At 41.1% G+C, this 288,358-nt stretch overlaps 4 protein-coding genes across 6 annotated transcripts in view; all 4 read right to left on the reverse strand.

The window, feature by feature from the left end:
• The window catches only part of XKR4 (XK related 4), a 354,573-nt gene extending 307,699 nt beyond the window's left edge, over positions 1-46,874 (reverse strand). For all 3 annotated transcript variants that reach the window (XM_077933017.1, XM_028736949.2, XM_028736948.2), the window contains exon 1: positions 45,708-46,874. In XM_077933017.1, coding sequence (XP_077789143.1) covers positions 45,708-46,558 — 851 coding nt within the window. In that variant the 5' untranslated portion in view covers positions 46,559-46,874. The remainder of the gene's footprint in view (positions 1-45,707) is intronic.
• Positions 46,875-56,554: 9,680 nt separating this feature from the next.
• RP1 (RP1 axonemal microtubule associated) lies at positions 56,555-227,204 on the reverse strand. Its single transcript, XM_028736952.2, has 59 exons — positions 227,137-227,204; positions 213,692-214,348; positions 210,436-210,607; positions 197,015-197,178; positions 194,842-194,928; positions 193,414-193,543; positions 191,170-191,321; positions 190,408-190,486; positions 189,030-189,105; positions 187,220-187,296; positions 186,823-186,854; positions 186,332-186,461; positions 185,483-185,586; positions 183,912-184,085; positions 182,870-183,082; positions 179,940-180,117; positions 177,266-177,397; positions 172,383-172,585; positions 165,269-165,355; positions 162,748-162,880; positions 162,011-162,162; positions 160,880-161,034; positions 159,114-159,172; positions 158,158-158,202; positions 155,504-155,667; positions 147,511-147,727; positions 138,404-138,558; positions 136,552-136,630; positions 134,988-135,075; positions 131,004-131,059; positions 130,848-130,877; positions 127,634-127,800; positions 119,596-119,815; positions 118,213-118,367; positions 116,835-117,048; positions 114,968-115,158; positions 111,835-112,045; positions 103,837-103,991; positions 101,984-102,062; positions 101,016-101,147; positions 100,286-100,467; positions 98,758-98,844; positions 95,323-95,455; positions 92,480-92,631; positions 88,790-89,042; positions 87,263-87,501; positions 81,505-81,631; positions 80,226-80,374; positions 71,426-71,633; positions 70,512-70,571; positions 68,981-69,162; positions 67,222-67,438; positions 63,516-63,661; positions 63,255-63,330; positions 61,886-61,964; positions 61,420-61,663; positions 60,308-60,386; positions 58,354-58,429; positions 56,555-56,819 (listed from the first exon to the last, which is right to left on the reverse strand). The coding sequence occupies exons 2-59, from the start codon at positions 214,334-214,336 to the stop codon at positions 56,765-56,767; spliced, it is 8,436 nt and encodes a 2,811-aa protein (XP_028592785.2). The 5' UTR covers positions 214,337-214,348; positions 227,137-227,204; the 3' UTR covers positions 56,555-56,764.
• On the reverse strand, positions 201,057-208,370 carry LOC114600608 (oxygen-regulated protein 1). The gene has a single exon (XM_028736950.2). It carries the CDS (start codon positions 207,842-207,844, stop codon positions 202,319-202,321), a length of 5,526 nt encoding a protein of 1,841 aa, XP_028592783.2. The 5' UTR covers positions 207,845-208,370; the 3' UTR covers positions 201,057-202,318.
• Positions 227,205-251,364: 24,160 nt separating the features above from the next.
• On the reverse strand, positions 251,365-254,578 carry SOX17 (SRY-box transcription factor 17). The gene is made up of 2 exons (XM_028736953.2): positions 253,826-254,578; positions 251,365-252,382 (listed from the first exon to the last, which is right to left on the reverse strand). Exons 1-2 carry the CDS (start codon positions 254,118-254,120, stop codon positions 251,526-251,528), a joined length of 1,152 nt encoding a protein of 383 aa, XP_028592786.2. The 5' UTR covers positions 254,121-254,578; the 3' UTR covers positions 251,365-251,525.
• Positions 254,579-288,358: the final 33,780 nt, after the last annotated feature.

Raw genomic sequence — 288,358 nt, forward strand, 5'->3', positions numbered from 1 at the left:
ACAAGGGCTTTTACCTTTCTATAAAGGAAGCAGATACATGTGCACATTGCATTTAACACACGGATTATTAGAGTCCAGAAAAATGAATGGAGCAGCTGTTGTGTGTAGGGGAGGTATATGTGCTTATTGGAGAGGTTCTGATGTTTGCATGGTGCGCAGAACATATTACAAAAGCTACAGGAACTTGGACCTCACTTTTCATTTGCTAGTTATATACACATTCACCCCAGTATAAAATGCATGTCCTCCTTCAAATGTGAATGCAGGATTAGGAAGGAGTGCCCAGAAGGAGCAGCTGGACTGCTGCTTCTATTCAGCAAACTATTTTGTTATATCCATTTCACATTGACAGGATGCATGTGTATTTTGTCCTGAGCATATGTAGCCAAATAAAAAAAAATGTTTTTGAAGAATCCACCCCATGGCAAAGAGAATAAACATACACAACTGGATACATTGTTCCATCCAAGGTTTTTAAAAGAAAGAAAAGCAAAATGCATCTTTCCTTGTCTCTTTTACTTTCATCATGACAGCAAAAATTCTTAATACAAACTTAATACTAGGTATAAAGACAGAACACTGAACAAAGATGGCATTCTGGGAGTTGGACTGATTTTATTTTATTTTCTACTAGGAAAATAATGAATTAGCTTTTAAAAGGAAAACTGAATGGGGGAAAATCACTAATGGTGATGGCTACAAAGATTATGATGAATCAATTATTATGGTAAAGATGGATACATTTTTCTTGAGATTTATACTTGTCATTTTAAAAGCATCATAGCAAGAAAAAGTGGCCCTTCCTGTCAGATTGGATTTAGCCCTGCTATGCATTTCCTCTTGTACCATTCCTCCCAACTTGGTCAGATATTGTCTCGGAGATTGATGCTAATCCCAGTCCAAAAGGTGCAAAGGGACACTCAGTCAGCAATCCCCTTTCCTCTATGCTGCAATACAAGCAATTTTTAATCTCTCATAAATGCAAAACAGGGAGCATTGTAGAGTGATTGAATGAGAACAGTAAAGGTGTATGGATTTTATTGTGGTTTTTTTTAAAAAAAAATGTGGATGCAGGCATGACTGCATATGTAAAAGGGCCCTCTGGATCAAAGTTCTAGCCTGGTTGAAGAGGGCTGGCCTATGATGACATCTTGCTGTCTGAGGCAATGGGCAAGATGGCAACCCCTCCCTCATAGCACATGCAGAAGGTAACTGGATTGGCTGTTACACCACATCATACACCACACCAGAGGGTAGCAGGCCGGTGTAAAGCTCACACGGCATGCACAGCTTTGTCTTCCAATGGAGGAAAATAGCTGGGGGTGGGAAGACTTGAAAGGATGGCTGCCTCTTTGCCCCAATACTCTTTAGCATGTTGCCTAAGATGGCCCCTCACTCTACCTAATGCTAGGGCTGTCCTTGAAGCTGAAGGAGCACCAGAGGTAATCTAATGGAGAGTCAGACAAAACTAAGTAACAGCTTCTGTCACAGAGACAATATCAGATCCAATACTTATGCCAATTTCTATTAGAATTTGCTCGCCCTTGATTATTTGAGAACATGGAACTATTATTTGGCTATTCACTTTGTGTATGGGAGAGACACTACACCCGCCAGCAATTCCTCATTCTTCACACAATGTCTACTTCAGGCATAGGCAAACTCGGCCCTCCAGATGTTTTGGGACCACAACTCCCATCATCTGAGCACTGGTCCTGTTAGCTAGGGATGATGGGAGTTGTAGTCCCAAAACATCTGGAGGGCCGAGTTTGCCTATGCCTGGTCTACTTGATTCATATGTATGTAGGGTCCCAGAGGCGGACTTTGGAAATCTTTTGTAATATGGCACCATGTGTGAGGCCATTTGGTGTCCCCAAATGGATCTTCTCAGTTATGTATCTTCCAAATTTTGTGCCTCCTTGTCTTGGCACCCTTTGTGAGGCAACCACCTGCACTGCCCTAAATCTGGCACAGAGGATCCTGTTTGTGAGCCTCCGTCAAATATGGTGATCCTGCATAGCAGGGGTAGCTTACAGAACAAGTGTCCATCAAGGAATGACTTGCTGCCTGAAGTTTTGAGGATACTGTTTTGATCCTCTGTAAAAGTAGAAAATGTTGTTCTCCATCAAAAAGAGATCAAACATTGCACTTTGTTCATCAATATTAACAGATAAAAACAAATACTATTTGTTTTAATGTTCACCAATATATGGGGATGAGAGAGCTAGGTAACTTGCAAGTTCCACTTGTACCATCTTCATCCCAGTACTTAAATATATATGCAAAATAATCTAGTAAGGTAGAACATGATAACTTTAAATTGTACAACCTAATTTTGTGCATCTTTCTTTGGCAACATGCCCAGATACATTCAATTAGACTTATGGAGGGTAAGCGTGCATGGGGTCTCAAACTCTGGTGCACTTAACTGTGACTGAACCTCAATGAATACAGTGAGTCTTGAAAAGCAGCATACGATAGTGCTGTAAAAATAACATTTCAACTGAAAGGTACCACTTTATCACAACACAGTACATGTTTCAATACGCACATGTGCTGATCGATTTCTGCAAAAACACTTTCCATTACGTGGATATTAATGTTACTCTTATTTAACCTTACACTAGTGACATGGTGTGCGAACTAGATGCAATTTTATTGTCTGACACAAGGGCCAAGGAGGCTGATATTTCGGCCAACAGAATTTACTAATTTGCTTGTGCGTTTGCTACTCATCTGAAGAATAAAAGCTAGTATTTCATTCCTCATAAGAGACTTATCAAAAAGTAAAAAGCTAAAGAATAAAACAAGAACAAATTAAATGGTGTTGAAAGCCTCAAGGGGAAAAGTAATTCAGTTTGCGTTGCTTGGGATTTTAATTGCTGGCAAATTATATTTTGGAATGCATTCAGGAGATGAAATGGTTTCTGTTCTGTTTTGTAAATCATTTTCATATTTTACAGGCATGCAGCCAACTGGTTATAATGACATATTGAACTCAAAGTCCCACATGATGTGTACTGATGATACACTCATACTGAAAAGAGGATTTCCAACTATGCTTTCTAACTATATCTAACCATCTGTCTATCTATGAACTGTTGACTGCAAAAGAATATGAATATATGTATATAGCCTTGTAAATAATTATTCAGTAGATACTCATTCACCTGGTCCTTTACCTATCTGCACACCTGCCCCACCTCCACCATCATACAATGGGACAACTTTTCTCCAGCTAGCACAGTAGCAGTAATTTGATTAGTAGCACTAGAAGTAATTATTAGAGAGATAACTAGTCAAAAAACATAGTCAAAGGTTGGTAGCTCTTCTCTTAGTTTTTCTCATTTACTTCTTCTTACTGTATTCCCGATTTAAGACTAACACGTAGGCTATTGAGTTCAAGAGTTGCTCAAATTTGCATCTCTTTGATGTTGGCATTTAAACTGTTCTAAACTCAAATCTATAAACTGCATGCAACTTTTTTTGCCGTTGAGTATCTCCGTGTTTTGTAAGTGTCAAATGCCACCAACGCAAGTTCCCAAATAGAATGCTGCACACCAAGTATCAGCCTGTGCAATGCAACATGCAGTCCATTGAAAAAATGACATGTTTTTCTCCTTATTTTCCCCACCAGCTATGACGCTACTCATGAACCTTGAGGGCACTTAGCCCTAAACTGGGATTTTGGCACAATGAAGACAGGGTGCTTTTGAACAGGATTGCACCTCTTGGGATTATTCTGCTTCAAAATACCTTTAGAAAGACTGCATGTTCAATTTCTTGTCATGACAAAATCTCTCTATACCATCACTTCATGATAAGGCTACCCCAGAAGCCACTTCATTGACATGCTAGCTTTTACAGGCAGGGTATATTTGATATCAGCATCCATTCATGCCATTTCCTTCTCCAAGAGCATTCTGAATAGCTAGATTCTCACTGGAGAAATAAAGAGGAATAATTTACGCTCACTTTCTCTAAATGGATAGCTTTTAAAGTACTGGAAATTATGGAGGTAAATAAACAGGCCAAATTCAAATGACCATAAGGAGTTATACACTTAAGTCCTACTTTATGAGAAGTCTGGGGATAATAATTTTGTGCTTATAAAAGTTGCATTATTAATTTAAAAGGATATGCCTGTGGTTTAACATCTAAATAATTTTAAAGCAAAATTTCTTTTTCTTTTTCAAGAGATAAGTTCATAATGTTATTGAATGTGCTTAAAAAGCCCAGCCCTATGACAGAAAGAAGAGGCACATTGTTTTTCTGCCTTGCAACAGTGACCATAGGTTTTGAGCCACAATAACCAGAGGCTCATGAAATCTAAGGATTTGCCTGAGGTCCAACAAGATTGTTGACCCTCTTTTTCTCCATGCTAGCTAACTGCAGGAGGTAACCATCAAACAGAGCATGGAGGCAATACGCCAAGAGCTCCTAGAGAGGTTGCAAGGCATTTGAGATGGGGTACTTGCCAAAGTTAACCTATCTCCTGATGAAATGCTGATGAGCAAGAATGAACAGCTCCGTCCTGCAAGCTACTGCCTCCTCATTGCCCATAAATTTATCTTGGGGTATGGGAAAGAAAGTACTCCCCACACTCTGACAAAGAATTTCTGGGCACTTTTACTGAATACTCATAAAAGCTCAAGCCTCTGGGGCATTTGATTCGAACACATGCAAAGGCTTGACTTCTTTTAGGAATAACTTTCCTAGGACCTTTACTGCTAAGGGAGGTGGGCTATTAGAAGAGAGATTCAACCATGTTGGGCAGCTGCTGAGACCCAAGTGTGGTCACCCTTGTTCTTAGGCCATGGCAGCTATAATGTGGGGTAATCTGGTCCTCTGTTAGTACATAGTAGTGGTTTGTCAGATGTGGGATTGCAATAGTTGGTGATGACTGCTGCCCAGTGGTGTTGTTAGATACTTAAAGGACTTAAGTACTATGAAAAAAACTTTTGCATAAAATTTGCATATGTATTGATGAACATTAAAGGCTGACTTTCAGAAGCAAAAACACAGCCTGTGTCTCTTGCTGTCAGGGTTTACCCTAAGCTATGGGGATACGGGTGGCACTGTGGTCTAAACCACAAAGCCTAGGGCTTGCTGATCAGAAGGTCAGCAGTTCGAATCCGTGCGATGGGGTGAGCTCCCATTGTTCAGTCCCAGCTCCTGCCCACCTAGCAGTTTGAAAGCACATCAAAGTGCAAGTAGATAAATAGGTACTGCTCCGGCAGGAAGGTGAACGGCCTTTCTGTGCGCTGCTCTGGTTCACCAGAAGCGGCTTAGTCATGCTGGCCACATGACCCAAAAGCTGTCTGCGGACAAATGCCGGCTCCCTCGGCCTATAGAGCGAGATGAGAGCTGCAACCCCAGAGTCATTCATGACTGGACTTAATGGTCAGGGGTACCTTTACCTTTACCTTATGGGGTACCAACAGGATTTTCTGGGCCCGGCACATTACATGTGGATTGGGCCCTCCATAAACTGAGATGGGGAGTCTCAGCAGCACTGCACTTTACAACCACCTGCCCTGTAGTTAAAGGACTTTCTTTTTTAAAGTGCGGAGGAGAAAGACTGGGCCCCAGTACAAAATACCTAGGAGTTGGCCACTTGGGCTATCCTCAAACAATGCTCCTGCTGCTGGCAGAGTGGGGTCAGTGATTTATGGACCATGAGTTGGGTAATAATCATATGGTGTAACAGCTCATAAGTAGGCCTGCTGTCCATGGTAATGCAGTAATGGTACAATTAACTAGAGTGTGGTTCAAGGACAAGCAAAATTGTGCCAGACACACACATAGGCTGGCTACCCCTGCCAGACTCTTTGGCCATTTATTCAGGCAGGGTTATAACCACCACACTTGATAACAGTGTGATCCATTTTAATCCCAGTTCCTGATGTATGCTGCATTATTTCTTTAATCTACAATTTGAACTTTTAGATCTTTGGGGATTTCAGTAAATTTATAAATTCAAGGCAAAATACTGCAATTGCCTTATGTGCTTCTTTCCTTTCTTCTCTCCATTTTATGTTGCTTGTGAAGTTATTTGGTTTCAGAAAATAACTAATCCCCATTAGACTAGACTAAACTGGAACAGACTAAAAACTAGCAATTCTGTTCATGTAGTGGAATTATTTTGCATATTTTTTCAATAATTCCAATCTATTTCTGCGTGGCCCTACCTTTCTAACCTCTTTTGACCTTGGCTGTTGTAGGAATTGAAAGCATCTGCTTATGTGAAATGGCATTAGATTGTTTTTTTAGATTAATATAGTTTGACATAGAGTCTAGTATATGCAAGCACACATGAGAATATGCACAAAGAGATAAACATATGGGATGAATAAGGCAATACTCTGTTGATAGTATTAACCAAAATAAAAATAAAAATGTTATCATGTGAATTGGCTCAAAGAGAATTAGGTTTCCTTCTGTATCCTTTTTAATGATATATTTTATTCAAGTTTGGGTTAGAGATTTCTTTCCTTCTATCAAAAGAATGCCTATCATAGGCTTACAAGAAACTTGTTAAAAGAGAATTTGATTAGACTAAATCTACTTGTTATTTGACAATAATGCAGCATTAATGGAATAACGCAACGAATAATGGAATTAAGAACTCTGAAACAGCTCAAACAACATCCCATTACACCAGACTAATTCCACTATTTCAGCAGTAATCTGTTTCACAGCACACCGGAGTGCTTATGCAGTCAAAGCAAGGAACAGTTGCCAGGGAAACCAATCAATTGAAGATACCTTGTGTGAAAATGCAAATCGGGGAGGGGGGATATGAAATGGCTGCACATGGTATTTTGCCAGCTCAGGGTAAGTATGACTATTATTTCCTTATCTTCAAGTTAAGTTAATGATCAAGTAAATATTATCATCACCACCCTCTGCCCTAAAAGGAAAAGATTGGGTGGACGCAATCATGTTGTGAAGCAAAAAAAAAAAAAAATGTTCACACTATATATTTAAGACAAAGGTCAACACATGGCACAGGACACTTTTTACTTAAAGCTGTTCTGAAGCTAATTCAACATGCTGTGAAATAAATTGAAGGTGCAGTCAAAGAACAGAGGCATAATATGAAACCAAGTAGGCACTATTCCAATGAACAGTCCTCATGAACTGGCCAGATTGAATTCTACTCTTCTGCAGCAACTATTCATTTCATTTCAAATCCCAGTGTGATTTGTTTTCAGATCTGGCTTTAAAAATAATATTTCTCTTATATAGATCCCCCCTCCGATTATTCCCTTGGCTGCCAATTGGAAATTTAGAACTATTATTCTGTGAACACATCAAACATTGCTGTATGTAGGAGCTCTATGTGTAATAATAGGAAGTGTATTTTTCTTACTAATAGTGACCACTTTATAGCCTCCACAGCAACCTATGAATAACCTCCATGCCTCTTCTAGATGATGATAAGACCACAAATCATGATGACATTATTTATGCTGCACCTAGGGTTGTCAAAGTGGTTTATATACAATGACAGGCTCCTTGCTTTAAACACACACACACACACACACACCAAGCAAGCCAGAAGTTTATACAATTCGATTCTGAACTTCACAGTTGTGATTATTCATTATTACTCGGCTTTATTTCTAGCAAACATTTAGTACTCTTCATGATCTCTACAAAAATGCTCATCATGGTTCGATCTGCAAAGTGCAACTAGCATGCCTGAACTACAACACATCTTGTTCCAAATAAAGTTTTGCACTAAGAAAATATTTTTTTAAAAAAAATAAACAAATATGAAAAGAACATTACTGTACATTTAGTAACTATCTGGTCATCCTGTATTTGAATGGTAGATAAAAATACAGCATAGCTGATGTACCAAGACTAAATGAGGAAAAAGTAGCAGAGAAAATGTATTGCATCAGTAGGTTCAAATTTGAAATCCCCATATTCCAAAAGATAGTTGCAGCTTACGCCATGGGTAGCTAATGTGGTGCTTGCAGGTGTTATTGAAATATAACTTCCATTATTCCAGACCACTGGCCATGCAGGCTAAGAACAATGCAGTCCAGCAAGTCCAGCAACAACTAAGGTACCCGTGTTGGCCATCTCTTGTGTGCTCTATTGTTCCACACCGTATTCCCTTCTAACTTTTGGACTGAATATGCTTTTTCGCTACCCTGTGCCTTGGCAACAAGAGGGAGGATGGGTTTGCTTTCACCTGTAATCAGAAGACAGGCAAGAGGGGACATTTGAAAACCAAACAGAAATATGATTTAACAAACCTAACACAAATCGTTGTGATTTAACAAATTATCTGCACTGTTATCGTGCCAGAACTACTTATACTGCAAGTACATATTTGTAGATATCCAACAGGAAATTAAGTTTGCCTGAACAACAGGAATAGTGAAAAGAAAAAGGTATGAAAAATATAGAAAGAAAAGATCCTAATCCTAGCAAAACTATGCTTGTTTGAGGAGATGTTTCATATCACTATTACTGAATTTAGTAATTTCCCCCTTTGTGTTATAGAAAGAGCTAACTAGAGAACAGAAGAAATTCACTTTGCTGTTAATTGCACTGAAAAGCTAACCATTGCATTTCTATTTGGCCATAGTTTTGCTTAATCAGCCCGGATTTTAGAGAAATATAAATATTTTGATATTTATTTATTTTTAAATGTAAGTATCACATAAAATCAAAGTTGCCAATATTGTTTCATGAATGAAAATGAAAATAGCTAAAGGTAGCTGATAGTGTAGCAATTTTCTGGAAACAAAACTTGCTCCTACAATATCCTTCCTCAGCAAAAAGGGAAAGGCAAGGCTATTAATGCTTATAAACACAATCCAGCCATCTTTAAGTTCTATTGATTTTAATGGGGAAATTAACTAAATTTCTCACAGAAAGCAGTGGGGCCTAATTAGCTGAATGTTGGTGGATTGTCTCATATTAAAAGCCCTTCTGTGAGTGGATTCTACCTATAGTTTATTGTGAAGCTAACCTATGTAATAATGATATAGGAAAGTTATACTAAACGTTTCAAAGTTGGAGAAGAAGAACTTGGCCAATCCAATGGCTGCTGTTTTCAGTGACAGCCCTGTGTTAATCATCATTTATCTCCTATACTGTAAATTAACACTTCCACAGCAAGATACATTTTCCTACCAATTTGGATACCCATTAAATTCACAAACAGTTCTATGTCATTTTCAAATTAGAATACTGAGACCCCATTTCCCTCTTGAATTAGTGTCCTAATCTGCCTTCTCTGGAAAACAGGGGGCAGCAGCTGGTAAAGAACAGAGGTTTGGAGAGCAATTCTGCCTTGGGAGACTGATTGTTGGGGATGCAAATTGTCATATTTCACATGCTTTTATACAATTGATGATAGTGACTAATTCTGCTCAGAATACTCTATACTGGAGAATATTCATAATTCAGAAGACTATCTGAAACACTGGAAGCACAGTGAATGCATAGCGCGCTGAAAAGTAGTATTCTGGTATGTTATTGTAAAGGACAACTCTAGATTCCCATAAATGTTAATGTGAATTGTGTGGTTATGTATTTGTGTGCAGCATTCTGAAAATTCACAAAGGAGAATGATTTGCTTATCAGTTTGATAAACTGTATGAAAGTTGATCAGTGAGGTGGAGGAAGGAATTCTACACTTATGGATGTTAAAGATGGATTGCTACTGTGCCCAAATGAATTAGAAGACTAGGTCCCTGGGGAAATCACCAGAAACATGCACTGAGGAAACCTCCACTGCACAAAAGACCTATTGAGCAAGAGTGTGTGAAGTTGGGCCATTCACCCCATTTTCCTGAAGCAACTAAAGTGTTGCTGAAGCTGGGGAGTTTTCTCAGCTCAGATTTTTAAAAGGATCAGGCCTTTTGTAGCTCTACAGCTGAACTGTAGATGTGGATATATTTGTTTAGGCAAATCCTGCCCTCCACCTCATGACAGCATTCAGAATGACTCTTGTGTTTTGGATTTTGCTGCAGTATATTGTGTTTTTATTATGTTTCTGTAATTTCTGGTTGCTTGTTGGTTTTAAATTGTAAATGATTAGTGGTATATAGCAGCTTTAAAATAAATAGATGGGACTAGCTCAACCCACAGGATGCCTGTTTATGGCTGTTTCCAGTTGATAAAATACCATCTCCCTAGCAGAAAAAACCCCTAAAATCACACAAGTATGAAGTCTGTTCACTCCTGCTCTATCAGAAAAATCAACACTGAATGTTAATGTAGACTTGGGGTTTTGAGAGAATAGATACTTAATAACATGTATCTGTTTAAATGATCACACAGCCCAAGACTGCACAATGTGTGAGAGTGCTGAGCCTGGAATAAATTTGCAGGGAATAATATGCACAGCATTATCCTGAATGCATCTACATGGACACTGACTTCACTGGAGCTTACTTCCCAAGTGCTACCATGCTAAGAACTATAATGTAACATGTATACCATGTAAGATCCAAAGATAAAGTCCAAAACAGCAACAACATAATTTACTGAAGCTTGCATCTGAGAGTTTTCAGTCTTCATCTTTTGAACAAAGCTATTACTGTAAAATTAGTTTACATTGTCATTGTCTGTCCCTAAAATGCACTCTGATTTACAACAGCAGCACAAAATCTGTCATCCTCCAGATGTTGTTGGACGGCAACTCCCGCAGCCCCTGACGATTGGGTATGGTGGATAGAGCATCCTTGTTTTACATTTCTTCAGCAACTCCTCCAATTAACTAATTATTGAATTCACTTTCATTAGATTCTTTTTTCTTTAACTTATTGATTACAGCTGCAATTCTCTATTTCTTAGTTCCTTAACATCTTAACACTCCTCAATTTTACAGCAATTTTTAAGATATATTTTAAATTTCTTCCAGTCTTCTTCCACTGTCTCTTTCCCCTGGTCACGGATTCTGCCGGTCATCTCTGCCAGTCCCATATAGTCAATCACCTTCGTCTGCCATTCTTCCAGAGTGGGTAGTTCTTGTGTCTTCCAATACTTTGCCAGAAGAATTCTTGCTGCTGTAGTGGCGTACATGAAAAACGTCCTATCCTTCCTTGACACCAATTGGCCAACCATGCCCAGGAGAAAAGCCTCAGGTTTCTTAGGAAAGGTCCACTTAAGGACTTTCTTGATTTCATTATAGATCATTTCGGTGGATAGAGCAAATAGGAGTTGTGCCTCCCCAACATCTGGAGGGCTAGAGGTTCCCCACACATGGTTTACAGGTCTACCTGGTAGTAAGCCCCACTGAATCCAAGGGGATTTACTTTCAAATAAACGTGTATAGGATTGCAACCTTAAGCTGTACATTTCGTTGGGAAGTGAAAATGCCACTGATTTCATAATTTCTTTTAATTAAAATATAATCTTTTAAATGAGTCAGTAAACAGGAAGTTATCCCATTCTTTGAAAATCTAAACTGTTAGAGTACCTGTCTGTCTCAGGGCCTAGAGAGGACAAAGAAAAGCTGTTTCCACTTTCTTTGAGACATCAGATATTGTCATAACGAATGACATAAATGAGTCGGATGCAGACTTTAAATAAGCAGTTTCATCTTATGTGCTGACGAAAGGGTGATTTTTCACCACACCTTGAGCTCCCTGTGCCCCCCTGTGAAAAACTGCTGAAGTAGCGATCCTCTGAAATCACATGAAAGATGGCACAGAATGCTGAGAGGAGACTTGGTGAAAATCACCACCTGCCCTTTCTCTAGCAAACAGCAAGGTGGGAAAAGTCTGGATACTGTAACCCATGTCTCTGCTTGGGATACTATGAAAATATCTGTGTTGGGTATTATGAGGCACAGATATAAACAACTCTGTAGTTTTTCTTTGTTTCATGAATACAACCTTTCTGCAGCTCTTAAGACAGATCAGCGCAACAAGAATAAGCACATTCTCACTAGCTTTCTGATTCAATTTGTAAGATTAAGGGAATCACAAATACTGTTGTTGCTGGCAAAAAACTATGCTCCTTTATGAGAGTCCCCAAAGACCCATTTCTCCACCCCAAAATAGCCATCCCTGCAGCCAGCAATTCTCAACCCTTTCCCAAAAGGAAGGCTTTTTTGTATTTGAGACAAGGATGCAAGGCTGAGTTGTACTTAATCCACTCCCTTCTCCCTGCTTTTTTTATGGTTACATGCAAGCAGTTTTTTCAGGCATTTATAAGGAAATCAAAATTGGCTAACATCTAAGTGAGCTGAAGGGGAGTTTATCAATCGCTAAGGAGTATTCTGAGTGATATGGTCCTTCAATCACAAATTCAATTTCTGGAAATTATTTTTAATTTTTTTTTGGGGGGGGGGGGCTACTTTAAACTAAGTAACAATTCCTCTAGTGCAGGATGCAATTTAGCATGGCAGAATATATAAACTAACAAACATCAAAGGAATAAATTTAAATAATATCAAATGCTTGTTTAGGTACATGCAGGGAAAAAATCATATATACTACTGCTGAAGAGCATTTGAATGGTCTTTTGCATATTGTATGACTTGCATTTTGCATTTCTTTTTTTTATTATTGGTTTAGAAACTGAGTAACATAAATAGTCATTGGAAATCAAAAATAGAAGGAAAGAAATATTCAATCCATAATTAATAGACATTGTAAAAAAAATTGGTGATTAAGTTCACCGTGACCTCCGATTCACTCATTGTGTTGCCTGATTACATTTTAACTACACACTGAACTTTATCTCCTCTAGATTATTCCACTGCATTTGTAAGATTCTTCTGTTACCCACAGAAAGTCAATCCAGACCTGCCAACAGATTTATGTTCCTACAGTGTTGTTTTAAATAAACTCTATATAGAGTTTATATAGAGCATTTTGCATTTATAAATGAGCTTACATTTAGAACACAATTTCTAAAAACTCAACTAATCAACCAATTCATAGTGCAAGAAATCATTGTTTTAGTGGTATGGCAACAATATTCAGGAACTCTCTGCCTATAGACATCAGGCAGGCACCTTCAATATACTCTTTTCAGCCCCTACTGGATGTTTTCAAATGTTTTTTTTGTCGAAGCCTATCTAGGCTTGTAGAAACTGTTGCTCCCATCAGATGTCAAGGAAATAAACAACTATCTGACTTTTAGAAGATGTCTGAAGGCAGCTCTGTTTAGGGAAGTTTTTAATGTTTTGTTGTTTAAAGTGTTTAAAGTTTTATTTTGTTTTTAATGTTCTGTTGAAAGCTCAGAGTGGTTAGGGAAACCCAGCCAGAAGGGAGGGGTTGAAATAAATTATTATTATTATTATTATTATTATTATTATTATTATTATTATTATTACATGTTTTGATTTGGATTTAGCTTCTTGTTTATTTTTTAATGTTTTAAATACTTGTTTTTATATTTTACTGATAATTTTCTTGTTTCATTCTTTTTGTAAACTTCTTTGAGGTTCTATCGCAATCAAGCAGTAAGTATACAAATGTCGTGAAATAAAGATTCAATACCCTGATTTTTAGAAATGGGAAACATAACTAAATGTGTTTCTGACCACAAGACTTCAACCTCTCTGACATAGCAAGATCATAGAGTGATGGAATTATATTGATCTTTACTCAAGCAAGAGCATTAAGCATTCCCAACTTTCCGAAAATAAGAAGGGATTTGCAGCATAGCTAAGGAAGCAAAAATTGAATTTATTTACTGATACAAATACTGCATGGTTGGTGTCAAGACTATAGCATGAAATTAGAAAGCCTTAAAATAGTTGAAACCCAATTAGCCATTTGCCTAGTTTTCCCACTTCTTTTGAACAGACATATTAATACAACTTAATGATATATAGATGGGGTTGCATATCACCTAAAGGATTTGGTATGTAGTCTTGGGGGGAGGGGGGAACTCTTAGATTCTACTTTGACATTCGACACCCATCTCTCTCTTCAATAGATTTTCTCACCAGTGGGAAAGAAGTCTGGATCCAAACCAAAGTATTTATACCATAGCATTTGTCTTCTGAATAACTGGCAACAATATCTAGAAAGCTAAAACTGAAAGCCCTTCACACATAACAGAATGTGCTTTAAATAGCATAATTTAATAGGAGGAGTAAGCAAGTTTTTTGGACTTCTGAGGCTGAAAGGAAGGGAAATTATGCTCTGATAATAGTATAAAATGAATGTGGTAGATATTCCCCATAATTAAAAGATGCATAACCATTACTACTGCAGCTTGCTTTATCATTCTGTGCATTTCGCAAAAATAGCTTTGTTTTCAGAATCTATTATTGCAGTTAAATGAAAAGCCAGCATTTAAATTGCATTTTCCCTCTGCACCTGTTCTTCCAATTTTGTTTCATTTCCCCCCACAATGTAACATACACTATGGTTATTTATGTAAATGTTTCAAAGTAATGGTTTTGTCTTAAAGGTTCTTTTATCTCAGGCTGTGTACACACTCCCATTTGCCCTGCATCCAGACCACTCCCACCACTAGTTTAGTAAGTGCCAGTAATGTGTCTACAGGCTTAGTGTCTAAGAAACATGTGAGAAAAAACGCGTAAGGTTAGAGTTGCCATCAAATGTCAGTATTTTGTGGTGAGGGTTTCTCACACTACAGGAATTTTGAGGCAAGTTATTTGATTTTCAGTAAAACTTGTTAGGATGCATTTGCCATCAATCTGGATTGGATCTGAGAAATCATTTTCTCCTAGTTTATGCTTTGGAGGGGTGGGGGGCAAATAGCAGCAGAAAACCAGGATCATGCTCTGATCCAGACTAGGAGTATATTCAGGATCAGGACCCTTAAATGCTCTTTCTCCAAAGTAAAAGCAGCCAGGTTAAGCACATGTGACTAACATCATATGGAATGTGGCACTGAGTTGTCTCACTCAACTAATTTGGTTTGGATTCCAGCCACTATCTTTTGGGGCCGTTAATAAAGTGTACTAATGTTATCAGCAGCTTTAAATAGTATAGCCACTCAGTTTTTTATAAAAGTGTAGAATGCCATAAAGGATGATGGGGCTGGGGTACAGCCACTTCGCTGGCCTTTGGTGTAAGGCTTTGTTTTATTTTCATTTGGTAATGATACAGGGTTTTCCCCCAAATAGAGTTCTAGAAATGAGCAGGACAATATGACCAGCGGAAATTCCACTGGAGCCTTTGTAACTTGGGAGGAAATTTACAGTTGGCTAATTGGTAAAGGATGCTTCTCAGAATTATTTTTACACTTATTTAAATATGGTTAAAATAAATAACCGTTAATGTTTTAGAATGCAATGTCATGTATAATAGAGAAAAATGGATTCATTGTCATCCCAGTCCTGCTTAATGCATTTTTCATCGTTCAAAAGATGCCTTCTTGAACTTTGTGAAATTCTTGCTGTATAAATAGCCTGCCTAATGCTTGTGTTCTGACTTAAATTGATTGCTACCATTACCCCATAGAGTATGTTAAGATAAAAATATGGGTAGAATAACTAGTTTACTATTTTAAGATTGGTATATTCTTATACACTAGCTGGCCCACCTATTTTTCCTGTTCTTGCTTATTTACCATCAACTCAGTGTTTGCAATTCAGTGACAATCATGAGTAGTTTTTGCCCTGTAGCAGCACCATCTTGCTATCTCTAAGCAACTGAAACAATTGAATAATTGTTGAGCTGGTTGTGGATGTCACAACCTCTAGGACAAGCATGGGCCTGTCTCAAATTGCCATCAGGCCAACACTTGACTCACATCAAATCCTTAATTTGATCTTCGCTCCAGCTTGAAAGTGACAAAGGATAGACATATTTGAAGTAAACCTATTGTTATGGGCAGACCATCTCCTGGTGACAATTGGCCTTTTGGTGACAGTCTTCCCTATGCAGGGATGGGAGATCGCTCAAGAGTTTGGGGTGTTAAACTGGGTGCCAGACCCCTCTAATCCCTGGAACCAGTAAGTGCTCAAATTTAATCAAAGTTTCTAATTCTTGGAATAGCCAGGGTAGCCTCCTGGTGAGGTGAGAACCTGGGTGATGAGACATTAAGGAGGATTAAGGGCTCAATGCATTGGGAAATGTATGGTGCCCCCTTCCCTCAACAGTAAAAGCTAGAGTTTGGAACAGTGGGAGCAGTGGTGTGAACTAAATGTAAAGCAGCAAGCTGGAGAGTGTCAAAGCGACTTTTGAGAGGAATGTTTGATTTCAGATTGAATCCAAGGCTGTGGCTATGGGAGAAACAAGGCCTCATTTGGGGTGTTAATGTGAGCCCTTCCATTAAAGGTCCAGGTTGCATATATGTCATAGAACCATATATCATAAAGACACCACAGTCTCTGCTGTGCCTCATTTCCAAAAGGAAATATGAAGAAGCATCTGGGACCCCTGGAATCTTGCACTGTTCAGAAATTGGGGTGGTGTGCGATAATCCATTTTTTTATTAGAAAATACTTCAGAAATCTCACAGTAAAGTGAGTCCAAACTGGGTGTCATATTAAGGAAACGTAAGTATGAACTATGTTCAAGAAGGGAAGAAAAAGAAGGGAAGAAAAACTACACAGGCCACTGTTAAAGGGCCTGAACCAGGACTCTTTCAACAGTTGTTACTAACCAGCTTGTGAAGAATAAATCATATAGCTAATGAATCTCAGTGCTGAGATATTTCTGCTCCTGAGCCTTGACTTCTCCTTTGTGACAGCTGGAAAATCAGCTAGGTACAGTGGTACCTTGGTTCTCAAACACCTTGGTTCCTAAATGCCAAAAACCCGGAAGTAAGTGTTCCAGTTTTCAAATGTTTTTTGGAAGCTGAACATCTGGTGCGGCTGTCGCCTATTGTTTCTGTGGCACCTGCACCAATCAGAAGCTGTGCCTTGGTTTTTTGAACATTCCGGAAGTCAAATGGACTTCCGGAACAGATTAAGTTTGGTGCTTTTGTTTTTGCTATTTATTTTGTGTTTTTGTTTTTGAGGCTTTTTCGGTTAATTTGTTTTTGTGACTGTGTGGAACCCAGTTCGGCTATTGATTGACTGATTGTGTGACTGTGGAAATGGATAAAAAGCCCACCATTCAAACAATGACTATCATCAGTACAGGTAGGGGGAAAAAATTAATTTAAATTTTTTATCATCTACAATACTGTCTTATTTATTTTATAGTACAGTACATTGATTATTGCTTTCATTTTATGGATCAATGGTCTCATTAGATAGTAAAATTCATGTTAAATTGCTGTTTTAGGGGTTGTTTTTTAAAGTCTGGAACACATTAATCCATTTTGCATTACTTTCTATGGGAAAGCGCACCTTGCTTTTGGAATGCTTTGGTTTTGGAATGGATTTCCGGAACGGATTAAGTTTGAGAACCAAGGTATCACTGTAAATCTTTTTGATTTAAACGCATGAGCTTCAAAAACCCTTTGAAAGTTTTGACATGTGTTTTTGCTGGTGACCAGCGAAAGCTACACTCTGATATCACATCATATATATTGTAAATATTGTTTGTTTGTGTATGTGTGTGTGTTTGTGGGAACGTTAATTCTTATTACATCCCTCAAGTTTTTTTTATTTAAAAACATAATGTAAATACAATATTTGTTTGGATCCACAAAAGAAAAGCAAGTGTGTCTCTTTATGAGTGATTCTCACAGATCCTGTTTAACACAAGAAACTCAGTTTACTTAGTTACTGCTGTATGACCACTAAAGCAAAATGTGACAGCAATTGATTTACATCAAAATCCAATGACAGACCACTGGTATCCAAGGTCAGGGGTGCAACACATAACGACCCAACTCTCATTTTACATATATGAGTAAAAAAATGTATTTACTTATTAAAAGATTTATATCTTCCCCTTCTAATGCATTTACATTACTCAGATCAGCTTACAACAACCAAAATACCACAATCAATGCATGCATGGTCCATTAAGTGTGAAGGGCATGCACCTGCAAAATTATGAGAACATAAGAGCCCTTTTGGATTAAAGTAAAGGCCTATCTCGTCCAGCATCCAGTTCCAACAGAGACCAAGTAAGAGGCCAGTGGGAAGCTCACGAACATGAATGCAATCGCCCTCTCCACATACTGCCTCTGGTGCTTGAGGTAATGTAGCCACCATGACTAGTAGCCATGGGATTTCTCTAATCCCCTTCTAAAGCCATCCAAGTTGGTGGCATCCCAACTTTTTTTATAGCACATAATTAAATTCGCTACTATGTGCTGTGTGAAATAGTACTTGCTTTTGTCTTCCTTCCCCCCAAAATTCAGCTTCACTGGATGAACCCAGTTCTAGTATTTTGAGAAAGGGGGATTCTCAGGGGTGTAGGAAGGGGGGGCGGGGGGCAGTCCGCCCCAGGTGCCATCATGGATGGGGGGGTGACAAATTATCAAGGAACAATTACTGCTCTACTCGGGCAGTTCATAAAAAACTTTTTTTTGAAAATGCTTGCTCCAAAGGTCTTATCTTACTACACTAGGGATTATATAGCTAAATATGAAATTTCATGCATATCAGTTAATATCTTGACCCTCCTCCATGAAAATAGCTGTTTACTTGGCTGTTTTCCTATGTCGTGAAGGCTGAAATTTCAATTCAGTGGAGCAGGGTCAAGATATTAACTGATATGCATGAAATTTCAGATATAGCTATATAATCCCTAGTTTAGTAAGATAAGACCTTTGGAGCAGGCATTTTTTTTTATAAAAAGTTTTTTATGAATCATCCTACTGCCCTACCCTCTGCTGGGCTTCCCTCCCCCACCTCCAGTCTCCGTCGTTGTGTCTTTATCCACTGTTTGTCCTGGCTGAGGGGGAAAACAGAAGACGGATGGCCATCAGTCAGGGATGGTCTAGTTGAGATTCCTGCATTGCTCCAGGGGTTTGGCTAGATGACCCTCAGGGATCCCTTCCAACTCTACAATTCTCTGGTGCAGGTTTGTGCAGAGTTTTAGGTACAAGTTGGATGCAAGGGGTGCAGCCAATCTTATGCACCATCGGCTCGGGAATAAGTCCCATTGATCATGATGAGACTAGATTGCAGCTATGCAGTCCTGTTTTTTAAATGAATGTTTTCCTTTTCAGATAATACAGAGCATGGTAAAATCACAATTAAAAAAACCTCCCCTCAGTAGTTTCAAGCACTACTACAGGTTCCACATAATATCTGTACGGCATTGTTTACTGTGACAGCACTTGCACTTTGGAAATCCCCGCCTATTGCAACGAAGCACGTGCCTTTGCTAGACTCTTTTCGGGCACCTGCTAAAAGCATTCTTCTTTAGGCAGGCATACTTAGATGCTTAGGAAGTTGAAGGAATTTTAATCTTAATATTTTAGCTTTTGTATGTTTTAAGGTAGGATTGTTAATTTTTCTTGATTTTACTGCTGTGGTGTTTTTTTTGTTTTGGTAAACCACTTTGCAGGTTTTTTTAAAACAATTTTTATTAAATAAATAAACAATAAATATAAATAAAATAACACAAGCCAAAACACAACCCATCCTGTAGATTTAAATATCTGTCCATAGTTGCCTATTTGTTATCAGAGGCTCAGAATCCACATTTCTTTGTAAGAAAATATGAAATAACGTAAAACCATTTTTGCAGGCAAAAAAATCAATAAAAATCAATGTGGGGGGTGGTGACAAGAAATTTTCCGCACCGGGTACCACCTGACCTTCCTACGCCTCTGGGGATTTCCCCCCCCCCCCTTCTCTGCCCATTTTCTCCATCCCATGCATGGTTTTATATACCTCTATTATGTCTCGTTCCCCACTTTTTTTTTTCAAAATGAAAACCCAAAATGTAACTTTTCCTTTAGGGGATGCACTTCAGTCCCTTTATCATTTTGGTTGCCTTTTTCTAAACCTTTTCCAACTCTACATAATATTAATATTCATTGCTAAATTTATTTATTAAATTTGTATCTCATACTTGCCCCAAAGGGGGAGTCCAGGATGACATGATTTGTGAGGTGCAGCAAGCAGAAATAATACACCATATATACACACAGTATTCCATATACTAGTATAAAAATATTATGATATTGGTAGTTTTATTTTCATTTTCCTAATGATCCCTAACATGAAAACCACCATTTTCACAGCTGCTGCACCCTGATACTATGTGTGTGTTTCTTTTCTTTTTCTTTTTCTTTAAAGTTAGTAATACTTGGAAGCAGCAGCTAGGAAATGGATTCACTGCTTCCCCTGAGTGGTTGTGTGTGGTTTTTTTAAGGTAAGAAAAAAAGGCCTTTAAATTCTACATGGGCATCCAGGAATTTTTCTTCCCAGCAGATGGGGAAGATACCTGCCTCAATGTGATAGCACTGCTATCAGCCCTATGATTATATCACACATATTGTATATTTTTCAATAGATGCTAGAGTTGTTGCCCACAACTCAAGCCATGATAGCCAATGTAACACATACCCTCCAACATTTCTCCTATGAAAATAGGGACATCTCATTCCATAATGATAATTTCACCACAGTGGTACCTTGGGTTACATATGCTTCAGGTTACATACGCTTCAGGTTACAGGCTCCGCTAACCCATAAATAGTACCTTGGGTTAAGAACTTTGCTTCAGGATGAGATCAGAAATCATGTGGCGGTGGTGCAGCGGCAGCAGGAGGCCCCATTAGCTAAAGTGGTGCTTCAGGTTAAGAACAGTTTCAGATTAAGAACAGACCTCCAGAACGAATTAAGTTCTTAACCCGAGGTACCACTGTATTTATACCCCCCACATCTTACTGGCTTGCCCCAGCACACTGGGCAGCTTCCAACATATATAAAAAACATAATAAAACATTAAACATTTAATAAACTTCCCTATACAGTATTGCCCTCAGACGGCTCAGGGGTTGGATAACTCCACACTGTCCAACATATCTCCAATGAAACTAGGGACACTCTAAAGAAAAACAGGACATTCCAGGATCAAATCAGAAACCGGGACGGCTTCTCTAAATCAGGGGCATCTGTGGAAAACAGGGACACTTGGAGGGCCTGGCAATATTGGGGTAAAAAGTGTTAGTGTATGGAGTGATCTGCTAGTAGTTTGGGCTAACAAGTTATGCAAGTGCTAGCACACCAAATAGTGCAACTAGTGCTTAAAAATGAGGTGTACAAATACGGTACATGTTCTGCACTAGGATTTGTGCAACATCTGGCACAAATGGAAATTAATCATTTCAGCTGTTGCACAAGGCTGCCTCTTGCTGTGCAGGCTTTGCACTGGCAGAATACTACCGGATACAAAACACATTATTCTGTTCAGCATATGGACAAACATTGGAAGTATAAGATGAATTCTACCACTGTTGTCACCAAATGATGTCACTGGTAGCAAGTAGGTATATGAGCAGGAAAGAGGAACTGAGAATTTAAAAAACAATAGGAGATCTTATGTTTACAAGATTATGTTTACAAAATAATGGGGGAGGATAGGTCTTTTAAATGCCCAGCTATCAGAGTCTGTGATGCACAATATCCTTTCTTTTCAACTCAATTATATTGTGGTATCATGATGCATCTGTTATGGCTTTGCTGAATTGTATGTCCTAGGCATTTTCTAAAAAATAAGTAGGTGAAAGGGATTCTTCAGGTTCTTTATTCCAGACCTTTCCTGCATTTCTAGCCAATCCAAAGAAAATAGGCTTTCATTAACTCTGCTTTCAATTTAGAATGTCAAAAGCTGTATTATAATTTTTACTCTTAATCATTTGGGATTAAGTATGCATATGACATTAAGTGTAGTATAATTCTACACATTCATCACCTTTTTCTTAAATGGTGGCAAAGGGAAGAAGAAAGGAGACAATGTTATTCACTAGAGTGATTAATTGTAGGTTTATTTTCAGAAAACCCGACACATGCTAGTATTAGTTTTGCTATATATTTCAAAAACTGTGCGCATACACACACACACACTTAGGCCAAAGGTTTTTTGGGATTATTTATTTATTTATTTATTTATTTAAAAAAAAACCACCATTGGGGCAGAGTGAAATGTAGAAAAAAAGAATAGATTTTTTTTTCTTAGCAGGAATAAATTTTAGGTACTTTTATGGGAATGCTTTAAAAAAAACAAAAAAACCTGTTCTGCCACCTTAACAACAATGGATCCGCAGCTATCGGCACCCAGCAGGCTGCCATGTCTTGCTTTCCCATGCCCCACTAGAAATGATTCTACGTTATGATGTAGCATCATTCTAAAGGCACTGTGAAGGGGAAAAGATGGGTCTCCCACTGGCCATTGTTGGAGCAATTCAGTTTAAGAAAGAAAAACAGCCAAACAGCTGCTTCCACAACTGCTTTTTTCTAGTAAGCCCTCAAGACAAAACTTTGTAGTCAGTACCCATGGAAAATAACACCTATTGAAATATATTTTTAGTACTTTGGCTAAGAAAGTTATAGCTAAAGAGCAAAACCTTGGGTTACAAACTTACAGTAATTCATTCTGGAGGTCCGTTCTTAACCCGAAACTGTTCTTAACCTGAGGCCCGCTTTTGCTAATGGGGCCTGCTGTGTTGCCGGTGCGCGATTTCCGTTCTCATCCTGGGGCAAAGTTCTCAACCCAAGGTACTACTTCTGGGTTAGCAGAGTTTGTAACCCGAAGCGTTTGCAACCTGAAGCGTTTGTAACCCGAGGTAACACTGTATTGTACAGTTGAGTTGTAGGAAGGCAAAATTCTGTTTTGAAAGACATAATGCTATGCATCTTCAGGGAGAAAAGGAGGAATTTAAATACCGTACTTCTGCCTACAAACCATGCTTTCTCCTCTGAATGCACCTACGCACAGGTAAAAATGTGGCATTTGACCACGTTCTCTTGGCTTGTTATTTTAATATTGTTCTCTTTATGGTTGTTTTATTACATGTTCTTAAATTTGATGCACATAGACCTGCCCACACATTCTCCATCACTCACAACATCCCATTTTGTTTTTCTTGTGAAATCTTCTGCGGTGCAGGCAAGGTTCAGTTTAACATGCTAGCTCAGCTATCAGTGTTCGGTTTCTTTTTTACAGCTGCCAAAAAAGTCAGTGCTACTCTGTCTCTGTATTTTAGGGACATATATACCTTTGACTCCCTAAGGATGCATTTTCTCATATATTCTGAGAGGCTGAAGAAGCCTAGGGGCTTATTAATGGTGATTATGATGAGAACAAACCCTGAGCAATTGTGAACAGTATATGCATGTTTCTGTGACCTAGAAACTGGAAAGGTTTGATTTCCTAGCCTCAACTTTTCTGCACTGCTACCAGTTAACCCTTCCATGTGTTTCATCCTTTTGCTCCTCTACAAAGCTTTCTTCTCCTATTACTTATGTCATGTTGTTCCTTCCTTATAATTTACTTTTAAAAATATTTTAGGGTTGTCTACTAAACAAGAGACAAGAGGTGAAATTCAACATAGTTCCAAGACACGTGTTTTGTTTCTGCAAGCATTTCAGTTTGCTGGACATAACAATCACCTGCTCTTTCTCCATTCACTATTCTGGGGGTTCTCCTGAACCCTCCTCCCAGCCAGTTTTGGGACTCCGGGGTGTGTACATATAGAAGAGATGGAGGAAATCCCATTGCAGCAGTGCTTGTGCAAGGCTTCTGCTGACAGGACTTGTGACGTAAATCCTCCCCAAGACATATAGAAGCTCAGGAGAAACCTGAGAGGAGATGAGCAACACTTTTGTATTTGAGCTATAAAGCGAAGGCAGTGCTCATACAACATTTTTTGTTAAAGTGAAATAAATAACAACAAATAAATAATATGGGTATAATAAGTGTGTTTCCTGTCAGTCACTAGACATTGCGGCCTGGCTCTCATATATCTGTGGTGGCGGCCTTGATCTAAGATTGTATTCTAAGGAGGTCTCGAAGCTCCTGAATCATTCAGAACCACAGTACGTGGTCGTACAACTAGTTTACCCCTCCTGACTGGCAGAGGAAAGAAGAGTTAACAAACCTGGTATTCTAATTCAGATCTTTCAGGTGTGGAGTCTGACTAGACCAGCTAACCAACTTATAGACTCCCCTTGAAGAAGGCAGAAGACTAGTTGCAAAAGCAGTCATAATCCAAAGTACAATAAGTCATGCACAAGAATTTATGCAGTAGAAGCACTGGGCTTTCTCCCCTATTCCCAGTAGCAACAGCTTATTACATTATTTGGTTCAGAGTTTGGTTCTAAAGTTATACAGTGTCTAAGAACACATGATCAGAATTAAGAAAACCTGGGAGACTGCTTGTTAAATAAACAGAGTTCTTCATGTTGCCCTCTTTTCATTGTTTTGAATGAATGCATAGCTTTGTAAATAGTGCTACAAAGATTCATTTGAATAAAGGGGTGGTGATGGAACAGCATGAATTGTTGCAATAATTAAAGGGTAGAGGTGTTTGTTTGTTTTTTGTTTTGAGGTGCTTAACATTTGATAATCAAGCCAGTTGACTGATGCGTCTATTGTTTAAAAAAATGAGTGTTATGCTTGTTATCATGATAGCACATTATAAAATCACTGAACATTTCAACCCAACAGCCCTCATTTATCTAGGGACCCCCAGCCTAAGGAATCTTTCCCTAGGAACTCGAATCCTGTTTGACAAGATATTTACTGTAAACATAAATTCAACAGTCTGATGTCTAAACTTCTTGATTTCATAGCATGTGACAATATATATCTGTGGGACAATATCACAATGTGGAAGACCTGAATTTGTTGTGACTGTATTTCTACCAGCAATTTTATTATCTGTTCAAAATCATGCCTGGAGAGTAAACAAAAAATCAGTAGACTTGGACTAGACTGTAAGCATGCAAATTTCTATCTGCTTCAGAACTTAATTTACTTTGGGAAGATAAATATTCACCCAGCAATATTCATCTAAAGATAACAGTCTTTCTGTTGTTTTATATTTGATTCTGAAACTGTTTGCTACAACATGCATATTTTCAGAGCGTACATATTAAGGTGTGGAAATCCCTTCGCAATGGTGGGCTATTGACAACATAAAGACAGCAGTGAAGTTGTGGTGTGCAGGTGTTCCAGCTGCACGAGCACCTATCATACCAGAAATAATAATGATGCCCTGAAATAAGATATTTCCAAATACTGTTGCATTTATAATTAAGTGCTCTTCCCAAAATAAATCTAGTTTATGCATTAGTTTTGTTCATATTTCAGTAATAATAATGATGATGAGGAGGAGGAGGATAATAATAATAATAATAATAATAATAATAATAATAATAATAATTATTTATACCCCGCCCATCTGGCTGGGTTTTCCCAGCCACTCTGGGTGGCTTCCAATCAAATATTAAAATACAGTAATACATCAAACATTAAAAGCTTCCCTAAACAGGGCTGCCTTCAGATGTCTTCTAAAAGTCTGGTAGTTGTTTTTCTCTTTGACATCTGGTGGGAGGGTGTTCCACAGGGAGGGTGCCACTACCAAGAAGGCCCTCTGCCTGGTTCCCTGTAACTTGGCTTTTCGCAGCGAGGGAACTGCCAGAAGGCCCTTGGCACTGGACCTCAGTGTCTGGGCAGAACGATGGGGGTGGAGATGCTCCTTCAGGTATACCGGACTGAGGCCGTTTAGGGCTTTAAAGGTCAGCACCAACACTTTGGAATTGTGCTCGGAAACGTACTGGGAGCCAATGTAGATCTTTCAAGACCAGAGTTATGTCGTCTTGGTGGCCACTCCCAGTCACCAGTCTAGCTGCCGTGTTCTGGATTAGTTGTAGTTTCCGGGTCACCTTCAAAGGTAGCCCCACATAGAGCGCACATTTTGTACATTTATTCAAAGCGCATTATTGAAGTGCAGATACTGGCATATAGCTCAATAGGCTCTAAACAGATCTCACTTAATGGAGCTACTCAGTAAGCCAAAGTAGTTCCTCTACATGGACTACAACTCCCATTATCCCTGACCAATGGCCATATGGGCCTGATGGGAACAACATCTGGACAACAACACCATTGGCTACCCCTTCCTGAAGGCATACAGTTTCATACAGCTTGGGAAAAGATGACACCTTTAAAAAACCACCCTATTCTAGTTTCTGTGTCAAGTTACTATTTTGACATTGCATTTGAACTATTGTACTGAACATCTAGTTTATGAGTGAAACACACACAAAAATCACATTAGCCTATTAAAGGCAACAATTACAAAGGGATGTAAATTGGAAATGCAGACTTATCGTCAACAAGCAGACTAATACCATCTTTGAATAATGCATCTTTCATTCACTCTTCCAGAAGATATAAGAGCACTATAGCCACTTGCCAAGTTTCATACTAATGTGCCATGGGGCAAATGGAGACCCTAAACTGTCACACCTTATTTAGATCATACATGTTGAAAAAAAGCTACTTCAGTTGCTTCACATATTAAATTACTATTACTTTACTCATATTTCTTTATGGACAATCTACAAACCCAAATAAATTATTAAAGAAGTGGTTTTCGAAGAGAAGATTATTTCCTTTTCTGCACAAAATACAGCCTAATATGATACTGTGCAAAGGTAACAGTCACAAAGGGAAAAAAGAAAGAATCGTTTTATGTAGCCCAGGATACAATCACATGCCAGAACATCTGGTTTCCCATTTATTTTGTGAGGGGCACTTTTGTATTTATATTACAATGTCACCTGCATAACTGCACAGACAACAAGAGGAAATGTCATACTTAAGAATCCTAGCATAGCCCTTATTTCAGTAATCAGTTATCACAAATTCTTAATTAACCCATAGCAAATTGTTGCTGACAGTAATTAAAATCTGTCCTTCTGACACATGTGTTCATGCACTATTGTTTAGAGTTCAAAGTAGTTATTATTGAGTTGTGTCAGCCTCATTAATTATCCTCTACTGTATTTGGCTTCATTCTGGTAAATCTTTGTTAATTGCTTTGATTGCAGTAGCATTTTCTTGCCTGATACATTGTGTATAAACTGTTAAGGGATTTATTTTTCCTAATAAGGTTGTGTTATGTGTAGTTTTCAGTTATTGTATTAAACATTTGTGCAAGCAAAGTGCACACACATAAATGTAACTTTAACATTAATCACTTTTAAATACTTCACCGACATGCTCCTTGAGCCATTCAGCTTCATTTAATTAAATTACATTTGAAGTCCTTGCTACAAACTGTATGATGGTGGCTATCTAAAGCAATAATTCCATATTAAGTCTTAGCATATAACTGTGCTATTTGACAGGTATTTGCTCTTCTACACAAGTTTGTCTTAGATTATGTTGTGTGGATTTACCCCTTTGTGAACTGCAATCCTCAAAACATGCAGTCCTCAAATACATTGTTACAACACAACCCCTGCAGGTACCGGTGGTGAACTGAATTGCACAACAGTGCAATTCGGTAAATGTCTACTGAGAAGGCAGTCCCACTGATTTCAGTGGGGCTTATTGCTAGGGAAGTGTGAATAGGATTGAAGTCCTAGTTAAATTTGCACCATGGTGCTTTAGCTGTATTCCTGTCATGCTACCACACCAAATATGGTGCAGCAACCTGAAGTACTGACTCCATCTGCAACATCACATCACCACAGTGATGTTGCACCAGGAGAGCAGTGACTTAATCCTATCCAAAACGCTTACTAGCCTATGCAGCAGCCAATGGTATCATGAAGTTCATCATTTCAGCAGCCTAAAGTGGGCTGATTTTAAAACATGTTCTGCAGAAACAGGTAGTTCTCTTAGTCATGATATATGAGGCAGTTAAGTTGGTTAAATGCAACTGCTACTGTTGTTTTGTGACAACTCAGGTTTCACTCTCATTACTGTTAATGTAAGGAAAATTGAACTGTCACTATTTATGCTTTCCCTGATCTACAACAAGATAGATGGCTTTATTTGCCTAGCTTCACACATGCCACACTACCACACCATCTGTTTGTTTTGTTAATGGCACTTTGTAAAGTCCTTGGAGTTCCTCATGGGTAAGTTCTAAATCTCTCTTCTTCAAAGTACTTGGGATGACTAGGAATGATTGTCAGTTTGGGCCTTAAGTTCATTTTCCAGTCTTAAGTTCATTTCCAAATATGTTTGATAATTTGAAAGTCGACGTGAAATTTCATATACATGTTTTCATGCATGTTTTTCCTAGTATAGGCAGTCTTGTATGCTGTTTTTGCTTAGTGTATGCATTTTTGCAATCGATTTTCTCCTAATAGCATGCATTTGTGTGTGTTATTTTTACTAATATGTTTGTTCTTGTGCACATTTCCCTAATGTATATACATTCCTATGCATTTTTAAGTTGAAAAACTGCATCGCAGTGCAAATTTTGAAGGAGAGCTGTGTTTCAGTTTGTGCATTGGCTTAGTAAGTGTGCCTTTGGTAGGGGCACATGAAACTGCAGACTGGACAAACTTCTCTCCCATCCCTAGTGATGACAATTCAACCCCCTCTGGCAGCATCTCATTGAACTCACTGAACAAACTCAACCAACAAAATAATCCCTTACTTCAAGTTACCTGTTTTACTGGCACTTTCGTCATCCTGGAAAAAATGAAAACAATAAGCTTGAAAATATTTATCTGCCTTGGTCACCTTAATCACCTCTTGCTGCCATCACATCCTTTCTGGCACTGGTCTGTGAGCTTTAACTGCCACAGCAGAGGCTGTCACATTGTGTTTAGATCCCAAACTATCCCATTGGACTTCATGATCATGTGTCTGCTATTAACAGAACTTTCCCCCAGGAACAAGTTCAGCAACTAGGTTAAACTGCATCAACGGTGCTTTCTCTGAAAGAAAAGGGTACCTTTAGTTGTGGCTGACAGGCAGCTTGACTAGCCATGCCTTATCTCTGGCAGCCTTACATCCAGCTGACATTGTGAGGTCATCTGGCCACTGAGGGAAAGGCCAATTCTAATCTAGATTGGTGTCATGTGGAAGATGACATACTCGTATGCATGTCACAGGCAGCAGCTCTGGAGGCCTGTAAGGGGCAGGGGTGAGGACAACACACTCTGGGTTGTGAAACCTGCTGGCAACAAGTTTCACCCCGTACTGTATTTGATGGTTTCCACTGATTGATTTTTGTGCATGGATGGTTTCTTTTGTTGGGACTCTTTTCACTAGTCACATCCAGAAGTTACATCCAAGTTATTTCTGATCTCTCTTCTTATTTTTAACCATATTGGGTTCCCTTGCCATTCCTACTGAAGTGCAAAGGGTTGACCCTCTGGAATTTCTTTAAGAGTTAGTACACAATTGGCCTGCACCTCTGTATAATCGTTCTTATGACTCCTATGAGGAGGCAAAATATTTGAAAATGTGGTCAGTTGGCATACATTAGGGAAGAAGACTGCACTACCCCCATTTCCCAGAGAAGCCTTGTTGCTAGGCAAAAACTAGCAAAAATTTCCTTTTGATGATTCTGTCAAAGTTGAACCTCTCCAGAGCAAAAACTGCAATGGCAGAGAGTCCTGGTGTCTTTTATTATATTGGTGACATTATATCAGATTATTACTGAGAAGAGACTAGGCCAGAATTAACAAGGAACTGAATTATAGCTTTATAAATTAGAACAAAAGTAATTATACAGCTAGCTTCCTATTTCTGGTTGCAGTGCCACCTACTGCTGGAAGAGCAACTGATAGTTGCTGCTGTAGAGCAGCCCCTTAATTTGGCAGTTTTATCCCATTTTTAAAGTGTATGCTGGCACTATTGGGTTTTTTTAAAAAAAACACATTGCTATTATAGCCTTATTATTTTCTGCCAAATATTATATGTTTTTGCAATGTAAAATTTAATAAAGTATTTAACACAGAATAAGTTCCTCAGTTTGCTGCAGATGGTATTCTCAAATCATTTGGTACTGAGAAAAACAGCAATATTCCTTGCATGGCAGTGCCAGCTTGAGCAGAATATTTCTAGCAATATCATAAGTACTATGTGTGTATACTCACCAGAAGATTTAGTACTAAAGCAATTAGGAGCTTTGGAACACAGCCTGCCTTGGTCCAAAGTAATTCAAAGGCTGCCCAATTCAGTTCAGGGTCCCAGGCCAAATCTGTTTCAGAGAAAAGGCCCATTCACTATGGGAGAAGGCAATTACTATATAACTTTTTGCTTTTGCTTTTGAAAAAAAATCAATGAAATTTGCAGGCACAGTAGCCCTTCAGAGTGTATTAAACCTACCAAATTACAAGCAAATGCAACCAGGATCTTTTGTGTTGAGCACTTTTTTTAAAGTTTGATGACGACAACTTTCTTTTAAAAGGAAATATCTATAGATTTTTTTAATTTCTAGCAGAATTAGATGAAATTTGCAAGCAGATTTGACCCTTCAGAAGAGATTGATCCTACTTAATTTTGAAGGATAACTGCTTTGGTTTTCCTGCAAGGGTAACCTTTACAGTTTTGGGATGGATAAAAATAATTAATTTAATTTCACCTAGTGTTTTGTAAGTAATTGTCCTGAAAATAGTGGGCATGAGAGGTAACACTGAATTGTTTTATAAACAATTCACAATTAACACAAACTCTCACAACCTCCCCTGACAAATGCATAAACTTTGGAGTCTGGTGTTGGGATGGAAATAAGATGCATTCCTAACCTCCCTATCAGCTACCTCTGACTCCTCAGGAAGAATCATCTTATCATTAATATTCTAATGTTAAATATTTATACCCAGTTACAACATGTTCTTTTTCAGCAACTTATGCATTAAGGAACAGAGACCCATAAGAAATTCTAATTTTCCTTTGAAAGCAACAAAGGAAACCATCTCCCATGTTCACCAGGTTTGGGTAGGAGGGACTTGGATTGGACAGAGGTGTTCCTCCACCCAGCTGTATTGGTCAAACTGGCCACCTGCTGCATGCTACTGGTTCAGAGCTTTCCATTCTGCCTGCTGAACTTTTGGGTGGGCAGAAGTGCTGCTGGTGGGTATCCTGCTGGTAACAGCCTGTAGAAAGCTCCAAAACAGGGTGTTCCAGAGGCTGGGAGGGTTGTGGCTAAGCCATCCTGGGAGCCATTAGATCCTGAGCTGGTCCCACTATTGTCATGTTATGATATCAGACCTAATCTGTGTCTGATCACTATGTCAGTTGCATGTTGGCACAGTGATCATCCTGGCATTGTTTTCTGATCATCCATCATGAACAGGAGGGCTGCAGATGCAGTAGTGGCCTCACCATTCCATAAAGAAAAAGAAGAAGAAGAGTTTGGATTTGATATCCTGCTTTATCACTACCCGAAGGAGTCTCAAAGCGGCTAACATTCTCCTTTCCCTTCCTCCCCCACAACAAACACTCTGTGAGGTGACTGAGGTTGAGAGACTTCAGAGAAGTGTGACTAGCCCAAGGTCACCCAGCAGCTGCATGTGGAGGAGTGGAGACGCGAACCCGGTTCCCCAGATTACGAGACTACCGCTCTTAACCACGGCACCACACTGGCTCCCTTGCCAGTCAGCAGTGGGAAGTTTTATTTCCCCCTAACAGGCAATGATAAACACCTCTCTTACGTACTCAGAGAAGAGGGGAATGTGAGTTGCCATATTACTCCATGGATGTATCTGTAAGGTTTTGTGTTTTTTTATAACCAAATATAGCATTCTCAAAAGACACAGAAACTTCAGACCCACTCCAGTGCACACATCAGCTTGACAACTTGGGAAAGCTTTGTGTAAAAAGATGTGGGCAGGGCATATTGATCTAGAAGAAAGTGAAGACTTTGTGAACAAATGTTTTGAATAATATACCCAGACAGTGCAAGAGTGGCCTTGGCAGCATTCAGCTACTACCTTTAAAAAGCTCATTCTTATCAATGAATTACACTCTACATAAGCATGAGCCCATTTTCAGCATTAGTTCAATTCCCATTCTTACTTCCTTGAGTGCAAAAACATTTCTCATGCCAAGAAATAAACAGCAGCACAGCATTGAAGTCACCTGTCTTGCTAAAGTTAATATTCATAAATATGATGCTTCATTAATATAGATATTTCCGGAATTTATCAGGTGTGAATCTGTATTTCTGGGGGGTTATCTACTTTTCTCTATCCACGTATTTGGCCTTTCATGAGATACAACATGTATAACTGACATACAACACATTTTATACCCACAGTATCCAAGAAGCAGAGGGTAAAAGCAAGTCCTAGACCAGCAAACCAAAAGAGGGATAAATTAATGAGAAGTACACCTATCCATCAGACAAAGCACTATGAGAGAGACAGAAACAGAGATTGTTGCAGTGTGCACCTATGTGGAAACCACATGAAGTCTTCCTCTCTAATCCCAAATATCTGTGGACTAACTGTGAATAGTAATGGAAAGGCATTCTCTCTATGAACAGATGCATTCTCTTCATAACTATTGCTTACATATTATTGATAGTCAACATTCCAAGACATTCAAAGTATGTTCTTCTGGGGTGAGCCATGGTAAGTCCTAGCTCAGATTAAACTTGGGGGGGGGGGGCTACTTCCATGTTGTGAGATGGACTGTTATCATACCTAGTAGCAATAACATGCCCTAAAATTAGAACAATATATGAATAAGCAAAATGTTCGTGTAAAACACATTATGTGAAACATGTCCTAATTATTTCAGAAATGCAATGTCATCTTGTCTTCAACATTAAATCTTGATTTAATGTCACTATAAAGCGCAGCCCACAAATAGCATCTAGGTGAGGCTCATCTAAAAATCAATGTAACTTCCAATTACTGTGGTAAAATGCCCCCAGTCAAAAAGGGGGGGAAGGAATGCTTCAAGTGATGGTGTCCCAGTAGACGTAAATGTAATGTTAACCAGTACCCTTGACTATCACATCTGAGAAATTAAAATGTTGGCTGAAAGGATTGACAAACAATTGACAAACATACAAATACACCCTTGGAGTTCCATGAGTTAGACAAGTTATTCTAGAATTGGACAACATGTGAAAACGTGTGTGTGTGTGTGTGAGAGAGAGAGAGAGAGAGAGAGAGAGAGAGAGAAACCAGCATGAGTTACAGTTGCTGACAAGGATCACGCAAGCAAGAGGGAAATGTGCTGCAAGCAACATGAATTGAAAGCACTGAAAGTATAACTGGGATAGACTCCAATTCAGACACAGCCTAGAGGGACAGGGCTCAGTGAACACACACATGATCCTCTTGACCCTTGCTGTCACTGAATATGGTAAACAAACAAACAAACAAACAAACAGGCTATGGAGTTTGAGTGGCCTTTGTCATTTCGCCGTTTACATGTACCATTTTAAAACTAGTTTTTACACATTCCCGAAAAGAGGAAAAAAGGGAAAAGAAAGATACTGCAGCCTTTGACCTTGAGGTCATAGTTGATCCCACACATTCGGGTCATAGCTGGAACACCAAAAACAAAACACATTTCCCCAACTTATGGTATTCAATGTATGGGATCCAAAGAAACATGGAGTCCAAAGAAGCTTCAGAATGCTTTTTCTTGAACTCTGACCACTCCTATGTCAGATGGAAAACATATTTTAAAATTCATGTGATTTTCAAAATAGTGTTTCAAAATTCAGGTGAGTTGTTTGCAATATGATTTGGGTGTCCACAAATAAGAAATAAAATTCCACTAATCTATAGAAGGCATGTCCAACTGCTCCCTCCCATCCATAGCCCTCCTGCACACCGATATATGCATTTGTATCAGGGTTACATATTGCTGTTGAGGCATGTCCAACAGGTAGCTCGCAATCAACTGGTAGACCGTGGGGTGTTCCTTGTAGATCCTGGTTGACCTCTGGCCCCTGAGTGATCTTCTTACAAAAAAAGCAAAAAACTTTGGCTTCCTAAAAAAAGCTCCATAATTTTGGTGAGATCACTGCCAGTCTTTTTACGACAATGGGTAGATCACTGCCAGTTTTTTTATACTGTGAGTAGATCACAGTCTATTGGGAGTTGGACGTCCCTGGTCTAGAGCAAGTATTTTAAGGTACTTTTTTGATTCTGGACTGTGTTATTTTCTTGCAGTACAGTGGTACCTCGGGTTATAAACACATTGGGTTACAAACTCTGCTAACCCAAAAGTAGTACCTTGGGTTGAGAACTTTGCCCCAGGATAATGGATATCACGCGGTGGCAGTGCAGAAGGCCCCATTAGCGAAAGTGCACCTCAGGTTAAGAACAGTTTTGGGTTAAGAACGGACCTCCAGAACGAATTAAGTTTGTAACCCGAGGTACCACTGTAATTGTCTTGTGCTTTAACCCCTTTCCTAAAACTTTATGGATAAATAAAAATGTACAAGTCGAAATTGAGAATTACAGACTAGGAAAATGGTTATTCTGACTTGTGAAAAAGAAGTTTCTTATATATTCAAAATAGATACATTTGTCTTCAATTCCATACACTACTCTTATGGCATTCCATTTGTCATCCTTTCTTTTAACCTTTCCATCCAAGCATTTTCCTGTATTGTTCATCCCATACTACAATCCATGCAGGTTTAAACTACATTTTTCCAGCATCACAGTGTAGGACCTTCATATGTACAATGAATGCATCCCACAAATCATTCATACATGTATAGAATGATTTGGGTACTTCTCACCAGCATACAGTCACCTTCCTTGTACCACAGCTGTTCCCTGTGTCATTCTAGTTTCTTTATACTGATGCAAACATAGTCCTGGTTCTGATCATGCTTTAGGTGAGTAGGAATGAGCCCTGGGTTTACCTGCATGAGAATTGAAGCTTTCACTTTTTACTTAAGAACAAACTGCAGCTCCTTGTTTTGCATCAATTCAGGGAGCTATGGTTTGTTCTGAAAGAAGTTAGTTTAAGAAAACCAGATTAAATTGTGATTTGATATCCAAATTAGTTAACTAAGGGCTTATCCACACTTCCGTTTGCCCCGCCACTCAGTGGCGTAGTGTGGGTTGTCAGCACCCGGGGCAAGACAAGTAATTTGCGCCCCCTAACCCGTGGATTTGCGCCCCCTAACCCGTGGATTTGCGCCCCCTAACCTGTGGATTTGCCCTAACCCCAGATGTTGCGCCCGGTGCGGCCGGCCCCCCCTGCACCCCCCACGCTACGCCACTGCCGCCACTTTTCCCTGGGGAAACCCATGGATTAGTGTTGAATCAGAGCAAATGGCAATCTGGCTTTCCATGGATTGCCATTGGTTCCAATTTATTGCTAAAGCAGGGGAAAGTGGTGGGGCAAACGGTAGTGTGGAAAAGCCCTTATCCTAGCAAACATGGGACAAGTGAGTTACAGATAGGTAGCCGTGTTGGTCTGCCATAGTCAAAACAAAAAAAATTCCTTCCAGTAGCACCTTAAAGACCAACTAAGTTTGTTCTTGGTATGAGCTTTCGTGTGCATGCACACTTCTTCAGATACACTGAAACAGAAGTTGCCAGATCCTTCTATATAGTGAGAGAACTTGCTGCAAGACAGACCCAAAAAAGAAAATAACAGAACACCTCTAGTCATCACATACAGCTCCCAAGTTAAAACAGTACAACGCATCATCAGAGATCTACAACTTCTCCTGGACAATGACAGTTCTCTTTCTCAAGCTCTGGGAGGGAGACCTTTCATTGCCTACAGACAGCCACCCAATCTTAAACAACTCCTAACCCACAATAATACTACAACCAGACTTAACACGGACACTGGCACCAGAGCCTGCAATAAACCCAGATGCCAACTTTGCTGCCACATACACCCGGACAACACCATTACTGGCCCCAACAACATCACACATACCATCTCGGGACTATTTAATTGCTCATCGTCTAACATTGTGTATGCCATCAAATGCCAACAGTGTCCTTCAGCTCTCTATATTGGACAAACAGGCCAAACCTTACGCCAAAGAATAAACGGACATAAATCTGACATCAAGAATCACAAGACAGAGAAACCAGTAGGAGAACACTTCAATCTCCCAGGACATTCTATACAAGATCTCAAAGTAGCTGTTTTACTACAAAGGAATTTCAGAAATAGACTGGAAAGAGAAGCTGCTGAATTGCAACTCATTACCAAACTTAAAACCATGGAGAGACCTGGTCTGAACAAAGACATTGGATTCTTATCTCATTATACATGACAAAGCCATTTTTCACCTTCTCACCCCTTGCTCTTTCCTGTAAGACCTATTGCAGTCGTTAAGAGTTGTCAACAGGCTCATCACAGCTATCTGCCAATCACCCATTCCCACCACCCTTCTGAGTAATACCCCTCCCCACCTTCTCACTATATAGAAGGATCTGGCAACTTCTGTTTCAGTGTATCTGAAGAAGTGTGCATGCACACGAAAGCTCATACCAAGAACAAACTTAGTTGATCTTTAAGGTGCTACTGGAAGGAATTTTTTTTTGATGGGACAAGTGAGAAAGCTCTCAGACCCATGCTTTCTAGGCACAGGACAAGTAGAACTGTGAATGAACCCTCTCTTTAGCTAGAACAAACCTCATTTTCTGGTATGTAACATGGAACTGAGGTTTGTTCTAATGTGAATGCAGAAACTTATACTCTGCTCCTCTCAAGTTCAAAGGAGAGGAATTAATGGAGAGCATGTGAGCCTGACATTCACCATGGTTTGTTCACAATCATTTATTAGGTGGTTTAGAATTATCATCTGAACTGGGCCATAGTCTCGGCCTACTCTAATTTTTCATCACATCCTGCAGTGTTTCTTCGTGTTCCCAAAATATACACTCCGACCCATTGTTCTAGATTTCCCCAACCACAATACTAAACCACTGCTATTAAGCACTAATCACTATGGCAAACTTTACTGAAATAGGTTCAGCCCAGACCTCAAAAAGAGCTTCTAATTATATGATAAATGCCCTTATTATATCCAAATTAGGAATTTTATATTACTTAGGACTTGTTTGATTTTTTTCCAGGGGTAAAAAATGCTGTGCAGATCATCAGACACTATTACTAGCCAGTATTTCATTTGTAGAAATCTAGGCACAAAGTGGCATTGATTGTATTTTTTCCCTAGTCTGGAATTGATTATCACTGACCTCATCTACTTGTGTCTAGGACATTGTACCATGAGCCTTTCCCACAACTTCATTATATGGTTCATTAACTTAACACCTTTATAATTTCCACATTCCTTGGTGTCTACTTTGTCTTGAAAAACTGGTACTAAATTATTAGCTCCCTGTGCTTTAAACATCCCCACCCATTAAAAGTTGAATTCAGGAGTTTCACTAGTCCCCAACCACATCCTTTCTAGTCCTTGCTGTGTGTGCTGCTCCATGCATAGAAATCTCCCTAGTACTGCTCCCTCCCATCCATAGCCCTCCTGCACACAGATATATGCATTTGTATCAGGGTTACATAATGCTGTTGAGTGCCTTCAGAGATTTACTGGGGATTCCATTCTGCCCTAGGGATTGTTCTCTCTTTGGTGCTACTTCCGTCTCATGCATTACAGCAGCAAGCCATTATTATTTCTAATTTAGATGATACTCCCTAGATAATGCATTGAATTGAGAAAGTCATGAAAATATTTTTCCTTATCAGTTTTAATTAACACTTTTATTACTATACTTAATAATTTCCACTTTATTCAAATATTGAATTATTTTATTTTAATTTTGCCAGGTTTCCCTTTTTTCTCTTCACTGGTTACCTGCTCTTTTATTTAACATATAGTAACTTATTTGAGGAGCTTCCTCTAATATCAGCCCCTGCCACTTTAATATTTTCTCTTTTGTTTTGTTTTCCCCCATCTGTAAGACCTACAGGTCTTATCTATACTCTTAGTATGATCTGATTTTGCACTGAACAAGAATTGAAATTCCACAGACTCTTGATTCAATAAAATTTGCAATAATCACATATGTTGAAGTTTTGAATACATTAGAATTAGAACGACACAAACTTACTGAAGAGAGATGGGAGGGGAACTAGGAGAACTATGGGGTGGTGTGCAAGAACAGGAAATGTGCATAACACAAACACAGATAGTTGAATGTCTTACTCATACTGTTTCAGACATTCACCCTAACGCAAAGTCTCATGTGCACTCATATGCATACATGGATGGAGAGAGAGAGAAAGAGAAGAAGAAGAAGAAGAAGAAGAAGAAGAAGAAGAAGAAGAAGAAGAAGAAGAAGAAGAAGAAGAAAAAGGGACAGAGGAAAAGGGACAGAGGGATGGAGTGCCTTCTTTGCCAGCAACAAAAGGGAGCAACAGTGTCAGGAGGAATTGCTGATGCACTAGCAGAAGCAGCCAGGAAGGGGTTGAGGAGCTCCTAGGAACTTGGAAGGGAAGGAGTCAGATTATGTGGCATTCTCAGTGACGCCCAAGTCCCAATTCAGCTTGAATTGGGGATAGGGATTAATCAAGATATTTTTGTGTCCTCACCCTGTCCCGAAAATGACTTGCTTTGCCAAACACAGTTCAAAACGGAATGGAAGGATTCAGCAACCATGATTGGTCTGTGCTTTAATTCATCATGCCCATATACAGAAACAAAATGAACAACCCATTCCCCTACTTTAGAAATACATGATAAATTTGAATCCATGAGTGGCCAAGTTAACAGGGAACTCTTGGTTTGTTTCCAGATTCAATTCAAGGTGCTAGTGTTAATTTTTAAAGATCTAAAAGCTTGTGACTGGGTTCCTTAAGGTTTACCTTCATATGTCCCACTGCACATGCTCTGTCATCATCTGTTGCCCTGCTCTAAATCTCTCCCTCCCTGAGGCACAGCTTCCAGTGACGAGGGCAAGGTTAGTAGTTCCTGACCTCTGGAACACCTTACTGAGATGCGCCAATCCCCATCACTGCACTATTTTTAGCCAGTTGGTATAAAATGTGACTGCTTATAGATGCATGTGGCTGATTGTTTAATCTTTAATGTTTTGGTTCTGGTGGTTGTTTTGATATTATTTATTGTGGTTTAGATTTGATATACAGTGGACGCTCGGGTTGCAAACATGATCCATGTGGGATGCACGTTCACATCCCGCAGCGTTCACAAGCCACAGCAGCACATCTGCGCATGCGCGGGTTGCGATTCAGCACTTCTGAGCATGTGCAAAGCGTGATTTAGCACTTCAATGCATGCACGACTGCCAAAACCTGGAAGTAACCTGTTCTGGTACTTCCAGGTTTTGGTGGGTCCGTAACCCGAAAAAATGCAACCTGAAGCGTCTGTAACCCTAGATACGACTGTATATTGATATTTTGATTTTATAACGTAATGTTGCAATAGGAATATATTTTAGCATGGTTGTTGCATTTGAATTCAATAGGTTCCTTGAATTTCTTTTGAAAATTGGGCAAGGTATACACTTTAAAATAAATAATTAACATTATTTACACTTGAGTGAGTGGCAGGCCTGGCCATCACAGCCCCTGCATGTACTAAGTTACGCTAGTATGGCTATGGAGTTGTTGTTGTTTCTGTTGTATAGAAGCCACTTTGAGAAAGTATGTATGTATAAGTAAAGTAAGTCTCAGCTGGGATTTGTAATATTCTCTCCACTATTCACACTCTGCTCCCCCCAGCCCACCAGCTATACTATGCAGCTATACTGGACTAATTTCAGATGCAGATTTTTGCAGATATATTTTGAGGAAGCCATTTCCCACTCCAAATAACAGAAAGAGGAGGGGGGGGGAATCTCTACTTCAGAGCTAGGCTGGGTAGCTAGAGCTTTCTATAGTGTGGTAGTAAATATATATATTTGTTGACCCAAAGAGAAGGACAAGAACAAAAGGAAAGTCAGTGGCAGACCTTGGCATCTCAAATTTCAGTGGTGCCCTGTGCAACACCAAAATCCGGTGCCCCCTCACCTCCTGTTTGACATCATAGTTGTGGTGCCTGCTACAGCGACCCAGAAGCTCTGCATGTGGTGCGACCAAATTGGCTGCGCTCTCCTAGATCTGCCTTTGGGGAAGTGCAGGAAAGCAAATGTTAGCTAACAGGAAAAACCAGACAGCCTCATAAGGTGATGAACCCTTCTTCACTGGAATTATTTAAGCAGAGACTGGATAAACATTTGTTAGGGATGCAGTGGTTGCATCCCGCATTGAGCAGGGGGGTGAATTAGATGACCTCCTAAGTCCCTTCCAACTCTGTGTTTCTATGAAAACACATTTCTATGAAAATTTGGTGGGAGAAGAAGCCAGATTAGGTGAAAATCAGAGAAAGAAATCCACATCTCTCTACAAGATAGGGAGATGCCTCCACCTGCCTGCACCATTTGAATACTCCCAAATGACATCATTGCTCATGTTGTGCTTCCCAGAACCTTCATTGAAATAACTGCTTCTTCCGGCACTTGCTGAAAACACATTTATAGGGCAGATTCTCATTTCCAGCAAGTCTGTTATAGCACACACAAGATGTGAGTTAAGAGTGCTGCATGTATATACACATAGCATCGATACAACATGCATATATTTGTCAAAATATCCATAGCTTTATACTGAGAAATTCAATAGGGGATGATAAAAGATGATGATGAAGAAGAAGAGTTTGGATTTGATATCCCGCCTTTCACTCCCCTTCAGGAGTCTCAAAGCAGCTAACATTCTGCTTTCCCTTCCTCCCCCACAACAAACACTCTGTGAGGTGAGTGGAGCTGAGAGATTTCAAAGAAGTGTGACTGGCCCAAGGTCACCCAGCAGCTGCAAGTGGAGGAGTGGAGACGCAAACCCGGTTCCCCAGATTACGAGACTACCGCTCTTAACCACTACACCACATAAACAATAAAATCCCATAAGGTGATAAGACTCTGACTCCCGGATGAAGCAAAACAACTATCTGGCTGTATCAAGTATTCAGACTATAGCAAGAACATGAACTCCCTGATCACCTCTAATACCTGTTTCAACTTTTCGTTTGTGCATTCTATGCCAGAGTTCAGCATTGACATTTGTAGAAATGAGAGGCAGAACACAAAGAAGGCAGTTTTAATTATTATTCATAAATCAAGTGTCATCAGTGGCAGGCATCACTTTCCACGCATCCTAGTAAAATGTTCATTTTAATCATTTTAAGTAGCTTTTTCACAGCATCACCCTGTGCATGCGACATTAAAACCCCCATTAATTCCCCATTAGTATGCTTTAATTAAAAATAATAATACATAACTTTTTTCAACAATAGCATTTATATTTGTAAAGAAAATCAGAACTTAGCTGTATTACGAAGAATAAACGGGTTCCAACAATTCAGTGGCTTAACAAATGTCACAATTATAAGTGAATTACATATTTTATCGCGAGATTATATGAGAGGGCAAATATACCAAAGAACCAGCAATTTACATCTCTAGGGAAGAAAGAGGGAAAAAGTGGGGAAGAGGAACATGATATATCCTCTCTACTTCTGTCCTCCTTCCCCAGCCATCCTTCTGTCTCTCCTTGCAACCATTTCAACAGATGTCTCCTGCAGTTGCAGCTAGGGGTGTCAGAAAAATTCTTCACATTTTTGCACAAATTCCATGTGTTTCTGCACCTCAAAGTGTATCCTGGAACTAAAGCTCCTCCTTGTCTTATATACCCCTCTCTTTTTTGCTCTGCAAAAAAGGGGTATTTTACTCATAAAGCAAATGGTGTGGTGTAGGTTATGTGGGCATTGTTGTTTCCAAACTATATTTCTTACCATTAGTAACTGTGGCAACAAGTCACTCTTTAGTTATGCAACAGTATGTCCAAAAAAAGGAAATGTCCCAGGCTATTGACTTTACAAAAGAAATTGGTTTGATTAAGATTAAAATAGGCACTGCTTGGATATGATTCCTTTTGGTAATGAAAGTGTAATGAAGATGTCTAACCATAAATATGAACAGTGCAAAACATGCAGTTCACTGCACAAGGGCAGGGGACGATAGACTGGCAAAATCTTACTTTTCCATGCAGCATGGGACAACGAGAAAGATTCAGTCTATGCACAGGAGAGTGGGATAGGGATTCACACATGCCTACTGATAGCCATTGAAGTGTCTTGCTAGAGGAAATCATCAGCCACCCCTGCAGGGCTATCAAGACTGGAGAGGAAAAGCTGCAGTTTGTTGGTAATTGTCATGAGGTGGCAGGGTGTGTCTCAGTCAGCACTGTGGAAGCACATGGTTGCTGTCCGACTAGCACCACCACCTATGTTGGAAGCCAATTCTAACACTAGGAACTATTAGTCACTCAGCAACCATGCATTCACATGGTTCTGGACTCCTGATAGTTACTAGTAAGAATGAGCTTTTCTGTGCTGGATGATTGCTACTGGGTGCCAGCCAGAGACCCACCTCACTGGCCAGTGCTGCTCTCTTGTTCTGTTAGTGCAAAGTACTTTTCACCATATCCTGTGCAACTTCCAAAGTTCCAAGTACATTAAGATGATGGGATAGAAGACCAGTGCTACTGCTGGGAAATAACAATGCTTGTCTCCTGAATTCTTGCTGATATTCTTCCTTTTCCACTCTCTCTGGACCTACAGCACCTCCAGCCCTACTGCTAAGGCCAGGAAATGTTAGCAGGGAAAACACAGAAATGAGAAGTGACAAACTGTTACTTTACTAGGCTTTGCTTAACTGTTAACTGCACCAAGTGTGGTCAGAAGAAGAAAATAGAGCCAATATAACAACATCAGCAACAACAAATGCTAGAATAATTTGTCTGCACATGTAATAATACATATTAAATATATCACATAAAACAATTTTCAGCCTAGATTTCCAATGTATCTACATTATTCTTAATAATATTTTTATTAGTGATTCTCATGTGCTTTACCAAACGGGGTCCAATATAGTATTCTGTTTTGTTTATAGACCTTTTAGTTCAAAATATCCTGCAACATGGAATGGATATATATATGAAATTTTAAAATGATGAGGAATGCCTACTTTTGAACCTCAGTCATATGTAAACATTCCCCCCAGCTTTGCAATAAATCTGCTTTTCGTGTATTTTTAAAAAACAACTATTAATGCCTATCTTTGGTGAAAAAATGATAAACAATGTACATATCAAAATTCTAAAGTGTGTAAATGTGTGCTTTTTTTAAATAGTGTTGATTCTCATAGTGGGAAAAGTAATAAGCCCTCATTTTTAAAATAAAAGCAGATATTCTGAGAAGAATGAGGAGGCAATGCTAAAGTGTCTCAAAGGCTGCATGTAGTTTCCAATTCTAGCATTCAACAATGATGCCATCTTCTCAATATCATACAACGGTAGTGGGGAACCTTCAGCCCATGGGTCAAATGAGACTCGCCAGCTTTGGAAGGTCATTTTGGCTAACCCTATCTACATTTGCTAGGGCTGACATCATATATGACCTCAGATATGGCACATATTGAAATTTCAGTCCATGGCCAAAGGAATGAAAGAATCAAGTGCACACTTTCCCCACCCCCTTGCAGCTAAATGTCAGTGCTTTTAAGATTTTGGTATCTTTTCCTGACACCCTGCTCAGTGGAAGGAAAATTTTAAAAAGTGCTGGCCTTTGACTGCAGGGGAAGAAGGGGCGTGAGCATAGCTAGAAAATGCTGGTGATTCTTTTTGTGTGTGTCCCTAAATTGAATTCAGAGTGGAGATGCAAAAGAACATGTTTTCTCTGCAGTTAAAACCTTCCTTTGCAGGTGTGGTTTGATTTGAAGAAGTGGCTACAAAGAAAGATTGTTCCTTTGCAACCACTTCTTGAACTCAAGATATGCCTGCAAAGAAAAAAAAAGGAAGAATCAGGAGCATGCTTAGGGTACACTCCCGATTACTTCCTTTGAAGTCATGGTGGTGCCAGGTGATTTACAGGTTGCTGGCCCCACCCACCTGTCAAAGTGGCCCCCAAGGGTGGGGTGGGGGTTCTGAATCCACTCCACTGGCTGAATCCAGTTCCCCTCCCCTGCTGTACAACCTTAGCTACAGAGCACCCCTAGTTTAACAACTTCTCACCTGGAAGTCCTGATGGTGTCCTAAACAGTGAGCTGCTTTGTGCTCACCCAGGTCACAATGCCCCTCTCTTTCTTCCACGTCATGACACAACATTTTGAAATCAATTATCTGGATTACAGTCCAGATAACCAAAGTATGTGAGCAATAGGGTGTGGCCAGTTTAATAAAGAGATCTTTGACTAAAATATAAATAATAGAGATAAAGGTGGATGTCATTTTGGAATGAAGAAGTTCCATATTATGTTACAGCAGAATTTTAGAAATATTCTCTTCCTTCAGAAACATTATAAGAAAATATCCATGAACACAAAGATTTATTGAAATATACCTTTAGTCACAAAGCCAGAATCTCCAATATTATCATCAACTGTAAGCTATATCATATGTTACTTTTTATATAGTTCTATATACAGGTTCAGATATACTTTAAAAAACAAATATCAACTATCAGTTAAAATTCACTGCAGCCATTCCACCTCAATTTTTAAATAAATCACTAAAAACACTTGCTGTCGGAATTAAGTAAGACACCAACCAAGATCTCCAGGAACAAAGTGACTATAGTCCTCTATTTTTAAGTGCTCTAACACTTTTTTACACATTGATTCAATCAGGCAGCTATGTACTCACCTGCAGTGTCCTTCATAGCTACTAAGAAAGGAAACCCACTGATCCTAGTCAGTCCCATAATAAAATCTGCAGTCATTTCAGCTGGATCACAATTTCAAGCTTAACCAAGGTTCTTGAATTCTACTTTTATCAAGTAGACACACACACACACACACACACACACAGACAGACAACTGATGTTACATGGAGCCTTTTAAAAAGTACAGTAGTTTAATGCAGAGGTTAAATTCGCGTTTCTCTAAATTTGTCCAAATACTTTATTACACTTTAAAGTGAATGCTAATTTATTATTACTATCAATTCCATTTGTTGGTCTCAAAGTGACTTAACAAGGTGCGCATACGAACACTTATTTTGTGAGGAGAACCAAAGACTGCTGACAAACTCATCTTACAATACAGCCCCGTCCACCTTTACTCAGAAGTGAGTGCTAAGTAGCCTGCAACACCTATTCAGGATTTTGAAACTACAGTCCTTTACAATGCTCCTCTTCTCTAAACTTATTGCATATACCTTTTCATAAGGTGACGTTATGGCACCAAAGCCATAGGACCCTTAAACAACTAACCATGTGCTTGTTCCCCATATTACTTTTAAACAAGTAACAGCCTCAGAAGTAACGCCTTGTGACTTAGCAAGTCAATCGGAGCTGGAGCTGGAATTTGCGTGTGCTCCTTTTTAAGCAGACGCATGGATTATCCTAGTGATATGGTATTTCCGCTTCAGAATTTGGAATGACCCCACCCATTATTACCTGCCAAGCGCATCTCTGCTTTTAAAGCTCAGGAGACAAGCAGGGAAACAGGCGAGGTCTCAGCATCACGCAGCCCAACAGTGCAAAAACAAACGAGTCTCCTAAGGGGCGTGGATGCCATCTCTCCATTGTGTGCCTATTCAGCCGCTCCTGAAAAGCCCTAAGTGGCAGCACGGGCGAGCACACGCCAGGAATCGATGCCTTGGCGGGTCAGTTCATTCAAGCCCGGGCGTTGACACACAGAGAGTTCAAGGCGCACGACACGAGACAGTTGCCCTTGGAGAGGCGCGGGGTGGGCACCCCGCCTCCCCAAGAGCTGTCCAGCAGTTAAGGCAACCGGGCCTCGGCGTCAGACCCGGCTAGGCAAGTCGCCGGCTCTGCGCCTCTTAGGACACTTTCCCAGGCGACCGAGGCCCGGCTGCGCGCCTGCCTTAGCGCAGGGAGTTCAAGGAAGGTGAGCCCGGTGAGCGCGCGTGCCTTACCTCCAGATCTGCCCCAGCTGCAGGATGTGGATGAGCGACTGCATGAGCCAGATGCAGAAGGCGCAGGAGGCGGACCGGCTCTTGGGGGGCCGGATGCCGCCGCCGCCGCCGCCCGCCCCTGCTGCTCCTCCGGTGGCGGCGTTGGTGCTGCTGCTGCTGTTGGTGCTGTTGGTGGCGTTGCCCTTGCTGGCGTTGGACGCCTGCCTCTGCGGCGTGCCGGGCCGGGCGCCGGCCTCCATGTCCCCCGCGGCGGAACCGCTGCTCACCAGCAGCTTGCTCTCGCCGTGGCCGCCGGCCGACGAGGAGCTGGGCGCCCCTGCCGCCGCCGCCGCCCCGTCCTCGCTGCTGAAGTCGTGCACGAACCAGCGGAAGCTGAAGACCTGCACCGAGAGCGAGCCCAGCAGCACGAAGAAGAGCGTCAGCCCGAACCACCAGCGCTGGCCGCGCAGGTAGTAGTCGACCGCCAGCCAGAGGTCCGTGCCCACGTCCGCGAAGTACACGGCCACGGCCGCCAGGATCCAGAGCCCGTCCCACAGCGTGTAGCGCCGCTGCTCCCGGCCCAGCCGCAGGCACAGCGACGACGAGCCGCCGCCCGAGCCCCGCGAGCCCCCGGCCGCCCGCCCGCCGCCGCCGCCGCCGCTACAGCAGCAGCGGCAGCCGCCGGAGGAGCAGCAGCCGCCGCCGCCGCCAGGCGCCTCGTCGTCTTCGGCGCCGCCGGGCCCCGCCGCCGAGGGCAAGCCCGAGGCCAGCGCCTGCACCGAGCCCGAGTGCTCCGAGTTCTGCAGCGGCGTGAACGCCACCTCGCTGCCCTTCTTCATCTTCAGCCGCCCCCCGTCGGACTTCGCGGCCATGATGCGGCTGGAAGGCGGCGGCGGCGGCGGCAGGGAGAGGGACCCCGTCCGGGAGCCCCTTGGAGTCCGCCCCCTCCCTCCCCCGCCGCTGCTGCCGCGGACAAGCCGCTCGCTCGGCGGCTCTTCTCGGGGCGCTGACGGGGCTGGGCCAGCGGCGCCTGCGGGCGCTGCTGGAGCGCCGCCTGCCTGCGGGGAGACCCGCTCACCCGCCCAGCCCCAGGCGCGAGCAGCCCGGGGAGCGGTCCCCGAAGCAGACCATCCTTTCCTCGGCCTGGCCCGCCCCGCCGCTTTGCCGCCGCCGCTGCCGCCGCCGCCACCCAGCTGACTGACGCCGGGAAAGAGGATGACCTCATCCCTCTCCCCCCTCCCCAATACACACGCGCGCGAGAGAGCGCACACACACACACAGAGCAGCCGTGGCGCCCAGGAGGGAGGGAGGGAGGCGATGGCACTGGGGAGGGGACGCTGTGGCGCAAGCAGCCGATGCAACAGGATGAGGGGATTTGAGGGGAGAAAGAATGAATCGCCTAGACGAGGAGCGCTGAGGGGTGGTCTGCAGAAAACGTTCCGGGAAGGTCGGGAGGAAGAGGCGTCCGCCTTGCTTTGCAGAGCGGAGGCGAAAGGGTGGCTACTTGTGTTCAGGGGACACGGGGAGGGCTACCAAGATCGCACTCTAAGCAGGGCGGGGGGATTTTATTTGACGGCAACACACCTGTGGGGGGTATTTCGGTGGGTGGGAAATATATAGATATGTATATCCGTGAGGGGAGAGGCAGAGACTAGAGTTCCACCACAGACTTGCTGCCGCTGCCCGCTTAGGCTGTTTAGTGCCACGCCGGTGTGGCCCTGAGCCTGTTTCGAGGCTGCAAGCTGGGCGGGCGCGAGGAGACAGCGGCTGAGGTGATGGGGCCGCGTGGGAGAAGTTGCAGGTGCCCATCCGCGCAGAAGCGCTTGCTTGCCGCGAGGGGTCTGGTTGCCCTTCCGGACGCCAGTCAAGCGGAGCAGGTGCTCGCGGGGCGGGGCGGGGCGGTGGGGGAAGCTGGTTTCCCGCCTTCTTGGTACCGGCGAGTGAGCGGAGCCGCGCAGGCTGCTGCCTCATTAGCAGTGCTTTGTTACCTCAGGCCGCGTGGCGACGAAGAGGAGGGGAGTCTTCCGCAGCAGGTGGCGCACGGGGGTAGGAGGGAGGGGACCGGGAGGCGGCTCGCGTGCGACGGGCCATGCCCGAGAAGGGTCCTGCTCTTGTTACACGGATGCATTATGTATGTGTGCCACGAGGGAGGGAGGGGGGCGGACGCGGGAAAGCCTTTCTTGGCCGCGCGCCAGCTCCACGCTGGTGGGGACGCAGGGGGTGAGTGACGGGGGGCGTCGCGCGCGCTGGAATCAAACGGCTGGAGCTGCTGCCTTCAGCTGGAAGTGCCTTCGCACAAGAGGCGTCCTTATCCCCCTCTTCCACAAAGCCAAGTGAGCAATCTCCGCCTGAGGCCATTTGCTGGGGATTGGAGACAGGCACATTAGCATGAGGATGTCGGTTAGGACGAGCCAGACCAACAGCGCAGCTGACAAGAAGAAAGGCTACGGAGGATTAGCGCTTCCTTGGCGAGGCGCGTCGCTCGTGGGCAGGCAGGCGAAGCGCGAAAGGACAGAGTCGCCCACCTGGCAGAAAGAGCCCATTGTCTCTTAGAGACGTCTTAACTTGGACCGGTGCAAGAGACGGGGGAGCTCCATTCGCCACACAGGGAAAACCCAGCGCCCGGGCATCGCGTCGTTTTTCGGCTCATTGCACTCCTCACATCGTAGGCACCTTGTTGAAGGTTCCGCTCCCCCAAGGAGACCTGGCGGGTGGAGATGAGGGCTCAGCTCATAATTTTGAATATTGCAGTTTATTCACGGCATCCCTTTAAATGGGTGGCAGAAGCCGTATTAGGATTTGGGTTTGGAACATGAGCTTGCCTCTGAGCATGTTCAGAGTGCTGCCGGATGCCTGACAGGTTTGGGTTTAGTAGCCAAGGTTCTAGTGTTCATAGCACCCAAAGCCAGGGCATCAGGTCCAGGGTACAGATTCTAGAAAGTATTGGCTTCAGTACCATTTTTGCTCTTAGTTTTAGAAACTAAGACTTCTATATGGACCATATGCAAGTGTCTTTGCACAACCATATATCTCAGCAACCAATAGCAACTACATGAAAGAGCATACTCAGGGGGAAATACTGGCACACAGACCAAGCACCTTTCTCTACATGAACCTTCCCAGAACCTGTGTTGCCCATCTTTGTGTACCCCCCCCCTCCATGGACAGTGCAAAATGTGGCCACATGAGAAGTTCCTTTTCAGTAGTGACTGCCCAGTTTTGCACTGCTCTCCCCAGAGAGATGCACCAGGCACCATCATTATCAACTTTTAGGTAACAGGCAAAAACATTCTTGTTCACTCAAGTATTTGGCTTTTCGTTGGGGTCATAAGTTTTGATGATACCCAAGCCTGTATTGGTGTTCGTCTTTTAGTAGGGTGGGATAGGATTTGCCCTTTTATTTTATTGCAGGATGAGTACTCTTCTTCAGCTGATGTTCTTTTATATTTTTGATGTCTTTTAATTTTTGTATCACATATGCTTTTATTATTGTAAGTCACTTCAAGGCATTTTTGTAGTGACAGATAAATGCAATTATCATCATCATCAAATGCATTTATACCCTGCCTTTCACCTGCAAGGAGCTCAAGGTGGCATGTGTGGTTCTCCTCCTCAATTAATCTCCACAACAACCCTGTGATGATACTAATGAGAATGGAAACACAGATTTCTAGTGCCTGCTAATGGAGTCAAGCGTGAAGATCTACCTGCTGCCTTTACAAATTATAATTTCTATTTAGTTTCATTTGTTTGCATTTCCTTCTTGTACCCATCAAAATTTAGGAGCTTTGCAGTGACTGAAGCTTCTGGATCATAATTAAGGCAGCCCTACATATAACACGGGATGCGGGTGGTGCTGTGGTCTAAACCATTGAGACTAGGGCTTGCCGATTGGAAGGTCAGTGGTTCGAATCCCCACATCGGGGTGAGCTCCTGTTGCTTGGTCCCAGCTCCTGCCAACCTAGCAGTTTGAAAGCACGTCAAAGTGCAAGTAGATAAATAGGTATTGCTCCAGCGGGAAGGTAAATGGCATTTCTGTGCACTGCTCTGGTTTCGCCAGAAGTGGCTTAGTCATTCTGGCCACATGACCCAGAAAAACTTTCTGCGGACAAATGTCGGCTCCCTCGGCCAGTAAAGTGAGATGAGGACTGCAGTCCCAGAATCGTTCGTGACTGGACTTAACTGTCAGGGATCCTTTACCTTTACATATAACACATTATGCCATTATGGGAACCATTGGCCCCCAGATGTTGCTGGACAACAATTCACATCAGTCCCAGCAGCATGGTCAGTGGTCATTGATGATGGGAGTTTTAGTCTAGCAATACCTGGGTGTCCACAGGTTCTGCATCCCTACATTACAATAATCCAGTGGAGAGGTTGCCAGAGCTTGCATCACCAGTGCTAGGCTAACCCTGTCCAGGATTATCACTGCTGGTTAACCAGATGAACATGGTTAAGGGCTCTCCAGGCCACTAAGACCACCTGGGACTCAAGTGACAATGCTGGATTAAGGTGTTCACTCAAACTGCATACTTGCTCTTTCAGGGGGAGCGCAATGCTGTCCAGAGCAGGATGAACATCTTTGTATTTCAGCCTCTGTTTTGTTCTATAGAAGAAGTGCAAAGACTATGCCAGAGGTACTTCACATAACTCTAGGCTTCAGTTTACTGAATATGTAGAGTAGTAGTATGGGAAGTAAGGCTAGGTGAGACTGGGAATCTTGCTTTTTTCTTCTTTTTTGGAAGATGCATTGGCATGTTTTTGTTTTCTGTATTTTGCTTTGTTCTGTTTTAGTAGTTCTCGATATTTCATTTTTTCCAGTTATCTTTATTTAGAAAGCATCTGTTTCATCCTGATGTTTTTTTCTGCAAATGTTTATGTTAACCAATTCACATCCAAATTCTCTGTTTTCATCTAATTTTCTAACAGGTGTCTCTTTTATAAGTTTTTTTCTACAGCATCCTCAAAGTCTCTGTGTTCATCTGCTTGGATTCCTTCTATTTTACTTTCTTTTCCAATCTGCAAAAGCAACAAGTCACCATACAGAGAGATTGTGACTGGCCTCCCCATATAAGACTAATTAGTCTTTCAGTATTACAGTAGCATTGTTTCATTTATGCCTCACACTGTAACTGTCAATCCAAAAGAAAGTCCTTTTCATACGGGCAATCTCCTTGGATATTGGCTTGCAAGGATGAAGAAATGAGAACTGCTACAGTTTAATGAACAACAAACACAGGAATCATGCTGCTTTCCTTAAAACTACTTACTGAAAAGCAATAATGAGCACATAAAAAGAAGTTTGTAAAATGATGAGTGATATCAGGGCCGGCCTACACATGAGGCAAGGTGAGGTGACTGCCTTGGGTGGCAGGATCTGCATGGACAGCAGATTCAGCCTCCAAGGAATGCATCATCTGCTATTGCCCAGTAGCAGCAATGGCTGTGGCACACTCCTTGGAGGCTGGACCTGCTGCCTTCTCAGCAGAAGCCTCCCAATGCCACCTCTGCAGTGGCCTCTTGGCAAATAGGAGGTGCTGCTGGTCTCCCACCCTTGTTCCTGATGTAGATTTTTATTCCCTTTTGTGCTTCACCTCAGCTGTCAAAATGTCTCAGGCCATCCTTGAGTGATGTGGAGAAAGTGGATCAACAGATTTCCACCAACTTTTTCCCCTTTCCCCATGAAAAACACCCTCTGCCAATGCCCACTCACATTATAAAGAGCTTATAACCCACCTACTCTCAGCAGCCTGAAGCATCATAGCCAGACACTGGAGAGACTTGTCAGGAGTGAACATGGACCACTGGTACCAAATCCTATGGGAAACAGCCTTACTAGAAAAGCTAACCTACAGTTTGAAACTTACATGGGGACAAATAAAAGAGGACACCTTCACTGTGGTATGGCTCCCATTTATTACATACACAGCAACAAGAACAAAACAACAAGAACCCACCACCAACATATGAATCGATATGGTTAACTTGACCCAACACCCCCCCCCCCCATGCAAACAAATCTCACTGCAACCATGCCCTGGCCATCCCAACCTCTCTCACTACCAAGGAAATATAATAAACAAATAGAAAGAGAACCTACTCAAGAGACGCTGACATAAAAACCCTGCATATACACCAAGTATTACCACCCCTCTCCCCTCTACTTTATTCTGTATACAACACTAATGTCTCACTTAAAATGTAAAAAAAGTCTACAACCTGAAAAAAGAGACAATGCATGTGCTTTTGTAAACCAATAAAATCCTTAATAAAAATTGTTTATAAAGGTGAAAAGCACCCTCTGCCCTCAACGCTGTTCTTTGACACAGAAAGAAAGCTGTCCCTTGTGTCTGTATTTCCCATGTCAAATAGCAGCTTTGGGGAGACAGTTTTCACGACAATTGCAGCACAGGGGCAGAGAGTTAAAACAACAGCAGCAGCACACAATAATTGGTTTCCTATGATTAAATGGCATTTCTGCTCTGTTAAAAAAATAACTGTTTGGAGGCTCAGAACCTTGTAAGGAAGATTGTGACCGGAAAAGCTACTCCACAAAGTGTAGTAATTCAGGAGGAAATTCAACTCTGTACATGTTGAAAGGTAATGTTTTGCATAAATTGCTGCATGTTACAGAGCTGAGTCCTGGCACAGGAGATGATTGCCACAATACTGCTCCAAATTTGGAGTGCACAACATCACACTATCTACATGTGTGACACTGCTGGCACCAGCTCATTAGTCCCTGTCCTGCCCATTCTCTCACTTAATTTGCTAATAGGAAAGATGCTTTAAAATATGTTACCTGCGGCAAGGGGTAGGACTAAATGACCTTCAATGTAGTGGTGAAGCTGTGGCCATTTAACAGCTGCAATTTGCAGCATTTTTAAAGCTTAAGTGAACATAGAAAGCCCTTTCCACAACATGTTGCATGGAATGGTTTTTTGCTAGCTGAGCAGAATATTCAAATGATTCCATTTAACTAGTACTCTCTCCCCACCTCTCTTTCTCACACACAATATAAAATGTCCTAAATCTCTAGCAGAGTTTTGGGGTGGGTGGCTTACTGCTCTGAATAATTTGACTTTATTCCATGACTTCATCAAGATGCCAAATAATTCCTTAATTTTACTCCCAATATGCATTTATTATTCCCCCATGCAGCTACACAACATAATGTGTAGAACCATCTACACATAATTCAGTTTATTTTAATATGGTACACAAACTGTGAAAACATTTGCCAAAGGATTACGAGAGAACACTCTGTTCTGTGCCAGAGGTAGATATAGTCTGCTCAGTGTAGAATAGTTTTTTAGTAGTGTTATAGTGGGAACACAAAATACTTTTGTTGTGTATTACTTCTCTAATAAGATTGCATTAAATGCTTAGTGAATTCTGCTTTACCAGATCAGCACTTCGAGAATGCTGTCTGCTTCAAATGAAGTGGAAGCTGCAGCCAAGTACCATTTTTGAACAGCATTGTCTAAGTTATTTATGGCTAGAAACAAACATTTCAAAAGCCCCCACTGTCTCTATAGAAACTGGCTGAAGACTAGATTTTAGAGCTTTCTAGTAGGAAATTTACTGTTGTCTCTCATGCTTGAAGAATTCAAATAATTTTTTATATTATTATTATGAACTGCTAACTGAAAGTTTAACAGGGAAAGGTCTTTTCATTTTACATTTCCTTTGTGATTAATGGCAAACTGCCATCCTAAATAAATTTATTTGGAACCCCCATTGATACCAAAGGGGTTTACTTTCAAGCAAATATAACTCGGGTGGAAACTGTTCACATAGAAATCATCTTTCTGTCATTTCAGCCAATTCAGCTTGTGTTCATTTTTTCATGCTTCCATTGAACAAATTTTGATAAAAGACTTCAGTACTTTGGAGTTATTCTTGTACACAACAATATAAGTTGCACACTATAGTCAGGAATTATTTCATAAACTAAAGTTCACTTTCTTTTTAAAGAAAATTATAGAATGAATTATAATGGAATGATTTCTTATAATGATGAGTTGGGGACTACTGATTTGGGCAAAGTGCATAGCATTTGTTGGATGGGGCTGCACACCCTGGAACAGAGTACAAAATTTTAGGTCCAGAGAGTGAAAGTGGCTCTGCAGGACCCTCTATCTGCCCCTCAGGATTCTTCTCAAGCCACACTCCTTTCTGGTACTGGTCTGCACCCACAGGAACATGTGTCTGGTTTTTGTGCCGCTGATTGATGCCATTTGAAGAACTGCAGTTAATGAAATCATAAAATTGTAAAGTTGAAAGGGACACTGATGGTCATCTAGTTTTGCCTCTGAAGTGTCCCAACAATTTGTAGCTCACTCAGTAGGCAAGGATTAGTGGATCTACTGCAATCTGAAAGAAAATCTTACAGGACTTGCTGCCAAATTGTGTAAAGAATAAAATTCAAGTTGAAAATTCTGATCATGAAAAAATCTGAATCCTGGACAACATCTGAGGAGAGCCAGTGAATTTAGGGGTGCAGAGTAGGCCATGAGGCACACACTTCGGTTCACTTCCAGCACTTCATCACTGCTACCTGTGTCCCAGGGACTGCTGCCTGAGGTGGCTGAGTCACTCTGCCTAATGGTAGGGCTGGCACTTTTTAAAGCATTCACCAGATTGTAGCTGCTGTGTCTAGACTGGTTGTCTAGACTGCAATGGGCAATTGAGGGAAACCATGAACAATGGAAGTGTGCATCCAAACAGACATCAGGTAACAAGTTTCCCATGAAAATCTACTGCTTGGGACCAGCAAAATGGAGTGGCCCATGGAATTCCTCTTATGGACTTTGCAAAGGCCTGCTCCTTTGCATGGCTTTCACTATGATTGTTCTAAAGAGTGTGCTATATTCCTCATAAAACCTAACCTGGTTTCTTTATAAATTATTATAAATAGCACAAGCTTGTATGTGTGTGGGAGTGGGGAATAAGCAAATAAGCTGTTAGGAGATGCTGTTCAGTGTTAGTAGAAGCAAACAAATTAAGAAGGCATTATTTACACTTGATAAACTAGAAATGGCATCAGGGTGAGTTAATATTACAAACTATTAATGAAAGACACTCTAAATGAAACAAACCACATAATAGATCACAGCAAACTGATTCTGTGTAATGAATACTGATACTGACTAAACTCATCTGTGCACTCTGGGGATAGAGTTTTAAATTCATTTCAGCACGTACCTTAGCAATGTAAGCACAAAGAGAACCATTGGAGAACTAAATTAACCCCGTTCCCTCAGTCAATCAGAAGACATTATACTGTAGGTCTTACAGCTAATAATCTATGAGACAAATTAAAACTAAAGCAAGTCATCTGCAAGTAGGTTAATAGTCTTTATTTTAATTTATAACCAAGTACCAACTTACCTATTACTGTCTCTTTCATTTACTGGACCTTTACAATAGAAGTCATCAAAAATCTGGGTCTTATATGAGGCACATGGAAATATTTAAAATATGACTTTTCAATGTTTCCCTGTAGCACATTCTGAACCATTCATTTTTAGAAACTCTGCAAGGACAAGGGCAGAGATGGACCCCAACTTGCAAGAATTTAAAACAGGAATAGACAAATTCATGGAGGAGAGGGCTATCAGCAACTTCTTGCAATGATACCTATGTACTGCCTCCACTGTCACAGGCAGCATGCCTCTGAAGGCCAGTTGCCAGGAATCACAGGTGGGCAGGGTGCTTTTGTGCTCATGTCCTCCTTGCAGGCCTTCCAAAGGTATCTGGTTGGCCACTCTGAGAGGAGGATATGGGCTAGATAGCCAATGGTCTGATTCAACAGGCTCTTCTTATGCTCTTAAGATAGAAAAGCAGAATTTCTAGTACATATTGTTATGCATTACAGTGGTACCTCTGGTTACAGACGCTTCAGGTTACAGACTCCGCTAACCCAGAAATAGTACCTCAGGTTAAGAACTTTGCTTCAGGATGAGAACAGAAATCACACAGTGGTGGCAGTGGGAGGCCCCATTAGCTAAAGTGGTACCTCAGGTTAAGAACAGTTTCAGGTTAAGAACGGACCTCCAGGACAAATTAAGTTCTTAACCCGGGGTACCACTGTATCCACTTCTCCAGTCTCTTTACTGTAGTTAAAAGTAGGCAATATCATACAATCATAAAGACAGAAGCCAGTCTTCTAACTGCTCCCCCTCCCAGATCTAGAAAACAGTGATCTGCACAATTTCTTGTTGGGATTTGAACTAGAAAGCATTATTTTACAAGACCACACCAATAGCAGCAGAAGGCATGTGACCACAGGGAAATTTCCATAGCTATCAAGGTGACATTTGGTCCAGTAGAATGACTGGGCAAAACAAGTTCCAGGAAAGTACTTGTGTTTTTCATTTATTTAAAAATATCTACCTTGGAATATATATATCCCTTACTACATAATCTATATTTTCTTTTCTTTTTTTAGGTAAAGGTACCCCTGACCGTTAGGTCCAGTCACAGATGACTCTGGGGTTGCACGCTCATCTCGCTCTATAGGCTGAGGGAGCCGGCGTTTGTCCGCAGACAGGTTCCGGGTCATGTGGCCAGCATGACTAAGCCGCTTCTGGCGAACCAGAGCAGCGCATGGAAATGCTGTTTACCTTCCTGCCGGAATGGTACTTATTTATCTACTTGCACTTTGATGTGCTTTCAAACTGCTAGGTTGGCAGGAGCTGGGACCGAGCAAAGGGAGCTCACCCCATCATGGGGATTCGGACAGCCGACTTTCTGATCAGCAAGCCCTAGGCTCTGTGGTTTAGACCACAGCGCCACCCACGTCCTTTGACAACAAATCCTAAATATTGTGAAATGATGGAAAACAAACTTACAAAACCAAGTTGCAATACTGTATCTCTGCTTTATTCATGTTTGGGTACAGGTGTTCAGAATTCCTGGTAACATTCTCACTCGAGTATTCAAATATGATGTATTGTTTTGATATTTCTTCATGATAATTATAGTTCTTTCACAATTAGAAAATACAAATAAACCCAATCAGCTTGATGTTGAGGGGAAGCATGTTCAAACAGGATTCTCTGAGTGCATAATTACACGGAAAGCTGCACTACGGTACGTCCATCATTTTCATCTTTAGCCAGCCACCTGGTGAAGAAAATATGCATTGCTGTTGGAAGAGATGCTTCACACATAAAAATACTCTGAAAGGACATGAGTACTGAATTGTCTCTAATCTTAAGGAACCTGGGTAGCACCTTGTACTTATCCATCACTTAAAACCCACATTTGGGAATGCCCACCTGAAAATAAATAGGGGGAGAAGGTTGGAGTAGGCATATATATGGATCCATTGACCAGGGATGATCCCTAAACTCACTTTAAGAAGAACTGGGAAGGCCAAGTTATAAACAAGCACAAAACCTTTCAAAATAAACCAATAAACATAAAATATCCTTTATTTACTGGGTGGAGTAAATCTGGCACATCAGGAATCAAGCTTGCCTTGGGTTGTTGACATATAGGGTGCCTATGCAAAATTAACACTCTTCTGCCACTGCTTTATGCTTCTTCTAACATTTATGTATGTAAAATCTTTTACATGGACTTAAAGCCTGCAATTGTCCATTGCATGGGTGTCTCCCAAGGGAGCTGAAGGCAGTTGCTTTAGATCATGGGTAGGCAAACTAAGGCCCGGGGGCCGGATCTGGACCAATTGCCTTCTAAATCCACCCTACGTGTGGTCTGGGAAGCAACATGTTTTTACATGAGTAGAATATGTCCTTTTATTAAAATGCATCTCTGGGTTATTTGTGGGGCCTGCCTGGTGTTTTTACATGAGTAGAATGTGTGCTTTTATTTAAAATGCATCTCTGGGTTATTTGTGGGGCATAGGAATTTGTTCATTCCCCCCCCCAAAAAAAAATAGTCCGGCCCCACACAAGGTCTGAGGGACAGTGGACCAGCCCCCTGCTGAAAAAGTTTGCTGACCCCTGCTTTAGATGATGTGTGTGTTTTGCCAAATCACCACAAAGCAACCATACATGTACTAGCTAAGAGCATGGAAGCAGCATTGTTAAATACTTAAGTTTTATGATCCTATGGGTTTATACATAAAAGAAAAGAAAATTTCCCACTCCACTTTTCTCATGTGTTTAAGTAACCAGGCTGTGGATTACTGACTTACCTCTTTTCTATATGTGAAACGGATTTTTTATTGGAATTGAAGGGAAGTACTGAGGGCCAATGAAGCAAATTCTTGATTATTTGTAGACTGAAGAATGGGCATACTGATTCTTCCCATTTCCTTTGGTCTGCTTGTTTTTGGAAATGGAAAGAGGACTGCCATCAACAGAACTGTACTGTCTTCCCTGAATTTTAATGTGGGAGATTTGAAAGTTGCATATTTTCTCTAGTCTGAATAGTATCACTTTACTGATACTATTGTTTATGAAAGTTGTAACCGTCTGTAGCATTCATGCTATAATCCTATAATCTAGTCTGAATAGTATCACTTTACTGATACTATTATTTTTGAAAGTTGTAACCATCTGTAGCATTCATGTTATAGTCTTAATCCCACATGCCTGGGAGTAAACCCCACTGAATTCAACAGCACTTGCTTCTGAGTAGACATGGTTATGATTGTGCTGTGATCAAGTTTAATAACTGGGAAACAAACCGGTTGCAACTGAAGGAGTATAATTCATTTGTAGACACTTCTGTGATTTCTACTTTTTCCAGAAACCAGCCACTTGCTGTAAAGAAAGGACAATAATAAAGTATGTTCACCTCTGAGTACAGATAAACCCAAAGAACATAATTCTAAATTTATTTTTCAGTCATAGCAACACATTAAAATTGGAGAAAATTTTCAAAATGAGAAAAATTATTGGCGATTTTGACAGTGATTGTCAAAAACTGAGCAAATGTTAACATTTACCATTAATTCTTAAGATATTTGGTTACAGTGGCCAGTGCTTCCAGAACATTATGAACCACAAGGCCTACTCCAAACTTTATAAATAAGGATAATGAACAGTTTAATTGTAAACTTGGAAAAATATGTCATTGACCATATCAGTCTGGTAATTTTTTATTTTAAGCCCTGTGGCACAACCACTGTTGACCAGCTCTCTTTTAAAATATCCAATTTTATCAATGACAAGCATTTACCTGTGAAATATACTGGTCACTAGGGGACAGACACAATGGGGTGGGTGGGTGTGAGACTGGCAGGCTGGGGTACTTTACTGATCTACTTGCAGACAGAGATACCAGCTTGTTGCATAAAATTGAAGTCTGGGGTGCTTTCTTGTGAACAAATGTGATTCTGGATCAATGCAGTAGCCTGGCACTTGAAATAACAGGCTAACTATTCATCTGTAGATAGAGTGATGTGCCACCTGCAGCTCAAATCAAGCTGTAAAACATATTTTCAAGTTAAATTTGAAAACGGGTCTCACTACATTATATGCCATAGAGCAGGTGACATGTAACCAGAAATAAGTGCCCTGCCATTTCAAATGACATCTGCACAGCAGAAGTTTATATAGGGAGAGAAAAAATATCCTCTGACTGCAATGATTGTTTATTGGCACTGATTTCTTGGAATAAAATAAGTCAGTTAATATATCTGCAATAGCTTCAGATAAATCATAACAAAAAATGTCCGAAAAGCAATTTATTCCCTCACAGTTCTGGACATTCCTCACTCCAGCCTGGTAAATACTGACATTTACTCATAAATGATGGAAATCTGGGTGAAGCTGGGTCATTTATTGAAGAAAAGTAGTGGTTCTTGAAATGTACTGGTACATGTCAAAATTGATTGTGTCCTGAAGTTTGCTTTGAACATTCTCTGACAGTTATGGGGAAAACATCGTGATTAAATCTTTTTATCTTTTTTCTTCCAAAAATTGGTTTGAGAAGTTAGTAAATGAAGCAAAGAATGAAGCAATATGGGGAGAAATAGTGGAAAGCAGATTCAACTTCCCCCCTCTAATTTAAAATGTTATCTAATAACATAGTAGCATGCAATTAAATGGATTTTGAGAAATTTCTGAGAAAACAATACTGAATTCTTGAGACATACAAGTAAAGAGAATTAATTTTCTTAAGGAAGCAAAATAGTCTTAATAAGCAAAAAAATTACATTACATTTCTTCTTGATAGATGTCATGTCGACTTGTGTAAATCAAAATAAGTGGATTAAAAAACCCCAAATGGTTTCCCTACATAATATCTGAGAGTCAAGTCACATGCTATTCTGAGGGCTCTATAATATGTGGCATCAGTTCTGGCAATGTTATAATTCTTTTTTATTACATTTATATCCCACCCTTCCTCAAATTAGCTTATAGTGGCATACATTGCTCTCTCCCCCATTTCACATTCAGAACAACCCTGTGAGGCAGATTAGATTGAGTGAAAGTGGCCAACCAAAGTTGCCCAGTGAGCTTCATGGTGGAATAGAGACTTGAACCTGGATCCCTCAGGGCCTAGCCCTAGTCCAATACTCCATCTGCACCATCAAGCGCCTGAGGGAGATTTGAGGCATTTCAAAATTGAAGGTGTGGATTCATATGCAGATAAATGACAACAAGGATATGCAATAAACCTACAGGTATACTTACCAAATCCTTTGCCATCATGTCCAATTTCAATTTTCTGCAGCCTTCCAACATCCTTTGTTTTGATTCTGAATGTGTCAGTCTTCAAAATAAGAGAAGCAGCTTTCAAAATGTGACAAGTCTATGTCTGGAAAACAGTATGCTTATCTGGGACTGGTTTAACTTTATCTGTGTGCAGGGGGTAGTGGATGGCTGGAGGAGTGCATTATTGTTACTGTTCCTTTTCTGGTACAGTTGTATGCTGCTAATTTTCAGCTCTTCCCTGAAAACATAAAACATGTACTTTCCACATTAGGTTTTGAAGGTTTCTTGCCTTTTTATTGGTTTCAGAACCCAAGAGATGTTTTCTCTCTGGTAAGTGCATTATGAATTGCCAGTCAGGTGAAGAAACAGCACCTTTTGTTTTCATTTTTTTAATTTATCTTTTGTTTATGGTGCCCAAACCTACCTTTGGAAACATAAAGATAAGCGATTTGACTCTAGTTACAGCCAAATCTCTCAAGTGGTATACAATTTGGTTCAGAATATAGTTTCACTTCCAGTATTCTTGGCAGCAGCAGCACTTTATGTGCATGGATAGTACATTTCCAAGAAGCACCACAACCTCCCACAACTGCATCTTTCATCTATAGGTAGAAGATGCCCTAAAGACAGCAGTGAAGATGGTTTCAGACAGATAACTAAAACAAGGCTAAATGGAAAGTGGAATCCTTTCCCTTTTATAACCTAAGGCTTCAACATTTACTTTCATTTGCAGGCAAGATGAGGTGGAATCAAGTCACAGTCTGGCCAGTATTTTACAGGTTTGTAACTTAGGAGCACATCAGGGTTTTGATCATTTAAAGGAACATTCTACACATGTGGCAACAAACTCAGGATTGCCCCAATCCAATAGGAATCTGCAGCTAATCATGACTGAGGAGCAACCTGTAGAATCCAAACACGTGTTTGTCTCATTTGCATCACAGTCTTAATTGTGTTTAGTCAGACATAAGCCAGGTAAGTGGTGGACTTAAGACTGCCACCTAAATGTAGCACGTGTACACCTAAAGGTGTAATGTATGAAGTGCCCCTGAGATATAAAGAGTGGAAAACATAGACACTGAACTATTTACCTTTGCTCTTTCAAAGGGATCTCGATGATCTAGAGACTCCTTGAGTTGAATTAACTGAGATGTGTCCTTGTCCCCAAACAAAATTATATGCACATTTGCGTCAGTTCCTGCTCCCCTTTTGTCACCGGTGTACACTTTAATAATATGCTCCATCAGATTTTCTGAGCTACCGTCTTCTTTGGTAATAAAAGAGAGAGGGATTTCTTTCCTTATTTCAGGTTCATTAGCATCCAAAAGGAATATTCTAAAAGGAAAAGGAAAAAGATTGAGATCAAGCCACATAGTGATGGTTCAAATTCAATATGGAACTTAATAAGGAAAGGAAGAGAAAGAAATATAGTTAATTTCTACAGACGTGTAGAAATAAACAGGGATATTTAATAAATATTCTGTCACATGCTATTGGCTAACATGCTAGGCAAGTCAACAAACATTTAGTGTGATTTAAATATGTATAAAAACTCACTCATTCACTTCAAATATGTATACAGGTTCGTTCTTTGGGGCTTCCTTCAGGTGGAGTGCTTTAATATCCAGTTTGCAAGCTACAGCAGAAGCAACAAGCAATGAAAACAATTTGCTTCACATCAGATATTAATTTGAATCTAGTACTATGTAATATAATAAAATTAGATATCAATAAATGGTCTCTCCACCCTATTACATCTCAGCCTTGCACTGAAAAGATGTATTTTTGGGCCACAATGGGAGCTCTTGTTCAATTGTGAACAGCAAGTCCATGTGTAAGTGTGTGGGGACAATTCTGTTTGAGACCATGGAAGGGCCAAAGGGTCAAGTCACCTACTTCTGCATCATGATCCCCATACAGCAGGGCATAGCAGGGCAAACTGAGGGACAAATATCCAAGACCCAGACACTCCTACATGATCAAGTCCTATTAGGATGATAACTTTGAGACTATTTTATCATACTGATTTTAAGAGGACCAGTTGAGTTTAAATACATTCTTTTTGTTCAGTCACTCTGCACTTGTGCAATGTAAGGATTGAAAGAAGCAAGTTGGTCATCACAGAGAGACACCCTGGCTCTACCTCTGTACCAGAAGTTGTAGCCAGGCTCAGCAACCACATGCTTGAGGAATAAGTAAACAATTATTTTATTTCAAGCTGCTTTTCATTAATATATGCAGCGCTCTGTATTGTTTTAACTTCTGCTTCTTTAACGCTTTACACCACAAGCCTATGCAAGCCTACTCAAAAATAAGAGTTCAATGTGATTTACTCCCAAGTAACTATGACTTCAACTTTAGTGTTGTGGTTGTGATCTTCATGCCAGTTCAGCACAATGAAGTCTTGATATGATTTTATTCACCAAGAAAAACAGAGGAAAAGTCTTGTTTACAGTAAAATGATGTGGGCATTCTCCCCTTTTGCAAATGGGTGTTCACTGAGAAGTTTGAGAAGATCTTGAATTTCAAAGGTGCCTAATTCAGAAACTTATAGGACTTTGATAGATTCCTTCTAATAATGGTCACCCCCAAAGCAAAGGATGCTTCTTAATGAATAAAGCACCCAGAGCCTTAGCTGCATCCCTACCCTAGACCTGATCAGGTATTTATTTATTTATTTCAATTTGCATACTGCCCTTCATCTGTAGAACTCTCTGAGGTTCACAGCATAAAAATACAAGATAAAAAACACAAAAATACAGAATAAAAACAAGAACAGAAACAAACCAATAACCCCCCTGCTGGTGTTGGAAAGGCAGCTTTGCCTTGCTACATGTGCAGCTACTGCTATTAATATTAATGTCTAATGTAAATACAAATATTAAGAAGCTATTTCAGCGGTATCTTCATAATAAAAGAAACTTACATGATTTGCTTCCAATGAGTAGTGTAACTTTGTGTAGCTCCCCCAAATCCACAGCATCTATCTGACCTGTAAATGACTAAAAAAATCCAGCAATATTTACCGGTAGCTTATTTTCTCTCTCTCTCTCTCTCTCTCTCTCTCTCTCTCTCTCTCTCTCTCTCTCTCTCACACACACACACACACACACACACACACTTCTGTAATAGGTTTCAGGCACAAATGTAAATGACCATTCCAAACATCTGTGAAGAAGTGAATTACCTCCCTGTCTTTTCCTAGCTGAGATGGCAACAAAAGCTTCCTGTTTTCAGTGTCGCCATTGGTTCCGTATATACACAGAGACATATGTATGGAGCTGATTTTGCTTGAGGCATCATTGAAGAATACTTTTACATCATATGTAACAACTGTAAAATAGAAAGGAAAGCCAAATCCAAGAGAACAACTTGTGTAACTATTTTGCAATTCGTTACTTTATAAATTTGCTTCCTTCTATTTGCCACATAGTAGTCTTGACATTGTGTATGTGTGAAATTATCCTGAGTGAGGTGTTTAACTAGGTTTTACTCAGAGCAGACAAACTGAAATTAATGGCCCAACTGAGTCAAGTTCACTAACTTCAGTGGGACTACTCTGAGTAAAACATAGGGCTCATTCATATACACTTTCATTTGCCCCATCACTTTCCCCTGGGGAAACCCAAGGTTTAGCACTGAATCAGAACAAATGGCAATGGAGGCTGCAGATTGCTGTCTGCTCCAGTTTAGTGTTAAAGAGCAGGTTTTTCCAGGGGAAATGGTAGGGCAAAGGTAAAACTGCTTGGACCCATTGCTAGAAAGCATGGGACAAGTGGAAGTATGGATGAGCCTTTAGCTGGACTTCACCCCTATGTGATTAGGACCAAAGGCCTTTTCAACTCCCACTTCTTAGCAATTCACTGAGGAATAATACAGAAGACACATCCTGCTGAAGAGCCCCTATCCCCAAATGCCTAATTCTATTTACATTCTGTAAATAGTTTATTGCTCATTTCTGTGTTGTTTGCTTCAAGAAAAAAGTCTGTTTGCAAATAATATGGAAATGAGTGCTAAACTTGTACTATATTCCACTATAGTTCCAGAAGTGGCTTTTGCATCATATGAAAGCTCAGATATAACACAGAATTTGACAGGGGAAAGTTGTGTAAAAGGAATAAACTGCCATGTGTATGCAGTCTACTTCATGGCCTTAATGTACAAAATGCTCTGTCTTCCTTATCTTATTAATTTTTGTAGAAATTCACTGGGGTAGGTAATTAATACTACTATTTTGGGCAACTGAAGCTCAGCCAACTGCACCATGCTAGCTAATGATTGTGGAAGATGTGGGTTTAATGAATGTCTAAATGTGATGAAGAGCTCATGCAACTGCTTTATAACATTCCGAGATTCAGATTTGTCACCGTGAATTTTCATGGCATTATTGCCACTACACTTTTGGAGTCTCTACAAAAGAAAAGACAAATCTGAGGGTGCTGTGGAACAAAATATGGATTTGACAACATGCGGAAACAGCCACACAACTACTGCTCATGACACCACCAAGGAACTGATCTTCAGGCCAATCTGTCTCCACTACTTTATGCACTCTGGTCCCTGGGTGTTTGTAATAATAAACTAAGTGGCTTCTTGAGAATACAGCCCTTTGCCCAGATCTGGATGAAAAAAACGAAACAGCAGATGGTTGATTGGCTTACAGAGTTAGGAACTCAGATATATTGCAGGGATAAGAGCTACAACTGCAAGAGTACTGGGTTGTCAAATTCGCAAGCCAATCACTACAAAGATTTTAAGCTGCTTAGGTCCCTCTGACTTCAGAGAAAGTGAATTACCTTAAACCAAGTACTCTGACTGAACTAGCTTGGGCACCCAGCTATTAATATTCAGGATGTAAACTGTGTTTCCAAGGTGCATTCAAATCAGGATTTTAAATAAATACATTTAGCATTACAGATGATATATATTCAGAAAAAACATATTTAACATTGATTTGATTTTCCAGAAAGAGTTGTGTGTATCCAGTTGAATATTTTGGTTAATTATATAATAATAATATAATAATAATATCTTTATTGTCATTGCCCCCTCTCGGGGACAACAAAATTACTTGGCTGCTCCATCCACCCAGCAAATAATTATATTTGCTTGATGGTGTATGCGAGTGAAAGCTCTGAACTTAGGTAAAATTTCCATAGGTAAAATAGCTATTGTAGCAATATGTATTATAACCTTATGTATAAAATCTCTCCTGCATCCCCTCTCACTTTGAAATACTCTCCTGGTTCATACGTTCACCATAGATGAGTTATATCTATAGATGAGTAAAACAGATTCCCCACCCCCCTTCAGGTGTTATGGGTCAAATTTCCAAAGTGTGATTCGGAATTCATATATGCCCCAAGTGTAGTTCACTGCATACTTATCTCATCCAGATCTGTATAGCTGCCAATGGATCTCATTTAACAGTGGAATTTAGTGGTATTATTGGATTCAGTATGGCTCATTATAAATTTGTGTCATAAATAAGTGTAAAACTAGTGGGAATGTACATAAATTAGGCATGCCATATTTAACACAAACATGCCTATCAAGTAGCTTTTATTACAATTATCTATTTACCTATAGTTAATTAATTTATTAATCAGTTCAAAAGCAGGTGATAAATTAAGTGACTCATGTGCATATTGCAAATAAACTAACATAGGCATCATTTTGATATATTGAAAAAATGAGATAATATATGATCTAATAAAGAAAAGTTACTACTCATTACAGCTGCTTGAAAGTTATCTCCATCATTCTTTCATGTGATGAAACTATGGTTGAAAACACAGTGAGGTCACTGGCCCCCACAGCATTTCAAGTCACATTTGCATGTTGCTGTACACACTAGAGAAGACAGAGATGTTTTCACCTGATGCATACTGCCTGTTTGGTTTCCCTAGGCCTGCAACTGCCCCTAGCTCTTATTCATGAAGCTATCATCTACACGTGTGTAAAGTCTGTCTCAAACGCACACACCTCAGCTTAACTGAAAAGTGAATGTGGCTTACATTTTCATATTGCATGGAGGCCGATTTGTGGGGAAAACACATACAGTATACAGGATTGTGCAGGATTGATATGGATTGTGGACATCAGGTGTCCATGACTTCAGACACCAGTGGTGAGGCTGCCTTGGAGCCAGAATGTGTACACAGCCTAAGAGTGAGTTTCAAGCATTTTTCCTTTATTTCCTTACATTCAGGCCATGTAGAAGCCAATGCCTCCACCTGGAAATTCTGTGTCTAACTGAACACTGTGACCATGCTGAATACAGGGTCTCCCTCAGATCCTGGATATTAGGACAGCATCTCATGGTATAAGCTTCTATGCATAGCTGGAGTTTGGGAGTGAGAAAAAGAAAGGTGAAAACCTGAAGCCATTCTCTAGTCTTGCTGAACATAGAGGTGAAGGGGAAGCTATTCCCCTAGTTAGGTGCTATCTTTTTTTACTTTAATACGTCAGAATCAGCATAACTACAGAAAAGAAACCTACTCTTAATTCTCAGCCCAATAAATGATAATGTTCCTTTAACATTTAACCTACAATTAAACCAATCAAAGCTTGTAACTCTATTTATTAGACAAATTCTCCATTTTTTTGTGTTTGGGGGGTGTTCACACATGAGAGACAGACTGAGGCTGTGTCCATATTAGGGCCTAATATACCCACAGTCTCAGTCTGTTTCATGTGCACAGATGACCTTCCCCACCACCACAAGTGGAGGGATAACTTGTGTTGCTCTAACTTATTATGTGTTGCTCTAACGTATTTTCTTAAAGTATTTTAAATGTGTGCTTAAACCATATTATTTTATTACAGCAACTTATCTTGGTTTGAACTGTAATAACAGAGGTCTTCTGTGCCTGATGCCAATATATACCTACCGGAAAGTGCTTCCCTTAATGGCCACTCTACAGGGAATTCAATCCATTGGTCTCCATTAAGAAGAGGAAGTGTTTTATTTATAGAGAGACTAAAGGTGTCCAGGGTTCCTGTGTTCTGCATTTTACAATGATGAAGCAACTGGAATATGCTTTCTCCCAAGTGATGAAGCCCAAACGTCACTTTATAGATCATTCCCAAATCATCTGGGAAATACACCTAGAAATAAACAACACAGCAAGTTGATCTTTTGAGTGATTCTGTTGGCTTTAAAGGACATTTTGATATGCATTGTACATCCCTGCAGACCTCAGAAGGAGCACAAATGGCCAATATAGATTGTTTTGAGATTCTTCCTCTGAGAGCCCAGTCTTCCTTCTCCCCACTAAACAGCTAAATTTACTTACTGGTTTTGTGAAGTAAACCCTCAGTATGGTAATGAGGACACACATTGGGCTAGATACAGATGCAGTCATGCCTTATCCCCACTGAAATCAATGGGACAAGACCTTTGGTGGTGGGGATGGGAGTTAATGGTGGAAGAGCTGGCAATTCTTCCCCCATACAACCCTGCCAGTCTCCAGCTGCTACAGTGGATGTTGGGGGGAAGGGCAACTGGAGAAAAAATAAGTATGGCAGCTCCAGGACTGGTGTACTTTCCTTTCCCATCCTGGGGGTATGTCAGGGGGAAAGGATAGCTTTGGATCTGGTGACCCCAACAGGGACATATTCCTCCTGTCTAATTTTTGGCTTAGGTCACCTACCAAGATGACCAAAGCCATTTTAGCCCGACAACCAGGGCAGAAGCCAGGCTGCAGTGGGTCTAGAACATCAGTTCTATCTAGGAAAACCTGGAGCAGAGACACTATCACTTGTTTCAACACTATGCTCACAAAATGAATATTTGGGGTTGGCCAAACACCATTGGGTCTTGAGAGGGCCTTTCTTGAGAGGGTGGTATAACCACTGTCTCCTTGAGGCCCGATGGTTTCATGCCATGCTGAAGAGAGGCATTAACCACAACAATAACCCACTTGGCCAGTTCCTCTCTGTCTGCTTTTATTAGGCAGGCTGGGCAACAGACTAGAGTACAGCCAGTGGGTTGGCTATCTCCAAGGAAACTATCGACTTCCTCATGTAACATATGCCAAAAAGAATCCAGAGAAAAAGAGGGAGCCGATGATGAAGTCACATGCATTCAAGTCAGAATGAAAATTAGTGATTTTATCTGTAAAGTGTCTTGCAAGCAGGCCAACACGGGATGTGAAATCATTCCTCTCTGGGAAATTACCCCCCAAAGAAACCTTTGATCACCTGAAACAATTATGTTGGATAACTCTGCACAGATGCAATGGTGTTGGAGGAAAACAATTTGTTTGGCAACTACACTGCCATGGAGTACATTCAAACTGGGCTGTTGCCTGCTTGATTCACCACAAGTTTTCCACCAGTATTGCTCTAGTCAATGTCCTTCCAGTTTCATTGCCCAAAGCTCTGGGGAAAACCAGGGGGCACACCTGGTTTTGCTTAAACATAATTCCTACCATATTGACAAGAAAATCCCCAAGTGCTACCATAAAACCATTGGGATTCACCGGACTCCTCAGACAGGCCATTTTAATAGGTCCTTCACCCCTGCAATAGAGTTGGTTTGTTAGCAACTTAACCTATGCAGAAGTATGCAGCTGCTAAATTAAGCCTATAAAAAGCTCATCTACAAAAAACATTGGCAAAGATGATAACAAGTATACATTATTTTACATCATATGTTACTTGGTGGTCCTCAGCTTGATCTCCTACTTTATCCTCCAAAGAAATTGGTTCAGATTTGCCATTGCATCCATAAAATACCAAAACAAGTTTAGAAATGTTTCCCCAAGACATCTTAAATTCTTCTGGTGAATTTTCATGACATTCAGTGAAATAAATCTTCCATGAACCTTCTGAAAAAATGAAATTGAATAACATTATGAGAAGACTAAACAAGTTTTTATAAATGAAACCAATGGGGGGGGAACAGTAGGCTAAAACGTTATGGACTCTTCTTTAAACCAATTATTTCATGAAGGGATAGCTCAGACTGTAGAGCATAAGACTCTTAATCCCAGAGTTGTGGGTTCAAGACTCCTGCGTTCTAGAGGGTTGGCCCCTTCCATCTCTACAATTCTTTGATTCTAGAGCAGGCTTATCTCATTATTATTATTATTATTATTATTATTATTATTATTATTATTAACAACTTTGAGACATTAGAGAGGAATTAACAATACTTGAAAAATAATATGATAATAAATAGTAATTCACAAACAGACAATTGCACTATATATATTATAAGCAATAGGATATATTTATTTACATGTATAGAAACCGATAATGATAGCATTTAAGAGTAAATATTCTCAAATAGGGTTGGACAAAAACAAACAAACAAGAGAAAAAGATGAAAGGAAAAGGAAAAAATTAGCTTAATTGATTCTTTCTAGAGTAAGCCGCTCCAGGGATGCATAATTGACTGCTATTTGAGATTTGCATCCAGAATCTTCTTTTTCTTCTTCTTTCATTCTAATTTTCAAATTATATTTGGTTTAGAAGCTTTATGAAAAGATTGACAGTTCACTTACAGTATTTCATGGAAATACATAGAAAATAGTTTCACATTTTAAAATACGAAAGAAACACAAAAGTTTAAATGAAAAACCATAACTCCATAACAAAGAAAATACTTTCTGTCTGGCATTGAATGAAAGTGCTTGTTATAAAATCAGAACTGATCAAACTGCACCCTGTAGTGAGCATCGTTGTACTGTACAATGTCCTTTAGCTTATCATCCAGTAATATATTAAGGATTTCCTTTTCTGTTTTATACAGATCATTTTGCCATCTTCCCTCTCTTACTTTCACTATTTTGGCAAATTCAGCAATATGAGCTGTGCTCCACCCTCTCATCCGTTGCTCACCAGTGGATGGTGAACTGATCTTTCCCCATCTCTGGCTAATAGCTAATTGTGCCACTCTCAATGAATGCAATATGATCCCTTCATCATCAAAGAGTGTTATGTCTTTTAGAAAAACCAACAGGCTCATAGATAATTAATAAATTATTTTTTAAATTTTTTCACTTTTTATAGAGACCCAAAGAGATTGCAAATTCAGAGCAAGTCCCAAAATATGGTGCATGTGTATGTGCGCGCACACACACACACACACACACACACACACACTCTTTTGGTAGAAATATGCTATTGTTAGAGATAGAATTCTGATTGACACAGCTGCAGTGATATAAAATACCTGATTTCATCTCTTGCTTTTGTAACAGTGAGGCAGTGGTGCTTCTCCTTTCCTGTATTTCTAATTAAAAGAAGATGGAACGCTGCATTAGTTTTGCAAAAGAATGTCTAGATAACCATGAATGTCTATATCATAGATGGGGAACCTGAGGCCCTCCAGACATTGCAGCACTCACTAAGACTGCCATCATTCCTCACCATTATCTATGCTGGCTGGGACCAATGGGAGTCCTACAACATCTTGCGGGCCGCAGTTTTCCTATCCCTTTACAATTTATTTTAAAATGTTTTATTTAATATTATTCCTAAAGACTTGGGAAATGATTCCTGGGGTGACATTAACGAATTTTGCTGTGGGCTTGAAAGACTCCAGTCAGCTTCCCAGGACTGGTTTAGCATGCTGGCAGGGTCTTCCCTGCCTCAGGTGACACAAAGGAGGTTTCAAACTCTGAGTAATAAAACTGAGTTATTTCCAGAGTTCAAGCCTGGAAAATCCAAGGCAGACTGAAGAGAGGTAGAGAAAAAGCACCTACCACTAGTAGGCGCTAGTTTAATCAACAGTCAGATTAATGATGCTTCTTCTCATATTGTAGGTGGAATGGCTGTGAACATTCCATGCCATTACAGTAACTCAACCAGTGGTTTAGAACGGGATAGCTTGCAGACAAATGACAGGAAATCGGTGACAGAAAATTCCCATAAAAATTGCATTCCATTTGGTTGCAAGTTCTAATAGTTTATTAATATTCTTTATTCTAACTGCTAAGCTGGCCAGGGCCATTGCTGTGGTAAGCAAAGATTCTGCATGGTGTGCTTTCTGTTATAACAGGCTTATAATAAATAGAAAAAGTGGCATGGTCTGCAGTTCTGAAGGAGATTCTCAGCAAAATAAGTAATGTCTCAAACAATACTGACCTGTACCAGTCAGAGTTACTGAGGCACATCTTTTCCTATCAGTTCTGTCTCTCAGCCATGTTTGAGCCATAAAAAGTATCTCCTTTCCTGAAAACTTCGGCTCCTTCACAATAATCTTCTCAAGGTGCCAATCAGAGCCTTTTCCTTTTTCCACAAGCAGCTCAGATAGAGTTCCGATATCTATGGCTTCCACTTGAAAAACATCCACCTGGAGGGATCACAATTAACATTCAGAGGGCTTAATAAACAGAATAGTTAGGCTGGAACATCATAAAATGAAACTGCCAAGCATCTAAAAGCAAAAGGACACCAAAGCTTAGTGTTTTATTATTTAATGCTGACAGACACTAATGAGGAGACTTGGGAAACCCAATTCACTCACAGAGCAAAACTAAATTAGAATACATTGACTTCCAAACAGAATGAATTGGTACGATCCAATGAAATCAATGGACCTCTGTGGGCACATGCATGGATAGAAAAGAATGAGAATCTGCAAACACATGACTTGGGGTCACATTCATTGCTTAGCTGCATACACATATCCAATTGTTAAGGCTTATGCAGAAGTGAGGGACAATTTACAAAGACAGATTTACACAAACACTAATAACTCTAGGAACTATGCTTCTGCTACACAAATTGGTCTTATTTGGAGTTAGCCACCTATTAAGGTCAATTGGACCACTTGTCAATGAGCAGGTCATGGACTGCAGTTTAATATTTAGAGAAATTTGCACATTGCAAAATCCCTTTGATTTATTGTTTAAACTGTAACCATCACCTTGAAAACATCTTGGCACTGAAAGATAAATTTGCTGCATAACATTCTCTTGGACTAATCTACCATTAGAAATAGAAATGGACGAGATGAAGGCCAATAAAATGAAACACAGTGCAGTCAGCTAAGTGGTACTGCTGGCAGGTGCAGCTCAATTGCTGGGGCAGAACAGAAGAAATAGCCTCTTGGTAGTGGCATCATTGCTGCTTACCAAAAGGGACAAGATGATGGTGAGGTTGGGGCTGTGTGGGTACGATAGCAAAGCCAATCTAGCACTCCAGCCACTGTGCCTGCATAGTCCAGGTCTCTCTGTGATCTTGCGCCCTCCTGCAACCAGGAGGCTATTCACAACTCCACGACACTGGCTGAGCTGCTCCCACCTGTTATGGTCTGTCTGAAACCCCAGCAATGAAATACCCTCCTAGAATTTGAGATATTTGTCTGGTACCATATCATTTGTCATCTATGTGACAGACCACATAGAGGATTAATATGAATTCTCTTCCACTGTTTTACTGCTAGTTTCATTCATTTTGCTGTTTTACAGTTTAAAGATTTCATTATGGGCTTGCCTTCAGTTGTAAGCCACCTTGGGGACCTATTGAAGGAAAGTTGGAGTACAAAAGATATCTTGGGGGGGGAGCAATAAGTTTTAAAAGATGTCCTGCTGTTTCTCTTATTGAAACTGTACTGCTTTGAAGTATATGTGTTTTATCTTCTTGGTCACAAAGTCCCAAACTGAAATTTCAATTGTTCTGTCGTAGAAAGCAAGCAATTTCCCTTTAAAATCACAGCAAGCCCTTTCATATTTTCATTTCCACTGATATAAACTCCATGTTTTTTGTGATATCCTTAATGTACAACACATCACCTTAATGCACAGAAATGTTTCCCAAAGCCTCATGTTCTGAAAATGCCAATCAACTTTCTTTAACCTGAGTTGGCTTTATCCCGCATTTATCAATGTCAGCTCCGAAAGCTTCCTCTTTCTGTTCATGGCAGCAAGGAGCTGTCTTATCAGCAACAGATTCAAAATAAACAGTCTTTGCATAAACATCAATCACATATCTTCAGTACCGGTACAGTAGTTCAGATTTGATGGTTAGTTAGCAAAAATATTCCAAGCAAAAATGGAAATGAAGAATCAGGCACACCATACCCCTCATCTTCAGGTCTTGAATGTCAATTGCTTCCCATAGCCCTTAATTTCTACTCATTTACCATAATCCCCACTTTCAATTTTAAATACTTCCCTAGAAGCTAAAGGAAACTGTTATAGCCAGGCTTGGATTTTTTTTTTTTTTTTTAAAAAAATTAAAGCTGAGATTCATAACTCCTAGTTTGTGGCTTGATTATTCCCCTCTTTCTTTTGGAAATACTTTATTCCCTAAAATAGAATTACAGAGATGGAGTCTGGTGGAAGTGGCATAAAGAGCATCATCCTTAATTTGAAAACTGGGACATCTATGAATAGAAATAGCAGTAAAAGGATCCCACAAATGGCTAGTACTTGCCAATCTTCCCCTTTAACAAATTCTGATATACCTTTTCCTCTATAAGGATTTGCATTTAACACCTTTTGACATCCAAATGATAGAAAACAATATAGATTAGATGAAGAAACAGGAGAACTGCTTTTTTTAAAAAAGAAATACCCTACTTAATATTGGAAAAGTAAGGATTTGAACTTATTTCAGATGGTACTAACGAGTTTAAAACAAGGTTTTGCTAAAAGTAAGAGTAACATTAGCTCTATTAACACGTCACATTGGGCATAAGCAAGGAGCAGGGGTGTGCTTTTAGCCACAGCTGGCCATCACATCTTTTCCTTTCAGTAGCCACATACCACATGTGGTTGTGCGAACAGAAAATTTAATGCATGAACTCCTGCTCATGAAGAGGGGCTCATTGCAATCAGGTTGTGAGCAGGAGCTTGTGCATTGGTTTTTGTGTCCCCACAACCACATGTGACATATGGCTACTGAAAGGGAAAGATAAAACATTGGGAGTGTAAGATTCGTGTGACCAAAAGGCAAAAGTGTTTCTTGAGAAAAAGTTGGAACTGAAGCCTGCATTCTTGGGAGTCGTTCCTATATGGATGCTAGACTAAAAATGGTATAAACAGAAACTGGTGTAGCCTGCATACATTACATGGAGCTGGGCTAAAAGCATGCCCCCATTCTTAGCTCTGTGCAGCTGTGCTCTATAAATAAGAAACACATGAATAAAGTTATTGATTTAAAGAAAGCCAATAAAAAAAACTGGAATGACTACAACAGAAAAATAATCTAGGGGGAAATGCAATCTATGTTATTGTCACTAGAATAAATATAGCTTTATTTGCTTTTGGTAGAAAACCAGAATCACAGAGACTCGTAACCTTTACTTTACAATAGGCAATGCCTCAAAAACACAGGCTAGAGGGCTTATATACATGTTACATCCTCTTTGGCAGGGGATGCTGGGAAATATCCACAAGTGGTGACCATAACGTGCGAGAACTACTCCTGTGGAAAGTCACTGTGCCAGCACAAGCTGCTACAATTACATGGAAGAGGGCTGCTGAAATGGTTAAATTATTACTTTAAGAGCTGCCGAAGAAAACACATTAAGCTTTATTGATTACTTAGTTATTTATTCTTTTGGATTTCTCAGTAAGCTTACTCATTGGGGGGGGGTCCTGACACTGAAAAAGGCAGGGCATTAATAATAATAATAATAATAATAATAATAATAATAATAATAATAATAGGGGGGCCTTGCACTTCAGTTGCTCTGGTCAATAGCTCAGTTTTGGGAGAGCACATCCCAGATGCTGCTGCTGGGGGACTGCTGCTCTGGCCTTTGGGCCTGCAGGGTTTCAGTTTGTACATGGTAAAACTGCTAGGCAAGGTTTCCCCAAGATTTAATCTGAAGTGTTGTCTGGATTCAGGTGATAGCCAGCTCTGTCTCTCTTTCTCATCTGATCGCAGGAGGGAACTGGTGGTTTTGAACTCTGTCAGATGCAGATAGGCTGGATGCAGGTGAACAAGCTGAAGCTTAATCCAGGAAAGATGGAGGTAATGATGGGTGGGGTTTCTACTGATTTGTGCAAAGTGCATAGCCTTTGTTGGATGGGGTTGTACTCCCTATAAGAGAAGTACAAAACTTCAGGCCCAGAGGCTGAATGTGGCTCTTCAAGCCTCTCTTATCTGTGCCTCAGGATTCTTCCCAAGGCAAACTCCTCTCTAATCCTGGCCTGCACCTGCAGGAGCATCTGCCTGGTTTTTGTGCTGCTGGCTTATGCCATTTGAAGAACTGCAGTTAATGGGAACATAGAATTGTAAAGTTGAAAGGGACACTGAGGGTCATCTAGTCCAAATGCCTGCAATGCAGGAATCTAAGCTAAAGCATCTGTGACAGATGGCCATCCACCTCTGCTTAAAAAGCTCCAAGGAAGGAGAGTCCACCACCTTCTGAGGGAGAACTGTCCAACAGTTCTTACTGTCAGAAAGGTCTCCCTGATGTTTGGCTGGATTCTCCTTTCTTGTAACTTGAATCCATTGGTTTGAGTCTTACCCTTTGGAGTAGGAAAAAGCTAATAGGATCACACACATAGGATCACACAACAATATTGCTGTTGTTCAGATGCTGTCAATCAGCCAAATGACTCGATGAACAACTTTTTGTTTTTTCAGACAAGCCAATAGACATGTGAAGCAATGTATTGACTTGCTCATCTGCTCCATAGGCTCAACAAGGTTCTTCACCTGGTCCTGTCACACACAGCTGTAATTTTCAGAATACTAAAATGTAATCAAATTTTTGACTGCCATTTGTGAAGCAATCTTCAGATTACAGATGATGCTCAGCCAAGCCAGGCCGGGCAGAATCCAATGCAAAGGGCCCCAGTTTTCTCATCTCTTGAAAATGTATTTAAATATTTCAGACTTTCTGATATATTTCTACATCATTAATCTGCTGCTTATAACAGTCATGGCATTTGTATGAGGCTAATGCCATATTTTGACATGATATTAAACAGGAATTTTGTTACATTGAGTGGCAGTTACTGTAGAGTCAGGGGGGAAATTATTGCTAGGCAAAGCACATTTTAAAATGTCACAACTACTGTTAAGGTGTAGCATGCAAATTCCACACCTGAGATAATGTAAAACCCTTCTCTTCCCTGTTTCCAGGTTCCCTTGCTGCAGAGGAGGAAAGGGGGCGGGACTCAAGGTACATATCTGCTTGACTAAAAATGAGTCAATTCTACTGGAGTTTGTTTTCTGTTTTTAGTTTAAGGAAAAGAAAACACACATAATATACAAACATACAGTTTCCAAAAGCAAATATATTAAAAAAATAAATCACAGCTAAGGCAAGGATCAAATGATCCCATCATATTTAAAGACTGATATTTTTCAGTCATGACCATATAAAACAGTCAGGAGAATGGAACATTTTTATAGGCAACCACACTTACTTAGTGAGATAATTTTGTAGGATCTCTGTAGCAAACACCAGGCAATATTGATGAGGATTTATTAGGAATGCTTCTATCCAATTATTTATCTCCTCACAGTTCCTGTGCAATGTTGTATCAAATACGCATTTATCTCAGATTTTAATCTTTAAGCTGTTGTTGTACAATGTTTTAAATGTATTTTTTATTCTTGTGAAAGCTGTCCCAGTTGTGCTTTTCAAGGTGGTCTTTGACCATAATAAAATTATGTTATGTTATGTTATGTTATCAAATAATGAAAACAAATGGTGTGTGTGTGTGTGTGTGTGTGTGTGTGTGTGTGTGTGCGCGCGCGCACACACACACACACACACACACACACATGCTTAGTTCCCTTATGGTAACAAAGGGGAGTATAAGAAAAATGTATTAATTAAATAAACCCATGACCTTGCACTGAAATTCAACCCACAATTTCAGCACACTTCTGAACTGGCATGCAGTATTCCATGTTTTCCAATTCAAGGGCTATAATATATGGAAGGATCTGTTTAGCTTTCTTTCTTGCTAAATCAATGCAGCCAGCCCCTACTCCTCCTGTGTCACATGACAAAATGCTTTTGATGCTTAATGGGGTTTCAAAAACAGTTACCGAGTTGAGTAGTGGAGGCTGCTGTTTTGGGTTGTCTGGTGTGTTTTTTTTTAAAAAAATCCATAAATCTCACTGGGTTTCTGCAACCTCACGTGCATGCCTAAAGGACCACTGTGGATTGTGGCCTTTTTCCAGAAGAAGGAGGAAATGTCCTGGCATGTTCACAGACAGTGAATCTGTAAAGGTCAGTAGAAAAATCCCCCCGGGGTGTGGCCCAAACTGGTTTAGCATCCTAATGCTGGAGAAAGGGGTTTGTGGCTTCATGAGCTTACGATCCACCCATCACCGGTATATTTTAAGAAATACCAAGAAAGAGACAAAATTATCCTATTGAAAGTACTCATTAAATTGCAGGTAATAATTTTATTTTATAATATTGTCTGCATATGTAAAGTATTGCTCAAGGTAGTTTTCTTCGTGAGAAGCTGAATCTTTTAGAAGCTTGAAGGCAGCAGAAGGAGATGAAAATAAAAGTGCATGCAATAAAGAAAATAATATATTACCACAATTTAAAGCCGTGGTATAATTACACAGGCAAAGACCTCTCTCATGACATCTAATTAGGAAAGCAACTGCTTGGTAGAATGTGATTCATTCTCCTTTGCATGTAGGGGAATGCTTTCTACTATACGTAATCTGCCAGTAGTAAGAGCAGGCTTACCCTTACAAAAACGACCTATAATCTCACATACAGCCATGCCAAATTTTATAGAGGAGCCTGCCCTCCAGACATTTTGGACTACAACTCCCCTCAGTACCAGCCAGCAAGACTAGAGCTGATGTGAATTCCAATCTAAATGTGTGTTTTCAGGATCCATTGTATTCCTATAATTGTTTTTTCATTCTAAATTTTAAATTGTTGTAACCTGCCCCAGAACCTGCTGAAGGGAAGGTAATAATTTTTATAATTATAATAATAATCCAAAACATCTGGATGATGCAGACTGGGGAAGGTTGTATTAGCGAATCTGCAGTAAATGTTCTAAATCCACTTATTGCAGTGAATGATACATGGAGGATTCACATTAACTGCAGAAGGTGGTAACAAATTTGAGTTAATGTCGTATTTCCGAAGAGAGTTGGTAGGATCAGCCATTTGTGTCATGTAAACAACTATTACAAAATACTTTATTTCATTTAATGTAAGAAATTAATGCAAGGAATTTAAACATACATTGCAACTCTAAGCACACTTTTCTGGAAAAAAAACATCGTGAACATTATGTGTCAACATTTTGGGGTTGCAGTTAGCTACAATAACTAAAATTGACTTCCTTTGTGAAAAACTGTTCTGAAATCCTCTAGTGCAGAGGTTCTCAAACTTACTAGCCCCATATCTCATTAGAGACAGCCTAAAATTACTGAGGGTTACCAGTCTCAAAATGGTGGTGCAGAGGCAGAGGCAGTTATAAAATGTTGGCAAATGGGGACAGAGTTTGGCATAATCAGCTGGCAATTACTAACATCATTTTCAATTGATGCCTAAACCATTTCTTTGTCACAGCATTTTCCTTGTGTCAAGCTAAAGGCAGACATTTGCTCTGGAGGTATTGTGGTTCACTCTCGCCATTTTCGACAGAATTTGCTGAAGGCTTTTTCCTTTATATTTGTCCCTTCCCATGCCCACATGCCTCCTAAAATATTGTTATTTATCTACTGTAATTTCTTCTGCCATTCTCCATTCACACCCAACTTTCAGCTAACCCTCACCTGCTAACACTGGTCCAACCGAAAGGTTATGACATTGCTAGGGCATGGAGCAGACAAGGGAGGAGGCACTGGCTAGACTGTGGCACTAAGGTCAACCTGTCCTACTTGCGTGTCCTGGCCTACGGGATGTAGGGTTTAGCACTATGTTGACAACTATTTGGTTACCGATTTGAAAGAGAATTAAACAGTTACATAGCTAAACTTTTAATGCCCATGTTTTCATTAAATGCTCAAGGAAAGCACACTTATGCATTATTTCCTAAAATAAGGTAAAGGTACCCCTGCCCGTACGGACCAGTCATGTCTGACTCTAGGGTTGTGCGCCCATCTCACTTAAGAGGCCGGGGGCCAGCGCTGCCTGGAGACACTTCCGGGTCACTTGGCCAGCGTGACGAAGCTGCTCTGGCGAGCCAGCACCAGCGCAGCACACGGAAACGCCGTTTACCTTCCCGCTATAAAGCGGTACCTATTTATCTACTTGCACTTAGGGGTGCTTTCGAACTGCTAGGTGGGCAGGAGCATGGACCGAAAGACGGGAGCTCACCCCGCCACGGGGATTCAAACCGCTGACCATGCGATCAGCAAGCCCTAGGTGCTGAGGTTTTACCCACAGCGCCACCCGCGTCCCATTTTCTAAAATAGAGTAACAAAACATTCAAGTGTAATAATGAACAAGTTACTGGAAACCACAGAAGGGAAGAATTCTGTTGAGATCAAGTCCTGTTTGCAGGTTTAGCCACCATGAGAACAGGATGCAGGACCAGATGGGCCACTGGTCTGATCCAGCAGGCTCTTGTTCTCACGTTAAACAACATTATTACATGTGCATCTGCAGTGGCAAAGGAACCCTCTCCGTCACCCGGGGCGGTATGCTGAGGGGCGGGGTCAACCACTGGGCAGCCCGATTGGACACCATGCGAGTGGCAGCCATACGAAAGCCAGTACGGATGCCACACGCGAGCGGCAGCCTGATCGGACTGCGCATGCGTAACACCCCGTACGGATGCAGCAAGCGGCGCCCATACTGCACCCTTTGCTGCTCCACACCTGGGAGGAGGCAGCGGCCTATCCTGTCACACACACCCCAGGGTGGCACCCGGGGTGGCCCACTCCCTCTGCCCCTCCTTCGTACGCCACTGTGCACCTGTAGTTTCTGTAATGCAAAGCATTACAAAACAGGTATTGTTGCAAGACAGTGCACCTGGCAACCTACCTTCCCCTTGGCAAAAGTGTCCTTTCCATTCCTAACTAATTTCCTCTTGCCAGTGTCTCCCATGGATCCTTTCAAAGTGACGTACACATCTGAGTCTGTTCCTGATTCTGGGGAGGAGTCCGTTGAGATGTACAGAACATACTGTTTAACTGTAGAAAAAGCAAGAGGTATTGACTCTCACTCAATAAACATATACAAGTTAATAGCACTATACACATACAAGTTAATAGCAATATATTTTTATTAAGAGACCGCTAGGTGGGCCTCAGCTTGCACAGCTATGGGCAGGACCTCAAGGAGGAAGCCTTGGGCTTGGTTCCTGAGCACTTTTTACAATACTAAGGATGGCATGTAACTAAGTTTTGCTCACAGTAGGCACACTGAAATTAATAAGCAGGAGAAAGTTTGGTCCATTATTTTCAGTAGGTCTGCTCTGGGTTGGCTGCTACCCTAAGAGCCCTTCTGGAAGCCCCTTATCACTCCCAGGCAAAAAGGTAGGGTGTGTGCATATGAGTGTGCTGCCCATGTGCTGGTATGGAAGATGAGTGTGTGAGTGAGAAATGACGTTGTCCTTGTGGGATAGTAGTGAAAAAAGACATGCTGCAGACATTTCCTGCAGCATTGCTAAGCCCTCTTGGCGGTCAGGGATTATACACAAGAGAATCTTCTCTTCTTCTAGCTCTTCTTCCTTGAATAACTTGTTTGTGTGTGGATCTTCACAAGTGGCAAGTCCACAGAAGAAGTGGCTTTTACATGGATTTACAATGCTGGCATTAGTATCCACTCTGCATACGGAGGACTTACTGAGCTATTCCCAGCCTGTGAATGGTAATTTTAGCTAAATGTTGCACAGTAAAATAAGCAGAACTATAAGATTTTCCCTTTTCTGAATTTGCCAATTCTCATGTGTCACCAGCAGCAGCCTTTCTTCAGGCTGTAACAGAGAAAAGCATGAGATGCAGGGCCACCCCATTGGCTCTGCTGAGAGATCTGCTCCATAGGACTTCTCCTCTTCCTGAATCGTTTCTATTCCAGCTGATCAGAAGCAACACTGAGAAAATTGGTGTCAGTGTTTTCTTATTTTCCTCTTCCCTACTCTTCCCATTTTCCTTTTTTTATTGTGTATTTTAAATCTTTAAGTTTGCAGGGACTGTGGTGTGTGTGTGTGTGTTACAAATCTGATGAAAACAGGTCTGAGAGCCCTTTTGGCTGAAGAGTGAGGTAAAAATGTTTCAAATGAAATAAACAAGCAAACAAATCTGTGTGGCAATTAACAAACCTGCTAAAAAGTTGCAGCCAGCTGTGAGAACTGGAAATTCAGCCATTGTGCTTCCTTCAGCATCTGAAAAATCTCGGACACACGGGAATTCCAGGATTTGTTTGCTTTTTCTGTGCTGAAGTTTCACCTGTACAAAATGAGATATGTATAGATCAAACCAAGCTCCATGTAGGCCTATAGTTTGTTTCTGGGAAGCTCACAAACAGGGCATGAAACCAATGGACACACCCTATGGCAGGGATGGGTGGACCCATGTTCTCCAGATGTTCATCATCCTTGATGGTCAGCTTCATGGGCTGGGGTTTCTGGGATTTGGAATCTAGCATCATCTGGAGGGTGAGAGATTTTCCAATCCAGTCCTATGGTTTGTCCCCAGCTGGCATACAGAACTCCATAGCCCTTGAAGACAGCAATGGGGTCTACACCAAATGAGTATCTTCCAAGCAGACAGAACCACAGGGCAGTCATATTGTGAGAATCAGTCCTAAGTCCCAGACTCCAGCCATCAGTTCAGATCACGTAAGCTCTACTGGTTCAAAACTAGAGCATGCTATATCCTAAGCATAGTTATTCATTATCTATTGTGTACAGATAATGAGATATTGAAACATTAGCCACGGTGCAAATACAAGCATTGAGCCACACTTTCAGGCAGCGGCATAGCCGGGGGGGCACCTGGGGGGCGTAGCTCCGGGTGCATTTTTTAAAGGGGGCACAACTAGGTGCCCCCACAACAGGTTTCCTCATTGAGAGAAGCCACGCCTGGGCCCGCCCTTTGGGGCTGGGGCAGCGGTAGCACTGGCTCCTTCTCCTTAGGGCTGCCCTGGGCCAGCTGAATAGAAGAGGGAGGGTGCAGCCATCAGCTGGCCACATCTCCACTCCTGGGTCAGGCCTGACCGGGGTGACAGAAGCGGTGGAGAAACTGGCAGTGTTGCCGCCCCTCTCCGACACTAGAGGGAACTGCAGAGGCAGCTTCCTCAGATGGTGGCCCAACACTGTGAGCCGGCTGCAGCTCCACCCCAAAGTCAAGCCTGACCCAGGGGCAGAAGTGTTGGAGAGGTGGCGGCAGCGCTCCTCTCCAACGCTGGGACCCAGTGCACAAGGGAGCTGTGGAGGCAACTTCCTTGCAAGACAGCCCAATGCTACAAGGCAGCCACAGTGCAGAAGCAGCGGGCTCTGGTGGGTGAGTGCGCTGCCTGGCGGTGCACCCCGCTCACCTTCAGTGCATGTGTGTCTGACCCAGGTGGTGATCGCAGACGCTGCACCCCTGTTTGCAGGGGACTTTGCCACCAAAGGCAGCACAGAAGAGTTCATCTCCCTACATATATAATATCATCTATCATCCTCTGAATGTTTGAATCAGTCCAACATTTGCAGGAAAAAGCATTCCTTCCTGTAAATACTTATGAGATGTGAATTTATCACCCTCTGTGGAGGATGTTTCTTGAAAACCCTACTTTAAGAATGACTTCAGAATACACTGTGGAAAACATGGTTTTGTAAGAGCTTTAAAAAACCAAACCACACACAAACACCAATATCCAAAGTTTGAGTAAAGCAATAAGTCCATTGATGGGTCCGCTCAGAGCATGACTTCATTGGATATCACCTATTGAAAGCATTTTTCCATCTATAAGACGCCCCCATGTATAAGATGCCCCCTATTTGGGGGGGGGACTCTGATTTAAGAAAATGGGGGGACATCTATCTATGTATAAGATGCCCCAAAATTTTGGACATTATTTTTTAGGGGGGAAACCTGGTCTTATACATGGAAAAATACGGTATCTAATATTTCATTTAGACCCAATATATTTTGTGTAAATGCTGTTGGGGAAATGGATTTTCTTGATCCATTTCAATCAGGGTTTTGGCCTGGTTTCGGAACAGAAATTGCTTTCGTCACCCTACATGATGACGTCTGTTGGGAGAGAGAGAGGTAAATATGTGCCTGTTAATTCTCCTCGACCTCTCAGACCTCTTTTGATATCATCAAACATGGTATCATTCTGGAGTGGCTGTCTAAGTTAGGGGTGGGTGGCACCACTTTGTGGTGGTTCCAGTCCTATTTGGATGTTTTTTTCCCCCAGAGGGTGATGCTTGAGGAGTGCTCTTCAGCCCTGTGGAGCCTTCAACGTGGGGTTCCTCGGAGTTCAATTTTATCCCCTGTGCTGTTTAACATCTACAAGAAACTGCTGTCTGGGGCTAACTGGAGTTTTGGAGTATGGAGTCAGAAATATGCTGATGACACACAACTCCTTTACATCTACAGGTGAGGCAGTGGATGTCCCTCTGAGCTTTGCCTCACCCAACCTTCTCCCTGCAACTGTTGGCTACTCATGTACACTCTTCCTTTGTGATTTCTGCTTTCTTTCATTTCTTATATAGTCCCTTCTTCCAACACAGCTCATCTGTAAGCCAGTGTGGTGTAGTGGTTAAGAGTGGTAGTCTCGTAATCTGGTGAACCGGGTTCGCGTCTCCGCTCCTCCACATGCAACTGCTGGGTGACCTTGGGCTAGTCACACTTCTCTGAAGTCTCTCAGCCCCACTCACCTCACAGAGTGTTTGTTGTGGGGGAGGAAGGGAAAGGAGAATGTTAGCCGCTTTGAGACTCCTTCGGGTAGTGATAAAGCGGGATATCAAATCCAAACTCTTCTTCTTCTTCTTATGCGGTTTATTTTGGTGCCTCCCACTTTTCTTTCTTGTTGGAATTGCCAGCCTTTGTGCCTTCAGTAGTTAACCTTTAAGAAACTCCCATCCATCTTGGACTCCTATCTCTTTGAGTAATTTTGACCTTTGGACTTTTAGCTTTTTGAAATGAGCCTCCTTATAGTCCAGAGTGCATGTTCAACTACACTCAGCTTTCCCTTGCTTGTGTATCACTTCCTCCCAAGGTTCTCTGTACTTACACTTCATTGATCAGTTTCTCCCTGTTGGTGAGGACGAGGCCCAAAAGAGATGACCCCCTTTTTGCATCTTTCACCTTCTGGGAAATGCAATTGTCAGCGGAGCAATTTAGAAACAATGCAAGACTTTCAGTTACAACTATGAATTAAAAGCTATTCTCCAGAAGCATTTTGACTTTTATTTTGTCAGGGAAAATTCCTTATATTTTCTGCAACACAGCTATTTTGCTGCAATTGATGACTTTAGCTTCAGCATCCTAGACATACTTGGAGAGGCTGTCACTTTGGTGTTCTGTCTCTTTCCTGGGACGTCAGTTTACATGGCAGGTACTTTTGTCAAGGCATTGTCACTGTCTCCCTTTGTTAGTTGCAAGACCAGAATATAATAGCCAGTTTGAGAATATGTAGATATAGAGCCATGTTTTACTAGGTAATATTGAAGTCAGCACCTTGGTGTAGCTGATCCAAATAAATATATGAGAACATTTCTTACAGCTGCCGATTAGCTACTGAGCCATGTTCAAGCTCTAAACAACTTAGGACCAGGATACCTAGCAGGCCAACATACCTGGCTGATCACTAAGATCTTCAGAGGAGGCTTTGCTGACTATACTATGATCAGTGGAATGTCACCTTGTGATATCTAGACAGCAGGCCTTCTCAATTGGTAGCACTCACCCACATGCAATCCAGGAAGTGGAAACAATAGCTACTTTTAAGCACATGTCATGTCCCTAGATAATAGATTTCTGTTTTTATTGATATATATATATTAACTCTTTCATTGCTATATTTTGTTATATTTAGTTTTAATATTTTATGCAAACTCTTTAGGGATCACTGTATTATAAACAAAATAAATAAATAAATAAATAAATAAATGTTCAAATATGTTAGAGAACAATGTCACTCCTCTGCATTAGAGAGGAAACAGGTTTACTCCAGCCCTTGGAAGGACGGAAGGAACGCAAAACACAATCATTCAAAGACATCAGCTGGAGGTGAAGTATAGCCAGTCACTAATAAACAAAGCATTTTTTTTCATCCATCCAAACTAGGCATGGGAAGGCAGTAGCCCTACAGATATTGATGGACTCTGGCTCCCATCAGCCCCCCCACAGCTCCCCCCCAACCCCTTGGCTAAGCCAGTGGCAATCATCAGAGTGAAATCATACTAGCATAGTGAAATCTGTAATTGTATTATGTAATAACACTTCCTTCTGTCTTCTTAACCACCTGCCAACTACTTCACTGAGTGACTCGGGGAGGGAATCTTACCAGACCCCACCATTCATGATTTTTTTTAAAAAGAAAACATTTCCTCCCAAATAAATTTTTGACGCATACTATGGAAGCCGTAATAGTTCTGCTATAAACAGATATTAATATTATGCGAATAGCCTGATATGTGACAAACAGATCTGAGCATTATGTTACATAAGACTGTTAGATAACTGTTGAGCACAACTAGAAGATGCTTTCTGAAAATCACATCCCTTTAAATAGGAATATGTGTGTGAGAGAGAGAGTAGGTTTGTGAAGGATAGCTGGGGACAGCTCTACAGTACCTCTGTTTTTCAATTGCTCAGAGGCAGAGGCAAGGCTTTCCAATAAAGTGTGGCTAAGACAGCCTGCTGGTGAACAAGACAGGCAGCTTCCTCTCTGTGTGCAGAAGGCAGATAGGAAAAAGGGGAGGAGGGGGACAGAGTCGAGGTCTTGTGGGAGAAAAATATGAATTCACACGACCCATGTGTGTGGGGTTAAAAACAAAAGAATTGGCTGGGCACATAATATAATAATAATAATATAATATTTTATTATTTATACCCCGCCCATCTGGCTGGGTTTCCACAGCCACTCTGGGCAGCTCCCAACCGAATATTAAAAACACAATACAGCATTAAACATTAAAAACTTCCCTAAACAGGGAATGAATTCAAAATGTGGGGCTAAACTCATTCAACAGCAGGAGAGAGCCCTCAGAAGCAGAGTTTAAACTCAGAAAAGTTAAGCAGCAGTATAATGTGGAATCCCATTTAGTTCCCATTTAGTTCACTTGCGAAGTGCTCCTCTCTTTTCTACCCTTCTTGTAGAAGTCATAAAGTAAGTTTAAAACACTTTACTTACAAAACGTTCCAAAAGTCAGATTCATGCATTTATCCAAGCAGCAGCAAACACAGATAACACAGGCAGAATATTAAGGAGTAGGAAATACTGAAAGATGGCTTTAAACAAGCAGGCAAGCAAGTGGGGAGGTGTGACGCTTCAGGCTACACCTAACCAATGCCTTGAGGCTGGGAAGCTGACTGGAATGAGGCTGGAGGAATTTGAGGGTCTAGTGAGCAGTAGGCTATGCCTGAAGAAGGGATTGCTCTTGAGTCCCTGAAGTGGGGATGCACTGACACAGAGCTTGATTGTGTCAGCCTCCAGAGAGGTAGAACAGTCTTGCAAGGGAAAAGCAAGAGCCCCCCCCCCTTCTGCACGTTAGTAGCAAGGAAGGCAGAGGTAAAGCAGCCCAACAAGGTGCCTTTGGATTACCTTTACTGGATACCCAAATGTTACTGAGTGAAAATTCTGTCTGACTATTGGAGGGGACTGTCTAAAACCCTAATCCGGGAGGCTGTCTTCATGCCCTGGGAGATCTATCTTTGTTGGGGTGTGAAGTGTGCTGTAACATTTAATCCCTAATAAAAACCATGAACAGAATATCCTAGTGATTTGTGGCCATTTGTGCAAAAGAAGAGGAATGAGGGAATGGACACAGGGGCCTTTGATTTAGCCTTGTCCCTGGAAGCCCAACAAGGTTATATAAAGAAGTTTTTTATTCCAGTATAATATACAAATGGATTTACCTCACGACAATGCCACATTTCCCCATCTGTGTCTTCTACTTCCAAGCGAACTTTGCATATCATATTAGACTTCTTATCCAGCTCCAGTGTTGCCTGATAAGCCTCAGCCCTCTTAAATGATCCTTTGGGAATAAAGACTGAAGAAGATGCCCCTTTGTCATCACAAACCGTAAGAGTCAACTTAGGGTTCATAGCATTGCTTGAAATGCCTCTACTTGTAACAGTGACATCCCAAGTACCTAGAAAAGCAAATCAGTAGGAAATAACAAATTGACAATAGTGTTGCAGAAATCTGAATTTGCTCCACAATTTTGAACTTTTGTTAGCCACAGAGTGCATGAAATAAGCCAACAGTTAAACCCCTGATATTGCAATACTAGCAATAGTGCCGTGATTGTTAATCATTTATATACTATTCTGAATCTGTACATTGTTTTACAATTTTAACAGTGTTTCTGCTCATATGATATCAGTGGGATCAAAAACTGCTGAGAGATCAAGCAAGAAGGACAGAGTAATACTCTCCATGTCCCAGGGCTCATCCAGTCTTAAGCTTGTCCCGTGCCTAGAAAGGATGGGTCTGAGCAGTTTCCCCCTTGTCCCACACTTTCTAGGCACAGGTCCAAGTGGTTTTGCCCTTGTCACACCACTTTCCTCTGGAGAACTAATTCTTTAGCAATAAATCGGAGCAAGCATCAATCAGAAGAAAACCCAATTGACATTTGCTCCTATTCAGTGCTAAATATTGCATTTCCCCAGGGGAAAATGGTGGGGCAAAAGCAAGTAGGGATTAGCCGCTGCCTTCAAAGCACTTCATTCATCATCATCATCATCATCATCAATTATTTCTATCCCACCCATCTGGCTGGGTTTCCCCAGCCACATCAGGGCAACCAAGGTTGGCTGCTCCTGAACCCAAACTGAAATGGATCCAGATAGTCAGTAACATCCAGGAACTGCTGCTACAGCCTCACCAACACTCTCTCCACCCCCTTGACCAAGAAAGGGGTTTGTGGGCATGTTTCAGTTCATCACATTTTAAAACAACATTCCTAAAAGGGGTTTACCTTTACTTTTTTACCCTAAATGGGGTGTAGGTGAGGTAGAAAATACTGCTAGAACAGATTAGATATATCAGAAATAGCTTCAGATACAAGAGCCTTTGGTCTGTCATTCATCATGCCTGAAGAAGTCTCCTATTTGTTTTTCTCTCCTCGCCACCTTCTGTTGCATCTAATCCCCAAATCTAATTTTAAATCATTTCTTATACTTCTTAGTCTCTGTATCTCTCCCCCTCTCTCTGAGTGTATGTGTGTGTGTGTGTACACACACATTCGCATACACACACACTAACTGTATTATCCCGCTTTGCAAAATGTCATGAGGATACATGAATGATGTTACTTAGAATAAAGGTATATTATATTTGAATAGCATTTTTTGGTTTCAACAGACCCATCCCTGAAAGACAGAATAAAATCTATCAAAACAGAATCTTTAATATATTTTTATAATTTTGCATCTCACCATGAAAATTTTCAGCCAGCTTCTCTTTCCTAACTTTTCCAAGAAGTTGCACCTCTCGTTTCATTTTTCCATCACGAACTCCACTGTCCAACCATTGCTGGCACAGGAATACATACTGGTCACTATTCTTCTCTGATTCTTGTATCATGATTCGGTCAAGGTACCAACCCGCTCCATAACCAGATCTATTGTGTTCCACAACCACTTTGCTCAACATTCCTAGATCTATTGCTTGGACACTGAAGGTATTCAACTATTGGGGAAAGGAAATAAAGCAGGGCCAACATCCACTTAATAAAAACATATTAAACATTGCTTAATTCAACTACTCTATTAGAAAAGAGAATCGTTTTCCTGTTCAGTTGTTCCTTTTACTGGTACTTAAACGCAATATTGATTCAATAGCTTTTAGATACCTTATTCATATGCAGAAGTCTCATTGTTCAGAGACTAGAAGAACTCTGTCATGCCTAAAATGCTTTTTGGAACTTGAGATTGAGATACATTTATTAACTAAATGATTCCTATAGTAATATTTTCCAGCAGCATTCAAAGTATGCAGCTGTTGCTGTTAACTTTACAGGTAGACCACAGTGGCTGAACAGTATGTGCAGCATAAACCCAGCAAATCCATAGCTGTTTCAGGATTTAAACTCATTGGCCAGCTCCCTGTCTCTGGTATTTTGGTCTAAATTGATGACTTTCAAACTGTGTTGTTTGGAACCATGGAATTCCTGCAAAAGGTTCCTGAATTAAAGTATTAGTAATAGAAGTTCAATTTCCACCACACAGCTTGCCATACAATACAGAGCTGCAGGGGAGTTCTGGGTGTATTCAAGGATATACACTCAGTTCACATGGGCCAATAGGACTCTTCAGTATCCCATATGGACCCTACAACACCCCCTCCCCGATTCTTCTGCAAAGGTTCTTTGGCAGGAATGTTGATATGAGAAGAATTCCATGGACACCAAAAGCTTGAAAATGACTGCTTCATACTAATACCATGCGTGATTTTCTCCATCTACTCAACAACAACTCTGTGAATGACAGCACAGTGCAATACATCAACCAATTTGTGCGTGCTTAAGTTTTACTCCTTATAGTGTTTCAAATTCTAAGTATGGATGGCAATGCTAACAATGGCCAATTAGACTGACCACAGAAAGCTATCAGTCTTCTGTGCATGAGAGTTTGATAAAGACAAGGAAATGGTGTGGGTTTTTTAGTGTAAATGAACACTTCTAATACTATTCTAGCTTCCAGTAAACAACAGTGCAGTAGCAGCTGCAGAGATGCATGTTGGGATGAATAAATTATATTAGAGGGAATGAATGTGTGCCCATTTGATAGAGAATACGAGCGGGTGGGTGGAAGTGTGGGCACATGTGGGTAGCAAGACGACCAGATGGATGGAAGCAGCAGCAGCAGCAGCTATAATTTTACTTGTTGACAACTTCTATACAATGAGACAAAGAAGAATGAAATAAAACATGATTAAATTAAAATAAAATGGAAATGCTTTATGGTTTTAAAAATCAGATTCTTTGGTATATTCTACAAATACTCCCAGGAAATGTAGCCTGGAGAATATAATTTCAACTAGAAAAATAGAATTTCTGACATTTTTACCTTCACATATTTATACTCTTCCAAAAACAGTTACCATGACAAAGTACAGCTCTTAATGGGAAGTATAAAAAGCCCCAAATAGTCAATAGTCAAGAAGAATGTATTGTAAATAACTTCTGGAACATTGCACCACTTTTGATTTTGTTATTTGAAATGGCAAATCTTGTTATGGTGGCACACTATATGCAGAGTTGTACATAATAGGCTATACCAGCAATATTCATCTTTCTTTCCTGTTAGTACTTTTCAGTTTGAAATCTATCATTAATCCCTTTCAATAGGACAATAAATCAAAGTCCTCAGGAAACAGTGGTCAAAATCACCCCATTGTTATCAATGAATTTGCCTTATGATGCATTACATTACACAGCTCTCGCTGTTAGCCAGAATGTATTTTTGTCCTATGTTATTTCTCCCTTTGTGTAAAGACAAATACACTTCATTGGAAATGTAATTGATGAAAAGCAAAACCATTTTATTAAATTGGCTCGCCTGATTTAGATTCTGCTTTAGTTAGGCAAAATGACAATTTCCTACTCATTTAACCCATTAAACCAATGAGAGCATTTAACTAGAAAGATAATTACTTAAGCAATATAAACCAGCTTCATTCACTGTGATTTGATTTAATTGAAGTGCTTCATCTTCTTCTATCATACAGTTGTGACAGCTACAAGCAGTAAATTCAATTTAGGCTTATTAATGCGGCTGAATCAGATTCCCAATTTTTGGAAGGGATCTCGTGAGTCATGTAGCTCAACCTCTGCAGCAGCAGGATCCACTGCACTGCCAGATACTTATCAACTCTCTTCTTTTAAATCTCTAGGAAGGGAAATTCAACAATTTTCCTGTGCAAGTTGTTCAATTGCTCAGCTGTTTTAGTGGTTACAAAGGGCCAGACTAGCCAAGGCGTTGCAGATCTGTGATCAGATATTCCATCTCTTCACATTTCTTTTAAAAGCAGCAGTGAGATATCTGCATTGGATTTGGACCCTGGATTTCTGTTCAGAATTATATGCAAATATCTAATATCATAGGCACAATTCACCAAGTACTGCTGCTGTTCAACCTCAATTTATTTCAGTAGGTCTTGCATTAAGCTCCCAGACAAACCCCATTAAATGAATGGAGGTTGAACTACAGCAGTGCCAGTTTACATTTTATATGCATGGTATTTATTTCTATACACATTCCTTAAGAGAAGTGATTTGTATAGGAAAGAGTCAATAGAAATTAGAATTATGGCATCCTGTGCTTATAGTTCCAGGAATATTCCCTTAAGGCTGCAGCTGTAAAGCTTGAGAGGCTCTCCTTTCTCTGTCATTAAACACAGTTGTTTCAGCAGGGTATTGATGCACATCACAGTAGTCTGCAAATTGTATTTAGAATCCTTTAAATATATAAGGTTATCTTAATATCCTCAGAGTCCTTGGGAGCTATGATATGGGAATTCCTGGAGTTGCAAGAGATTTTCCAGTTGGCATGTAGCTACCCTGTGGAATAGCAGCTGAAGGAGCCAGATTTGTCTTCATGGAAAGCAAAGGAGATGCAGATCTGAATGGGGAAATAACTTGGGTCTGGATCTGGACTTGGTCATGTTTAGAACAGACTCACTGAAAGAGCCCCAATGGCTCCATCTAGCCATGTCTAGGTCTGGATCCAGCCCCCTCAGCTTTGCAACTTCATGACTCCTCCAAAACCCCATAAACTTGTACAAACATTCCCAGAGCTCCTTTATCCACCTATTTTTTATTTTTTTATTCCAGCCCTTGGTTATTGAATGATAGAAGGTGGCTATTTCTGTCAGCATCAGCACGGCCAATTTGCCAGCATTTAAGCGCTGTTTTGCACGTGTGCTTTGGATGTTGCAGCTCCTTTTTCTTTGACTTTCACAAGCAATATAGAGAGGGAAGACATCTTAAGTGTATTTTCTGCATTTTTCATGATTTCACATAGCAATGCCAGTGAAAGCAGAGCTTGAGGTAGCTGTCTTGTGAACACTCTGACTGAAGTTTACAAAGCCCCTCAAAATAACAGCTAGACAAATTCTAAGCCTACCTGACCCTTTGCAAAGTATGCACATGAGTTTGAACACCCAAGTCTTCTTTTGTAAGAGTCCCCATTCTCCCCGAATATTGTAATGAAGACATCTGCTTCTGTTTCTGATGCAGGTAGCGTTCCTGTGTGGACGCTGATTGAGTAAGTAACCGCTGTGGAAAAAGATCAACGATAGAAAATGTGACAAAGAAACCTATGAGAAGCATAAAATTAATATGTGTGTAAGAAATAAAACCAATAGTCCTATATCCTTCCTCCTTCATAAACAAACCACACAGGACTTGCTTTATGAACTTAAGCTATGAGAAAAATTCACTTATCCAAAAACAATAAATTAGTACCCAAACTTTGCTATGCACACCACCAATTTATATATAAGAACAGAGTATTTTACTTCATTGTTTGCTTTTTGATGGTTGGCTGAGAAATGGAGGGAAGGAGTAAAGGGGAGCAATCAGACAAACCAGAGAGCATTTTTTTCTGGGTTTTGGGGGGAGTGGCTTTTGGGGGTCAAACTTTCATGGTCATGAACACAACCGGTTCTGGCACAACAGAACACCATGACGGAAACCAGAGTGCACAGAAACACCGTTTACTTTCCAGCCACAGCGGTACCTATTTATCTACTCACACTGGTATGCTTCCAAACTGCCAGGTTGGCAGGAGCTGAGACATAGCAATGGGAGCTCACCCCGTCGTACAGTTTCCAACCACCAGCCTTACAATCAGCTACTCCATCTATTTTTAGTAGACAAGCAAATATGCCTTAGGGCAGCCCTCTACAGGTCGACTCAGAAGTAAGTCCCACTAAGCTCCATGGGACTTACCCTCAAGTAAATTTGTATGGACGTGCATATTTAATGAAAACAAACAGGTGTACAAAAGAGTAATTTATGGCATTTGCCTCTATTTCAGCTTGGTACTTATCTTCCTTAATTCCTGATTTACTTTATCTCCCCAATAACATCCCTGCTCTCAGTATAATTTCTTGCAATACACCACACGTGCACACTTCCAAAACCCATAATAAGGTAAAGGTAAAGGTACTCCTGCCCGTACGGGCCAGTCTTGACAGACTCTAGGGTTGTGCACCCATCTCACTTAAGAGGCCGGGGGCCAGCGCTGTCCGGAGACACTTCCGGGTCACGTGGCCAGCGTGACAAAGCTGCATCTGGCGAGCCAGCGCAGCACACGGAACGCCGTTTACCTTCCCGCCAGTAAGCGGTCCCTATTTATCTACTTGCACCTGGGGGTGCTTTTGAACTGCTAGGTTGGCAGGCGCTGGGACCGAACAACGGGAGCGCACCCCGCCGCGGGGATTCGAACCGCCGACAATGCGATCGGCAAGCCCTAGGCGCTGAGGCTTTTACCCACAGCGCCACCCGCGTCCCTAAAACCCATAATACATGGCTACTAAAAAGTAGTTCCACTTTTTAGCCCAGTGTTAGAAGTTTATAGCATTCTGCTTATTATTCAAATATGAACAACATCAAATCTATACTGTCATTCCTGGCTAGAACTTTTGTCACCGAACTATGTCAATATGACTTAAAAGTGCAATTAAATGAAGCTTGATTCATTTCTTGCAGAAGCCAAGAGAAACAAATCCCCTTTTTTCATATTAATTGCAGGACTTAACTCCAGTTAGCATCTATTCATTGCTGCTGATTTTTCTGTAGAAAAAAAAGGAAAGTTAACAGGGCTAAAGCCCTGCTGTTTGTTCCAGATCAGCTGCTTTCCCTTTGAGCCTGCCAGTTAGATAATTGCTGCCACTACCAATTAAAGTGCTATGAGGAAGTAGCTCAACTCTTCACATCGATCTGCATTAATATTATTCACTACAGACAGAAATCATCATCTAGTATGATGCCTGGATGACAACACATAGTTTTGTATACGTCTGCATAGTAATGCATACGTCTTTAGGCAGCATGAAAGAACAATTTTTAGAGCAGTAGATGCATGAACTCTGCATAGCACTGTACAACTAAATTTGCTAATTTATCAGAGTTTGAGTTGGGATGTGAAGAAAATCACTTTTACTGTAACCCAACAGAACCCTTCGTATCAGATGCAATCCTGCAAGAGTTAGAGGTGCTTAAAGTGAGATAGGCGGAACCTAATTACTTAAATAAAAGTCCTACTTAATTTAATGTAACTTAAACATGCCTTTCTCCAAGTTTTTAAACCCAGTTAAACCAGATTGCCTGGACTTAAATATTTTATTAAATTTGTATACTGCCCTTCATCCACAGATCTCAGGGTGGTTCACAGCTAGATCCTCAACTGGGAGAAGCCTACAAGGTATTCTCCATACATTCCAAGTCCTTATTCAGTTCTTAGCAGTGCAGGCAGAACGTTATCTGCATTGGGAGTGCTGGTGGAGGCTTTAATCAAACCCCGCCCCTCCACATCCCGTCTCGCACTCCCAGCACAGACAAGATAGTTGCATATTAGCACACTAATTGCAGCTTTGAACTGCTGAACTGGAGTGCTGGGAAATCGAATGGGAAAGGGGGGGTGTATGAGAGAGAGAGAGAGAGAGAGAGAGAGAGAGAGAGAGAGAAAGAAAGAAAGAAAGAAAGAAAGAAAGAAAGAAAGAAAGAAAGAAAGAGTTGAATGTCTATGCTTGTGTTGAACAAGTGTGTTAATGGCATTGCCCATGACGGGCCATCCCTTCTGGCACACAGCCAAATGTCCACCCACCACATGAAGCCCTTAGGGGCAGGAAGGTTGTTCGCCTGCTCTAGAATAATGTATAGCCCTTCCTACCATGTTTTTCACAGAGGTAATTTCTGGAAGGGGGCATTTAGTTTTGCTTGTTCTGTGGCTGGGAAACATACCCTTAAGTGGTGCTTTATCTGGTCTGACTGCTGCTAGCTCTGTCACAGTCTCAGACTCATCTTCTTCAAAAAGCCACTGGTTTAAAGGGTGAAAGCCCAGTTCTTCTTTAGTGTCCAAGTCTTTCATCCGGAGCTGCAGCCAAGAGGACATGGAAGACCACAGATTAGAACAAGCCAATTCCTACAAATGCCTCAGGATGCAGTTTCATGACTGCTATACAGTAAGAGCACGATTTTGATTTTTATTCACAAAAGGAGGCAAATTTGTTCCAGCAGCTCCACACGCTTTCATTGCAAAAGCTGAGAACCAGATTTTGTATGGAGCCTCAATCTCATTTCCTGGGCTTAGATTTTCCTTAGAAGGAATTCAGTTCTTCTTCCTTAGAGCTGTAGTTATTACAGCTAGTACTGTGTTGCTAGTACTGCCATGAACTTGGAAACTGGACTTGTCTCATTAAGTAGATTGTCATGGATGCTCTCTATTCAATGCTGGCTCCATTGCATTGCCAATGGCTCTGTTGTAGCAGATGTTGCTAGATTCTTTTGTGTCTACATGAAAAAAATGAATCAATGAGGGGTGGGGTTTTTATCTGCTATCTTTGGATCTATGTGTGGTTATACAATAAAAGATATGGATACGCAGGAGTCACATGCATCACTAATGGGCCATTTATACCACCAGGTCACTGTGCCTGACGTGGTTTAACAGATATATGCAATCCAGCAGTGGATTGAATGGTCTGCATGTGCTGTAGAAGGAATTGAGGGGCAGATGGGGCTCATCAACCTGGGAAGGTAGCCCATCTAGGAGAAGGAAAACTTTGATCCTTGTATGCCTCCTCCTGGCAAATCCTGCAGCCAAGCTGGTGCCAAACGTATTACTCTGCTTTACTTTGGACCACATCAGCAAGGCCAAGAGGGGGTCTTGTCATCGAGGCAGCCCAGGACCTCCACACACACTTTCCAGGCTTGCAGCTTGACTTCACCCCTAGAGGTGCACACCATTGTCTCTCAAGACAGGCAGATGCCAACAACAATTCCCTTATGAGGCAGTTTTCTGGCTGATACCTCCAGACTCTTTTGAGTATCTTTCTTGAGGAGTCTAATAAATCTACTAACGTATATATATCTTAAAGCTGTGGTATCTCTTAATTTGCTATTATTGTTAGCTCCTACCTCAGGCATCCCGAAACTCAGCCCTCCAGATGATTTGGGACTACAATTCCCAACATCCCTGACCACTGGTCCTGTTAGCTAGGGATGATCAGAGTTGTAGTCCCAAAACATCTGGAGGGCCGAGTTTGGGGGTGCCTGTCCTAGCTTGTCATTTTTAATAATTCAGCATTGGTTACACTGATGGCGGTGATTTTGTGCTTCTTTCTATTTTGTACTTTGCTTAATGGTTGATCAACCGTAATAAACATTTGATTGATTGATCATAATGAAATAGAGCCTCAGTCTCCCAGAGGGTTAGCTAGGAAGAGGGATTCCTTACTGTCATTTAAATTGTGATTCTGCATCACAAATAGTGACCAAGAGCCAGGCTACACATTGTTTATTTATAGCATTTATTCTGCCTTTTCACGAAATGAGTTCAAATGCACATGTTTCCTTGCTCAAATGAGCTCAAATGTACATGTTTCAGTTGTAAACTGAAATTACCAGATTCACTTTTGATAAAACAATTAATTACTTCCCTGAAGAATGATTTTGATTTCCTGAGTACAAAAAGAAAAAATCCAATCCCTCTTAATGTTTTTCTTCTGGAATGGATTTTACTAATTTTGCAGTAAGAACTTTTAAATACTGATATGATATCTGCTATGATATCATATGATATATATATGATTGCGCTATAAAAAGAGAATAATCACTGTAGAAAAAATGCAGCTCCTGAACACAAAAACAGCAGATGTAACCGCAACACAGATGGATCTCCACACTATCCCTTCCCTTCCTAAGTGTGATAAAAGACAATATTTAGGGGATGAAATGTCTTTGCACTGAGACCACTAAGATGTGTGGCCTTGTTTGTGCTTTTAATTTACCTGGCTGACAAACTACTGTACTTGAAGTGGTGTTCAAAAACTTCTTTTACTATGGTTCCTCACACACACACTACATTTTATGTGCCTTTCCATCATTCTTTTGTGCTGACTTGGTTGTTTCCTTTGCCTCATTTCTCTGTGCCACAGTCCATGAGGTGCTGCAGAACCATGGGGCTTTCTTGAGTTATCCAATTCGTGATTAGCAGAGAAATTCAAAGGGTAGTAATGGCTGATTAGCTGTCAGCACCCACAGACCACATCTTCAGGGGTGATCCAGGGGTGCTTCCATACTCTCACTACTTTGGGGTGGGATTCAATAACACTCCAGAAAAATCAGGCTGTGCAATTAAAGCTGATTTGGAGCTCTGGAAAACAACCCCACTTCCCCCAAAATTCTTCTTCTTCTTCTTCTTCTTCTTGCAATGACACAAAAATGCACTGCAAAGTGGGAGTTAATGCTTGACGTAAAGTTGTCTAATATCCCCACAAACAAATCAGGATGGACAAATTTATCCAGTCTTCCTGTGAACAAATCGGGCTTCATTAAACAGGTTGTCTGGAAGTGACCCAGGACTCTGTCTTGTACCTTCTCCCATTCCATGTATATTAGGCTACTGAATATGATCATAATGAGAAAGGGAGGTTGGCTCAGTTCCCATGTTATGCTTTTAGTTATCTCTCTCCTTTCATCCCATCTAGAATTTGCAGAGTTGACACTTAACGTTGTGCTGAGCCACAGAGGCAATTGGATGCAAGCCAGTCAAGTGAAGCTGGATCCAGGGAAGACTGAAATAAGGATGGCTGACAGGTTGCATAATGGGAGAGAGGGTGGCAGCACAGGGATTCCCTAATCATTCAGGCTTATAACCTTGGTGTGGGTTTTTGATCCACTGCTGCAACTTAAATGCACATGATCTATTGGTACACACAGGAGTGCATGCTTTTTTCTTTCATATTCAGATCAGTCATGCCTTTGTAACTATCAATCATGCCTTGGTAACCTTAAGATTCAGTTCCACGAATAGATCGTCATAGGGCCATTCTGATGAGAATGAGCTGCTAAAAATTACATTAGTTTCCCAGCATCTGCAATGGCTTCTTACAGCTTTCTAGAAATTTTTGTAAGAGCTTGTACATAAAAATGATTTGAGCAATGTATGTTAAACTGTTTTAAGCAAGTTTGTTACCTGGCCTTAGCCTCTGGGGATAGGCAAGTTATGTAAGTCTAAATAAAACAACAACAAGAAATCGCAAGTCAGTTTTCAAACTCCTACAGTATTACATAAATAGAAAACTTGTATTTTAAAATCCAATACCACTGAAGTACCAAGTATTGTGCTATAGTACAGAGAGTAACATAAGGTCATGTGAGGCAATTGTAACATACCTTGAGAAGTTTAACTCCTCTGCTCAAACTGGTGTTGGATAACACAAAGGATATCTTCGTTATGCTGCCTATATCACCAACGCTTAACTGTTCAAGAAAACAAAATGTTGGCTGAACTATACATGTCACACATTCATTCTGATGATTTTTATTATTTTCTCTTTCACCTTAGCTCAGTTTGAATCTTGAGGGTGCAGTACTATACACACTTACCTGGCAATAAGTCCCATTGAATTTAGTGATACTTCTGTGTAAGATTCATAGGACTCCATTGTAAATGAAGTTGCTAAAATTAGTTTTTAATGTGTTGAGCCACTGCATATATTTTATATGAATATTGTTGGTAGAACAATAAAACCCAGTTAATTCAAACTGTTAAAAGCAAAGGTTGAGGAGAATACTCAACACGCAACATCCAACATCTTGGTAAAATTCCGTTCGTCAAATGTGTATTTCTTTTTTCAACCTCAGTTTTTAACAATCTCACACTTTTTCTTTAAATGCTGTTCACTTTATCCTTAAATACTAGCAAAACAACCACCACCACAGTTGTGGTTTCCATATGTAAGTTAAATAATATGAGTTAAATAAATATGAGTTTTTAAAGGGTTTCCTTCAGAAATTAGCATCAAAAGTTACAAGACTGCAAATGTAAGAACTTTGGGAATGGATATTATTATTAACCGTTTTTGGTCAAATTATGTTGCAAAATTAATGTGCACATTAGATTTGATGACACATTTACATTTGCCAGCAAATACTATTTTTAGTTTCAAGGTTATGAAAATTGATTCAGATGCGATGGCACATTTACTCTTATGTGAGTAAATATAGTATTATTATTCTTTATTTATTTAATTTCTATACCACCTTTCATTGAAAGATCGCAGGGCGGTCTACAATAGAAAAACACCAAAATACAGAACATGGTAACAAACAAAAATTCTACATTTCAATGCCGGCATTCATCCATATATAACCACAGAACTGAAATCTACATTTCTTAGGTGGAGGCATATTTGTATCAGTTAAAAGAAGTTAAATTTTATAAGGAGCTGATAAGGGTTGCATTCATTGCTTGGGTGCTGTTTGGTGGCCATTTGAAAGTCTCATATTTTTTAATATATATTTTTTTGGTAAGCATGCCTCTATTTAAGGGGTGGCCAGGTGCAGGCTGCCCTCTTGCCTGATCATTGTGGGATTTTCCCACCCACCCAGTACACCTGTCCCAATGGTGGTCTGTGCAGGGTCATGGCACCCAATCTCTGTTAGGAGCAACTCCCCAGCACAAAGTCAATCCCACTGGGTATCTATCAGGTAGTAGGTGGGCTGCCAGATGATGGATAAATGCCCAATGCCTTAGCAAACCTACTATTTCCTGTAATAAAGTTGTGATCTAATTGAACCCAATACCAGTCTCCTGTGTCCATTCTTTCAGACCTCCCTGCACTGGACCTGTGGCAGCAATGCAGTAGAACTGTACAGTAGAACTTATGGTGTATGCTACAAAAATAAATTAGAAACCCACCAGAAATGGATCATTTTTCATACTCTGGACATTCTGTGGAAGAGATACCCCATTGGTTCCATACACAAGCACTTTTACAACAGGAATCTTTTCTGGAACATGGGCACAATCCATCCACATCTTCCATTGTCCTTGACTTCTAACATCAAACATTTTCACTGGGCCAGATGTTACAGTCATTTCTGAATGGAAAAAATACCCAGACAAACAGCATGATGTCTATTTGAGTTAAATATTAATGTCAGTTCCAAAATGTATTACAGTACTCAGCTATATTCAGTATTTTGTATTTTCAACCTCATCTTAATCTCTTGGGCTGCCATGTAGCAGGCAATACTGGAATAACATCACAGGAGAACACATGATTTGTGGTCTGAATTGGTTCCCAGGATTGCAATATTGGGGTTGGATCTTGTGCAAGGGTACTATCTGTGCCGTATCTTATGTGCTTTGAAAATGAAGCCTCTAGATTATTCTGAATGTAGGAAATTGGGGAGCTTAAACTGCATTAACTTCCAATAAATCTGAGTTCAAGTTGGGAAACCTATCTTGGGAATGGCTTAAAGGCTGTTATGCAAGTGATTCCTAAGCAGTTAAGGCTTTAGTTCTTTGTACTCATACTTGGGAATTTCTGTGGGACTTCCTTATGAAGAAACTTGTGTTGGGATTTGGGTGCTGGTTCTTCACCATGGACTTTGGCAAATAACATAAAACAAAAAAGATAAGTTACCTTGCAGTGGAATTGAAAGCTCCGTAAAATCTTTTTTTGAATGTTTACTGATCCAGTTATTGTGAACAAAGGTGTATGTGGTAAAAGGGTAGCTTCCTTCTTTTATTACAATCTTCTCTAGGAACCAATCATCTAGAAAAAGAGAGAAAGAAATATGTTTCCATTTCTGTCCAGTGACTGCTTTTGTGCGTGGTCTAAATGATTAAGAATTGTAAAGCAACTTGCACATGCAAAACTCTACAGAAAGGAATTAGTTAATAATAAGGATGATTATATGCATTTCCATTGAATGCTAAACAAAAATAAGCCTTGGGGAATTCAAGGATTCAATGGGAATGCTTGAAGGATCCAGTCAATTTCTGGGGTGAGTATCAAGCTCATTGATCATGTTGGCGTGCCGGATGCATATGTACTGTGTGTGTGTATGTGTAGATATATACATCCATATATACTCTCTCTCTCTCTCTCTCTCTCTCTCTCTCTCTCTCTCTCTCACACACACACACACACACACACACACACACACACACCCTAGCAACAGAATTCACATAATCAGCCTTGATTGCTAGATGCAGAAGAACGACTAGAAGATCTTCATGTATAATTTGCTGTACAGACAGTGCTTAATTCAGCAAAGGATTTTGTCTCTTGTTATCCACACTCATTACATGCAGTATCAAAAGGTTGTCTCACATACTGGCAAGTCAAATTGGTGAGATAGCCAGTCTTCTGTTCCACAAGTAAGTGACAATTCAACCCTATAAATGTATACTCAAAAGTAAGTCCTATTGAGTGCAACGGAGTTTACTCCAAGCCAGGTATGTATAGCACTGCAGTCTCAGTGAGTGAGTGTATCTGGTGCTGCTGGGAAAACATGAAAATATTTTTTGCAGCTATAGACTAGCACAGTCACCTTTCTGGTATTTGATACAGTATACTCAATGTATATACATGTTTTCATTTTGTACCTTTGTTGAAACTTTTAAAGCCTACAAGGACATGGCTCAGCTTCCCAAGGTGCACTGCTTTGATTGTGAAAACATCCACCTGTAATTTGAGGGGAGTTAATAGTATTGGTTTAGCTGAAGTGAGATGCAACTGCTATTAACATGCAAGAACTGTAACTAAAATTTAAGCACTGCAAAAATCTTTCTTTTCACTACATAGACAAACATTTCAGCTAAAGAAAAGAAATAACATTTTCTGTAAGTTCGTCGTAAAAAAGATCATTAGTGCAAGTGATGTTTTAAGTGTCAGTGACTAGTAAGACTTTATTGGAAATATTAGTGTATCACATTATTAAGAAGTGCAGTATTTCCTGGAGTGGTTTAAAGTTCCAGTAAACTGCTCATTTGTAACAGAGCTTCTAGAATGAAACAAATAAAATCAGATGAATTATAGTTATTGCTCAAAGTGACCTTGCCTTTCTTCTGAAGTGTCTCAAATTAGCTTCAGATAGAGCTTGGGTACTAGGCTAGATTGGCCTAACCTAGGATAGCAAATATATCAGTCATATTTCTCTATTTTCTACAGACAAATCTTCTCCATATTATAATATATGAAAATACCTCTATTAAATAAGATGTTTCTTGGCAGCAGTAGTTAAACATTCTATGTTGCTCATTTCCCCCCATGAATACTAATATTATTTCCTTGGCATTTATTTATTCCAGAATTAGTCCCCCTCCCCTCAGTACATCTTCCATCTCATACAACCTTCTTATATTAGAAATATCTTCTGTCTGTGAATCCTGACATTTTAAATTGGACCTATGCATTTAGTCGCTTCTGACCAGTTTTCTCCCTGATTTATTCTCCAGGCATGCAGCAAGCACGTGTTGAAATGATGACTACATGACGGAACATATTTGACCGATAGAGCTGGAATGACTAACGGCACATTGTATGCATATCTACTTGGAAATAAGCCCTATTAAGTTCAATGAGTCTTACTCCCAGAGTGGAGTTCAAATCCCCACTCAACTATGAAACTCATTGGGTGACCTCAGGCCAGTCATTCACCCTCAGCCCAACCTACCTCACAGGATTGTTGTGTTGAAAGTATGGGGGGGGGGCAGTGTATACCACCCCCGAGCTCCTTGAGCTCTTTGGAAGAAAGGTGGGATAGAAATGTAATAAACCTAATAGATATGCATTGTGATTTACAAAATACACATATCTCAATCTGGGGTTAAGCAGCACAAACTATAGACAAAATATGGGATTTACTTACACATGTCACTGATCCAGCACAGGATTGGTTCAAGAAGCTTGTGAGACCAGAAGCAGCTTGCTAAGTGGGGCAGAGTTGCTATTGCTTACCAGGAGGGAGAGGGAGATTGGAGATGTTGGTGCAGCACAAACACACTGGCAAAGCCAATCAAGTGTTCCTACAGGTGTGTTTGCTCCATGACAATCTTCCTGCTATCTTGCCCCTCCCCATAAGCAATAGCAACCCACCTGTTGGGAAGGTATCATAGAGTATCCGCCCCACTCAGTGAGCTGTTTCTGCATAAAACATGTATGTTTTAAATGTTTTACCTACCAGCTCACTGAAGAGCAGAAATCACAATGGGTACAATTCAAGTTTTTTAAGTCCCATTGATTTTGATGGGAGAATTGTCAAACAAGTAATTTAGCTCTCTTCCACTAAAATCAGTGGGACCTATAACCACTTAACCACTTAACTTTGGCTGGATAATAAGGTTCATTTACAATAGTGGGTTCCCATATGAATATTCAGATTCTTTTTGAGTGAAAATACTCTGTGTACAATAGGAGAGATGTTTATGTGTGCACATTTGCTATGAATTAATTTTACCTCTCCTCTGCTGAAAGTGACTGGACCACTTTTTGAAGGATTAAGCCATCGTTTCCCAGAGTCTCCCCTGCCTCCTTGAATACAAATATAAGCTTCTCCAGTGGCATCAGCTTTCTTTTTGTCTCCGGTGTGTACATGGATGGAATATTCCACAACTGAAGTAAATAAATATATATATAAATCTCACTCTAATGAAAGAAATATTAGAAACTGTTTGTCACTGGCTATAAAGTAGGATTACTTGATTACTTACCAGGCTGCTCAGCTGTTGCAAAGTTTTATGGATAAGCCACTAGACATACATTATTAACTAAAGGAAGGGACAAATCTCATTTTAAGATTTTCTCTCTTATACTGTAAATATGCAGTTGTTCCAATATCTGGATGAAAAACCTGTTTTGTTGCCATTATTTCATTGACTGTATTGCTGTTTTTTTCTAATCAGTACCCAGTTTATAGAATCAGAGCCCGTTCATTCTGGTTACCACAAAATCAAATGCTAGAATAAAAGGGCTGTGTCAGTCCTAAACCTTCCAACATATAGCAGACCAGGCACAGAAAGTAAGAGGGGAAATGTTATGAACCCCATTACACATGTGGGAGCCTCATTCAACTGCATTTTGCAAGATCAGAGATCCATGCCAACGTAAATTCATGAAACTTATTCTGAGAGAGATCTGCTCATATATGTAATTGGTCACAGGGACCAACATGTGTTTATATCTTTTATATCCCAACACTTTCTACCACCATGGAACTCAAAGCTGCATATATGAAGTTCCTAGATAGTTTCACATCTAGACACTGACCAGATCCAGACCTTCTTAGCTGCACCAAATCTATGGCTTGGGGATCTTCCTAGTATCCTAGCGGGGGAGACAAGATATGTGGGGTGTTAATGCTGTAAGCCCCCCCCCCTTCCTATGCTCAGGTTGCAAATATGTGCAAATAAAGCCATATATCCTAATGACACCACAGTCTCCATTTAGCTTCATTATACAGAAACCAAACCCTGGGAAAACATCCCTGGTGTCTCTCACCACTTGGAGACTGGGGTGCATGCAACAATATTCATGTGTTGTGTGCTTGTCTGACTTGAAGAGTCCTCATGCTCTGCATTCTTCCCTAAACAGTTTTCTTCTCTTTATAAAACGTCACCGACATATCTACACACTGACGCCTTAGTACCCTAAAGTGAGTTTGCTAATTAGCTGCTCTGGGGGGGAAATAACCTAATTAAATTTGCATAAAATATATGATTAACTTGCTCGTATGAAGCATCTCTGAAACCAAGAACAACCTGTTCTAATGAAAGGAGATAGTTGCTAGGGAAGTAGTAAGTTCCGCCCTTACTCTGTCCTCCCGAAATATATGGGTACTGCCCACTCACCCTCTGTCTGTTTTCAGAGATTCTTCACACAAAAAACTTGAACAAACGTGATCAAGCTGATCTGAGCTGCAGTGTAAACTGCTCACAGATCCTGGAACCGTTCCTGCAGAGCTTCTGTGGCATTGCTTCTACTCGTTCTTTCCAAATCAGCAGGGAAACACTAAGGATTGAATCAGTTGACTGGCTCTGAGGAAGATGAGACAGACCCTCCCAAGACCTCTGGGGCTGCTGGGGCTGCTGTTACAGTAGATCATCCCAAGTTACCAAGCTCTTAGGACATGGGCAGAGCCAGGGGGCAGGGAGGGGCAGCTGTCCCCCCACATCAATAAAAATCAATAAAAATACATAGCAAACTGAGGTTCTGCCCCCCCCAACAAAATCCTGGCTATGCCCATGCCTAATGACACCTTGGACTCAGCTATACAGCTGCAAATAAGTGTGTTGTAAAGTGCAATATACAAATGTGACACTAGGTGGCAACAGGGAGTTATAGCAAATTCAATTTATTTTTCAAAACATGTTTTTAAAACAGCATGTTCATAGCTTTTCTACCCCACATTACCTAGTCAATCTGCTCTAAACAGGCCTCCCATTCTGAAGTCTGATGGCATGGCAGAGCCGGCCTGCCCATGAGGCAGGGTGCAGCAACCGCCTCAGGTGGCAAGAAGTAAAAGATGCAGTGCTCTGCCTGCACCACTGCTTCTGCCATCACCAGTGAGATGTAGGCATTCTGGCACATTGTTCTGCCACTGGGTCATTCCAGTGGCAGAAAGGGTGTGTGTGTGTGTGTGTGTGTGGTGGCAGCAGATGTAGAAGGGCAGGAGGCAGCAAATCTCATTTCGCCTCAGGTGATGAAAAGGGGCAGGCCACCCCTGTGGCATGGGACATTTTGGGGAGTCCCTGACTATTAAGTTTAAATGTTTAACACAGCATACACACAGAAATACCATTCTGAGAACTGTAATTTTCAAAACCCTTCTCTGTAGAATACAGGATAATCTTGTCCTCTAAGAGTGGAAGAAAATGGATAGCCAAACTTACGGACCACATTTCAATCATGGCTTTTTTAAACCTTTTGGGCGCAGTCACAGCAAGAGCCACATTTCCACTGAAACATTTTAGTGCAACACTCAAAATGTCATTTTTTAAAGGACTGTATTAAGCAGCTGTGGCAACTGCTGCCTTCTCCTCACCTTTCTGCTGTACTATAGCTAATGTAGCTAAAGTGGCTCCCTAATCTGAACTGCTTTAAATATATGTAGCTGGCAAGGAGCTCATGTATAGGTGCTGAAAAGCACTCATCCAGCAAAGGTGAGCACTCATCCAGCAAAGGACAGTCTCCCCTTGCCTTACACTCTCTCTGACTGTAGGATTTTTATGACACAGTTTTTAAAAATGGCTGGGCCAGCATATCACCTAACAGCAACTCTAGATTCGCATAACAAGGCTATTCTCCACTAGGGAACAGCAAGCTGGAAATGGTGTTCTTATCTGTAAGGTATAATATGCCTTAGGTAGGGGTTTTCCAACTTTCTGACCTTACCCTACCAGCACCCAACATCCATTACTTTATGCCCATCTTAAAAGTGAAAGCATGTGGAGATTCTCAATGCCAGTTATGTGTAGCAGCAGTGTGTTGCTCAGTGCAAAGAACTATGGACTTGATGGGTATGTATCTAACACTAGGATTAAAAGAAGACTAGGACAGTTCTGACCCCCTATGGACAGAACTATGGGAACTGAAACAGTGGGATGATAGCCTGAGATTCCCAAATCAGGTTGGGATAACTGGGAGGCTGGAATTAAGAAAAAATAGTGTTGGGCTGTGTTCATACTCCCATTTACTGACCCCCACCCCCTTAAAAACCTACAACAACATTACTGTTTGATGCATCATTTATTGAACCAGCTTAACACCAATTCAAGTCATTAGGTAAAGGTAAAGGGACCCCTGACCATTAGGTCCAGTCGTGACCGACTCTGGGGTTGCAGTGCTTTATTGGCCGAGGGAGCCGAAGTACAGCTTCCGGGTCATGTGGCCAGTATGACTAAGCCGCTTCTGGCGAACCAGAGCAGCACACGGAAATGCCGTTTACCTTCCTGCCGGAGTGGTACCTATTTATCTATTTGCACTTTCGAACTGCTAGGTTGGCAGGAGCTGGGACCGAGCAACGGGAGCTCACCCCGTTGTGGGGATTCTAATCGCCAACCTTCTGATCGGCAAGTCCTAGGCTCTGTGGTTTAACCCACAGAGCCACCCACATCCCTATTCAAGTCATTAAACTGGTCCTAATCTGTCTCTAGCCAAGGTGTGAACACCTTGACTTAGGGTTAAAGACATTCCCACCCCGTCAATACCCCCTGGTGTGTACACAGTCAGATGAATCAGGCACTAATGAAACTGGGCATGTGAATTGCAGTTGTTTAACCAACTAGAACTCATTTGATTAAACAATTAACTAATTGGTTAAAGACTGCATAATTTAAATTGGGGAGTGACAACAGCGGGTTATATCCAACATAGTACCATGTGAGCATTCTGTCACCGGCACAGAGAAGGCCCTACTGCTGCTTTTGGCAACTGATCTTATCTAAGTCTGTCTATTGTTATACCAAATCTTTTTATACAGCTGCTCTTTAGTGTGATTCTTGCTCTTTTCAACATGAGCTGCATATAATGAAGTTCCCATTAGATTGCACCCTTGGCAACTAGAAATGTATGATTTCCCGTTATAAAAGCAAAAGGTCTACTACCTGTCATTTATCAGGGGGAAGGCAGATAATGTGATGCTCAATAGTTCTGATTCCATGCACGCATGCTGGAGCACACATTTCGGAAGATTTACATGCACAAAATATTAAAAGCCACACTGTAAATCCAGTGCCAAATTTCAGTGGGTATCTTCATCAGCTTATTTATTTGCAACTGGGTGCGAGGAAGCAAAACATAAAAATAGTGGCAAAGGACTTGAAATTTGTCTCCAGGTCTTGCTCAATTTTGAGGGATTTATGATTAAATTCCAACCCCAACTTCTCCTGTCACATTTATTTTTGACTGACAGCAGGAAAGCTGGAGGCTTGGTTTTTGTATCCCAGTGTAGTACGGAATAAATGGAAACTTTGGCCCCATCTGCACTGCACATTTGAAGCAGCATCATGTCAGTTTAAACAGTCATGGCTTCCGCCAAAAAATCCTGGAACTTTAGTTTAGGGTGCTGAGAATTGTTAGGAGATCACTAGTTCCTTCACAGAGCTGCAGTTACCAGAGTGGTTTAACTGTCAATCCCTTTTCCCCTGGGAACTCTGGAGATTGTTGCTTTCTGAGGGAAATACGGGTCCCCTAACAACTCTTAGCACCCTTAACAAACTACAGATTCCAGGATTCTTTGGTGGAAGCCTTGACTGTTTAAATTGGCATGATGCTGCTTTAAATATACAATGCAGATGAGGCCTTCATTTCAATCTAAGTTACTGCTGGGTTTACATTCCTTTACCCCCCAGCATAGACCTCCACCTCCCCCTCTTTTTATTTAAAAATATATGTTCATGGTAAAGCATTTCAAAATGGAGGAAATCTGGAATTTGCATAGGCACAAGAGAAAAAGGCCAGGAGAAACGGTCTAGTGTGGTTTACGATTTCAGATCTAAGCACATGCATAGCACAATAAAAGCATGTGTCCACTCAGAAAGTCCCACTGAATTCAACGAGGTTTATTTCAAGGTTGGCGTGTAAGAACTGCAGACTTAGTAGAAGTCACTCTCACAAAACTTGATGGGATTTACTTCTGAGTAATATGTTTAGGATCACTCTGTAAAACCGATTATGGAAAACACCACGAGAAGGAATAATAAGTAAGATTGATGACAGATGACACATTAAGTACAGATGGGGGGAGGGTAATAAAAAAAGTGCTTGATTCATTTCAAAACTTTTCCTACAGCTCCTATTATAAGCCTCAGCTATTCATATCGAGTAATACATAATAAAAAGGGATGAATTTAGATATTGTGACATTTCATGACGTCATTCTTTAATAAGTCTGAGGTATATGTATAGAAAGGATTGTATCATGATTGAAGTAAGGATTTTAAAGGCCAATTTTGCATCGAAATGTGAGAGACGCTGGCACATGAGAGACGTATTGCTAATAATGATGGGCACCAAGAAAAGATATTCTGGTTAACTGTACTTAGCTTCTTTTCAATGAAACAGAATATCAGCAGAAATTAGTGTGGAAAGAAAGATGGTTATTTTAAATGACATCTTTCTCCCACTGAGCTGTGTCTTTCCTAATTTGGTTGGGGGTGGGGGTCTTATTTATGTCTTTCCCCCTATCATTGTTGAAAAAATTATGCCATGCTCCCATTAAAACAGACCTACACTCAAGAAAACCTAGCATTTTGTAACAGTTTATTTGTTTCTATTCTACTATATTTATTTTCTCACATTTATACTCCACTTTTCCTCTAAGGTGCTGTGCATGGTTTCCCACTCTCTCCATTTTATTGTCACAACGACCCTGTGAGGTGGATTAAGGCTGAGAGATTATGGCTTTGCCCAAGGTCACTCTGCAAGCTTCATGCCTGAGCAGGGATTTAAACTGTGGTCTCTCAGGCCCTAGTCCAAGACTCTAACCACTATGCTGCAACTCTTCATTATAATACAGAGAAAACAAAGGAAGCAGGGAGAAGCATGGTGAGCAAAAAGTAAGTGTCTTTGTATGACCATTACTTCAAGGATATTATGCCATTATTTAAATGGTGGTATTCTAGACTCTAGAGTAAAAGATAGTTCTGTGCTTGATGTAAAAGCAGATCAATATATCATTTGAAAAACAAACAAACTTAAATTGGAATAAATATTGGAAAGTTTGCTTTTGAGATATGAAGCCAGGTCTCTCAATAATTTGGGCAATTAAGTGGTATATTAAAAATTATGATGATGAAATCATCATCATCTGTGGTTACTTAGAGGGTGGCTCCTCCTAATAATAACTCCCTACTAAATAATAATAATAATAATAATAATAATAATAATAATAATAATAATAATAATAATAATTTATTTATACCCTGCCTATCTGGCTGGGTTTCCCCAAGATGCTACTTAGTTTTATTAGACATTGGGCAGTGTGCAGAGGTTTTCTCACATCCTCCTTTCAGCCACAGATCATTGCCCACCTCCAGCTTCTACTGCATGTGTCAGAAATAGTAGCTTGTGGTGATGCAGTTGTGTGTACATGCATGTAGGGGAGGAGACTGGAAGACAACAGATATTCCCTTCCCCTTGAGCTTTCTGCTTGTGTAAGGGCTGTTCTCAAATCATGCTAAAATTCTGTGGAAAAGGACTGCCACCACATTCTAAACACATTTGCTCACAAGTCCCAATATTCAAGATAGATGGCTTCAGACATCCTAGATCACATCTTAGAACAGGTTGGACCAACATGCAGCCCACATATGGCCCGCGAGGTCTTTTTTGGAGGCCCTTGCTAAGTACCAAAGCTGCAACGAACAGGAAGTGACAAAATGAAAGCCTTGCCCTGGTTTGCGACCACCACAGGTCACCTGTCCCAGCTGCGGCTGAGAATTCTCCTTGGGGGTGGGATACGGCGAGAGAAAGAGGGATGAGAGAGGGGGGAAAGGAAAAGAGCAAGATGTGTTTTCTCCAGCCAAGCCAGCATTGTTTCATTTGGAGTAGTGGGGGCAGGCATTTTGAGAGGATCCCTAACTGGACCTGGAGACAGTGAGTGCACACATGAATGAGAGCGGGTGTGTTGCATATTTTCTCAGCAGCAGTGCTGGAAGCCGGAGCAGCAAAAGAGGAGAGAAGGGGGGAAAGGGGAAGAAGCATAGTTGTGTGTGTATATATGTGTTGCATATGTTAAATCTATTAGTTGCGTGTTTCATTATATATATATATTTAATTAAATATATCAATTGTAAATACAGTGGTACCTCGGGTTAAGTACTTAATTCATTCCAGAGGTCCGTTCTTAACCTGAAACTGTTCTTAACCTGAAGCACCACTTTAGCTAATGGGGCCTCCCGCTGCCGCTGCACCACCAGAGCACGATTTCTGTTCTCATCCTGAAGCAAAGTTCTTAACCTGAAGCACTATTTCTGGGTTAGCGGAGTCTGTAACCTGAAGCGTATGCAACCTGAAGCATATGTAACCCGAGGTACCACTGGATTAAATAATATCAACTACATTGCAAACATTTTAATTTATAGTATGGAAATCTAATTCAGTCGGTGGCCCCAGGTTCTTTGTCAAAGAACTACTGCAGTCCACTTCATCTGAGAGGTTGGACCGTCCTGTCCTAGAACATGTGCAAAGGATTGCAGCATTTGCTTTGGCTGTAACCCCATGCATACACACAGTGGCATTTATTTCCTTGTGAACAGGCATAGGATTGTTCTCCTAGTTCCATATAGCAGACTATTTTTGGAGATGAAAGAATAGATGCTCTGAAAAAAGCACTTCCAACCGTCACTTTACAATAAGGTCAAAATCATTCTCTTGGAAGGTTGCACCAACAACAGCTGCGCAGGGGCATCCAAGGTCTTCAGCCTTTGTAATAAAAAAAAGAGCAGATTTCTCTTACCAGGAAAGGGATCCTGATCGGAACACAATGCTGGCAGTTCAACACATGTCTCTTCATTGGGTTTGAACCAACAGTCAAAATTTAGCCACATCTCTTGGTTGGTGCCTGTATGTTTCATATGCAGCATGGCTAAATGCCAAGACTCCTTCAGCAGAGCATGTGGACCAGATACTTGAATTTTGTAAAGGGAGCCAATGTTTGCCAGTTCAGCCTATGTGAAAGGGAAAACAAACAATAACCAAAACTTGTCTTTTGTATCAGCATAAAATAATTACTTGCCTGTCAGCTGTGTTTGAGGTCTTAATGGTTTCAACCACTAAGGGCACAGCAAAACCTCCCCCTACTGCCAGAGCTTTGAGGAGCAGTGAGGCCACCACCACATCCACCCACAGTCCTGCTCCTCATGGTGGCTGTGTGGAAAGTGGGGGCAGGACAATCAGGCCCAGATTGGGCCTCATGGCATTGTCCAATGACAGTGAGGCCAGCACAAGATCCAATGGATCCCAGCTCAGCCCTTCCCTGTGTCCAGAACAGTTTCAGGGCTTCCTCCAGGTAGCGGTTGGTTGGGTGCCCTGATGTCAACAGTCCCATGTGTTTCATAGGTGGAAGGGGGAGTGCTGTGACACTTAGGTGTGGCTGGAACCATTGGCAGTGGCTGGAAGGAAGCTAGCAAAGCCAGCAGAGCTAAGTGGAGAGACATTTCCACTTAGTTCAACCCTCCACCTCCCAGCCCAGCCTAACACTGTGTATGGATTGCTTTGCTCTATAAGAGCAACACATCAACATCATAGTACAAATAGGATTTTAAAATAATTATCAACCTTTAAAATAATTATAAAAGTCCTGGTTAATCTTTCTATGCACAATACTGTTACAAACATTGGGTGCCACCCTCACTCTCTGCTGAGTGGTAGCAAGATTCCAGGGCGTTCCAGGCACTCACAGGGTGTCAGTTCCTTTGGAGAATTGAGACATGGCAGAGACTGTCGTAGCTTTAAGAAATATGGTTTATTCACCTATTTATACCTTCAGGCTGCACAGAGGGAATGCAGATCTTACAGCATGGTCATTTCAAGACATGCTTGTCCCTCACAGCAGTGCAGCCCTGGAGTCAAATGGATTTCTTCAGCCAGCCTTCAGCCAACCTACCCAAGATGGATCTCTGTCTTCGTTCTCTCCCTTCTTCCCAGCAAAACTTGCTAAAAACACTCTTTTCCTGTCACCTCAAACACACACACCCCATCACCTTGGCAACCGCTGTCTGTCCTGGCCCAATAATTCCTTTTCAGTCAGGCCATCAACACCTTTTGTCGTGTTAATGCATCTATCCCAGGCGAGGGAGGCCCTGGCTTTGAAAGGAAGCTTAGCCTGTATTTTTCCAATGGCCTGCAATCTTCCCTACAATACTCCAAAATAATCAAAATCCTACCATTTTTAAATTTCTAGGGTTTAGGTGGGTCCCCCCAAATCTATAACAATATTATTCACATGGACTGTTGTGAACAGACGATGAGATTTTCATCTGAATTAGATAAGCAATAGTAAACGGAGAGTCCCTTCGTGCATCACGTTTTTTACACCTCCTAAGATGTTTTTGCATTCCGCTGAAAAATATACAGCATAATTTCAACAAGCACATATTTGCAAATAAATACTGGTATCACACATGCACAAGAAAAGGAACTCAAGAGTTGGCTTCAGCAATACCCCGCCGTATATACATATAACGTGTGGGAGAAAAAGCTTTATCTTTGCCTTTATGTTCTTTTGTGCGATTCTAAACAATGTTTTCATTTTATCTTAACACCAGGAAAATTAAAAGCTATTGATCCTTTGATTTATAATCTACCATTTAGACCCCTGTAAACAAGGCACTTTGCTGTGCTGTTTTTATGAGAGGCAATCTAGCTGCACTGATGTTAGCAAGGATTCAAGTACTATTTTCATTCCTATCAGTCTTTTATGGAAGAAACATCTTTCCAGGGTGAACAGTAAGTAAAGTAGCTGAGATCAGCAGGGTCAATGTCGGCCCCCAACATACCTGAGCAACTGCTATCTCAATGGGCCCATCACTGTCCTAGCCAGACAGCACCAGACAGCTAGGTCTAACCACCATTTAAATTCCCCACGATGCTCCCAACAGGGCATCATTCTGGGGTGCTGTGAGAAATTAGTAGGGTGACTAGATCCAGATGCTTGAATTGCTGCTGCTCCACTTGCTGCCAGCTAAGGCTTTCCAAGGCCCTTTCAAACCTGGAGGGAAGTTCACTAAAGAAAAAGCTGAGGACACGTATTGGCAATTCATCAGTGAATAGTGCTTGGCATGTGTGCAAATGTGTCCCAGGTTGTGAAAAGCAAGTATAGTTTCACTTAAAAGGTCTCATTGTTTCTTCCAGTGGTGCATTACTGCCCCTGCAAAATTGCTGAGATCATAGTGGCAGTGGAATGGGAAGGGCCCCCAAAAGGGATTGTTTCAAGATTTGACAGTTGCCAGTTTGTTTCCAGACCCAATTCAAGGCGCTCATGTTAGCGTTTAAAGCCCTAAACAAGTCAGATTCCAAGCACCTGAAAGACCGTTTCCTTCCCTAGAGGCTTCCTCAGGTGCTAAGATCTGTGAAGGTTGCCCTCTTGGTTGTTCTACTGCCTGCAGAAGGTTGAGAGTGATGGCCCAAGAGGTGGCATTCTCAGTAGCAGCCCCTAAGATGGGAAACTGGCACCTTCACTATACAGCTTTTGACAAATGTTTTGGATACTTGAGATGTATATTTTTTAAGACCCACCTTGTTGTTTTTAATTTTAAGTTGTTTTAAGATGCTTTTGATACTGTGTAATATTGTATTTTAATATAAATGTTGTGTTTCAATTACTGCAGCCCACTCTGGGACATAAGGGTAAACAGTGGGTAATAAATAGTAGTAGCAGCAGCAGCAGCAGCAGCAGCAGTAGTAGTAGTAGTAGTAGTAGTAATACATAGAATGAGTTCACTGATCTCTGGGTCATCTTACAGCTTTAAAATGGCACACACATGTACACATGGTATAGCCCCCAAATCATCTACTCTAAGCAATGTCTTTAGTCTTTGTATTTTTGTTTCTTGTAAAAAAAGAAAAAGTAAAAAGGAATACTTAATTACTTTGATTTCTGTTGCTGTTCCTGAAAACTGATGTGACAGCTTTTTGTGGTCTTGGTCTCCATAGAAAATGAAAGTCAAGTTTACAGGTTCAGTTTCAGCGTTCATATCAGACCCAATGATATCCAGTATCCATAAACCGGAGGACTTTTTGTTGATTTGAGGATCTTTTGCGCAAGAGATCAGTTTTTTACCTTAAAAGGGAGTAATGACAAAATCAGTAATCGGATATAATTGGATCCAGTTTGGGTGGTAAACAAAAGGTGTGATAACTCACTTTAAGTTCTACTTATTTCAACTGGAGAATTTATATATGTATTTAACTTTTAAAACTTCAGCAACTCTGCCCCCTCCAAAAAGCTCAACAACCCTACTTAAATGTACCATACTTAAGATTGGCTAAATTTTACCCCAGTGCTATGTTGCTTTGCTACAGCCTTGACAACAGTAGCATTGCACCTATAGAGTTGCTAAACTAATACCATTTGGGTTTCACTGTCCATTCTGAAGTTAATTATTAAGGAACAGACAGCATCCTTCAGAGTCCTAATTAATTGTTCTCATAGAAAACACCAATGCTCTGCAAATTCCACTATATCATCCACAAATACACTTTAGTGTGAGAGACAATGACAGGTGGAGATAACAAATGGCTTCAACAAAATACTCTTGCAATCAGGCACATGCTGTGTGATAGTGACAAGTGAACATATAATAAAGCCTAATCTGCTCAAGATCCTAGCACAGCAGGGTTGAATATTTGGTTTCTGTCTGCTATATCTGTACCATTAACCATGCAGTAATAATATCTATTAATGTATTTTTGTTGTTCCCTGCAGGAGGGTTCCTGTGACTTTAACAGTTGCACGAGGCAGGAGTACAACAGGTGATACTTTTCTTGGCTCAGGCACTTAGCTGTGGGATGAAATGTCACCCACTTAATTTGTTAATGAGACAAGAGCATCACCCTTTGGCTCTGTAGTCCCAGGGCAACTGGTAGTTGGATATAAGCTTTTTTTTTTCCTTTTTTTTTTTTTGGCAGGGAAGGCAAAGCATGGAGCCAGACTGGTCTCCCCTTTGATGCCATTCTGTTCTAAGAGGCAAGGCAAGCAGCCTCTTAACAAAAGCCATTACCTTGCCCATGGAAGAGATCAGATTTTGCGTGTAACCTTTTCCCTTAAAAATCCAAATGCTTATTTTTTATTTGGTCATTTTGAGAAATCATCATTATAACTGGGCAACTAATAAATCCTATATAGATAAATATGTATGGTTCCAGATTCAAAAGCTCACAAGCTGCAAACTGCGGGATACTAGTTACTAATGCATTTTGTCTACCAATACTGTCAGCTATTAAATTTCACTGTATTGTGTATTTAAAATACTTTCTGCGAAAAACAAAATACCATTACATAACAGCTATTAGATGGTGCAATATAAAAAATGCTTTTCTGTGCCAGCTATCAAATACAGTGGTTTTCAAACACAGTTCTGACTGGTGGGCAAGTATCTTAAAAAAAAAAAAAAAGGTTTTCTAGCACAGTTGATCTTCCTCTTCAATGTGCAGCCATACCAGAAGATCCAGTGTGTTTGAACAATCCTGTCTTTTTGCCCTGTGTAATGGCAGACCCCAAAGTATTCCAAGTGAAATGAATATATGCTTTAAGGCATCCCTGAATTTTCTGCAACACTCATTGTTATAGGAAGTGCAACTGAAGAAATAAACTCTGCTGTTTTGGTTCTTTAAAATGATAATAAGAATAGCTACAAATCACTGGCAAAAAGCAACTGTCAGCTATCAAACTGAAACATGGTGAAGACAGAAGGAACTTATAGAACAGAGCTAGAATTGCTTCAATCTCATACATACCTATTGTTTCAATCTCACACACAGTGTCACAGATTCCCAGGTGAGTATCCAGCCAATTCCAACATGGGAAGACCCATTCTTTATCTGAGTTCTCAGACTTCTTAACTGTTACCATCTTCAAGTATATTCCAGCTCCATATCCTTCTCCATCATGTCCTATAACTACCTTTTTCAAATGGCTCAAGGAAACAGCCTCCACGAAGAAGGAATCCACCTGAAGAAGAGCTACTTTTTAATTTACAAATATTAAGTAATCAAGTCTAGACATAACAGTTTTGGGTGTGTGTGGAATTTGTATAGAGAACAAGATCTGGATGTCATGCCTGACTATTGAATCTTTAAGCACTTCAAGTTATTTTCCAGATTGAGGCACATTGACTACTTAGTGAATACCATTTAACAATTGCATTAAACTCCATCATGTTTCTCATACTCAGGAAATTACCCATCCCCAACATGGTCCCTTCCAGATCTTGTTGGGCTGCAGCTTCCAAAATCTCTGACCACTGGCCTTGCTGACTAGAACTGATGAGTGTTGTAGTTAGCTGCATTCTTAGTATCCTCACCATTTTGCTAACCTTTTCATATCTATATATCTATATCTATATCTATATCTATATCTATATCTATATCTATATCTATATCTATATCTATATCTATATCTATATCTATATCTACATCTATATCTATCTATGTCATCTATGTCATCTATGTCATCTATGTCATCTATATCTATATCTATATCTATATCTATATCTCTATCTCTATCTCTATCTCTATCTCTATCTCTATCTCTATCTCTATCTCTATCTCTATCTCTATCTCTATCTCTATATCTATATCTATATCTGTATCTATATCTATATCTCTATATATCTTCTTGGCTCCTCTGTGTTTCAATTCAGGACAGTTAAAAATAAAAGTTCCAGAGAGAGTAAGGTTACTGTCTCTCTTCTCCTGCAGCCCTATTTTAGGATACTTCAGCTGACTATTTTTTTAAAAGAAGAGTCCCTTGCTGGCTGGGACACACCATTGCTATGCAATACCACTCATCCAATGCTTATCCAATCCAATTATAATAAAGGAGGGGGAAAGAACTGAGATTTCTCCCCATCTCTCAGCAGCTAGTCTTTCTTCAAGCGACGAATCTACTTGCTACCACTATGTAGCAAAGTGATAAATATACAATGTAATTGTAATATTCTGTTGCATTTGGAAAATGTATAGGAGAATAAAATGAAACTGGAAACTGGGTAGTTACATGTAAACAATGAGGTTCATAATATTTACAAACCACTTTGTAATCAGGTGCTTTGTACCTTCTCCATTTCATTGCATTAAATGAGGGTTTGGGTGTTATTGTTTCTTGCTATGTTACCTTATTCCTTGTAAACTGTTCTCCTGCAGTGAAAGAACGTTGCAGTTTCCTGATACCTGTGTCACCTCTATCGCCATAAAGTATTACGTAAAGGTTTGCAAAGGTTTCTGCTCCCCATAAATCTCCAGTGTGTACAGAAACAACATATTTATGCACTGAGAAAAAGGAAAAATAGGAGAACAGCATTCAATAATACACTATTGCTTCAAAACTACAAAATTACACAAGAGAGACATTGTATTTCAGTGCTGCCACAACAAAGTAAAATATCCAAATAAAGTAGATATAATTGATATCTACTGGTATTCAGAGATCTACTGCCTTTTTTCTAGACTATATAGCAATCATGATTATATATAGCCAATATGGCATGGCATAGATTGGATCAGGCACAAAAGCAGATTGAGGAATAGACACATGAAGGCTTAAGGTTCTTAAGGGGACAGCTAGCTGAACTTAACTGTTCCATGAACGAAAAGCCGAAGTGACAAAACCAGCCTATTTAACAAGTGAACCTGAACTAAATGTCCCCATGTCAGTGACACAATGTGGAGTAGGTGAGAAAACTGACCCACCAATGCCAAAATTCCAACTCAGTGACCAACAAGTCAGATTATGAACTAGGGATGTGGGCAGGTGCCACCTATAAAGGAGAAAAGAGGCATAGCCAGAGCTTAAATAAGATCCACTGTCCTACCCCCTCAGGCCACAACTATGTCCCACAGCCCAATATATCAGACTGCTAAGAAAAAGGAAAATAGTTTTTTGGATAGGTGATAGAATAAGTGGGTAAGGGGTTTGAGGGTCTTAGAAGGAGAATAAGTTAAAGCTGTCTTCATATTTTAAACATAATCAAGAGTCAAATTCTGCAGCTTGTTCCCAAACCAGGAAATATAAGTCTTCACAACATTTCTATTTATAATTGCACCTGGTAACTTAATTAATTACAGCCCATACATTTTACTTGTGTTTGCACTTGGAAATGTAGGTAGCATTATGAGAAATAAAGCAATCCTTTTTAAAAATTATTATTACACAAGGAAATCATTCCTAATAATCACTTCAGCCATTCAAGTTCATGTAAGTGAAAGAATCCAGTGCTCCATCTTACAAAAATGACTTTCCATTACTCCCAATTATGTGCTTTATCTTTTGCCAATATAATTCTAACTCTTTGGTTTGCACACAAAGTTGTGCATAGAGTATAACAATGGCCAAGCAGTTTCTCATTTAATTAAGAGGGATTTGAGTACTTGTGAAGCATTGCTTCAGATCCACAGTAATTTTCAAGCACTGAGAAATTTAACAAAATACTTAGTTTTGCTGCACTGATTTCTTTCAAATGTTAGTTCACCTTGTTCCTGTCTTCTCTGCTATTTTTACCTGGTAAAGGCTTCTGGTTCTCAGTCACTGCAGGGAATTCTTTCACCAGCTCTTGGTGTTCTCGGCTAAGAGAAAACCAGCAGTTACAGTCAAAGTTCACTTCTTGATTAGTGTGCAGCTCTTCCATCTGAAAAGACTTCAAATGCCAACCCTCAAAGTCTGGCAAATCCTCACAGCTGACCCGAATTTTATACACATCTCCAACATCTCCAGATTCAATCTGCAGGGAAGAAAAATGGAAGAGCAGGTGACCTGAGCAGAAGGAGGGAGGACACAATATAGATTTTTACAAGCTGGAGAAGATGCCTCACTATATTGAAAGCATGGTATGGTCTGAAGGCATATGAAGCCAACCACTTATGGAACGCTTTCCCCATTGAGATCAGGAAGGCACCAATTATGGGGCTTTTTCTGCCATCAGTTAAATACATGTTTGTTTACCCAGGCTTTCCCTGACCACCAGTACCATGGAATCATAGAACTGTAGAGTTGGAAGAGACCCAAAAGGCCATCTAGTCCAAATCTCTGCAATGCAGGAATTACAGATAAAGATAAAGAATCACTGGCAGTCCCTCACGTCATGGTGCCTTAGGTGTTTCAATGCATGATAGATACCATTTCCTTTCCCCAGTGAAGTTCGGTTTTGTGCCTAATCATGAAGTATGTGAAGACTAAGGCTATATTTGCGCATTGCATTTTTAGGGCAATGTTAAACTCTTTTAGTATATTAAACTCAAACTTTTTTGTTTTATATTATTTAATCAATATTTGTTACTCGTAGTGGACATTACAGTCTCCCTGTGTTATTGATGGATTGGATGATGGAACTGAAGGTTCTGTCATGACCTTGCTACTTCAATTGTGAAGGTCATTTTTGTTGCTACTGCTGCCGATAGTTAAAATGTCAAGAAAATCAATGTAATGTCTTTCACTGCTCACCTCCTCCCTGGATTTTTTCAATTTATGTAGGCAGAGAAATAATTGATGGTGAATAATGCCAAGATGAGAATACAGATCTAGATAAGGAAAAATCATTCCCAATTACTTTCATCCTCCCTTGTATCAGCATAGACAAGGCGGGAAGAACCACTCCCTTTTTGCAGCACCATCACTTGATCTGTTCATCCATATATTTTTTCACTTACCCATATACCAGAATCATACAGTGGTGGACTCTACACATATAAAAAACGCTGTGGAAATGGTTTTTTAAAAAAAGTTTTGAAAAATATCTTGAATTTACCATAGCTCACCATCGCCATCTAGTGCCACGTTTGTATATTGAATTTTAAAACACACTTTAAATGCTTTATTTGTCACTGTATAGCTGAGTCCCATGTAACTCTGCTAGAGTACAGCGCTTCACAGTAAGGGAATCACACATTGGAATGCTTCCTCTTAAAACTGAGAAAACCCTCTGCACATAGAAGATGTACATGCAAGATGCATGTGTTGTAACCATGGGGCATTTAAATGAGTTAGTCAGTGACTGCATATTTATACTCTTTAGAAAAGCAGTGAATGCCTTGTGGCAGGAAAGCTTGCCATGCATTTCACTGAAGCAATTCATTCAATGTTCTTCAGGTTGGCCTGTTTATTCCACATCCATCCTGATTCGTCTGCACAAAGCTTACACGCTAGTTAGACTAGGCCTAGCCTTTATTGAGCTATTGTTTTGTTTATAGAAGTAGCGGGGAACCTCTGGCCTGCAGACCAATCTTGGGCTGCCAAGGACTCCAATTTGGAAAGCCAGTCCACTTCCCCAAAACCATGTCCACCAGTGACATCAGCTGATGGGTGGCAGAACAGGGTTTAATCCTGCATTGTCTGCCCTGCCCTGCTCCCAGCAGCAAACAGGACTGCCCAGCCCAGGCAGTAGGAATTAATCTTCTCTCATCTGCTGATGAGTGGAGATTTGGAGAGAGATCAGAGTGAGACTTTAAATCTCAGGGATTTAAAGGGAAAGCAGGAAGTTTATTGCATTTTGCAATATTTGCATTTATTTACAACTATGCAAGTTAAGCATAAGGTGGAGGTTGATAGCATTAACACTCCAACAGATGCTGCTCCCCCACTAAGTTTCTAGGGTGGCAACTAACTCCATAAGATTTTTCCAGAGTGCAACTCAACCTTCTGTGCAACTCTGTCAGTTGCAGTCTCTGTTACCATCTGCACCTGATGACACCATTCCCCACAGAAAAAGAGGGACTGCCTGAGGAAGATGTGCCCTCAACAATTCTCCAACCATTAGCTCCTATGGAAGCAAATTGCTTGCACTTGGAGAACTGTTTTACATAATAAAGCTAAACCTGTCTGCCAAGTTTGATCACGCAGGCAGTCACTCTGTCATCCCCACACCCCAATCTTACAGGCAGTGGGGAGAATCCTGGAAAAGTCCTTTAGTCTGAACACATTCCCACAACTAAGGAATAGGACTGATTATCTCACAAAATGTCTTGGGCCTCATATTGAGATGATACCAATGTTTTTAAGGACTGTGGTGTAACACAGTAAATGCCTCCGTAATTCCCCTGCTACACTGGTTACCCAGGCCTGTTGCTAAAATACAGAAATTCAAATGACATTTGAATGGATATAAAACAAGAGGGGAAATTCATTGCAGTAAGCACCTTAAAAAGATCCCATAATAGTTTAATACCAATTTCCATTATGTTGGTTTATTATATTCTACTAAGAATGTTTTTCCTACTTTCTATTAGCTGAAAAATTATCTCCCAATAAGATTTCCAATGAATAAGAATCCATATTTTGCCCTCCTGAACCTAGGCAACAATCTTAAAGTTTTCTCAGGTTTGCTGGGATATGCCTCATGCAAACTTTCCTGCCAGACTACCAGACAAAAATTTGCACTTGGGGCTTGGCCGTCAGGAAGCCATAGATATCCATGAATTTGCAAGACTATCATGATGTCAGTCATTTTTCTCTGGCTCCTATTGATAGTTTGATAACAATCCATTTGATTAGATTGACTGGCTGTTGCATCATCAAAAATTGCTATATGAACTAAAGCTCAAACAGCCCAAACTTAGATGGCAGATTTTATGAAATTGGGAGTGCATCTAAATTTCACACCATGTGGATTAGTCACTTCTAATGCCACATCAGCCATTTTGCATACATGGTCAAGATGGATAAAGGGAGGTAAAAAGGTGGATTATTTTTCAGTCTTTCAGGGCATAGAGTACGAATGAGTAGATTAGGAAATCTGATCTCCAATTGTATTCCAGACCAGCAAATCTAAATCTAACATATTTTTGTTCCAATTAACCTGAATAGGCTGGCAGATACATTATTAGAAACAATTGCAGCTACCGCCTCTTCTAGGAACACCTTTCTGCAGTTCATCTGATCTTTGCTGTGGCCAGAGGTGAGGAAGTGGGTCTGTGGCTAGCATTCAGCAGCACCTTCTGAGTCTATGATACAATCATCTCCTTTTACGTGCCCCCACTCCACAAAAAAATATTAGTCCACAATTACTTTCTCTCCACTCTGTTCTTCCCTTTGGGTGTTTTTAAGTCAGTTAAAAGTAGCTGCACTTTGTTGTTTTGTTGTTTTGATTTACTTGGCTCCTGAGGATAAAGTTGTATGTTTCCGTTTCTCTGTCAGTCTGTTATTTGATCTGCTCTTGAGATCCTAATAAACTCTTTTATCCCTTTGATTCCCATTAGCCCCAAATTAACGTAATGTAGGTTTTAAAGTCAAGCCAAGCAAATAGTTTATTTAAAAAACTCTAACATGATCTCTTTGAACTGATCAGAGTTCGATCCAATTTTTCAGTGCTCCACATGAGCTCTGTTTGTAGTTGTGCCAGACAACAAATCCTCATCATGTTCTAACTGCCCTCTTCCTCTGAACAAGTCTCCAGGCTGGTTGTCATAATTATGTCGACTAATCCATTAACCTGAGGAGGCTTCATGTTTACATCTTGAGCATAGCGAACAGCACCACCTCCATTTAGCTCAGCTTTACAGCCTGAGCATACATTCCCAATAAATTCAAGGGAGGTTACATTTCAGCAACTGTGCCTAGGATTGGCAGCATGCATTATAAAGAAATATCCATGAAACCAGAATGTTTGCATTTACTAATAAAACTGTTCCAGGACACCTTCATGACTGCTATGTGTCGCATTAACATGGCAACAGTCCTCATAAGCACTGGTTACATAATGAGCCGCTGTCTGGAATTGCTTCTGGTTTTTTCCCCACTGAAATAACAACACTTGAAAGCCAGTGTGCTAGAAAAGGCCACTGTGGGCGGAAAAGGCAGGGTTGCATCTCTCATTGAAAAAAAGCAAGATTCTAAGTGACACGGAAAACACAGAATGGTGTCTTGAAATCTTATAGCTTTATATTTTCATAGCTGGGGTGTTCTTTTCCTGAACCAAGTTGACATCTTTGGCTACCTCGCAATATGCACAAGTTGCCCCATTTCACCCCACTCCTACTAACCACACTCCCATGAGAGTCATCTCCATCTCCAAGTATTTTGGAGTATTACATTTATACGTTGCTTGCTCTTCCCTCCAGGTAGTGCAGGGTTGCATCCATGGCTATTCCCCTGCACTAATTTTTCCTCACACAGCTTGTTGTTGTTTATTCATTTAGTTGTGTCTGACTCTTTGTGACCCCATGGACCAGAGCACGCCAGGCACTCCTGTCTTCCACTGCCTCCTGCAGCTTGGTCAAACTCATGTTAGTAGCTTCAAGAAACCATCTCGTCCTCTCTCATCCCCTTCTCCTTGTGCCCTCCATCTTTCCCAACATCTGGGTCTTTTCCAGGGAGTCTTCTCTTCTCATGAGGTAGCCAAAGTACTGGAGCCTCAGCTTCAGGATCTGTCCTTCCACTGAGCATTCAGGGCTGATTTACTTAAGACTGGATAGGTTTGATCTTCTTGCAGTCCATGGGATTCTCAAGAGTCTCCTCCAGCACCATAATTCAAAAGCATCAGTTCTTCGGCGATCAGCCTTCTTTATGGTCCAGCCCTCACTTTCCCTGATAGAAAGGCTTTATTGAAAGATAATGACTGGCGTAACAGGCATCCAGTGAGCTTCATCACTGAGTTGAGATTTAAAACTACATCTCCCCAGTACAAATCCACCACTCTTACCATAAAACTATGCTTTTTTTTCAGCTAGAGCTCACTGGAACTCAGTTCCAGCACCTCTCACGTGACGCCATTGCCATTATAAGAGAACAAGGGAAGCATTCATGGTGAGTTCTGGCACCTCTTTTTCTAGAAAAATAGCACTGCTCTTCACTGTCCGGGAACACTTCATATCAGCAAATGCAAGACCTCATTGCCCAAAGTGGAGAACTGTGAAACTCATAGATGAGAGTGGGCAAAAGCTTCATGTTCATGCGGAGATCTGTGTATGCATTCAAGGTTCCTATGAGCACTTAAGCTGCTGGATTGGTGCCAAATATATGTTCATACTTAAGCAAATCAACACCCACATATTCATGGAAATAATTAGAAATCAAATTTATGGATCAAAATGAGGCCTGCCATTTTTGAGAAGCTGACTCTGTCTAAACAGTACTACCGTATATTATTTGTATGTGAATCCTGACTAAGTGCTATCGTACTGAATCCAGATCCTTGTTGTTCTTCTGCTCCTGCATATTGCTTTGCTGAATTTGCAGTCTTCTGTTAATTGCAACATCACACAGCCATTCCCATGGCAACCAGTTTTGCTGCCACAAATGGGAATAGGTGAACTCACGCAACAAAAGCCTATGATCATTCAAACAGCCTCAGCAATAAGGTATAAAGAGGGCAACCAAGCCTTGATGTTGCTTAAATGGTTTGGAATAGAATGGCATCTCAACATTTTCATGCCGCAGCTATTGCTCTTAAATTTCAGGCTGGCTTTGTGAGCTGTCAAGATACTTGAGCTGCACAGCCGGGGGTAGCTCTAGAAAAAAATATTTAGGGAGGAGGGGAGAGACATGAAAATGCAAGGTACAGTATAAGGGAGGGGGGCAAAATCTCTGTATTGCACATGCAAGATTAACATGCAGAAAGCTTGTTTGCTTATTCAGCGGTTGCAATTGTTCTCATGGAGCTGTGTCAGCATGGGGAGGGGTGGGGCAGAGAAAAATAATCAGGAAGGTCACATTCCCGTGTGTGTGACCATCTATTTTAAAAAAGAAACAAAAACAAATTTGTGCAAAAAGAATATTGGCCAGCATTACTGGATTTGCAAAAATTTTATGCAAATAATCACAAAGAAAAAAACGTACTCATGTTATCCTGCTGTTCTCTGGCAAAGTAATGTAGCACACTACTGAAGAGCATGAGCTCTCAGCTATGAAATTCCACATTCTTAACTCAACTGTGAACACAACTGGGAAAGGGGTCGGGATAGGCAAGCCTTTACCTCTCACGCCTCTCCTCCCAATTTGTAATATGGAGATAAAATATGGGCTAGATGACTTTTGGGGTTCCTTCCAACTCTGCAATTCAATGATTGATCCAGTTGCCTGGTGATGCTCAACGTTCTGGGCCCATGGCAGGTATCACTATTGGGCCCTGGCAGGTGCCCAAGGATACTAGGGACAGATGCCAGCCCTGATTCTGCAGCTTACTAAAATATGTGCTTGCTTAGAATGCTACAGAATTACTAAAGTACTGGTATGTGCTTAGTTAGAATGCTACAGAAACACAAACTATTGCTACTATTTGTCAACTGTAACACAAGTCATTTAGGAACCAGATGCAGTAGGATCCCACTATGTTGAATGTTGCACATTCATGCTCTACCACGACTGAGGGCAAAACAATTACAAAGTGTCTGAAAAACTAGCTTTTCCAACAGCCTATTGCTCTATTATTGAAATGAGGCATTCTCCCCAACAGACCCCTGCTGTAATAGATTCCACTCTGAGTATGCTATAAAGGTCAGATGGGACTTGAATTAAATTGCTTCACTGTTTGAAAATCTACCAGCAAAGGTAACAAGCCAGACTATGTTTTCTACTCCAGTGCCCCCAATATGAGGCTATGCAAGGAAGGACTCTTGGTGAAGCAGTCAATCAAAAATAATAAGAAAACATGTGCCAGGCTTCAGCAGGGGAAGAGATGCACAGGTATTTGGGGAAGAGCTGTAGCTCAATGAAAGAGCACCTGCTTTGCATGCAGAAGGTCCCAGGTTCAATCCCTGCCTCCCTGCCTCCCCTCCCTCTTATGTAAGCTCAGCACATGTATGAGGCTGGAGCTCCCAAGCCCAGACTCCATGTTTGAAGATACTTTTTTGTATTTGGTAACCAAGAATATCTTATCCGTGTTGTTTCTGCTGTAGCATTGAACAATGCATGGGCAAGTAAAGTATTTACACTTACTTAAGTTTGTGGTCTATTCACTCTGAGAGGGGTAGAGGTGGAGGAGCTCAATCGTAAATGCTTAATACAGTGTGGGAGAGAAGAATCTAACTGTGAACAGTTGTGACACAAAATCAAATAGATAGTGGCTCTTCTTCTGAGCTACAACCCAATACAATACAATAGAAGTTAAATGCCCCTAAATGGGAAATTAAAAGGATGGCTCCCAGACCCAGCCACCCAGCACTGATAAAATAAGAATAAAGAGAGGCCCAGGGCAGACATCAGGACACCCTTGTGGGGCCCTAGTAACTGCCCAGGAATGTCATGGCCTAACACTGGGCCAGCTGTCACCAATTTGCCTATGTTCTGTAAAGTGTCAATTTATTTCTTCTGAAAATGCATAGAACCTACCTTTCCCGACCATAGGCTGAGCATGGTCTTTCAATAGATACTTCTATGATTCTCATTGTTTCTGACTTTGGGTGTGTGTTGCATTCCATATTGGCTGCATCCAGCTTACAGATTGTAAAAGAACAGGGAAAATATATCGAGAAAAACTAAACCACAAATCAAGCCATCTTTGTAAATAAGAGATGGCATTTGCTACAGTCATAATAGGATTCCAAATATATCCTTTGGCTAGAGCAAGATGCCACTGCAATCTCTGTGCTGTGCTGTGACTGCAACTTACAAGGAATTCATCAGTTGCTCCTGGTTGAAACGGCATATCTCCCAAGCTTTGGGAAGAAAGGAGAAGATTGTCACTTTTGCCCTTTGAGCCGTAAATCACAAGGGTTCTTTTACACTCCTGTGACAGTGGGGAATCTTGAGCAGTCTTTACCAGCACTCTCCACTGACCTGTGGAATAAAGGTAAACAAACAATCAAAACAAAATTGTATTTTATAAGACTGAGGAAGAACTATCAAGGGTTTCTTGCTATTTTTGTGACTAAAATGAATTTCAGCAGTGCTGTACATAAGGAAAGGACTTTTGAAGTCAAGTACTCACACATTCACTGCAGTGATTTGTGGGTTTTTTTTTTTTTTGCAAAAAATAATAATTGCCAGTATTCATGGCTTGATAAAACTGCTGTGAGTGCCAGCACAAAACAGCTACCACAAGCAGCAAAAAAGGGGGTGAAGATGCTCTGTACCATCACCAAAAAGCACTGATTCACTAAGATTGTGTCAATGGCAAGGCAACACAAGATCAGGCTATGAGATGTTGGAGACCAGTGTATTATACGCTATTATACAACTGCATTTTAGGCAAAGAGTAACTGCATGTTAGGCAGCTCTGTGACATTTTCAAGTAAGTTAATTTATGAAATAGCTACAACATGATTTGTCAACTTCATTTTCTGTCCCCCCCCCCCAATTATGGTTTTTCTTAACAAGCTTAACATTAATTAACAGTGTGATACAGCAATAAAAAATCTAATGCTATTCTAGGCTGCATCCATAGAAGTATAATGTCCAGATGAAGGGAAGTAATAGTACTGTTCTATTCTGCATTGGTCAGACCACACCTAGAATACTGTGTTTAGTTCTAAGCAACACAGTTTAAGAAGGATATTGACATATTATGCCAATAAAGGATCAATGAATAAATACTGACAAGCTGGAATGTGTGCAGAGTTGGACAACCAAGATGATCAAAGGTCTGGAAACCAAGCCTTATGAGGAAGGGTTGAGGGAGCTGGGTATGTTTAGCCTTTAAAAAAAGGAGATTGAGAGGAGATATGATAGCCATCTTCAGATATCTAAAGAGCTGTCATGTGGAAGATGGGGGAAACTTGTTTTCTCCTGCTCTGGAGGCTAGGACCCAAATCAATGGCTTCAAGTTACAAGAAATGAGATTCTGATCAGGAAGGACTTTCTGACAGCAAGAGCAGTTCGACAGTGGAATGGACTCCACTGGAAGGTTGTGGACCCTCCTTTTTTGGAGGTTTTTAAGCTGAAGTTGGATGGTCATCTGTCATGGATGCTTTAGTTGGGGTGATAATAAGGGTTCATGACAGATTAGCACTGGGAAAGACAGTAAATGAGGGAAATAATCAAAAAAAGGCTGGATATTGCTCTTCTTTTCTTTGATGGCATTCCTACTTCATGCAGGAAATTTTAAGACCTCTTTGCAAAATGCTTTCCATTTCTAATAGAAAACCCAACTTTGCATTTCACCTAGCTGACAATCTTTTGTTAAAGCTCAATGTGTTTTACAAGTTGAATCGAGACAATCAGAAGCACAGGCAGAGACCATTTTAGGTCACCATCCATATTTCTATGAATACTAACAAGAAAACACAAGTTGGTCCGTGTAGCAGCAGGCACTCCATCAGATGATGCTAGATCTTTAAAAGTAACAATGAAACCATATCAAATTAGCAAAATAGGTCGGGATGGATAGATTGGTCCATGTCAGTCTTGCATGTGTTCATTCATAAAACATCAATTGCATTCCTTTTTTGCATTTATCTGTGAATCTTTTATCTGTATGAAAAATGTTGTTTAAATATGGATCTACATATAATTTTATATTAAAAATACACGTTTAAGTACTTCTTTTAGCTCAATGTGCATTTTCCTAAAAAAATCTTATCCTAATACAGTATAGGCTTTTAAAAAAATGATCTTGGTACATATTTTTAGCTGAGAACTGTATTACAAAACTTTGAGAAGTTACATTCCAATTGGTGTATTAGTGCAGGAGGTGAAAATTAGGTACCCCTGCCCGTACGGGCCAGTCTTGCCAGACTCTAGGGTTGTGCGCTCATCTCACTCTATAGGCCGGGAGCCAGTGCTGTCCGCAGACACTTCCGGGTCACGTGGCCAGCGTGACATCGCTGCTCTGGCAAGCCAGCGCAGCACACGGAACACCGTTTACCTTCCCGCTAGTAAGCGGTCCCTATTTATCTACTTGCACCCGAAGGTGCTTTCGAACTGCTAGGTTGGCAGGCGCTGGGACCAAACGACAGGAGCGCACCCCACCGCAGGGATTCGAACTGCCGACCTTTCGATTGACAAGTCCTAGGTGCTGAGGCTTTAACCCACAGCGCCACCTGCGTCCCTGAGGTGAAAATTAGTCTACTTTAAAATATGGACTGAATGAAATGCCCCTCTATCCCTAGTAATACCAACAGCCCAGCATGGACTGCCATCACCGATATGAAATAATATGATGAAATAGTGCATGAGCAGCAGGAAAAACTGGTGACCAAGCAAGAGAGACTGTTACTGGGGCAACAGCAATAAGCAGGTGAAAAAGCAGAAATTTGACAGACTGTCTGGAGAGGCTCAATGGACTTGGTGGTGTACATGGACTTCAGGGCAGGGATCTGCAAAACGTGGTTGTGCATAGTAGCTGTATAGCTTAAGTCGGCATTATTTCTGGATACTATGAGAATACCCTGATGAACTCTGACCTCAAACTGCTTTTGCTGTCACTTCACAATGCATTTTTTCCACTCGCTTGGTAGAGTAGCTGTCTCCAATTATTAAATGACAGTGATGTTGGCATAAACAAAACAAACCTTGGATCTGCTCTCAGAAGAACCTCTGACTCATTTTAGAATAAAACAATAAATTTAAGGAAAACACTTTGTGAGAAATCCTTTTCGCTACTCAGCTAAATGACTTATGATGCCCCTTCTACAGATCATTATCAGACAATCTGTATTTTCCATGTTAGCAGAAGCTTTCCATGAATGGCTACTTGTAAAAGACAATGGCTGCATTTGCATGTAACACTAAACCATTATTGAATGCTAGATGGACAAGCCTGAATAAACGCAACCATGTGTTCCTCCTTTTTTTCCCCCTTATGTGTCTGCTTCAGCCCAGAATGATGTTTAAATTCAAACAGCAAAGACTGTTTCTACAGGAAATGAATATCGAGTGTAACTTACCTCTATATGCCATTGGTGCATTACTGTTTTCTAAAATAGAAAAGCAAAAACAATCTTATTCTTATTCACAAGAAGAATCTATAGTTTTAAGTTTAATTAGCAATTTGGTACCTAGGATATAATTATAGTACAAATGATCTTATTTTCAGTACTTACTTCTGGCAATTAGCTCTCTTTCTGTCTTCCCATCATCCTGGTACTCATCTAGCCATCTTCCATTGTAAAAAAAGAAAGTAATTACAGTGAAGGCAGTTAGTAATTAGTCTTGGTAAATCGAAACCCTGCATTATTTCCCCCCCCCCCAACTTAACAAAGTTTCTAAGTATCACTTGTCAAGTTACATATTGTCTCTCCAGATATAAACAAGGGTAGCTGTTCTTAATACAGAGGAATTATGTAGATTTATTTACTGTAAACAATTTTATGTCATGCTTCAGCCTAACAACTCCCAGGGTGGCGCACAGCAATTACAAAACCAACACACAATAAAAAATAAAACATAGCAAAACAATTTTTTTATAAAAAAACTGCAACAAAGAAGAGCATTCTACATTCAAGATGACACACCTTGAAAGTTCTTCTCTTCCATTACCACCTGTCTCACTTAAGCAGGTTCAAAGAAGTATTTTTGATTAAGATTTTAATGTTACAGCACAGCCATAGGGAATATAGTGGTCCTTTGGTTCCGGCTTCCCAAGCCATTTAGTGTCATCCATTAAGACCTGGCAAAATGTATTCCCTTTGGCTTGCCCACATTAGTAACCTAGTGGGTGTATTAAGTTTTGGAAAAGTCCTCAAAAGCAAACCCACATATAAGATGTTGCAGTAGTCTGGTTTGATGGTTACCAGACCACAGCCAGGCTATCTCTGTCCAGGATAAGTCACATCAGCTAATAAAATGCGCTTTAAATCATGGAGTTTACTTGGGCCTTCTATAAGAAGCTGGATCTCTCTCAGCCCCCTCAAACTGTGAGCCTGATATTTCAATGGGAGCACAAGCCCATCCTTAGAAGGTTCAACACTGCGCCCCTAGTAAGACAAACAACCCACCAACAGTGACCTGTCTCATGAGAATTCTGCTTAATTTTATCGGCCCTCACCCAACAACCCCTTACTGATCCCTGACATCAATTCAACACACCACTACAAACATTTCTAGACTTAATAATAATAATTCCACTGCCTCACCTGAATCAGATGAAAAGGAGAATAGAGCTGGGTGTCATTAGCATACTGACATTCATCCTAGTCCAAATGCCTGGATTACCTCACCCAGCAGATTCAGGTAAACATGTCTCATGGAACGCGAGATGGAACTTTGCAGAGCGGATTGTCATAAGACCAAGCAGTAGCCCCCCTAACACCAGCATTTGAACATTGTCACTGAATGACAATGCCCATGAGCCACAACCCAGAAAGTCTGTTGAGGCTTATCATGCTCAAGAATATTAAAAGGCACTGAAAGATTCAGGAGGGCACACGCCTTCTTCTGACAACACAGATTATCCATCAAGGCAACCAATGCTTTTTCAACATGCTCTTAAATCCTATGAGGTCCTTCAAGGTTCTGCCCTGACTTCCCATCATGGCTTTTTACTGTATGCATGAAACCCCTGAGGCCATGCAGGGATTTGGAGTGCCGTGTCATCATATGCAGAAAACACCCAATTGTATTTCTTTTTTACACTTGAGTCAGGGAAGCAGCAGATGTGCTGAACTGGTATATGGAAATTATCATGAACTGGCTGAGGATCAATAAAGTGAATCCAGACAAGACAGAGAAACTGTGATTCATAGAAGCACAGAATTTTAGAGTTGGAAGGGACTACAGTGGTGCCTCGCAAGACGAAATTAATTCGTTCCGCAAGTTTTTTCTTCTTGCGAGTTTTTCGTCTTGCAATGCACGGTTTCCCATAGGAATGCATTGAAAATCAATTAATGCGTTCCTAGGGAAACCGCCTTCAGACCAGGTCCGGGGACAGTCTGTTCCCCGACCTCTTCTGAAGGCTGGGGGGGGGGGGACAAGGGCTTTTCTTCCCACTGCCAGCCTTCAGAAGGCTGTTCTGAAGGCTGGCGGTGGGAAAAAAAGCCCTTCTTCCCACCTCCCGCCCCGCAAGCTCCGGGGACAGGAGGGCTTTGCTGCCGACCGCCAGCATTTTAAAAGCCCCTGCTGTCCCGGGGCGATTTTAAAATGCTGGCGGGCGGGAGCGAAGTCTCTGCTGTCCCGGGGAGATTTTAAAATGCTGGGGGGCGGGAGCGAACGCTTCGCTCCCGCCCGCCAACATTTTAAGATCGCCCGGGGCAGCAGAGACTTCTCGCCCAAAGCAAGGGGAGCTCTCCGAAGGGCTCCCCGTGCTTCGGGCGACAGGCTGCCGCCCCAAGCCTCGCGCACCCGGTGGGACCTCCTGCCGGGTGCGCGAGGCTTGCAGACACTCGCCCGAAGCAAGGGGAGCTCTCCGAAGGGCTCCCCGTGCTTCGGGTGACAGGCTGCCGCCCCAAGCCTCGCGCACCCGGCGGGACCTCCTGCCGGGCGCGCGAGGCTTGCAGGCACTCGCCCAAAGCAAGGGGAGCTCTCCGAAGGGCTCCCCGTGCTTCGGGTGACAGGCTGCCGCCCCAAGCCTCGCGCACCCGGCGGGACCTCCTGCCGGGCGCGCGAGGCTTGCAGACACTCGCCCGAAGCAGGGGAAGCCCTCCGGAGGGCTCCCCGTGCTTCGGGTGACAGGCTGCCGCCCCAAGCCTCGCGCACCCGGCGGGACCTCCTGCCGGGCGCGCGAGGCTTGCAGACACTCGCCCGAAGCAGGGGAAGCCCTCCGAAGGGCTCCCCGTGCTTCGGGTGACAGGCTGCCGCCCCAAGCCTCGCGCACCCGGCGGGACCTCCTGCCGGGCGCGCGAGGCTTGCAGGCACTCGCCCAAAGCAAGGGGAGCTCTCCGAAGGGCTCCCCGTGCTTCGGGTGACAGGCTGCCGCCCCAAGCCTCGCGCACCCGGCGGGACCTCCTGCCGGGCGCGCGAGGCTTGCAGACACTCGCCCGAAGCAGGGGAAGCCCTCCGGAGGGCTCCCCGTGCTTCGGGTGACAGGCTGCCGCCCCAAGCCTCGCGCACCCGGCGGGACCTCCTGCCGGGCGCGCGAGGCTTGCAGACACTCACCCGAAGCAGGGGAAGCCCTCCGAAGGGCTCCCCGTGCTTCGGGTGACAGGCTGCCGCCCCAAGCCTCGCGCACCCGGCGGGACCTCCTGCCGGGCGCGCGAGGCTTGCAGACACTCGCCCGAAGCAGGGGAAGCCCTCCGAAGGGCTCCCCGTGCTTCGGGTGACAGGCTGCCGCCCCAAGCCTCGCGCACCCGGCGGGACCTCCTGCCGGGCGCGCGAGGCTTGCAGGCACTCGCCCAAAGCAAGGGGAGCTCTCCGAAGGGCTCCCCGTGCTTCGGGTGACAGGCTGCCGCCCCAAGCCTCGCGCACCCGGCGGGACCTCCTGCCAGGCGCGCGAGGCTTGCAGACACTCGCCCGAAGCAGGGGAAGCCCTCCGGAGGGCTCCCCGTGCTTCGGGTGACAGGCTGCCGCCCCAAGCCTCGCGCACCCGGCGGGACCTCCTGCCGGGCGCGCGAGGCTTGCAGACACTCGCCCAAAGATTTTAAAATGCTGGGGGTCGGGAGCGAAGCGTTTGCTCCCGCCCGCCAGCATTTTAAGATCGCCCGGGGCAGTGGAGAAGTCTCCGCTGTCCCGGGAAGGCAGGCGGGGGGGAGCAAAGACTTTTGCCCCCCGCCAGCCTTCAGAAGAGGTCCAGGACCTCTTCTGAAGGCCGGCTGTGGGCGAAAGTCTTTGCTCCCGACCGCCAGCAATTTAAAACAGGTCCTCGGAGATTTCCCTATGGGCTTTCGTCTTGCGAAGCAAGCCCATAGGGAAATTCGTCTTGCGAAGCGCCTCCAAAACAGAAAACCCTTTCGTCTTGCGGGTTTTCCGTCTTGCGAGGCATTCGTCTTGCGGGGTACCACTGTACAAGGATCATTTTAGTCCAACACCCTGCAATGCAGGAATCACCTAGCCATGGAGCTGTAGTTCAGCCTGTTCTGGTTTATATTATCAACATACCGGTAAATCCTTCCATTTTGATGAGGAACTCTTGCACATTACCCACATTAGCATACCTATTACAGGGAAACACTACTTCTTCTTCTTCCCCTTCCTCTCTCTCTTGAAATTTGATGACAACTTTTTCAAGGAACCAACCACTGCCTGTGATTCAACGACAAGAACATCCTATGCTTAGAATGCTTGTGTGTGAAAGAGGGGTGGTAGTGGTGGTTAATTCAATCATATCAAACTCAGATAATCAGGACAAAAGGATTAACACAGTTCACTTGCGCAAAGCCAATAATTAATACTCTCAACACTTTATTTTTCCTCAAAAATAAGAAACCTTTAGGTTTAAGGAAAGATATTTTGTCTGAGATGGTTTTAACAGAATACTTGATGAGCTAAACACTTCATCTTTTTTACAGTTTGCATTGCATATGGGTGAAGGATGAAATGCTTAGCTTTGGGGTAGGGTGGGGGAGAGAGTTTTGTATTGTGCAACAGAAACTCAAGGAGAGCTAGGTCAACATATTTCATTACTATTCAAACATATTTTAGAACCTTCCCAAATTATTGCTTTAAAGAATAATATAATAAATTATCAGCTGATATTTATTTGATTCAGTTGTGTTTACAGTAAGAAATACATTCATTGCATGGGTATTAACTTTTCCCAGCAACCAAACCACATCTTTTATTTAATCTGGTTACATGACTGTGACATCCAAACTCATAAACAACACAACTCCTCCACAATAACCACACAATTTTATCATATATTAAAAAGTTATATTTTGGGATTTTAAAAACTAAGAGGCTGAGCATTTCCCTGATTCGATGCTCTAAGCTGGCAATCTTGGTATTTTAGGATGAAGCGTCCACTGGAGACAATGGGAATTCCTTCTGGGTAGACACATCTAGGATTGCACTGCAATTACTTTATTGGTGAAATATTTGAACAAAAATGTTCACTAAACTGACCAATTTGTGAGTAAATTCCACTCTTTGAAAAAGCAATATATATTTTTATTACTTCATCAGTGTGGACCTTTTCTTTTTAAAAAGAGATATAATACATCAAATGTTTGTTCCATACAGAAAAAAAATAGGTCTGCCTCACATTTTATGTCGCGGATGTGTATGTCTACTGCATACAAACCTGTAACGTTTAACAAAGCAATGTATTTTCATAAGCATGTAGTATATATGTACCAAGAGTAATAGCCAATCGTAGTTACTTGGTGCATGTCTACCACATGTCCCTATGTTTGGAGAGAAGGGGACATCACCTTAAAACATTACTGTGTTTATTGGGAAGCATGTGAAAGACAAGAAGCGCACGTGCTTTGCCATAAATTATGATTAAGCCATTAGACAAAACAACAACTATAATATGGGAGGAATCAACAGTAATGCAAAGGGAGAAGGCTCAGAGTTGTTTGAAGTTCTTCTATAAAATTTGATTATCTTTATAAAATATATGTTATTATATAAGATGAATAAACTATATGCTCTATATACAGCAAGAAAAGAAAATCTTGTCTGATCTTAGACCATGGAACTACACAGAAGAAAATGGGTATGCACTTTCAAACAGATTGTGAAACTGATCTGTCAATAGGAAATTAGCTTTACCTGGACCAGTTCCATCATGGCTAATGAGAATTTTATTCACAACTCCAAGTGATACAGCCATCATGGAGTACACATCAGTCTGCAGAAACACAAAAATGAGAATCACAGACTGTTTTGTTTGGGAGTTTTTAACGATAAAGCAGAGTATAAATTTTATGAAATTATTTTAAATTAAATATAAAATTTCATTGCCAACCATCACTGCTGTACTTTTACTGGGGCGGGAAAAATGTCAAAGGGAAGAAAGCCTAGCCAGAAGCAAGTGAGCCTAGGTGATTGAAATAGTAATCACTGCAATGTTAAGGGCACCAGTCTGTGATTTATGTGCTCCAGTTCAGCAGAATCCAGAGCAGCTCCAGTCCAGATTTTATAAAAAGCTCAAGAGCTCTAGTGACCAGGGCCCTGGGGCAGTTGAAGGGAGATTTCTGGTGGGTTTTTAACATGGCTAATATGTGTTCCAGTAAGTTCTAGAATAAAATGGTTTGGTTAGCATCCTTCATGTAAAGAATACTGGGCATTTAGGTAATTCTGTTTTAACTATGAAAAAGAAATACTTCGCCACATTGTATCTCTACATTTGAAACATATGGAGTGGATGATCACCACATAATAAATCTTCCCCATAGTTAACTGAAACATAATGCTCAAGCACAATTGCATAAGTTTAAGTAACCTCAATGCAGACTGTCTTGCCAGAGTGGTGCATACTCTGGTTATCTCCCGCTTACGTGGGGCTACCTTTGAAGATGACTTGGAAACCACAACTAATCCAGAATGCGACAGCTAGACTGGTGACTGGGAGTAGCTGCCGGGACCATATAACACTGGTCCTAAAGGACCTTCATTGGCTCCCAGTATGTTTCTGAGAACAATTCAAAGTGTTAGTGCTGACCTTTAAAGCCCTATACCTGAAGGAGCGTCTCCACCCCCATCACTCAGCTTGGACACTGAGGTCCTCCTCCAAGGGTCTTCTGCTGGTTCCCTCACTGCAAGAAGCGAAGTTACAGCGAGCCAGGCAGAGGGCCTTCTCAGTAGTGGCACCCTCCCTGTGGAACACCCTCCAGATGTCAAGGAAATAAACAACTATATGACTTTTAGAAGACATCTGAAGGCCAGTGGTGTTGCAACAGGGGGGCAGGTGCCATGTCTGTGGGGGTGACAAGGTGGCATCCTGAGGGGGCCATTGCGCCACTGCAGCTGCATGTGGAGGAGCCTCCGTTCACGGCTACACCGCGAGCAGAGGATCCTGGCACCGGTGGCAAACCGCTATGTACAGTGCATGTGTGGCGTCACATGCATGCGCTGTATGTAGCGACACCGCATATGCACGGGGAACATAGCTGTTTGCCGGCGGTGCTGCTCCAGTGCAGTACGGACAGTGCCATGATCCCTCCATCGCTGCTACAGCCACGAACGGAGGAGCAAAGGATCCCAGCACAGTCTGTACAGCGCTGGAGCGGTGGCGCCAGCAAACTGCTACATACAGCGCATGTGCGGCGTCACTATGTACAGCGCATGCGTATTACATAGTGACGCCGCACATGCACCTTACTTAGCAATGCCCCGCCCCAGGTGTCACAACACCTTCATTCGCCCCTGCTGAAGGCAGCCCTGTTTAGGGAAGTTTTAAAGGATTGATGTTTTAATTATGTTTTTAGATACATTGTAAGCTGCCCAGAGTGGCTGGGGAAACACTGCCAGGTGGGCAGGGTATAATGATGATGATGATGATGATGATGATGATGATGATGATAATAATAATAATAATAATAATAATAATAATAATAATAGAAGAAGAAGAAGAATAATTACTGCAATTATTTGACAATTCCAACAGCATCTTTTTCTTTACCTGACCACGCTGAAATGAAACTTTATTAGTCCTTGATTTATGAAGTTTTCGTTTTCCAGAATCTCCTCTGGTTCCAAAGAGGGTAATGTACACATTAGAATTTGTTTCTGCACCAGGGATTGTTCCAGTGTATACACTGATATTGTAGAATACCACTGAAAGAGAGAAAAAAGCATTACTACTATGTGGTATTCAACTAAGTTTTACTCAGGGCAGACCCACTGAAATCAATTAACATCACCAAGTTAGGTTGATTGCTTTTGAATACCAACTATTATCATGACATTTCCATTATGTCCATATATCTGTCAAAAGACTGTTCCATACTGCTCTGTACTGACTTGAAGCTTGTGGCTCAAGCACTAGGGCAACAGAGTGATTTAATCCACTTTAACTGTGCAAACTTAAATTTCCAACATGTATTTGAATCCCTCCTGCAAAATATTGACAGTCTGGAGGTGACTCACTCTCTGTCTCTGTCTCTATCTCTATCTCTGTCTTATACACCCACACTTTTTAAAACTTGCTTTCATTTCCTGCTCAGGACAGAGACTTCGAGAAATTGGAACGGATACAGAAATTAGTAATACAACTGTCGTTACTGTGCTAAACTCTTAGGCGGCAAGGCTATGCAGGCTTACATGGACTAAGCCCCGCTGAAAGTGTTTCTTAATTCTGGGTAAATTTCACAATCAGTCTTTAAAAGCTATTATATTTATTGTATTTAATATATTTCTATACCACCTTTCAAGAATAAAATCCTTATCAAGGCAGTTCATGTGAAATACAACAATGAAATTCCATAGATCACATTTTAAAACAGCTCAATAAAACAATCCCATATTGTTAAAATTAGCAATCCAATATAAAATGCAGCAAAATACAGCCACCAGCAACAGGATACATCATGCCATCCTGGGCTCCTTTGGGAGGAAGAATGGGATACAAATAAAGAATCAGATCCCCCAGTTTCTGTAAGCCAAGGTAAAATGGCAGGTTTTAAATGCCCATTTGAAAATACAATGGTACCGACTGAAGGTACATTCTTTCACCTTTGGTGGACGTGCCCAAGGATTAAGGCTTTCTGGGAGAAGATTTATAATGAAATGAAAAAGGTATTTAAATATACCTTTCAGAAGAAACCAGATGCCTTTCTCCTGGGTATGGTCGGCCAATTGGTGTCAAAGAAGGACAGAACATTTTTTATGTATGCTACAACAGCAGCAAGAATACTTATTGCAAAGTATTGGAAGACAGAAGAACTACCCACCGTGGAAGAATGGCAGATGAAAGTTATAGACTATATGGGACTGGCAGAGATGACTGGCAGAATCCGAGACCAGGGGAAAGAGACGGCGGAAGAAAATTGGAAGAAATTTAAAGACTATCTTAAGAAATATTGTAAAATTGTTGAATGTTAAGACGATGTTGATTTTGAAATTAAGGGGTTGCTAGCTGTAATCTTTATGTAAATATGAAAAGTAAGCTTAAAAATCTAACAGAAATTAAGGGAAGGATTTGTTGAAGAGACTTAATTAGAGAATGGAATACAGTAAGGAGAGGTATGAGGAGGTCGGGAAAGTAAGTTTCATGAACATAAGGGAATGAAGTTATACATGTGGTTTTTTGCTTTTTTTGTATGTATTTTTGTTTTTCTTTTTTGTGTTTTTTGTGATTTTTATAAAATTTCTGAAAATGCCAATAAATATCTTTAAAAAAAATATGAAAATACAATGGTACCTCGTGTTAAGTACTTAATTCGTTCCGGAGGTCCGTTCTTAACCTGAAGCACCACTTTAGCTAATGGGGCCTCCCACTGCCACCATGCCGCCAGAGCACGATTTCTGTTCTCATCCTGAAGCAAAGTTCTTAACCTGAAGCACTATTTCTGGGTTAGTGGAGTCTGTAACCTGAAGCATATGTAACCTGAAGCGTATGTAACCTGAGGTAACACTGTACAGTAAGCCCACAATTTACACACATTTAACGTGCTCATTGATCTTTACACACTTGGCAAAAATTAAATCGGGGGTGAGGTTTCAGGGGGGAAATGACTTTGGCATCCCCTTCCACCACAGAAACAATGTTTTTTGACGATATGCAATTTTGGCTTTAGGTATGACCCCTGGAACATAACCCCTGCATAAGCTGAGGGCTTGCTGTAACTAGGCATGAGGCCTGCCTAATATTACACAGCATAATGTTCCACAATTGTGGAGCTACAATTACGGTACTAAGTACCTAAATACAAGCAATTCATTTAAGGTGTAAGCAACTTTGTTTGGAAGTAACAGGACTGGACTTTTCCAGCTGGCTACTACACAATAAGGCTTAGCTTAATAGCTCCAGCCACGGTTTGTAGGCAGCCATTAAAAAACTAATTTTTTGGATGCATAGAAAATTCCAAATCTTTTATTCACAGTTCTGTACACACTGACAGGATTCAATAAACAACAGCTGCCATGGTGAAGTTAGTGGGGAAAAATCATGATTCATTAATAAACAAGTGCTTGCTATGAAATATTGCACTGAAAAGCTTGGGGAAGAGGGGAAGCTTCTCCCTCCCTCAGACCACCCCTCACTCATGCATAGACACACTTCGGAGGGTGAACTCTACATGTGACCATCAAGTGACACCAAAAGCACACCAGCTTCCCCAAAAAATCTACCGGTGCCTTCATTGGCTTGAGAACTGCTAGTGGAGCTTGTGTGTGGTAACAGATTTACCCAGAAGTCAGCTTCTGTTAACACTGATCACAGTGTATTTGATATCCCTTTGATATTAACACTAAAGCCTGTCTGAGCCTGTGCATGCTTAAGGAAAGGAATGCTGGAGGCAGCGCAGCTTGCAAAACGAGAGAATGAAACTGATTGCTAGCTAAAAGGACGGGCCACTTTTAGCTGGGATTTCTGCAGTGATCCCTCCATTCTCACCTAAGGTAAAACAGAGGTCACATGCAGGTCTTCGAAAAGAGATGTGTTGTTGGTTTTTTTTTTTGCACCAGCCACTTGAAAAACCTGAGCATGAGCTGGTGGGATGTACTGCGGACATTGCACCAAGCACCACTGCAAACAGATGACCATGTGTGTGGTCCCTTTCAGCCTCAACACTTACTGATATTGATCGCCTGTCAACAAATCAAATGGCTCATGAACTCTAGGCTGAGCACCAAATACCAACTTTCCACACATACTTGAAAACTTCAGGAACCTGATTGCCTGACTTAAAACACACACATCTACACAGTAACATGACAATGCCTGGGCATATCAGACGGGTACGGCTTACCACATTACACACTGGGTGTATTAAGTTGCCCTGGCACGTTAACTGGGTGTATTCATCTGCCCTCTAACCAATGAAGTTTCTAAGCTGCAGAAGCAGAAGTTGTGACATGCTGCTGCAGCTGAAATATGTATCTCTGGCCAGAGGAGCAGAAAGTTGCTAAATAGTTGTGCCCCCATTCCCAATAAAATACTACTCACTTCTAAAGCTGTCACTGAACCAGAATTTTACTAAGTAAAACAGAAATTCATTCCCTTGTGTGTTACTAGGACAGTCAAACAAACAAGCCTCGGTGTGCATTCTGTATTATATAACTTTGTATAAGCTGTAGTATTCAGAAAGATAGCGCCATTCAGGAAAATCACTCTGCACGTGCTCTTTTGACTTCTGAAAGTCTTCTTACTGTTATAGGAAAAAGGCACTCTGCATACTCATTTTGACACTGGGCCCTTTGACACTGTTCTCTTCATAGGAAACGTACTTGTTCAAGGACACTTGGTCTGAGATGCCAGGTTTTGTTTTGTTTTGTTAATGAAGAAGTGATTTCTTACTATAAGAAGTGGATCAGATCATGCTCAGTTCCCAGCTGCATGGAAGAGTCTATGGGAATACAGTTCTATATACATTCCCACGTCCTCTGAGTATGCGGAGTTTTGGGGGGAAGGAGGGACACAGACATTTTCTGAACACATTTTGATCGTGTGAACAGACCTGAGGTCTTAAGAGTGCAGTTTCACTCAACCCTGCTGAAAGAAGGTGCTTCCTTTGCTGGTTATTTAGTCTAGCATCAAATCTTACGAGCCCGGAATCAGAGTAGCTGCTCATAGGATTGAGACATGTCTCTTTCTCCCCCCCGACTTCCTCTGTAAGCGGTTTGGAACACTCCAATTCTCCCCAAACCACTATTTATAAGCACAGGAGAAACAATATTGTAATGGTTTAAAATGCCTATTTCTTTTCTTGTACTGCAGCAGTAACCAATAGCAATATATAATATATTGCAATCATCATTCAGGGCCTGATTCCTGGCTCTTCAGCTTGAGGTCATTGTACCTTGAATTCAGTGACATTACATTAACATTAAACTGCAGGGAAACAGGGTATTGCCAAATCCTCAGTCAAATGGGAAATAATATAGGCAAATACCGTTCACAGGATAAAACACAAATCTGGAGATGCTATTTTAGCATGCAGAAATTACACTATATTTAGACACTCATCTGGAAGCATACAAGATCATGAAAAAGAAATGAAGGGCAAAAATTAAGTCAATTAATGTAAATATCACGATGGTGCTTCCTGGAGTGAAAAGCGGCGATTTTTATTTTTATTTTAAAGAAAATATGAGATTCAAATGTGAGATTCATTTCTTAAAGGTGAGCATTAATCAAGTTCTTATATCACACAGAAACAAAATACCACATTACTAGACAAAAGAGCAAAGGAAGAACAGGAATCTGTTAAGTGAAGCAAGGGGAAATCCAAGAACAAAGCTTTCTTTTTAATAGGTTGCCAATGATTGCCCACTTCACCCTTCCAATCAGCTATTTCTTGACTATTTGAAAAGGCAAACAGAACTAGGCAAATGTTTTTCTTTTCCCACTTCATTTCCCTCCCCCTTGCCATTTTGCAATATTTTGAAGTGTATCTGAAAAATTCAGGGCACTCTAAAAGCAAACTCATGAAAACATTATCTTGAAAGTCTCTGCTATGCAGACTGACAGTCTTTGAACTTAAATCCATCTGCTGGGACAAACTTTGTATACTTTTATTGGACATATAGCAATAACAGGTTTACTCTGAGCATTTGAACAGTATTTTCCTTCAAATGCTTTGCAGGCTTATAAAAGCAAACATCATAATTGCTGGTGAGTCAAACCAATGCCCTATGTAGTTTCAATGGTAGCAGAAGATGAGGTGCTCTAGGGAAAACATCACGGTTGGGGACACAAGAACAGGCCTTTTAAAATCTATTGAGCTCAGTCTAGAAAAAATAAGAGTAACCTTAATTTAGTTCCCTCAACCAATGGTCTAAAAATGGACAGAAATTAGCTTCTGCGGTATCATGGAACCTTCAGGAAGAATCAAACTATTAAGAAGCGGTTGACTAGGAAAGGGCGAAGGTTAGGCATTTCTGAGTCAGTGAGATTAGAAGACAGGAGTGCTAACTTTTAAATAAAGATCTAAATTCACTGCCAGATCTTGAACTGCAGGTCTCTAGTTATTAATGTATCTCTTGCAGTTTGTTAAACATTTGTCACAATGACCACATTCGGATAATCATGTGTTGAATAAGAACACTCCAGAATTTCCTCTCAAAACAGGTGCATGAAACCCCACCAGCTATATGTTTCAAATGTCTTTTAAAACCTCCTTTATTTACCCAGGCCTATTTTGATACTTAGGAGGGTTCATAGGAGCCGGCTCCCAGAGGCCAAAGTTCCATTCTGCTTCCCCATTAAAATATTTGAGGGAGCTGGGCCCCCCAAAGTTGATGGGCATTGTCACTCAAATGGTGTGTGCGTGCCACATCATGTGATTGATTATGTTGGGTGGGGCTTACCTGCCTCCCCAATATTTTATTCAAGCTGACACCCCTGGGAAGGTTACTCTGTTTTCTTACTGACTGCTAATTTTTTATCATTTAAAATAATGCATTGTATTTATTATTGTTTTCTTTTTTAAAAAAATGTAACCTTTTTTGTGCTGTTTGGAATAGTCATGTACTGCTTAGATATTTTTCTTTTCAAAATGTGAAACAATATATACATTATCTAAATAAATAAATTTAAAGCAGCCATTTGTGCCCTTTAAAAGCAGCACATAGTCTTGGTCCCCACTTTTTATAGTAGGATCAAACAAACCAGGAATTCTTCTGCTAACCATAGATTCCCATATTGTCCAATATAGGAAACCATGGTTGATGAGCTTTGGAAGAAGCCAGCATATTAAATAGTGGTATGAAGATGGTTTAATATCCTGGCTTGATCCAAAGAATAACAAAACAAGAACCTATAATTAGTGGAAGACATTTGAATTTGTTTGTGCCCACCAGAGAGGGAGAAGCAAAGGCACTGCATGTGAAGTCAAAAAGATTCTTACATCAGATTATAATGCTGATATATGATTGTTCAAACTCTCTTAGTAGGAACTACATTACAATGTTCAAACCAAGTTCAAGGTTAATGCTGCAGTTATTCAAGTCTACCCGTCTGTGAGTTATGATTTAAGGATTACGAATCAGCTGTCAAACAGAGTAAAAAAACCCAACCATATAAAACTACTAGGAAAGGATTTCTAGAAAGATGTAAAAAGCAAAAACAAAAATAAAAATGAACCTGGATATGAAAATGAGACATAAAGGTCCAGACAGACACAAAGCATGACAGGGAGATGAAAAATTCAATGGCATGGAATTATAGGCAAAACAATATAAGCCTTGAACTATGAAGAATACAAAACTAACATAGTTGGGGAAAACATACCATGCTGGGCCAGAGATTCTGGAGAAATAGTATTTCATTGTCAGCATTTTGCATTGACTGGTATAATGAAATAAGACAATCAAAAAGTGAGAACCTATCAATGCAAGATGCAGAGAAATATGAAGGTGTGTCAAACATTATGTCTAAAAAAAGAACTACCATTATCTAGAGATAGCCAGACAGAGAAATTACACAGCAAGGACAGAAAAATTAAAACCATCTTCAAGCTTTATGGTTCCATTGTGGCAGAATATAAAAAAGAAGCAAAATCTTACAGCAATAAATAATGAAGTAAAGTAGCAACTTGAAGCCTGCTAACACCTCAGTTGAATTTGTGAAATATAATTTCTTCTTCTACTTCATATTTTGTACAAAATAAGTTTTTTATAATTAAGTGAATGGATTGCTGGAAAAATATCCAGATTGATCTGAAATTTATATTGGATTGTAATTATGTATCATGTAATACATCATTTGTTTTCTGTAATATAACAACCTATAAAGGCTGCACATTTGGTGCTTCTAAGCAATTATCCCTTTAAAATAGGAATGCAGATGGTAAAAGTTTCCTTCTCAGAGACAGAGGGGGGAAAGCAAAAGTTTTTAGTTGGGCTGTCTATTGATATTCAATTGAAATGAACCAAAAATCAATAGGTAATTTGAAGTCATAAACTTATGAATTTAGGACTTGTCTAACAGCAACATAATGTTTCCATTTGCATTTATTTGTCAAATATATTTCAATAAGTATAATGTGCCAGAGAAGGAAAATATAAATATACCATTATAACACCATTATTAATAAAGCTGAACAAATGTTCTACTTTGGGGGAAAATACATCCAATGAAAAATACTGGCCACACTGAAAACTCATTTAGTTTAAAACATTATTATTGGGCTGGATCCAAAGGTGTCCTTCTGCATATAGAAGCTGTCTTCTGCTCATGAACGATACCAAAGATGTTCATCTGGAGGTGCAAGAGCTTGCACAAGTTCTTGTTCCAGCTGAATCAAGAGAATGGCTACAGAATGTACCTACTACAATATCTCTGTGTGAATTCTTTTGCAGTATCTGTTTTGCTTTTATTCATTCGTTCGTTCGTTCCAGTGTTTACAGTACATCCTACATTTCAAGGCAAAAAGCCTTCACAAAACAGCTTTCAATAAAGCTAAAAATGGTATGGTAGAAATACAATTATGTATAAAAATAATAAACTTCAGCATAGCTAACACTGGATTTCTCATGGTGCCTGTCTCCGCTACTCCAGATGTGAAGACTTGAACTCAACTCCCTTGTGAGCAGCAGAGGGCTATCACCTACTCCTTGGGGGCAGCACTTGTCTGCCTTTTAGAACGGACTGATCCCATGTTCAGCTGATGTTCGCATGGAATGCTTTCCCACTTTGGCCTCACAAAGTTCTCATTCACCTTCCTTTGAGTGATCTTAGGTGGATTCTACTGTACCTATCCTGCCTTACAAATAGTTCCTGTGCTTCATCTTCTCATTAATTCTTATTGTGGTATACTTTATACTATGAATGACCTAGTCCATGATGTTAAGCTGGTATGCAGAAGCTTGACCTTGGTGCCTTTCATTTCCCTTCTAGGCCTACAATTCCCAGATTCTATAAATAATTCAGTTCATCAGGAAGCCAAACATAAACTTACTGTATTTTGAATCTCTGAATACCCTCAGATATTTTATTTCATCTTGAATAACATTTGCCTAACCGATAGCACATGTATTCCCACCAGGAGGCACTACTCTTTTCTTCTATATTTATTACATTTATATCTGGTCTTACTTCCAAGGAGCGCAAGGTGGTATAAATAGTTCCACATGCACACACTCATCCTCATAACAATTCTGTGACATTGATAGTGAATGGGCCAAGGTCATCCATTGAGATTCATGACTGAGTAGGAATTCAAGGACAGATCTCCCCACTCCTAGCCTTACAGTCTAACCATTACACCACACAGGTTCTTTTCTTGTCAATTAAACTATATTTAATAATAGTGAAAAGCTAACCCATCCAGATCCCACAGCTGAAATTGAAGGTCATAACTCTTTGAATAAACTTCTGTTTCTCTCTCTCTCTAAACAGCAAGAAGCTGCTGAAACAAATAATTGAGCTAATTGAGCTTAAGGACACTTTGGTCATAGCTCCAGGAACGGTGCCTGAAAGAGAAGGGGAAAGGGTAACAACTTACGTTCTAACAGTTTCTGCTGTTTATTTTGGTTTTACTTCTTTGCAATGATGACTCATAAAAGATGCTCAGTGGAGCTCAATCCTTTACACATGTAGCTTAATATATGTAATTATATACTCACATGGTAGAAGTGCTTTGTTAGGCCTCCCTGTTGCTATTTCTCTCCATGTTTCTCCATCACCTTGGCTTTCAGACAGCCAGCAGTTGACAGGTAAACAAATTTCTTGGTCCAATGGCGAGTTCATTCTAATCTCATCAAGGTACCAACTAGGATCTGGTCCACTATTGTCATGGCCAATCCGGATTTTATACAGCTCTCCAACATCTTTTAGATTAATCTGCAAAATAATAAAACAGCAAAAGCTATTATTATAGTTCATTGGCCCATTATAATTCATTCGCCCATCACAAAACTCCCCTAATTAGTACATATTACCAAAGAGGTATACCAATCATCCCCCCCCCCTAAGTGCAGTAAGTTATCCATAAGTGATATATAAAATAAAAGCTATTTATTGACTGCCTGCACCAGTACCTTCCTGCTTGCACTTTTAGATCTGCTTAGGAGGCTCTCCTAGGCTGGATCTAGACATATCAAAGAAGCATTTCAGGAAAACACGTTGTAAACTTTAGTTACAGGTAGGTAGCCATGTTGGTCTGCTGTAGTCGAAACAATAAAAAAATTCCTTCCAGTAGCACCTTAAAGGTAAAGGTAAAGGACCCCTGACAGTTAAGTCCAGTCGTGAACGACTTTGGGGTTGTGGCGTTCATCTTGCTTTACTGGCTGAGAGAGCCAACGTTTGTCCACAGACAGTTTTTCTGGGTCATGTGGCCAGCATGACAAAGCTGCTTCTGGCAAAACCAGAGTAGTGCATGGAAACACTGTTTACCTTCCCACCTATTTATCTACTTGCACTTTGACATGCTTTCGAACTGCTAGGTTGGCAGGAGCTGGGACCGAGCAACGGGAGCTCATCCCATCGCGGGGATTCAAACTGCTGACTTAATTTGTTCCAGAGGTCCATTCTTAAGCTGAAACCTTTCTTATCCTGAGGCACACTTTCACTAATGGGGCCTTCCGCTGTGCATGCGCCTCCGACACGTGATTTCTGTTCGCATCCTGGGGCAAAGTTCACAACCAGGAGCAGCTACTTCCGAGTTAGCAGAGATTGTAACCTGAAGTGTTCGTAACCAGAAGCATTCATAACCAGAGGTACCACTGTAAAACGCTTTTTCTTTACCAATCTAGCTGAGTTCCAAGTGTACCCACACCACAAACTAGCAAGGATGGCAGCCATGTGATAGAAATCCATCTCTATGGTAGCCCCACAGCTATGGATTTCCTTTCTTTTGAACCTGTGTGTAATGCCTACATTACAATGGTTGATTTATGTAAGTCTTTGCCAAAGGTGGAGGTAGAGGAAGGAGAAGCAGCTCTGGTTCCAGTGGTGCCATAGGTGACATCTACCTCTCTTCCTCTTCCCAGTGTGGGTATTTTATGCATGTTGTAGGAACCCGTATAATTTGCGGGAGGAGTTTGACAAGTGGGTAGGTACAAGTATTCTGCACTCAGTTTCTCAAAACTATCAGCAACTTTAGAAAAAGAAAAGAAAAAATATATCTAATTTGGCCCAACAAGTGGACAAATTTCAACATGAAAAACAGCACTAATTTTATTCATGGGTGTTACTAGTGAATTGCATTTTAACTAAAAAACAGAAGCATTGTGTCATGCAGAATGCAGAAAATAGATACAAACTCCACTTTGGCCTGGACTGTGAAAGGAGTGTGCTAAGTAATTGTAACCTTCATAAGCCCGCTTAAACATGTCCATGACAACAAATGATAGAAAATGAAAAGGCAATGAACACACCGCAGGAAAAATAAATATGATATTCTTGCCACACAGTTAGATGGGAAAATTCTTAACCCCAGTAAAATTATGAAGGCTGAAGCCATGGTCTTGGTGACAGCAGAACCATACTTTGATAATCCAGGGTAAAAGAGGGCAATGGAGGTGCTGCCCAAAAAATCACGGAGAAAGAACCAGAACTAATCTACTCCTACCTAGTGCCTCAAGGCAATCACTGAAACATTAACTCTCTACAGAATATACCATGGCAGATTACACAAGATGTGCCTGCAGGCAAGGAACAGTCTGTAAAACAGACAAACTGACATAAATGCCTTCGGTTTTGAATGGTGCACTGCCGCCTTTTAAGAGAGTTAGTGCAGGCTCAGTTCTCCTATTCAGAACACTAAAGCACACTTCATCAAGTCAGCACCCCCTTTTCCTCCTCTTTCAGTTATAGCATGTGATACTAAAACTGGGGATAGCTGGGGATTCTGACCTGTGTTTTGCCATAATATGGCCACAGGCAGCATTTGGGCAGTAGTCCTAAATGTATGTACTTGACAGCCTACCTCTCCAAAGCATTCCTCCTGTTGAAGTACAAACACAGTAGTCATGCTCAGCATGAACTTTAGCAAAAGGCAAACACTCCTTAGCTTTCATTTTGTTACCAGGGGAAACGCTGCGCATACATCTGAAATTACTACATGGAATTACTTCTGACAGTTGCTTGTTATCATATGAAATCTGCTAGCCCTTTTGCTATTGTACAGATAAACTGTATTTCTGAAATAAGAAGATATGCTTATATTTGCTCAGAGTAGTTAACACAAATATGATCCTTAGTAGACAGAGGCCACATTCGCACTGTGCATTTAAAGCACTTTGATGCCTCTTTAAACAATCATGGCTTCCTCCCAAGAATTCTGGGAGCTGTAGTTTGCTAAGGGTGCTGAGAATTGTTAGGACAACCATTTATCCCTCCTAAGATACGATCCCTGGAGTGGTTTAACAATCCATCCCCCTTGCCAGGGAACTCTGGGAATTTTAACTCTGAGAAGGGACTAGGGAGCTGTTTCATGTTGATGTCAAATGTGCTTTGCCAACTTGGGGGACAACCAACAAAACTCTTGCAGATGACCTCAGTGATTAAGCTGGGATGTAAGGCTTTAAGTAGTCCCTAAGGTACCCTGGATCTAAGTTGTTCAGGGATTAATAAGGGGACCTTTAACCTGGTTTGGTAGTAGATGGGCAGCCAGTTCAGATGTTAACAATGGTACCACATGTTGTCAAGTCATAAGCACCCTGGCCACTTCCAAACCAGGCCCAAGGGCAGCCCTGTATAGAGCTCATTGTAGCAATCCACCTTGAGGTTACCAATGCATGGACTACACTGGTCAGGCTATTGTTTGAGCGAGCATCACTGGAGAAAGGAGAAAGGTTCCACAGTTGTGCAATCTAGTGAGTGGGAGAGGCATATTTTCCATCAATGCTTTTCCTCCTCCCTCCTTCCACTTTCTTCAGTGTCCATGCAGCAAAAGTCCCTGGTCACAAATGAAACCTTGTTCAGTAAGCAAATCTAATTAAATGTATCACCAGATTGGAAGGAATAGAACATGGTTTCCATTAATGATTAAATTGTATCTTAAAGAAGAAGAAACATTTGTGGGAGAAAGTTCAACTTTTTCTCACATTAAAAACAGACTTAATATTTTTTCCAAATTTATAAATAATTGCAGCGTATTTCCTTGCCAACAAATCAATGTGTATTTTCTCTTGGAAATTCAGCCAGACATTTCAGTGGCATGTGATGAGTTCTGAAAGGACGTACAAAATATAGTGCTTAGTCCATGTATTGCTGCAGTTTAAGGTTGGAAGAAGCTTACTTATAGGTCAGTTAGTACATCAATATCTCAGCAGTTTGGACTTCATAAAATGCAGTTGTTTGGCAATGAGGAAGCTCTCAGAGGAGTGTCATCTGTGGTGTGGTGTAAATGAAAAGGCTCTCCCAACAGCTCTGAACCACTAAACATTTTTTATATGTTAGGAATATTATACTTTGCTCTTTTTTCCCCTTTTTGTTAACAACCATCACAGCTATCCAAATTCTTGTTTTCATTTACACAATTGTTTGGGACTGTTTTGCTATGGCAGGAGACATAAGAACATAAGACAAGCCTGCTGGATCAGGCCAATGGACTATCTAGTCCAGCATCCTTATCTCAGAGTGGCCAACCAGATACTAGATACCTGTGGGGAATCTGGACATGACTGTAACAGCACTCTGCTCACCTGCAATATCTAACAACTGGTATTCAGAGGCATAATGTAAATTCTAAGCAGCATCTACAAATCTTTCATCGAAAGACTATTTTTACATTACATAAGTCTACAGTTATTTGCAATGTTGATAAACATTGCTCTAGGTCCTAGGAGATTATTTTGGCTGCAAAGGTAGTTTTCAGTTTGATGTGGTACTAAGGTGCTTCCAGACAGGAGTTTGTTGTGGGGACAGAAGTGTTCACACATACAAGTTTTTGGCAGCATCCACTATGACATCACTAGCATCAATATGCCAACCCATATTTTCTCCCATTTCATCCAGATTTACCCTTTGGGTAAAAAAAACAAAACAACCTATTGCCAATGACCTGTTTGGAATAACTCAATGATCAGTTTGAGAATGAAGCTCCCATTTGGAAGCACCCTAAAAAAATGAAAAAGGGGCAAAACTAGGGAAACCTAAAGAACACTACTGGCATTCCTTTTTAAGATACAAACTGTAAGGCCTCTGTCTTAAGAACTATCTAAATATTATATAAAGGAGAAAGTCTGAGTATATCCATTTTGACAGCATTTGGCAAATCTTCAAAAGCCTGTCAAAAGCCTTGGAGCAAAGAAAAACAGAGAGGTGTTGCCTTAAAACTAATGATACTGTGACCGGTCCACCTTCTCCAATGAGCAATTAGAGATTTGACCACTGGAGAAAAACAATTTATTTGAGAAATGGGGCTGAAACATGTGAGCTCACACCTTGAGGCCTCCAACCCAATAAGAGGTCCATGTCTCCCAATCTCCTGTCCAAACCCCGCTTGCTCATTCATACCATATTAGCAAGAAAGATTGCTCTCTTCTTCCCCATGATTTAATTGAGAAGAATTCCAACCTCAAAGGTATTACCAAGACAATAGTTAAGTGGACCAGTGCTATACCAGGTGCTTGATCTGAAGCATTTTGGAGTTCATAGTCAAGAAGGTAGGGTGGCTTTGATTCACTGTGAATATTTTTTTCTTCTGCAAGTATCAAGCATAGGCAGAATCCAGCTTTCACTTTGTGTCCAATGTGTTGAGTCCCAGGGTTAAATGTATTAGCAGTTTCAGGATGGGGTGGGAGGATTTTACTTTGGGAATTGGGCATCCTCTACCCCAGTATCACTGCACTGAAGGAAATTCCCCACACACATGCTGCTTTTAAGATTTAAGAAGCATTAGAAGGTCATATAACACAACTCCCATATGCTGTGGTCCTATGAGACCATCTTTTAACAACCTTATCATGTCATTCTGCTTCCTGTTCTTTACTTATATTACTCTGCCACTGGTAAAATGAGTAAGGAGTAAGGAGATCAATTCAGTCTGCTGCCTTTGCAGAGGAAATTTCTCTTTCTCACTGGTTCTTTTGTTTCATCATCCAAGGAGAAGCCACAGTTGTGCAGAGTGGGTAGGAGAAGTTCTAGCTCCCAATTCTCAGTGAAACTTCCATATGCAGCACCACTCTTTATGGCTATGGAACCATCAAGATCTATGGAGCCTTGCCTTACACTGCTTTCCCAGCAGTGCATATGCCTCTTTTGTATGCGACAGGGGTGAGAAATATCTCCATCTGATAGTGCTGGAGAGGGGTGAGTATTCCAATGCTCTGTCTCTCTGCATGCACATCCATCTCCAACTCCTTGAAAGCTTCCATCAACGGTGTCTCCGGAAAAAAATTACACATCACTTGGGAAGACAGGCAAACTAATATCAGTGTACTGGAAGAAGCAAAGTTCACCAATGTCGAAGCAATGATTCTTCAACACCAACTTCGCTGGACTGGTCATGTTGTTCAGATGCCTGATTATTGTCTTCCAAAGCAAGTACTCTATTCCAAACTTTAAAATGGAAAGCGTAATGCTGGTGGTCAACAAAAGAGGTTTATAGACCCTCTCAGGGAAAATCTTTTAAAAATATAATATAAACACCAGCAATTGGGAAACACTGGCCTGCAAGTGCTCCCATTGGAGAATAGCCCGTACCAAAGGTGTCATGGACTTTAAAGAAACTCAGGATGAAAGGGAGAAATGAGCTTAGAGGAGGGCATGTTTGGCAAACCCTCACCATCATCAACTCCCACCTGGAAACCTATATCCCCACTGTGGAAGGACATGTGGATCCAGAAGTGGCCTCCACGGTCACCTATGGACATACTGTCAAGACCATGTTCATGGAAGACAATCTTACTCAGCTATGAATGATTGCCAAACAAAGAAAGAAGCCATCCAAAGTATACACAGTATGTTGAACATGGAGCTGATTTCCTGCTTTAATTTGAAATATTGTGATTCCCCTCCCCCCTATAATATTTCATTGATCCAACTTCATCATATTTATGGACTCCAAGTCTGCATATCACTTTGGTTTCAGATTACATTCAGGAGGAGCTCATATGTGAAAGATGTGTGAAAGATCTCCTTGCTCTCCTAGATATTGGGAAATATTATTTACACTTAAGGCAACTTCTTCTGCCAATATAAACAATATTTCACTCTATCAGTACAGAAGAACTTGCATGTTGTTGTTGTTTTTTAAAAAAGAAAAACAGCTAAGGAAACCTCTAAACACCTAAACATTTATATTTCCCAGTCTCTTCTGAATCCTTACCCAAGGATAGCCAACATGGCAACCTCCAGGTGTTGCTGGACTACAACTTCCATTATCCCTGACCTTTGGCCATGCTGACTGGAGTTGATGGGGTCTGGAGTCCAGCAACATCTGGAGTACCACACTGGCTATTTTGAAAATCTATGCAAGGTCCCAGATTTTTTTTACAGTAGGCATCATTTGAACATCCCACAACAGAGCTTTGTAAAACACTTCATTCCTTATCACCTGCTATTTCAGTTCCAAAACTATCTTAAGCACAGATTGCCAACTGCGCTGATATGTGCCAAGCTATGTGATGTGTTCTGAAGGGGCAGACAGCTTAAACCTATGCAGCTACTGCTTATGCAAGACATTCTGTCAATACTTACTAACCTTCAGAACATTACTGTCAGCACAGTACAGTGACGAGAGGCATCCCTTCTGTCTTCTTACATTTCATTTCACTGTTGCAAGCAATAAGTGTACTTACCTATCCATCACTGTCAACATTTCTTACATCTAAAACAAGTATTTTAACATATCAACAACACACAGAAGGGAGTAGAATTCCCTTCCATTTCCCTCATTCTAATTCTAAAACCAGAAAATCAAATCTCTACTATAAAAATAAACTATATACCTTTTGCACATTTAATTTTTTAAAAAATGGAAAGGGGTGAAAGGGGGTTATATGTGGCTTTTGGCTCATAAAGCCAAATGAGAGAAATGATGGCATGCTTGATTAATGTAGAATAACCACAGCATCCTAGTTCACAATTGCTAATGGAGATTGAAGCAGCCAGATTTTTTTATAGGTGTCAGACAACTGAAGATATGGGTAGTTGATGCTGCCTCAGCGACCTATTGGCTGCTTCAAAACTAGGTTCTGTTTTCTGATTGTCATGTTCAAAATTGTGGATGATTCCTGGATAAGGATGCCTGTAAGCTTGAGGACTAGTGGCTGAAGTGGATGGTTCAGTCCCCAGGTCAGGCTCAGTCCTGGCAGGCTGTAATCTTAAAATCCTGAAGTCAGTATAATAACATTGTACTGCAGTAGAAAGGAATGGGGAAGTAGATATCCAATATTGGCTTACAATCTTCCTGGACTTGAATCATCTGCTTGAACACTAATCTTAGTAATGTACTGTTAAGTTGATTACTGCCATAAATATACAATTACTCTATTCTCCCAGGGATGCTGCACGCCATATCAATGAACAATTCAGAAAATGAAATGTGGAACTGAAATCATTACAATGAAATCATTTTAAGTATCTATTACTTATTCACCTTGGAATAAACCTGTTCTGCTTAGCTTGTGTAAGTAAACTCTCCATTATTTATATGCAGTGCAATTGTACCTTGAATGTATCTGTACTGTGGGGATTAAACAGCTGGTGTTTCCCAGATCCCAGAATAATAGGACCAGAAGCCTTATTTTCTCCATAAACATACAGGGACACAGTTGCTGTTGTGCCAGCTGTTTCAAAACCTCCAGTGACTACAGTGATTTTCCAATCTTCTCCTGCAGGTAAAAACAAAATGAAAATGAGTGCCACTGACTGAGCAGTTTTATCTCGGGGACTACCATGTGCCTGGAGATGTGTGCAATACTGGCTTTATTGCAAACAATGCATCACTAAGTTTACAGAACAGGAGTAATTGTTCCATTAAATAGGGAAGGTGGTGCTCAAAGGAGAGATGGGTGAATGAGAAAATGCTGAAGACAAAGGTTGCGTTGGATAATAATAAATATTTAAAGGCAAGATTGCATTAGATTCTAGAGCAATGAGGTGCTCTTCAGATATGGTTGGATTACATCCCTGGCCACTGCCCATACTGGATGGGGATGATGACAGCTGGTGACCAACAACAGCTAGACATTGGCTATACCTGTTCTAGAGGGAAAGCATCATGCATCTTTAACACTAATGCATTGCATATGATTAGCTTCTTGTAATTGCAGTTGGATGGACAATGACATTTCTAAGTAACTCCCTGCATGCTTACATGTATCCCTTAGTTTACAGTATCTAGAATTTAGCAGGATAATACAAACATAATTAACTAGGACTAGGTAAGATCACTACTGTCTAGTATTGCATTCCTACATCAAAAAGCAGAAATTATGTTCACTTCAATCACTTTGGAGATTTTCTGCCTTTATTTGCAGCAGCCTCCATTTAGCAATTACAATTCAGTCTGCAGAGAGCAAACACAATTAATAAAATACCAACCCACAGACTTGTTAGTAATAAATGTCACAGTGTGTACTTCAGCTATATTAATAGGGAGGGAAAAACCTTTTGCTTGTTAATTGGTGAACAAAGGTGGAGTCTGGAATCACAGTCTCTCTTTTCGCCCACTTTTGCTTTCCCTTGAATGTCTTCTTTATCGCAAGAGAGGGATTGACTGGCTGAGGGTTTGATGATCTCCACGCCCACGTAGGTGGAAAATGGGGCAGTGCCTCACTGGTAGATGGTTTAGTCTTCCGAGTCAATGCTGTATTATACTTATTATGTTTTAAAATGTTTGATCTCTCTCTCTTTGCAAGCCACAATGCGACTTGGAAAAGCATCACATAAATATTTTAAATAACTTGTTAGATGTTCCTTCCTCTTGTTAGAAAGCTCACTCCACTATGTCAACCAGAGCTTTAGCCTTAGCCAAAGTTTTCCTATGTCCTACAGCTAGTATTTTCAGCAGTGTCCTATGTCCTACAGCTAGTATTTTCAACACTTTATCCTCAACTCAACCCTATGGATTGAAGACCCTAACATCCAGCACCTCCTGGGTGCATTCTTCCCCGTGTTTTTTCCCTCCTGTTCTCTCAGTAGCTTGCCAGTCTCTTCCCTCATCTCCCCCTGCCACTGGAGAAGTGGGCAAAAGCCAAGCATGCACCCTAGATTTCTTTTGACACAAATAAATGAATCTACATATTATGGCAAGGACTGGGATCACTTGCCACTCAGCGGCTGCATTCTACAAATGTCACATGTATGCCATCTGTAAATTGGTGCTCTTGAAGATCTGGGAATGTGAATAGATGGCAGCACATGCCTGAAAGTAGGGATACTGCAGAAGTTTGTAATTTTGGACTTGGGATTACAAACACTTGTAACACTTGACTACGAGTAGGTCTGTGAGTGTGTACTTGAGTGATGCCAGCCACCTAATTTAAAACAGATATGATCCATAAAAAGGTACTCCACTGTCAAAGAAGTAATATCTCTTCTTAGAAATACATGCAAGTACTGAAGACAAAGCTAGTTGTTTGAAAATACTATTTATGCATCTATGTAGATGTTTACATAAGTAAGCTGTCACTTTGCACATATTTTTGCATAATAGGTTCAAATATAATAATCAATTCATCAGACAGACTGCATTTGAATTATAGGTAGTGGAATATAATTGCATATTAGGAATACACGTTTTCAAAACTTTCTCTTGACAATATATTAAATGTTCATCAGTTTAGGGGCCAATGCAGGATACTACTTCAACTGTGCTTATGGGATCCGAGGTGGACCAAATCACACATTCTCTCTGTGCTAGGGTACAAATTCCACCCACCTGCTGATGCGCTTAAATGTGATTAAGTTTAGTCACTACTTGTTCACCTCCTAGGTGGGGCTGCTTTTCTGTAAAATCTGCTGCCTGGCACCATTATTTTTTTTTTCTTCAAGTGCATGTTAATGAGATCCCAGCCAATCCAGGATCATGTCATGAACACAATGTCACAAGGTCAGAGTGAAAGTAGAAAGCCTTGTACACTTTCTGAATCAACTTTGTGATGAGATTTGAATTTATGATGACATCAAAAGGCTAATTCAAAATGAGGGCAGGAATGGGGGCTGTGGAGGTAATGGAACTATGAACACTTTCACCCCAGTTTGCAATCCCCCTGCCCGCAAAGGTGAGACTTTGGAAATAATCACAGAAAGCCCACCCCTACTCGTTTCAGCTCAGCCTTAGTCTTGATTAAATGATAGAAAGCAGAAGATGAATTTACCATTTTCTTCCTCTTGCATTTTCAGCTGATGATTTATTTGCATTTCTGCCAAAAATAAAACATCAGTGCAGTTAATAATAGAGTTGTCAGGTTACAATGAAAAGTGGAAGGAGGGAGGAGGTGTTCATATATTAACACTTCTGCTTTTACAGAGAAAAATGTATTCTTTCACAAACCAATATGGAGACTGTAGAAGCATTTGAAAACAGTAACCAAAAATGGTCCTTTGACATGGTAGACTAAATAAGTGGTAATTACTGCTTTATGCTCTGCCCATAACTCACTGCAGTATAGAAGATCTGGAGATATAGGTGCAGAAATACCTGGACCATTATACCTGTAGTGGAAACTGATCATTGGCTGGTCACTGGTACACCTGCAGCGAAGCCCCCTTGCTGCTATTACCATAGAATAGCTATGCAAGGTCATATGCAGTGATTTGCATGGATGAAGAGAAGGCAGGAAAGTCATGTCAGCTGTTGGTACATATGCTCATGAATCATTACTAGCTGGAAGGCCAGAGGTGAAAGGGGCATTGCATTGCATTTACCGGCAGCAACACAACTAACTTATTGTGCAGTTGCAGATAAGATACATACTATAAGGGAAACAAGGGTTTCTGTCCTGGTGTTACGTAGTTTCCATCTTTATGCTAATACAGGAGCAGAGGGCAAAAGCAAAGAAAAATTGCAAGCATGAAGGGAGTGCTTAACCCTCCCACTCCAGCCTGGAAATTCTCCCTTTCTCCCAATTGTTTTATAACCCCCACCCTGCTAGCCTCTAAAATCAAGTGGGCCACTTGGCTTTCATTTTCCTTTGTGCAAACAGCAAATTGATTTACAGAGCAGTCCTATGCAATGTTACTCAGACGTAAGTCCCACTGTGTTCGGTGACGCTTACTCCCCTCGTGTTTAGGATCTCCACCTCCACCTCCATATTTTAATTGTATCATTTACCTTGAGCAGAGAGTTCTATTTCTGAATGAACTGTGCCTTGGGAGGTAAATGGCAGCCACCTGAGAGCCGGAAAAGAGAAAAAACAAAATGAAATAAAGAAAATGAAGTAAGTTTTGTTATTTCCATACGTAGCATTAGTCTAACTGGGATAATTTCTTCAAGTGAACATGTTGCACAGGATAGGAATTGTTCCATAAGTCCTACAAAGCTTTTAACATTGATAATGAAATATTTGCATGTGACACACATGCAATTATCATACAGCAGCCCTTAATTTATGGGAAGCTTGGGCAACACACCCTTGCAGGAGCAATGAAAAACACAACAGACCATTTCAGAAATATTAAGTTTTTTGAAATGACTATCATTATGTCACCTTTTAATATGGTAAATAAATATATGGTTTCAGCAAACAAATCTCATTCTGGTACAGCCCTTTGAATTATAGAATGCTCTACCTTTTATCTCACTAAGTACTGCTAATTTGCCCTATCATACAATGGCTTTGTTAAACTTGAATTATAAGCCCATCCTAAGCAGCAGCAGAGCCATGTAGGTCACAAGAAGCACAAAGAAGGTAACTGCAGTATCAGAAACTCAATTTCCAATGAAACTCCAGATGGTGCATACATATCTGGAACTATCCAGGCATTTTTCCCTTTCCAAGGATGCTTTGTATCAGAGATGTTCCAGACTGATGAACCACATCCGTCTGCTCCCTTCACAGAAGAGAGAAAAACAGTACAGCAGCCAAGGGATCCATTGCAAGGGAGGGCCCATGAAGTGAAAAGAGTCTTGTTGTTGGGGTCTGGACTCCAGAGCTGGTCCTGCCATGTGCCAGGGGCAGGTGGCACCATGTATGGTGGGAGGTGAGTAGATGAAGACAAAAAAAAATTGGGTCTGAAAGGTGAGACAAGGCTTTTTAAAGTTTTGGGCCTAGAAGGGAGAGAGCGGCTGTTTTAAGGAAGCAAAATGCATCACGCATCCTCTAAACACTAACAAGTACATTTGACTTGGAAGAGAACCATTTGGAAGGCAAATGAAAGAACTCAGCACCCTGATAGAGATTTTGAGCTTCAAGCAGGAAAGGGCCCTAGCTAATCAAATATATGAAGCGGCTGATTACTTCAGTGCTAGATATTGTGAAGGACTGATTACTATATATGCACATGTTGCTCATGCAAAACTAAAAGATAAAAAACCGTTAGGCTTCTAAATATAAAACCAGACAAAAGAACAGTTAGCTGAAATTCTTAAAGGTTATTCAAAGTCATGCATTTTGGCAGCAAGAAATATCTTGGCAGTCAACAGGTTAAGAGTGGTAGGGAAGACATGGTCTATGCTGGAGGAGTTTTTGCTGAATAAGGTAGCTGGGTGAAAAGGAAACAATGGGGTAGTATCTGTTAGAGCAGGTGTGGGAGCTTGTGTTGAAAAGGGTATTGTATTTCTGTATTAGGGAGGGAAGGTCCTACTGAAGTCCCATCTGTCCTAGTTCTGTGTGGGAATGGGACAAAGGCCATCCCATTTCCATGTGGATCTTTAATCTAAAAAACTTTCAAACTCCATACAGAAATGCAAAATTGCTTCTTTTATAGTACTTATGAGATGGTCCAAAGGCTCCATCACTGCTTCTGTTTGTATTTAAAAGTTGTTGTTTTTTTTAAAAGGTAATCAATTTAAAACTTTTAAAGAGGCATTAGCATCCACTTAGGAAATAAGGTGTTGGGAAAGTTACTTTTAGATGAAGACTTTTAATGAAATACAACCTTTCACAGTTGAAAATATATTCTGAGTTTTTCTCAGGTTCTCTGATAACTACTTTCTCACAGTACCAATACTGTGACATGCTATAGGCCTTGCAGCACAACAGCACCTTCTGTAGTCTTCCAAGTGACACAGCTTGTATTTCAAACTGATCGACCTAAAAGGTAAGAAACAGGTTCCATATACATTTATGCAGTCAATAATAATCAAAGGTCACAACCAGCTCAGTGCTGAAACATTATGCTGCAAACACTATTAAGAAAGCTTGATTAATCACTTCCCAAAACTCATGCAAGAATTCCCATTGGCTTTAAAAGGAAATAATATCTTATTGTTAGTAATAATTAGTCTCTCTTTATATCCCTTCTAAACAAAGAACTATAAAATATCTCAACAACAGTCCAAAACATTACAGAGGAAGATATTATTATGAGTGGGGAAGATGAAAATTACCGTGGGTTAGCTGTCCCTCTCCAGGAACAGCCATATCTGGTGAACCAGACAAAGCTGGTAATAGGCACTTCTAGCTGAAGCCTCAGCCTCAAATAACAGTGCTGGATTGAGGAATACCCCCATTTTCAACGGTACACATTGAGATGATTTATCTGATCAAAACATATGAAATTATGATTCTATTCCCATTCAGAAATATTATTTAATGGAAGTTTTACTGAGGTTCTCAACTTAAAATAGAGTTTCTAGAAGTGTGACTATCAGCTTTTTCGATTCTGTCTGCACTGTTTGGCTTGCGATTCCACAGGTGAATTTCTAAGATACTGAAAGTGCAAGCCACATGAACAAATCAGTTAACCTGAACTATCACATTCTCTCGTCTACCTTTTCTTCACCTTTCACAACCATCCCAAAAGTCTTTCTTGCTGCCTTATTTTTCTCTTTTCTCTTTTTCTTCAGTTTCTTTTATCAGTTATTTATAGGGTCCTGCTTTTCCTGATACTGATATTCTCTCTCAGAAAACGTATGCAAAGGTACTATAGTTTACTAAGTGTTAGTAAAGAAAGTGGTGCAAAATTTGACTCAATTTCCTTCAGAACTAGTGTTAAGTATGCTGTGTATTAAAACCACTTTCAGTTGATCTGAAATGGGAGTATACTGATTCTCTTCAGCAGGCTTACCATTCCTCTCTGAAATTTCACCACCTTGTCAGATTTGTGAAGAAGTCTCAAACCAGAATCTCCTCTTTCTCCATATATGCATAAATAAACAGAAGAATCTGTTTCAGCATCTTCCAAGTGCCCCGTGTACACATAAACCTGGTAACTCACGGCTAGAGAAGACAACCAACATTTTAAAAGATGCAAATAATTTGAAACCATACAAACTGAGTGTAATGCCATGTTACACTTAACCTTCAGGCTCATGCTTAAATACACAGCATGCTTCGTCAACCTAGCACTCATGGGGCACATAAGAGGCCCTCCCTGGGACCTACCAAGTTCTATTCCTCCTCTCCTCACACCACTGGGGCCAGGCTTGAAAGAAATCTTCTTTTGTGCATGTCCACACATGCACATGTGGTACATACATGCACATGCATGGTGCATGCATAACTGTGGTGCATACACATTGCTGCGCCCACAACAGTTTCGAAAAGGTTGGCAGAACCTTCTGTAAATACATGGGTTGCTTTTACTTTGTTTCTGTTGGTGCTTCATAAAGCGATTCATAAATGAAATCAAACAAACAAATAAATACATAAATATACATGGATCCTATTGTGAAGCCCCGCTGATTCGAATGAGTGATTGGCATTGACTGGATTGTGCCCAATGATCTTTGTGAAGGCCATCTCATTTGGTAATAATTGTAATATTAATTATTATGGTTCTTTGAAGAAAGAATATGCTATTACATGAATAAAGGCTTCTTCCTTTTTCCACTACTGGAAGTTCACACAGAGTATCTCCATTCCCTCTGCTCCTTGACAACCATTTGTTTGCTGGAAAATTCAGAATTTTCCCACTCTTTAGATGTTGTAGGATTACCTATGAAAGGAGGGAAAAGACAGCAAAAACCTTTATCCTTGTAGTTTTATCACTGTATTTCTCTGCTGCACTGGGATGTAACTAATATAAATAAATAAATTCCACTTCAGAAATTGTCAGTTACTACACATTATAACTATTAACATACCACAGGATTTTTCTGGAAATAACCTGAGGATTAATAATGGAAAAGAAAAACAACACAAGAACATCCACGTTTATATAGTTAACCACAGAAGGGAGTGTCAATTTAATTCTTTTTAAAAAAAGTTGTATTTAAAAATTGAATATTTTCATTTTGACATAAAATTTTCAGGTGCAATTTTGATGGCTTCATTTAATGGCTAGAATTTTGCATGTTTACTGGCACAGCTTATCCGCAAGGGCAAACGTTAGCTGCAATGCCAAAAAACACAGTTTTCCAATATGTTATTTGTTGCCTTGATTGAAAGTCACCCTTTGAAAAGCAAAAGCTACTGTTATGAGCCTTGGACTCAGATGTTAAAGAAAAGTGAAGCAAACAAGACAAGGTGGGGGGGGAAGACTCCCTGAAATAATTGGAGCTGAACTGAACTGTTTCCAGTACAACTGGGCTTACTGTTTCTAAAGTTCTGAAGTTAAGGTCCTTGAGCTGATGTTGGAAGCTATTGTTACTACATGATTCAAGTTTTAAGATTTCAGCTTATAAGCTAAAATGTCAGAATAAAACGTGGGCATGCCGCTACAGGAGCCAGCTACCCAGGCAAGACACAGATATGTATTGAGTTCCGAAAGTGTACTACATTGTACCATGAAAAAATATTCCAATATAATACCAGGTGCTGTGAGCAAAACATGAGAAAATAAGTGTTTTGTTTTATTTTTTAAAACCATATAGACAGGGTTGTGGCACTGGGGCAATTTTATGACCTTCAGCGCTATGCCATGCTTGTGAGTCAAAACAGGATGTCGCTCCCAGCACAATTGCCCTAAACTAAAGAGGGAGGTTTGTGCACTGAAACAGACTTTTGCACACAAATCATATACTGGATTAGAACCAGAAGGCCTGCAAGTTCGATGCATATTGAAATGCAGAACTCATCTATCAGCATCACATCCATTTCAACAGGGTGCACGTTCAGACACTCATGTGATGCAGAGAAGCACATTCTCCATTACAGCATGCATTTAGATGCACACCCAGTTTGCATCCATGCTTCCTGATCCAGAGAGTGATAGATAAGAGCAATTCATAGGTAAAGGCCTTTACTCAAGTCATGGACACCATAACCAGAGCCATACAGAGCAACCGTGCAAAGATTTTGCATGGAAGTGAACTGATCAGAGAAGGGGCGTAGTTAAGAACTGATGAAGAGAAAACACAAACAATGATTACGGCTGTCGTTCTTGAGTATTTAGAGGGCTCACTTTGAGTGCTCAAAGCACTTCACAATCAAATACATTATCATGTTGTAATCTTTGCAACAATTTTGCAAGGGAAGCCAATATTATTAATTTCCATATTGCATAAAGGAGGCTGTCAGAGATAGTCACTTTGCTTAATGCTACTTAGGCAGCAATCCTGTGCACACTTACCAGGGAGCAAGAGCTATTGAACTCAGTGGGACTTCTGAGTACAGAAGAGTAGGATTTAGTGATTTTATGGCTAAGATGAGATTTGAACCAAGAACGTCTCAACTCACATCTTTGGCAACTACAGTATATAAGCATGGAATAAGCACCACTGAAATGAATACTGATTATATTACAGCAGTGCTTGGTGGAGTGGGGCCATTAATGCTTTGAAAGTTTTAAATCAATCACATGAATCAGCATTTATAGATCACATACACTTAGGCGGTAGAAGTGCATGTTATGAATGAAAACATATCAGTTTCTTGGGTGCCTCAAATAAGAAGACATTATGTAGAGCTCTGAGGTTGTGCTTATTTATAAAAACAAAACTAGTACCAATAAATCACCTGCATCCCTCAACAATCAACAGTGAATTCAATAAGTAACTTGTGCTTTTAAAAATAACTGACAAATGTTTATATAGTATACTGTATTTTATTAATGGAATGAGTCCTGAGCCTTAAGAGCACAGTCACAACTGGAAAGTGTTTTCCTTTTTTAAAGCACTTTTTGTTGTGTAATTGCATGTAAGGAGAAAAATTGATTGGGCTTTTAGTTAGTGGGTTCAACCTGAGATTCAGAGTATATCCAAGCTCCCTTTGCATTGTACCTAATACTGCATAGTGAAAAGCTGTGCTTTTATTCTTAGATAGAAATGTTATATAAGCACTGCTGTTTTTAGAATGGCTAGTCTAACATTGGGGGGGGGGGAGTCAATAAAATGAATCATTAACCGACTATAGAAGCACCCAGAAAAGAGACCAGAAATCTTACCTTTTCCAACATCCATTCTGGCTGTTTACTTGTCCCATCATGCCCTATTCTGATTTTGTAGATGTTTCCAATATGCTTTATTTCAACCTGAATTGTGACAAGACAGATACAATATATCAACTATGGCATGACAGAAAAAAAGCAATTCTGTACATGGCTGGCAGCATGGAGTCACCATTACACGTACAAAGTACCATTTGATATGAACATACATACATACATGCACACAACAACCTGCTTTTCATTATTTTCCCATCACATCCTATATATGGTTGTGAATACCTGATTAGGATGGTTAATCAGAATGGTTAGTCTATCACAGTTTCTGTTAAAGTATGGGATGCCAGTGTTCAATGTCTCAGTGTCTCAAAATGGGGTCCTTCACCCCTAAGAAGGTGAGAAGAGCCCCTAAGAAGAGAGACTGACTGATAAACATCAAACTTTGGTGCAAATTCGACATTAAGAGGAGTGCTGCAAAAGAGAGAGAGAAACCTAAGCCCTCCTCCCCAAAGCAGCAAACAACTCTCGTCAAAACAAAATGCAACAATTATTTTAGCCTAATTTTCTGTGGGGTGAGAAGTGTGGATTTGGGGGGTTGAGGATACCTGCTGCTTTTGTCGTTTCAACAAGTACTCAGTGTAATGCATCCTAACTCCTCGGGTGAGAGAGGTGTGTACTTGCAGCCCAAGTTCTTCACTAGCCTGATTTCCAGCTCCTTGTGGCATTCTGACAGGGCATGACACCTGGCATGAGCTGCTGGGCATGTGCCAAAGTGTGATGCTGCCACTTGCACTTTTGGCTTTGCACGGAAGAAGCTGTTTGAAGGAGTCAGGTTGGAGACTGTTTGTGTCTCTTTGATATATTACCTGTCTTGGCCTTGTGAGCTGAACAAGACAGAGAGATCAGAGGAAAGATTGGGTGTTTGAATTCTGAATATCAAAAGGCAGAAGAAGCAGAGACATGGTGATTTAGACCACAGTGATATAACTTGGTGAGATCCATTCATTTTTAACTAAGGGATAGTATGGATTCTTATTGAACCAAGGTAGCGGATTACCAATGAATTTAAAACAACCAAATTACTAATAATTAGGGATAACTGACTATTTATGACAATATATTAATTTATTATGGAACTGAAACAAACTGAGACAAAATTTATTGGTTAGCTTTTCTAGTAAGACCGTTTCCCGTACAATTTGATACCATTGGTCCATGTTTACTCCTGACAGATTTCTCCAGTGTGTGGCTCTGAGGCTTCTGGCTGCTGAGAGTAGGTGGGTTATGAGCTCTGGATAACATGAGTGGTCGTTGTGATCTTGGAAGATGATCAGTAGGGCCAGTTCTTGGGTGAGTTCTAATCAATCTTTTTTTTTTTTAATCTGTGTTTTAATTGAGATGTATGTGTGTTGTTTCTGCTGCACTGGTGTTGCTTTTATGTTTTCTTTTGCATTTGTTTTCTTAAGTATAAATTGCAATTCATCTTATGGGGGAGCATACAAATGCTGTAGCCAAATAAAATCAATCAAATGAAGAAAACCAATGACCAAATTATTAAGGACCCAAAGCACATTGATTATTCACAAAAAGCCTCAAATAATAATGATATAATTGTTTCTTAACTGACTGATACAATTGTCTACTGATACACTCAGATTAACTGGTTGTGATGAATCTGAACAATATTAATTGCTGGTAATTAAACACAGATAATTGTCAAAGATTAGATGAAGATGATAAGTTTTGTTACACCTGGGATTAATCATTAAAATTCCCATTTGTTGTTGACAAGCAGTACATTGTTGGGGGGGAAGTCTCTTATTTAAATGCAGCACCAAAGAAGATTAACAATCAATATAAAGAAAAAGGACCTAGGACAGTTATGAAGACTGAAGACATTTCCAGGGGGCCACCAGTTCCTTCATCATATTCCAATATGCAGTTGACCGTCTCCCTTTTGTGACTCCCTGCCCAGAAGAAAGGTCCTGTCTCAAGACTTTTTCCACTTATTACAGAAACTCAAGCAGAGGGTGACTGCTTTTTGGTTACTCCTATTTATACTCTGGTTGCATTTGGAGAGGAGGTAAAAATGGTACAAGTTTGAAGTTGTAATGAATGCTTTATATAGTCACTAGGAATATTTCTCTCTCAGAGATACCAGATCTTATGGCACTTTTGGCAAAGCAAACAAAAGCATTTAAAAAGCAAAAAGACAGGCTGTTTTCAAAAAAAAATCCTGATAAAAAAACAAATATATATACAAGTCAGAAATACATGAAGAAAGATGGCAGAAGAATTTCTAAAAAATATATCAACTAACCCTAAAGCAAGCTGGTAGCATGATTTTTAGGAAACCTGTAAGTTTGTTGGGAGATAAAGTCCAACACTTTGGTGAAGCAGATAGATTAAGCAAAGATACATACAGGAGGAAAATATTGGTGACGAAACCATAACATTTTAGTTATGGACATACTGCACGTGAACGGAAAAGCTTTTTCTAGTCCAGCTCTATTCCATTTATCTCAGGTGTTTTTGAAGCTAAACTACTACCATTATTAAACCTGAAAATAAACCACTTCATGTATGCACTGCACTACAAGAAGAGGTTTTCAACACTTAAAAAACAGATCTTCTGTCAAATTATTTATCAAATGATTGCTCTTCTGAATAAAAACTGGTGGCAGGTTCCTCTGATATGTTTTCTTTCTTTTCCTGCTCAACCATCACTTTCTACCTCAAATAACTTATTAGAGTAGCTTTCCTCTTAGTTCCCATTTTAAAAACCCCTCAGTAACACTGTCCACTTATCCTTTCTGCTCATTTATTATAGTACTTTTCTCCATTGTATAGAATGCTAACCTACCAAGACAGTGTGCTGGCTCACATGTGCTGCCAAGCTATGGTTTGGTATCACATGAATGGACCTTGCACATGCAGCCTTCTCCCTCCCCTCGCAAATTCTAGTTTTACCCAGTTACTTCTGCTTTTGCGAAAACCACAGTTTAGTATCACATTTGAACCAGCAAACTATGGTTTAAACTAGGTTTGTGCACCCGATGTGGCTGAATCTGATTCTAAACCAAACCAAGTTGATTCAGATTGATCCAGGAATCAATTGGATTAGGTTGTGGCAACCAACCCTGGTTCACTGCAGATAGGATCAGAGCCACCTGTCAAAGGGGGTGATGTCTGCTGGTAAGGAATTTCACAAGGAGCCTGTGTGCATCTTCTTCTTTCCTCCTCCCAACCAACTAAACAAGGACTTGTGTTGGGGGGAGAAGATGTAATCCCACTTCTCCTTCCTGATTACATGCTTAATTAGAGTTTAGAACTCTGATTAAGCACATGGTCTGGAGAGGGGAAAAGGAGATAGAATCATAGAATTGTAGACGCTGGAAGGGACCATGAATGTCATCATGCCCAACCCCCTGCAATGCAGGAATATTTTGCCCAATGTGGGGCTCAAGCCCACAATCTGAGAATAAGAGTCTCATGCTGAGATGCACATCTTCTCCCCACCCATGACTACATTAGTTTGCAAGGCCCCAAACTCCAAAGTGCCAAATAAGACCCCGAATAAGATTAAATTTAAATAAGTTTAAATTATGTAATCAAACCAAGATCATGCACACCTGTTTCCATTTCTGCATATGTGGAAATAATTGATCAAAAGGGAGTACCTGAAGCAGAGGGGTGGAAGGAGCATGGCATCATAAGGATTGCTCATGCAATTGCAAAGCTCAGATTCACATTGCCCATGAACTAATCTAAGCATGGGTCCACTCTGAGTATGGATACCACCTCCAGAGTTTTGTGTCCAAGCAAGTCCTGCTGCTACAAACCTCCTGGAACTTTAATTGGGCTCCTTTTGTTCAAGACCTACTGAAATAAATTGATATTGCAGAACAGCAGTTCTTGCTAGATTGTTTGTGCTGTTTACTTGCAGGGTAAATTCTGCCATTATGCTGGTGCAGCACACTTCTTGGCATCCAATGCTCCCTATGAAAAGCCAGAGACTCAGTTCATCCATGGTTATTCTTCTTTCCCAGTGATTCATCTCTCACTCTCTCTGTTACATTGTCTATTGTTTCTCAGACCCTTCCTTTCCAGGTCTGCCTTGTATGACTGCTTCCCTTGGGTCTTAAGCCTTCCTAATTTCTCCCACTCAATTGCAGTTCCTATCTAGGTCACAGCTAACTCCATCCTTCCCATGATGAAATACAACCACGTCTAATTGCTTACAACGTTAAGGAACTAAGACTCATACCCTGTGCCTGCTTCCTAGTTACTGAGACAAAAAATGTGTTTGCAGCCTGACAGCTATTTAGCAAGTGAGAAGATCTGGGATGTCAACTAAAGAGCTGGTTGGGGGAGCAGCTGCTGCAGATAACTCCCCTACCCCCATTCTTATCTATTATTGTGATAATGCCAATAACTTTCAAATCCTACTTCAAATTTCTAATCCCTCTAGCTTGACATGCATGATAGCAAATCAGAATAAAGAAAGTGGTGAACAGCAAATTCTATAATTAAAAATAAATGTGGTTTTTGTGGCTTGCAATATTCATAGGAATCACAGGTACTAGATAATGGTGTAATTGAAGAGCCAGTCAAATCCTGGTCACATTCCCTATCAGATCATCTTTGTCTCTTTAATGGCAATCCTTTATAGAGGCATTGGTTATATCAGGCATAAAGCAAAATCAGGTCAGCACGAAGAGCTTGAATGCCCAGGGCGCACACACACACACACACACACAGTAAGATCAATATCCTCAGAACACAACAATACTAGGTAGCATCTGATTTGCGGCAGGTCAATATACTCGTATCTCAGGGAATCCATGTATTCTGAGGAAAGGTAGTGCTGCAGACATGCTATTACCTATATTGGTTATGAATAATTCACTAGGTGAGGGAGAGGAAATCTCAGAGATTTTTAAACACAGGTTTCAAAAGCAAAAATCTCCAGAACTTTCACTGAGGCTATTTATGCTACACAAAGCATATAAAAAGTATGTAACAAGAACAACTATAAACATCCCATCCATTCTACACAATCAGATTTTAAAAGTCCCTCCAATACAAGTTTAGGTGTTTAGGTGAAATTCTTTTCAGTCTGTGGAATAGAATAGCTGGGCTATTGACTTGGTATTGTTTAAAAGCATTGGGTTCATTTGCAACAAATGTGGTGAAGGCTTTTAGCCTTCCCTTCTTCATGCCAACTTATAGGGATGACTGTATCTTTACTAGCTGCATGTAAATCCTGCTGAAGAAAATTCATTTTGTAGATCTATGTTTCTAATTTTGAGTAGCAGATATCCATGACAAATCTGGTTGTCAGTATGAATTCTGGCATGTTCTTACTATGCATAAATTAATTTTCCTATTATTCTTTCTTTCTCTTTCTTTCTTTCGTTTAAAAAATTATGTTTTCTGCAATTGTGTTTTGCTTCTGAATACACTGTTTCCTGGGTTTGAATTTTAAAGGCTTCAAAAAATAATCATTCCTGTTTTGAGTGAGAGAGAAAATATAATTTGCTCTGTGGCTCATGAGACTACAATTGATTTGGCTTGTAACGCAGATGTCAAGAAGCTACGTAATGTTTCTTCATGTGGGCAGATGTAGTAAGTGGAACTGTCAACAGCTTGCTGGATTTCAGGATCACTACCAGATTTTTCAGATCAACATTTGAAGGTGGCACAACAGCAGCAGTCAATTCACATTCCAGAACAGTTTGAACAATTTTGGCAGCAAGTCTGACCTTTATGCCTGGCAGCCAAGCCACAAAAACGTAGTTCAAATCACCACAATCTTTACCTCTCTGGATGTTCAAGCAGGCTGTTTATGAAGGTCCCTTGGAGTGAGGAGAGGAGAAGAGAGCCAAACTACCGCAGCCAGAGATAGGTGAGGCCAGCTCAGCAAAGGCCAAATCCCTACACTCTCCCCTACATTACTTGTCCCACAGGAATGCTATTGAAAACAGAATTCTCAACCGTCGTGTGTAATGTGAGGAACACTACACCCTGTGATGTTGCAACATCACCTTGTTAGTTTCTGCGTCCCTGAGTCCTAACAGTGGCATGGCAAGCCACAATGGGTAAAATATCCCTAAGCATTAAGGGGGGTGGGTGGGGAGAGGAGAGTGTCCACCAGGGGTTATAATTCTGTGGCAGGCATAACATGCAATGTGACCCTAACATCCAGGTGGTAAAAGCCAGCTAGAAAGGACCGAGTATTCAAGATTTGATAGTGTTGAAATCCACCAACAGAAAGCCTAAGTGAAACATCAGCATCCTTTCTCCATCAGTACAGCATAGTAAAGATGCTATAATCAGAGGGGGTGGCTATTCCTTGGCAAAGGCACAGAAAGTGATTTTGAGTAGTTCAGTGCACTCTATGAGCTACATGAAAAATTCTTTCTAACCTTCAGAAAGGGATAGTCATTCCTGCTGTGATTAGAAAGGGTTCTGTTTATCCTGTCCTTCCAAGGACAGTTCCAGTAGTTCCCAGACAGTTCTAACATGAAAGCAGTATGGTCCAGTTCCAGTTACTGAAATATTTTAGTAAAATGGGTCCTAAAATTTCAAGCTAGCATAATCTGCCTACAAGTACCTTGTAACTTCTTATAATGAAGCCCTTTCCATTCTCTTCTTATTTCTTTCTGGAAAACAACCCTTTTATCACTCTTCACAGACCCAGCTATGAATTACCTCTTTTACATCACTGTTCACAAGATGACATTTCAGTACCAAAAAATGTTGCAGAAGCGATATATGCCTTTCCTTAGACAAGATGTTTACTTTCCTTTCATTACCTATGATTTCGACAGAGGCATATTGTTTTAAAGACAAGTTTTCAACCGATTGCCTATAACTAATTGTCTTAATGAAAACAATTTGCTTCTGCAGTTTCCCCTGCTCTCAGAGATATGGCAGGAAAGAGAATTCCAGCTGCCATTTCCTATATACATTCAGCTGATTTAATGATGAATCCAAAGACATTAGATAAATTTATTTGAGGCAGTAAATATAGGAGGAAGTTCTTCTCCCTAACACTGGAAAGAATGATCTTGTGTGGGTAGGAAATATGTCACAAAATAATATTAGCTACCTGGAATGCATCTTCCATCCTGGGTAGAAACAGCTGTTCTCTGTTGTCCTTGCCAAGAGCTATTGGTCCAGCAACCCCTTTGTCTCCATATATCCAGAGAGTGACATTTGCTCGGGTTCCTGCATTTCCTGTCAGCACTGACACTTTCCATTTATCAGCTGAAGGAAAAGGCGACTCGCCATCTTGGATATTTCTCATATCCTCTGTGAAGTACAGAATGTCAATAGTAGTTATAATAGGATAAACATGAGTCTGAAGGCCTTTTCCCAAAACACAATGACAGAGAACTGAAAACAACCACAATATGTGCAAATCACAGTGCTCTGGATAACTGATGTAACTATCATGGAAAGCTTGGGAAAGGACAGCAAGTGCAGTCCTTGCAAGTGCAGGACAGTGTAGGCACCTTTTTGAGTCTGTAGTAAAGTACTCCATGTTGCAACTGCCACATGTGATTAAATGTTTATGTGCAGCAGGTTGCCAGTTAGACACTGATTTATTTTTTTCAACATCCCCGCCCCTTTTTTCAAGGGTCTGCAGCATGGAGCAAATAACTCAATCTCCCAAAAATAACAGTGGTGCCCAACATAGTGATAGTTGCCATGGAAAACTATCATACTAAAGTGTCTGTCTGAGATGACAGAGCTGGTCTCGGAGACTGTGTCGTGGACTCCTAGACTGCTGGTTCTGGGAGACTTCAACATCCATGCTGAGGCAGCTGGCTCTGAGGCATCTCAGGACTTCATGACCGCCATGACAACCATGGGGATGTCACCGGCCCCACGCACATGTCTGGCCACATTCTGAACCTTGTTTTCTCAAATGTTCAGGAATAGGGTGATTTGAAGGTGGGGGGCATTGACATCAGTCCCTTGTCATGGTCAGATCACTTCCTGTCGAGATCTAGGCTGTCAGACCTTTTCCCCTTCTTAGAGGTGGTGGTGGGGCTATTAGGAAAGTCCACCCAGAGGCTGATGGATCCAGTGGGACTCCAAACAGCTCTGGGGGTTTTCCGGCTCATATGACTGGCGCCCCTGTCAAAGCCCTGACCGAACTCTGGAGCACCCAAATGGCTCAGGCTATTGATACAGTGGCCCCTGAGTGTCCTCTCCCACTTTGTGGAGTCCATTTGGCCCCCTGGTGTACTCCAGAGCTTAGGGCGAGAAAACAAGCTGGGAGATGGCTTGAATGCAGGTGGAGGAAAGATCTGAATGAATGCAACCAAACACTGGCAAAAACGTTCCTTCTTAATCAGGACTTTGGTTGATTTAATTGACATTCTATGCCCTTTTAAAATGGGGTTGGGGTTGGGGTGGTTATTGGGTTGTTGTTTTCATTTTATTTATTTTGTAGTTTTATATCCTGTGATCCGCCCTGAGACCTCCGAGTATAGGCCGGTATATAAATTCAATAAATAATAATAATCTCTGGATTCAGTACAGAGAAAATCTTCACCCAGCTCATAGTTAAACTGTGGAACTTGCTCCCACAGAAGACAGTAACAGACTCTAACATGGATGGCTTTAGAAGAGGATTAGACAACTCCATGGAGAACAAGGCTATCAACTAGTCAGGATGCCTATATTCTACCTCCACTGTCACAGGCAGTAAGCCTCTGAATATCAATTGCTGAGGGGCACAGGTAGAGAAAGTTTCCTGTGCCCATGTCCAGCTTGCAAGCTTCCCATCTGGTTGGCCACTGTGAGAACCGGATGCTGGAATGGATGGGCCCTTGGCCTGATTCAACAGATTAGTCATGATCTCATAAAATAAGAACATAGCATAAAAGGAGCCTGCTGTAAACATAGTGAACGGACACCTAAAAGTACCCAACGGCATAAGATAAGAAGCAGTTGAGCTCGAGTCAAGTGTGCAGTCACCTGACTGATGAGCATTGAGAAACCTGAAATCTGAAACATGGGTTACAGAAAACTGAACATGGGAGAAAGACAGTAAAACTGAAATAGCAGCTCTTTGTTTTAAAACCTGTGCAAGCTAATTATGGATTATTTGAATCATTTATTTCTCGAAGAATGAGGGTGTGTGTGAAGTTTATGATTCAGAATCCGTTGGTGTCAGGAGTAGCAAATGAAGCTGACAGCAATCTTGTGAAATGTGCTATTGCAAAGTGGTTGCGGGGAATGGATAGCAGAAGCTCTCAAAGTGTGATTCCACCTCATGTGTGATAGCATATCCACTGTTGGAACAAACACTTTCCTACTTCCACAAAAAGGTGGGAAAGTATAAGTACCATTTAACATTTATGGTGTGGAAGCCCTAGTTCTGTGCTCAAAACTGACTGCTAAAAAAGAAGAAGAAGCAATCTTTCAAGTATACATTTTGAGTCCCGGAACAAAAATTAATACATTGCTCAGTTTGAAACACATAAATAACCTCATCACTATTATTAGAACTTCCAATCTGTTTTTTACAAAACAAAAGCAGAAGCAGCAGAAGAGAAAACTATTAAGCAAAGGGCTGCAACATTAACTGATTAATCAAATGCAATCATTTAAAATTATGGAGCTCAATTAAAATATAGGACCCAGTTAACTGGGCATTGTCCTGACATCCTCTGAACTCCCATTTAAGATCACCCCAGACTTCCCTATGACAATTGTAGAGAAACTATCATCAAGAAATGGGAAGGATGCCTAGAGATGGATGTTGGCTCTGATTTTCTCAGCCTTATATGAATGGAAAAGAGCTGTGTTCTGCTGCCTCCTCCTGCCATCCCTGCCACTGGGAAATGGAGTGGGCCATCACTCAACTGAATTCTCCTCCAGGTGGTCCTCCCATTTCCAATGAGAGGTGGATTTGTTGAGATCCCTGCATTGCAGGTAGTAGGGCAAGATGACCCTTGGAGTCCCTTCCAACTTTACAGTTCTATGATTCTCTAAGGCTTTTGGCAACCTGCTGTTTCTCAGATGTTTTGGACCACATTCCCACCAGCTGATTGGGGCTGATGGGAGTTGCAGTCAAAAAACCTGGAGGGTACTAGGTTGGTGATAGCTGGCCTACACCGTTAGTGATGAGTCAGCCATACTAGCTTGAATCTGATTGAGAATGTGTGTATTTAGACCAGAAACCTGAAGAGGCTGGAGAAAGAGGAAGGAAAATAAGATTATGCTATTTGAAGTATTGAGGCAATGGGTAATGTTATGTGACCAAACTGTAGATAATGCCTGGGTCCTGCCATGATGATGAACTTTCCTTAGAAAATCCATACGCAAATAACGCTCTGCAAGTTCTGTGTTATAAATAGTTCTTTGGAGACATGTAAACCAATGACATTTGTTTCCTACAGGCTAAAAATGTTCTACTCTGAAAACTGGATTTGATTGTTACCCTGGATTAGTCACACTTCAGGGGATCAAGATGCAAATCCACCATGACAAAAAAAAAAATTCTAAAGGCTAAATAGATGGGTAACTCAAGCTGCTTCATAAAATCTTTTTTCCTTTTGTCTCTGGTTATAATGGATCTAGATCAAAATAAATAAACAGAAACTTATTCCCATAGAAACCTTGCAATCTAGTTGCTTTATATTTCCTAGCTGAAATTGTGAGCTAGTTCTTGCTGATTTTTTCATTGCCTTGTTTCTTGGGGCTAGATGCTTTATAATATAATTTATGCTCCTTTGTTTGAAAGAACATTAAACTTTATCAGGTTCACACAGTCCAGCTGTATGCAGGTTCTATATCAGACTTATCTCTTTTTTTTAATTTTTGCCTTAAGCACTTGCATTTGAAGAAGGGTAGCTCAAATGTAACTCCTAACATTATAAACATTGGTTTGAGTAAAGGTATTGACACTTAGAGTGAATTCTACAGTAACAAATCAGGATTGTGTTAACTTAAAGGCTAAAGGCATAACTTAGAAGCCAGCACAATCCACACAAAGAGAACAATCGTGCTACCCTAGATTTTGAAAAGACCTTGTGCTTTACTCAGGGTTCAATCATAAGAACATTTCCCCCCATTTTTTTCTCTCCTCCCGCAATCAGTTTGGATGAACACATGCTAGGAGAATAGCAACAACAGAGGTAGAGAATGTACTTTGTATGCAAGAGACATACCCAATCCTGATTCAAGATAAAAAAACAGCTATAACAATTTCCTGCTTGCAAGAAGAGTACAAAGAATGTTTAATACACAACAAAGAATTGTGGACTGAATTAATTACCTAAAACAAAGCTCTGCTCAATCTCCTAGTAGCTTAGCTTCAAATGCCTAGCACCATATGACAGACAGTTCATAACTAGGAATGGTGGAAAAATTCAGTTCAGTCAACATTTGAAGACAATCTTACTTAGTTTGCACTTTCCAAAAGACTACATGAACTGAAACACAACTGTCTATGGAAATTCACACTTATCCAGATTTTGCAATGCAGTTTTTCAGTTAAGTGTACAAAAATGCATCTACTAGGGTTGGATGTGCATATAAATGCATATATTTGTTTACAAAAAAGAAAAATACATTGTATTAGGGAAAATTGCTTTGCAGAACAAACATTTAAAAATAGGGGAACAAACATTTAAAAATGTGTGTAGTAGGAGAAACCTGCACAAAAGTTGTGATGAATTTTCATAAGAACTTTTATTTTAAAAAATTGTAAGCTGATGTGGAAACATGGATAAGTGAACTTAAGATTGGGAAAATGAGAAAGTGAAAGAAAGCAAAAAAAAATTGGCCATCTCTAGCCATAACTTGGAGGGATTTCAGATGACATAAGCTCTATGACAGCATAAGGTCACCATCTGCAACTCATTGTAGAGCTTAAGTGGTAAGAAAAATCAAGTCTCATCAATTAGGTGCCAAACTGAAGCAAGACAACATTAATGCTGCACTATAAGGCTATTGTTTTACATGGTCGCTTACTTGAGGGAGGAGAATCTGGACATCTGTAGGACACTAAATTTTGAGTTCCTGCTTGTTGGTGTTTGGATTCTCTGATCACTTCTTTCTGCTGAGCAGGCGTTGCAGATGTTCCCATAGGCTTCTCTCTGCCAACTGAAATTTAATTAAAAGGAAGATTAAAGGTCATCATATTTTATTTCTCTAGTAATGTCCCAAAAAATCAAGAAGGCAATAGGTCTTGCAGTTTTTCAATATATCATATTATTAATGCATGTTTTATCTTTATGCATTGTGGAAGATATACATATTTGAGTTTGGTCTCCTAGAAGCTCACTCCTTAATACCTCCCTACACAAAATGAGATGGTAATAAATTCCTATTACTGCTTTGGAAATCCAAGTCATGTGTTATCAGCTATGTATGCTTCAAGTGGCTTGTCCCTGAGGTATATTCCACTACCACATAATTCTGTTTCCTTCTCTTTAAAAAGAAAACACTGCCATAAGCCTTCTTCAGCCAAAATTAAATGTGTGCACAGTTCACCAAGCTCTGCTCCTATACATACTGCAGCAGCAAAGAAGAATCAGATGTAGAGTTATAGATTTCAAATTGGCAACATCTTCTTTGAAATAAGCTGCAACTTTTAAAATCCTTTGAAAAATTTAAACTTACAAATATTGCAATAATCAAATCTGGTCATGATGGAGAAGAGGTCTAACCACTCCAGTTCCCCTGGGGCCGGGCCTGGCTGTACCACTGAGTGACTCCATGGTCCAGCTCAGTTTTTTCAGTCAAGGAGGGGAGTCCAGCCCCACAGCCACTGACAGGTTCTGCAGCCCAGCTAACAAACCCTCTCCCATCTCTGAACAAGGCAGCTTCTCTACCTGCTCTCATATACTGTAACCCCTCACACCAGTCTCTAATAGGTGCTTTCCATCACTCATCTACCTGCCAAGTTGTGACAAGAAATACAAACTGAGCAACTGAATTAATTTTCCCCAACTCAATACCCCCAGGAAGTCTAAAAAACATGATAGGAATAGTTACAAATGCAAGGAGGTTAATGGCTTGGCCTAAATATGATCCTAAATGAGACCATTTCACAGGATGAATCCAGACTTTGCCTTTCACAGATAGAAAGGCTGCTTCCATCCATGGAAAGCCTTTGATCCAGCAAAAGGGGGAAGCTGATGTTTGCCTATTCCCCTCACACCCTGCAGTCCCAGAGTGACTTCTTCCCAACCCTCTAGTACTGTGCAGCAGGTGTTGTTGGGGAGAAGAAAATCAGCAAAGTTACTTTGCAGGAGCAAAGTCTGGATGCAAGATCATGCATTCATTTATTATTTCTTCAGAATGATAAAAAATATATCCTTTCCCTAAGGGCTCTGGCCAGGTAGTAATACTGTAAGATAAAAGTGTGTGCATATAGATAGACAGATGTGTGCGCACACACATTAAATCTTGCTTACTTAGTCCACCTAAGAAAGTGCTGCAGTGCTGCATTGCCTCCTAATGATGCTTAAATGGTAACTGTAACAGATCTACCACCGCTGACTGCCCTCAGTTAAACCTGTAGTGAACCTATTGTATGGTATGCCAATTAATTTAATTTCTAAATTACCACCAGTTATCTTTTTGGGTTCTTGTGTGAGTGAAAACTTAGTTTGGCTGAGGTATTTTCAAATTGTATAATAGACCCTGGGGATCACCACCAGTGGCGTAGCGTGGGTTGTCAGCACCCGGGGCAAGGCAAGTAATTTGCGCCCCCTAACCCGTGGATTTGCGCACCCTACCCCCCAGATGTTGCGCCCGGTGCGGCCGGCCCCCCCCCCCTGCACCCCCCACGCTACGCCACTGATCACCACACTCTTTTTAACTGGTTTGGGAGTCTTCTCTTTCTAGAAGATCTCTCCCCTCCTGACTGAGATGAGACCCAGGTAGACTGTATCTGCACACCTGCTATCTCCTCTGGCTCAGACTCAGCCCTCTAGTTAACTCCTGTCTGTATACTCCCCCAAGACACTCACTACAGTCTTACTATCTAAGCTATGAGGCTCCTTCCTCTAGCTATAGACATTCTCCTCAGAGCAGATGTTAAACTCAATTCTGAACCAAACTCCCTCAGACAAACCCTGTCCCAATCCCTGTCTCCCATCTCAAATAAAGCCCTGTCTAAAAACTCCCTCAGAAACTGCTCCTCCCAAAGTGCTGCTCCGCACCTCCTATTTGGTTAGCTGTCTTGGTAGCCAATCAGAGAGAGGTTCCAGCCCTCTGGTGGAATTCTGAAGGACTGCATCACCAGACTCTGGTTTGGCTCTGAACAGTTACGTTCAACTAAAAGTGTCCCTCTAAATGCAATTCTTGACTGAGCCTGGTTCTAGGAGGGTATATTTTGTAGACTGCATACTGAGAAACTGCAATGGGATACACGAAATGACACAGTCTCTTACCTGGGCTGCTCCTGCAAATGACCTGGGCTGCCTGATCAACACAATAACACTGAGTTGCATTAATTAAAATAGTATTAATGTTTGATTATTGCAGTACGATAGAGCAAATGTGTCATAAACAGGCCCTGCATTAGTGCCTCAAATACAGTTTTCATCTTTAGTTTCAATCAAGGTTTTTATCTTTCTAAAAAGACTCCAAACAATATTTTTAATGTAAAAGACCAACCATTTAGAATGTGACTTACATTTGACAACTTGCGGGTAAAACCAAATGTTGCTTTCTCCAGTATGAACAACTGGTTTGGTCTGACCATTAGGCAGGAGACCTACATATATTCCTCTGTTTCGTGCAGATTCTAGGCTTACAGACCCACTTTCTAAATTCTTTTCCACTTTAAAATGACAGTCCACATCTCCTATGCCCTGTAAGAAAGCAGCATAATAACAAGAAATCAGCTGAATGTGTCCACACATCAATACAAAGATTATTTTTCTGGTAAATTTCTCATTAAAGCAAGGGAGTTCATAGAATTAGAAGGGACCCCTAGGGTCATCTAATCCAACCCCCTGCAATGAAGGAATCTCAGCTAAAGCATTCATATACAGTTTAGTGGTCAAAAGATGCAGAAAAGATGTTAAAGAGAGAAGAAATCTGATTAATTAAATAAATCTGGGCAAACCAAACAAAGAATGCAGCCTACCAGAATCTGTCATGGTTGCTTGACCCTGTTCAACCTACAAAGAGCAAAACTCTAAGTAAAGCCAAAGATTGAATTGCTCCAAATTTGGTATACTGAACGACTTTAAAACATGGAGTGGATTTCTAAACATAACATTTCCTGTAGAATCTGACACAGCTTCCAAAATAACAGGCCTCCTACTAGCTTCCCAGGATAATACTTAAAGTAATATTACTATTTATCCCTCTAATAGTATATCTCTATTCTGAAGAAGCCATTATTAAGAGCCTGAGAGCTCAGCCATCTTATTAATAGTACTGTTTGACACAACATTATAATGGTCATTTCAGTATATTCATTGACATTCACATTACTAAAGATCTACTGATACTTATTAGATGCAATACTTCAGGCATATTATAGGCAGCCATCCAGTTTTAATCAGCAATTTGCACTGACCTTAAAACCAGATTTAACATTATTATTATCAAGAAACCCTCAGTTAATCAATTTGATCCATGGGGAAGAGAGAGACTCATAAGGTAGGCACACTCTATGTACAGGAACTATTAGCATGACTATTTGAAACATTTTACATAACCATGGTTGTTACAAAGGTTGTTGTATAACCCCTTACAAAATAAAACAGGCCTTGTCTTCTACAAAAAAGTTTTAAGATTTCCTGTTTTTATTATTATTTATTACATTTCTACACTGCCCTTCATCTGGGGATCACAGGGCAGTTTACAATATTAAAACACAAAAATACATAACATAGTAACAGTTCAAAAGGCCATATATTATTTAATTAGCCAAAGGCCTGGGAGAAGAGGAATGTTTTGGCCCGGCACCTGAATATATGCAATGAAGGTGCCAGGCAAGCCTCCCTGGAGAGAGCATACTGCAAGCAGGGAGCCACCACAGAAAAGGCCTGCTCTCGTGTTGCCACACCTCAGATGGAGGCACATGAAAAAGGACCGCCGATGATTGCAGAGCCTGGGTTGGTTCATATGGGGCAGGGGTAGGCAACCTAAGGCCCGTGGGCTGGATGTGGCCCAATCACCTTCTCAATCCAGCCCGCAGATGGTCCGGGAATCAGCGTGTTTTTACATGAGTAAAATGTGTCCTTTTTAAAAAATGCATCTCTGGGTTATTTGTGGGGCCTGCCTGGTGTTTTTACATGAGTAGAATGTGTGTTTTTGTTAAAAAAAATGCACCTCTGGGTTATTTGTGGGGCATAGGAATTCGTTCATTTATTTATTTTTCAAAATATAGTCTGGCCCACCACATGGTCTGAGGGATGGTGGAGCGGCCCACGGCTGAAAAAGGTTGCTGACCCCGATATGGGGTTTCACAGAGCTCTCTCAGCCTGTGGCCTTCCTGTCTTCCAGTGAGAAGCAATGGGACTTGCTCTTAACCAGCTTCCTGGTTCCAGAGGCATAGCAAGGTCAGGTGGTACCTGATGCGGAAAATTTCTTGTCACACACCCCCACATTGAAATCTTTTTGGTGAGCTTTTTTGGGATTCCATGGTTTGTCTAAGTCATGGGTAGGCAAACTAAGGTCCGAGGGCTGGATCAGGCCCAATTGCCTTCTGGATCCGGCCCGCGGACGGTCTGGGAATCATTGTGTAGATCGCCAGCACATGCGTTTTCCCCCTCTCCCTCACACAGCAGCGGCGCCGGCGCCTCCTCCCTCCCTCCTCCTGGCTTCTCCCCGCCCTGTCTAGAGGAGGAAGGGGGCTGGGCTTTGTTGGTGCCAGCAGCAGCAGCGCTCGAGTGGTCGCCATTTAAAGCAGCCCCTCTCTGGAGCCCTTTCGCACACCGCTCATTGTCCCTCTGCCACTGGTGCTGCTGCCAGCCCCTGCCGCTTGCAAGACACAGGTAAGCAGCCACCGGGGCTCGTGGTGCTCTTGCATCATTACCCCCCCCAAAAAAAAATATAGTCCGGCCCCCCACAAGGTCTGAGGGACAGTGGACTGGCCAAAAAAGTTTGCTGCCCCCTGGCATAAGTTGTTGAGTTTGTTTTTTTGTTTGTTTGTTTTTTGCTTGCCTGCCTCCTTCGCATCCTCTCCCTACATGCCTTGTATATGCCTCCTCCACCAGACCAGGAACACGGGGCTGTAAAAACAAAGGCGGAAAGGGGGAATGCCGCAGCTCCCACCCTTCCCCAGACGAATCGGGGTAGGCGGAGTCACGGGCAGGCAACACACTGAATGTCACCCCCTTCTGAGATGACACCCAGGGCAATAGGCCCCCACCGCCCCCACCTTGCTCCGCCCCTGCCTCGTTCTGCCCAGGAATCCCACCCTACTCAGTGGTTCTTTCATATTATGACACCTGTCTCATATAATCTTTACCATATTTCTAGGAAACAAAAATCATAGTACTGCCAAGTCTTAGCCAGATTCTTCTATGTTAGCACACTTAAAATTGCTTCTTCTTGTGGCAAGTTATGTTCACATCCACAGAGAAAGCATGAAAAAGAGCTCCTTACCGTTCCATTACACTGCCCATCCTTGATCCTCAGATACATTCTTGGGTTTTTTACACTTTCAAACATGCAAACCCCAGAGCTGATTTTATGTACTCTCCAGTAAGAGTCGTCAGATTGATTTCCTGCTCCACTGCAGCTCCCATCAGGCCTCAGGCAGAGAGACTGGCAGTAGCTAGTAGTGAGCAAAATTATGGCACTGTTGTGGAACACTCCCTAGAAATCAGCAAAAAGAACCAACTGTAAATAATATGGCCTTTCAAACAGCTCTTTACTTCTTCACCCTTCATCCCAGTGCAGTGACTCTCCAATCCTTGTTACCCACAGCAAATCACAAAATGTTTCCTTTTTTTATGATGCCAGGTCTCCCACACATTTGATACAAGCAAGTAAGGCTGCAATCCTATACCAGCTTACCTGGAAGTAAGTGTCAAATAACTCATGGGGACTTACTTTTGAGGAGATGTCATGTGTAGGATTGCACTTCCACTTACTTCAGCCGGATTAGTAGATGCTGGGAGAGGGGGTCTGAGAGATAGTGGCTTGCTTAAAACCAAGCCTAAGTATTTCCTAGTTCTCAGCTCTAAGACAAATGTGGTACTTGTGAAATGTGGCACCTATATTTATTTTGCTCCAATTAAATAAAAACCTATGTGGGAAGTTTATCTTTTCACAGGGAAATAAAACTTGTGCTCCACTTTGCAAGTGACAGCTTAAAAAAAAAAAAGGTATTATTTCCATGTAGGAAGGGGGGGGGGGAATCACACACAAAGTGTGAAGCAGTCCTACATATCAGACTTGGTTGTTTTTATATGTGTTCGCACACAACCTCACCTGCCTTTTGGTTGTGTATGGCAGAATTATTCAGGGCCACAAGCAACAACAAAGGGATTTAAAAAGAAACCCTAGCCTCACACAGTGATTTTGACGATTGCAGTCTTCTGCTCCACCTAGTGGGTGGAGAGATCTCTCTCATCTGTTGAAACCAGTTAAGGCAGTGGCTTATGACACACACCACCCAATTGCCTTTCTCCTCCAATCTTACCTTAACATGAACTACAAACTCCTTTGTCAGTCCTGCATAGCTTGTGGCATCATGAGCTACAGTGCCTTGGAGATTGAAAGTCACCATTTGCCCTGGGTTCCGGGCAGATTCCAGAATTGCGCAACGACTTGGCTGAACGTGAACCTGCAGCTCACAGTGGACGCCACCATTGTTCTAATAAGGGCAAGATGGGACTAATCAGTATATTAGACTGAAAACTGAGCCAGATAAAAAGTCATGGTTTTCTTTGCACCCAAACTGCAGGGCCAACTGCAGATTGCCATAAGCGTCTCAGATTTTGCTATCTGGAGATATAAAGTATCCAGAGAATTTCACCTCTCCTTATTTCTTAAAGGGTACTTTAGCACCTTCAACAACAACGCTGCAAAAGGTCACACAGAAGGCTTCAGATCAGAAGCCTCTAGAACCAAAGTCTCTTGGCAGTTCAGTTCAAATTCAAGATTTCCACCTTATCATTGTCTCCAGTAGAAACTATCTGTGACTTCTTATAAGAGTGAAATCCCGTTACATTGTATTTATGAAGAAAAAAACAGACATTATTAAGGCCAAACCAGCAAATATGATTTGTGGGATAATCCTCCAGCATTACAGGCATCGCTGTGGTTTTATGGATGGTGCTCTTAGCTAGAATGCTAAGAGCATAGTATTAAGTAAATTATAACGGGTACTAATATGCAATAGTATAAAAATACAGCAGCACAGTGCACAGCTTTGGAATAAAACACTCTAGGCAAAGAAGACTTCTTTGTGGTACAAGGCTTTTTAGAACCATACCCCACTGCCCTCTGGTTCTCTCTTTAAACTGTGTTGGCTTTTGTCAACTTGGTGCTCTCTTGATGTTTTTGGACAACAACTCCCATCAGGCTGGGAAGACTGCACTGCATATTCATCAGTTCCTGATCTTGCCATATTTCATCCTATCTACTGAATGCAATCTGTATGGTTTTTTGTGAATTCTCAATATCAGCAGCATTAGTAGTTTTGGTTATGCCAAAGAGAAAAGACTGAACCAAAAATCATGGAGCCCAGTACGGTAATTCAAACCCACCCACAAAATGTAAGGTATTAACCTTTTATTTATTTCCACTTTCTCTGCATGATTTCAATCCAAAAGGCCCTCAAGAACTGTTAAGATGTCACAAATATAGCTTTCCCACTATGCTTCAGTGAGAATGCATAAAAGAAAGCTACATTGCTATTTTAAATAGTGAAAACAAGCAACTATTTTACTTCTTTCTTATTATTCACTCTAAAATAGTACGTATCACACATTTGCAGGGACAAATCCTGAAGGCTTCAACAGTTTGAGAATAGTCATTTGAAATATACTGGCACAATTTGTCCCCTGTATTCTCATCCTGAAAACAAACGTCTTAATATTTCGATATTTAGCTATTTATAAACAAAAAACTGATTACAAATGGGGGTGGGGAGGCAAGGTTCATGAGATTCATCACATACGTCTGGTTTTGGTGACCACTATATTTGCGATACAATTTACATTTTTGGAACTTCATAGACACATGGGAAAAACCTGGGCAGCTTCATACCATTCCAACAACTGAACCATGAGCAAAGCCAAGGGCTAGGTGTGGCACTGGGTGACTTTTAAACACACAGGTGTTTCCTTTTTTGATGGCCACATCGAAAAGACCTTAAAAAAAAAACAGAAGCAAAAAAACCTGATCAGCTGTTTCATAGCATTTTGTCAGGGATGTTCTCATTCTTAAAACCCAAAAGACAGCATGAAGTTTACTCCTTCTGAAATATATTGTTCCTCTCACTGAAAGCATGTGAGGCTTTTAGATTCTCTGGTGATGGTCCTGGTGGTGAAATTGCTATATCAAGGTTGTTCTCTCAGGAATGTTTATCCTTGCCCACTAGTGTGACTAGACAGTGGGTGACATCGAAACACACCCAGCCATACTGATACAAACAAGGATGTGAAGATACAATTTGAATCACAGTGTGGAGAAATGACCTTGCTGCATTTGAAGCAGGTAGTGTACACTGCTGCTGTCAGCACTTAGGTCTTACAAGCTACCTTCTACACACACATACACACACACACACACACACACACACACACACGTGTAGAATTACAGAGGAAAGTGGCTGGGATAAATAGAGCAATTTCCAGGCTTGATATTTGCTGCTTCTACACAAACCCAGTGTGAGCATTTCTGTGTGGTTCTACAGCCCGTACAACAAAGGCTCAAGGATCTGCCCCTTCCTCTTAGCCTTAATATGTGTAATGATATGACAAAACAAAGAATTTCGTGTAAATAATCTACTGTCTTAACTCTGTACTGTACATCTACAAAAGTTTAGAGAGTCCTCTTCACAACAAGGGTTAACAAAAATTTACCATGCTCACAAAGAAGAGACAATAAAGTTACCGTATTTATCTTTCTTGTCACCACGGGCATGAACAGTTCCATCAGGAGACAGGCATATGAATCCATGGGATACCTTGTTGTAAAACTGAAGTGTATTGCCTTTCTGAAATTTCCATTTTTCAGCTGCCCACTGGTTAAAGAAAGAAAGACGACAAATCATCACACAAACGGCAACACATCAAGTATCCTACACTGAATTAATAGAAATTTCAACCAGCCTATTGCTGTCTGTTCTGACCGGTAGAAGTTCTTCAGGGTGTCCATCAGAAGCGTTTTAGCCCCGCAACCCATGACCTTTTAGCTGGAGATGCTAATTAAGGACTGTACCTTGTGCTTGCACAGTCCCCATTTCTACTACGAACCTATGGCCCCTCCCAAAGACTGCTTCTGTGAAACACATGGACAGCCACAGATGTTGTACAGCATGATTTAAATGGGTCTAATAATTTTGTTTAAAGCTTTAAAAAAAAGGATAGAAGGTAGAATTTTACCATTTCTGCTCTTTTGATTTCCAGTTCTTGTCCTACAGAAATAAAAACACTAATATGAGTAAAGTCTAAGGGGCAAATTTACTAGAATCAACAAGACTTAAATCCTATATAATTCCAGGGAAACTTTGTGGTCCTACGCATGTTGCTCTGGAAGTAAGTCCCAATGCATTCAATTAGGCTTACTCACAACTAAACATGCATAAGAATACAATCTCAGACTGATTAAGCCTTAAGGCTTTGAAGCAGGTATCAGTGCTAAACCTTAAATATCAAAGAAATTATATACTGGTTGCATGCACAACCAACATTGAAACACCCAGAATGTGACCTTCTATAGACACACCACAAAGTGCCATGGCTCATGAAATGTTTTTGTCTGCCAGTGGTTTATACTTACTCCCAGCAAATGTGTCATCAAGAGTGACATACAGTTCTCTAACAATTTTGCCATCATCTTCTCCTTGATCTAGCCACCTTTGGGGGGAAAACACATTATATAACAACAATACATATTTCCATGCTGCTCTTTATAAACTCAAGTACAGTATATTAAAATGAACCTGGGTTATTAGTTTGGCCAACTCTAGATTACATATCAGAAACATGGTTGTGGGACCAGATAAAGGTCTACCTTTAGGAAAAGACAAATATTTTAAAAGAGCAACATTTTGTTAACTTCTCTTTCAGAAGTTTAATAATGAGTATTTCCCCCTAAGAAAGTTTAATCTCAGTATTGTAAAACTGGTGCACAGCTATGTGAAGAATAAAAGCTACTACAAACACAAGTACAAGCACAAACAATTCTTGTGTTTATGAAAAAAAAGTGATTGCCATAAAATTAAAACTGTACTGAAAGATCTCTACTGGATGAAGCCATTAACCTCTTGAGCAGTGTGTGATTTCTATTGATAGATTGGGGGCTAGCATTAATATAGGAAGATAAAAATCTGTATGTTAAAGGAAATGAATGGGTAAAAGAACAAACTAGATATGAACGGGTCATTAATAATGTTTGTTGTGAAAATCCTGCTCACCATGATAAATAATAATAATAATAATAATAATAATAATAATAATAATAATAATAATAAATCTGGCTGGATTTCCCTTGTTTGGGAGCAGCCTTATTTGAGAGCAGCAAGTCCCACTGCAGTCAAATGACTTACTTCCAAATAAACTTGCATAGTACTGGGTTGCATGGACAAGATTATAATTAGAACAATTCATGCAATATAGCCTCCATAAAAAAGGATGGCCAAAGCTTGAGAGGGAACATTAGCTGGGGGTAGACCTGTGCTAAGGTCTATGAAAAGAGGATGAGTTCTGCTTTCATTGTTTTATGTGGGTGACTGAGGTAAAGAAATAATTACTTGTATTCCCTGACACCCCACAAGCAACTGTGGAACTTCCCCCTCACATTGTGTTTAATGAAGAGGTGTGAATGGGGCTGACTGCCCAGGAGGGGGCGATGTGGCATATCTAATCTCTCTTACATGAGGACTGAGAAATCTATGGCCCTCCAGAGGTTGTTAGTCTCCAGCTCCCATCAGCTCCAGCCAGCATGGTCAATGAGCAGAGGCAGTGGAAGTTGTAGCCCAGCAATACTGCAAGAGGCACAGGTTCTACACCCCATGATTTGATCAAAAGATCATATGCAATGTTACCACCCATAGTATTTGACTAGTAGATGCATATAACAGGTGCTCTATATCCTTGAAATTTTTGCTTCATGTTTTGAAACAGTAAGCCTTTTCCCAACCTCACCAAATAGAAACATCTTCTTTTATAATGAAAATACAAATAATTGTCAAAAGATGATAAAATATTTGGAATCTGCTGAGGAAGACTCATTTTGAGCCAGGTCTTTTCTCAGAACCTGTGAGGTAAGCCCCAGAACCTTCTTTAAGTACTAAAGGCTATATCTGGATCAGGTGAGATAATAAATGTTGAGTGTGCCTTTGAGTGGTCTCAGTGCATTTTCTTCACTATTGAGTAAAAACAAACAGTATTGCTGGGGCGTTGGACTAGATGACCCCTGGGATCCCTTCTAACCTACAATTCTTTGATTCTATGAAATTCAGAATATGCAATTCTTCTAACTTAACAACAGGTTCTTGGAAGATCGTAGCTGATCATCACGTACAATGAGGTCTAACATTATGAGTTGGTTAACGCAATCTTTTTTCAAAATTATAAACTTCACAAACCTGTGGCACGCAAAATTATAATCCGAGCTGGTGATAAAATCCTTGACTACAATTTTCTCCAGAAACCAACCATTTCCTAGGAGGAATTATGAAGATGATAAACATCCCATTCTTAATAGTGAACTAATCACACACACACAATTGACTGTTGCTAAGATCCAGATAAAATGTGCATGAACAATGCATGGGATGCTGTAGATATGCAACTGAGTCATCACAGGGCTAACAAACCATATACGGTATCTTACTCAATGTCGCCTTGAATTCACCTTTTCCATTCAATCTGAGCACATGCTCACCTGCTAATAATCAAGTCTTGTATAATCAAATAATCAACACACATCTGTGGACCATTTATTTGTACTACATATGAATAGCATTAACATATTAGCAAACTTTTCTCTATGATATTTTTTTGGGGGGGGGATCAAATGTGAATTGTATGTACAGTAGAGGAAAAAACCCTAATCCTACAGTTTATGCTGTAAAGGCTGCAGTGCTTACTGAATGATAAACTGCTGTGAAGCAGTGTAATTTTGTGGCATACTCCAGGAGCACGGAAAAGTAATGGTTCAATCATCAACCAATCAAAGCAGAGGTTCACAATGCAGATTGTCACCAGTTTGGGAGAATTGTATATTGACAAGCACAAAGCATAACTGAGAAGATTGATTCTTTTATGCTGCAGTTCTCAGTAAAAGGCTGAAAATCAGTTTACCTCTTCAAACATTACAGTTTCCCTACACGAAGTTTAAGAAAAAATATGTAAAAAAATGTGTACACAATCATGTGTGAAAACAGTTTGGATGTCCAGTTTGCCTACCAAATGATGGTAGGCATATTTTTCCTAAAATAACCTGCTTGTCCTAAATATTGATCTGTCATTTTAAAAATAAAAATATGTAGCTTCTGTGAGTCCAGCAGTCATATAAATGGGCTAAAGGTAAAGGTAAAGGTACCCCTGCCCGTACGGGCCAGTCTTGACAGACTCTAGGGTTGTGCGCCCATCTCACTCTAGAGGCCGGGGGCCAGCGCTGTCCGGAGACACTTCCGGGTCACGTGGCCAGCGTGACATCGCTGCTCTGGCAAGCCAGAGCCGCACACGGAAACGCTGTTTACCTTCCCGCTAGTAAGCGGTCCCTATTTATCTACTTGCACCCGGGGGTGCTTTCGAACTGCTAGGTTGGCAGGCGCTGGGACCGAGCAGCGGGAGCGCACCCCGCCGCGGGGATTCGAACCGCCGACCTTTCGATCGGCAAGCCCTAGGCGCTGAGGCTTTTACCCACAGCGCCACCCGCGTCCCATAAATGGGCTACTTGTCATCATTTCTATGTCAGCAAAACAGGTTGACAGAATTCACTGCATTGACATTTCTGACCTGAGCCAAGTCCATTGTGTCCTATAACAATTCTATGCAGATTTCCAAGGTGCACAGCTTCAAGTAAAAATATATCAGTCTGCAATCAAACAATTAAAGTGTGATTAGAAAAGTTTCAGGATTAAAAACGTTAGATCTCTCTCTCTGATGCATTATCAGTCTATGTGGTCAGTGAAGCACATAAGTATGAATGGATACCCAAAACCAGTTTCTATCTGTGTAGTAAATGGCAAAAATAATTCTTGTTGATCACAGTAACTCGCCTGAATTAAAATAATTGTTCAGTGGGCTCAGATCCCTTGGAAGCAACACTGAGGCTAGGTGGCTGGCAGCTGAGGAATCCCCTGGCCGGCTGCTTGGATTGATGGGCTTTCTCTCCAGCTAACCACTTGAATCTTGGGCTAATCCAGCCATGGCAAGTGGGTGGGGCTTGGGAGTGGAGCAGGCTTCACTCCTATAAAGGCTGGCTGCACCCTACCCCAGGGACCTCAGTTTGCTGAAGAACATCTCAGCCAAACTACATAGGGTCACTAGCCGATCTGACTTTGGCAGAATACCGTACTTTCCTAACCTACATATTTGAACTGTCCCTACTGATATGATTTTTTAAAAAATGTCCTGACATATTGCTAGTAGCAATATTGGGACAAATGAGTTTATGGGTTAGAAACCTGTGCTTTCTGAATGAATGAATAGCCCTGTAAAAATATTCACAATGAAATGGGGAAAGAAGATAAGGACGCATTGCTGTAATCCACTCACTTGTCCTTTTACACATTTCCTAGGTTTCTTTGACCTACGGAGCTGTCGGGAACCGGTGTCACCCTTTTCTCCATAGACAGCAATGTAGATATCAGCTTCTGTTCCAGCATTCCACAGATCACCTGTTACCACATGCACCTCATACACTGCCACTGACAGTAAGAGAAGACAGGCTTTTACAAACATACTATTGCATGCACAACACCAACAACTGATATAGATGCATCATCCTATTGGGAAGTTTGGCTTACTATACAGTAAGAAGAGTTGCCTCCATATTAGCTAGTGTCTATAAGAAAACAAATCATATATAGGGTGTTTCTTATGTGTCATCAACATCAGGATGTATGTGTTTATGGAAAAATAAATGTTTGTACTCTGCCTCATTCATGAAAGGGTACGTGCCTTTTTCAATATGGAGGAGCAAGTACAAAGCTTGAGGGTACTGCTGTCACTTGAGGCACAAGTGGCCTTGGTGGCCTTGAGTGCCTTCCACTACCTTTGGCTGGTGGCCCAGCTACACCCCTATCTGGACAGAGATAGCCTAACTTCTGTCATCTATGCTCTAGTAACTTTTAGGTTAGATTACTGCAATGCAGTCTATGTGGGGCTGCCTCTGAGGATGGTTCAGAAACTTCAGCCAGTGCAGAATTCAGCGGCCAGGTTGCTCACTGGGGCAAGATGGTTTGAGCATCTTACACCAGGCATAGGCAAACTCGGCCCTCCAGATGTTTTGGGATGACAACTCTCATCATCCCTAGCTAACAGGACCAGTGGTCAGGGATGGTGGGAGTTGTAGTCCCAAAACATCTGGAGTTCCAAAACATCTGGAGGGCCAAGTTTGCCTATGCCTGTCTTACACCAATCCTGGCCCAACTGCACTAGCTTCCAATTACTTTCTGGTGCTAGTTTTGACCTTCAACATGGCTCACAGATCACCTGTTCCTAAATGAACTGACCTGGACCCTGCAATCATCATTTGAGTCCCCTCCTCATGTGCCTCCTCCACAAGAGGTCTGGAGGGTGGCAACATGAGAATGGGCCTTTTCTGCACTGGCTCCCCACTTGTGGAATGCTCTTTCCAGGGAGGGTTATCTGGCACCTTTGTTACATACCTTTAGACACCAGGCAAAAACATTCCCTTCTCCCAGGCCTTTGGCTAATTAACAATTAAATGGATATGGCCTTTTAAACTGGGGGAGGGAGAGATATTATTTTTGCTATACATTTGTTATGATGTTATACATTTTTGTGTTTTAATATTGTAAACTGCCCTGTGATCCTCAGAGAAGGGCAGTATAGAAATTTAATAAATAATTAAGATAACAATAATTCTCTACAATAATGTGGAGAAAGTGTTGTATATCAAGGCAAGCAGCTTATGTAACATCTGTCTGGGAGCAATGACCCAGAGGCATTAAGCTGATTTATACAAGGAAAATATTAATGTATATAAATATACGTGGAAAAGAAACCAACCAGGCAAAGTTAAGCATCTTGAAGTTCATCCAATTTCACTGGGAGAGATTTAAACATACGCTTAATTGTCCCACTAAAATCAATGGGTTAGTGGACCATTAAATCCCATTGATTTCATTGGGACTGTTCTAAGCATGACTAAGTTGGTCTCCAACCCAATAAGGCATAATTTCTAAATTAACTTCTTTATCTTGGAATATTTCCACATCTACTATCGGAACTCAGAGAGTAGAGAAGGGGGAATGGTTGCTTGTACCTAATGAGGAGAATCTCTGTTAGCAAATGTAGCTACCAGATATAACACTGAGTAAGAAGCGATCAGAGCAGTATATGAGGGATGTGGGCAAAGCCCTAAACGTCCTCGGTCCAGTGTACCTGAAGGAGTGTCTCCACCCCCATCATTCTACCCGGACACTGAGTTCCAGTGCCGAGGGCCTTCTGGTGGTTCCCCCACTGTGAGAAGCCAAGTTACAGGGAACCAGGCAGAGGGCCTTCTCAGTAGTGGCAACCACCTTGTGGAAAGCCCTCCCACCAGATGTCAAAGAGAACAACTACCACCAGACCTTTAGAAGACATCTGAAGGCAGCCCTGTTTAGGGAAGCTTTTAATGTTAAAAGTATTGGGCTTAAACATGTATTTAATGGTCATATATTTCTATTTATCATTCCCCATTAAGTATTTTCCATGTCTAAGCAGTTTCCTATGGATTGCAGTTATAGGGATGGGAAGAGTCCCCACAACTCCTGCTATTTTTGTATTCCTTACCTGGAAGAATGGGCTGACCCAGATGTAAAACAGGAAGTTCTTGACTTATTTCGCCATCATCCTGTTGTGCCAGCCACCTATCTACAGGGAAATCAAACTGCTCCCCTGTCACAAGATTCTGCAAATGCAGCTGAAATGCAAGCAATCAAGTCTACATTATTGTGTATCTTTACAAAAAAAACAACTAATACTTTTCAAAAATGAACAAATGCTGTTACAGTCTTTACTGGAACAGACCCCGAGTATGTGAGGGTCACTTTTTATGCTGCATTGTAAATATATAGAATGCGTTTTCCAACCCAAACCCATGTCAGAGGTTTCCTGAATTTGTACTGTAAGTGTGAACCATACAAATCTCTCTAATCTACCTTTCCCCCCTCAGAATACATGATAATTGTGTCTGTGCCCTTTAGAAGTCTAAGATGAGTATATTCAAGGATGGAACCTGACTACACCCCCCAGAAATGCACAAAATGTTTCTCTGGTTTTTTGGTATTCTGAATCACACCAAGAGCTTACTTGACCAGAACAGTCTCCCAACTGCAGACACAATACAACAAATTCAGTTCATGTCTGAATCTATCAAATTTACACTTTGATGACAACTAAAACACAACCATCCTTCAAAATTTGCATTTATCAAATTTTGCAGTTGTCAAGCCAATGTTTAAAAAAATGCATATATTAGGGTGAAGTGAAGATAAAAATTAATATATTAGTGAAAATGACATACTAAAATGCATTGAGTGAAATTGCTTGTAAATATGTTTACATTACTCAAAACAGCATACAAAGATGTGTAACTAGATAGAAATTAACAGTAAAATGCTGAAGAATTTTCATGGGGATTAAATATGTATACAGTGGTACCTCGGGTTACATACGCTTCAGGTTACATACGCTTCAGGTTACAGACTCCACTAACCCAGAAATAGTACCTTGGGTTAAGAACTTTGCTTCAGGGTGAGAACAGAAATCGTGCAGGGGCGGCGCAGTGGCAGCAGGAGGCCCCATTAGCTAAAGCGGTGCTTCAGGTTAAGAACAGTTTCAGGTTAAGAACGGACCTCCGGAACGAATTAAGTACTTATCCTGAGGTACTTTGCCGCCGCCGTGTGATTTCTGTTCTCATCCTGAAGCAAAGTTCTTAACCCGAGGTACTATTTCTAGGTTAGCGGATTCTGTAACCGGAAGCGTCTGTAACCCGAGGTACCACTGTATATCACTAACCATGAGTCTGTGGTTTACCAAAATCTTGTTTACTGGATAACATTTTCTTCAGCAGCAACAATGTACTATTCCAATGGTGTAGCTATGCAACATGTGAACATATAGTATGTGCATGACTAAGGTTTTGGCGAAGCAGCAAAAGTGTCATTTGCCAAGATCTTCAGAAAGAATGATTGATTTTAAGATATGGACATAGCTCACCGCTTTGCAGTGCCAGGCAGGGGTTTCTCCAGAGTTATTGTGCCCTATCCGTATTTTGTAGAGCTCTCCTAGGTCTTCCGTTTGTATCTGTTAAAATAACCACACACAAAACAGCAGTTCATCTAGCTTCTTTGAACATAAAACTGCTGAAGTAACTTTGGTTCAATATGTTTCACATATTACTTCAGAATACTATTTCATCTTTGTAAAGCATTTAGCTCAAGGAGGACTGAATAAGTAGGTCCAGCCGTGAGTCTGCAAAACTGAGTAAATTTACTTGAAATAGAATTCAAATGAAGTAAATGTGTTTAGGATTTCTGTGTCAATGGGTTCAATCTTAGGGCATCAATGCAGCCTACAACATATTGAAGCAGCAAATCCTTGCTTAGAATGGTGTGATAAATAGAGTGTTTCATCTTAGGACATTAGCCAGCTTATCAATTTACAGTCTGGAATGACTTCATTACTTATATGAACATCGCTGTTTATTTTTATATACTTGTAGTCCTTGAAGCGTGAAGCCAACCTCTACAGGGAAATGTGATGAACTGAGAGTTATATGGGTTGAGGTTACCTCAGATGGACCAAAAAAGCAGAAGGCTAGCCAGCCAATGGAATACAATCTCTTGTTCTCTGGCCTCAACTCTTCTTCCCAGCCCAGGGGAAAATCAGAGGAGAAGGAGCATTGTCTGGGAAGCCTTTGCCCTTTACTCAAGTACCTTCTAGGCCAGAGGATGTTGCTTTCCCTGACTTCTCAGACTCAGTGTACCCCCTGATCCAGTCTTCACCTTCCACATGCCATTGGAGGCTGCAGCTGCAGAATCATGAAATGATCCTTTAAGAAACAGACAGCTCCTCATAGGGGGAGATGTTAAAAGTAGATCCAGACCAGTTGGCCTTCAGAAGGCCTCAGAATAATTCTGAGGTAGCAGTTTCTGCCTGTACTTGCCATAGTGATCTGTCCAGGGTTCTAACATACTGTGCTTTACCTTGGCAGTTATTATCTTGTACAGCTTATTAAATGTGATTCTGCCTTTCAAGATTTGACTTTGCTCTTCAGGATGTGACCCTATCCTTCCAGTAAATGCACTGCTTCAATCCAACCTCCCCTGGGTACTATAAGCCAAGCTAGGACAGATCATACAGGCCGATGCATACTTCACTCATTTTTCATTTCTACTGCTCCCTCTGGGGACTGGCCATTTCTGATGGTGGCAACCATGGATTTCAACCGCACCCATCTATCTTAGGCTACATTTCTCATGGTTTTGCAAAAGCCAATTGGACTGAGTTCACCTTTAATAAGTATCACTGGAAAACATAGAGCCATCTTGGCCTCAGCTGATATGCTGGAAGTCATGAATTGACCCTGGGAATACAAGTGAGCTCCATCAGGAAAACCCCATTATTATTGTTTACCCACCTTAAATTCAAGTCATGGGTTGTATGCAATATAGCACTACATAAACATTTTGTCCGTGCAAAGATTTCTGTTCATGCAACATATTGCTCTCCCCATCTCCTCCCCCTACACCCCCATATGTGTTCTAGGGGTTTTCCCAACCCTCTGGAACAGAACCGAGAGGGTTCAGGGCATGTAGTGGAATGAGAGGGATGGAAAAGTCACATCGTGGAAGCAGAAATCTTGTGCGGACAGCATGCAGTCATTGAACACCACCCAATGGATTGAGAACTGCTTCCCCATGACAAAATGTTTAGAACATCCATTACAACTGATCTGCAATGAAAGCAGTTTTTGCAAATTCAAAATGCCATGTGACGGTGGCAAATAATATAATTCAGTAAACAGGATTATGTGGAGCAGCCCTAAAAGAATGGCAGCCCTAAAACCACAAAGAGCTACTTTAGAAGCGTACACCACTTTTTGTTATAGTCTTTTCCACTCCACACAACTGGAGAATGACTGAACTGTGTTCTGGACTTAACAATAAAGAAATGGAAATTTTGCTTAACCAAAAAAAAAAAAGTTAACTCTTTATTTTTAATCATGTGCTATCCTTATAAAATTTGACCAAACTGCGGGAGGCAGTGGAAGACAGAAGTGCCTGGCGTGCTCTGGTCCATGGGGTCACGAAGAGTCGGACATGACTAAACGACTAAACAACAACAACAATCCTTATAGAAAAAACAGTATTTTGTTATATTAACTTACAATGAATGTATCTTCATTTCCTCTTTCAAACACCTTTTTCTCCTCTCCATATAGAAAGACAGCTCCTGAATTATTTTGATCCCCATATAGTACAATATAAACTTGTGAGCTGGTGCTGGCAGATGGTAGGTCACTGGTAAAAACTGTTACCTTCCACTTCCTAGCTAAAGAAACATATAAAGAAATCTATAATTAATGGGAATTAGGATGTGCCTCTCACCAGGTAAGAATTGCCTTTCCTTAAAATAATCACAAATTACTGGCAGTTGTACCTGAAATACCCATTTTCCACACTCTAGTTTCAACTAGGCAGTAGCAGATGGCATCGTAGGGCAGAGGTGCTTACCTGACCTCCTAGGTGAGTCGCTGCTGTTCACTAGCAGGAAGGGCAACAGGGGATACAGCAGCTTGGATGGCACACAGTAGATGCACCAGCAGGAGTGCCAGATTAGCTCCTCTGGTGTGTTTGCTCCATGACACCCTTGTCAATGTCTTACCCCCTCCCAATAAGCTTCACTGACTCACCTAGGAGGTCAGGTCAGGTAAGAGGTCTACTCCACTACACTGTCCACTACTGCAATAGGGCTTCAATGATACACATTCACACAAACACGCTCATGCTTCCGTGAGCCTCAGACAGTCTTTCTTCCTTGTGCCTTATAGTTTCTTTTCTTCGCCAAGGTCGATTTTGATTGCCTTTTGGATCCCGATTCCAAAGGAAGTTGATAAGAACATGAGAAGAGGCCTGTCGTATCAGGAGAAAGGCCCATCTCGTCTGGTCTCATGTTCTCACAATGGCCAAACAGATGCATATGGGAAACTCACATGCTGGACCAGAGAGCAACAGCACTGTGATTCCCAGCAAGTGTTATTCAGAAACATACTGCTTCCAACAGTGCAGGCTGAGCATAGCCATTATGGCTCATAGCCATTGTCCCAATTCCAGCACAGATTGCTTTGTCACACAGATTTACAATTACTACAGCCAGATTCAGAGGCTGTCTTCCATCACATTCAGTTTTAGCACAGATTTTCCTCAGTGATTTTCTCCTTACGGGAATTATCCATGAAATGAACAGGAACACTCAACGGGCAGCCATTTAGTTTTTCTCATTCTGTCCCTGTACTTGTGCCTTGATAATGACTTATAATGTTAATAATATAGCACCAATAAGACCTGTACAGCTTTGCTTTTATTAAATCATTCTCTTCACTAGTTGTAATTGAATATTATGCTCATTTGCTTAATCCAATTTAGCAATATCCACGAGATTAAAAGAAGAAACTGGTTTTAAGAATCAGCAGTTAAGAGATAAATGACAATGGGTTCTTTGGGGCAATAGCACCTGTGAAAGGGAACTGAACATCAGTGCATAATGGCCTGCAATTCTGTCAAGCAGAAATCATTCTCTGCATCCTCAAATGAAACAGTGTAATGCTTTCAATATTTAGTCACTACCCATTAACCACTTGCTGCAATATTTATATTTAGAAACTTCTATAACACAAATACTATATGTATAGCAGAAGTACCACATTGGTTATTACACCTAAGGAGTCCAAATAGTTTGTGCCCTAATAATGAAGTCTTCAGATTTTTCAAACAAGTTTTTCATCTGAAAATTTCCAGATATTAATGGCAACCTTTAGATTAATCTCAATAGTTAATGCATGTGTTCATGATGGAGTAAAAGAAGAGTAGGAAACATTTTCCTACCCAGGGACCATTTCCCCTCCCGAGTGACCTTCCAGGACCACATGCCAGTAGTGGACAAATCCAGAGGCAAAAAGTGTGTGCAGCACATGACTCACCTTTGTACCGTAGGCTACATTCCAGCGATGGAAAACAGAGTGGTTGGGCTGTGCTGCTTAAATGACCTCTTTCCAGTTCCAACCATTGAAGTACAGTCCAGTCAGCTACCATCTTGCCTTTCTCTACTTTCCAGCTATTCACATTCTATCAGGGGACTTACAGCCTTCATGACTATGTTTTGTGTATAAAATTATCATGATGGAATTTGTTTGTTTGTTTGACTTATATACCACCCTTCATCTTAAGATCTCAGGGCAGTTCACAAGATAAAAATGCACCTTTTTTGTTTGTTTGTTGTACTTCATGGTACTTCAAATTGGAGCCCTATGCAAAGGTCTCCATCCTAGGCTCTTCCCACTTACGAGCTTCAGTAACTATACAGGCCATTCAAAAAAGCAATTTTCATCTGTGGTGGGAACTGTAGTGTGCCCAATTTTTGAGACACGTTTAGCTTAAAAAATCTAAAATAATATAAACAAAAACAATTCCTTGTTTGTTTTAGCACTACCTAAGTTACTTATTATAAAATGCACTGAAGTGTTAATAAATGATTACACAGTCATGAATTAATTTGCATTATAGACTTTTCTTATTGGTTCTATGGACCCAGCATTCTTACATTGATCTAATACAACCAGCACAGTCTGGTTGATGTTGGACAGAATTCAATGTTATATGAGTGGACCTCTGCTTGTGCAACAGGAGTCAGCTTTCCATTATTCGACACATACACCCCAATCTTTTTCAGAGGATCCCCCCAACCCTAAAGAGCAGGTTTTGAGGGAGTACAAGGCAATGCAGGGGCACGAGAAGAAAGTGAGGTCCTGTTGTGTGACTGACAAACCATTCCATTTGTGCATTGGCAGCAACATTTACAGCCCATTGGGTTGAACATGCAACTTCAAATACATGTTCAATCATGAACCCTCTGGTTGGTCTCTGGATAAATCACCTTCCCTCAGAGTCAGAAATGTTATTGTGAAAGCCTGATTCAGGGATTGTGAGGATAGATGAAATAAATGCTGTATTGTGTTACAATAATTATTCCTTTAAAAACTGGTTTCAAAAATTAGTGCAACATATATGTAATATCTCCAAGACTGGTGTTGTCATCCATTATGCTTTCATTAATTATACAAGGTACAGATTGAGGTCAGGCTGTTCAGCAATCTTCCATTTTTCTCCAATAACAAAGGGCTGTTCTTTTAGCTTACTTTATTGTTCATAATACAGATTCATTATCATAGAAACACAAATACAAGGGTAATGATAGCTATTGCTTTGAAACAATGTATAACAGCCAAGTATCTGTAGAAAAAACACATAGTCTTCAGTGTGGGCTTCCTCAAGGTTTGATTTTGTCCCCCATGTTGTTTAACATCTACATGGAACCACTGAGTGGGGTCATCGGGAGTTTTGGAGTATATTGTCAGCTACAGTATATGCTGATGACACACAGCTCTACCTTTACATCTGCAGGCATGGCAGTAGATATGCTAGAGCATTGTCCTGCCTCAGGAATGGACCAAATGAGAGCCAATAAAGTGAAACTCCATCCAGATAACACTGAGACACTGTTAGTGGGTGGTTCCCTAGATCAGATGGATGAAAAGTTGCCTACTCTTGATGGAGAGTACTTCTGGACCCACTGCTGTTGGATGAGGTTCAGGTGGCATTGGTGGCATGGAGTGCCTGGTTAGGGATAGCATAACTTCTCTCATCTGGGCTCTGGTAACCTCTAGGTTAGATTACTGCGATACATTATACATGAGGCTGCATCTGAAGACAGTTCAGAAACTTCTGCTGGTGCAGAATTCAGTAGCCACATTACACCAATCCAGGCCCAATTCAGAGTGCTGGTTTTGACCTATAAAGTCTTAAATGGCTCAGGAGCTAATAATAATAATAATAATAATAATAATAATAATAATAATAATAAGTTTATTCTTTGTACCCTGCCCATCTGGCTGGGTTTTCCCAGCCACTCCGGGCAGCTCCCAATCAAATATTAAAAACACAATACAACATTAAACATTAAAAACTTCCCTAAACCACAATACCTCAAAGACTGCCTCTTCCATAAGAACCAACCTAGACCCTGAAATCATCATCTGAGGCTCTTTGTGTGCTTCCTCCGCAAGAGGTCTGGAGGATGGCAACATGAAAATGGCCCTTTTCTGCAGTGGCTCCCAGTTTGTGGAATGCTCTCCCAAGGGAGGCTCACCTTTGTTACGTATCTTTAGATGTCAGACATAAACATTCCTTTTCTCCAAGAAATTTGGCTAATTAAATAATCTATGGCCTTTTAAATTGTGGGGAGGTATTGGTTTTGTTTGTTGCTATGTTACATCTTTTGTGTTTTTATATTGTAAACCATCCTGTGATCCTCAGATGAAGTGTGGTATAGAAAATAAATAATAATAATAATAATAATAATAATAATAATAATAATAATAATAGCTGCCTTTGGACTTTCAGAAATATGAAGCAAGTTCTATTACACTAGCTACATTTAGCTATTGCAATGTTAGACTAGTAGTTTCTATCACGATTATCTCCAGTAGAAATGCAACAGAAGTGGTCATGTATATGATGTTTTCATTTTTTTTGACCATTCTAGAGTAGTCTCTGTAATTGAAGACTAACTAGTGTCTGATTTTATATTCATTAAGACAGAGGGCAAACTTGGTTAAAAAAAAACAACCCCAACAAAACTAGAGAGTGGCCTGGTTACATACATAAATGAGATCAGTTAGCCCTTCTTAGAATCATGCCTTTGTGTATTTTCTAAGTTTCTCAGTGTATAGAACACAAGAGTAAAGTTCACCGACATCATACATAAGAATATTGCCTATAATTGCAATACTTTCTGTTGCCCATTTCAATATACATTCAATATACAATATTGTTTTTACAGTTTGTTAGAAAAAGTATCTTTAACATCTGTTTTGTAAAACTAAAATGTTCTGTATACGGATCTCCAAAGTATTTCACTGGACAAATTATAGTTATAAACTATGATAAGAATAATTATGAAGATTTAGAAATGTAAACTTAACAGTTTTTTCAGGTAAGTTAATTACACTTGTAGTTTAGAGTAAAATAACAATAAATAAAATGATCACAAATGGCCTCTCTAATAAAATAAACTTAGTATCAGTCCTACTCCCTGTCCATGCTAGCATAATGGGCTGCATTTCTAATGTTCAATAATATGGGTCATGAGTTTAATCTACCATCACAAAAAACCATTAATAACTAATATTTCCATAGTTTCTCATGCACAAAATTTTTGTAATGTTATTTTGCATTTGTTAAGGAAAATATGTAACAAGAGTGCGAAAAACAAACAAGAACGAAAAAAACTTTTCACAGAAGAATTATTAATAAGAAATTAGGAACATGTATTCCTCAAACCAGGGCATAAATTCACTGTCTTTATCATTTGTGGTTTTGTTTTGTTTTAATATATAGGCAGTGCTATATAATTCTTAATAACTTTTTTCGGAGTCTGAATACTCATTGTCACTTTCATCTTCTTTTACATAAGGTGAAGTTTCTTCTTTGATACTGAGGGCATTTTCCCCTTCCAAGTTTACAGTTAATTTCAAGCCAGTACTATTTAAGAGTGCCTCATGATGGTGAAAATTTTCATGTTTGCACCTTTCTGTTACATCTGCTAATGAAGAAGCAGGTTTCTCTGCAACCATTTTGTTTCCCTTATCTTTTGAGTTCTGCAGTAAAGATAAATTATTACTCTGCTCCACTGTTATCTCACTGAATGCATCACTACTGGCATTATTTTCATGACTGCTGATCTCCTGTGTGCCCACATCAATATTTTCTGTGACATATAATTTCTTTAAACCTTGATTTTCTTTCAGTGCTGCTGACACAAGTAAACTGAAAGTACTGCCATTCATGAAATCTAAAGTATTGTCAGCATAGAGTCTGTTAAAAATATTATTTGCAATGTTATTAATGCTGCTGTTCTTCAGGTCTGTGTGATATTTGTAAAGTCCAGTTATATTTTTGCCTTGCCATACGAAATATGGAGTATTTGTTAACAAATGTGACCCCACTTGGTTCTCAACATCGGAGGCTTTTTGGTAAGCACATCCTCTGATCTCCTCATTAGTTGGCTTTATGATGGCTGTCAATATTGGACAATGTTGTCCACAGATAGCATGGAGTTTATCCAGCGAGTCTTGATCTTCACGGCTATCCCTGCTTGAATGAGTGTTGCTTATTGGTTGGGTTTGAATTGGCTCATCATTTGAAGACTGTTCTGCAGGATGCACCTTATTGTCTGGTAATCTAAATTCTACAGAAGTAAGAGCTGGGGAATTACTTTTCACTTCTGTATAAAATTGTGTGGAACTGTTACATGCTGCCTCAAAAAGCACGGAGCTACTACACTGGTTGTTTCTGCTTTGTATACTTAAAGTATCAGGAAACGGATCTGAATCACTGTTATGAGGCATGTTGAAGTAGTTGCATCCATTGTCATATGGCTTAGCCATGTCTTCAAGTTCAGAAGATGATATTTCTTTGAGTGGCGGCCGGAGATTCAGATTCCCAAAATGTGAATATGGAATTTCATCACTATGATTGTCAAATGCCGTGTCGGCCGATGTTGTATCTGTATTGCCATACATTCCAGAGTTCTCAGGTGGTGACCTCCTTATTAAATGGTTCTCCTTAAGAAGCCATTTTCCTTTATCAATCAGTACTCCTTCATCTTCAGCAATGTGTTCCCTAGATTGGCAGTGCTGGTTTGTGTATTCCACTGAACAGTCATCATTATAATATGCTTCTTCCCCATTAAGACTAAACTGTGGTGCTGGCAAGGTAGCATTTTCTTTTTCCCACATGTCATTATTTAAATCTTCTGGGATTTTCGGTGATGCAAATTCATCCAGCCAGGTATGATTCTTTTGACACAACAAAGGAGCTCCCTCCATTACATCATGACAGGGTTCTTCTACAGCATTTCCTTGTAGTGTTTGAGTCAAATATGGAGGATCAAGCTTAGAAGGGGACTTAAAGGAAGCTTCGGCTTTACCATAAAGTCTCTCAATAGTTCTTTTCACATACCCTTTGTTGTACTCTTTTTCATATATTGCTTCATCTACACTTTCATTCGTCAAGTCACTGGAATGCCTAACATTGTAATCACTTTCATCAGTTTCTGGTCGATAATCTGACAAGTCAGACGTGGCAGGACTTTTCAGGCATTTTTTGAATTCCAAAGAAGAATTTGAGTAGGATCCACCCTCAAGTTCCTTTACTATCAGTTTTACTCGGGACACCTGTTCCTCTTCTCCTGGAATTTGCTTAGATTCATAACAAAAAGATAATGGTGATGGTGTAGACAATCGTTCTGAAGTCTCCTCACAAGTACCATCTTCCTCCATGTCTTCCCGTACAGAATTTTCTACAATGTCACCATTTGCGGTATTATCAGCAATGGAAGTAAGACACTCACTTGAATTTTCCTTTAACAACACAGAGTTGGTCCAGTTTAAATCTTCTGTGCCCTTTACTTCCTTATCATCTACCTCTGAAGTTTCTAGATCAAACATGTGGTCTTTATCATTAGAGGTCATGCTGTGAGTGCTTGACTTAGGTTCTTGTGATATCTCTGAGTCTTCATTATTAAATGATGTATCTGTGGGTTTTTCCTGTGTGCCTTGAAATGAGCTATGTTCAAATGAACTTTGTTCATTTTCTGTAGGCAGTTCCTCATTTGAAGCCAAGCCACAGCTATTGAAGTCAGCATTAATGCAGTTCAAATTTTGCATTTCATCATGAACATCCAAATCATTTAGATCTGAATTCTCTACTGGAGTTCTGCAGTTCTCCTCCTCCTCCTCCTCCCCACTAGACCTCTCCAATTCTCCTGCTAACACTTCTGCATCAATAACTTCCTCAGAACTCAACTTATTCTTAAGAGTTAAATTCTTGTTTACTTTTCCTTCTTCTTCAAAGACTGGTATATGTTTAATTTCAGCTTGAGAAAAATTTTCTTTGTGGTATGTTGGTTCCTGTTTCTCTATCTGCATTCCAGAGAATATTAAATGGTTTGCTGTGCAGTCCTGAAGATTGGAGACAGCAGTCTTCAGGTCTTCAGCTTCCTCTTTAATTGCAACTTGTTTCAAATACTGCAGGAGTGTAAATACTTCTGAACAGCTACAGGTAGTTTGTACCATGTCATCTTTATTTATATTGGACAAAGTTTCTTTGAGGTTAAGTAGAAGGAGCCAAGCGAGGAGGAGATTGGAAGAAGATCCAAGAAAGGAGGAAGAAGAAATGTCTGTAATGCATCCAACATGGTTCTTTTCAGCACTGCGCACTGTTGATTTCAGCTGGTGCAGCAACAGACCACTGACACAATCCTTCTGCATATCAGGTCCTAGAATGTTACTGGTGCCATTGGGACTAACCCGGGCAGCAATTTCAGAAATGTACCTTTGATCACTGGTTTCTAACAGAACCTTCTTTTTGTCATTTTCATGTATAATATTACACATGGATAGTTTATTATTGCTCTGGATATCTGACTGTAATAAATACTTGGCTTCTTCTATTAAACTTGCCTCAGCATCTGTCAAACAGCCAATGTGTCCTTCGTACAATTTTTTAACTGATTCTTCAACAGTTCCCAGTTCACTGAGATGATTTAATGTACCATTGGATAGTTTACTTTCACTAATATTTTTATTCCCTGATAGGCACACATTCTTTCCTACTAACTGACTTTCTTTATCTGAAAAAGACTTGACAGACAACTGATGCATTGTTCTGTTATCTGAATTTATGGGAGGTAAATGCTTTTCAGGCATTGCAGCATTTGGGAATATGTTCTGCAACCAGTTTTGGATATAACTTTCAAGAGAAAGTTCTGCAATCTCATTTGTCAAGGCTGCATCCCTCAAAGTATCCAATGTTCTAGTCTCATCCAACACAGGGACTTTACTACCTGAAGCACTTTCAGGTTTTTTATTCTTTTTTACTTTTTTATGTTTCAATGATGATTTGTGTGATTTGGCAGAAGTTACCCTCTTTTCTTTTTCAGCCGTAGGACCACTTCCTGTATCAGTCAATGGCTTCCATGAAACTATGCAACCTAGTGTTTGTTCTGTTACATTAGCTGTGTCCCATGTACCTTCTTTAATCTGTTCAATTTCATTTTTGGGGTGATCTTTAGCCTTTAACCCTTCTTCTGCTTTCAAGTGAGGTTTTTTGTCTGATTTGGCTTTTAGCTTAGGCAACTGTCTATTTAGATTTTGCTTCAGGTTAGATTCTAATTCATTTTTCTGGGATTTCTTAGACACTTGACTATATAAATCTTCTTTAGGACCTAAGCCTTTATTAGAACCTTCTAAGTTGGCAACAGGCAAAGCAAGCACTCTTTTATGAACTGTGATTTGAGGAGAAGAATGTGGTGCACTTTCTCTTGTGATATGCATCTCACAAGTCTTCACGTCATTCTCAGGGGTTGCTACGGCTGCTATATCATGCAAGTTCTGTGGAAAAGCTGTGCCTTGTTCCACAATATCAGAGGAAGATTTTCTCTTTTTCTTCTTTTTCTTCTTGCTCTTCTTTTTACTACTGGAAGATGCAGCTTGGCTTCCATCAGAGAGATGAGTTGCTGAGTTCTTGACAGTGATAGAAGAAGATTCTGTTATCGGGGGAGATCTTTGAGCACACTTGCATACTGTTTCACTGCTCCCAGGAGGTGAGTCATGTATGGGAGTTTGAGAAGAAGGCAATCCCTTGCACTGGTTGCATATCACCTCCTCATTTCTTGACTGAGATAATTCGGGGTGGATGTTGAAGCTGCCTACTTCCCTTCCAGTTTGATCACTTTGATTAAGCAAAGGCAGTCCAGTTGCATGGGATTTCTTTAGAGACGTTTGAGCATGACTGATGCTAGAATCATAACCAGATGTTAAATTGTTATCTAAGCCTTCCTCTGCAACTGATTTCTCCAAAAAGTTCTGTAATAAGCCATCCTCACAAGGCAAGGCATTGGACTTTTCAATTGTGACTTTGTTTGATGTTTCTTCCTCTGTCTGGTCATCCTGAGATTGATTCAGCGTATGATTGCTACAAATTTCGCTTAGTTTTGGTGTGGTAACACTTGATGTTTTACTGCTAGAGTGAGTGACCAGGCAATATTCAGATTTGGTATCACCATTGTCCATTTCTTCACTGTAAGAATACTGTCCAACCATCTTTTTTTGGACTGCTGTGTCAGATACCACAGTTACACTTTCAACCAAGGATTTCTTTTGCTTGACTCTTCTAGGCCCAGGAGTAGGTGGTCTATAAAAAGGAGGTTTGATCTTATCATTCTTTGCCTGGCTCATATCTACGTTCACAGAAGAATTCTGCCAGATGTCATAATTGCTAGCTTCTGTTCCACATGAAATATCTTGACTGATCACTTCTGTGTTGATGGGCTGCAGTGAGACATCATATTCAGCCCTGTTGAAGTTTTCTGCATTTTTTCCACATGACTCATCTTCTGCAACAACTGCAGAGGTGCCAGCACGGCTAACTGTGGTCGTCCATTTTATAGTTTCCTCTTCTTTTATGTTGAATCGAACTCTCATCTCAACTGTCATGCTGCCATCTTGATTAAGATGAACAGACTTCTCAATGTCATCTTCAGGGGGCACCAAAGACAAATCTTCCCCAGTATGTGAATGATTTTCTGCTAAGCTTGTGTCAATATTAGGTATGTAAGAAGACTCTGAGTTGTTATCATTACTGTAGCCTTTAGAAGAAGAAGCAGAAAACATCTGTGATCGGGAGCTTGAGTCTATCTGTACACTCACTTTCAAGTAATTTATTGAAAACACCCCAAATGATAAGATTAGATGGAAAGTGCAGAAGACAGTCATCAGAAATAACCATCCAGGGACAGAGGCAGCAGACAGGTAGGAAAGAGACAAAAGAAAACACAAAAAGAAGGTTGTTAGTACAAAAACATTCAGATAAAATAGCATTGGGAAGGGATCCAATTATATAAAACATTAGTAATAAATGGTCGGCCCCGCTGGTTAAAAGGCTAAAACATGAAACAATGAAAACCTGTATAGCTTAAATAGTAGGGAGAAATGAGATATCTGTCCAGACACATCAGCTACTATCACCTAGTAAAAAAAAAAAGAGCAGCAAAGAATATACAAATATTTACTAGGTTTATGCATAGTCTTAAATATTAACAATGACAGATATTTTGGCCAGAAATAAACCAGGGATTTCAAGTTTTAGCCTTTTAAGATTAAGCAGGTGTGCAGTGTGCATTTCTATGCATGATGGTGTGGAAGGAAGTTTCATGATGCCTAATCATGTTTTCTTCGCAATGACTGCATTTACCATCATTTTTGAACGTTCCAATTTATTTATTGAATTAAACATAATTTATACACTGCGTCATTGTAAATAGAATAGAAATTGCTTAACCACAGTCTAAACAGAGAGTTCATATGAAAAAAATAACAAGTGCTGCTAGCAACGTTTCCAACCATTCTTCAGACTTTGGCAAGGAGGGAGTTCATGAGTTTTGATACACTCCCTCTGCATGCCCTTGTTTTCCTAACTACATGCATTGCGGATGGTCAGTGGATTTTAGAGATTATTGTAAGAGATGGGAATGATTTCTTAAATAGTGTATTAGATTGTGCTTAAAGGGCATTAGGGAACCAGTACAGTTCCTAGAGTGCTGGGGTTACAAGCACTACCACTACCAGGAAAACAACTGCTGCATATAACAGTGTCTTCAACAATAACGGAATTTAGTCACTTATAACCTAGACTCACAGTTATAAACACAAACAAATGAATTGTTAGTCATTAACAGTGCAAGCCTAACAATGTTTACTTAGAAGTAAGTGCTATTGAATTCAGTTGGGTTTGCTCCCAGGTAGGTGTGGTTAGGATTGCAGCCTAAGACACTACAGGATCTTCTCTGTTTTAGTGATAATCTTTAACAACCCTATTAGCATGTTTCATATATTTTTGCTTGTTTACTTATATTATTTTTTTGAAATATCTATTCTTGCATCCAAAAGAATCATTACATGGCTTAACATCAGTATGAACCAAAACAAGACAATCATAGAACCAGAAGCAATAAAACAACAGAACAAGATAAGGACATAAAGGCAACAACTTGTTATGTGCTATTCTAAATGCCCTGAAAAATAGCAGGAACAACTTGCCATCTGAACTCCACTAGTGAGGGAGCTGTGTCTGTGTCTGTCTCTCTCTGAGGGGGAATTCCATACCCCAGGTGTCACCACTGAAAAGGTAGCCCCTCTCACCACCTCAGAGAACAGGAGAATATAAAACAGGGTCTCTGAAGATGATCTAGTTGAATGAGTAAATTGCTGCTGAGACAAAGTTGATTCCTATTTTAAGTCTGGGATGTTTCCTACTAAAATGCCGATATGCAATGTGTGTTGATGCAATGCTTTGTTATTTATTTATTTTTTATTACATTTTTGTTGACTTTTGTCTGTGGGTATCATACACCCTACTCAGGCATTCATGCATGGCTTAAAATGAACAGGGCAGGGCCCATGGAGGCAAAAAAGTTCCCCATTCTTGGTTTAGATTCATGTCATGAATCATGAGTTAGGCTATGTACACACGACATTTGAAAAGAGATGTAGATGGTCCTGGCAGTTGCGGTGGGTGAGTCCAGACCTGCCCAATGTCACTGTGGGTAGGCATATATTAAGGTTGCCATGACCTCTTTCTTTTTCTTTCACTTGGCACATGTGAAGGGAGGAAAAGGCATGGATCACCTAATCAAGAAAAGAATTTTCAAATAGGTATCAAGTAACCACACCCAACCTTTTGGAGAGCAGACTCTAGATTCAATCTAGATTGAAAGCAGCATGTTGAGGACAAGCATGAACAGTGCTTTTTTCCTGGGTGTGTGCAGTACCGGCACCTTTTTTTTCTAGAAGAAAAGCACTGAGCATGAATGATTCCCAGTTGAGAAAGCTACATTTTTTGTGCTGTAAATAGATTAGTGTGTACACAGTCTTACTTAGTTTTACTTTTCATGACAAAGGGTGGCATTCATGCTACAGCAACTGGAAATGAACATAAAATGTAACTTCATTACTTTCTAAATTAGAGTACTCACATTGGAGAGGAAGCGTTGTAGCAAACTAAAGTGCACTCAAGAGTAGACCCACTGAAATGAACCTAAGTTAGCTATGTTCATTAATTCCAATGGGTGTGTTCTGACTTGGACTAACACTGAAAATAACTGATTTATAACAGGTGAGTTAAAAGATGAATGAGCTGTTAATAGATAATGATGGTTTTAATATAGTCAAAACCTTCATATTTAGAGGAATAACAGAGACTGCTGGTGCTTAATACTGTATTCTCCCCTTCCCTCAGGCTCTTTCATTTTCCTCATTTGTGAGGATTTGGCTAGGGAGTCTGTAAATGGTTTAACTGGCCTTTTTTTAATATACTGATATCTAGGCAGACCATTCCTTTTTGCCATTTCATTTTATAGAACAATAAAAGAGGGAGAACGAAATTAGAACTGAGAATCATTAAAGACACTTACTTTTTCTACCCTCCGACTTGGCATTTGTTCTGGGGTATACACGACTGGAGACCCCAGGCAGTTTACTAGGTAGTGAATACCGACGAGGATCATAATTAGCTGCTTTAAAGGGCTCTCTTCCTGCAGCTACAACAGCTCCAGAGCAGAGGATTAGAGCTTGAAGGTTGGGGACCTGAAAGAGAAACAGCAGACAAGGTTTCTTATTGTGAAAAAGAAAATCATCATTCTGTGGTCCAGGATTTTGATTAAAAGCCATGCTTCTATGAGCACTTGACACCTTTAGAAAACCCAAAGGAGAGCTGCAACAAAATGAGGCATGGATGGAAAGTCCTGTTCAGTGTTCTAGTCATCCACCCATGCTAATCCTTTACACCTTCTCCTCTCTGTTTTTATTTTCAACTGCCAATCTGTCCCAACTCCAAACTGAGGTCACTTGAAGATGCTCAGTCCTCATTGAGCTGCTATTGGTGTGTGGCACTTTTTGCCCCTTTAATTTCACCCCTCCCAAAAATTAATTTTCTACTTTTCAAACCTTGATGTTCCTGAGCATAATATTACCTCTCTTATTTCCTCATTTTGGCAACATAGCTGTCACAACTCAGTACTTAAATTTGATATTAGTATATATTTGAGAAGGTAAAGAAATAGATGTAGCTATCAATATGTCTTCTGTGAAATTTTACAGTCTTAAATAATAACAAATGTCTGTCTTGTTCATGGCCACAACAGTTCCACATTACAATTTCTATTTGAGAAAGTGGTGTGAAATATTTCTTTTCTTTTCTTCAAAGCTTTACTACAAAACTGTAGATCTTGTAAAATTAAAGGTACTCCAGCCATCACTGACTGGGTTTATATTCTGAAAGACAGAAACATCTTGAAGCACTTCATTGGAGTAAATAGGAGAGTCTGTTGCAGGAACTCAAGGTGTGCAGTACTGGGATTCTCTGACCATGCCGTAGCTTCATAATTGCTTTTCCCTCAACCTTAGATTTCAAATGTGGGGACATCACTTTTCAAATTTTAAAACTCTGCATGGTAGCATATAAAAACGATGAGAGGCAAACTGACATTTTACACACTGATGCATGTTATGAAGCCTCATCTCTATTCTTTAAATAAAAAGAAGCCATGGGAGGCTGTCATTTTAAGTGAAGGAATGGTGGGGAAAGGAGATGTATAACCCTTTCTCTGCCAACGGATTTTCTGTTTCACATTCCCCACCTATCTGTTCATGAACACGGCTTCCCAATGTTGCTTTGTTACCCACACTAACATGCTACTGTGGCTTCCCTCTAATACTGGCTTTATCCCCAAATGAGATGACCCTCCAATATTTCTTGACCCCACCCAGGTGGGTTAGAGAACCTGCTTTTGCGTTTTAATTCTGTTACCACCCCCCAAAAAAAGTGAAAATAAAAGGTTGTGCCGCTTCCTTCAGGGACCTTTAAGCTCTTGGCAGAAAGAGATAGAATAATGCCTCATGAGCAGCCTAAACATAATATAGGGCTTCAAGGGATTATGACATGGCTAGAGCGTGCAGCACGATTGAGGTCACTCCTGTGGGTGCCCTTAAAAGCTCCTTAGTAAGCAGGAGTGTTACATGCTAGAACAGGAAGCTACAGTTTAAGAGAAAATTAGGTCTTCATGGATACCAGCAGTTAAATTCCTCTCACTTCCATCTCCCTGCCATGCCAAGTTTTCCTTTAAGGGCAAGACAGTTATTGTGGCTCACAAGGGCACTGAAGCAACATACAGCAGCCATTTGAATTTAAAGAGCAGCAGATGTTCTTGACCAGTGTAAGAAACATAAGAAACATTTTAGATAGCATGGTTTTGGTGAAAACAAAGCCGTATAACTGCAGTAGTACAGGAGCAGCTAACATCATACCCTCCATAAGCCCTAGACAGCACAGCCAATCATCAGAGGTGATGGACGCTGTAGCCCAACAGCATCTGAAGGATACCACATCCTCCTGCAGTAAAACCTGGTCTGGTCAGACCTGCTCTGGTCAGACCTGCTCTGCTCTGACCTGCTCTGGTCAGACCTCACCTGGAGTACTGTGTCCAGTTCTGGGCACCACAGTTCAAGAGGGACACTGACAAACTGGAACGTGTCCAGAGGAGGGCAACCAAAATGGTCAAAGGCCTGGAAACGATGCCTTATGAGGAACGGCTAAGGGAGCTGGGCATGAGGAGGTTAAGGGGTGATATGATAGCCATGTTCAAATATATAAAAGGATGTCATATAGAGGAGGGAGAAAGGTTGTTTTCTGCTGCTCCAGAGAAGCGGACACGGAGCAATGGATCCAAACTACAAGAAAGAAGATTCCACCTAAACATTAGGAAGAACTTCCTGACAGTAAGAGCTGTTCGACAGTGGAATTTGCTGCCAAGGAGTGTGGTGGAGTCTCCTTCTTTGGAGGTCTTTAAGCAGAGGCTGGACAACCATATGTCAGGAGTGCTCTGATGGTGTTTCCTGCTTGGCAGGGGGTTGGACTCGATGGCCCTTGTGGTCTATTCCAACTCTATGATTCTATGATTGTATGAACCTAACGGTCTAATGACTTGTGATGCTAGGTGTGTCACTGCAAATCACTTTTTCTTATGCTAAATGTTATTACAGGCATAGGGCCAGTTTTAATTGACAACACAGTGCACAGGGATGGGAGTCTGATTCCTTGCCCCCAAGCCACCATTAGGCTTAGAGGAAATGGCCCCATTCGTGCTAATACGAGTCCTGCCCCCAGAGAATGGAGATGAATTGTCATTATTCCAAAGCGACAAGCGTTACATCTCCCCTCCCTGCACACTGCATTCCCAATTAAAAGTGGACTGCCTGTAATTAGTTTTTTTAAAACCACAAATTGTTTTGGAACCATGCAATTGATGCCATATGTAGCATCTATTTAGAAAGGTAAATGGAATCATGATCTAGCAAAAACTGGGGAAGTCGTGGGTTGGAATTTGTATATTTTGTTAAGGTAACTGCTTACCTCCCTCTGCCACGTGATCTGGTCTCTGGTCATTTGATCTCATAACTTAATAGCTGCACACTGATGGCTGACAATGGGAAGCAGCTCTATTTAACCAAGCATTTTGTTTGATATGATGTTTGATGTGAATGTTCTACCTATCACATCACCTCTGCAATGGCTCATTCATATCATCACTTAATGTTGCAGTTATGTGTAAACCAGCCCTAAGACCACCTGCCCAAAGATAAATATTTCAGAGTATCTTCTTATATTCTTACCTTTCTCCCATCTGTCATGTACAATTTCACAACAGGGTACTGCATTAGCTCACTGATGTGGTCCAGAAAGGCCTCAAAGCTTTGTGTGTTCTTCTTACCCAAGACAACAGTGCGCCGGATTCTTACATTGCCATTTTTGAAAACAAGCAGCTTCTTAGGGTTACTGAGTCTGGCGGTGCTTCCTTGCTGGAACACACCACCTTCGCCCTCTCTAGCTAACTGTACAGCTCTGCGGCGAGCACTGACTGGCCTGCTGATCTGCCATGGCAATGGCTTCTTACTGGCCTTCTCCAGGTTGATGGGCTTGACTTTCCTCTGTTGGGAACAGATGTATGACTTGCCATCTTCAAGGTCTTCCAAATTATTGACACTGTGTATCCCTCGTGGTGTAGTGATATTTCTCACCCCAAAAGGCAATGGAACTCTTTTCGACAAGTTGTCAAGCAAGGCATCAAATGATTTGAAAGAGCGGTTATTGACCACCATTTTTACCCCATTAAACTGAGGGTCACCACTCTTGTAAAAGCAGATCCGTTTGGCCACAACGGGTTCGGTGACATTGAAAGGACGAACAGACAAAGACTGTTCACTCTCTGAAGTATGGGGCTGAATCATTGAGTAGTTGGTTGAAGGCGTTTCACTCATTCTGACAGCAATCTGGAAATAAGGAGGCAGAGTAAATGCTCGCTTATGATCACAACAATAATGCAGTCCTCATTTCTATAAAGTCACAAAGGAGGTTTTAACAAAAGCAACCAGCAGTAAATCTTGCCAAAAATCAATGGCTTAAATAGGTCCAAGCTGTTATCTCTAAATTCCACAAAGACTGGTAGGATTAAGCTAACAAAGCTTTACTTGCAAATATGTGTAGAATTCTCCCATGTATTTTAACATATCTTATCATTTTGCTACAACAGAACATTTCACTTAGCAAGGGGTATTTTGTCACACCAGAATAGTAATTAGACTTTTCTGTTGTTGTTTTAATAGCAATGGCAACATTTTCTATTTTTACATTCTAAATGCTTTCATATAAAGGATTTTTTTGTTCTTGTTCCAAGGGTGACCCAACCAACTAGTCCAGGGCTAAATGTGTCCTTCCAGGCCTTTCTATCTGGCTGTTGGGACTCTCCCTAGGTCACACCCCTCATCAACCCTTTTCTGCACCCTCATCAAGTGCTTTTGGCAGAATGAAAGGTGTCCTTGAACTATGATAATGCCTCTTGCTTCCCTGGATGGAAAAATATGAGGATGGAAGGCAAAGAATCCTCTGGCTTTTGCACAGCTGGAATATCATGTACTATATAAACATCACATCCATTTGTCCAGCCACTTTTTGCCTATGGCCTCCCCGCAAACTGGCATGTGGTTTCTGGAATATTCCCCATGGGGAAATTTCAGACCTTGGCCTGAAAAATATTCCCCAGCTCTGAACTAGTCAGACATTGCACCCACACAACATGTTTAAAGTACATTCAACACACACTTAAAACACATGTCTTCCCCCAAGGAATCCAGGAAACTGTAGTTTACCCCTCACAGATCAACTGTTGCCAGCTACCATTCCCTAATTCTTTGGTGGAAGCCATGTGCTTTGAATGTGCCTTGAATATGCTTTAAATGTATGGCGTGGATATGACCAAAAACTGACAAAAGAAACCGGGCACAATCTAGAAAAAAGAATTACAGTGTGAGTTTACATAGTTCCCTCTAATTTCAACAGGGTTTGTGCAGGAGAACTTTCTGGTGGATTTTGCCTGTGATCCCAGGCATATTCGTTTTGTAGCACTGCAGTCCTACTGATTCTAGCAGGAATTCTCTTCAGTAAACACAATAGGCTAGACAACAGCACAAACATATTATAAAGTCTCACTGTGAAACCACACAGTCTGGAGTAGTCACATTCAGCTTAAGATACTCTGGGGTCAAGACTTTAAGATTAATTTATTACTTTTTCATTTATACCCCCAGTTGACCTGCTGGATTAAGACCATATTAAAAATATGATACTAAAATCCGTAAGATAAGCTTTTAAAATAGAAAGCAAGATATAATAATACTTTATATTCATGTGTAGTACTTTTCCTTAAATTACATCCTATGCTATATCTGTAGCACCTACAGCTTCCTCATAAGGTAAGCCACTAACTCGATCCCCAAATTGCGGAAACTGAGAATAAGAGAGAGAAGCTTGCATAAGATTGCCCAGTGAGTACAAGGCTTAACTAAGAGTTCAACCAGAAAGGATGAGGGAGAATTTACAGCTTATGTGTTTGAACCAGCTAATTAGAGTTACAAAAACAGATTGTAATAAATGACCTAATTCATGCTTAGATTGAATGTTTAGAAGGTACCAGGAAAAACATGGACTAGTAGAGGAAGAATGGGAAACCTAAGGCCCATCGTATGTTCTAGTAATTTATATGTTGATTGGTCTGGAAATTCCTGCATATGAATAAATAAATAATAAAATAAGAAAGTTCAACTATTAAATTGAGAAAGTTGCCCTACTCCTTAGAGGCAAAACAATCCTAACCTTTTTCCTGGCTGTTCATGAGTTGTTGCTGTCTCATAGGTGAGAGGGACCCAGTGCACAGGCATTACTATTATCAATATCATTATCATTATTTTCCTACTATTTCCCAAGATGTTGAGAGATGTTATCATTGTCACCATAATTTCTTATTTCCTGATTGTTCCCAAGTTATTTTTTTTTGAGGAACCCATTTCAGAGGCATCATTATTATCCATTACAGTGGTAACTTGGGTTAAGTACTTAATTAGTTCTGGAGGTCCGTTCTTAACCTGAAACTGTTCTTAACCTGAAGCACCACTTTAGCTAATGGGACCTCCTGCTGCCACCGCACCGCCGGAGCACGATTTCTGTTCTCATCCTGAAGCAAAGTTCTTAACCCGAGGTACTATTTCTGGGTTAGCGGAGTCTGTAACCTGAAGAGTATGTAACCTGAAGCATATGTAACCCGAGGTACCACTGTATTATTTCCTTCTGCTTGGCCCACAGCAGGGATTGTTTCCAAGTTGTTTGGGGAGAGGGGAGCTCAGCACAAAGGTGGGAATGTTGTTATTATCATCTCCACATACATCCCTAATTTTGAGAAACTTGTAAATTACATTCAGCCTCAAATATCACAATAGTCTAGGCCAGTGTTTCTCAACAACTACTTTGGGAGATTTTTTTTCTATGTATTTCTATTCTTCTCTATTCCATAGTTAAAAAAATATTTGCCAGACAGTATTAAGTGTGTGGCAGACTGTAGTAATGCAAAATTATTCCTGGATTTAGTTATATTTTATTTTCTAGCTCTAATCTACAGCAGCACACCAGCAATTTAACAAGCAAGACTTAACAGTGTCTGGAAAAGAATGAAGTTTTTCAAGCATATTTTGTTAACAAAACAACAACCATGAATGGTTTTCCCCATATTTGAAACAATTTAAGTTCCCATCTCTTTTCTATTTCTGCTCTTTAGGTGGCAGCCATTTTGTGCTAGTCCACACTCCTGATGGCAACTATTTTCTAACTGGTGCCTTTGGCACACTCTCAAAATTTCAAATGTTCTCTGGGACTAAAAAAAATTAACAATCACTGAATTATGATGTTTCTTCTGACTACATATCATAGTGGCGACACTTCCATTTCTACCCAATTCCATTATACGGTAACATGGATTTTCTTTCATAATACTTGTTCACAATCATAATAATCAAGCATACCTCTTGAAAAGAGTGCTTGAAATCAACAGCCTTTTCACATAAATAATATACAAAGAAATTGCTGAAACTTCAGCACATGGCATAAATTAATGTGTCATTACTATAAATAGTTGTCCTTCTTAACTTCAATTAATTATACTAGGATAACTGAGTTTATTGTGTGGCTGAGCCAAATTTTCTCAGCAAATAACTTTCTCTCATTTTTTTGAACTTATTGTTTGGAACTCTTCCTGTCCTGTTGGAGTATTCAGTCATCCTTTGGATTTCTCAGTGAAATGACCTCTAATTTTGCCATCCAAATTTTTTTGGGAACAACTGTGGATCTAATTTTAATATTGTCTAATATTATTTTAATTTCAGTAGAGAAAACAATGACTTATACTCCTTTCATTCCTCTTCTCACAGTCCACCCCTTCCTTAATCCACCACCAACAACAGAATTTCAATAAAGATTAAGTCGGCTGAAATTTCTCAGAACATTTTCTGAGGAAAAGCTGTTGGATAATTTTACCTTGCCCCTCCCTGAATATATCTGGTGGCTTCCTCTGCCCCATTTTGCCACCCAGAGAGTTTTTTTGTGGGGGGGGGGGGATTGGACGCTATTTTACCTCAGCCCTAGTTTTTGTACTTACCCAGAATCATAACCTATATGAGATAAAGGAAGAATGAGAAAGTCGTCTGAAGCAATCTGGACTTCCTTGCGAGTCAAGTAGCTAGTATTTTACTCATGTAACCTTTTCACATTGTTTCCCTTTAGATCTTCTTCCATTCTGAAAGGAAACAAACACAACTATTGCATGTGTCTTCTTGATATTCGTTTTCCATGGGAGAACATCCCCAATCATTGAACCTTTGGAGTTGTGGGGGTGGGGAATCATCCAAATCTTTGCATGACTGCAATAATGTTGCCGTCAGTATTCCCTCGTGTAGCAATTCCCTTTGGTTGTAAATCATTTCCAGGGGTGAAACTTCCAACTCTTAGATTGAGACGCCATGATTCAGCCTTCTTTATCACAAAGTCGAAGCTGTTCTTTCTCCTGTCAACCCTTCCAATTATTATGTGTGATCAGCCAAATAGTAAGAAGTTCTTCTTCTTTAAAGTGGCTTAAGATTATTGGTGATTTCTGGGGTCCCAGCGTTGCAGAGCATATAATTCTAGATCTTCTGGTCCTGTCGCTTTTGCCCTGTATAGTCCGTATCCATCCCACAGTGGATTCCAGTTCATAGAGAGGCTGGATCAAGTAGAGCTGGCAATCAAGTGAGAGCTTTCAATGCAGTATTTTTGCAGACACAGAAGGATGGCATTGTTTTGTGCCTATGGAATGAGGTGGCTCTTCTTATGGAAATGTATCTCCAGATGGCAAATGTTCTATCTAATTACTACCAAAGGTATAATAAGATTTGAAGCTTCTTCCCTTAATCCGGATTACAGCAAGCTGGCCTTGCTGACTGTAAAGCAGTGGCAATAACAATACTCCTCAGCTGATAGTACATATCACAACAATTCTTAATTGGCTTTCCCCCTTTAAATGTGTTTATTATATATGCTTATGCTGAGCACTGATGGGAACACTATATACATTGCTTAAGGCTAGTTTTGCCACCCATTTAAAATAAATAAATGCACAAGACTGATGTGATAATATACAACGCTCCCTTGGAACAAGTGTGCATTTTTTACACTGCAACCTGGTTTAACCAGCTTATTACAACAATAATTTAGTGCCCAAAGTACATGTCAGTTGGCATAGCTGCACACTGATCACAGCTCAGGCAATCGAGTTTTTGTTCTTTTTCAGTTCAAAGTTCTTTCAGCTACTGAGTACTATTTCTTAAATGTAATATAAATCTCTCCACAGACCCTTTTAGCAATAAGTGCATGCCTTCTGGCTGAATTTTTAAATATTTGATGGGAAATGGCTCCTTTTTAAGAATCAAGCCTAACAAGTCAGTGCTACCTGCATATAATCTCTGAATACAATTGTTTTGTTTCCTTTTTCCTCCTTCAGGGAAACATGGGCTTCCAACAATTCTACCACAAAGACATTGATCAGACCAAGACCTCCTTAGCTTGAACAGGGTTGCTGTGCCATGGACCTTCTGATCATGCCCTGAGAACCAGTGGTTATTCAACATTATTGTTTTCTAACTTGCCTTTTTATTCTTAATCTGATTATTCAGGCTGGTTGTAATTTAAAAAAATAAATAAATGTGAGTAACTGTTTTTATTTCAGTTTTCTAATAACAGTACAAAATACAACAATGCAATGCAGAGCAGCTGTATGAATAATAATGATATCAATTTAAAATTTCATTGGTCCATTCATGTAGAAGAATAAAAATAAGCTGCCTATTGAGGTATAAATGTTCCATATGTAGTATACATTCTATACAGCTATGTTAGCCTATATATATATATATATATATTCTGATTTGTATATACTGCTAATGATTGGATTTAGGTTGTTGTTTTATTATATTTTGTTATATATATTTTTATTGTGAGCTGTTTTGAAAAGGCCTTGGTTCTGAATTGTAACATAAAATCACTTCCATATACAGGCACGCCCACCCCCCCTTATGTGTGATCAACTTGTGCACAACCACATATAAAACCAGTGCTAGGCAATAAATAAATAATTTAATTCAAGCCCGGAAATGGCAGGAGAGAGCTGGGAAGTCTTTGTGGCTCATGAGGAGACGCTCCCCAGAGCCTAAAGTGGATATCAGTGAGGGTGGAGGAAACCCCAAAGAGACCTGAGGTGCAGCAGGGCTTTGATTAGGCTGCTCAGCCTCCCTGCTTAACAGCTGACTTGCGTGGTAGTACAGCAGAAGTTCCTGCTTTCCCACGCCTACAGCAGCCCCAGAGCTTCAAATCCATGTTTTTTGGTCTGAAGTATGGAGAGAGGAAGAGAGAGAAGTGGAGAACAGGGGAAAACGAGTATTTGGAGGCATTTTAGAGGGTGCTCCCCACTTACACACATAAATGGGGTGGGGGGAGACACCTGTATAAAAACAACTAACGAAAGGATAAACATTTTGACACTGCTGTGGGATGCAGGGAGAAGCTGATTGAGAGAGGGCATCTCAAGCACAAAAGAAGGGCTGATGTAAACACTCCCCTGCTTTGTCATTGAAATTTCCCTTTCCCCAAGCTGCTTTTCTAAGAAGAAGAAAAATACATGTGTGCCCACATAACGTGCACTTAGCCCCTCAATGTCATGAAAATTCAACTGAATGAGAGTTACGGTAAGTCCCTGACATCTATGGGATTTCAGAATACGTCTGCTTTTCTGGATTCTGTTTCAGCCTCACACTGTCCTAGGCTAAATGGGAATGATTTCCTGAGTGCTCATTTTTGGCTGAATCATTCAAAGCAGGGGTGCAGCAAAATGGAAGTCCATGGAGCTTTTGAACTAAATTTTTGTGATTTCACCAACCTGTGCCCTTTGAATGACACTCTTTGTTAAGATTTGCCAGAGAGGACAATGCTTAGCAGAATATTTTTATCATTCATGTGTGAGTCACTCTATTAAAATATTAAGTTGCTACAACAGTTAAATGAATATGGCTAGCCTTGTGACACAAGAAAAGTTTATAGTATGCCTGACAACTCCAAGTCCTTTCAACCTCTGAAACCCTGGGAGGTTTTTTTTTAATTGGACCATTCACTAAGGTATGGAACTAGGAAATCGTTATCCATTTGAAAAGGAAATTATCACATTAGAGATAGGGCCTGGGTTAAATTTCTCTGAATGTGCCCAGCCTACTTACATCCTTTCCACAAAGGTTTCGGGGGGAAAGTGCTATTATTAACATTTTTGGCTGATAAGATTGAGTTAGCACAGCAGTTTGATCTACATGAACTTTTAATCATGCTAATCCCTTCAGGTTTATGAAATTCTCCAAAAGAAAAATGTAATAACCAGTAACACAAAGGTAAAGGGAGGAGGAGTGCTATATAGGAGAAGAACAACACATAGTTGTTACACATACTGTACACTCCATCAGCTCTGCTGTGACAGGCCAGCTCCATCAGGCCTCCTCCCCCTTCAACTGTCATCTGAGGGCAGCCATTCATCAGTTTTTTGGCTGGGCCCTACAGTTTGGTGGTGGACATTGTCCCCTTAACCCAAGGGAATGGGATATCCCATTAGAAGGCTCCAGGAGGAGGTGTTTCTGTCCAGATGCTCTGTCATGAACAAAGGATTAATGAAAAGATGTGTAAACCACAAGCAAATTAGGATCTATGCTCAATAAAGAGGTCATCTGGAGGAGCCCTTGGTTGGTAGGTTGGTTGGTTGGTTTTTGGTCCTGGGTCATAGAATCATACATATTAAGTAGTGGGTGGGCATAGCAGACGACACAGAGATTTCTCCAAGTAGCTCTTTATAAGTAAGCTGGAACTGAAAATGAACAGCAAACAGCTCAGACAGCCTGCTTTTATAGGCAGCCGGCTGTCAACATTGTAACAGCAGCAGCCCAGGTTTCCCCGCCTAAATTACCGTATTTTTTTGCTCTATAAGACTCACTTTTTCCCTCCTAAAAAGTAAGGGGAAGTGTGTGTGCATCTTATGGAGCGAATACAGGCTGCGCAGCTATCACAGAAGCCAGAACAGCAAGAGGGATTGCTGCTTTCACTGTGCAGCAATCCCTGTTGCTGTTCTGGCTTCTGAGATTCGGAATATTTTTTTTCTTGTTTTCCTCCTCTAACAACTAGGTGCGTCTTGTGGTCTCGTGCATCTTATAGAGCGAAAAATACAGTAGCTTACGTGGACCTGAGTGAAAACTATATACACTCAGGTATATACACTCAGAACTTCAATACATAACAATACAATTGTTGAGCTGGAAGGGTTACCATGATTCATTTAGTCGAACCCGCTGCAATGAAAGAGTCACAGTTAAGGAATCTCTGACAAGATGGGCATCCAACCTATTTTTAAAAACCTCCAATGAAGGAGAATCAACTACCTTCCAAGGTACACCATTCCATTGTCAAACAGCTCTAACTGCCAGAAAGTTCTTCCTTATGTTTAGTTGGAATCTTCTTTCTTATAATTTCAATCCATTGGGTCAGGTCCTAACCTCTGGAGCAGCACAAAGCAAGCTTGCTCAACCTTCCATGTGACAGTCTTTACTCTTCAGTCATGACTATTGGCTTGTCCTATGGCACCTAGTTTACCTCAGACTGCTACCCACAGCCCAGGCCTCTCTATGTCACTCCCCTGCTCTTTCCCACAGAGACGTTCTTGGTAGATGGCTTAGTGGAGTGAGCCAGGGTGGGTAGTCCAGCTGGAACAGCAACAGGCTCTGGAATCTTCTTCACCTCTCTCCTCACTGTATGTCACTTAAAGTCTTCATGAGAAAAGTGGGGTGGAAGAGTTCTAAATAAATACTCTTTGCTATGATAACTAAACAAAACCTCCATGTTCTGCATACGAGATGCTGACAACAAATTACAAAAATACAAAAATAATAATGATGTCATGCTTATTAGCTTCCAGAGACAACTGGTTGGACTGGTGGAAACAGATGGCTGGAACAGATACATCTTAGGTCCCCTACTCACATTGATATTGATACCCTATTATAACTCCTGTTTACTTTAAAGAGGCTGATGTGAAAGGAGCTGCCACGCTGCAGTAATCTGGTCATGCAAACTATCTCTAAGCAATTAGATAGTCTTATTGGTTTAATGCTATTTTGAGCCCATGCCTGTATTCAATCTCGCCTTTGAAAAACAAAACAGAACATATTGTTTGTGCAAGACTTCTATTTATCCCCATGCTGAACTGCATTATATTTGGAATATAAAATTTTTAAAACATATACTGAAATTTCTAGAACTGGTGCATTCAGTTGATCTACTAGTTCAGCAATATGAATCCTTTACCAAGCATTCTACTAATTTAGAATTCACTTTTTGGTTGGAGGAAAATAACATGGAGAAAGGCAGGTGAGGAAATATTGCTTGGTCAGGTTCAGGATCATAATTTTAAAGTCACTGTCACCTATTTTGCATAAGGGTGCCAAAGACTTATATAAAAATAAATGAATCCATGAATTTCTGGTTTTAAAAGTGGGGGGAAATTATTAGCTCCTTCCCTGCTGAGATAAATCACTCTCACTTGCCCAACTAGGCTTTCCATCTCCCCTCCCCTCCCCACCAATGCCCCCCCCTCAAAATGCCCAAGGAGAATGCCCAAGAACAGCACAGGGTGGTGAGAGAAAGGTCAGATCGTTCCTTCTGGCAAGCTCCAATGCTTGTACATCTTAGTGCTATATTAAATTCCACCTTATGTTCCAATGTGAGTGTAAGGGAAAACAGGGAAATTCTGCTTGCCTTCTAGAATTGTTGGCTACCCACAAGATTCCTGAAATGATTTGCCTGAAGAGAAACCACGCAACTCAAGGTGAATTTTGGGTTAAGGTGGAATGCAGTGAACCCAGGCATGTGAGCAGTGCTGGCCCTTAGGTACCTCAAGCAGAGTTAAAATGGTATTCACCCACCCCACACTCTCTCAGACACGAATAGCTAGGGTTGTTTTAAAAAGCCTTGCAGACCCATTCAAACAAAAATTCTTGCCTTTCTCTACCCCCATGTGTCATTTGAAGGAAAATGCTTTATTACACTGGATGGGAGGTCCAGTCCTGCAGGCTAGCACGACCTCCAGGGTTTTTGTTACTCTTTCCAAAACTTTCTGGCTTCTGCCAAAATTTTCTCAGATGTTATGCTAAATTTGCCTTATGTGAAATTTGGGTCATAACATAGATCACAGAACCACTGTCCCTTCCCATTTAAACTTGTCAGTGGTTACAGAAAATTGAGCTGTATGTTATAGCTATTGGTTACAGCTATAGTTCTGCGATCTATGTTTGTTAGAATTTGGTCCCAGGCACAGGGGAACACCACCTTGTGGAAGCTAAGCAGTTTGGGGTCTGACCAGTACCCAGATGGGAGATCATGTAGGAACCACTTGCATGTAACCTTGGGTTCCATGATGGAAGAAAGTGAGATATAAATGTAAGGAGAGAGGGAGAGAGAGAGAGGGAGAGAGAGAGAGAGAGAGAGAGAGAGAGAGAGAGAGAGAGAGAGAATGTTTGTTATAAATTACGTCTCAGAATTTTTGTGGACATCATCCTCAAACATATATACACTGGTATCCCATATTTAAATGTAATTATGTATGTGTATATGTATGTGCGTGCTTCCTAATTCTACAGCTCTAGAGATGCTAGTTCTACATTCAAGATAAATTGAAAGGCCTTCTTGCTGTGATAAGTAAAAATATCTTTATCACTTAAGTTCATCAAGAAACCTATTTTTAACAGATGATCAAACTTGCTCTTGTGAAAGCTCTGACTAATTCTGTCTCCACCCACCAGACTTTTGCTGCTTTGTATTCAGTTTTGCCTAAGGGTGCCAAAGACTTATCTAAGAAATTAAATCCATAAGTTTCCGGATAAAAAGTGGAAAAAATGATTAGCTCCTTCCCTGCTGAGATAAATCACTTCCCAATGTTTTCACTTGTAGACTCTACCATTTTTTCATTTTGTGCTTACTACAGCCACATTTATAAAGGAATGTGAATGTCAAAACTAATTTATTACTGTGCGTTATGAACTCTCAACTCTGCATGAGAGTCTAGGAGCTCTAGAGAGTAATGGCCTAGCTAACTTTACATATATGCAAGCATCTACTTAATAGCAGGGCTATTCCTATTTTTACATGGTGAAAATAAATTGACAATAAAAAAATCGTAAGTCAGCTGTCAAATCATTATTAACTAAAAGATAATTAGCAAAAATATGTCTGCTTATCTTTGGCAGCTCAAAGGGCAGACTAGTGTATCTATGGGATCCATATGGCCAATTAGCACTATACTTTATTTTTAGAGTAGGCCCCCATGTGTTGCAGCTCACTGGCAGAAGGAGGATTTGGCTATTATGGAAGGGAATGGCATACTATTCCATCCAGTCCTGTGGTTCATTGACCTGAGGCACTGCAGTGCACATTTAACATGGCAATACTTGGGGAGAGGCAGCTGCATCGTGCTCTTGTGAGCAGAAAGGATGAGGCTATATGTAGGCCCAACACAGCTTCTGTCATGTCAGTTTGCTTCCTATGCTAACTGTTATTTGGGGGTTTATAAAAACAGTTTATAAAAAAAGGGACGCAGGTGGCGCTGTGGGTAAAAGCCTCAGCGCCTAGGGCTTGCCAATCAAAAGGTCGGCGGTTCGAATCCCCGCGGCGGGGTGCGCTCCTGTTGCTCGGTCCCAGCGCCTGCCAACCTAGCAGTTCGAAAGCACCCCTGGGTGCAAGTAGATAAATAGGGACCGCTCTGGCGGGAAGGTAAACGGCGTTTCCGTGTGCTGTGCTGGCTTGCCAGATGCAGCTTTGTCACGCTGGCCACGTGACCCGGAAGTGTCTCCGGACAGCGCTGGCCCCTGGCCTCTTAAGTGAGATGGGCGCACAACCCTAAAGTCTGTCAAGACTGACCCGTATGGGCAGGGGTACCTTTACCTTTACCTTTAAAAACAGTAGGCAGACCTAACCCTCTTACACACTCCAGATTGTAAAGGATTCCCATTCAAATAAACATCACATCCTCTAAGACCAGGATCCATAGCTGTCAACTTTCGGATTTGAAAATAAGGGATCAGCAGCCTCACCTGTCCCGGAGACAGTCTACGGGATATCTAACAATCCTGGATAGCAGTGGGAAACGGTGCTGAAATAAGGGAATTTTCCAGCTATGCCAGGATCCCTTTGAAAAAAACAAGTGAAAGGCAAAGCTAATACACCATTCAAACTGCTGTGTGCCTCACTGCCTGGAAAAGGAAAGGTGATGAGTGACTTATCTAAACCTAATGAAGTCATCTGGCTCTTTCAGCAGCCTCCTTTGTAATATATGGCCATAATAATGTGTCAGGCGGATGCCAGAACTGTACAAAGTACAGCACGGCAGTAGTTCAATTTTGAACTGTCTTAATTTTTTCCCCTCTATTAAAGCCTCTCTAATTTTAGCACCATTTTGACTGCCAAGAGCCAGAAATAAAAACCTATCTGTGACTGAAGACAAAAGATGTAAATATAACTGGAGTTTTATCTCTGTGGCTGCCATACTTACTGCCCATTCTTATGTATGTTTACCCAGAAGTACTTCCCAAACACTTAAATGGGTTTATTCCCAAATAGGTTTACAGAAGGTTGCACAGGAACTTTCTCAGATCCAACAATAAAAAGGACAGAGTAGAATAGAAAGAATAGTGACAGAAGGAAGCCTCTGTCTCAGGTCTGTCCTTCCTTTTGAAGCAAACAACCATCTTCCCTCAAGGTACTAAGGCACTTGCCCTTCCAAAGGGTCTCAGGCAGCCTTAGAAAGCTGTTGCTTTTAAACTGACTGCGGGTGATTCTGTTATTAATTGCTGTTGCTGTCGTTAGTCACTTTTTTCCAAAAATGAATCTCAATGGTAATGTACTGGTCCTGCTACGGTTGTGTTGTACTTTGCTATTTTTGTAAGACACCTTACATTATGTGAGGGAAGTTGGGGTATCAATATTTTTAAGCAAAATAAGCCACATATACACATTTCAGGCTATTTTATCCTGTCAGGAAATGTACTTCATTTCCCTAAAGTTACATAAAACTAGTCACTTGATAAGCACATTTAGAAACGGCTATTTGCTTGAAAGTCCCACTCACCTTACATAGATCAGGGATGGGAAAGCTTTCTCAGCCCAGTGATGGATATAGACACAGTAAAAGATGCTAAAAATAAGCCAGAAATTAGATAGTTATAACAAAAGAAAGAAATCCCTATAGAAAACCGTGTTTTAAAATTTCCTGCTCTGTGGCACAATCAGGTGTTGCATGTTTATAGTGCATTCAAATTGCTGTTTCTTTACTAATGTAGCTGAGTCCCAAGTCTTCATTCCTTTCTGGACAACCTTCTGCGGACCACATGCTAGTGGTTGGCAAAATCACAAACTAGATTTCTTCTTGAAAGTTCTTTGTTTAGTTTCTGAACATTTTCCAGTCACATCAATGCCAACTTTTCTGAAACCATAACAACGTCTATTTCTCCCAACTTGCTGAATTCTTTAAAATTCAACCAAAGGATTTTTCAGATATCTATAATCATCATTTTAAAAGTGTCTAGAAGAAACAGGTGTGTGAACAGGAAAATTAAAAGCCTAAGAGATTTCAGAGTTCCAAGAAGAACAGAAAAGCATTTAAAGATATAATGCTATAAAAGATAAACATGTTACAAAATATGTTTATCTGGAAGTCTGCTATGCAACAAAGCAGTCCTTTAGGATTCCAGAGACAGACAGACAGACAGACAGACAGACAGACACACACACACACACACACACACACACACACACACACACCCCAGAGGGAAAATATTTCCCATGTTTTCAGAAAAAATGAAAGAAACAAGTTGAAGTTTTACCTCAGTCTTTCTTTTCTAGAAAGGTGGCAGGGAAAGTTTAAAGATTTCATAAAAGAAACACATGTGACTGTTAGGAATTAAATTAAATCTAAAGATGAGCTTCACATATTCTGGAAGAACTGCTCACACAGTCAAGGTCAGGATAAATTGAAAAGTAAAGTATTGTTGTCTGCTGCAGATTGGCTTTTCCTTGCCAGAACAAAGTGTATGTGCTCTCCACAGAATTTTTGGCAAAACTGTACCATGTCAAACTTGTGAGCTTTGATCAGCAAGCAGCAATCGGACTCACCAAGCAACAACTGGCTGATTGAAAAGACAGTTAAGAAAAGAAACCCAATAGATGCTCATTTAGATTTGGAATGAGAGCATCCTCACATAGAGAAGAATAGCACAGTATAAAAGAAAGCTATCAAAGGAACAGGATAATAATCAGAATGGCCAGACTGTGGTGTTTTTTTAAAGGTGCATGAACAAGTTCACCCTGAACACACCAACCCCAATGTCTGTCACATACATCTTTCATCGCAGGTAACTGAGAAGGAGGGGGCTTAAGGGAATCTATTTGCATACATTGTGGCATGGTCTTCAGATGGGTAGGCCTGACACCTTTTCTTTCTATAATAGGATGCACCAAGAATAGCAGGCCTTTATCAGGCTTTATTGCCACTTGACAGGATAGAAAGCCCCTGCTGTGGTAAGCTGTGAACTAATGCAGCACACAGACAACCTCACATTTGTATTCTACAGCAGTTAATCCAAAAATAGCACCTCCTTGGGTCTCATCCATAAATATGCATTGAAAGGAATTTGGGGCAGGATCTCCTCTATTTAACTAGATCACAAAGGTAGTCAAGGCTGTTCTTATTCTTATTATTTCTTAAAGTTGCATGCTGCCCTATACCTGCAGATCTCAGGGCTGTTGACAAGATATAATCACAATATAAAAACATAAAATACATAATGATTAATAATAATAATAATAATAACCCAATAACACACACACACCCCACACACATTTTAAAAGAGCACTAGATGTCAGTCAATCAAAGGCCTGGTTAAAGAGGAATGTTTTTGCCTGGCACCAAAAGATGTATAATGAAGACATCAGCTGAAACTCCCTGGGGAAAGCATTCTACAAAAAGGGAGTCGCTTACCGTATATGACTCTGGCTATCATGTTCCCAGCTTCCAGTGCAAACCTATGCACGTTTATTAAGAAACAATTTCTATTCAGTTCAATGGGCTTACTCCCAAGTAAGAGTGATGCACAGTGGATTGCAGCTAAGTTAGCCTTCCCCCCCCCCTTTTTTACAAAAATTAAACCTCAAGTATTGTGAATTTCACTTGTATAAATACGACAAGGACTAGCGCTCCCCTTGCATATTAATAGAATTTAGCTTAAGCCCTATCATTTTCTTACAACTGTTGACTATCTGGGTCATGCTCAAGGAACCTTAACAGTATGTCACTATGCTTAAGTCAATCAGAAACAAAGAACCCACCATGATTTCATATTCAGTTTACAGTTTCTAAGGACACTGTGTATTCTTACTAACCTAAGTGATACCGTACCAAGGCAGTGGAATGCGTATAAACAAAATCTGGAGGAGTATTGCCATGGTGCAAATAGCAGAAAAAGTCAACAGGGATTACAACTTGGCAAATGTGTCAGAAAACAAAGAAGGGCAAATGATTGCATGGGCATGTAAATAAGTGACACGCCTTTGGGAAATAAATTGCATCACAATAATAGCAACAAAATATTCATAAATGAAACCAAGCAAAGTATTAGCTATTTGTTTCTTGACTCAAGTCTCCATCAATCCAAGGTATGGTCCCACTGAATGTAGTGCAATAACACCCTAGTCCGCAGTATTTTGTATTGGTGTACTTGCCATAAGATAAGCTGCAGTAATGTCCTTTTTTCTGACTCTGTACAGTTTTAGGGTGGTAGTGGTGGTCTGTCACATACTAAATATAAATTTTGTGGTTTACCAACTTTGGGGATTGGGCATTAAGCCAGCTGCACCACAAGTATAATTGCAATAGTGATTCTTGGACTGGCATTAAAAAAGTCATTGCCTTGGGTGGGATTCACCTAATGCAAGGCTTACCAGGCATGGGCCAGATCACTCCCTCAGAGATCCTTCATGGGCCAGACCGGCACAGTGCGACACCGGAAATTGCGCCTGCGCATGTCTGCAGCACCAGAAATAGCTTCTGTGCATGCCCAGATGCTGAAAATCGCTTCTGCGCAGGTGCAATGTTCGGCATCTGGGCATGCGCAGAAGCAATTTCCAGCACCGTGGACATGTGCAGATGCGATTTCCGGCGTCTGGACATGCGCAGAAGTGATTTCCGGAGCCATGGAAGAGAGTCCCCATGGCATGCTGCACCGGTTTAGCGCAGCATGTGAGGACTCGCTGAGTGGGTGGCTCGGTTCAGGGGTGACTCATCGGCCGGTTAAGTGACCCTCATGGGCCGCTTTCGGCCCATGGACCTTAGGTTGCCGACCTCTGACCTAATGAGTCCGGTAAGGGCATTTCTGCTTTGCAATAGGGCTTGCATCTCCCATCATCCCCCCTCCTCTGCATCCCCCAAAATTGGCTCTGGGGGAATCAGGAGAACCCCTAGGGCAGCGTGCATGGAAAAGAGGGGAGATCATTCTCTCAGGCAAGCTGCAATGCTTGGGTTGACAGAATACTCACCATAGTGCAATGTTGAATTCTGCCCCATGACTTTATCTGCCTTTTGTTGGCATTTGTTAAGTTAGACTACAGTATTTTCAGTACATTCCACAGCGTACCAGTGGTCTAAAATAGCCATGGGTGGACTCTTGGCTCCATATTATTATTATTATTATTATTATTATTATTATTATTATTACTACAATTTATTATTTGATTTACAATTTATTATCAAAAATATCATTGATCATAATCTCTAGTGTCACATTGGTTGTAGTCTGTACATTGTAGTACCATACATTATCAACTATTATTATACAATTCTACATAGTAATGTTCCTGCTCTCTCATGCTTGATATTTTGCTTCATCTTATTTACCATCCTAAGTTTTTCTTTTGATTTTATATTATATTTGTTGTATCATTGAAAATCAATTAAAATAAAATAAAATGGAAAAGAGACAGGTTTACTCTGATTAATCACACTGCAAGCTGATCCCTCAAAGTTTATGATAAAACTGTGTGTGTGTGTGTGTGTGTGTGTGTGTACACATACACATACATATATCCAACAACACAGCCTATTTTATGCAAGAGAAAGGGAAAATAGGCTGCTAAGTACTAGGGTATTACATTTGTGAATCCTTGTACTTCATTGTATTTCATAGTCCAACCAGTGTGACCAAGCTGTGCAGATAGGGTACTGTAGTCATGTTTAGGATAAGGATGCACTTGCCACATTTTAAACATTCTCAGCCCTTCCTAAGATGGACACAGATATTAATCTAATGCCAGGCAAAGAACAAAAATACCACAAACATATGTAATGAAGCCATCACAACCCAAAGTAATCACAGAACAGCTCACTCCCTAGTATCCAAATGTGGCCACAATAAATTCACTGAGATAAATATTTAAGTATGTACCTGACATTCCCAGGATGCACTTAAATTAGGAACCACTTACAGGTTTGAAGCTCTTTGAGATAATATAGGAAGCTGTAGGGAAGAACTTTCATAAAAAATCAGAGTTCAAGATGTTCCTGTAGCACTGCAGCTCTCACCTCACCTGTGCTGCTATGATACACTGTAGACACTCGCCTTGTGCAAGTGTGTTGACACAATGTTAATGCCAGCATTACCTATAGCAACAACAAACAAGCTTCTATCAACAGAGGAAGTGTGTATTATTTCCCGATTATTGCTGTAGTCATTCTCCTCAATGTGGTACATGAATTAAACATCATCAGGATCAATACTACAGGAATACTACACCTACAGACTCACTGATGCCACAGTCCTAAATACATTTAGCAGGTCTTCAGTAGAATGCACTTCTAAGCCACTGTGTTTAGAATCACAGCAGTGTGGTCTGGTCCTGTGGATGTTTACTTGGAAGTAAGTTACACTGTGCTCCATAGGACATGCTTCTCTGTGGTGTGCACAGTCTTGCAGTTCTAGCCTCTTTCCAACCTATTGTACCCCTCACAGACTGCAGCTGTTTCAAAGGAAGTATAACTCTGACTTCCACTGGAGACAAAAATGGAAAGGGCAGCACTTCCACACCTTGTTTGTGAGCTGCTGGTTGAATCAGAATGCTTGACTAGGTGAAAGGGGTATACTATTTTCTAAAGGTAGGGACACGGGTGGCACTGTGGGTTAAACCACAGAGCCTAGGGCTTGCCGATCAGAAGGTTGGTGGTTCGAATCCCCGCGACAGGGTGAGCTCCCGTTTCTCGGTCCCTGCTCCTGCCAATCTAGCAGTTCGAAAGCACATCAAAGTGCAAGTAGATAAATAGGTACCGCTCCAGCGGGAAGGTAAATGGCGTTTCCGTGCACTGTTCTGGTTTGCCAGAAGCAGCTTAGTCATGCTGGCCACATGACCCGGAAGCTTTACTGGCTCCCTCGGCCAGTAAAGCGAGATGAGCGCCACAACCCCAGAGTTGGCCACGACTGGACCTAATGGTCAGGGGTCCCTTTACCTTTTTATTTTCTAAAGGTAATGCTGTAGTCTTAGCTGTTCATATGAAGAAATGGTACACTGTGATCATTGCATAGGAATAATGTGTTTCGAAAGCTCCTCCACTGATGTAATCCCAATCCTTATTGGGAGTGAGAAGGGGGTTGGAGTAATTGCAAAAAAGTACAAAAAATAAACATGCATGTCAAAACTACTTTATCATAATGTGTCTTCTGTCCCAAAGTCCTATTGTTTTTAATGAAAAACAAGTCTACATTTTTTGTGTGAGCCTCCTGTTGTTGTTTGGAAATGTCTGTGAATGTGGAAAAGTGTCACATATCATTGATATATGATCCCAGCAAAGGCAAAATCTGATAGTTCAGAAGCCATGGGGAAATAAATAGAAACGTTCTAACAGAAATTTTTAAATACTGTATTTCAGTGATATTATAGCCAGTTCCAAATGAATAACCATCCTCATCAGCTACAGCAAAAGCAAAAAATTGTCATGTGATATGATAATAATGACTGCAGGTAACAAACAACAAAAAGGGTTTCAGGTTTCTAGTAATTCAGAAAGAAATCAGCTTGAGGGCATGAGGACTTACTACCTCTTAATTGCAGCAATTACAATTCAGGATTTCAAGCCACATAAAATTATATGTGAATGTGAACCAGCAGAGGCTGAAGCAAAGAGTTTCAGCAAATAAAATCCCTGGTAGGAGCAATTGTCACTGCACACATCTTCCTCCAACAATAACTATGAAATACCACCCACCCCCAAAACTAGAGGAGCCAAGCATATCTCCCTCTCTCCCTCACACATGCTATATTAATGAGTTTCCTTCAACAAATTATCCAAACTGTTGAGCAGTTTTCATTCACCACTGGTAAGTCTTCTAAATATCCCCTTATAAACTCTGCAGATGTGTCATATATGTACATCATATAAGCATATTTTTTTTAAAAAAAGTGCTCATCTCCACAAATAAAAGTTTTGCTTAAACAATACATTTAAAACGCTATTATAAAGAACGCTCACTGACTTCCACATCCAATTAAGGCTGATTTAAAATAGAAATAATTGCTGAAGTTTTTATCTTGCAGCAGACATCTGTTTCATCCATTTCTAATTCTCCACCTGCACTAGGAATTGATGCATAATAAACACTTCTAATTTGGGCATCATGCTTTCTGTAGAATGCATCAATAAAGGCAACATCAGAATTAGGTATAACTTCACTTCTGTTCAGCTGTGAATAATTAAAAACTAGTGCTTTACATAGCTGCCAGCTTCAGCTTCAACGATTTCACAGATACGCAGGGCCTGTTCATGCAGCCAGCCTTGGTTTCCTTATGTGCTCATTCACAAGAGCATGTGCAGCTGGCGGTGGCATGCCCTTCTGGCTCAGCAGAAAGTTCATGGAAATACCAACTGTATGAATTGTAGTCTCCATCAGGGACCAACATGCCAGACACATATTAGCTGGATAGCTCAGTTGGTTAGACCATGGTGCTGATAATGCCAAGGCTGCAGGTTTGATGCCTGTATGGAACAGCTGCATATTCCTGCATTGCAGGGGGTTGGACTAGATGATCCTTGGGGCCCCTTCCAACTCTGCAATTCTATGTGCAATAGTGGCCCTCAGAAATGATGATTTCACACATAGCAGGTGCTATATTAGCTCTACATATGAGTAGCCACAGCTTTCCGTCATTTGCAATTACATAAGGTATGGGGGGGAGATATTAGTACAAACCAGGTGGGTGCTGTTGCAGTAATGTTATAGTTGAGCAGTGGTGGACTTGGGTAATATGGCACCCTGTGCAAGGCCAAAGTTTTATTGGGCTCTCCCCCCCCCCCCAGCCCTTGTGCTGCCTTCCCAAAGCAGAGTAAGAAATCATGGGGCTTTGGGAAGCAGGTGTGAGGCTCTGGCAGGGTCCTAGAGCCCTCCTACCTCTCCTTCCCCAAACTGGGAAAGTGCTAACTAGTCTGAGAAGGAGGCCTCACTTACCAGGCTTTGAAAAGGCTCCCTCCTCAACTCATCACCCAGTGTGTGTATGTCACGCTCGCACAACCCTAAATCTGCCCTTGCGCTGAAATAACTGTGGAGTTTGCTATTCTCTATAACTGGCTACAATCCAATTCAAGCGAATTTATCTGTTGTAGGAATACAAATTAGAGGGCAAAATGTGTTTGTGTGTAGGGAAATGGGAGCATGTGAACAGGCCGAATGGAAAAAACACACTACTGATATTGCAGTGGTAATGTTTGGCCATATCTCTCAAAACCTTTCACAGAAAGTGGCATGAGCTTCAAACTAATGTACAGTGGTACCTCAGGTTACAAACGCTTCGGGTTACAAACGCTTCGGGTTACAGACTCTGCTAACCTAGAAGTAGTACCTTGGGTTTAAAAAACTTTACCTCAGGATGCGAACAGAAATTGTGCAGTGGCGGCGTGAGGCCCCATTAGCTAAAGTGGTACCTCAGGTTAAGAACGGTTTCAGGTTAAGAACAGACCTCTGGAATGAATTAAGTTCTTAACCAGAGGTACTACTATAGTAGCAATAGAGAGCACACTAATCCACACCAACTGTGGTATGAACATTGTTTCTCTGTGGTGCTGTTTGCATGGCTCTGGTGGGTGGGTGTGGGTGCGGGAGAGGGGGGAGGGTAAGTGTGGCCAGAAGCCAATCATATGGGCTTTTCTCATGATCATGGCTGAACAAAAATAAAACAGGCGAGGCAGAGGGAAAACTAAACTTAAGAGCCAAATTCAATATGACACTAAAGGTGTCGCTGGAAGAACACCAGGTTTTTGTTGTTGCTGTTTTAAAACAAATTAATTACAGGCACGGGGAGCGTTTTCATCATGGCTGCTATGTGCAGTGAGGGAGAGTTTTTTAGATAGGATAACAGAAGAAGAAATTTAACATGAACAAGAAAGCTTTCATCAGTGTGATTAGAAACCTTTCTCCAATGCCAAATAGGAGATGGGGGGAGCATGATCCAAATTGGGAAAATGGCAAGGAAGAAGAGGTTAAATCTGCTCCACATGACCCCCACCATGGCCTCTGTCTGGATTGGGGCTGCTGCACCTGCTTTTTTCCCCCTTTCTTTTTTAAAAGAAAATAAATATCCAAAAAAATATGTGGTGTGGGCATTATAATCTTTCCAGCACCAGGTTAAAAATGTGTCTATTTGTCCAGGCATTTTAAATGGTTGCATTGCCTTAGACTGCCTTACATTTTAAATAATTTTAATGCTGCCTCCAATTCTGACATTCTGTTAGGAATATTTTCTTAGTACATCTTGTATTTGGTATGATTAATTCTTATTTATAGTATTGTATTTGGAATCTGATTGAATGAAATGTGATCTAAAAATATTTTAAACAATAAAAGTAAGTTCACACATGGTGTCACATCTAGTTTGATTTTGAGTCCTTTCCATAATGTGGGTCTTTTAAAAGGGGGGGGGGGAGAATATTTTAAAATTAAGACTACCTTGTTGTGGTTTGGATTAGTCACTGATTTCTTTTTACAAATCTCTCTCTCTCTCTCTCTCTCTCTATACACACACACACACACACACACACACACAAACTTAAGTAGTTTCCCCCCTCTTAAGTGCAGTTAAACCTTTGAGAAGAGAGTGGAAAAGGGGGAAGAAACAGAAAAAGAAAAAGAAAATAAATGGAAAGAAACAAAGGAAAAAATAGTGGCAAGTGTTCTCAGTCAAACCAAGGGCATATATTTTCATCCACTGCTTTGCCCGATATCATTCATACTCACATTTTCTAGACTCACACAGTCTTCTCGGTGTGCTTGGAAAAAAGCTAAAAATTCCTTATCCATGCTTCTTTGTCAAACGTGCCCCTCAGGAATTTGATTTTTAAAAACCAAATGAGAATGCCGCATTAGGATTTCTGGCTTTATCAAAACCGCAGCAAGTATTCCACCTGCTGGACAAAGGCAGCAGTGACGCTTCCTTCACAGGAAACAGATGTAGCCAATATCTGCAATCTACACAATGACAAACAAAGGGGGAATAAAATCAAGGTTTCCCCTGTCTCGATATGCTAAGAAAATAAATAAAGTGGGATATGCAACCATCTGATTATAAGGACGTAAGAAGGTCATGTATTTGTCACAAAGGTTCTAAGTTCCTAAGAAATTCTAACATTTGTTCAGTGTGTTGCTGCTGTTGTTTTAAAAAGGCAAAATCATATTTGTTGCACTCAAATACAAAATTGCAAAACAAACATAAACAGCTGTCTCCTGGTTCTCAGCACAGGTACTTTTTCTGAGCAGTTATAAAATACAAGAGCAAACTCAAGAAAAGCCATCAGAGAAGCTACATACATGCCATATATTTAAAGTGCTTAAGCCACATGACCAGCCCCAAAGAATCCTGGGAGGTGTAGTTCATTAAGTGTGCAGGGAATTGTAGCTCTCTGCTGAATAAAATACTGTTTCCAGATTCCTTGGGAGAAGCCATAAGTGTTAAATGTATTGTCTGTATGCAGCCAGACCCTCTTGGCAATAATATAGGAGTGCATAAACCCTAAAAAAAAATTAGGGCTACGCACAACCACGAGCTTCTACTCCCCTAGTGGAACCTCCTAATTGTTGAGTTGCAGCACAATGTTATCAGAGGTCACAGTTTCTTTTATGGTGTCCTGCCTAATTTGCCTGACATTTGTTATCTTATCTTTCCCGCTTTTTATACCTTATTTTCTTTCCTTAAACTATATTCCCCCCCCCCCCATATGCTCACAAAAAATTGCTGATGACTTCCTGGTACCTTTGCATTACTATATTTATCAGCTATCAACACGGTGTGACACCTGCATAAAGTGACATTGTAATATATTGGGCAAAAGAGGAGGCCTTTCCAAATGATGGAACAAAGCCCTCGCCATTCTTTTCCGTTCCTTTCCTTATACCCACTGACCATCCAGTTTTAACATCCCCCATTGTTCTCTTGACTGTTCCCCATCAGATACAGTACTTCCCTTTCGCTTCCTTCAAATTTTGCCAACTCTGCATGGCCTTTCTGGCAGAACAATCCCATGTACAGTGGTACCTCTAGTTATTGGCTCAATCCATTCTGGGGTGCCGTTCGCACCCCAAAAAGTCCATAACTAGAGAGCCGCTTCTGCGCATGCATGCAGCACAATAGAGTGCTTCTGCGCATGCGCGAAGCACGCAGAACACTTCTGCGCATGCACACACGGCGAAACCTGGAACTATACACTTCCAGGTTTGCCACGTTCGCAAGCTGAAAAGACGCAACATGAACTTAACAGAACATGAGGTATGACTGTATAGGAAGGCAGTGGAATTTACACCAGCTTAAGTCTAGCGGTTTGAAAGCACATCAAAGTGCAAGTAGATAAATAGGTATCTGGCGGGAAGGTAAACGGCGTTTCTGTGCGCTGCTCTGGTTCTCCAGAAGCGGCTTAGTCATGTTGGCCACATGACCCAGAAGCTGTACACCGGCTCCCTCGGCCAATAAAGCAAGATGAGCACCACAACCCCGAGTCGGCCACAACTGGACCTAATGGTCAGGGGTCCCTTTACCCTTTACCAAGTCAAGCTTAGTTACCCCTATTCCAAATCCCACCTCAAGCCTGGTAGATAGGAAACAAGCCTTGGAAATAGAATTTTACCAACACCACCCATTTTTGCTGGTGTAAGTTTCACATGACTGAACTGAAAAGGGTTTGGAACAGGGGTAAGTACATCACTAAGTTCCACTGGCTGAGTCAGCTAAGCCTGAGCTCAGCCGGGTTGAGGAAGTTATGTAGGCATATCGCTTTCTGAGCTGTGATGAGGGAGTTGTGTCAGCTGAGCCCCTGCTTAGCTGAGACAGCCCAAGTTCCATCTATTCCAGACTCTCTCATCCCAATGGATCTTGGGTATGGATGGCTCTGTTAATTTAGTTCAGATTCTGGCTAGTCAGCTGTCTCATAGAGACATATTATTCACCTGTCTCTGTAAGCAGAAGCTTAAACTGTCAGCTCAGCAGCTGTGTGCAGTCAGATCAGCTTGACTAGATGTTCATCTAGGGCAATCATAGGCAAACTCGGCCCTCCAGATGTTTTGGGACTACAACTCCCATGATCCCTAGCTAACAGGACCAGTGGTCAGGGATGATGTGAATTGTAGTCCCAAAACATCTGGAGGGCCGAGTTTGCCTATGCCTGATCTAGGGCCGAGAAAAGTACTGCAAGAACTATCTTGATTCTGCTTCACAACCTAGTGAAAAACACACCACAACTAAAATGAAAGGCACAAGTTAAATGGGTGTGTAAACTTCTGTAGTCTGAATAATTTATCCTGACTACATCACTTTTTTTGGTTCCAGATACTTTTTGGGGACAAGGGGGGGATCCATCATTAGATTCCTGACTCCAGTGCTAACTGATATTTTTGAAGATGGCTTCTTTTGAGCAGAAATAATGCAGAAATTGCTTGCTATGAGATCACTTTGTAAGAATAAAATGTAATTCATTTGCTTGTTTTTATTTGTACGTTTCTTTAACCGCACTTTTTCTTGCATAACTGCCGTGCAGTTTTGAATATTGATTGGCAGTAAACTATTCCTTTAACCACATATACTATTCAACTTTACAATAAAGCTGAATAATATTGCATGAGACATTGTAAAACAATTTAAGAAACAAAATGTCATAAAAGATGACAATATCAAGGAGGCAGACATTTCCTACAATTAGCAATTGTTCTCAAAGGCAATCTGATCATTCATTTTCATAACATAGACTGGTAAAATGGTGATAGCATTTTTATTTAATTGTTCAGCACCAATATTGTAGGTTGCTGAGTTAGCCATCAATAAAGAACCACAAACATGGTCAAATGTATAATCACATACGATTTAAGCAAACTCTGAGCAATTTCAGTCCAACAAAATTATTCTGTGTAAAAGCTCCATCAAATGATACCTTTCAATTTTAAATTGCCGTTTGGAGAGAGACAAACTTCAACCACATAATTATAACACATGTCCTCTCTGCAAGATCAATACTGAGAGTGGAGTTTTAAACCTTTCTGTTTTGCTATACAGTGCCTCATCTTTATCACACTTGATATAGCAAACATACTGTTTTTGGTTTTTTGTTTTGCTTTACTCCCTATCAGCAAAACACACAGCATCTGAAGAAGCCACAAACCCTCCTTTTGTGTATGTTTTCTCACAGATTAAGCTAACTTTTAAGTAGATTAATGGTTTGCTTTCAACCCTGACAGTTTCCCCTGCCACACACACAGATCTATTTTTGACTCAAATTTTATTTTAGGATGTCCTGGCTCTGATGCTAAATTAGAAACCATGGTGTGAATTTTATAGAACACTATTTCCTTTTATAAAGGATGTTCACAGCTAATCTGTCATCTAAAGGGCAGACAGAGGTCAATAAGGCTAGGAAACCAAGACAGGTGGGCTGATAGAAGCCTGAAACTTGATTTTTCCTAGTACTGCAGTGGCTAAATTAAAACTCTCCTTGTTTCTTTTCATTGTCAAACAAAATCAAAATGTATGGCAACACAAATAATACATATCAGTCCCCATCATGACTGATGTTCCTGGGATTTCACATCTCTTTCAGCTACAGTATATGCAACTGTCATACTTCCTGTTGTGATCAGCTTTCATGCTGCACTGTAAGCCTATACACATGATTTATGCCACATTTTAGAGGCCTTTTCAGTGCAGATAAGGTAATATTCAAGAAATGAATATTGACTTTAATAAGGCACTGTAAACCTGCATACATTTTATTGTATTTATGAGATATTTTAGAGTTGTTTTCAGTGCAAATAAAGTGGTATTCAACAAATGAAACAATCATGCACTGATCTTATACTTAAAAATAACATTTTTAAAAAGCACCAAGATTGCAATCCAGTAATTCATGAGTTACGTTGATTGATGTCAATGAAGCTACTCTAAGTATGAGTTATTGAATATTACCCATAAAATATATGAATTTCTGTCTGCCTGCATTCATATTTTCCCTGACCTGAATATTGGAAGCCCTTGTCCATGATGCCTTTATGGCCTAATGCACAAACCACTTCAACGTGCTACTTTAGCTATATGGAATGAATGAATGAATGAATGAATGAATGAATGAATCTTTATTTGCATCAGCCATCAACCATAGCAATAAAACAACAATACGATATATAAATGCTTATCTATATGGACTTTAATGCAAGTAAACATGCTCAAAACTAATTGCTCTGAGTATTAGTTTTGTGGCTGAGGCTGATACTTGGACGTAGCTCTGTTGGTTAGAACACTATGCTGATAATGCCCAGGTTGCAGGTTTGATCCAGCTGCATATTCCTGCATCGCAGGGAGTTGGACTAGATGAACCTTGGGATCGCTTCCAACTCTACAATTCTATCTTTTTTTTAAAAAAAACCACATCCTAAAAACAGTACAAAGATTTAAAAACAAATCCAGACATAAAACTAGTTCCAGTGCAGACGCAGACTGGAATAAAGATCTATATTTAAGTTATAAGAATTCTACCCGAAGTAAACAAGTTTTGAATGGGGGCATCAAACATCAGTGATGTGACAGTTTCTACTTTGGTAAAGATGTGGTTAATTGAAGATGTGAAAGTGATAGCACTCACGGATGGGGAAAAAGACTTTTATGATGCTGGCAGCAGTTTTTTGACCTGTAGAACTAAACAGGATATTCAGCTGGAGTCAAGGCTGTCTCTCTTTCAGATTTCAGGAAAAGCTATGAAACCAACCCTGCTCACAAGAACTGATCTGTAAGTTACATCATTTCAGTGGTGCTATGAACTTTAGTCAATTTGTGTGTGTGCATTTTAACTGCTATGTTTATTATGTGTCCCTTTACATTTTTAATGAGTCAATTATCATTTGTCAATAATTATCTCCAATGGTTTGCCCCCTACTAATTAGTTGCCCATCCACCCACAAACACATTAATCTTCCTTGAGTATTTTAGTTTCTGGAGCCTGCCAAGCCCTAAACTATCATCAACTCTACTGGTTCCTCAATTTACACCTGCTAAGATGAGATCAGCCAATATTAGTTTGGACAAATGAAGTTTTTGCTGGGGTAGTCTAAAGTTGCCTACCAGCCATGGATAAGCAGCTACAGTGAGATGCTTTAATGAGCAGCATTTTTTATATAAGAGAGAGAGAGAGTTTAAAATCCCCCTTTTGAAAAGATGCCACTTCCATTCATTTTTTAAAAGCCAGTTATAAAAATGTAGCAGTTTATGTTTTTGCATTTAAGATAATGTAATTTCTTTAGGAAATTCCTGCCAGTGGAAGAACAGCAAGGAGGGAGCCAAGCTAACTTCTCTTGGAATGGAATTCTAAAGTCTGGGAGCAGCTATCGAGAAGGCCTGCATGCCTGTGAAGGTGACAGAACCGAGAGAAGGCCCTCCCACAAAGATCTCAGAACCCTGGGAAGTTTGTATGAGAGAATGCTGTCTTTCAATAGCCTGGGCCTAAGCATAACTTGCACTTTGAAATGTGCCTGAAAACAGATTGTATGCTTTCTGTAGCCAGCTCTGGTCAACCATCTGGCTGTAGCTCTTTGAGTTTTGGAGCACTGGAGGGCAGCCTTAGCGAGGATGGAGGCAGCAGCTGGGGCACCCTAGCCAAGTGCCACACGGTGTCCCACGCCGTGTCCTGGCTGCATTGTTAGGCAGCACTGGGCCTCTCCATTGGAGGGCACCCTGCAGCCCCAGTACCATCCGTGGCACCCCACTCCCCCAAAATCTCCCTTCTTCTGCTACTGGGTGCACTAGCTTCAACTGTGCAAATACCCCCTTGGCCACCTCAGAAACCTGGGCATCCAGATTCAGGGTGAAGCCCAGAAGCACCCGCAAACTGTGAACCTGTGTCTTCAAGGGGAGTGTAGCCCCATCCAGCACAGGCTGAAGAGCACTTCTGTCTTGTCTGGATTAAGTTTCAATTTGTTCACCCTCATCTAGGCCATTACTGATGGTAGAAACCAGTTTAGTTGATGAGGGTTGGAGCCAAACATCATTTGGAAGGCTACAGATTCCACATTTCTGCTCTAGAGACATTGCCGGCATCATAAGGAATATAAACCACTTAAAGGTTTTGTTTATGATTAAGCTGTATCTAAATTAAATATATAAGGCAGTCTCCCCTTACATGTGCTGGCTATGCTAAAGGGACTTATAGTCCAAAATTTGTTTATGTGAATCGTTCTTGGATCACAGTATGATGCCCATTAATTTACATTTCATAAAGGAACAAGTAGACAATCCCCATCCCGTCCCGCAAAAAACCCCCACAAACCCACACACACACCCTAGAAAAGCAACCCTAACATGGTTGTTTAATGAACTGAAATGTTAAGTCAATAATTATAGAGCACTGAGTTTTGAAAACACAGGATGTAAATCTTAAGGACTTGGAAGTGTTTTCTTCTATTTTCTCACCAATTAAGTAAGATCCACTTTCCTAGCCTCAGGAGCAAGCAGGTTTATCAGGTGTAAGTGTGTACACATAGCATTAACCATGTTCCGTGGTGCTGCATCTTCTTCCATGGATGAGGAAACAGAAAGATCAACTATTATGCTTCTTACAGCCAAAGGAAGGAAGCAAACATAAAATTACCAAACAATCTTCAAGCTTTGCTTTCTGGGCCTGTGAAAAGATAAATGATCCATTCATCATATTTTCATGCAGAAACTTTTCATTTAATATATATTAATTGTTAATGATTAATTTTAATAATATTTCTGTTTCCTCCCGTAGGGGATCATATTTCCTCAATAAACAAGAGGGTGCCTCCCTTATTTGGAAATATTGATATAACTGCAGGGGAAATTATCAGGTTAACACTTCTATATATGATTTAATCCCTTGCCTAGATATTAATTACACAACCCAATTCTGCTTAGTACCATGGTGTCATGTTCCCAATCATACCATTTGCATGTGATATGAATTCATTGGTCATATTTTGTGATATTCAGGATCTGATATGCACATACCACAAAGTCACAAAATTTCCACATGAAAAACCCTGGCTGATCAAGTCCTATCAAATAATAAATAAATGTCAAAATCCACATATTTCAAAGGGAGTCCAACTTAATTATGGTTGGGAAGTAGCAACTGACCCATCTTCTATTCACCTCATACTCATCGGGAACCAAATTATTTAAAACAGCAGCACAGATTCGCATTCAGAAATATGGATCCAAGTTTAGACATTGATGAATATTGGCTTGCCTTTTTGGTCATTCAGGATAAAACCTATGACTGCACAAACATATTCCAGTATTTTCATAAAACAGGAAAATAATTGTTTTAAACAGGATGCATGCAGAATAAATTTTGCTTCTAAATCACAGCAACAAGAAGCCTTGAAGAAAATCAGACACTGTAAAGTAATCCCACAATACCTTGGAAAAAACCCAAGATTACTTTGTTCCTAGACATATTCTTTGTGGATAAATGAAGCTGGCATTCTTTCGGTGAAGAAACAAAATGTTTCTTCATAACCCTTAAGAAATACAAAATGAAACAAAGTTTTGCTCAGATAAGCAAAGAAACGCAAGGCTTTTTCTGATACTTGCATTAAAAACAGTGCAGGAGACTCTTGTCTGCAACTATGAAGTTGGGATAACTTGAGATGACATTATTCTGATCTCTGAAATGGTCAGTGAGAGACCTTGAGGGCTTCTCTAGGCTGAACAAGTGCTTTTATACATGCATGCCTAAGCCATTGCTTAGGTAGCCAAAATAGTGCTACCCATATATAAGAAGGAGGTGCCATTGGTCTCCCTCCCCATCTGCTCAACTTTTGAATGCTTCCTTGTTTTTAATGGCAGGCATGAATTATCCCCATAATATATGCCAATGCATTGGGAACATAACACAAATCCTGCCTGATCATGCCAAAAGCTTATCTAATCCAGCATCCTGTTCTCCCAGTGGCCAATGAGGTGCCCATGGGAAGCTCACAGACAGGATCTGAGCGCAATAGTATCCTCCCCACTTGCATTCCCCAGCAACTCGTATTCAGAGGTACACTGTCTCTGGTGGTAAAGGTAGAACATAACTATTGATGCCACTGATAGTTTTATCCTCTATCAATTTGGCTAATCCTTTTTTAAAGACATCCAGGTTGATGGCTGTGACTGCACCTTGTGGGAACAGTTTCCACAGTTTATCTCTGCGGCATGTGAACAATGCTCTCCTTGGGGAAATGCACCTGGCACCATGAATGTCAGTTTTTAGGTGCTTGGCCTATATACCCAGGCCTTCGGTACAGTGGTACCTCAGGTTACATACGCTTCAGGTTACATACGCTTCAGGTTACAGACTCCGCTATCCCAGAAATAGTGCTTCAGGTTAAGAACTTTGCTTCAGGATGAGAACAGAAATCGTGCTCCGGCAGCGTGGCGGCAGCAGGAGGCCCCATTAACTAAAGTGGTGCTTCAGGTTAAGAACAGTTTCAGGTTAAGTACGGACCTCCGGAACGAATTAAGTACTTAACCTGAGGTACCACTGTATTCAAAATAGCTTATGTTGTGATACTCACTGTGAGGTACAGCTTGTCCTTCTTATGTGCATTTTAGGAATTTTGTATTTTAATTTTCTATTTTTCTAAATAATTTTTTATTGGTTTTTTTGTAATTTTATAAAATTTAACATAACCATTTCAAACATTAAAGTGAAAGCTTCTTTTGAATCTTCAGACCTCCTTCCCTCCCTCCCTGGGTTCCATATTTAAGATTAAATTTGCTGCATCTTTTACCCTTATCCATCTGTTAAATAACCATAATTATCATAAATAATTCCACCTTACAAGTGTCATTACATCCCTGCCAGATATTTTAACTGTTTACAGTGGTTTTTTAAATAAATTACAAATTTACTCCAGTCTTTAGAAAATACTTGATCAAGTTGTATTTAAATTTTCTAGTTCTAAATTGATTGTATCTGTTTTTATTTTATCTTGCGAAGTTGCATTGTGACTTTTTTTTGGAAAAAGTGACTAACGAATGTGCTGCTGGTTGTTGTTATTATGGTGGTGAAAAGGCTCCTTTGGTCTGTCCTGAATCTTAAAACATTCATTTTCACTTTCCGTTGTCCTAAGCTATATCACAGGGTGAGGAGAAAAGGGAGGGAAGGAGGGAAGGCTCATTGAAGGGAAGGTAAAACAGATGAATAAAAATTGCCCATATATCCTGTCCTGAATCTGATAAATGTGTGTTGCCTCACCTGCTTTCCTTGTTCTGTGGAACTAATGTGGCCTGTGACTCATTCAGGTGGCCCTTACTTAAATCAATCAATCAGATAAGGAAATGTCCTGAGTCTGCTAGAAAGAAGAAATGTAAAATTCAATCACGAGACTATCACTTAAATCAATTAGCTAGATATCCAGAGGCAGCTACAGAGAAATGAATGCAGAAGTCAGGGATCATCATTTTCATTTAATTGCAACCTGGCCATTAAAACTCAGTGGTTTCTGCCTCTTTCCTCCCTCCACACATTTGTGGAAGCCTTTCTCCTCACCAGCTAAGGGAAAATCTCTAGGAAATGTTTCATATTGGCAATGCAGAGCACCATGTGAGGACTCAACGTCTGTTGCTCCTCTTAACTATCCAAGGGTGCTGCGCTTGGCAGATTATCTCCATCAAAAGTTAAGATCTTGAAACAAGATTGTGAGTCCTGAGTGCAGGTTTTGGGCCTTATACCTAACACAGAGAGATGAACTACAGTATTTGACCTCTCATTTTGCTGAACTTTTGCTGAAATTACACTTTGATGTAATTCACGCTTGTTGTGGATAAACTGATGTGTAGCCCAACCCCATGCACATTTACTAAGAAGCAAGCACCACTGGGTTTAATTGGGTGCTTACTTCCAAACAAGCATGCATAGAATTGCAATGTGCTCCTGTTTCCTCACTGCTGCAATTAAATGAGTTTCCAAATCAGGATGCAGTCCTAAACCCACATGTAAACCGAGTCTATTCATGCTTACTCAGATGTAAATCCCATTGTGTAGAACAGGACATGCTCCCATTTGAGTGGGCATAGGGTGATAGCCATAGACACCTGCTTTGCAGTCAATTTAATGTACCGTATATCCTCCAATAAGAGCATAAATATATTCTCTTGGAATCTCAGCAAATTGCTAAACCTAAATTGCAGGTAGAAGCAAGGCAACATCTTTAAAATTACACAAAAAGTAAAGCTTGGTTGGCTCTTACCAAAAAAAAAAATCCAATGTCCATATGAGGGCTATATCTTTATTAGGCCAAGCAAAATGTCATTAAATAAGGTAGTGGAAAGCACCTCATTGGAATGTCTACTAGCTTCACCCACACCTCCATCTTACCAATGCAGACATGGATGGCTTGAGAAACCCCAGCAACCTTTTTCTCCCCTCATACCCTTTGAATTTTCAACATCTAGTTTGACGAAGAGTTCTGTGGAACTTGAAAGCTTGCACACTATTTTATGACCTTTTGATTGGCCCAATAAAGGTATTTACCTCATAATTTCTTAACTATAAAAATAACTTCATAATTTTTAAAACGTGTATTTTTTCCACAGCCTTGTTCCTTCATTAATGTTCATCTTGAAGAGATTTTCCCCAAATCCCCTTACATTGCCAGCCTAGATGGACCTGTGTTCAGTGGAGTGGGCCATGTTAGAATGATGTTGAATACATGGACACTGGTGTTCCTCGTGTATTTGTTGAATGGCACACGCCTGCTGCTGCATGGACTAATTTTTCTTAATATTTTCTTATACATGGAGGATTTATATTGATTTTATAGCTTACCAGTTAGGGCTTCCTGGGAATTGTATTTGGTGGTCTCTTGATTTACCCTTCAACTATAATTCCGAGCATTTCTATCAAGCCTATTTTTCAGCCTGTAGCTGAGATAGAGATGATCCAACAGAAAAACAGCTAATAAAAAGTGTAAAAGCCTTTTCCTTGAGGAGCTTAGTGAAACTTAGTAGATTTGATCGGCTCATCATGCCAAGTGATACTTGATCTCATCAAAAGTTTCCCCTTAACTATAACTGTAGATCACTGGTTAATCAATGTGATCAATATGCACAAAATGAACTGACATTTTAAGTTGCCATGCAGATGCAAAAGGGACAGGTGGTGATGAGAAAGAGAGCAATTGCCTAAAAATACACATTTTGGCAAAACAAGTCGGTTAATTGACTCAGACTATGTTTAAGAAGTCTGGAATTTAGACAATCTCATTGTGTTTTGATGTTGAAGTGAGTTCATACACCAGTTATCAGCTGGATTATTTGATCTAGGCTGGGGCTATCTTTCTCTTGTAGAGATAGTTGGCCTTCGGTGTGATTAAGCTAGTCCTCACTTTTTTAAAAAATGAGCATTTTGGAAAGCTTTCTCATTTTTCCACTCATCCTGAAACCACCCATTACTAATGTTAAAGATGTGCTGGTCTAGAGCAATATGGAAGGGGGGCAGATTGAGTTAATATTGAACTTTAAGCTGCAGTCCTATCCACACTTACCTATGAATAAGACTCTAAATAGTGAGATTTATTCCAGAAAAAGCCTGTATCTGACTGTACTGTAGGGCTGCAATCCCAACTATAGTAATTTTGGATTAAACCCCACTAAACTTAACAGGAACTTTATTCTGAGTAAACATGCGTTCTCCCATTTTGCCTGTAAGGCTATATTGGTCAAGCTACGCCCACCTACATCGTGTATTTGCAGGCACCGCTGTGATAAATGACATTTGCAAAGGCACAGAGCTTTGTGAACGCTGACAATCAGCTGAACGTCAGCGCCTGCAAATTCCTGTCCTCTAGCCTGCATTATTTGATTCCAATCTACGTGGGCAAAGAGAAAAGGATCACCTGACATTATGACATCAATCGGTCGGAAACTGGCCAGCATATCCACATGTCAAATTTGACCCGTGGAGCGGTGGGTGGGGAGGGGAGGTTAGGATCTGGCCAAATCCAGCTCCCCAACCGTCACGTAAAGGACTAGGTGTGGCCTGTGAAAAACCGCAAGAACCTACCAGTGTTTATCGCGAATTCTTATCAAGCACAGTAGGTCTTTCTTCCAAAAAGGATTGGTTTGGGATTAGGTATTTACCAACCAATGGACCTAAATACATAAACTAAAAATGAAGTTATGATAGAAGTGGAGGTGGTGAAATCGAGTAAAAGGAAGACCTTTGAAATACATACTGAAGCTTCCAATCCAATAAAGTACGTTTACTCTAACGTAAATACGATTGCCTTAAATAGGGGCTTACTCTTAAGCACTGTAGCATCAATCTACAGAAATGACCAGCTTTATTTGCCTATTTTCGCTGCAAGGTGCAGAAAAACTTTCAATTCATCACCCGCTTTTCCTCCTACCGGCTTGCCCTCTCACAAACGGTTTACTGTTTGTGAGAGGGCAAAGTGCGAAGTTACAAATGTTCCCGCGCCTCTTTATCTCGCAGCTTGGAAGAAATTAACACCATCAGTTCCTAAACTCAAGAGAAAGTCACCGGCCCAATTGTTCCCTTGGGATAAAAAGGGGGAGGTTCGGATGAACCATTCCAATGAGTTCAAGATAAAGGGGCCCTAGTTTTGAGCCGAAATTGGCACGACCCAATTTCTTGCACACTAGTTCCTGACAGTTCGGTTGACCGAATTTTCCTAGTGTGATTCAGTTAATAGACGAATTGCTTTGAAGCGTCATTTTTCTCTTTTGATCGCCTTTGACTGAATCTGCGATCCTGAAATGAGACCTAGGAAGGGAAAGGGCGTTTTCTTTTTTCTTCTCTTCGGCTCTCCCGGAATAAAGGTTTCTTTCAAGTGCCGCTCAAGAAACTGAGAAAGGGGAGAGGGAAAATACTTACGAGGTGATTTTTAAGTAGGACTGTTTTTTAAATGGCACATAAACTAATTATTTTTGAAGAAAATAATCTCCAGTATCCTCTTCCGTTTCAAGCTCAAATTTACAAGGACAAACTCTTCGTTACCCCAGGCAAAGGGAGGCTCTGTGTCCGGACTGGAACACACAACCTCACTAGTGGTGAAGATGTTTTCTAAAATAACGTGTGTGGTTTTTTTCTTTTGTTTTCACGGTGCTGGTGTTTTTCCATTACGAATGTAGGAAAGGGGACCTCAAAGGGAAGAGATGAGGAAGTGATCAAGGGAAATCAAAATCAACCTGATTTAATCTGGAACGCTTGATTTCATTAGGCGCCTTGCTGATAAACTTAAAACCATCACGGGACAGATAACTCCTCTTTCTCTAAACCTTGATCCTCCTTTGCAGAGTGTGGATACAGTGCTGGAGATCCTGCAGCAGCATTTGACAACCTGCCCCCCCCCCCCGTGCTTTAGACCCCAACTCTCATCAGCCCCAGCAAACAGGACCAGTGTTAAGATGGTGGGAGAGCCCAGTAACAGCAGGCGGACACCAGGTTGACAACGGATTCCTTCTGCAGAAGTACACTCCCAGCCTGTGCACTCGGGATCAAGCGTTTTGGTGTGCTTACACAAGGCTGTGACTGTGATCACAACCTACCTACACCTCCTACCTGTTCTTCCCAAACCTGTTCATTTAATGCCAGAAATTATTTAAACGGTAAATTCACTATTTTGAGAGGAAATGAAGTTGGAACACCGCCGTCCTTTATTTTCAAACCAGCTGTAGTGGATAATCAATTTTGCAAAGAAATACCCTTTCCAAAAGGGAAGCTACTTTTATTAGATCCCCGGGACCCATGAGCCAAAGGCTCACTGGGGGGAGGCAAGAGAGCCCGAGTTTCGGAGTTGCAGAACGGGGTGGAGTGGAAAATTCGTTTGCACGCAAATCTCCTCTTGACTGCCTTCGGCTTTTTTCACTTCAGCGCTTTAGTTTAGCAAAGAGTAGCGAGGGGAAAGAAAAATCGTGCGACCCCTGCATCTAGAGCCCTGCTTTAGTGACTCCTCTGGAAAGTTCTCCAGCTGAGGGAGAAACTGCCTGCATTTAAACAAACTTTCTGAAGTACTACTAGTATCTGATATAGTATTATTTGGAAAGAAGTGGGGTGCGGATCTTGAGATTCGAGTGCCAGTGAGATTATACTTCAGTAATTGTATGTTCATGGTAACTGCTTTGGGAGATGTCGCGTATTATCGAACTCTCCCCCAAAGTCTAATACCTTTAATATGCCACCTTACAATTACAGATATTGGATGGAGGTAAAACAGACTCTGCTTTATACACATCTCACTCTACAACCTTCCAGCTTCTAGGCAGAAGTCTTATTAAAAGTGCCTACTTCTCCAGGATCCTTGTAGCAGCACCGAGGGGACCCGACAAGGAGTGTGAAGTGCGAATTGTTTGACCAGCTCTCCGTTCTCCTGTTTGGCACAGAGGAAGCTGCCTCGGACTAAGCCAGACCATTGACCCATCTTCCTCCATGTTTTCTACACTGACTGGCAGAGACTCCCCCCCCCCCAAAATAAATAAATGCTGCGAGCTGAACCGGGGACCTTCTGCTCTACCTTCCGCAAAGGTGTTGGGTATATTTACACACGGCGAAGCCCGCAAGAACGACACCATCACTCATAACCACCTGAGTTATTTTATTGCCGAGCTGTTTCCAAGTCAAACGTCTACTGGGGGTTCCCCAAGTCCCACCCCCTTCTGTACAAGGACCCCTTGAAGGAAGCGGGTTCGGAGGCGAAGGGAGAGTTGCCTCCTAGTGAGCTCTAAGGGCAGCCTCGCTGGCTCTGTCCGATGTGGAGGTTACAGCAAGAAGGAAAGGGGAAACGAAGGCTCCAGCGGGTACTTAAAAAAACAACAACCCCGCTCAAAGTTCCCAGGCCTGGTTTCTAAAAATGTTCCAGTCAATAAATTACAATAAATAGAACCGAGGGATCCAGTCCGCTCCTGCCTCTATGCCAGTCCGCCGAGTCCCTCTCACAGCTCCGGGTAGCCTCCCCCTCCTCCCGCGGCTGCGCAGTAGTAAGCGGCGGCAGAGTTCGCCTCCGAGGCCTCGTGGCTCGCATAGGGAGGGAGGCCCAGTTCGCCGGGCCGGCAGCCGTAAGGCAGATACTGCTCGAACTCGGCGCGGTCCACGTCGGCCAGCAGCTCCACGTCGTGCGGGGGAAGGTGCTCCAAGCCGACGGCGGCGTCTCCTCGACGGCAGGCTTGCTGCTGCTGCTGCGCGGGATCCTGAGCAGAGGCGTAGGCGGCCACGGGAGCCGCGAAGCGGGCGCGGAAAAGCCCGGCGCTGCTGCCGGCAGGGGCGCCGTTGCAGGGATATTCGGCCCCAGGGGGCGTCGGGTAGCCGTAGGGCCCCAGCAGGCAGCCGCCTTCGTCGGGCTGGTGAGGCGGGAAAAAGGCAGGCTCCGCGCAGGCGCCGCTCTGCGACTCGGGCTCGGGGGTGGGCAGGTTGTAGCTCCCGAAATGGGCGCCCAAAGGCGGCAGCTGGAGAGGCGCACAGTCTCGGTAGTGGAAGTTCCCGCCGGCGTAGCCGGGCTGCTCGGGATACGGGAGGCCCAGCCCCTCGCAGCCGCCGCCCGCGTCCATGGACAGCCCCAGCTGGTGCTGCGGGTGGTGGTGGTGGTGCTGCTGTTGCTGCTGCTGCTGCGCGGGGAGGAAACCGCCCCCGCCTTCGGCCGCGCCGTCGCCGCGCTTGAGGCGCTTCACCTGCTTCCTCCGCCGCGGCCGGTACTTGTAGTTGGGGTGGTCGCGCATGTGCTGCAGCCGCAGCCGCTCCGCCTCCTCCACGAAGGGCCGCTTCTCCTCCTGGGTCAGCGCTCGCCACGACTGGCCTGTCAGCGCGAGGAGAGAAGGGGGAAAGGTGGTTTCAAACAGGCGCCCACAATTCAACCTCGCCCCAAACTTCGCCACACTCTGCCCGCTAGTCTTCCCTCAGCCAGGCAAGAAAACAAATCACTTGATAAGGCAATCCTAACATTGAAGTTAATCCCATACAGCCCTCACCCCAAACCTCGGCACACACTCTGCCTGCCGGCGTATTCTTGCCTTGGCGCGGACTTTCCCTCAGGCAGGAAAAAAGTCAACTGACAGTCTACTCAGAAATGGATTCCATGCTCCAAGGTAAATGGGGATACGGCCATTGCCTCCCACACCACCTCGCAGCCCTCTCGGGGATGGGCAATCTGTGGCCCTGAAGGGGTTTCTGGATTCCCAGCTCCCATCAGCGTGAAGCAACCATTGGCCGATGGGCCAGAGGTTTCCACGCTCCTCTCAGCAGGGTGTAGGCAAGAGGGATGCGCCTTCGGGGACGCACCTCTTCGGAGCCGGGCCGGTTGGTTCTGGCTTTCGGGGGGAGGATTTCAGGCTGCAGTGAGGTAGCCAGCATTTGAGGGACTGCCACAAGCAGCTTGCTTAATGACTAGAGTATGTGACACTTGGATCCAGGCTTAAAACAAGTGTAGCCCCTTTGGGAGTCGGGATGGCAGAAGACTAGTTTATGTGGATAAACAGTAGCCGAGAGGAGCAGCGCCGGCATTGCGAAGAAACAAAGGCCAGCCGTCCTCCCAGTTGCGAAAGAGTATTTCCCTTCCCGTTCCCTGTGCCAAAAAAGGCACGTCGGATTATAGCAATGTAAATAAATCTATGTCGCTGGAATCCGAATCTTTGCCGTCGGACATTCCATTAGCTATGTCGAGGTTTAAGCCTTTTCAGCCCTCCTGCCCTCTTAGCCAGACCTTTTGAAACTCCCTTAGCCCACCCTGCCTGCGTGGTGGGCGGGATCGAGGGCGAGAGCGGCCTGGGAATTGCTCCTCTGCCCGGTGCGCTCCAAGCTCACGAGTTATTGCTTCGCGTGGCCGAGCCAGCTTCCAAGAGAAGCGGAGATGGCAGTTGCTTTGGGGTGTGCTCCCGCGCATAAAGGCCAACTCCTAGGGGTCGACGTCCCTTTGGCGTCCCCAATAAAATATTGGAGGGGGCCGCCGCCCCCCGTTGATGGGCATTGCCTTTCACTTGGTGTGCATCCCCCACGTCATGTGATCGATTATGCGAGTAGGGGCTTACCTGCCCCCCCCCCAATATATTTTATTCAAGTTGGCACATCTGCTTTCGCGGAGCTACTTGGAACCCCCTTGGATTTACTTCCAAGGGAGCATGCGTGGGATTGTGCTGTTACTCTGTTGTAGGTAACAACAGCAAGGTCTAGGGACTTTCTTTGACATTGGCATCTTACAGCCCCCCGCCCCCCCCCCCCGTTGCCAAGCCTCCCGGGCACTTACCCAGCATCTTGCTGAGCTCGGCGTTGTGCAGATCCGGGTTCTGCTGCGCCAGCCGCTTGCGCTCGTCCTTGGCCCAGACCATGAAGGCGTTCATGGGGCGGCGGATGCGCGCTTCCCCTTTGGCCCGGCCCGGGCCGCCTTGCTGGCCTGCATCGGCGGCGGCGGCCGCCTCGCCCTTGCCCTTGCCCTCCGGGCTCAGCGACTCTGCCCACGGACACTGCATCATGAGCGGAGGAGGGAGCGAGCACCGTCCTTGGTCGTCGCTGCTGGCGTATCCAGCATCGGGGCTGCTCATTGCCACGCTGCTCCGCCGGACCCACCCGCTCCTTGCCCTCGGTCCTCTTCCTGGCGCCCCCGCAAGGCAAATCGGGATGGCTCGCTGCAAGGAGCGCTTGGGAGAGACTCCGAGCGACACTCAGGCGGTCCGCGCTGCCTCTCGACTAGCTGGCGGCCGGCACCGCGCGGCTTCGTTTAAACTGAGCCCGGGCCAATCGGCTTCGTGGGCGGGGCCGGGGACTGTCGCAGCGGGCGAGCAGAGGACCAGTTCCATCTGCAATTCACCTGTATGGGAGCTGGCCAGGAGTAACCTTTCCAGCGACAAGTGGATTTTTCCATGACTTGGGGCTACGTGGAAGTAAATTCCATTGAGATCAATGGGATCTACTTTCAAGTTAAGGGCGATTGGGCTCCGAATGAGAGGGACCCGAAAGTGACTCGTTACAGGTGACCGAAGAGGATGTTTTTGCTTGGGATCACGCTATTTAAGTAGTTTGTTTTTATGGGAGGGAAAATGAACCACTTTCGACCTATTTTATCTGTTTCCTGTCTGCTGGACGTGTTTTCTAGACAGGAAATGTCATTGGTAAATCTGATGGAAGAAATACATTTTGAGAACGGGCTTTAAGAAGTGCGTTTATAATATGTAAGCGTTACATTTGTACATGATACGTTATCGTGTATCATAATTCGTTAAGTTTTTGTATCGCATGGGTACACGCACACAAATGGAGTCTAAAAATATATATATATTGTAAATGCAAGTATCATATTTATTACGGAAAACTGTTCTCTGAATGTACTTCTTTTGTTTCTCAAAAACCTGTTGATGCTTCAGTTGGTATAATTAATTTAGAGTACTTGAACTTTAACTGGTTCATTTCCGATTATTTCAACAGCAGGAACTCAAGCACGTTTTAAGGGGTTTAAGGTTTTTCGCACTTAAGGGATTTCTAACATTTCAGCACAATATTATGCAATGTGTTTTTTACGACGTACATTAATGCACAAAATGAACAAGAGTATCACCTAATAATTTTTAAATGCTTTAAACCTTGTAACCTGCTCTGCGACTTGCTGTTGAAGGGCAGGTAATGAATTTAATCATCATCGTCATCATCACACCACCTGCCAAACCACTATTGTTAACTCAACATTGCGCGGTTATGTAGGGGGTAATGAAAATCTAGGACACTTGCTTCAAAGAACCGGAAGTAAACTGTACTGATTCCAGCGAAAAGGACTCCCAAGTGTAGCTGTAGGTTAGTATTTACGTTAGAAGGCGATGCTATTAAACGCACTGATGCTTACATGCTTTTAATTCGGATCTAATATTTTTTCTGAAATCAGTGGTACTTATTTCAGCGTAGTACCTTCTTCCCTAAATAGCCTTACTGGAAAATAAGCTCCACAGCGGGACTTGCTTCCGAGTAAGCATGTATTGAGTTTCGCTACAAGGCTTGGGGTGTCAGCCTGGACAGCTTCAGCCAAAACCAACATTCAGGTGAACGTAGTCGCTCCTTGCCTTAACTCAGCCTCACCAACTTGCGCTTCCTGCGGAATGCAATTAGTTGTTTTCTTTGACCCTTTAGTTATTTTTCTTTGACTATATCGTAAAGGTTCCCCCTGATCCTGAAGCCATTCCGAGTTTAGTGTTTAGAAGCGAGATTCCCAGGACCACTTGGCTGTGAGTCAGCCTAATTACGGTACTTTGGATCCAAGCTGTGGGTCAAAACGCCGCTGGATTGTATTTTGCAAAATTCCAGGGTGAAAATAATTCGTGGATCAAGATGTCTGAGATACTGTGCAGTTAGGTTTATATACGTTGAACTCTTATTTATTTATTTATTTATTTATTTTAAACCCGAAAATTATATTTTTTTGCCGCTGAAAAGAAACGAAACTCTCTTTATGTCTCGTCTTGTTAGCCATTACCTAGGAAACACTTCGGGATTCCCCGTCAAAATATTTATTCCGCTTGATAGCGGGACTGCGCCATGCACAACCTCAGGAAAGCGCAGAGCGCCTGAGTGCTATGTTAGGAAAGTATCGTTGACCCTGGGGCAGACGTTACAGAAACAGCTTCAGAGGAAACAGATTGCTTCTCCGTGGGACATTTACGTACATTGCGCTAGAGAGCCTTCAGCCCCGCATCCCACGTCTGCGTAAACGGCGATCCTCAACAACTGAGGCCAGATTGTTTGCAGTTCTGACCGTTCTGAAGTCAAGGGGATTGTTGCATTTTAGAGCATTTAAAAATTTTTACTGGCAGCGAAGTGCATTGGGTCCCTTCTATGTGCGAGCCACGCGCTCCGGGGGATCGATCCAGCAGTCCCTTGTCTCTAACCCGGTTGTTGGAAGGTTCTCTGAAGAACCTCAGCATCGCCCTTACACCGAGTCAGACCATTAGTCCAGCTTTAGTATTAATGTACCTCCCTGTTTCATTTTGTTTTCGAAAATCAAGTTCAGGCCACAGCAAATTTTCCGTTCCAGATTCAGCGCCCTAGGATGAAAGGCAGAGAAAGGCGTCTTTCGAACTCGGCTCAGAACTTTCGAGCGAACTCTTGGCAGAGATCCTCTGGGACTTCAAGGATCTGGAGTGACAGAAGGGGATGCGGATCTCGGGAGAGGTACACCCCCCCCCCCCATAGAGACCCGCAGATTCCTCGCACCGGTTTATGTGCAACGACCTGGCCGAAACCGGCACCGCAAATTTATTCGCTTGTGCGACCCTCCGACCCTGGACACGCGACTGTGGAAATTAAATCCCGCAGCGATCGCGATCGCTTTGAAGTTTGGGATCAGGCTATCTATCGGCACTGACTGCCCCTTGCCAAGCACCGTCCAGTTTGGTTGCGTTGGGTTAGTGCTGCCTGCATTTCACTCCAAAGGAGTAAGACCAGTGAGATATGAATGTGCCCAATTTGGGAAAGTCCCCACGTGCTCCTCGTAACCCAAACCCCGAAAAGTGCTGCTGCTGTGTCTCCTCTTGGCCCGGCATCCCGTGTTTCCCTTGCCCCCAGACCCGGCGGGAGGGGGCTCCCTTTGGGGACAAAGTGACCTTTTCAACTCGCGGCGCTGGAGCAGGGAGAGCGAGCGCCCTTTGCTCAAAGACGCCGCCTTTCTATTTCCACCGTTTTCCCAAGCGCGGCGTTGAATGGCTGCGGATCTGCCCGCCACGTTATCAGAGCCGGCCACAAATGCCACATGAAAAGCAGCAAACATCCGCAGGGCTTCCTGCAAGGCGCGCTGGCTCGCAAGACAAGCTGGAGGGGAAGAAAGGGAAGGTGGGTGGGTGGGTGGCCCCCGCACGGGGCGCGGGGGAGGAGGTGCGCCTATATATCACCGCACACATTGCTCGGGACAATATTCGACGCAATGTATTGCACACACACACACACACACACACATGTAATAGAGACAATACCTGGTGTGCACACATGCATATACGTGTGTGTGTAAGAGAGAGAGAGAGTGTGTCCACTTCTGCAACAGACTTGCTGCCAAATAAGTATATTTTTATTGTGATAGTTTCTATGGAGCAGTATTTCCATATGAACAGGACTTGCAAAACCGTCAGTAAAAGCAGGAGGTATAGGGAGAAACACCCACTGTGAACCCGACAATGGCAGTTGTTCTTGTGCTTCAACAGTGTCACTGATTTCCCCATAGATAGCAGCAATCTTGACAGGAAATCTGTCAGTGACTATCAGAACCCCTCTTCACTTCTTGCTCCATCATCCCTGAGCTAAACTAAACTCTTCTAATTAGCTGCCTAAGCTTCTAATTAGTGGAGTAGACTTTGCTCTTAACACACTGTTAAACTGTAGTTCACAGTTGTTTGGAAATACTTAAAAAGTTCATTTTCTTATAAAAGTGGAGAGTAAAAGAAATAGACTAACATAATTATATGTATACCTACTTAAAAGTGACGTCTTCCTGATTTCAGTGGGGCTTACACTCTACTTGATTTCAATGTGGCCTAGGGCTGCAATGTGGTTTGTGGGTTGCAATCCACAACCTGGAACAGACTTCAGCAATCTCAGATTTGACAGACAGCCAGGGCACAATCCACAGTTTCTTACACCCAAACCCCAAAACATGCTGAGTGTTTATTTATTCTATTTTATATCCTGCCCTCCTTCCAAGGAATTCAAGGCAGGGTGCTTGGTTGTTCCTTTCCCTATTAGTGTTCTTACAACAACCCTGTGAAATTAAGACCAGTCCTAGTCTGACACTACATCACACTGGCCATCTAAGTCATAAAGAGTTTAGGACTGCGGTGGTATTCATCAATGTCTGTGGAACTCTGTGATATCTGCAAGGTTGCAGCCAGAGACTTTAATGGAAATGCAGCACAATCCTATGTATCATGATTTTGCAGAAGATGAACTCAGTGATTCAGTGGGGTTTACACTCAAGATACATACGACTGGGGACTGCAGCACTGACCATTTCTAGGTCTGTGCAATCTGATGTGGTACGAGAGAGAGAAAGAGACCATGGTGTTCAATACGGTTTAGGATTACTGCTCCAAAGCAAAATTATTATTTTCAAAGAAAATAATATAGCCAGAGCTAAACACGGAGTCTCATGTTTTAATCCAGGGGTAGTTAAACAATAGTCCTCTGGATTTTACTGGACTACAACTCCCATCTGCCCCAGCCACCATGCCCAATGGTCAGGGATTATGGGAGTTGCTGTGCAACAAGAGATGACAGACCACAGGTGGCCACTCCTGTTTTAATAAGAAGTCAGTTGAAACTTATTCCAAAGTAAATGAGCTTTGGTTTACAGTAATGAAGTATATACATATTTACTCAGAAGTAACACAGTGTTAATAGGGATTACCTTCATTGAAACATGCTAGAATTTGGTTGCATATTTTTACTTATTTCAGGATCTATATGCCACTCTCCATTCGAATAACATCTGGGCAGTTAAAAGAAATACCAAAGGCTAGGAATGAGAGGAAAGAAAATGGCATCTCCAATACAATCTTATTTATTGATAAGTCTGGGGAGGGAGGATGGCATAATATGATCCCTGACCATTAGCCATGCTGAGTGGGGCAGATAAGAGCCAGAATCCACCAACATCTGGAGCGTCCCATATCACCTATGGTGATCACCTCATGATGTGACTAGTCCAGATCTATGGCTAGTATCTTGCTAAGTTACACTCAGAGGAGACCCACTGAAATTGTTGTTGTTTAGTCGTTTAGTCATGTCCGACTCTTTGTGAGCATGCCAGGTACTCCTGTCTTCCACTGCCTCCCACAGTTTGGTCAAACTCATGCTGGTAGCTTCAAGAACACTGTCCAACCATCTTGTCCACTGTCGTCCCCTTCTCCTTGTGCCCTCAATCTTTCCCAACATCAGGGTCTTTTCCAGGGAGTCTTCTCTTCTCACGAGGTGGCCAAAGTATTGGAGCCTCAGCTTCACGATCTGTCCTTCCAGTGAACACTCAGGGTTGATTTCCTTAAGAATGGATAGGTTTGATCTTCTTGCAGTCCATGGGACTCTCAAGAGTCTCCTCCAGCACCATAATTCAAAAGCATCAATTCCATCAATTATTCGGTGATCAGCCATCTTTATTGTCCAGCTCTCACTTCCATACACCACTACTGGGAAAACCATAGCTTTAACCCATTAATTTCAATGGATCTGTTCTGAGTATGACTAGTACTGGATATGAACCCATGCTTCTTCATAGCCTTATTTTGTAAAATGTTGGCGAATTTCATCTCAATTTAATGACAAGAAGTAGCCTACAATATCAGTGTTCTGCTTAGCAATAGGTAATTTGTTCAGAAATCCAAAATCTGGCTTCTCAACACCAGATGGATGCAGCAGCATGTCATTATTCAGCTGTGAGCAAAATTATTCTGCATATGTTCAGAGGTGCTTTCTTCAAGACAATTTCAGATACAGTGGTACCTCAGGTTAAGTACTTAATTCATTCCGGAGGTCCATTCTTAACCTGAAACTGTTCTTAACCTGAAGCACCACTTTTAGCTAATGGGGCCTCCTGCTGCTGCCGTGCCACCGGAGCACGATTTCTGTTCTCATCCTGAAGCAAAGTTCTTAACCTGAAGCACTATTTCTGGGTTAGCGGAGTCTGTAACCTGAAGCGTATGTAACCTGAAGTGTATGTAACCCGAGGTACCACTGTACTTTGGGACTGAGAAGTGGCACAGTAGTTAGATCCCAGGACTCAGTGCTGTTGATTCCTGCCTCAGATTAAGCCTGCAGAACAGGCTGATATTGATCTAGTTGTCAGGTAATTAATGTTTGGTTCTGTGTAAAAAATTGTTCCCTGGCCTGATTGATTGGGGATGGAAAATCTCCACTCCGCTTCTTGGAAGTATTAGTGTCTTTCAGATCAACAGATTCCCTTTGAAACTTGTTTGCTTGAAGGGAGGGGAGTCAGACAAGAGTTAGCTCTTGGAGCCACATCCAGAAAAGGGGATTTTTTTAAAAAAATGGGAGAGGTTGCTAATACAACCTTTAAAAAAGATTGTTCTCAGCTGCCTACACTAATACAAGTTTTTAAAACTTTAGTTGAAGCATAATACAGAGAAAACAGAGGAAAATAAGGAGAAAATGGGCATACAAAGTATGTATGTTTATATATAGATGTATTTAATTTTCCATACATGATACACAGAAAACAAAGCAGACACACCAAACAACAGTAACAGCTGTAGAAAAGAGAGACTGTAAATAATATGTTAAGCCATTTCTTAAATTGCTTCTGTCAGGGTATATGGGTGAATATTATCTTGTTTCATAACGCAACTTCTCCATTTTTCAATAAATAAATTACTGGGTTGCCTGCTTTTCCTAACTCTCACTACGTATGCTAATTTTACCATGTGAGCCAAATCCCACACTTTGAGTAGTCAATCTAACATGGAGATTTGTGACTTTTTCCAGTTGTAGCATATTGCTTTGCAGGCAACTGTTAATAAATCAAGTGTAGTGTCGAGTTTATATCCACTTGTAAGACTGGCTCCTCAATATATCCAAACATTGTATCAATGGTTCTACTGCTAATTCATACTCTGTTCTAAGTTTAATTTCATTTACTATAATTCAGAAGATGTATGTCAAGCCTGTTTTAAGAGGGAGACAATATAACTGTTTCACTTCCCTCAGTTGAGAGGCATTTTGTGCATCAGTTAAGCAAAAAACTTCCCAGTTCTAATTTGCAGATCTTTTGTGCAATCTTATTTTGTGCTCTTCTAAATACAGTTAGGCTGGACTCTCTATTCCCATGGACTCACAAAGGAGAAATAGTGACTTACTTCCAAGTTGAAGCAGTTCTGGTTAAGTAATGATAGGAGGCAAACTACGAAAGTTGCCCTCGCCCACACCTGAAGTTTGTGCATCTCATCACAGGAGAGATGAGTGAGGCACCCCAATTCAAAGTGCTGGTCACATATATACCTTCCAATCCCTAGGACTGGCTGGGGAGGCTTTCATCCCAATACCTTCTTTCAGGGAAATCAAATCTACAGGTACTTGGGACAGGACTTCCTCAGTGGTGGTCCCACAATTCTAGAACTGTTTATAATTTTGGATGTGCTGTTGAATTAAAGTCAGATAGGGTTTTAGATGTTTTTGTTGATTTCAGGGAAAAAAATCCTTCAAGCTTTTCAAGAAAAAACTGCTCATACAGTTTATAAATAAATAATATTTCAAACAGACATGTTATACATAAGTGTTGATTAACTCATCTACCTGATAATCAGCTTTGAGGCAGAATAGAACTTTTCCCCTGTCTCAACTACAGACATGAACATAAATCCTGTACATGGCACTGGCACCAGCTGAAATCTAGTAGTCTCCCAAGGAAGATCACATAGTGTTCAAGGTTATGCTTTAAGCCAGAATCAATAAACCTCTCCCAGTTTCTTCACTGTACAACTTGTGCTGACTAATTATGTGAACAGGTTGATGTATTAGAAAAAGTTACTTGTAAGAACAAAATTTGCAACCACTGGACTATTGAAAATTGCCACTTGAACACACAGTGTTTTCAAACAGGATTCGTATGGAGATATGCAAACACTGTTTATGGATATTTACCAGAATATCCTGGGACCCGGGTGGCGCTGTGGGTAAAAGCCTCAGCGCCTAGGGCTTGCCGATCGTATGGTTGGCGGTTCGAATCCCCGCGGCGGGGTGCGCTCCCGCTGCTCGGTCCCAGCGCCTGCCAACCTAGCAGTTCGAAAGCACCCCCGGGTGCAAGTAGATAAATAGGGACCGCTTACCAGTGGGAAGGTAAATGGCGTTTCCGTGTGCTGCGCTGGCTCGCCAGATGCAGCTTGTCACGCTGGCCACGTGACCCGGAAGTGTCTCCGGACAGCGCTGGCCCCCGGCCTCTTGAGTGAGATGGGCGCACAACCCCAGAGTCTGTCAAGACTGGCCCGTACGGGCAGGGGTACCTTTACCTTTACCTTTACCAGAATATCATATCATCATATCATATCAATCATACCATACCATATCATATCTATATATATTGTCAGGGATACCCTGTTATTTGACCTGCTGCTCTGGATTTGTCATCTGTCCTGCTCATTGGCTTCGCCTGATGGCTGCTGGTATTCCTGTTCTAGCTGCCACATTTTGACAGATATAACCAGGATCATCAGGTCATCCAAAGCATCAGTGAAAAATGATGAGAAGTACTGATGAGAGGGAGAAGGGAGGGGAAGAGAGAGTGCCGCTTGACATGATCATCAGAGAAATCTGATAGAAGAATGGCTGCTTGTTGGAGAGGAATGTTCCTCACATGTTCTGTCTTAGGATGGGAACCTTTTGGGAGGTCAAAACTGAAGGCTGAGTATACAGTGGTACCTCGGAAGTCAAACAAAATCCGTTCCAGAAGTCGATTCGAATTCCAAAACGTTCGGAAACCAAGGTGCGGTTTCTGATTGGCTGCAGGAAGCTCCTGCAGCCAATTGGAAGCCGCAGAAGCCATGTTGGATATTTGGGTTCCAAATAACATTCACAAACCGGAACACTCACTTCTGGGTTTGCTGCGTTCAGGAGCCAAAATGTTTGACTTGCAATACGTTCAGGACCCAAGGTACGACTGTATTTAGGTTTGCCATATTTCAAATAGTGAAGATCTAGGCAAAGCTTATTTTGGGCAAATTTGCAAAAAAAGAAAAAAAATGAAACTGTTGAGCTTTTTCAAAGGAAAATCGCTAAAAATGACACTGCCAAAATGGGTTACCATATGTCTGGATTTTCCCGGACATTTTTAGTGATTTTTGCCTGGACACTGCTTTTGACTGCAGTACTGGAAGAGTTTGGATTTGATATCCCGCTTTATCACTACCCTAAGGAGTCTCAAAGCGGCTAACATTTTCCTTTCCCTTCTTTCCACACAACAAACACTCTGTGAGGTGAGTGGGGCTGAGAGACTTCAGAGAAGTGTGACTGGCCCAAGGTCACCCAGCAGCTGCATGTGGAGGAGCGGAGACGCAAACCCGGTTCACCAGATTACGAGTCTACTGCTCTTAACCACTACACCACTCTGCATATGCGCTACACCAGATATGCATGGAAAATTCTGGGCGTATGTCAACCCTAAGAATATTACATAGATTAACAAACTCACAATCTAGTCCTATCCAGGTTTACTCAGAAGTATGTCTCACTATATTCAATGTGTCTTAAAGGTAAAGGGACCCCTGACCGTTAGGTCCAGTGTTACTCCCTAGCAAATTTGTTTAGGACTCTCAGTCTACAAATAGTAAACTAAAATATGTCAACTCAGAAGTAAGTCCTATTTTATGTCCGTAGAGGAAGTCTTTAGGCCGGGGCTTTGAGCCTGACCAAACCTCTGAATGTAGGTTCCATTTCTTAAATCAATGGGACTTCCAAGTAAACACACTGTTTAGATCGAACTAGTTCTGTTCATTCTTACAGGTGCTAAATACCCCCATTCTGACAAGTAGGTAATTGTGTGAGCCACTCAATCAACATTTCACAGTCCCAACTCCTAAATAAAAGAGTCTGACAAAGATAGAAAGAATTTAGATGATTATTCATCAGGTTTATTTAAAGGTTATTTTAAGGGCTTTTGAAGTGGTTTATGAGAGTGATATCCAAATTATTTTAACCACCATTGGTGGTTGTGAAATGGGCTGGGAACTGGCAAATAATGAGGCAAAAGAAAATATTGATTGATTTCCAGCAAATTAAAAAGCATGCAAAACAGTTGAAATTCATTTTAAAATAAAAAATAATTAACAATCACTACAAAAATTAATCAGTAACTTTTAAAAGAAAACAAGATTAGCAAGAACTAAAAAAAGAAGCAGCCCCAACATATAAACCATGTTTGATTTGGGGCCTAAGTAGCATGTGGCTGACACACAAGTCCATGACATAAAAAGTCAGCGTGGCTTTCTTGCTTGTTTTTTTGGGATGCCAACTCTACAATTCTATGAGTATATGATATGTAATAAGCATGGGAACACATTCCTCTGACTGCCCAACACCATTCTCCTCTGGAATAATTTTACATTTTTAGTCATGAGAATGGTTTGGACCTAGAGAGAGCTCAGTTAAAACTTAAGCAATATTCAGCTTGGTGATGCCACTAGAGGATCATAAAGCTATTCAGGTCTGCAAAACTATCTGCAGTGTAATTTGGAAGAACCAACTAATCCTCTCCTGTAGTAGTACTTTCTGAAGGGAGATTTCACGGAAATTTCCTTAGGTGTTCAAGAAGCCCTTTCCATCTTCGTGAAGCTCCTGTTGGAGACAGCCCTATAGAAAAAAAAACACAGCTTGGATTGGGGTTGGCTACATTTTCTCAAAAAAGAGAAGTATTATTATTATTATTATTAGTGTATTAATTTTTCTCAAAGCAATCTTGTCTTCCAAAATGACTCAAATAATAAGGTGAAGGGCAAGGCAGGCACCTTAAAGGACAAATCATATCTGGGAAGGGGAGAGTATAAGGTTGTCACTTATACAGCATCTCGAAAAAGAGGACACAAAATTTGACCTTGCTAATTTATATGTATAGAAGAAATTACCATAAAGGAAACAGAATATGAAGCTCTCACCATAATGGGTAAGGCCTGTGTGCCTGCTCAGTCTGCTGTCCAGAAGCCAGCTAGGCAAGTTCAAGGTTTCTCCACTCTTTTTTAAGGACCTGGACCAGACAGCCCTTTAAATAGAGGAGAATGCTTTCAGACATAGGACTGTCCTCTATAAAGTAGGACACTCAACTTCCCTAGTGATTGGGAAAGCTCAATAAGCAATACAGGCACACCCTTGTCCCCAAAGTTTACGATTAGGACTACATTTGCTTTCACAGCAGTTGTGTGCCCATAGTATGAGATCTTCCCTGCTTTCTTCAGGAAGCAGTTCTATTACATAGTTTTCTGTGGGAAATTAGTAGTACAATACTGAAACGTGGATTTTCTTGGAGATGCAACAACCGTGGCATGCAAGAGCAGTCCTAATTTTCCAATAAACCTCCATCTGGAATCACCCCAATACTCCGAAATACCATGGCCACAATTCTCCAGCTTTGAAATGTGTGCTTAGCCTAAGATATGCAGGGGGGGGCTTAAGGACTGTCTTCTCTGATGAGAAAAGTTCAACATAACACCCCCCCCCAACATCCCTGTGTACAAAGCAATTGGCTCCCGTAGAAGAAAAGTCTTCTTTTTAGATTGTCTGACCATGATGGGGAAAGAAGTCCTGCTGAATGTAAAGCTGGTCTCAGCTGTAAGAGAGGATTTTTGTGGGGCAAGAGCACATGGGAGCATCAGAGGTCTGTGCAACTTTGGGAGACATGACTTTGTTCAGAGACAGCAAAGTCCACAACCTCTGATCCTTTTAGTACTAATAATATGACTGGATTTGCCCCAAATAGGTTCTTCCCCTTTCAACATTTATCTCCACTGAAACTAATATGCTCTCTTTTATTATCTATTTTCAACTTCAAAGCTGGGCACTTTGTGGCTTAAATGGTACTGTGGACAAATATATTAATACTTTTATTTGTACAATAAAAATAGAAATACATGCAAACTTTAAAATAATTGTAATTTTTGTGTGAGAGAGAGAGACAACAAATCAGACTGGCATAAGAAACAAAATACTGAAAAGCTGGGGTGCCAGAATAATGGAAAATAGAGTATTTCTACTCCCTGGTGTCAGGATGGCTTTACTGCTGGAAGAATTGGGGTGACTGCTCCAGGTATTGAAGTCCTCCCTCATATGAGCTATTTCAAAGCCAACCTATGGTGTGGGCAGAGGCCTTTTCCCAGGCTCTGAGAATGGGAGGGTCAACCAAACAGGAAGTGGCCTGCTCACAGTGCAAGACACTGTTAAGTACGGTACTCGAATTGTAATAATAGCCAATGTACATAGAAATGAACAGGGAACTGGGGATGCACATCCCACACTAAGCTTAAGATCATCCCATATCATACACCCTCACCTCTATGTAATGTCATATAATTGCAACCAATCCAATTCTTGTTTGGGGCGTAAGAAACCATTAAGCTTTTGTGGTGGCCAAAACGTATTGTGGAGTGCACACATCTAGTTAGAACATAAAAAGAGCCCTGTTGGATCATGCCAAAGGCCCATGTAGTCCAGTATTCCTCACTCTCCCCACTTCTGATCTCTAGCAACTGGAATCCAGAGGTATAATTCCTCTGATAACGGGAGGTAGAACATAGCCATTGTGGAAATGTGTCATTGATAGCCTTGTCCTCCATTAATCAGTCTAATTCTCTTTTAGACAAATCTAAGCTGGTGTAGGGTTGCCATATTTCAAAAGTAAAGCTTTTTTTAAAGAAACCCACCCAAATTGTTGAACCTCCCCCTAAAATAATGATATTAAGCTTTTGGAGCCGTTTGCGCTGCTTTTTCCATCATGTTGCCATACATCCGATTTGGCAAAATTCCCCTGATGCCATTTTTACTCCCCAAAACCAGGAATTTTCCTGATGTATGGCAAGCCTAAGCTGGTGACCATCACTATCTCTTCTGAGAGAAAGTTCTTTCTCAGCACCACCTACTTCAGACAGGTGTTGTGAGGATAAAATGGGGAGAGGTTTATACGTGGAATGAAAGAATGAATGGATCACAATTGAGAGTCCTGAGCTAATGTGTGACTTTCCACCTAGCACCAACGCATAGCAATGCGCTGTCTAGCATCTTACTGTGGCAGTAGCCCCACAGGTATGTGTGTACCTTTGGGTGAGTCATAGCCTCCCTGGAGCATCCCTGACCTTGCTGCCTGTCCTCAACTTAGCAAATGCTTTTAAAAATCTTTATCAATAAATCCATTTCCTGTAAAAACTCTGATCCTACCTCTCATACTACACTTTGCTATCTAGGCCAAAGATTCTAACACTCTCCACTTTGTGTTCCCTTTTGATTTGGTAAAATGTGCCAGCTTCTTAGCCAGGTGGATAGCAGCCTGTCCTCCAGCAGAACAGATCTAGGGCTTCAAAGGGAAGGTTCGCCAAGCACCTGGATGAAATCCCAAGCTTCCCCACCTGCAGCCATTAAGGACCTCCCTTGAACATGGCATAATCGGTTCCCCAGAGATGTGTATCCTAAGAAAGCATGGCAACAAGGACTTGGTACCCAACACAGATTGCTTGATTGGGGCAAAAACATTTGGAATCAGGTATAAATGATTTTAAATCTGAATGAATTATAAATATGTCTGTAAATTTGTCATTAAAAAAATGGAGTTGAAAACTCTTAATAAAACTTACAGCAGAGCTGTTTCCAATATACCTTTTAAGGGTGGTCACTTTTGACACCCTGAGTCTTCTTCCTCCCTGCTTTTTCTTTTCATGGGCTTTGTCATAATATTTGCTTGTTGGTTTTGAAGGCATTAAAGTGATAAAAGCAGTGCTGTGGTAGCTGCCTTGTGACATTTTAACCTAAGTTCAAAGCATCTCTTACAGTGCAGTCCCCTAGGTGAAGCTTTGATGTTTCTACCCTGATCCACTCCATAATTTGCCATTGTCCTGGATGTTTACTTTGATGAGTTTTGTTTGCAAGAATACGAAGACATGACAGAATAATTTAAGCACAATCCTCTGTGCTTAGATACTTGAAAAAGTTTGTCTGGGAACAGGCATATACCTAAGCATAAAACTTCAAGGACAATACATGTACAAACGATTTAATTCCATCTTTTTATATGTGTGCTCAAAGTATTGCCACATCTTGATGGTTTGTTTTGGAAAAGCATACGTCATCGTGGCAATCCACCTCGACTTATAATAATGGTGCAATCCCAAAATGTCTACTTAAACATAATCCCCATCGAGGTCAACAGAATGTACTTACAAATAAGTGCGTATAGGACTGCAGTCTTAAAACATTTGCACTCAGCATTTCTGTTTTAAAAAATACTCAAAAGTAGCTTATTATTATTTCAATTTTTATCGAATTCCCAAATGATCTTCTAAATAGCTGAAAAGTTACCAGTTGGTTGATATTGTAATATCTCTGGGGCAACTGAACCTCCCCATCCCTTTTTTAAAAAGTGGTTTTCTGATCATTTTAATATTCAGACATTTGTGTGCCTTTATTACACTCAGAACAACGATGGGAGAAAACTTCTAATGCTTCTACAACTAATCTTGTAAATTTCCTTTCTTATACCTTATCAGCAGTAATAGCTGATGTCATAATCTTTTGGCACAGTCTCATCTAGCCCAGTGCTTTCTTTAAGCATGCGGCCAAGCATGAAAACACCCAGATCAATAAGAGCCAACAAAAGTAGAAATGAATAAGTAAAACATAATACTAGAGCTTGGGGACACCCAATGAAGCTAAATGTTCAGGACAGACAAAAAAGGTGCTTCTTCATACAGTGCATTGTTAAATGATACAGTGGTTGGCCCAAGATGTCCTAATGAGCTTCAGAGCTGAATGGGGATTAGAACTCTAGTGCACTACTCTAACCATGCATGGCAAGGTGCCGTACCGATGGTGTTAAGGGACATCTCTCTATCTTGAGGAGCTCTTCTGAATATAGGATGCTGATGTATTTTGGTGCTAGGCAGAGGGTCTCAAATGAACTTGGGGCTCCTAAGTGCCAATTTAAGACTGTTAAGGTGTCATCTTGATTGCATTAAGACCTGAGAGACTTTAACTTTCACATGTTGATGAGCTCCTTAGTCAGAGGCCCAGGGGGCCAGAATGCTCTTTTTCCAATGTCAATAGAGGGTGGTGACTGTTCCTGCAAATGCAGTCAAACCCTCTTTCCAGATAACCATCAGTGACAGGGTGTGTTTGGGCTATATGGGCAAACTGGCTGGAGTGGCAGATTGGCTCTACCAGTGTGGCAGCACAGCCTTGATCTCACTACACTTCTGTCTTCCCTGCACCCCTGGTGAATGGAAGTGATGCTGGTGTTGTTGAAGGGGGTGACTGTAGCAATGCCCTACCATGCCAACCACTCCTGGGTGCTTCATTATCTCAAAAAGGGATTCCTGAGCTCTGGATTCTCTGGCATTCAGAATGTATTCAGACAACCAGAGTTTGGAGGACAGGGGAGAGTACGGTCCCAGTGATACATGCATGAAATGGGTTTATACGCAAGCTTACATTGTGAGGGCCATTCTTCAGCAATCATATCATTCCAAGGAGAGTGGCTTTTAAAACCTGGCAGCTATGGAGCTCAGTATGTGAGCAGGCTATCTGTATACGAAATAATGTTTTCAGAAGAGGCACATGCACACTTCCCATCCCAAATATGCTCTCTGTCAGACTCTTCCAAACAGAGCCTCTGTGGGCTTTAAAGCTGCAGAGAATCACTTCGTATCTGGTCTTGTTTTTATAATCCTGGCATGAAAACGCAGCAGGCAGCCCTGTCCCACCTGCCAATGCCGCACAGAAGATTAGTTGTCTAGCCAGGCGTGTGTCTATCCAGCAATGGAATGCATCAAAATGAATCCCAAAAGACTTCCGACACAAGAAAATTAGCTGTTGACTTTGGAGCATCAGTATCAAATAAAAGGAAAACATATTACGGAAGCTCTTGCTACTCACCTGCCTTACACAATTCAAAAGGAATGCTTTGTTTTTAAGCAGGAGAGCAAATTAGATAAAGGAAATGAAAATAGAATTGCCATGTTTAGCTCCAAGTGAAAAGCAACATTCCTTTCATTCATTCAGCATCATCATACCAAAGAATTAGATTTATCTCTCTAACAATTCTAGGATGTTGATCAGAATTTTGGACTTTTGTTTTAAAGCACACAAAGAAATGGAAAATATCTTCAGGTAAACTAAAGAAGAAGAAAAAAAGGAGGAACCCACTACCAGTAATTTTCCAACTTACTACCTCAATTGCAACCTTGTCACCATAGCAGTTCATAATATTATTTTCAGGAAACCATAAACTTGGAAAATCCCAGTTGAGCATCTTGTCTGTTCATCTGCAGTGAGCAGGATGATGTCTTACTGAAGACAACTTCCTACTAGATGATTCTCCTATCATTTTTTCTGTAAGAAAAGGCATATATGCTGTAGATCAGGGGTCGGCAAGTTTTACCTCGCCTGGGCTGGTTCACTGCAGTGGAGATCCTTCCGTGGGCCGGATTGTGCACGCGTGTGGTTGCGCACGGCCACGATTTCCAGTGTCTGCATCTGCGCAGAGGTGATTTCTGGCACCTCCATCTGCGCAGTTATGATTTCCGGTGCCATGGAAGCGAGTCCCCACACTGTGCTGCACCGGTTTAGTGCAGCATGCGGGGACTCACCACGTGGGCAGCTCGGTTTGGGGGAAGCTCATGGGCCAGTTAAATGACCCCCGTGGACCGCTTGTGGCCCATGGACCTTAGGTTGCCTACCCCTGCTGTAGATACATTATACTGTAAATGGACAGAATGTTCCATACTGACAGTATGGCTTTGAAAAATGTCTCATGATACAAAATGTGAGCGATCAGAAAATCTAGGCCAAATCACCATAATACTCTACAGATGCCCTCAAATATTGTGCTATATTTCTATTTTATTAAAAAGGAATGATAAGGTTGCTATCCTATGCACACATACCTGGACTTAACCCTCATTAAACACAGTGCAAGTTACCTCCAAGTAAACATACTTCGAACTGGGCAGTAAGACAGCCAGGTGCCTGAAGTGCTGTCAGCATGTTGGAATAATAAGGAACTTCAGAATTTCCTCTGTTTGACTGGAGCAATATCAGCTGGTAACTAAATCAGGCTGAGCTATATATAGCATTGTTGATTTCCATGGGTCCCCACTGAGCACACACCCAAAAGTTTTGTTTCAAGTGAATCATGTTAACAGACAAACTGTCTAATGAACCTGAAATATATTTGCAAAGGAAAAAGCAGCCAATCTGGGCTTCCCCAAGCTGAACAAATCGGTGTTTTCTTCTGGTCATCTGTACACCAGAGAATCTAGAGCTCAGGAAAATCAAACCCGGTTATGCACCCTTGAAACCTCTTATAACATTGTCTGATTCTGCCTGTGCTGGTGATATAACTGGGCACAGCAGCAAGTGGGTTAGAAGGTGAAGGTTAATTTCCCCCCAAAATAGTAATGGGGATATGAAAGGTATACAGAGGCTTTGCAATGTGTTCTCCCCAGTTCTGGCTCTCTGATTTCTTGAACCTCAGATCACAACCCACACTGTTCCTATTGTACTTTCCCCAAACAGCTGGGCTCCTGCAGCAGCCACCATTTCCTTTTACACTTGTCTTGAAACCTTGTGCTTACCCCCCAAAAGGACAAACGATGGGTGCAGAGATTGCATTATAGTTTTCCTACCATCAGAAAACACAAGGGGTTATACAAGTAAGTCTTTTCACTCTTTCAGGACATTAAACATAAGAACTAGAACCAAGTGCTCCCATTTCAGCATGGGCATAGCCAGGATTTTTGCTGGGGGGGGGGGGAAGAACCTCAGTTAGCTCTGCATTTTTATTGATTAGGGGGCAACTGCCCCTCCCTGCCCTCCCTTGGCTACACCCATGCATTTCAGTGCCTTAGGACCAAAAAAGAAAGATTGTTTAAAAAGGGTTAAAAGCTGGTAATGAAAGTAGAAACCAATGAGATACATACAAGAACATGTTTCATTACTCAGATTTGGAATACTAACCAGGCCCAAGGCTAAATAAAGAAAGGATGGGTTATAACCAATGAAGTTTTTTAGTGCAAGGACTTCCACCTGCACAAAGAGTTTAAAAATCATTAAGCTTTAAAATCCATTTTAGCCCCCTCCAATATGCCACTTCCTGAGTGAAAACCCCACCCTTTTAAAAAGATGGGAAAGCAGCAATAAAGACCTTTCTACTCATAGAAATTGTGCTACTCTTAAATTTTTCTGGGGTGAGGGACATATTCCAAATGGGAATTTATTATGAGTGTGTCTGCATGATGTTCTCATCTTCCAATGCCAGCCTGCCCTTTCTTTAGATTTAATCCAGAGTTCCCGTTACCATATACCTAAAATCCTAATTTTGGTAGGCAGCTTGTCATGTGTGGTGATGATGTTTTGGGCGGGTGGCCTCAATTGCTACACCCATTTGCTCCTCACTCCAGCACAATCTCGGCCATTTTGTTTCCGCCAGCCCAAACAATATGAGCATGCCTGTTTCCACCAATAGCCGTGTGCTGAAGGCACAGCCCGGTTACAAGTCAGCTTTCAGAGGAGCTGTTCTCTCAAGACCTTCACACAGTGCATGTGGAGTGGAGGGGAATCGCCTCAAAGAATAGTACTCCATGCCTCAGGCATTTGAGTATGGCAGCAGACAGAATTGTCTGGCACTGAAGAGGCTGAAGCAGGAGCTACTCCCTTTTCTCATGATGTGACTCATAGCCATGCCAGTCATGACAGAAGGGGATAAAAATACCATAAGTTACAGCTTGCTGAGGCTGCAGCTCCCGAGAGAGAGAGAAAGTCACTTTAGACATTTGTTCAGCTTGTCTGGCGACCGAGGGCCGGTGAGTGTGTAAGAAAGTGAGCTGGAAAGCGGACAGTTTGTGCTGCGACCAGAAGGACAGGAAACATTGAGGCTTTCTGCAGCGGTGGTTAGTTTGAGATAATGCCATTGTATAACCAGGCTGAGCGACCTCTCCCAGTGCTGAGAGCCCAGAGCTTGGCGTCTGGCTGCTTGGCCTGTGGCCAGCTTCAGGCTCTCCAGTCTGGAGCAGGGGGGCGGAGGGTGTGGATCCCTCCCCAGCAGCTCCCCACAAAGAGCTGGCCACACCTCACCTTGCAAAGGAAATCTGGCTACAGCTCCAGACTTTGTGGCTTCTTCATGATGAGGGCTGCACCCACCCAGCCACCCACTCCCTTTGCTGGGGTTTTGCACCATCCGCCTTACAGTATGAGGGAACTATTTAAAGTTGCAAAGAATAACAGATCCAGTGACAGGGTTGTTGGAGAAACTCCTGCTTTGCTATGGCACAGTGGATTTTAGGGAGTGAACCAACAACAAACACTGCCTTTGGCATTGCACAAAAGTGTCGCTTTGTTAATGCCTGTTCTCCCACACCACACAAGGGCATACATTTAAAGCCTTCTTATACCACCTTAGCAGACACGGCTTCCCTCAAAGAATCCTTGGGACTGTACTAAGCCAGTCTAAATGCAATGCATTTGAAAGATCTCTCTATCAACGTTGCATCCAGAAGATCAAATTAACACACTGTTATCTTATTTCCCCCCCTCCCCCCTTTACATTTTTGTTTTTGTTTTTAATCAAATACAAATACAAGAACTGTTAAAACACTTATCCAGCAGTACATCTAATGCTGTTTGTTTTATCCATTTACTCTTAACATAAATTTACACATTCAACATTCAAACGTATTACTTAATGTAACCTCTTCACTGAGAATATTGAGTGGTTGGTATAACTTGAAATCGGTGACCTCACTTCATAAATTTAAGATTCAAGGTACCACCATGCCATTAAAATCAATGGACATTTTGCTATTGTTTTAAATGGGATGTGGATTGTTAAAGGTCAGTCGAATTAATAGCACATTAATGATTTCATTACTCTAGTTAATGTGCTATTTATTGGTGGCAGAATTTGGCTTATTCAAGAAGTACGTATCCATAATCTTGAACATATGGATTTAGCCTGACCACCTCAGAGGTATTCTGGGGCTGCTTCCTGAATTTTCTTTTTTCAGTGGAAGTCCTTCAAGGAAGAGCAGGGGCTCCAGCACAGTGGTATGGCACATGTTTTGCATGCAGTATTCAATGCCTAGTTTCTCCAGATTGGGCAGTTGGAAAACCTGGAGACTTGCTACTGGTTATAGTAGACAATAAAGGTCTAGATGGACCAATGGTTTGACTCACTGTAAGTCAGTTTTCTAAGGAATCTAACCAAAACATTTATGTTGCAGTCATTCAAGAACATTCTGGTGCTACTTTTGCGAATGCAGAAATTGTGTTTCTGGTAGAGAGAAAGGGTTTAAAATAAAATTAGAGCGATTGTCTAAATCAGATATTGGGTGTGGTAGATATAAACCTTAGTAAAGGGCTCAGTATCATAACCATTGGATGTGGAATCCACAGAAAAAGTACTAGGAACCCTAGAAAATCCTATGCACGCCAGTTCTCAGTCCTCAGCCAGTTACACATGAACATTCACTGGAGGGGGGACATTTCTGTTGAGATGCATCTCCTCAGGTGTAATCTGTCAGGTGCCAGATACTGTCAATGAGGAGGGCAAAAATCAGTGGTGTGGGGGGCACCCCTTCTCTCCCCCCCCCCACCCCAAAGAGCAGGTTCCCCATCCTGGCCCTGACATAGACCATCATGTGCTGGATTCCACCTGTGGTCCATCACCAGACATGCCACATGAATGAAATTTACACTAGTGTGCCAAAAGCTGAATAAGATACAGTGGTGGCAACCAGCTGGTCTGGCCACTGACATGTGCTGGATTTTCCTGTGGCCCAAATGGTGTGGGAATCGGCTCCATGCAGCAGCCCTTCCTTGACCTCGCTGCAACTCAACGATTGTCTCCTCCTTTGCACTGATCCACCTGGTTGTCCGTACAAATATTTGCCTGTGCAGGGCAAGGAAGTGGCAATTTCTGAAGGGAGCTGGTAGCAAGACACACAACATCTCAGCTCTCTGTGTCAACACTGAAAAACAAACAATAGCTGCTAAGGGAGAACGTAAGCATTCATGTGACAGGGTGCACACAGTTGCTCATGACCGTGACCTACACACTTTATCACTGTTCAATCTGCATTGTGAATGCTGGGACTGTGTCAGGGAACTTGGCAGGAAAACCACCCTGGGGAGTGGTGGGGGGCGGGAGGCTTCTCTGTAATATGCAAGGAGCTCACTGTTACATGCACGCCTAAAGGTATTTATGAAGCTTCTTACTTTCCATTTTGTTGGCTTTTCCCTACTTGGTGGTTCACGTCCTTAAGGGGCTTCACTCGTTTTCAGAAACAGATCTCTCATCTTACATTTGCACAGAGTCACGTCAAAGCTATGCCACCTCTCTGTTTGGTCTGCTTGATCTCCCACTGCTATCAGTAGTTGATGGTGCTCCCCTGGGAGGGGTCAGGTGGGCAGGGGTGGAGATGGCAGAAGAAGATGGAAAGGGAAAGCTGAGCTGAATTTCCTGCAGTAAGATTCATAAGTTGCTTTTATTTTAAAAGCCTAAGGTTTTCTCCATTCCCCCCACCCCTTGCAAACTGAAAAGGGTTGAGAAGAAAAACTTTTAACTAACAATTTACCTGATTGTCTTTGAAGTGCTGTATTCATTTTGTAAGGGTTGTGTGTATTTTTATACCGGTATTTATGAAACCAAGAAAAAGTAAGTTTAAAAAGAACAGCTTGACTATATGGTCTACAGGTTCAATTCAATGATTAAATGAAAAGTAAGTTTTAAAATCATAGTTTGGCTGTATAGCCTACCAATCAATGCACTGATTAGAAACCTTTTGAATGATTAAAAACCTGTCTGAAACAAAAACAGGCAGAAGGTTGGGGAGGAGGAAAGGGAAAGGCAAAACAAAAAACTGGGGGGGGGGGGATGGAATGGAATATTGTGGAGGAGGACATGGCTGATCCATTAAAACATTGAACATAGTTGCACTCCCCCACCCAATACTTTTGAAGATCACACTTGCTGAGCTACATTGTGAGTTGAGAAGAAGCATGCATGCATCTTTGATGGCAGCCAACTCCATGGTTGGGCAGGAGAGTTCCTTTTGAAAAGAAGTCCAGCTTGCCGATTTTACTAGGCTTGGCTGCGGTAAAAATGTTCAAAATGCTTTTTTCCTCATGCCTGCAATTGTTTCACAGGCTGCAATCAGGACGGCAGACAAACATTTTTGCTTTGTTACAAGTAGCAGCCAGCTGTAGATTTATTGGTGACAAACTTGGCCAGCAAAGTTTGCTGTTACAAACTTGATGGGGTAGGTCGACTTTTCCTTGGGAGGATATGACCATGAGCTGTCTGAAAGCTGTGGGGAAGAGTCAATCATCTGCTCCTTTACACCAGGTGTGGGAAACCTTTGGCCAGCTGCCTGTTGCTGAACTACAACTCCCATCAGTCCCCGCAAGCATGGCCAATGGGATAATGGGAATTGTAGTTCAACAAGTTCCCCATGCCTGCTTTCCACAAAGCACCAAACAACATGAGATGCTGCCCATCTGTGATTGGATCACTCTCTAAAAAATAAAAATAAAATACAGCTATGCAGGGAGCATATTGGGTCAGGGCTCACCTCTATAGCATTTTCCAGACCTAAATTACCCACCACAAACCACTATTAGCACCATAAGAGAATATAGATAGATAGTTATAAATATAGATGCATATTTAAATGGACAAATTGCAGTGGTGGGACAGGCAATTGACAACAGGAAAAGGCATGGAGTGGGGGGGAAGTAACTTACCTTCCCCAAAGCAACGATGCCAGTCTAAATCAGATGGGGTGGTGGAATGACTGCTCTTAGAAGAAAATTAGACAAGATGGAAAATCCATCCACTGACCTCCAAAATCTCATCTCGTTTGGTCCCAACTCAGTAGGCAAATATGAAAGGGGGGGGGGGGAATCCAAGAATGCCAAGAATGATGTTCTGCTTTCATTTGGTGCTATTATTAATCATTGGCAGATAGAGCCTTTTCATCTGTGACCTTTCCCCTCGAGAAAGTCTCTGCGCTGTAGTCACAGGGTGTGTGGTGAGACACTCTGCATGGTAAGTGTACACTCAGCTGGCGACAGGGAGCTGGAGATCAATACAGTGGAGTGGTTGGTGGCCATAGATTGTGCAGGAGATGCCACAGGGAGGTGTAGAGATCAATAGCTAGGTCTGTAACAGATAGGGATAGCAGCACCTTTCATCCCAGACCCAAAGGCCCTAAAGTGGGAAGAGCTGGTGGTTGGTAGAATATTGATATTATGGCACAAAACAAGCAAAGTCTGAGAATATTGGAAGGAAAGTGTTTTTGGAATATGATTGAGAAATGCTTTGGCCTTGACCAGGTCTTTTTGAAGGAAGAGTTTTCCGCTGGGAAGCCTCATGACAAATATATAACAAATGGGCTTCAGAATGGGCGCCATTTGCAACACTCATGCTTTCCTCCTAACCTGACTTAAAGCTTAAGCCCTGTAGCCCATGCTGGAAACTCTTCCTGACCCAAATCAGCTTCACAGAACCGTAGAATAATAGCACTGTAGAGTAGGAAGGGAAACCAAGGGTCGTCTAGTCCTACCCCCTGCAATGCAGGAATAACAGCTAAAGAATCTCTGACAGACGACCATTCAGCTGCCAATGAATGAGACTCCACCACCTTCCATTCCACTGTCAAACAGCTCTTACCATCAAAAAGTTATTCATTATGGTTGACTCAGGATCTCCTTTCTTGAATCCACTGGCTTAGGTCCTGCCCTCTGGAGCAGCAGGAAAAAAGCTTGCTCCATCTTACATGCGACAGCCCTTTAAATATTTGGTGGCTATAACACCTCAGGCTTTTATTCTGTAGCCTTAACTTGCTCAGCTTCCATGGAACAATGTCTCTTACCCAGCCCATTTGACTTGACTTCTGCCTATCAGCTAATATAGGATTGTGAACATGGGGCTTCTCCGCAGGTCAGCTGCACAGATGGCCTCAGCGCAAAGGCAAATGTACAGCTCTTAAAAGAGCTCTGGTGCTGAAACAGTGTGGATCAAAGAACTGGATACATTGTTCATTATGGTTTATCTTCTCTTGTCATTGCTTAGACATGACCTGAGACAACAACATTATGCATTGATGCTGCTGCACGACTCTTTCTTTCCCCAACCGTGGTGTGCTTCCCAACTGTTATTTGTTGGGAAGACAAACAGAAGAGATGACAGCCCCTCTTTCCCCTTAATCTTGTGAGCAATGTTTAGTCTCAGGAGCCCCAAATCACTGAACTATCCTTTACAAAGGATTCACAAAGGATGGGGCTCTTTTGAGAAAAGTGTGATCACAGTTACTTCTCTTCCTCACACCGTCAGAGGATGATGCTTCAGATTCAGTGGCCACAGTCCAGTACTTGGACACAAAAGCTCTCAATGGACTAATTCACCGTCCAGGACTGCAGACATATGAATCCTAGGCAGGTTGTTTACAGATTAATTGACCAAATTACATGGGATGGTGGCAGACCTATGTTTTTACGCAGCTAAGGCTGCAATCATATGCAAACTTGGAGTCAAATTTGACATTCACTTGATATGTAGCATGCAGCTACTTTTTTTCTTACTAAAATTCCAGCATGGAGGAGAGGGAAGCCAATCACTATTGCAAAGGCAACATGTAAGGAAGGAGGCTTAGCTCAGTTTTCTCCAAAGGAGCAGTTTATTGAGTATTCATCCTGGTTTGCTTATGCAAAGCTTAAACATAGGTCAGACCGTGTCCAATATTTATCAAGTGTTTGTTCTGATTTGATTGCAGGGAAGTTATACGGAAATGCGCATTCATCCTGATTTGCTTGTATGGTGTTTATAAGTCTTTCTGCTTGTTCATATCACACATTTCTCAATACATTTCCACGTCACCTTCCTAACTGCAAAAGGTCTGCTTTTTTATTGTTCTGCTGCACTAGAGTGTTAGAGCGTTTTAACACACTTTAGTTCTTCGTACCTAAATTTCTGGTATTCACTTGAATCTCTCCTGCAAAATACTAACAGTCTCAAGGTGGCCCATTTCTTCCTCAGCATGATCAGTACAAACCTTTCCCCTGGACGTGACTAGAAGTCTAAGGGGGAAATTCCCTGTTACATACGTAACTGTGTATATTTATTCTGTGCATTCTGTGTATATGCATTTTAAAAATATCTTTTAAAAAGACTCCACATCCACACCATGGGTGGAATTAAATGTAGTGCTAAGTGGGCTATGTGCATGGGGAAAAGGTCCAGTCTTGCAGTGAGACTTTCCCACCCTCTACTGCTCCCATATGCTCGTAAACCTATTATAGGTTTCCCTCAACACTCCAGATCAGATTTAGGGGGCAGTGGCAGAGGTGGATTTAGGGGAGTACGGCTGGTTTGGTTGCACTGAGTGAGGGCCATGGGGGTGTCGTAGGGGGCACTGCAACTATGATGGAGAGAATGGAGAGTGAGAGGCAGAGGGCGTTGAGACCCCAAGGTCCACCATTGGTACAGGGAGCACTGGGGGGAGGAGAAGGGCAAGTCCTGTTGCATTAGTGGACTTCATTCCATGCACACAACAACTTCGTCAAATCCCACCCCATACATTTAAAGCTCTAATACCCCACTTTATGGCTTCCTGCAAAGAATCCTGGGAACTGCAGTTTGTTAAGGGTGCTGAGAATTATTGGGACACCCCCATTCTCCTTATGGAGCCACAATTCCCAGAGTTCCCAGGGAAATGGGACTGATTTTGAACAACACTGCAAATTGCCTGTTTAAGTGGGGTAACAGAGATGTGTTGAATCAATTGCAGCACATGTCTCCACACTGTAATAGTCCACAGATACAAATGCACACTGAATTTGTTTTAGTACATTAACTACCCAACTCCTTATTTGTGCAGTAAAATCAAGAGAGTGGAAAGTTGACTCACACCCACCAACTTGCTGACAGATATGGCTGTGCCACAATGTAAGGAAATAAAGCAATCCACCGCAACTGCAGGCTTTATGCAGCAGCCATTCAAGCTCTTCCTGATCCTGAATGGCACCTATGTCATGCTGTCTGAACCTATTTTAAGGGTATTGTGCAGTATCTTAATTTGATCTCTCTAATCCTTTGGGGGGGAGGAGACATTTTAAATTCTTTTAACCTATAGATTTCAAGCTCCCCCCACTCAAAGTGCTTATTATTAAAACAATAGTTTAAAAATGCATATGTTAATATATTTTATCCAACACATAAAATGAATGTGTTATGATTTTATAGGATATAAATAATGATAATAGATATGTGGCTAAAAATCTACAGACAGTGTAAAGCTAATGAGCTGACAGTGGTTAAGGATATAAGGTCCAGTTTTCACACAGTCATGAAGCACACTAGATACTCTTGGGTCAGTCACCGTCTCTTAGCCTAATAAATCTCATGGGGTTGTCATGTGGATAAAAATGGGGGGAGAACTGAACATCTGCTTGAATGCCTTGGAAGAGATGTGGTCTATTAAATAGAAAGCAAATAGGTCCTACTTTCTGGTTTGTCCTTGTTGTGCTTCATTCATCATCATCATCAACATCATCATTATTCCAAACTGCTTTGAGTTTATTTTATAGGTGGATGGGCCCACATTTTTAAATAAATGATTTTGTTCTACTGTCTTCTTTTTTGGCGATCACTCATAGCCAAGTAAGATTGTCTTCCATGAACATGGTCTTAACAGTGAGTCCGTAAGTGACTGTGGAGGCCAATTCTGGATCCACACATCATTCCACAGTGGGGACATAGGTTTACAGGCCGGAGTTGATCATGGTGAGGGTTTGCCAAGCGTGCTTTCCTCTTATCACGTTTCTCCCTTTCGTCCTGAGTTTGAGTGTCTTCAAAGCCCATGACACCTTTGGTAAGGGCTGTTCTCCAATTGGAGTGCTCACAGACCAGTGTTTCCCAGTTGTCAGTGTTTATACTACATTTTTTTAGATTTGCCTTGAGAGTGTGTTTTACTGTAAAACTAATGGATCCCCTTTTTCCAACTTTGGGTTGAGGCCCCACTCAGGGCAGATTCATTAATAATTTTTGTGGTCCAGTTATGTTGCGGGAGAGTCCAATATATTTAGGGGTCAACCCAAACCCTGGCCATCAGCTGGTGAGGCTTTATGGAGTGGCAGGTCCACCACCACATCTGCTAGCCCTGCCACATATCATGGCTGGGGAGGAAGGGTAGTGCAGGGTTATCACTGTGCCAGTCTGAAGTTGGTGCAATGTTCCGACCAGATGCCATATGCAACAGCAATAGAACCAGCTTGGGATCCAAGACCAGCTGAGCCTCTCCCCACAACTGGAATGCCCTATTTGGGGGCTTTTTGATGACTGCTGCTGACAGGACTCTCACTGATGGTACTTCTGTTCACATGCTTGATGGGTAGGAGGGGAAGTGACTCACTAGTGGAAGCCTGTCTTAGTCAGCAAAGCTGGGCAGAGGGACACCTTTGCCCACTCCAAGTCCTCCTCCCAGCCCAGCACAATGGGAGTATGGATTGCTCTGTGATGCTGTAGCCCTTTGCAGTTGCCTGTCAGTTAGACCCATTAAAAACAATGGGGTTGCACTGTTAGAGCTCTTTTGACAGCATGACTCTGAAGCAAAATGGGGTGGTATAATTATAGCTACTGATAAGTGATCACTTTGTGGCTAAGGGAGGGAAAGGATAGGAAGGTACACCTAGTACAGTATATTTTTAAACCTATGTTGTCAGGGATTAATTCTGGAGTACCAATCCAGTTATAAATTATAAACAGGACTGCCAGTTGCGTGGAAAAAAAGTCTTAAAGGCAGCTCATAGCAAGCTGAGCATGCTGACATTCTGATGTGGTTCACTAATTTTTCTTTATGGTCTCCATAAATTCAACTTGTTATAATTACTGTCAATAAAATTAATGAAATTGCAGGCTGCAACAAAAGGAATATCAATCTGTAGCTTTTTATTGGGTCAGAGAGACCTTAATTTATCACAGGTACATTTTCTGCAAGGCAGAAATTTGGCCCTTAATTTCTGTTGTAAGTTCTTCAACTGATGTTCCAGAAACACAAAAGTTATCCAGAAGACTATTACTTGAAAGTGGAGAGAAAGCTTTACCCCATACAGAATGGGGAGAGAGAAAGCTTTTTCCCATATAGGAATAGAAATATAGAAACAGCTCTGCTGTTAAGAGAAGAAATTGGTAAATTAGGATAATTGACTAGTTCATTAACAGGCTGAACTTCTTATATTGTATCATGTTTTTCTACCATGAGTTCTAACACCTGAAAACAGCAAGCACAATAGATGGTGCAAATTTACCACTTGCATTGATAAGAAGTCTTAATATAAGTTAACTAAAAAATATAAATTGCTATTTTTAAAATGCCAGTGAGATTTACCACTTAGAGTGCTAGGCAAGGACAAAGGAGACCACAATTTGGATCCCCACTCAACCATGATACTCACCGGGTGACTTTGGGGTGAGTCATTCTCCCTCAGCCTAACCTATTTCACATGCCTGTTGGAGGACAAATTTAGCATGAGAACCTTGTATGTCACCTTCTGGAGCCCCAGGTGAGATATTGAGCTGAGATCTTGATGTTATATTATTGAATTTGTGAGTTTATTAATTGACTTCCAGAAGCTGATTTCTAACCAAATGACATCCTATGCTACCATTTCTGTTGCAAATATACAATATCACAAGCTGTTGTGAGGAAAATAGTGAGGGAAGTGAAGCTATAGAGCAGACAATATCAAATATACTCTATTATGTCTTGCTTCCTTTTTCGTGGATGCAGCCTTTTTATTAGCATTCTTAGGTATAAACAACCCACATTCAGGAAAACTAAAGAAAAACACTGTTGATTTTGTTGTTCTCTGCAAAAAGAAAAGACCCTTCCCCCTTCTGTAATATTAGACTGTTCTTGCGCTGTAGGTCTTTTCAGTTTATTTTATTGTGTGCTTTAATTGTTTTTTCAGGTGGAATTTTGTTTTTTAGAATTGGCTATTTAGATAGAAAATCAGCCTGAATATAATATAACAGCCTGAAAGAGTCTGTAGATTTTCCAGGTTGCAACAAACATATCAAAGTTACTGTGAGTTCACTTGCAGGTTCCAGTCTCTGGTTCTTATACCTTAGACAGAGCGAACCCTTATGCAGTATGGTTACATCTCTACAACCTGAGACATTATCCCTTCAGTCATAAATATTAACCTTGCCTTGGGTTATCCTGCTTAGCCATAGTGAAAAACGACACCTTCTGTTCTGTAATTACAGCATATTTCATCAACACTGTCTAACAACAGCATTCAAAATAGACAAAATAGAATGTTTCCAGGCTTCAGCAAGGCTGAACAGGCACTATCTCGTAGGACCAGCTCATGTGAAGTGCTGAGTGTTCTCCACACCTGTAGAAGTCATTCTAAGGACAAAGACTTCTTTGATAAGAAATGCATACATCAGTGCAACGACATCTGTTCACATTCATCATGCATGTTCAAATAACTGAGAAATACAGTGGTACCTTGAGTTACAAACGCCTCAGGTTACGAATGCTTCAGGTTACAAACTCCGCTAACCTGGAAGAGTTACCTTGAGTTGAGAACTTTGCCCCAGGATGAGAACGGAAATCGTGTGCCGGCGGGGCAGCGGCAGCAAGAGGCCCCATAAGCGAAAGCACGTCTCTAGTTAAGAACAGTTTCAGGTTAAGAATGGACCTCCAGAATGAATTAAGTTCGTAACTAGAGGTACCACTGTAACTGCACCCTGAGAAAGAGGATTTCTATAAAAAAAATTAGGAAAAGAAAGAAGTCACATTCTCATCAGCAAAAATGACATATACCTTAGGATGGAAATGGATGCAAGTGACAGCAGATGTGCATTGGTCGGCCCAAGATTGGAGTTTATTTTATCCTAATATAAGAAAAATAAATATTAGTGGGAAAATTCTTGAGATTTCTCTGCTACTGTAACAAATTTGCCTTAGTTATATGGTGTGCATTATCAGTCAAACTAGTCAGCTAAAGAAATGGGCTATGCTTTTTATGCTGACATAACACAGCTCACTATTGTGCAGGCCCCTCCTCTGCCTGGCTTTTGAGACAACACATAAACAAGTGTCTTAACCCAAAGGACAGTGTGACTCCACTGTCGAGGGCAGCACTTGCCAACAAAGCAGGGAAATGAAAACTTCAGTTTATTTACAAAGCCTACGTGCTACGAGCAACAGAGATAAAGACCATTCCCAGAGGGAATTTGGGGGCACATTAACATGTAGCTGGACAGTTTCCTCTGCTACTCTATTAAGTGGTGCGTGTGAAATAGCTGCAAGCAAAAAAGGGCAGAAGATTTCCCACCACGTTGACAATTAAAGGGTGAATAGGTTCATCGTATTAAAAAGAGAGCCTATCCGACTCTATAAATATATTGGGCAACTAATAAACACAAGTCATACAGTTGCGCAGAACATACCACATAGTGTGTCCTGGGAGGCACTGTCCATGAGGCTACAATGTTTTAATCAATGTAATGGTTAGCATTAATGGAAGAGTTAATCCCAGATTTAAAACTTGCCTCAGCTTTGGTAGGTCTGAAACTCAAGGGCAATGCCACCTTTTAAGCTGTGGAGGTTTGCCAGTCGGCTGTCTTCCCTTCCTGCAACAAATGTTGTTAGAAAGGGTGTGACTTTTCCTTCTGATCTTTATCCAACTGTGGCAGATATTTTGATTTATTTGTAAAACTTTAAGCTGAATTCAACTAAATGGCTGCACTAGCCAAAGCCAGCACAAGTCCCACTAGCTTAATTGGACTTCCTCCACCTTTACTTGGGAGGGTAGGAAGAAGCCCCAGAACAGCGCACGGGGAAAGGAGAGGGAAGATTGCTTGGTCTGGCAAGCAGAAATGCTTGTGTAGATGGAATGATCACCTTAGCACAACACTGAATTCCACCCTTTGTATTGTAGCCTCAAACTACCACATCTTAAGCAATAGGGCCTTGGGACAACCAATGTCAATGGCTGAAATTAGTATGTATTTTACTCTCGGTCGGGGTAGAGGGCTAGGTCAGGGATACTACTGGATTCCAGCTCCTACCACCTTCAGCCAGAATGGGTCATGGTCAACAATAAAGGAGTCCAACAATATTGTAGTGCAACAATAGCTGGGAAGATGCCATTAATGGGAGATTTCCCATTAATGATGGAATTTAAACTTGCTTTTTATAGCTAATTTTGTTATGGAACCAGCAAAAATTCTATCCTTCAGATGCCAAAGCCTGATTAAAAATAGTGAAGGTGTTTATTAGCACACACTTAAGTGAAAATTATATCATCATTTTGAGGTTTTGGAAAATCCACTTAAAATCTATTGACGAAATCAAACTGGTCAGTTTAAAACCATTTGATCAGCCAACAGTCTGTCAGGAATACACATAACCAAGGCAATAGTGATTTGGGGATCATGATGAGACATGATGTAGCTACAAAGACAAAATTCCAGGGTCCCCACATTAAAATACGTGGGAATAAATTGGAAAGTGGAAACCTAGTATTATCTATATTAATCTCTCCACCTCCAACCCGAAAACATTGTTCCTTGTTCAGTAAATATAGTTTCCTTTTCAAACACAAGGATTGGCGCCCTGCCACATGACAGCAATGTTCCAGGGATTTGCAATCTAGCTTTTGAGCAGCGCAATGCCACAATGTATAGGTATTTTTTAAGAATAAATGGCTTTCTTTGTACAGATGCATGTATTAGAAGCAAGATGATCACAGACAAAGCATTCAGGGATTTCTGCCTAAAGGCTAATGTTCAATGAGCAGCTTTGATGCACAAAGATTGCAATTGTCACTGTAAATGATCGGAAACAAGGTAAGCAAAGAAAGTAGTGTCTAGCATGACAGTATTCATCTGGCGCATCAAACTGGAAGGATCCTTCCTGACTCACATCAACTTTTTTATGTCTCAGTAATCTGAATACCAGTTGCTTGGGATCACAAGAAGGAAAGTGTTGTTGCATTCATGCCCTGCTTGAGGATTCTGTATAGGCATTTGGTTTGGCCCCTGTGAGAGCAGAATGTTGCACTAGACCGAAGGCTCAGGAGCTTTCTTAGGTTCCATCCAGGCTGTGGCCACACCTTTGGTTTCAGCAAAATGTGGCTGCCACATTTGCCATCAGACCATACCTAGGGCATTTTTGCTCAGATGTTAGCCTCTGTTAAGCCAGACAGATGCTTCAGTTAACATGGACAACTGTCTTAGACCGTAGTAGGAAAACTTGGATATTAACATATTCGCCATGCACCCTCTGTAACCCTTTGCAAGTTTACTCATACTTAAGTCCCACCAAGATCAATGGGGCATACTCCTGGTTAAGGGTGCATAAGACTGCAGCCTTAATCTACATATCTGCTCTATTATGGACATTTACTTCCCAAAAGAAATGTGAACAGGACAGGATTTGTATAGACTCCCAGTGCACATTTATTTGGAAATGAATGAATGAATGAATGAATGAATCAATCAATCAATCAATCAATCAATCAAGTGTCTTAGCAGGTCTTTCCCCAGGTGTCTACTTTGTATTGCTTAAAAAAAAATATCTGCTGCTTTCTGTGTTGTTCTTGACTGTTTTTATTGCATTTTGTACATTGACTTACGTGTGTGGAAGGTGAATACATAAAGTATTATTACGTGTGTGGAAGGTGAACACATAAAGTAATCAGTTAAACTAGGTTCTGATCAGAAGTCAGGTTATAAAGATTGCAAAGATAAGCAATGCATATGCTAACATGTTTGGGACATTGCTTGGAGTGAGTAGTGGCCATTGATTGCACAGTACAAACTGTATATTTCAGGGTAAATGCACAGAAAAGTAAATAGATTTAAAAGATACTCAGAGGTCACTGGAAGAAGCAGAATGAGAACCCTCTTGGGGGCTTCACTAATTTAGCTTCAGATATTTCTGTGGTGACGTACCCACTCATCTATTTCCCTTCAGTGTTTATTTTGGAGAGGTGAAATGTTATTTTGAAAGAAATGAAGAAGAAAATCAGACAGCAAAGGAAACCATTAATCACCATGTGGCCAAATGTGTGTACTACTCATGTCTGACATGCACCCAGTGCTGATAATATAGCTTCAAATAGTGAACATCTCTGTTTACTACCAAAAGAAAATAGTGAACTACAGGTTGAAATACAAGTCCATCTACTTTGTGTTCACTTTTCAGTACCTACCCTGAGCTAAGTACATCACATTTTGCTACTTGGAATCTGGGGCCACTTCTGAACCCCTGTAATATTCCTTTAGGACAGGAAACAGTAGCAGAGATTATTTCATGCCTAAACAATTATATTTAGCAACTGGGGTACAAGAACTAGTAAGCTAGCATTAATACCAAGCCTCAGCCAGGTTGAGGCTGCACCAAACACCCCCTGTGTTTCCAGTCATACGGCTTGTTTTTATTTTCTTGATGGGAGGGCCTCAAGAACTGCTTCAGTTGTTCAGAAGAAGCAATAACACAGGAAGCATAAGTCACTTCTCTCCCATGATTCCAGTCACATTCACATAGGGGTGATTAACTTGTTTTCTATAGAGGGGTGCACTTTCCCCCCAATGTGGGGGCAGGGTGTGCACAGGTTCCTCTCTGGAGACAGACAAATGTATCTACAAGCAGGCCAATGGCCCACCTAGTCCAGCATCTTGTTCTCATAGAGGCTACTCAGATGCCTGTGGGAACCCCATAGATGTCCTTCTCAGGTGTAGTTGACAGCACACAGAGAACACTTCTTCTCTCACCAAACATATGGAACTATCTTACATAGAGTTAGAGCACAGGTTCGTCAAGTAGTGCATTGGCTACACTGAGAGGCTGTCCAGGTATGGAGTCAGGGGTTTTCCCCAGTCCTACCTGGAGTTGCTGAGACTGAACCTGGAACCTTATTTATATATTTAGAATTTTATTTAACCCTTTAATCAAGGCACTCCCAAAGTGGCAAAGCGCAGCTCAGATTCACAAAACAATTAAAAAACTAATATGCATAAAACCATCATAATTAAAACACAGACTGAAAA

This window comes from Podarcis muralis, chromosome 8 (genome assembly GCF_964188315.1).
Source record: "Podarcis muralis chromosome 8, rPodMur119.hap1.1, whole genome shotgun sequence".
NCBI classification, from domain to species: domain Eukaryota; kingdom Metazoa; phylum Chordata; class Lepidosauria; order Squamata; family Lacertidae; genus Podarcis; species Podarcis muralis.

Bases quoted from the DNA above. Each gene is read 5' to 3' on its own strand.
- LOC114600608 (XM_028736950.2), bottom strand. From the start codon at position 207,844: ATGCTATTTTATCTGAATGTTTTTGTACTAACAACCTTCTTTTTGTGT.
- RP1 (XM_028736952.2), bottom strand. From the start codon at position 214,336: ATGAGTGAAACGCCTTCAACCAACTACTCAATGATTCAGCCCCATACT. The intron at 100,468-101,015 runs GTAACTTATCTT...TTTTCCATTCAG, and splicing joins GCTTTCAATTCCACTGCAAG to AAATGACTGTAACATCTGGC. The intron at 80,375-81,504 runs GTTTGTTAATTG...CTTTTTCTACAG, and splicing joins TGGCTGCAACTTTTTAGCAG to TTAAACAGTATGTTCTGTAC.
- SOX17 (XM_028736953.2), bottom strand. From the start codon at position 254,120: ATGAGCAGCCCCGATGCTGGATACGCCAGCAGCGACGACCAAGGACGG. The intron at 252,383-253,825 runs GTAAGTGCCCGG...TCGCGCTGACAG, and splicing joins CGAGCTCAGCAAGATGCTGG to GCCAGTCGTGGCGAGCGCTG.